Genomic DNA, 257,147 nt, shown 5'->3' on the forward strand with positions numbered 1-257,147 from the left:
GAACAATTTTGCCCAGGACTGAAAGTGTTGGGAGGCATCAGTCTCATGCAACAGTGTCCCTACTTGCAACCATTCAGAATTATTGTCAGAAGCAAAACAATCTGGATGCTCTGAATACTTTTAACATTTAAGGTTATCTATATCCCCTACCTCTGTGACTAACTTGATTAAAACTAATTTCAGATCAAGAAAATGGCAAGGAAGAGGATTTCAAGTGCATTTGAAGTCAGAAAATAAGGTTACAAATAGTGTCTTCCAAACTGATATTGAACATGAATTTCCTCTGAACCATAGTTTGAGGGTAGAATAATTCTACTCAACCCACGTTTCATTTGGGTTACAAATTTGGTCTCAATTTACCATCTTGTCACTTCAGGTTTTTGAAGAGCCTATTGTAGAAGATTAGATACAAGAATCTTAAATACTTAGTATCAATTGTATAAGTTGTTAACTCTATATCTGAGCTTGCTCCATGTACAGATTTCTTGGGTACAGATTTTCAAAGCTAACTCATTGAAGTTTGAATGTTCCACTCGAAGAATCATCAGCATTTTGTCTGAAATATTCTTAAACTTTATTTTGTGAAAACTAGTAATTGAATTTGTTTTTTACATTCACTAGTGCTGTAGCCAAATAAGTTTTTGTAATTAAATTTTGGGACAGCTCTCAGAGGACAGCAGTACACAGCACACCTTTCCTCCATTTACTCTGCAAGATCACATGTTTGAAGGAACAGAAGAATCTGAAGGAATGGAGGAATCACCATGTGAGGAAAAAGATGCCTGCATCTCTAATTTACATAGGTGAAACTTTGGAAAAGCCTGAGATTTCATAGGCAGATTCTAGTATATATACTGCTAGGATCTTGAGTCAGTGACTACACTTCGATGCTTATTGCACTGAGGAAGCATTTTACCTCTTCTTCTCTGGGGCTGGAGACAGTACTTCTGATACCTTCAGATGCTGATTAGAATAAATCAATTGATTGTGCGCAGGTTTCAGGTTCACCACATGATCAGGAACTCTGCTACAAAATAAAGAATCAGAAAATGACTGAAAATAACAAGATTTCTTGATTAGGCTGAGAAATTTGAAAAATTCCTTTTACCACACTAAGGAGAGGGACAATGTTTTTGAAGCCACATACTGTCTTGGAAAACTGTGTGAAATTTAGAGTGTTTCTGATTCAAAGCATCTTAGCTACTGATGATACCACATTGGTCTACTCAGCTCGATGTGGACACTTTCTGTTTTAAGTGCTTGATGTTTTCAAGCATGGCTGAAGCTAAGAGTTTATATTTGACACTGTGCATGACATTTTGCACTTACACTACATTTGATTTTATCTTTACCAACACTGCTAGGAAGACTGTTTACTCTTTTCTGGTTCTCTCTCTCTTCCAGTTCTTGTACTTGAGTGGTTGAATGGTCTGAAGCTGGCAATTTACCTGTAATCAAATGATTTAACAAGTAGATGTCCAATCTTCACCCATTGTTTTCAACTCTAAAGTGCAGAATTTAAAATAAATGATGTGAAATTCTTCTAACAAGGACAATGTTTTAAGCTGTTCTTCAATGCAGAATATTCTCCTGTAAAACCAAAACATCAATCTGTACACCAAGCTGCAGGATGTACCTTTAAAATAAAAGCAGAGTTGAACAAGCCGTCTAATGGATACAGACTTTCACATCTGCTGCTTAAACCACAGCTGACTTCATGAGTTAAAATATAGATTGATACAACCATAACATACTTAGAATAGTTATAGGTTTCTGTTTTATTGTCATCGTAGACTGTGGGACAGCCCAACCAGCATGTAAGCAAGGCAGACCAACGGATGGTCTGCTCAAGATGGAAATAAGAAATGAAGACTAGCAACATTCATCTCAGCAGCTTGCAAATATTGCATTAGAAGTCAAAAGATGTAAGAAGCAAGTGGTTTGCTTCCTACCTTAGTAGTAACATTAAAAAGAACAGAGGTACCCAGAAAGAAAAGAGCCAAAATGGAAAGGCACGAGTTGCATTGTCCAGTTTAAATAAGGTTTATTTAACAGAAATCTGAAAGGTAAAAGGAGGCTAAAACTAACACACAAGTTGATAACACATATTTGCACCTTAGCATATGTGTATGACAACTGGGAATCCGGGGGAGGACCCAAGTACCTAAATACATTCAAAAGCCCAGGAAAGATTTACCGTAATTCAAGCCACTGTCCTGGAAAGCACGCTTTTGTTTAACAATATGAGAAAAAAACTTAAAAGTTTTAGTAGTTCTATGTGTAGTGGCCTATAGTAGATAGAAAAAACAGTGCTTTGTTGTCATCCTAGGCATTATTCAGGATAAGTAGCCTCAGGGTGGATAATCTTTTACCCCCATTCAATTTTCCTAGAGTGCTCCATTTCTCAGAGAAGATGCTCGTAGCAGTCTCTATTTCTATTCAGGATAGCAATTCTGTGTTTAGGTTTTCACTTTCAAGATGTACAAAGTAAAACCAGTTTGAAAACCTGAAGTGATAGATTTATTTAATAACAAGTTTAAATAGTTTCTAACTTATGTTTTGGATGGGGTGGGGGGGTTGGTTGGTTTTTATTTGAGGGGGAGGGGGTGGCTTTTATAGCCAGTATTTTTATTGCAGACTTGAAAAAGAGCCTGAGTGCCTAAAGGCTTATCCGGGTTTTTTTCCCACCTGTACCAGTTGGTCTTACAAGAGCTACTATCTACAAACCTGGTCTAAGGCTATGGGTAGACTAATGACAGCTACCCTGCCACTAGTGTACAGAAATGCTTTTGTTTGGTTCGTATCTTGCAGAGGTACAAGCTTATGTGGCAATCTGGGTCTTAGCTGCTGCTGCACCTCTTCCTGCATCAGCAAAGATTGCAGATTTCTCAAGGCATCTGTTGCAAGCCTGCTTGTTCTTGAAACACAAGGACAACAATAGTGTATTCAGTCTCAAGCAAGGTCTTCAGGGCAGAGCAAAATGTTAATTACTTCCCTTTCAGAGAAAAAAAAAAAAAGAGAAAAAAAAAGAGTAAAAAGGGAAGGAGGATGCAGTACCATAGATTTGATGCTGTTGTCAGACAAAAAAAACCCAGACCATAATAGTTTCCTCTAACCAAGTCTGGATCAAGAGTCTATAGTGGCACTCAGAAGAAAAAACCTCTTTTCCTCTCACTTCTCACCCCCCATTTTTAAAAAAAATCTACTTAATATGATCTCTTTTTTTCAGCATATCCCTTTCATAAACTTCTTGGTAGGTAAAGGAGAAGTTAGTTTTTTTCATCAACTGGCTCCTCCTAATATCTTGTGAATCCTAGCACTTAGGGATAATACATAGGTAGCAGGAATTTTAATTTCCTTTTCTCAACTCTGTGTAAGTAGAGGCTGCATTTAGAGGATTATGGAATGTTGCTGGCAGGATACTTTAGTTTTGAAATAATAAATAGTTCATTCATTGAAGGGCTGGAAATTTTATATCCAAGGCAAAATCTGTGTTTTTAAAAACTCTCTGTGTCAAGTATTCAGTTTACTTGGGTACCTCCTAATTTAGAATACAATTGTGTGACACTGACTTGAGCTGTAAGGGAAGCAGATGCTAGGCTCTGTGAGGTTATTAATGGAGTCGAGTCACTGAACTATTTTATCTGCATTGGCTATGTGCAGAAATTATTTCCCATCCACTCTCAGGAAAGAGTGATGTGTTGTGTGTTTTTCTGCTTTTGCGTAAGACTTTCAAGTGTCTTATGTCCGTTATATCTGTACCATAGTTCAAGAGATGTATCTTCCCAGTTCCCACTTCGTTTGGAAAGATATGGATGCATCACCTGAAAAATGAACCAAAGGTAGTATGGGTTTGTGGTGGGTTGACCCTGGCTAATGCCAAGTGCCCACCAAAGCTGCTTTATCACTCCCACCCCCGCAGCTGGACAGGGGAGAGAAAATATAACGAAGGGCCCCTTCACCCCCTTGGCATGGGGTCCTCCCTGGGCTGCAGGTGGATATCTGCTCCACTGTGGACCTCCATGGGCTGCAGGGGGACAGCCTGCCTCACCATGGTCTTCTTCATAGGCTGCACGGGAATCTCTGCTCCGGCACCTAGAGCACCTCCTCCACCTTTTTCTCCACTCACCTTGCTGTCTGCAGAGTTGTTGCCCTCATGTTACAGAATCACAGAATCACAGAATCACAGAATAGTAGGGGTTGGAAGGGACCTCTGTGGGTCATCTAGTCCAACCCCCCCGCCGAAGCAGGGTCACCTACAGCAGGCTGCACAGGACCTTGTCCAGGCGGGTCTTGAATATCTCCAGAGAAGGAGACTCCACAACCTCCCTGGGCAGCCTGTTCCAGTGCTCCGTCACCCTCAGAGGGAAGAAGTTCTTCCTCATGTTCAGACGGAACTTCCTGTGCCTCAGTTTGTGCCCATTGCCCCTTGTCCTGTCACTGGGCACTGCTGAAAAGAGCTTGGCCCCATCCTCCTGACACCCACCCTTCAGATATTTGTAGGCATTTATAAGGTCCCCTCGCAGCCTTCTCTTCTTCAGGCTGAACAAGCCCAGTTCCCTCAACCTCTCCTCGTAGGGGAGATGCTCCAGTCCCCTCACCATCCTTGTAGCCCTCCGCTGGACTCTCTCCAGTAGCTCTTCATCCTTCTTGAACTGGGGAGCCCAGAACTGGACACAGTACTCCAGATGAGGCCTCACCAGGGCAGTGTAGAGGGGAAGGAGAACCTCCCTTGTCCTGCTGGCCACACTCTTCTTGATGCACCCCAGGATCCCATTGGCCTTCTTGGCAGCCAGGGCACACTGCTGGCTCATAGTTAACCTGTCGTCCACCAGGACACCCAGGTCCCTCTCCGCAGAGCTGCTCTCCAGCAGGTCCACCCCAAGCCTGTACTGGTGCATGAGGTTGTTCCTCCCCAGGTGCAGGACCCTGCACTTGCCCTTGTTGAACCTGATGTTGTCTCACTCCTCTCTTCAACTACAGTTTCCCGGTTTTCTTTTTTCCCTTCTTAACTATGTTATCCCAGAGGTGCTACCACCGTCGCTCATGGGCTTAGCCTTGGCCGGTGGCGGGTCCGTCTTTGAGCCAGCTGGCACTGGCTTTATCAGACCTGGGGGAAGCTTCTCGTGGCTTCTCACAGAAGCCACCCCTATAGCTCCCCTGCTACCAAAACCTTGCCATGCAAACCCAAAACAGGTTTCTTCTCTGAAAAGACATGGTTTTGATCCACTGAAGTAGTCATGCTGAAAATGCATTACTGAGACAATGCATTCATTCTGAAGACCTATGTTTCTAGAGTTTAAGGGTTAATAAAACTTCCTTGGGAGGAAATGAAAGCTTCAGACTGGTATAATTCTGTACATGGAAAGGAAATTAAGATTCGTCTTATATTACTCCACATTTACAGAATACTTGAGATCAGAATTGCTTCACATACCATATATAGGACTCAGCTGACCTGCCGAAATCCTGTCAGTTGAAAGTACAAAGCCATTGACTTGGGCAGACCCCAAGGCACAAGTTAGATGGGACACTAAGCATCACGTCTTCTGTCACAGAACTTGTCACAAATATTCCAGAAGGACAAGAGTTTAGTTTTTCATTGTTGCCTTAGCAAATTGTTACCACATTGTGAAAGTAGTGATTCAGAGGGAAAATGCCTTATTTATTTATTTATGGCAACACGTTAGTTTTCATAGATTATCATAGTTTAAAGCCAGAAATGACTCCTAGATTCTCTAGTCTGACCTCTTGTGTATCACAATCCAGCAATATATGTACTAATGGTAACAACTGATGGTTAAACAGTTTTTCTAACAGGACGATGATGTGTGTTTGACTCTCTTGGGCACAAAAGCGAAAACTGCATTCCTTGGCAAATGCTGTAACTGTTATGAAATTGTATAAAAGATGGATGTAAACCTGCTACAACGATAATAAAGCAAGAATCTGACACTCCGTTTTGTAGTCTACTCAGTCCTATAGGCCTATTTTGAGGAAGCCTGTCAGATCATTACTGGAGGAAGGTTTAGACTAAGGAACTGATTTCTAGATTTCAGCCAATCTTTGCTATGAGGTAAAGTAGAAGGGGAAAAAATGCCGTTTCTTCTGGCACATCTTCTGGGCAGGTTCATATTCTAGATGCTCTGAGAATATAAAAATCGAAGAGCCGGAAATTTAGATACTTTTAGTCCCGGGTGGAAAACAAATGGGGATTTTAAAGTTGTTATTTTGGACTTGTGCCTACAGTGGGATATCAGGTGGAACGCAGCTGCCCAAGTGAGGTACCCAAGGCTTTAGTCCGATATGCCATAGCATGTTTGAAGTAGGAGCAGTTCAGAAATCTTTAGAAGTTTCATTCCAGACCCAAATCTTGATGTTTTCTCTTGTGACTTTTGATCTCTCCCTTTCAATCAGTGTGGGAAGGAGAGATGGTAAAGCAAGCTGTTCATGGGAAATTAAAATGAGAACAAAAGCCTGTCCAAATTATGCAACAAGGATCATTATGCTGTAAAATTGCTCTTCAAATGTGTCTGTCATTGAAAGATACTAAGATTTCAACAGTTATTTTCTTGATGAAGACTTAATTTCTTGCATAAAAAGGTTTTTAAACTTAAAGCTGTGCCTACACAATTAGTGTCCTTTGGTTTTTGGAATGTTTGAAGGATGCTAAAGGATTCGAATGTTATAGAAGTATTTTTCGTCACTACAGATCAGTTGTCTCAAACTACTTTCACAATAGTCTTGTAATTTAAACAATTTACAAATGTAATGTATTGCTAGATATAATGATCACTAGATCATTTAGCAATGGAATGTATGTAACTTTAGGAACTCAGTGCAGGCTTGAGGGTCATGCTGCTGTTTCTAGGGCTAGAGTTGGGGCTGGAGAAAAACAAGCAGTAACTAAATTTCATCTGCCGATTCGAAGGAGAACTTTGCTGGGATACAGCAGAGAACAGAAGCCAAAGATTCCCCGTCTTAATCCCATTCCCTGTTTCTCTTATGGAATGGGGTTTTCCTGTGCGGCAGAAATAAGCTGTTTTGACATACCAACAGTGAGATTGTTTGAAGAAATAAAATCTGTAGATAATATTTATGATGGAGTTTTTTAATTTCATAGATTGCACAGTGATGTACATGTCACTGGAGGGCTCTGCTGTGCATGTCTGTAATCAAAGTGCACTCATTGGCCTAGGAACAACAATCTGATGTGTGGTTTTAAGCAAACTTATTTTGAAGAGCACACACAGGCGTTCCTTCCTCAGTTTTCCACCGAGTCATCCTATACTCATCAGTTACACCGTTGTTTGTTGTGGAGTTGTTATGATACCCCAGTGCTTGGGGTGGGAAATCTGGCCCCTGTTCCTAACTCTGTCTTTCTCCTGCTGTGTGGTCCTGGGCTCTCCTCAAACCTCCAGCTGTAAAAGGGTCTCTGTCTACTGAATGTTTAAAGGACAGTAGATAATTATTTTGGGGGTTTATTTACTATATTCCACCAATTATTTTTCCATTCTTTGGAGCTGCTTTAATCTAATTTCTTTAAACAAATTTACTCTATTTATTCTTCCAGTAGGAAAAATAGTTGTATATGAACAAGATTATTCACTGTTATTTTTGTTACTTCTCTTTTTCCCCTTCCCTTTCTTTTAACACATTTCTATTACAGGTGTGCCTGCTGGACTTAGCTAGCATTATAGTGTCCCTATGCTAGATGCTACGTAAATCCAGTAAGAGACAGGACCTATTAGGAAATGCTTGGAATCCAAATAAACTAAGCAGCACGTATTATTAGGTAGAAGAGGCACAGGCTGATGATATGGCTTGCCTAGGAAGGTCAATGGCTAAGCTAAGCATAGAATCCAGGTCTCTTGAAATTCAGACCCACTAACCATTCACTGATCTACGCAACCTCTTTTTTCATAAAGCATCAGTAATTCTAACTGGGTAGAAACAGTGGTACTGTGTGACTTGCACATACATTTCTCTTATACGGCCTGATCCTGTTACCTTTGTAATAAATGCAAAGACTTCTAATGGCTATTGAGTCCAGCTCATATTGAAGAGCAAACTGGTAAGGGGAGCATACCTTCAAACAGGCTTATGCAAACAGTTCAACCAATGCACCAAGTGCATTTTCTCAAGTCAGGACTGGTTAGTAAATATGATGGAGAAAAAACCAAACAGACCTCGATTTAGACAATGGTGACTGTTTTAAGAGACCACAGATAACTTTTTTTATCACCCATTTTCAGATCTGCATAGCCTACTGACAAACTTTTAGAGAAAACCAGACACAACCATGCAGCCTTATTGTAGGTGGCAGTAGTAAGGTCACATTTATTACTCCTGTTTTCATTACAGTTACTTTTATAAATAGCACTGACAACTCACTGTTGTAAGGGTTATATGCGAATGTAGTTAGAAACAGTCTTGTCACCTACAAAGCCGCAATCCTGAAACCTCTTACACATATAGATACCTTTCTATTATTTGTGGGTGGCTCTTAATCCGTTTCACAGACTCAGCACGCTGTGAGTGCAGGGAAGCTCAGGTCGGCTTTCCGTGTATGACTCCGGGAAGTGGCTCTCCACACTGCGGCTACGTCTGGTGCGGGCATGCGTGACCCAGCCTCAGGGGACCGGGTTTGTCGCTGGGGAGTGGCACCACACCACCGCGGCTCTGCAGCTTCCCTCGCTGGTACGCATGGACACGGCGTGCCTCATTGTGGAGCTTTCATGTAGTAAAACTGTCTGTATTGTAAGGTTAGAATTAAGTATCTGCTCATGTCTTATTTGCAAGTACTTTAGAAGAAGACATAAAAGATGACTGAAAGAGACTAAATACATCAAGCATGAGAACTTAAGAGGACGCAGAAACTCAGAAGAAAAAAGAACAGAAAAGTTTCTGGAGACAGCTAATGAAAGACGCAAATAAGAACCTGCTGCCGTATACTTGAATTTCCTCTGTTCTTTGGGATCTCTGGGATTTTGCACTGTTTTTAACATGATATTTCCAAATATCTCAGTTTTCCAAATTTCCATGTTGGACCTTTTCCACAGCTTTACTAGGCAAACTAGTTCTAACTATGTATATATAGCTATTTTTACTTATATGTTATTTTAAAATTTATTTTATTTTTAGTTACTTACTTTTGCTCCTAAAAATACACATAAGATCGGCACTCATCTAGAAAATGCAGAAGTTCTAGTTTTTTTGTCTCCTGACTACCGATAAGTTTAGATTCTTACTGCATCTGAAAAATACCTGCCTTCCACTTGAAGGCATTCACACTGATGTCAAGATGTGTCAAGATCTTTTGCTGTGCCACCTCCAGTGAAAGGCTGTCAAGGTGAGAACGCTACATGTCATCCTAGCTTCCCACACTACATCCAATTTTAATTTACTCTTAAATTGCCAAATGTCTTGTGAGTACTGTATTCAGTCAAGGAAATGTTTACAATCCATGTTCCCTTCAAAAATAATAAAATAAAGGAATACAGCAAAATAAAGAAATATGCACTCTTCAGGTTGTGGTATCTGTAACTGGTTTCGGCAGAAAGGAAAAGTGAAAATGAGACATTTCCAACAGAAGCAAACAATGGATCGCACATGCTGTTGGAGGAGATTTTGCCGGGAATGGAAGACGCATCCACCTGTTCCAGCATCACAGCTGTAGGACTGCTCTTCTCCTTTTCAGATTAGATAGTTTTTCCCTTTACCGGTCAGATACTCCTTTAAATAACCTATCTCGTGTAATCCCCAAACAAGCAAAACTTCCCTTGTTCGTGTTCTAGAGGAAACGGTTACTAGCATATTATTGCATAAGCATATTATTTCTTCCATTTGGTTTCAGTCTTTCATAAATATACAAGCTCTCAAGACAGCTAAATGTAAAATAAAAAAAACTTATTGGAATGTGAAGAAATTCTCATTTCAGTGATTTATTTGTAGCTTTATGAGATATTTTCAGGTAGCTACAGAGATACTGAGCTCTCTCCATTGACTCTGCACAAAACTATCTGTTTCAAAACCTGCAAAGATCAAACAATTCCTACGTTGGTTATGTTAGCTGCAGCAAAACCACCACCCCTGAGGCTGATTTCCTGCTTGAGAAACCAAAAGCTAATCGCAGAACAAAAGGTACATTTTGAGAGGTCCTCCACGTTCAGCAGTTACCGTGTTAAAGCATATCTGATGCAGAGCAGCTTGTAAATGTTTTGCATGTTCTGTGAAGAAGCTGTTCTGGTTGATGTATGCTGTTAATACTGCTGGATGTGATGATATAGCATAAAGCAAAGCAAGCTGCATCCTTTAGTATCAAAATGTTCAGTTTCAGCTGCTCCAAAGAGCATGTATTTGGGTAAAGAGTAGGTAGCTGCGCTTTTTTCAGTCAACTGTCATCTTTATCAAGTCACTTTCCACCTGCTGCTTTTTTTAAAAATTAAAATCCTTCCCACTCTCAAGTCAGTTACCAAGATTCAAACTCGTGGTGCCAGGATAATGTCTGTTACATGACTGACAATGAAAAGAACAATGTGAAAAGAGCAACAGGTAACTTGTGCTACTTAGCAGATTGGTTTTGTGTTTGTGTTTTTCTTTTTTTAAATTAAAATATATTCATTGATATTTATTATTTATTTGTTGTCTGTTGATGATGAGTCCTAGTTTTCTACTAATTTTTCAAAGCCAAATGTTCAGTGTATTTAATGTCCAATTTAAACTCAAGTTTTCCATAATTAACATGATTACAGTTAATTAATGAAAATAGGTTAGACTTTAACACCTGAAAAAATACATTTTCAGAAAACAGCTTCAGTATCTTAGGTATTCAGCTTCCAAAAGTATTTAGACAATACTGTGTTCAGTGCTGCTAGGCCTGCATGACGTCGATGAGAGTTTCATTTCTGAAATACGATGGGATGCCCTTAAATCCAGATTAACTGTCATTAAAGGTCTCTTAATCTGATCCTCAGGAATTTTGCTTCATGCCAGGGCCTGAAGTCGGTCTCTGCCAAGATGCCCCTGTTTCCTCCCCATTATGTGTTTGGAACCTGTCTGTGTATGAAGGGCTTGAGCATAGAGAGCCAAGTGGACGTAACTCCATGGCTTGCTGATCCTGGCTTCCCATCCCTCCGCCCTTCACTTGCTGCACCTCTGAAATGCAGTCCCATGATGGAGGGACGTGGCTGCTTCGCAGGGCCGGGGTGGCTCTGTCAGCAGTGCGTAGCCAGCCAAGGGACAGGGTACCAGGACAAGGTACACACAGGAGAGGAGGAAAGGGCTTACAGGGCTTCAGGTGCTGAAAATGATCTCAGTGACAGTTAGCGCAGTCAGAGTGTTATCGGTTCGCTTCTACCACTAAGACCTGGGCCCCTAAGTTAGATGGATTTCATTTCCAGTACTTAATAATTAAAAGAAGGGCTGTGGTGTTTTAGGAGTTGTTTGAATTTATATGCCATTTTTAATGATTATCTCAAAATATCTAGGACCCGATGCACAGCAATAGTCAGCACTAAGTAGCAGTCACTAACGGGCACCCCCAGAGACCTGGATTTGCCAGCCAAGTGCAGAGAAAACTGAAATATCCAGAGTGACTGGCACTTCTCAAAACAAAGTCCAGACGTAGAGTTAAGGTTTTAAATGCTCTGATTTCATCCATTTAAACATTTTCACAACTTGTGCGTTTGGATATGAAAATGCTTCTCATCCATTATTATCACCGCTCTCTTGTTTTCCCTGGTTCTTATTGATTATAATAATATAACTGATTATATAGTGGAGGAAAAGAAGGTTATCAGGAGTAGTCAGCATGGATTCACCAAGGGGAAATCATGCCTGACCAATCTGATAGCTTTCTGCGATGGCATGACCAGCTGGGTAGATGAGGGGAGAGCCGTGGATGTTGTCTACCTTGACTTCAGCAAGGCTTTCGACACTGTCTCCCATAACATCCTCCTAGGGAAGCTGAGGAAGTGTGGGCTGGATGAGTGGTCAGTGAGATGGATTGAGAACTGGCTGAATGGCAGAACTCAGAGAGTTCTCATCAGCGGCGCTGAGTCTAGTTGGAGGCCTGTAACTAGTGGTGTCCCCCAGGGGTCAGTACTGGGCCCAGTCTTGTTTAACTTCTTCATCAACGACCTGGATGAAGAGTTAGAATGTACCCTCAGCAAGTTTGCTGATGACACAAAACTGGGAGGAGTGGTGGATACACCAGAAGGCTGTGCTGCCATTCAGTATGACCTGGACAGGCTGGAAAGTTGGGCAGAGAGGAAACTGATGAGGTTCAACAAGGGCAAATGCAGGGTCCTGCACCTGGGGAGGAACAACCTCATGCATCAGTACAGGCTTGGGGCGGACCTGCTGGAGAGCAGCTCTGCGGAGAGGGACCTGGGAGTGCTGGTGGACAACAAGTTGACCATGAGCCAGCAGTGTGCCCTGGCTGCCAAGAAAGCCAATGGCATCCTGGGATGCATCAGGAGGAGTGTGGCCAGCAGGACGAGGGAGGTTCTCCTTCCCCTCTGCACTGCCCTAGTGAGGCCCCATCTGGAGTACTGTGTCCAGTTCTGGGCTCCCCACTTCAAGAAAGATGAGGAGCTATTCGAGAGAGTCCAGCGGAGGGCTACAAGGATGGTGAGGGGACAGGAGCATCTCTCATATGAGGAAAGGCTGAGGGAGCTGGGCTTGTTCAGCCTGAAGAAGAGAAGGCTGCGAGGGGACCTAATATATACTTACAAATATCTCAAGGGAGGGTATCAGGAGGATGGGGCCAGACTCTTTTCAGTGGTGCCCAGTGACAGGACAAGGGGCAATGGGCACAAACTGAAGCAGAGGAAGTTCCATCTGACCATTAGGAAGAACTTCTTCCCTCTGAGGGTGACGGAGCACTGGAACAGGCTGCCTAGGGAGGTTGTGGAGTCTCCTTCTCTGGAGATAATCAAGAGCCGCCTGGACAAGGTCCTGCACAGCCTGCTGTAGGTGACCCTGCTTCGGCAGGGGGGTTGGACTAGATGACCCACAGAGGTCCCTTCCAACCTGTACCATTCTGTGATTCTGTGATTCTGTGATAAGCCTAATTAACCTGTACACTCCATTAAAATTCTTCTGGCTTTGTAGTGTTCTAAGCCGTTTAAGACAATAAAATACTGTCTAAATGTCTTTCTTTAAATTTATATAAATACATATTTTTAGACATACATATATATATATAAGCATTTCAATTTAAGCTAAACAGAACTCATAAAATCTTTATGAAATAACTGCAGACTTTAGTATTGTACAACCATTATTTTATAGAAGCTGTAACACAACTTTTGATACCTATATAACTTTTGCTATGGAACTAATACGGTTCTTTACATGCACCAACATTAGACATCTGCTATCGGTAAAGTCAACTAAGTTGGGATAGGAGCAGAACTTCAGTATGGTCTTTATTAGCCTAGAAAAATATAACTCTTAAATGAAGTTCTTTGTCAAGTGATGTAAAATCTACACATTGTACAGTAAGCAGAAATAAATTAGGATCTTCATTCAGTTCTATTGCAAATGTTTTCTCATCATGGAGGTTTTACTATAACAAGTAAATTCCTTATATACTTTTGGTATAGCAGCTTTCCTTCTAAAAGTTCAAAATATCACACAAATGACATGCCACTCTTGTGAAAATTTGTCCTTTTACAAAACTAAGGGTTGGCAGCAAGACTAGTATAAATATTTTGTTGGGTTTTTTTAGACAGATTAAAAAGGCCTGGCTTCCCTTCTTCTCCTTTGAATCTTCCTGCTATTGGCAATTATTTATACTTCACTGACAGGACATTCCAAAGAGCTCCTAGGATGATGAAAGGAATAAAACGCATGTATTGCAAGGGGAGACTAAAAGAATTGGCTTGTGTGGAAAAAAAGAACAAATTCAATTGTCTAGAAGGGCATTAGTTAGAGAAACCCTTCAGAGACAAAGTAAGATGTTATTTAGATAAAGGCTAATGATAGTCAAGACACAAGTAGATATATGTGGTATGAAGACTATTTGGATTGTAAATTAGAAGAAAATTTCCAACCATCAGGAAATTAAGGTTCCAATATAGCCTTACAAGAAGAGTAATGGGGTAATAACCTCACTGGCTTTAGGATGGTACCTTATTACTTCACAAAAGAGATTTCATGGCTTCCTATAAAAGGGAACTTGACTGAGTGACTCAGAAAGTCATTTCTAATCCTATGTTTCCAAATTCCACTTCTTTGTTTGGGTGGGGGGTGGGGCACAGAAGGGCTTAGGTAGAAAAGTGAATCATTAATGTCATCTCAGATTTTATTTATAAGGTAATGTGTTTATATTCTCAGCCATCTAAACATAAGTGTGGAGGAGAGCAATAAGAAAATGTACAACTAGGCTCCATTGCAAATAAATACAGTAGAGTGCAAATGATACAGTGGCTTTTATTATTTTATGCCTGTGAAGTGCATACCTATACTTTATTGTCTTCTAGACAAAAAATTTTAATACTACTGTCTAATTCCTATGCAGCTACACTAAGTTCCTATACAGGTGAGCTGGCTTCCTAAATTATATATATTAACTGGAAAAGATGGGAATCTTCTGTAAAGCGATTCAGATCACCTAAAATGGGGCAGCAGTTTGACTTCTGACACAGATGGTTTGAACAGGCCCATAGGAGGACCTTCCTTCTGTCACTGACCATAGAGCACTAATTTAGTCTTCTAAATTGGGGGCCTAAAATTGAGAGTGGAAATAATTCTGCTTCATTTTCTTAAATAAGATCTGTACAGACAGGAACAAGGAAAGCCCCTGCTCTGAGGATCTTACGATGAGAAGGCAGAGCATTTCAAACAATTTGCTACTTCATGGGAAGTTAGCCATTTCCAATATGGCTCCAATTACTCTTTATCAAATCAATTAAACCTGTACAGTATTAAAATAAACAATATATTTTTGTGCAAGTATCTCTGTATCAACATCATTACGTGCATACTTGTGATGGAGTGAAGATGTAGTTTTATGTATTTTTGAGGTGGAGGTGTAGTTTTGTATACTCTTACCATTACCAATTTTGTATGTAGTCAAATAATGCAAATAAAGCAACTAATGCACGTTACTGTTACAGGACCAGAGCTGTAGTTTATTTTTCTTCTTCTTTCTTTTTCCCTAGTGTGAAACGAGCCCTTAGGTCCAGAGCTCAGGAGGGAATGGAATTTCCACCCTGCAGCATTTCTCTGAAACCACTCTCAGGTTGTGAATCTCTCCTTCTCTGCTGGTAATGGAATCCCACAAACAGCCAGTCTATACTAATGATTTTAGTTGCCTCTAGCACCGCTTGTGACTAAGTGCAAAACCCTCTCTTCTACCTCACTACCCCCCCACCCTGCTGAACCACAAGTCTAACAAGATAACCAAGCCTTTTTCTTCTCAGGACTTCTTCACAGTGGAGCTAATTATACACAAAGACATGAACACTTCCTTTGAGAGGTAGCAATGAAGACATCATGTCTGTCTGGGTGCTCAGGAGCTAAAACTGCTGCACAAGTATGTGTATCCAAGCTAGCCATGAGTGCCTCCCAGTATTTTTACAATCCGAGGGCTGGAAGGGCAGAAGATGATCAACTTTTAAAAATCTGTGTACATACTCCATTACTTTATAACGTTACACATTGCACAATGCCACCCAGTGTTGTCAGAGTATAAGAGCCTGCTCTCGGAAATGTGTTCATTTCAGGTCACAGCTGAGAAATTTACAGTAGCAGAGTTCTTGTTGTGCAAACTGTTAACCAAGAAGAAAGTTTTTGAGTTAAAAGTTAGTGATTTTGTGTCAACACAGTGCAAGCCCCATTCTAGCCGAGGGATCATTCTGCTGTGGGTATGTCACTGCTCACGTGCAAGAGCTTGGAAAGTTTTTAAGCATTTCTTCACTCATCATGCATCGCACCAAGGATGAAGGCTGGATTGCTTCTACGGAGTCTCAGTTTTGGCATTATTGTACTTTCCTAACTCATGTAACTATACTTGGACTTTTTAGCTAGCTGGACTAGTAAAGATATCTTTTCCTGATTTTTTCCCAATTGATTTTTCCTTGTCATTTCCCAGAAGGCATTCCTTAGATGTTTAGGCTGTCTGGTTTCATCTATTACTTTGTGCATGAGAGAACCATGCAGTGAATGATGGGCATTCTGATTGCCTTGACTGTCTGGCAGACTCCTGCATCATTGAAAATCCTCTACAAATCCTTTACTTGGCATGTTCTTACAGGATGCAAAGCTGCACATACACTTCCTGAGAAATCCACAGGACTGGTCTTGGATGTAGCAGCACATTATCTTTCTGGATATTTCAGCAGAGAACCTAACCTTTTCCTGCACAAATCTTCACTTTCAAAACTGGAGTTAAAAAGGGAAGATAGCCTCGGCCCATTCTCCCCATTTCTCTTCAGTAACGTCTCATAAAATGGGCACCAGAATCACTGTGATGATACCACATTATTGTGTGACAGACCATGCACAAATACACTGCACAATAAGCTCTCCGGAAAGCAGCATATACATATATTAGATTCTAGGGTGACTAGCAAGGTCTTCATACTCTTTTATGTAACACACATTGAAGTAGTTAATACAGGCTATGACAACAAACACTGTAGCTGTTCTTGTTTTAAACAAAAAGGCTAAAACAAATCATTTCACATATCATGAATCGGCGAAGTTCTGAAAACATATTGGCATAGGATATATTGCTCCAGGGAGATGTGTCAAAAACTTAGCATAAGGCAATATAAGCAGAAATTTCTCTTGAAATGTAAATGAAAAATTGTCATGATCCAGAGAGGTGGTTTCCCAGAAAATACTGTTTTCAGAGAAAAAAAAGAAAAAGAACAAGCCAACAAAAAGCACCAAGTCTTTCTGGCTCCTAGGTGGTGTTGAACTCATTCCTAACTGATAACCTTTTGATCGTGTGGACACTGGTATTCATATACTCTTCTCTCCGATTCCTAGCCTTTTCTTCCAAGTCAAACAGGGTTTTGCCAGTTTTGCTCAATGAGTCATGGCCAATGCAGCTGCAGTTTCTGGTTCCCATATTGTTTGTCCAACTCTGTTCCTTGCTCTTTTATCAAGGTGAAGATGTGATGAAGATATGATCTTCCCAAAGGACATGATATTCACTCTATCCAATGACTTGGATGAGTCTTGCAAAGAACAAAGCAGTCTTGCCCCTCACCAGTCACGTCACCTGGACCAAAACCACAAAAATTTTGAAAAAAAGAATGAGATTCTTTTCTTTGTGCAGGCCAGGTACTGTGCAAAATGTCAGTTCTAATCCATCCAATGAGGTGCATATGCTTTCCAGTATAACATGCATTGAAGTTACTATTGTAAATAACTTGTTCCTTTCACTACAATATGAGTTGTTGGTCCCCTGGAAAATATACTGAGCAGCCTCAAAACAGCAATTCAAAACAAAAACCAGAACTGAGAAAAACAAATTAGGAACTTACTTCTTTACATTTGTATTTCTACACTTTCTGACATTGTGTATTGATTTTTATCTACAAACAATTATTCTGAATATTGATAATGAAAAAAACATACAAAATTGAAATGTGGCAATATCTAGGAATAATTTCAAAAAATAGCCTCAATTTAAAAAAACATGATAGATAATGTAACTACAAACATTTGAGTGACTAATGTCCTGATTTACAACCAGACTTACTCTGGATTACACACATCCCAAGTCCAGTATTTGAATTTATTCCTCAATTACTTACACAATTAATTGTAGCTATAATTAGCCTATTTTTAACACATCAACACATTTTAGGAGATTAAGAACTAGATCAAAACCTAACAAATTATAGTATGCTATATATAAAAAACATCATATGCCTGATTAGATATTCTTTATAATTGAATTTTCTAAAGAGCCTCAGGAATGAAGTGCCTAACGGGCCCTTTACTTCCTATTGAAATGTGCCCTGCTGTTTACCCTTTGCATCATGCTACGATTATTTCGGTGAAGAGGAACTGGCGTGCTGAATTGTCTTTTACTATACTGTAATATTGGATGACTGGATAAAGTTGTGCTCTTGCTTGCTTACTACAGAAAGCATTTCTAATATGAAGGATGTGCATCTCAAAATGAGTCCGAATTTGAAACAACATTGCAGTTTGCAAGAGTTTGGATCTAGGTTCAGAATGACTCTTTCTATTTTAGGCCACTTTAAAGTTTTCAATACTTAAAAATTTGCCACATAGTCAGTCTGTTCTCAGAGAGGGCATTTTTAGCATAAAGTAGAGATACAAGAATATATATTGAAGGATTTAACTAGGTTCAATGGAGAAGAATACTATTTAGCAAAAAAATTTATCAATCTCAGAGTTAAATGGTCTGAGTTATTAAAGGCAAAATGACCTCATTAAAGTGGTATGACTAAAAGTGGTCATTCTCTTGTCAACCAATGTTTCCATTTAACTAAGATGTTCTCTTATTTACTAAACCACGTGGAGTTTCTGATGGTTTTATTCAAATGCATTTAAATGGTAGACCTGCTGAATAACTTTTATCTATATATTCTCTCAGCCTAGAACAACCAGACATTACCTATATGCAATATATGAACAATAAATATTATTTTCCATTAAGAATAATAAATTAATTCAGAGAAGTAATAAATGATTATCCTTTTATGAACTTTTTTTTTTAACTTTTTTTTTTTTTTTTTGGTTAACTTTTTTTTTTAACTAAAGAGAAAACATCTCACGGGCAAGTTTCATACATTTTGAATGTTCTGTTGCTTTCAACATGTAGCCAGTCTGTTCCATTTAATAGCTGAATATTATTTGTCTCTATATAGCAGTGCCTGATCATTTTGCCATATGCTACTGTCTTCTTTTTAAAAACTCTTCCTCTAACGGCCTTTGATGTCTCCCTACAGAACTTTTTGTTCTTTTCCTCTCTTTCTGTTTTAGTTCCAACACAGACTCAGGCTGTAAAGGGAACATCTATTTAAGATGTCTTCAGACCCTGAGGATATGTGTTCTTCTTTGGGTCAATGCTGACTGACATAGCTTCTTCTTTAATCAACCATTACAAAGCTCAGAAACACCGCTGATAACATCTGAAACTTTATGTACTTATCTTTACTAATCTCTGAAAATTACTTCTTCCAAATCATTACTCCTTTGCACTGCTACAATATTTAATTTATGCAATTAAATATTGAATGCAAAGCAACTTAGGCTCTCATTAAAAGGGCTTTTTTTCTGTGACAAATATATACGTGACATGTCTCTGGTGAGGGTGAAAGTAGATCAAAACAGGAGGATGTATCATCTAGTCTGTTCTTGTCTTAGTTCTTGACACCCTGTCGGAAAACAATGTTCAGGCCTGTGCGTTACCTCATGCACTCAGCGAGAGATGCACCTAGCTGGTTATGGTGTTCACCCAAGAGCAAGACAGAGGTCCACATCCCTGGGCTTTAATCTGAATGCTTGTGCATACATTGCTGTGGAAATCAGAATACAGATGATTACTCTAGACAGTAGGCTAGAGTTTAAGGTTGATTTTTTAATTGATTTTTTAATTTGTGAAGTGTTACTTATATGCTTAGGTGGCTAAGTTTAAAGTAATTAGCGAATCATGGAGATTACAAGGTACAGAACTGTTTAGGCATGGACTTAGGGTAAGAGGGCTGTAGTCTCCCATTAAGCACACATGGCATACCACCTCACCAGAAAGGCCATGTAGTTGCTTCCTCCTTCTCTACTGTGATATTGTTTCCCTCTGTTCTTTAAAAAGTACGTAATTTATTTGTTTGCGTAACAAGGGACACATTTGTGACTTCTTAAAAGACAGCAAATAAATTACCACTCTGAGAGAAGAGGGAGAGCACGGAAGAGAAAGAATAGAAAACAAAGCAATATTTCTAATAGGATAAATTTTGCATTAGGTGAACCAATGACTGGGGACTTCTTCAGTAAGAAATGTGATTTTGTCTGCTGTACTCAGTGATGCATGCAGCACTGAACTTTACTCCCTTCTCTCCCACAACTAATTTGTTCTATGAGTTAAATATAATTCTCAATTGTAGAATTTCTTTCAAAAATGCGTAGTCTTATTTGTCAGGTGTTACATGCCATACAGACAGACAGGTAGAGTCTATCTGTTAAAGAAATATAAATTTTCCATTACACTTTTCTTACTGGATAAGTGTTTACTTCACAGGGAGCCTGGCCTGGACTTTTAGCTTGAATGGGAGGAAAAGAAGTGAAGTTTTCATCCCATGGGTTTACTATTTGAAATACAGGTGGTGTTCCTTTACACAAAAGCCTGGACTGAGAATGGGACTTCGGCTGTTACTCATTTAGAATTCATGTTTCAATATCTATTTGCTTCTATTTTATTTATTTATAAGTTTTCCCCATTTTCAAACCAGAAACAAGTGCTTTCTGAACCACAAACCTAGGCTATAAATGAGCTAAAACTTCTAGATGTTGCAATGCTGTAGCATATAGCATTTACATTCAAGTTAGGTTAGTTAATTAACTCATTTGAAATCCATCTGACACGTGCCTTTTTAAGACTTAATCAATATAAGACCACATTTGAGTTAGCAAGTAAGCTGGCAAGCAAAATTTGAATAGCCAATACAAAGAGATTGCAACACGGTTCATCTTTAAGCAGTCATTCTCACTTTCCTTAATTAAAGTAACTTGAAGGGCTATCCTTCGACTTACCACTCACTGCTCAACACTAGGTACAACGAAAACACGGGCACTTGCCTTACACAATACCTATGAAAAGCATATGCAAAAAGGAAGATAGTTGTTTTACTATAATTGACTCATCTGCTGAAATTTCCAGGTTTTACCTTCTTTTTGAAAGGAATGGTATCATAAGCAGAATGACCCCCTTGGTTAAGGCATATGGCGGGTGAGCTTGGTAGAATACTGTAACACGGAGTTCATGAACCTACAAATTCTGGCTTAAATCCAAGACTTCAGTAAACATCTGAGAGAAAACACTTCTCAAATGCACCTGCGCAACCTGCAGCACCTTACAGTGTGAGAAAACTTCAGGTCTGACTGTTCAGGAATTCTGACTAAATAGAAACTACTTGCACGTGACTGAGAAAGAAAGTTGAAGAAGAAACTGGCATCTGGTGATGAGATTAATGCTTTCTTTTTTGTCAGATTTTTGTCAGAATGACTACCTGACAGGCACAAAGATTTCCCAGAAGTACACTTTAAAAACACCTATCGTATCACAGTTTTTAGAAGCGCTTATACAGGCTGTGTCAGAACCAAAGCAGAACACGTAAGGACAGAGTAAAACCACAGCTTAAAAACAACATTCCGCCTTTTTTTTTTAAGGAGGGCATGAAGTGCAATGCTTACAGGGTTAGCATTTTGTAAGTGTTATAATGCTTATAATTTTCCATGGTAAGAACTTACTTTTTGTCTTGTTTCTAACTAGCAAACTGCAACTATTTGGGCTAAAATTCTTCACGCAGTTTGCCACTAGTTGGGCATTTCTGTAAATGTCAGCTACCACAATGGAACTATCTCTGAGATTAAAATCAAGAGAAAATACATTGTATTGTCTGTGTTAAATTACAGTCCAGACTTCTTAAGACTGAGGAGATTAAATAATAGGATCAACCTATGCACAGTACCAGTGGATATAATCAAAATTTCGTGCTTTATTAAATTTACCAAGATGTTCGTGTGGCTTTGCCTGCCCTGATTAAAACTTGTTTCATCTGATAATTTTATAATGACTACAGCCTCTTTTACCAAACAGCAATACACAGTTGAACTCCTTTGCCTACCAAGCAATGGTCACACATCTAGTGTCCAACACAGACATACCCAGAAGTCATGGTTCTATGTTACTGTGGCTGGAGGAGCTACTCCGGTTGATTGTTCCTGGGCTCATGGGGTAGTGCATGTCCCACTTCCTAGGTTAAGCCAGAGCAACAGTTTGTGAGTCATCCTGTGAACTGGAAGACTTAACTGATTTATGATAGAAAGAAAGAAAAACATGCACAACGGAGGCAGATCAGTTGGCTGACTTAGTTCACACCATAGTCCCACAGTCAGCTGTACAGGTACAAGGCAGGGGACATGAATGGCAGCACTGGAATAGTGAATGTCCAGGCACGGGAAAGACAACACTGCCTTAGACTGGCATTACTGCTGGAGCCCTGTATACTGGAGTAAGAGCCTCTGGGGGCTGACCTCCAAACCAAAACTCAGGGGGGTAAAAACAGTGACTGGTACAGCAGCTGACAAATGCTAAACAAATGCAATGATGTTGTCTAGTTAAGTCCTCTGCAGAAGTTGCATTTCGGCACCATTTCAGTTTCAACTCCTAACAGTCCGCTTGAGATAAAATATTGCTTGGATAAACATCTCTACTTGTTATGGACAAACCATATGAAAAGAAATGTGGTCTTTTGCTACAGCTTACACTAGTGCCATAGAACATAATGGAGAATTTTATACTAAATTGCCTCTTCCCTACAGTTGCTCAATCTAAGTATCACTCAAGACTCAGGAAAAAAAAAGCAGCAACTGTGGTCTAACTTGCAGCAGAGCTGAGTTTCCTCAGCAGAAGTTAGTGATAAACAGGATTTGAATATGAATTTCTAAATACTTGGAAAACCAGATTATATGTATCTTAGATGGAACACCCAACATTACTTGATTTAACTGTTCGGGTTTTACTCTCAGTACTTCGGTATTCCATATATATAATATAAACTCTTTTTCTTTCCTTCTTTACTAAAATGAATTAAGTAATAACAGAAATCATAAAGTGGAAGATAATTATTCTGTATTCAGTGCAGACTGCAATAAACTGCAAATAATTCATGGAGCAGTATACTGCAGAAAATAGCGAACTGTTCATAGGACCATACAAATATCAGACCTAAATTATGCTCTCGGTGACTAAATGTAATTTCCTGCAATTGCATCCAACCACATAATCTAATCCTTTTCTTAAATGTTCCAAATTGGCTTTAAGGATTATTGAATTGCTTACCCACAACAGGGGAAGCCATAACCCAGCCATCTCTGGATTTTACTGACCATTTTGCCAGAAACTTCTAATGCTAAATCTGAATTTATTCATGGGAAGTTTCTATCTGTTCTTGTGCTAATGTTTTCTTTTAGAATGAAAGGAAGCTTTTATTCAGCTAAATGAAAAAAGATTTTATAACAGATTGAAATGTAGCACTGAAATGGAGCTCCTCCTTCCATAACATTTGTTTCACTCTGAATTCATCTTTCTTGGGCTTGGATGCCAAGAGCTGTTGTACATGAGACGGCTCTTGCACGTCAAATGACACATCTGCTTTCCAACACTACTGTAACCAGTGTCATCTAGTACATTTGCCTCTTCCACAGCCATTTAGTTCACACCAGTGAGTGATAAATCATTCTGCGCTCAAGCACTCACTACAGTTGCCCTCACCACAGCTGTTTCCAGTCAGTGAGCTCACAAATTAACAGAAACTCTCAGTATTACTCCCAAAGAGTACTTGTACTTCATACTATTACATTTCATCCCTTGTATATTATTCCAGTCCTTACAGTCATCCAGGTCTTCCTGGATATTGCAGCCCTCTTCTGTGTTTATGATAGGCATATTTTTTGCTATTGGCAAACTCAATTATCACACTCTTGTATTTCCATACTAAGCTTATTAATGGAATTATTAGACAAGAACTGTTTAAAGACTGACTCCTGAAGAACTCCAGCAATCATACACTCATAACAGCCCTTTCTCTTTCAATGCCACTTATTCTATTCCTTTTAGCTAGCTTCTTCCCTTGCAATATAGTGCATTGAATAATTGGTGAGCATTGATTATCATGTGCACTGAATACACAGTCAGTAGGCAGAAGTCCTGCAGAAATAATATGTTCTTATTTAGGTAAAGACTGTCTAATGATAAATGTCTACCTAGAGACTAAGGATTTATATAAATCTAGGGATTTTTTTTAATAATCAAAAATATCTTTTTCTACTGTACTATTTACAAACACTACTTGAATCTGATACATAAAGCTAAGAGGTATGGAGTATTAAACTCTAGCTTTTCTCTATTATTAATAAAGAGCTTTCATTTCATAAATGACAAAATATTTTTGATGTTTCATTTTGAAAAATCATGCCTTGTTTCATTACTGAACTAAATTAAAAAAAATTGAGAAGACCCAAATGTTACATGGAACAAAGGAATAAAATTCTTAATGACTCATAATTAAGTATTTTTTGTGAATCCAAACTAAGAAAAACATATTTTGAGTAAAAAAAAAAAGTCTTTTGGATTGACATAAAATGAATGCACTTTCTGATTATTTTGATTTTGCAACGAGACCAAAAAAAAAATTAATTTAACCCACCTCTAATTTTATAGGCAGCATAAATTCTGGTCTCCTCATATGCCGACCCCATCACTTTGCAGGATTACTGTTCTTTTAACACAGGTTTTTCAGGACACAATTTAAAATTAAATAGCAGTGTGGCAGAGACAGCGCTGGTCTTAAAGTTCAGATTGTGTCACAATATCCACGAGCATAAATTCTGGAGAAGATTAGACTAATGCACATTTGAGGTAATGTGTTTGTACTTGTCCTCAGAAAAAGCTAGGAGAAGCTTGAAACAAAGACAAAAACTGATTATAGGCAAGCGACAATGCTGAGAGAGTGGGCCAGTGGGGAATAAAATAAGTCAAGCAAAATCACCCAGGAAACTATTGTATGACATGCATATGGCAGAAATAAAATGTTGTTTACTGAAATGGAAAAAAAAATTGTCATACATATCAGTTAAGGATTGTGTACAATACAACTCAATGTTTATTTGAAAGCATAAAATGTCGTGGTGTTTTGCATAATTAACTACTGGCAGAAACATTTATTGAATAAAAAACCCTACAGATTTGTTTGTTATATACTTAAAAAAATCTATTTCTAACAGATACTTTATATGTCAAAGTGATAACATGTACCTTAGCAACCAGGATGTTACTGAAATTCTGCATACAAGTGCATGAGTCATTTTAAGAGAGGTAGTAAGTCTAATAATGAATGTTTAATGAATGGCAGAATCTGTAAGCTACGAGCTAGATTTTATAAATGTGCAAAGCTTGGTAAATTAATTTTGCTCATAAATGTGCTGATAAGAAAGGATAAATATCTGTGCTATTTTTTTTGAAACAATGTTAAGCAATATTTTCTATGTTGTCAAGTTATTTCCCTCATTTATCATCTGAAGCTTTTTACACAACAACTTCACTTATCTCAGTTGTAAGGATTTGTTCTAAAAACATACATCATATCTCTCTTATCCTGCCCAAAACCTGAAAAAGAGTCTTCTCTACTCCATGTAGACCTGTGTGGGTACAAGTGTCATATATCTAAATTACAGAAAACATCCATGTAGTGTATTTTACACACCTTCCCTGACACCAGCTTCCTGATGCTTCAGCTCTGATTTTCGATATAGAGAGGCATTACCAGTTTTATTAAAGCAGTGTTCTGTAGTTACTGAACACAATTTGCACAATGTGCTGCCTCAAAGATCATCACAAGGCATCTGAAACAAAAAAAGTGGAAATAGAATTAAGCCCCAAAGTAAAACTTCTTTCCACCTAGGGGATCTGAAAAGGTCCTGTTTCATGACAGTACTGCTGCATTCATTTCAAGGTTGAACCCCAGCCACTCGGGATTCTTTCCAAAGCAGCAGTCTACGTACAAAATAGCCAATTATAAAGTCTACAACATCACATGATGGAAATGTTTGCTTACGTAAAAAGTACAGAAGCACTTTTTTTTTAAGGTGTTGCTTGAAGTACTCAATGTATTGTATAAATGCAAGGTTCGAGGTTCAAAAGAAAGAGCATTGATACATTCTAGAACGACAGTTCTCGCATTCCTAGTACAGACAACGTATTTGCTTCTCCTTACTATTCCAACCTCTATTCATCAGCTTAACGGTACTCATTGCTACTGTGTTTCATTCTAATTTGCATAAAGCATCAGTTAATGCCAGCATAAAGGTTTTTTTTAGTACTCGGCCATTAATAGATGCTGGGTATACTAGTCATATCTTGTCAAACTTTTTTTTGTTAACATTCCTTTTATGTATCAGGAACAAATTCTGATTAGTTATCAGTCAGGTAGGAAAATTAATCAGAAGTTTCTGAAAATTGGAAATTCCTAGAACAGTGCATGAAAGAGAAATAGGCCTTTGTAAACACACTGTACATAAGAACAAGGAGACCTAAAAGTAATTGGAGGAAGGAGGTGGCCTTGCCCATATAGAACTTGTTACTGATTTAACATAAACTGAGAACGATGGACATCTAATCCAAACTCCATTCAAGTTTCACTGACTCTTCCTCATAATTTGCACAGGCTTTGTGGGATCACTGTTAAATTAGTCCGAAGCACAGCACACATTTTTCATGCAAAATGCGACTACATCAGTTGTGTTTAAGCCAAGGATGGCTTTTTAACAGTTCAGAACCTGTATTTATAGACGTTAACCTTGAGGCACAAATCCATTATTTTAGTCTGTGATGAAAGAAAAGCAGAGGTAAACAGCATCTCAGAGAGGCAGTGTGAATGAAAACCTGTCACTTTTTCTGATGTAACTGAATCTAGGGTGTGGTGAAGGCTTACTCTCTTATCGTAGAACCCATCCCTTGGTCTGTTTACGGTAACATACTGACCAAGCCAGATTTTTATAGCTCTTTTAAACTCACTGAAAAAATTCTACTACAGTTATCAGCACTTGAACCACCAGCAACATCAAAACTAGACAGAATTTCTCAATGTCATTTTCATTCTCAATTTAGAAAAAGGAGAAATAGGAAGAAAGACTGTAATTCGCCCTTAGGATCCTTGTGTTTTCTAAATAGCCAAAGAAGTGAATGCTTAAGAGTAGAAGAAACTAATAATTTGTATTAATTCTGCAAAAGGAGTAATTTTTTTCTGCCTTTAAAGGATGCAGAAAAAGCTGTACAGTTTAGAATTATCCACAGAGTTACTAAACAAATCCCCTCTAATCGGCAGGAAGATTTCAAAAAGTTAGCTGTGAGCAGCTCTGTTTTCTGGTGTGTTGGTGACTGAAGTCCTCATGTGTTGCTTCTGTTCTGGTTAATTATACAATAATCAACTAGAGGAGTGCTGCACTATATATTTGAATTGATTTTTGGAGTCTTTCATGGGCATCAGCATGCTAAGCACTGTAAAGACACAGACAAGGCTTGCTCCTGCCTAACCAAACTGTGTCTAAACAGGCAAAAGGGGAAATGGGAGATGAGAATTTGATCAAAATTACACAACTTACAATAGCAAACAAAGCAATCAGGATTTCCTGCATTTAAGACCAGTAAGCAGTGGCTCAGGCTGCTTTTTACCTGTAGAACTTACAGGGGGAACTAAATACTCCATGTTTTCACTTGCTAGAATGTGGATAGCATATTGGATTAGGAGACAAAATTTTGAGTTCTCTGGTTTTGCCTCTTGTTTTCAGGCTGGCTTACTAAGGAAATGAAACTTGTGCAATCACAGTGGGCGTGTATGAGTGCCTGCACATATGTTCGAGTAGCAGCTTTTAAACCTGTTGGTACACTGTAGCAAAATTGGACACAAAGTATTGGTCTCAAAGATAATGTAATTCAAAGGCATTGGTCTCAATATAATTCAAAGGCATTGGTCTCAAAGGTAATGTAAAACAAATGTTGGGAAAACAGGGGGACAACTGTAGATGCCAGACTGTTGCCTGAGAGCAAGAAAATTCATGTGACAGAAATCATACTACTTTAGTTTTGATGTTAACAGAACTGCTCACTGACCTCTTCAGTTATGTTTCAGGGTTTTCCTCCATATTAAGAAATTTATTAATTAAAAACCCAACAACAAAATGGAATCATGTAAAACAATGCAGTATTAGGAACCAGAGCTTAAAGGAAGAAAGCTAAACACAGTATTATTCATAATAAAATAATGAACTAGAATAACTGCTCGTGCAGCCATAAGACCATTCAGATTTCCTCTGCTTCAGAGGGTAAAACTGGTGGTAGCAGCAAGCCCCCCTGCTCTATTTAAAGGAAGAAGGAGGAAACAGAGGTGAAAACTGGGGTGAAGCTATGTTCATGATTAAGAATATTTATGTTAGTGATCTCAGATGTTATAATTAGGCAAGGTCTACCCAAAAATATCAGGGTAGACAAGGCCTCACTGAGACTCAGGGAAGGCAATTATTCAACTTGTAACATTAGAATATGCAGTTAGAGCACCTTTCTCGTGTTGGAACTTCTTTGCTGCTTTACAAGCACTGCTCCTTTTCCTAGCTGGTGACATGCCCTGCCAGGAGTGTGCGAATGAAGCTGGAGAGAGGGTACATATGTTTCAGCTGAGTACTGCTGAGTAGGAGAGACATTTCATTTCCCTTTTTGAAACAAGGGTTCCAGTATAATTCAGTTTTCCATCCTCACTAATGTGAGCAGCCTTCAACCAAACCAAAGCACACAGTTTCCATTGTGTTACACACATGCACTCAGCATAAGCATAAAATGGAAGGAGAGAAGCTGAAACTCTAAGACCTTCTTACATGGGATGGGCTAGAGAATGTTTTTATTCTGGTTGCTATAGTAATGAATACAGATAAAGCTGATTGTGCAGTCACTGCAATTGCACATTTAAAGAGGGTGGTACTTTCAAACAGTAGCAGTATAACTGCAATGTGAGAAAGTGACATAATCAAGGAAAGATGGAAGTGTAAGTCAACACTATGCTTATGATGTGTTTATTGGATTACGATGAAATAGTTGAGAAAGAAATGCTGGCTTTTGGTTAAGATGTTAGCATCAGATTTTTGACATCTAAATTCAGCATTTTGCCCTTCCACAGCTTTCTTTTGCGATCTTGACTAAGTCACACAGTTCAGATCCAGTGAAACACAGTGTTGGCTAAAAGTTACGAGCAGTAACGAGCCAGTTTAGGTGCTTGGTCATGGAGCAGAATCCAGGACCTTAAGTTGCTCAGATTGACAACATGCTGCATTCTGAGCTGGGAGCAGCTGAACCTAGTTAATAGTAATTCCTCTGAGAGATCATATCTTAAATTACATCACCTGAGGTACATAACTGGTCTTTGTTGAAAGAAGGCACTTCTTTTACTTGAGATTCTGGAATCTCTCCTCAAGACAGATTCCCTTCAAAAGGCAAAGAAGTCAACACTGGCTTTATAATGTATTTAAATTCAATGGCTCAGATTCTAGGAGCCCTTACAGAGATGCTCTCAGTCACAGAGAGTGCTCTAGCACTCAATATGTCATCATATGAGACGCCTAGGTTCAATTCCTGCCGTTGTCTGTGGAACTTCAAATCTTATCTCCCATGTCGCAGTGGAAAAATGTCTTAAATGCCAAGCAATAGGATATTTAAAAGGGAAGGTTGCTGTCACTCTCTCCTATTCAATAATTAAAGAACCTTGTGTGCACAGGGAGTGCACACAACAAACGTTAACACAGCCAACGACCAGAACACTTTACTGGGAAGGGAAGAAATGAGGTTCCATTTCTGTTATATTTAATAATAAGTAGTCCTTTGATCAAACTTTTCAAGGAACATAGCCAGAGGAGCAAACAGCCTATGGATTTTGATTGCTGGGGGCTTATTTGCCTGTCCAGAAACAGAGCTTTAGATGCCACCAGACTGAGGAAGAAGCTATGTCAGGGTGTTAAGAATTTTAACTTGCACCTAAAGAATTTGGAATACAAAATACTTTATGGACTGAGATGTCAATCTTGCTGAACAGTTGTCCATTAGTAAAATGACAATGTCGGTAGTTCCCTACCTGCCGCAGGTTCTGTGTGATTAACTACATTAAAACTGTGAGAAAATCAGAAATTACCACCATATGGCCATGGAAGATAAAAATACAACTGACAAAGATTTAACATATTTAAACAGCTTCAAAGTAAAAGATTCCTTAAGCAATTTTTCAAAGTATCAGAAAGATTAAAAGAATTAAGCTTGCAAAAAGCATAGTATTTAATCAGTCGAAAGATAGCACAAGGACTTTGTATACTGGGAAGTTTTTGTTGTTTTTTGAAACATATTCCATAAACTAATTGCAGAGCACTTTGAGTAATTGTCTTGTTAAATAATTTGCCTTGTGAGAGCCAAAGAGACAGATGAGATACAAAGAAATAAAAAAGGAAAAGGAGATATTTGCACAACAGATAAAATAAAATTTAAAAAAAAAAACCCAGCATGTTCTGGTCTATACATAAATGGCGGAAAAATAAAAGAGAGAAGGCATGTGATTGAGATAAGCTTGTTAAAGAGCTGGGGTGACCTCCTGAACTTCCTCTTATCCCTGATGTTTCCAAAAACACTGAGATTAGAGTTCAAGGAACAGGAGAATGAGGTAAATGATGAAATAGTGTTGAGGGATACAAACAATGCTTGAAAAGGTGGCTGCATATTAACTTGAACTGTATATAAGTCAATACATGCAGTTAAAATAAAACATGAAAACAAAATTTAAAAAAATCAATGAAATAACTCTTACAGTCCTGTGTGGCATACCTAAGCATGTTCTGCAATCTACGCAGCTCCAGGGGAACAACTTCCTACGGAAGAACATCAGACATTAACATTTTAATTGTTTACCTGAGCATTGTCACCACAACTATTAGCATAGCACAGTCTTGGAAATTTGTATGAAAATGAAATGGTCTAGCATATCTACATACGTGCCCAGCTTCTAATGGTGATGAACAATGTTGTAAAGCTAGCATGGCACGCGAATGCTTCCCACTGGTGCGTCAGGCGGAATCCTCTGTAACTAGTGCATAAATACACTCTGTGTCAGAGAAATCATAAAAGCCAGGTAGAATCGGTATGAGGTTCTGAACCACAATCAGCAATTAGTCCTACAGGGTGCTACTACCTATTTTTTGTGACCTATCCCACAAAAAAGCTGAGGGATCTACAGAACTATTTTGTTAAGAGTTCGAACTATTTTTTCATTGCCACAACCACAGACTGAGACAAAAGCACTTAAACAACCTTCCTGTCTGAATACAAATAGTTTGCAGCTCGTAAAGCAGTGATTGGAATATTGGTAGAATCAGACATGTCCATTTAAGCACAATTTTCCTTCTTTATTGTAATTTCTCTCTACTACAGAAACACGCATTAAAGTTTTTTGGCTGCATTCTTAATATTCTGTAACCGATGCTTAGAATAGTAGTGTTCGGCATGTTCTTAAAAGCAATGTAAAACAATCTGCATTAAGAATACTAGTTCAGTTAGAGTCACACAATTTATTGACAATGTTTTTCCCTCCTCCTCTTTGTTTTTTGACCTTTTAAAAATAGATTCCAGATTCCATTAAGTTTAAACTTAAATTTTAAAATGTGCTTGTATTTGACAAAGAAATAGCACATGACAATTTTTTTTTAACCTGTGAGTCATCCTGAACAAACATTAGCAACCCTTCCTTTCAAAATTCCAAACAAGTGATAAAATAGGACAGGTAGATGGGAAGAGAGAAGACACACCCAAACAACCACTTTTCAGACAGAAATAGAATCTCTGACTTTCACTACCATCTTATTTCCAGGTTGTCATAAGACTTCACTGTTCATGTTTATACCACAGGATTTTAGAAGCTTTCAAAAGTGTTAAAGAAAGGTACTGTTAACTCTTTTTTTACAGCTGATAAAATGGGAAAAATAAAAAGCTGCAAACTAACAATTTTGAAAAGAACTTCTAGCTGAGTTTACAAAAAGTTTTGGATACTTTACCTAACCTTCTTGTAGCCTGACTACCAGAAGTCTTAGTAGTAAAGGTGCTCAGCATATCTTGACAATTGTGCACTGTTTTCCAAGTTAGATGTTCACAGAGACACCTAGGATTAGAGACTAAGTTCCTGAACCTACCAATGTACTTGTGTTAGGGCTTTACAAGAACCCAGAATATTGCTCCTTGAGCAGCTCCTAACAAATAAGGATTTCTTTTAAACCAGATTAATTTTCAGCATATGAATTTTCAGCCTGTCCCTGTTTGGCATTTTAAAATCGGAGTGGGTTTAAAAGTGTTTGCTGAATTTCTGCCTAAATACCTTCAAATTATGCATTATTGATATGTTACTGAACATTGGTTTTGCTATATATTTGCAATTACATTCTGTTCAGTAGTGCTATAGCTCCCTGATTAAAACTGAAGCCAGCAATACGTAATGCTGCTAATCCAGAAAAGTGACAGTAATGCTTGACAATACACAGGAAACAATATACATTGCTTTAAAGCTGGGAAGGTAAGGAGGTATAAAACTGGGAGAAGGAGAAGATGTTGGGAATGCAGGAAAACTTGCATCATTTTAGGTCTAAGTAATTGACATTTCCCCCTATTCATTTTACATCTAGCCACAATGGACCATAAATGAAGGTGGTCCATTATATCTCTGCTTACTCAAAATTTTCTATATTGCACTCATCTGCCTGATCCTGTTCCCAACATAGAATCATAGAATCATTAAGGTTAGAAAAGACCTCTAAGATCATCACGTCTAACTGTCAACCCAACATCACCATGCCTGTTAAACCATGTCCCGAAGTGCCACAACTACATGTTTTTTGAACACCTCCAGGGATGGTGACTCCACCACTTCCCTGGGCAGCCTATTCCAATGTCTGACCACTCTTTCAGTAAAAAAATTTTTCCTAATATCCGATCTCAACCTCCTCTGATGCAGCTTGAGGCCATTGCCTCTTGTGCTGTTGCTAGTTACTTGGGAGAAGAGACCAACACCTGCCTCACTACAGCCTCCTTTCAGGTAGCTGTAGAGAGCAATAAGGTATCCCCTCAGCCACCTCTTCTCCAGACTAAACAACCCCAGTTCCCTCAGCGGCTCCTCATAAGACTTGTTCTCCAGACCCTTCACCTGCTCTTTGCTGGACATGCTCCAGCAACTCAATGTCCTGCTTGTAGTGAGAGGCCCAATACTGAACACAGTACTTGAGATGCGGCCTCACCAGTGTACAGAGTACAGTGGCACAATCACTTCCCTACTCCTGCTGGCCACACTATTCCTGATACAAGCCAGGATGCCACTGGCCTTCTTGGCCACTTGGGCACACTGCTGGCTTGTGTTCAGCTGGCTGTTGACCAGCACCCCAGGTGCTTTTCCGCCGGGCACCTCTGCAGCCACTCCTCCCCAAGCCTGTCGTGCTGCATGGGGTTGTTGTGACCAAAGTGCAGGACCTGACATTTGGCCTTGTGGAAACTCATACAGTTGGCCTCAGCCCATCAACCCAGCCTGTCCAGATCCCTCTGCAGAGCCTTCCTACCCTCAAGCAGATGGACACTCCTGCCCACCTTGGTGTCATCCGCAAACTTACTGAGGGAGCACTCAATCCCTTCATCCAGATCATTGATAAAGATATTAAACAAGACGGGCTCCAGAACTGAGCCCTGGGGAACACCACTCGTAACCAGCCACCAGCTGGATTGAACTCCATTCACCACCACTCTCTGGGCTCGGCCATTTAGCCAGTTCTTTATCCAGTGAAGCGTACAGCCATCCAATTTATTGCAAAGCGTCCACCAAATCCAGAAAACTGAGGAACAGGTTTTACATTCCCTTCATGTAAGTAGAAGTCTGATGGTATCAACACAGGAGTGAATGTTTAGTATTCTCCTATAAAGAGTCTGAGCACAGTCTTTCTGGTATTTTGGTCACCCACCTCTTCAAGGTGCTTTCTCCATTCATTCTTAACAACTGTAAGATCTACAGAGACTGGACAGTGTGTTGACCTATCCTGATGATATTCTTTAGGGACAAAGTAGAAATTCAACAAAGTACTATTGTGTGTAACAATTTTTGTAAACAGCTTTGAAAAAAACAGCTTTGAAAATTTTTTTCTAACTAGCTCCAAATATGTTATGAAATATCGGTTCTGTTCAACTGAAAATGTGTTAAATAAATTCTTCAGTCAACCACCCTTCCTTCTGCAGTACATGTGGAGCAAACAGCCTCCAGGCAAGCCATAAGTATACAGACTAACTGAGAACAAGAGAGCATGAGAGACAAATGGAGTTCTAGAAAAATTAATCTTTCCCTTCATGCGTACACATGGCCCATAAACTTACCATTTTCAGCCCACAATTAAGACTATATTTTTTCCTTTTAAATAATGCTCAACTTACTGTTAATTCTTGTATCAGTAACAACAGGAGACAGAAAGCCCTTGGCAGCCCCTGCTATTATGTGCAGCCACACTGCCATTGTTCTTAGCCCTGTTCTGCTTCCTTCTGATCATCCCCCCTCCCCCCCGCACCAAGGGCTCTGGTGAGTTGCTGGAAGGGGCTTGAGGGAAGATGCTCTTCCTCCCCTCTCCTCTCACTTCCTCCCTTCCCCAGCTGACTCACATACTGAACATATCAAGAGAAACAGAGGCAGGGGCAAGCAGAACCTGCCGAGAAGGGAAAAGAGCATTTTCCTTAAAGCGATGTGGAAGGAAAGAGAATCCCTCAGCAGAGAAGGAACATGGGCCTTGTCTATGTGGTCTATCGATAGAGCAACTCATTCTAGCGGTCATCATCAAGCAAGTGGAGGAAAAGAAGGTTATCAGGAGTAGTCAGCATGGATTCACCAAGGGGAAATCATGCTTGACCAATCTGATAGCTTTCTGCGATGGCATGACTGGCTGGGTAGATGAGGGGAGAGCAGTCGATGTTGTCTACCTTGACTTCAGCAAGGCTTTTGACACTGTCTCCCATAACATCCTCCTAGGGAAGTTGAGGAAGTGTGGGCTGGATGAGTGGTCGGTGAGGTGGATTGAGAACTGGCTGAATGGCAGAACTCAGAGGGTTGTCATCAGCGGCGCTGAGTCTAGTTGGAGGCCTGTAACTAGTGGTGTCCCCCAAGGGTCAGTACTGGGCCCAGTCTTGTTTAACTTCTTCATCAATGACCTGGATGAAGAGTTAGAATGTACCCTCAGCAAGTTTGCTGATGACACAAAACTGGGAGGAGTGGTGGATACACCAGAAGGCTGTGCTGCCATTCAGTATGAACTGGACAGGCTGGAGAGTGGGGCAGAGAGGAACCTGATGAGATTCAATAAGGGCAAGTGCAGGGTCCTGCACCTGGGGAGGAACAACCCCATGCACCAGTACAGGCTTGGGGCGGACCTGCTGGAGAGCAGCTCTGCGGAGAGGGACCTGGGAGTACCTGGTGGACGACAGGTTGACCATGAGCCAGCAGTGTGCCCTGGTTGCCAAGAAGGCCAATGGGATCCTGGGATGCATTAAGAGGAGTGTGGCCAGCAGGTCGAGGGAGGTTCTCCTTCCCCTCTGCACTGCCCTAGTGAGGCCCCATCTGGAGTACTCTGTCCAGTTCTGGGCTCCCCACTTCAAGAAAGATGAGGAGCTATTCGAGAGAGTCCAGCGGAGGGCTACAAGGATGGTGAGGGGACAGGAGCATCTCTCCTATGAGGAAAGGCTGAGGGAGCTGGGCTTGTTTAGCCTGAAGAAGAGAAGCTGCTAGGGGACCTAATAAATGCTTATAAATATCTCAAGGGTGGGTGTCAGGAGGATGGGGCCAGACTCTTTTCAGTGGTGCCCAGTGACATGGCAAGGTGCAACAGGCACAAACTGAAGCACAGGAAGTTCCATCTGAACATGAAGAACTTCTTCACTCTGAGGGTGACAGAGCACTGGAACAGGCTGCCCAGGGGGAGGTTGTGGAGTCTCCTTCTCTGGAGATATTCAAGACCCGCCTAGACGCGGTGCTATGCAGCCTGCTGTAGGTGACCCTGCTTCGGCAGGGGGGTTGGGCTAGATGACCCACAGAGGTCCCTTCCAACCCCGAACATTCTGTGATTCTGTGATTCAGCACTCAATCCAGTGTTCAGTTGAAACCAGCACAACCTTGCACTTCAGAGTGAAATCCCCTTGGAACAGGTTCCTGCCCTGTAGATGAGATCAGAAAGGGTGGAGAAGCACCACTTCCTACACACCCACCCCCTGTGAAACCCCTGTGATTAGTCCTCATTTCTCCTCACCTCAGCTGTCACTCCTGCTGCTTCACAAAATCCCTACCACTGACTTTGTCACTGCAAATAACAAGGGCAAAATCATCAATACTGGCCTTGAACACTGCAGTAGCAAAATTAAATTTTGCCCAGTCAATTTGGGAATGTTGAAGCAGCTCTGTCAGAAAGAAACCACATGGAAATCATGTCTGTATTTCTTTCCAGCTCAAAGGAGCACTATGAATTTAGCTGCTACTTGCTAAACTTATATTTTTAAAGTAAATATTACACTAAACAACAACAAAACCCTGACTTCTGTGAGTCCAACTTTTATCCTGTGATACTTTCAATGGGACTGTTATATCTACAACAATCTATCTGTGAAACCAATTCTAAAAGGTTAAAACAATACACTTCATGTATTTCCAGTGAGTGGTGTCTTGCCTCTTGCTGCTGACCAAGAGATATCCTGTAAAGGAAGTAGCTAATCCCTGTCGCCTTGGAAAATGTTTACAAAGGGACATTTGGGATGATGTTATCTACATCCTGTCTAAGTAGCTGTTTTGTTCTTTCAAATCAGATGGTGAATGAAAAAGAAACATTCTTAGTAGTATTGTTAAGCTTTTCCTTTCTGTATCTTGGATCTCACTGTTTCTGGACAGTAGTTATTTCAAGTACCAGCTGTTTTTCACCTTATCTATCCATACTTTATACACATGCATTTTAAGAAAGCAGGTGTTGCAGCATGGTTGGGGGCTTGGGGGGAGTGGGAGAAGGAAGGGAAGGAGATTCATATTTGTGCAAACAAAATCAATTGGTAAATTGTGCGTACATATAAGCATTCTGATGATCTGAGCCAAAACTGATCAAGTACGTTAATTCTGAAAGATCATAAAGGAAAGAAAACTACTTTGCTATGGACTACTAAAGGGAAATAGAAGTTATGATGACAATGGTCTTGGACTCAGTTACAGTAAGTAAAACTTTTTATCCTTCCCAGATGCCAGAATTAAATGTGATTTTGGTTTTAGTGATACAAAACACAGACATAAGTTAGCAATACCACTACCTTTCACTCATATTGCAGTATCATAATAGCCCCACTGTGTGCTACTTCTGAAACAGCTGGACATTAATGCAAGGTAGGCAGATGATCCTTCTAGGCAGATGATCAGTGCTTACTTTATTTCAGCACTCTCCTGTAAAGGAAAACATCAAAATCTTTAATCAATAGAAAGGTATTGCTTGTAGGGCTGAGTCTCAAAGCCACACAAATCAAAGGGTGCTTCTACTCAGAAGAATGCCACCAGCTAATAACATTTTCTGACTTACCAGACTTGATGTTTTTATTGATTTTCTTACTGGAACAATTAATTTTAGTCCACTGTTATTTAAAGTCATCCAGATTAAAAACAAGCCCAAAAAATCCAACAGTTTCAGTTACACATAGCTGATAGTGCAAGACTGTTGCCAATCAGCAGCTTGAACATTATCTGTACAAACAAATAATGATAAACTTAGGCATAGTTCTTACAGTAAATTTTACACTCTTTGATGACTTTTGAGTCCTTTAGAGAGTCCAGGATGAAAACAGAGAAATTAAGTTATTAAAAACTATAAAATATCTAAATTTTCCTGGACTGTCTCATTTCATCTTGAAAGATTTGTCTGAAAAGAAGAAAAAGGGAAGAGGAATTTGGCCATTTTGGGGGAATTCGTCTCTGCTCAGAATCCCAGTCAGGGTACTGATGAAATTCAGATAAGGTTGCACGGTGTGCGCTGCCTGATGCCTATATCCATCTAGTGTAAAATTTCCTGGACTGAATGCGAGATCTCTAGTTTGGGTTGCAAAACCATGCACTCATGTATACTGTGCATCACTGGAATATATGAGGACTTTCACAAGCATAAATGCAATTATTTTCAGAGTATTACTAAGCAATTGGATAAATGCTCACCAGCACAGCTGTAAGTCAAGAAAATACTTTATCAGTCATCTTTGTGAAGTATAGCAAGATTGTTTTTTCCACTTAAAAAGGGGGAGCAGAGGCACAAGGGAAAGGGCACAGAAGTTGTGGCACTCAAAATGAGACAATGAGGACTTTTTAAAAAAAACCTAATTAGCATTACTTAGTACTTTGCATGATCGAAGTACATGTTTTTATTTAATTTTCACCAGTGAATGGTCAGATTTCTGTAATCTCTGCAGGTAAAGAATGCCCAGTCAGCATCCAAAACCTGCGGAATACAGTCAATAGATATGTGGAAAGCTCTTTTCAGCATCATTACTTGAAGGGCAAGGGGCTCTGGGAGAGTCCATAGAAGATGCACAAGCCGTTTTCAGTTATCTCAGCCACCAGACCACAATTTTACTTCTACAATCCTCTTTCCCTAGTGACTACAAGCCATCTACCTTCTGAAACCAAAGCAGTTGAAAATGATAACTGCCATCACTATGCCTCCTTATCTGCCCCTACTTGCAGATGCATACTATGATCTGAATTGAAACAGAGGTGCTATGAAAGAAATTGGATCTTGTTTTATAGTTAAAGGCAGTACTGACATCTATACACACAATGAGACATGAATCTCCTAATTCTGGAGCACACAGTTCTTCAAGGGGCATCTCTGCATGGTAACACTGGCACCACTGCAACAACTTAAAGACACAGTCAAGACAAGATCTATAGGTAGAGATACTGCCTTTTATTAGACCAACTAGTACAATATAGGAAAAAATGGACAGATTTCCAGATGTTGCTATTTTTTAACTTTAGTAAAGCATTCAATATAATTTCCTACAATATTCTTGCATTTAGTTTGGGACACTGAGGTCTGAATGGGTGGACAGCTGGATACCTGTCTAGTAAAAAGCTGTTTGAACGGTTAGGCTCAGAGGGTATGTGTTGTACTCTGACTGGAGGCTGGCAGTGAGTAGCACAGGGGTCTGTCCTGGGACCTGTCCATTTTTACACTGTTATCAACAGTCTGGGGGAGGCGATGCAGTGCACTCTTCTCAAGTTTGCAGGCAGCATCAAATTGGGATGACAATTCAGTACGCCTGAGGGCAGGGCTGCCATCTGGAGAGACCTGGACAGGCTGGGGGAATGGACTGACAGGAACTTCTACAAAATTCAGCAAGGACAAATGCGTAGACCTGCACTTGGGAAGGAAGAGACCATTGCACCAGAGTAGGCTGGGGACTGACTGGCTGGGGAGCAGTACTGCTGAAAAGGAGTGGTTTTGCAGGCAGCAAGCAGCACACGAGCCAGCAGCGTGCCCTGACAGCAGAGAATGCCAACAGCACCCTGGGCTGTATTCACAGGCACAGAGCCAGCAGATCGAGGGAAGTGATTACGCCACCTCTACTCAGCACTCTAGACCGAGCCCAGTTCTGGGCTCTGCAGTACAAGAAGGACATTGACAAACCAGAGTGAGTTCACCAGAGGGCCACCGAGATTGCTGGAGGCTGGAGCGCTTGCCATGTGAGGAGATGGGCCTTTTTATCCTGGAGAAGAGATGGCCTCAGGTGGGATGTAATAGCAGACTGACTGTACCTCTGAGAAGGTTATGGAGAAGGAGCCAGGTTCTTCACAGCAGTGCATGGCAGGAGCATGAGAGACAACAAATAAACTGAAACAAGACAAGGTATTGACTGGAAATGAGGAAAAATCTTTTTTTTTTTTTTAACCATGAAAGCAGTCAAACATTGCAACAGGTTGCTCATAGAAGTTGTGCAGTCTTCAGACTTGGAGACTTTAAAGATCCACCTGGACAAAGCCCCGAGCAAGCAGGTCTAGTCACACAGGTGGACATGCTTTGAGCAGGAGACTGGACCTGAGGTCCCTTCCAAACTCGGTCATTTTATGATTCTGTGATTCTCTGCAGAAACTCTCTTCAAGTCTACTCAAAATCTTGCCTTTTTCTAACTGTGCCTGTTGGCCTGATAAAAGATATTGCCTTTGCCTGAAAACTGTGTCGTGCCTATAATTTCCACGACTAAAACCCACAGATGTTCCATCAAGTGGCTGCATGTTTACACCTACGTGGATGATCATTACTAGGACTAGACTCATTCAACCCATCCCGCAGACCTCTGGTATTTGAACTAACAAAATGACTCACAATAGATGGAATGATCAGCCTGAGTGTTCACTGAGAGTGATGGGGAAATAACCTAAGAAATGCTCTGGCAAAATCCAAACCCAGTGAGACCCAGGTATTCCATACTCTACTCTAGGTTCTGGCAATTTTCCTAAGCTTTTCGTTTTCCTCTTTCATGAATTCTAGTCTTGTCTCTTTTCCACGTTGTTCAAGTCAAGGCTGACTGCTGGACATTAAAAGGTTTAACAGAAGCAGCCTTTACAGAAGAAATGTCAGTATAGAGGTAGATTGGATAGGTAGATCTGTTAGTAGCATAGCTACTAACTTTGCAAGATGTCTTGCATATAATGTACACAAATATATGGTCATTAAACATATGAGGCAGTGGCTACTGGGTGCTCTCAAATCCTTCTATTCTTGAAGAAAAGCTGCAGCCTCAGAGGTACCTGACTGATAACACAAAGCACTCAAATAAGATTAGTCCAGCTTCTTCAACCTGACTTAAAGATCATGTTAAAAAAGAGTATTCACATTCTTCTTAATTTACTACCCACCCTCAATTTTACAGTCTCAATTTCAGGTCCCATTTTTCAATCATGAGTTTTTTTCTGCCTCCCACTTATAAATGAAGGGTATAGTTGTCCAGAAAGTCACCCTAGAACATGCACTATTGAAGGAAGACACTTGTGATAAAGTCACAAAAACTGTTATAGGTCGCATTGCTTCAGCAAATGGAACATTGCATCCCTAGTCACTATGGCAAAGGTGCACCAAGAGAAAAACAGCAAGAGAATTACCATGGTCTGATAACCTCAATGGGGTTATCAAGTCAAAACCTTCACTAACACTATACAGTTTTGTAAAAATATAAATGTTTGATAAATTAGTGAAAGCACCCAAAGCCTAGATCATCCTAATCAAAAGTTATGAGCCAGGCTTGGAACAAGGCACTAGAAATGCTCTACTAGCTGTAACAGAAATCGATACTCACACCAACAAAAACAGTTCTAGCAGCTACAAACTTTAATTTAACAGGGAATTACATTTAGATGATGCCTTAAATAGGGCTGCTGTTCCTCCCAGATGATCGTACAGGATAGCCACACCTTTGGTGCATCACAGCTCAGATCAAAGTTTTTCATGTGCAACTGCTAGCAGCCCCTCACTGACAACAACTTGTTAAACCTAATGATTCTGATTACTACCTAGTATGCATAACATATGTTGACTTTTCATACAGTGACTCTTCATAGCTTTCCATTTGCTGTCCTTCTTTCCAATTATGTTAGCAAGATTTTCTCCTTTTCTGGAATTGCTTCCTACACTAAATTGTCTGATTTGCCTTTCGAATGTTGTTGACTGACCCTGCCACCAAGCAGATGCTCTGTCAGCGCCAAGGAACCTTCTCATTCACGATCCGACGAGGACACCGCAAAGCTTTCATAATCAGCCTGTGATTTTACAACGATCTATGTAAAATAGATCTAAGTGAAAGCTACTGTGAAAATGTGTGGTATTGCTCTCTCACCATTGTTTGGTTGTGGCAGCAGTTGAGTTAATACGAGTGGGTGGTGAAATGAATTGAATAATTGATACTATATGGCAGAACATGTATCATTTTTGGTTGGGTTGGGCTTTTTGCCTTGATTAATTTTTGTGTGCAACTCACCGCGTGGTTGTACAAGCTCCACTAGTTGGCCCCTTGTAAAGAGCAGCAATATGGACTCAGGAAAGGTGGCAAATTAAATGAGTTTAAGGTAGCTATGAAAGAACAGCTTAAGAAAATTATTTTTACTCCACTTCAAGGCCAATCTAGGTTTGTGGATTCGCACTAACTTTGAGGAAGAAAGGCATATCCTTATCTTACATATCTAAGCACAACAGAACTCCAAAGATCCAGCTTGCACTGAGTCAGTAAGTTGGTCCCTTCACTTGGTTCCAATGCTAAAATCCAATGTCTAAGTTCCTATTGTTGCAAGATCTTCTAGGAATCTGAGCACAACAGTATAAAAATGCCTGGCTGGTCACGTTCCTTTGGGAGCAACACGGCCCAACCTAGCCATCACCGTCTTGCAACTCTGTTAGCATGGCTCCTTTATATTTTAAAGTAGTGATCTATTGATTGAAGCTCCGAGAACAGAAGAAATATCTTGCCCTTCCACAGAGCAAACCTCTGATCCTCTGAGGACACAGAGCAGGCAAGAACCTACTGTACAGGAGGAGACATCTGAAGAATGCCACTTTCAAGGATCAGTGTGTCAGACTTCTGTGTGGGCATGTAAGTTACAATTGAATTTTTGCATGAGATTGCATACTGTAAGATTTACGTATGGATTACCTTCTGACCAGAAAGCCAGAGAGCATTCATTCTGTCAAACCTCCATTTGTTTGCGTGTGTATGCATGCACATGAACTTCTCAGGGAAAAAGCGTTAAAGAAAAATCAAAGATAGCTGGGATGCCTTCCTCTGAAGTAGAATTCAGCCAAGGGACTGGCTTAGCAACGTAATTGCTACAGATAATATCACAGACCACGTGACCTGTGGCCTTGGATATGCATTAATGTGTCTGTGCTTCGTAAACCACAGTGACCTTCAAGCTCTGTGCTGGGAATGAGCTTAAAACTTGCCCAGAAGAAGGTGACCTACTGAATCACCAGTGTGATTTCCAGGAGTAGGTTGGGTTTTTTCCTTTTACTTGGAGGTCTTCAGCAAAGCAAAAGTCAGCTTTGCATAGCACCTGTTGTGATGATGGCAGTCACCACTGCCTCTGAGAAAATGCCTGTGGGCTGCGTCCTTCCTTCGCAGAATTGATCATTTTGGAGACCTAAAGATAAACGTGCCCTGGTTGTTGGGAGAGAATTGGTTTGAATACCTGAACCTTTCCAGCTAGTCTTAAAATTAAAGAAACAGTTTATGAAAACTGTCAGGATCTCGGTGTGAGGCACAATGGCATTATGATGCCTCAGCCATTTCTAAGAACATCTCCAGATAAGCTGTTGACAACGCAGCAGCCAAAGTGCCCTGCGACCCGGTACTTTGGTACTGCTCCCTCGAGCGCGTTCCTCAACACAAGGCCGTTCGGTCACACTCGCAGTTACAGGGTATGGGGCCAGTTTGCCCTTCCAGATTTTCTGCCTGGCCATTTCTCCTCAGAAGCGAAGGAGCTGCCAACGTTGAGTTGGACGAGCTCTCGGCAGCCCGTAATTATGGTACGAGGACCACGAAAACTACTGGGTCCCCTTTCCTTGCTCTGCGATTAAACTGGAGGGACAGCATAAGGTGCCGAATAAGAGCAGAGGCCGGGGTGGGTATCTCAGCTTTGTGCCCCCCCCGGCAGCATCGCGCCGGCTGCGGGTACCACGGGGGGAGCACAGCAGCGCGTTCCTGCCGGCGCGGAGCTGCGCGCCCGGGGCGCCCGCCCGCCAGCCAGGCCTCTCCCCAGCCCCCGCTGCGGGCACCCCGGGCCTGTGCGCGGCAGCAGGGCCCGCTGGCCAAGGCGAGCGCTCGCCCCCCGCCTCTCGCCACAGGGGGGCCCCGGGCTGACACTCCCGCCCCGCCCCGCCGCCGGCCGTTGGCGAGCCAGCCAATCAGCGCGCGGGGGTTCAGGGCGCGCGTGGGTCCACCCCACCCGCAGTCACGTAACCCCGGGGGGGGGGGGCAGCAGCCGGTGGTGGTGCGGGGTGGGGAGCGGCGGGGGCTTTCCAACAGCTCGGCCGCGCCTCTCCCTCCCTCCCTGCCGCCCCGCCCGGGCACAGCCTTCCCGGGCGCCCCGGCAGCCGCTGCCCTCGGCTCCAGCGGCGTGCCGGCTGCGGTGGGGCGCGCCTGAGCCCCGGCGGCTCCGCCGGCCGTGGGGAGGGGGCTTGCCCAGAGAGGAGGCCCCGCCCCGCCCGGCCCGGCCCGGCCCGGCCCGGCCCTGCCCAAGTTGTGCCGTGGAAAAGTTGCGGCCGGTCCGGAGCCGGGCGGTGTGAGCAGGAGAGCGCGTTTCGGTACCTGGTAGATCCGACGGCTTCAGACAAGAGCAGCCCGGCGGCTCGGTACTTCCTCCCGCCGATAAGATCTTCGCCTGCGCTCGTCACGGGTGGCGGCTGCCGCCGCCGCTGCCCCGCTCGAGTGGATTTCGGGCTCCTCCCGGGGCGAGCCGGGGAGCGGGAGAGCGGCGAGGCGGGAGGCGGCGATGCGCGGGGCCGCGCCGCTGCTCCCGGCCCCCCCCGCCCCCCGCAGCCCCGCTCCCTGCGCTGCCGGGCGGATGGCGGAGCGGCTGGCGCCGGCATGGGAACCTTAGGGAAGAGGAGAGAGAACCAGTGAGTGCGCCGTTACTGCTTAGCTCTCCGCGCCCCGCGGCGGCGGGGGCCGGGTCGGAGCGCGGGGTGCCTGCCCGGGGCGGTGGGGACGGGCCCGACGCGCAGCCCCGCGGCCGGGTCTGCCGGGCTCCGCGGGATCCGGCCGGGTGGGAAGGGGAGGGGGAAGCAGTGCGGGGGCCGGGGGGGAGGATTTCGTTGCACCCTGGTGAGTCCGGGCGTGCTGTCTCTCGGCGCGGGCTGGGAAGAGCCCGGCGTTTCGGCCGAGCCGGGGGGGCGGCTCGGCTCCGGGCGGGCTCCGGTCACCTGCGGCACCGCCGGGCGGGGGGAGCCGCGCCGGGGCCGGGGGGCAAGGCTGTCCCCCCCTCGCCGGAGACCGCCGCCCGAGCTGGTGGGCTCTCGCTGGTGTCGCCGGCCCCGGCGCCGAGCAGCGCGGGGTGCTCGTGTCGTGTGTCCGCCCCAGCACAGCTGAGATCCATGTTCCTTCGGTAAGGGGATCTGTTCTAAGGAATGGTTAGTTTCGACGTGTCGCCGGCTGAGCTTTCGCTGTCCGGTGTTGCCAATTCGGCCACATTGTTACTGTAAACTTTTCTGGGGGTGTGTGGATGCTGTAGTTTTTGTACGCTCTGTTGCCAAGACCTAAAGTGTCTTCTGCTGTAACGCCTGCTTTACTGCTACTGCATTGCTAGGATGCTCGCCCTGTGGTGAAGAGGCACTGGAATAAAGTTGAGAGGGGCTTAAGCCTGTAAAAAGAAAACCCTGAAAGCTGGTCGGGCCCTTGCTCTTTTGATACGAGAACAGGAAGTCAGATCACAAAGCTAAGAGGGAAATTTAGAGAAAGGGGGAAGGGAAGAGAAAATTCTTTGCATAGTCAATGCCAGAGGAGCTGCAGAGGAGCTGAGCGATGGTCGCTACCTCTGCGGGGTCAGGCCTGTGTTCTCCTGACTTAAGAACTACAGAGGCCTGGGGTCAGTGTTGGGTTGTGAGTGACATCATGTGCAGTTTCGTGGCTTCTCAGAATTCCAATGAGACAGAAATTTAAGAGAAGTCTTGAAATTCACTGGGGAGAGGAAGGGTCCTGGTCCGTCTTGGTGAGGTATGCATATTCCCAGCTTCAGCCAGGAGTGCCTATGTGGGGATGTTTGTGTCTTTGCCTTCCCTATCTGTATGTAATATGCACCTTGGGTAAACTTCTATGGCTTTTCTTCCCAGAACTGTCAGTTTATTAATAAAGTCTTGCATAGTATTCCAAGAAAAGTTGTATGAAAGCTTAAAGATGCTGGAGCCACTTGTCTAGGAAGACTGCGGAGTGTAAATTGTGCTGGAGATAAACCCAAGTTTTATTGAAACAGCAGTGGTTGTTGCCCTTTTGTGAACTGTATGGTTATACTCTCAAGTCAGATTTTGAAGTGGTTCCTGTTATTTGCAGGCAAAAATGTTTCAGCGCTTTTCATTGATATAATAATGTGCCTGTTTACTATTTCACATGGAATTATGAACTTGTGTGCAAACAATGAAGAGCCTTTAGTATTATCTGTAAAAATAAACATTCTTGAAATCTAAGATATAGTATATGATCAAAATACAAGTCTAAAACTAGATACCTGCTTTATTTTGGTCTCTTTAACCTTTATTATTAAAGACATTAATTTAGTCATGACTTAGTAGGAAACAACAGTATCGAACGGATGCAAATTCATCTGGTTTTTTAACAGTGAAATACTCCACTGTAAAGTTGCACTGATGCCTTGTTTATGTAATAATGATCATCCAGATGAAATTAATAAAGCTAGTCTGGCATTTTCCAATGTGTGTAATATTTTATTATAGTTATAATTTTTTTCTCCTTTGCTTTTGGTGGGCACACAAGTATGCGGTGGAAGATTACTGCATAACAGTATTCCTGTTGCATAATTTGAGAGGGTTTTGTGCTTGTGCTGAGATCGTAATGTGAACATAACTCCTCAACAAAGAAACAAGACTTCTGGTAATCTTGACAGATCATTCAAGCAGCTCTGTACCCATGTGCTCTACAATCCTCATTTAGCAGGGGGGAAAAAAAAAAGTCACTTGCTGAGCAGTCTCTGGTGTACATATAAAGTGGGAAGGTTATGCCTTTCTGCATGCTAGCTACAGGGAGTTAATTTTCCTTTAAATCTCTCCTCCTTTCCCATGCAGTGTAAAATTTACCACTTGATTTTTCTCGTATTTACTTCACTATTGTGCTTTCTTTAGGCAACCTGCCCAAGCATGCAGCACTGCCCCTGAATCGGCGCTTGAGCTGAAGCAGATCAGTCATTGTCCCAGCCTTTCAAACCTTACTCAGGTCACAATGGTGCCGTTGGGGCACTTGGCCAAAGGGGCCACTTTGGAAGATCTTCTTGAAACCTGCATTCAGTCTTTTGGTGAGTGTCTGGAGGTTTTTAAAATTTTATTTGTTTGTTTCTGTCCTGGATACGTTTAGGTCACTTACTTGTGAATTACATTGATTTGTTAATGGAATAGAAAGGCATAGCTTGGAATTTTTCTATACTGTAGGTGACTTCATGTTTTTATAGGTTTGTGGATCTGTTTGTGCATGTGTATAATACATGTTAAGAGATTAGTGTGACTACTGCATTTTCTTGAGAGAATAAGACAAATGCTAGTCATCTATACTTCTGTGTGTGTTTTTTGTTGTTCCTTCAAGTACCAATTTGGTAAATTTTAACAAGTATCATTACATTTTACATATTGCAGTAATAGTCTTATAATGTATTGATGCCATGAAAAGCCGGAGCTAAAGACTCAATAGTCAGAGGGCTATGAAGCAGGTATTCTTTATTGCAGCGCCGGGCACACAGGGGATGTCTCCTCCAAACGTGCGCGCCAAACACCCTGTCATTTCAGGTTAAATACAATCACAATATACATATTCATTATATTTCTGAGAAATGTTTAGCATATTCATGACCTTTCCAAGAACAAATTATCATATATTAATATCTTTCATGCATGTCTGTCAGTGTCCTCAGGTGGTCTTTGGGGGTCTCAAGATGAAGGCTTATACTCCTCATCACAGTGTCTGCTGGTTGACCTTTGTTTCTGCGCTGACTAAGTTCTAAGATCACATATACCGTGTCCTTCCAGGTTGTTTTGCTCCGGTCTAGTTGCCCTCTTGGTGCCTCTTTATCTCTGTAGCTTGGTACATCTGCCCTCCCAAGGCTGAGTTGTCTGGGGTAGAATTATTTAGGAGCTTTTCTATCTTAGAGCTTTCCTGCCTTCTCAAAACAGCAAGTCGAGTTTGTCTAAGTAGTGTTATTGAGGAGCCTCTTTATCTTAAAGCTTTCTTGTCTGCTCAGAACAGCAAGGATCTAGTTTAGTTTAATTACAATCACTCTGGTAAGTGGAAATTTTACATTTACAGGTATCAGTATGTAAACAATGTGTTTATACTAAACATTTTTCAATGAGCAGGGCTGTTTTTAGGTGGAATAACACTGAATTGCTTCTTGCATTATCAGTATAGGTTTAAAGTTGCTTCTCTACAAAAGAGAAAGAATCCAGACAAAAATCACAACTGTATACCTTTTACAGCCTATCAGTTGTCCATTTGTATTTTTACAGTTAGAATTGTAATATATGGACAAGCATGACTGTTGCCTGAGCCCTGTATCCCTAGTTTCCTTGTCCAACTTTTTCATTAGTAAATGTGTGTATTTTTTATATTATGAAAATATGTTAGTACTGAAGGCACTCAGAGTGATTCTGACTAATTTGCTTGTAAGTAGTGCATCTGTTAATGCTCTGTTTTTCAGTGCTGTGAGCTATTCCCAAAGCATATGTGGCAAAGTCTTAGTTGCAGAGTAGTCCATAGAAAACAAATGTACTTGAACACTCACTAAGCTCTAAAATAATGAATCTATATAGTTAAATAGTAACACATAGTGCTGATCTAGTGATACGGCACATAAATACTGTACAAACAATGACTAATCTTTCACATTCATTGGAAATGCTTGGGTTTTTTTAACTGTAAAGCCTCCTAATCAGCATGTGCAGAGAAATGCATGTCTGAAAGAAGCTGATGAAGCGTGTAATTGTTGGTAACTTTTTGTTTCTTTTAGGCTTCTTTTCTCCATTTAATTATTGTAAAAAACATATGCACTGAACTATAAAGGCTATAAGGACTATAAAGCCCTAATTTCTAAACAAACGTCAATTCGTATTTTTATAAGTTTTGGTTCACTGGGAGTGAGAGAAGACATCTAAAGTATGTGTAAGACCTTCATACAGTTTTAACATTGTGACTACTTAACCAATATTAATGTGCCCACATTTTTATGACAAAAAGGTATTATAAATGTAACTTTATAAAAATCTAGTAAAATTATTACAGTGATTGATTTCAAGTAGTGTAGGTGAAACTGAATGGGAGATTATTGTTGACTTAACTATTTCAATACTTTTTTAATACTCTGTGTATATCAGCATACACATGCTTATGTGTTCTGAGATTCCTGGGCATCTGTATGTTCTAAAGACTAAGGTGAAAAAGAAAAGCAAGTGTACCTGTCCAGTTCTGCTATATATGCATGTGAATCTTTCTAAAGGGTTTCATACTTCAGTTAGATAATTTAGCATAGTCTACTAAACAGGGTTTTCTTGAACCTTGGCAAGTAGAAAGAAGGTCTAGCAAAGTGAGTTGTGTTGCATCTGCAAACATAATCTTAAACCCACTAAGGACTACTAGAATTATGATGTGTGCTGCACAACTTTAGACTCTTCATTGAGCAATTTGTAGTAGTGCGTGTATTGGTACATCTTCTATGACATTATGCGTGTTCTTAAGCTATGTTGGAATTTCCCAGTAGGGTATTTAAATAAATAGTGAAGTGCAACAATGGTGGTGTTATACCTGCTGATTCCAAGAGTAAAGAGTTAGGAGGCCTTTTATATTCTCTTTTTTTTTTTTTTTTTTTTTTTTGAAAATACTGAAAGCTTATTCAGTGTTATTAACTTAAACATCTACTTTGGGAGAATTAGTGTGTGCACCTCTTAAATTCAGTTGTCTTTAGCTTGAACTGATGAATGATAAGCATGTGCTTTAGCAACAGGATCAGTGAGGGTCATATGAGGTAGTGTGAAGTCATGTAGATGATCACTACATCTGAGAGATCAGCATTAGACCAGTGTTTATTCAATAGCATGAGAAAGAGATGCTGAAAGTAGAGGTTTCCTCAAGTCCCATGAAAGGTTGCATCAGGATGATTAAGATGAATCATCCTGCAAATGAATTGCCAAAAGTAAAGGCAACAGAAAATCTAGGATGTAAGCTAGGGCTTACATCAAGAAAAACAGCATGACGAGAGACTGAAGGCAGGAAGTGTCTTAGGAAGGAATATCTGTCCTGAGATGAGGAGGGGATTTGCAGAGACTTGAAACTGCTCTCATCAGTTTAAAGGTAAGAGATATGGTCCTAGGCTGCATCAAGAGAAGCGTGGCCAGCAGGTCGAGGGAGGTGGTTCTTCCCCTCCACTCTTGTGAGACCCCACCTGGAGTCCTGTGTCCAGCTCTGGAGCCCTCGGCACAGGACAGACATGGACCTGTTGGAATGGGTCCAGGGAGGGCCACAAAAGTGATCAGAGAGCTGGAGCACCTCTGCTAGGACAAAAGGCTGAGAGAAAAGGCTGTTCAGCCTGGAGAAGAGAAGGCTCCAGGGAGACCTGATTGCAGCCTTCCAGTACCTGAAGGGGGCCTACAAAAAAGCTGGAGAGGGACTTTCTACAAGGGCATGTAGTGATAGGACAAGGGGTAAGGGCTTTAGACTGAAAGAGGGTGGATTTAGATTAGATACAAGAAAGAAATTCTTTGCTGTGAGCATGGTGAGACACTGGAACAGGTTTCTCAGAGAAGTTGTGGCTGTCCCCTCCCTGACAGTGTTCAAGGCCAGGTTGGATGGGGCTTTGAGCAACCTGGTCTAGTGGAAGGTGTCCCTGCCCATGGCAGTGGGGGTTTGAACTAGATGATCCCTTCCAACACAAACATTCTATGATTCTATGATATAGGGCAGTGATTCAAAACATGTTCTACATGACTTGGAAGATCTCTCAACATTGTAAGTGGCTATGGGGTGCTGTTACTGCTATGATCTGAATTGACCAGAAGAGCTGTAGAGCGTAAGTAAATGCCTCATGTGTGATTGCCTTAGAAAAGAAGGGAAAGTGTAGCATACAAGTGGAGCTGACAAGAACTTTTAAAGATGAAAAAGTGATTGTGCGGAAAGAAAGGAGTCATGGTAAGGAAGTGGAGGAAAACAGAAATCAAAGGGAGGAGAGTGCATAGGAAGAGCAGAAGGCAGGGTAAAATGATTGAGAAGACTAGAAAATACAGAGGCTGTAGAAGAGTGAGATTCAATGAAACCTCTCCATCAGAGAGGTAAACTCTGAACAGAAAGGTCATAAAGAGAAAATTAAAGGTAGATGTTCAGTTAGCAACAAGATGGCTGAAGTTCTGAGTTCAGGGAAGCAAAGTAGTAATTAGTGGATCTTGGCTTGGAATATGACAGCTTCAGGAGGGAGATAATTTATTCTGGAGGAAATCTTCACTAGTGACTGTGATTCTGGGGTGGAATTGTAAGTAGGACAGTGGCTTTAACCCCCTGCCTGCATGTTTTTCTGTTATGTAGTATATAAAATGCCCGGAAAAGAACGTACTCTTGACTGGCAGACAGTTCTCTGAAAGTCAATATGGCTTTGTCTCTTACGTTGTTGCTAGTTGTAAACTCTATCAGCTTTGTTGTTGAAACCAATGGAGTAAGGTCTAGTTTGCTGGTCCACAGCCGTGTTGACTAATGCTGACAGTTTAGTAGAACACAGGAAGCATATGCTTAGTAGCGCAGCCCTACTTTTTGCTAAATCTTCATATAGTAATCTTTGTGAGACTGCATAAATGCATGTTAATGTATTTAGTCCAGAGGGTGTTACAGATCAAAGAGGAAAAATGTCAGCAGTGTTCACTTCAGTGGCTATCTTAATTTGTTAACTGTATATCTACTAACTACAGAAATGAAATAATAATTGTTCATAACACTATTCAGCCTAGGCTATCTTCCTGCTGCTGTGAACTTCATGTTCTGACTATGTGTTAGCAAGTCAGTTTCTATTCTAGCAGATATTTTTTTTCTTGCTATTTGTATCTTCACTTTGTGTTTGTGCATGGTAAGAAGTCCCTGTTTCTTTCCTTTGAGTGTAATCGTCTATCTTTATCTTATAAATGTACCTTTTTTTTAATCTTGAGTAAGGTTTAAGTGTGCTTGTGTTTTTTAAACAAATACACCTTTCAAAGATTCAATGAACTATTTTAACATGCATCCAAGCTTATAGACCATATAGGGTCAGAGGGCCTTTTCCTTGCCCACACAAAACATTTGTTTAAATTATTTTTGCAAGTGTTTAAAAACCTCTGTTGCAATCAGGACAAAATGTATTTTCAGCATAGAGTCAATTTGCTATTTCCCTGCTTTGTCTGCAGTGAAGGCCTGAAACATTACATAGAACTGCCAAACAAACAATTCCAAGAGTGCAGTTGAAAGTCATAACTTAGGCAAATGCCTGTGTCTTCCTAAAAACATCTGAGGGTCATTTAAGAGCTGACAAATCCCCAAGATCTCAAAATTTTAATATTATGAAGGTATTTCTGTCCTTAACTTTTCAGTGTGCAATCTTACTCATTTGCCTTTTGCATCTGACTACTGGAATAGCTCAATGGAAAAAGAAACCATGAAACATCATCTCTGAGTGCATGTCACGATGCAGCATCCCTGTGTCTGGTTTCTAAAGAGAGGTGTAAGTAAAGGACTTTAGGAAAGCAACTGAAATATTTCCTAGAGCATGTAGCATAATTCTGTGTGGAAGCTAAGCCATGATAAACTGTTTGCAGCGGAATTAGTTGTTTATACTGCTATGTCAATTTTCAGTAACAAAAAAAATTCAGATTTAAACCCATGGCTACTACTTTCCAAAGACGGTAAAAATCATAACCTCAAAAAGTAGCGATGTTCTTAATAGAATTTATGTGAACCTAGTGCTGTTTGCGACTTCTGATGGTCATAATACTCTTAAACAGCTAGGTCGAAGAGTAGGTTGTGATGTAAATTGTTCTGCAGTGTCTGATCAGTGCTAAACTAGCTTGTTGCCTCAATGTGTGATAAAGTGAGATGTTTGTAAACAAACCTTAGAAATTCTGGAAACCCGTTCTGGATTGATCTGAATGAAAGATGCCATGGAATTGTTTTGACAGAAATCAGAAATCTGCCAAAGGTGCTGGTGCTGGTTGCCTCTTAGGTGCTAGCTACCTAAAACTGTATAAGTAATTAACACTTTCTAGAAAAAAAATAACTACATTAGTAGAGATGTCTAATTCTGTGAACTGATATTTTTACATCTCACCTTTATATCAATATCATGCAAAAATATATTGAGTCTTAGAAATTCTTTGAGAGCTTTTACAAACAGTGAAACTAGTTGGAGGCTGGTAACAAGTGGTGTCCCCCAGGGGTCAGTACTGGGCCGAGTCTTGTTTAACTTCTTCATCAACGACCTGGATGAAGAGTTAGAATGTACCCTCAGCAAGTTTGCTGATGACACCAAACTGGGAGGTGTGTTAGATACACCAGAAGGCTGTGCTGCCATTCAGCGTGACCTGGATAGGCTGGAAAGCTGGGCAGAGAAGAACCTGATGAGGTTCAACAAGGGCAAGTGCAGGGTCCTGCACCTGGGGAGGAACAACCTCATGCACCAGTACAGGCTTGGGACGGACCTGCTGGAGTGGAGCTCTGCGGAGAGGGACCTGGGAGTCCTGGTGGACGACGGGTTAACCATGAGCCAGCAGTGTGCCCTGGTTGCCAAGAAAGCCAATGGAATCCTGGGGTGCATCAAGAAGAGTGTGGCCAGCAGGTCGAGGGAGGTTCTCCTTCCCCTCTACACTGCCCTAGTGAGGCCCCATCTGGAGTACTGTGTCCAGTTCTGGGCTCCCCAGTTCAAGAAAGGTGAAGAGCTACTGGAGAGAGTCCAGCGGAGGGCTACAAGGATGATGAGGGGACTGGAACATCTCCCCTACGAGGAGAGGCTGAGGGAGCTGGGCTTGTTCAGCCTGAAGAAGAGAAGGCTGCGAGGGGACCTAATAAATGCTTATAAATATCTGAAGGGTGGGTGTCAGGAGGATGGGGCCAAGCTCTTTTCAGTGGTGCCCAGTGACAGGACAAGGGGCAATGGGCACAAACTGAGGCACAGGAAGTTCCGTCTGAACATGAGGAAGAACTTCTTCCCTCTGAGGGTGACGGAGCACTGGAACAGGCTGCCCAGGGAGGTTGTGGAGTCTCCTTCTCTAGAGATATTCAAGACCCGCCTGTAGTCCTGTGCAGCCTGCTGTAGGTGACCCTGCTTTGGCAAGAGGGTTGGACTAGATGACCCACAGAGGTCCCTTCCAACCCCTACTATTCTGTGATTCTGAGTTCATTTGTTAGAACTGTAGCCATCTTCTCTAAAATACAGAAAATTGGAAGGTTTTATCCAGTTTTCCCACTTTCAGTTATCTAGAGAAACCCACTCTACTCTTAACATAAGTACGTTCTTCCAGTTAAAACATACAATAACTGGTAAAACAGTCACAGTTCAAGTATCAAGTTTATCTTTCTCCTTTTACCAAACTTACCACATACCAATTTCTAACATAGAATTCTGACTCAAAAGCAGTTATGTCTTTCAAGGCATATACACACCCACAGAAGGCAGCTTTAGTTGTTTACTTTTTTATGTTAGGTTTGCCTGGACAGCCATTTATTTTATCTCATGCTCCACAAACTTGCAGGGTTCCACCCCTTTCCCCTGAAGCCTGGGCTGAATGTTGAGGTCTCTAGTACCACCAAAAGTAGTTAAAGTTTGTCCATGATATTGTTCTGTATTAAAATGTAGTTGATCATTGTGTGTGAAGTAATCTGGGTGCAATCTGGGCAAATATAGTGCAGAAACTTTAGTATTGCTTGGCAACAGAAGTGATGTTAATTATCAATTAATGACATTGTGGGTACAGAAGAGTCATTACTGCTTTGTAGAATGCATGACATTGTGAGAGGAGTAGTTACTGTTCTGGAGAATACTAAGTGCTGTTTAGCTAACTATTGTAGTTAGTTGTGATTGTACCAAAATGAAAATAGATTTCTTTTTTGACCTGAAGTCTGTGAAAAAAATTTTCTCAAAGAAAACAAACTTTTGATGTCTTTTAAATACAGATATAGATATATATATATAAGTTCTGTTTAGCTAGTTTGACTTCAGTCTTTTCAATATAATTTTTTGAAGTCAAGAAATAAGTAATAAAAGAAAATGAAGAAAACTTAGACTTCTTGCTTTATAAAGCAGTCTCCTATTTACCTATATTTACCACAGGGATATGACAGAAAATTCTGTCTTCATACCTCTAAACTTCAGGAAAAACAATATAACTTTTATTTAGCATTGCAAAAAAGCTTAGATAGCAATAGAAAATAATTGATTCTCTTGAGAATGTTTCATGAATTTAATTCTTTTTTCTCTTCAATCCATGTATAAAGTTGAAGCAAGAAAGAAGTCACTTGTTCTTTAGTCTTCCCCGTGCATTTTACTTTCTATGTTATTTGGTTTGGTTCATGTGTGCTTCACTGTGAAGTCTTTCAGTGTTTTTCTGTGTATCGCCAAGTGTGAAGACATACTTTTTCATTGCTTTTTTAAAAGTCTGAAAAAGAAGGCGCTTCCTTTAGACCTTTAAATATTTCAGTAGATCTTTCTGTTATGTAGGACAGGCTGGAGATTAAAAGCTAAGATACATGATACCACTTTTTTCCCCAGTTACTGAGGTAAGAAGGTGCAAGTGGAACAGATGGCAAAAGGCGTAGATAAGTGAGTAGCTGTTGGGAGCTATTAAGGTTACACTTGCATTTGAGATGACTTTAGGAATCCCCAAGCACTGTGGTTTTAATACTTAAGTGTATATACAGATCACGTTAAGAAAAATTCAGTGCCTCATGCCACCTATATTGTGATGAAAGATCATTTAAAGATAGACTGTGATGTCTTTCTTTTGAAATACAGAGCTCCTCTGGCAGAGAACAACAGTGCGAGATGTCAAGAGCTTCTTTTCTATTTTAACCTTTAGTTTTTATTTGAAAAAGATTCACCTTCAAAATACTCACTTTGGGTATGGGTGAGATTGTGTTCTGTCTTCCTCCAGGAGAACCAGTTATATTTAATGTCAGTCTTCAGTATGTAGTGTTGCTCTTTTAAAAGTATACATTAAAAGAAACCAGATAAACTTGTTCAGGTTGAATAACATAGAAAATCATCAGATGATACCTTTACTATTAATATTAAGAAGTGCCCTGCAAGAGTACTTTGGAAGCATAAGACTCTTGCTCTGTGCTAAAGCAACTGACACAATGGGGTCAATAAAGCTTACACTGGAACACAATTGGGAATGTTTCTCTAATGAAAATTTGGCATACTGCCACTAGCTTGAACTGGCAGTTGAGGAGCTGCTTCTGTATGCAGGTATTTGATAGTGCTACCTGGTGATTAGGAGTGTTTTAAGTTTGGAGTGAAGCTGTAGGGTTTTTTTGAAGCTTTGGTTCTTTTGGACCGTGGTGAACAAGAGATGTTTCAGTCTAAGGATGAACTGTTGTGGTTTAACCCCAGCCGTTAGCCAAGCACCACACAACTACTCGCTTACCCGCCCTCAGTGGGGTGGGGGAGAGAACTGGAAGGGTAAAAGTGAGAAAGCTCATGGCTTGAGATAAAGACAGTTTAAAAAGTAAAAAAAAAAAAAAAAAAAAAAAAAAAAAAAATCCAAAATCCCAAACAAAATGAAGATAAACATGTGATGTGAAAAACCCTAATTGCTCATTACCAGCTAAGTGATGCCCCGCCAGTCCCCGAGCAACAGCAGCCCTGGCAAACTTCCACCCAGTTCTCACTGCTGAGCATGACATGATATGGTCTGGGATATCCCTTTGGTCAGGTGGGGTCAACTGTCCTGGCTGTGTCCCCTCCCAGCTGCTTGCCCACCCGCAGCCTCCTTGCCGGTGGGGCACTGTGAGAAGGCATACCCCAGCTGCTGGGTTAGAAGCTAGTTTGCCAGAGAGTCTGTAAACATGAATTCCAGAAACGTATCTAGAAGTTAGAGCAAAGGCTGGGAAGCTGAGGTATGTAAGGGTGGGAAACCTGAAACCGTAAGTCAGAAATATTAGAGCAGAAGTAGAGTTGGAGCATGCGTCGGGAATGGAAATGAAGGCCAGGAGCGAGGATCTCAGTGGTCTGCAACATCTTCAAGTCTCTGAGAGGAAAGCAGCTCGGTGTCTGCTAGTACATTCTGGTTAGAACTTTTGGATGGCTCTGACTTCATGCTTCCTTGGATCTGATGACTGGCTGCCCTAGGATCAATCATGAAGTTAGAGAGAAGCGTATTATAAAAAACTGCAGCTGTGGGATGAGTAAGTGCTAAGTATGCAGCTAGGTTCAGTGGTCGAATAGTGATACTGGCTTCAGAAGTTTCTGATTCTGTTCTGGGAGTCTCATTTGTCTTACCCATCAGTGCTTATGCCAGCACAGCTGTGTTGCCAGGCATTACACTTGAATTATTCAAGAGTTGCCTGCAGCTCAAAAGCTGCACGTGGCTCCGGTAGAATGATTTAAAGCTTTGAAAAAATCTCGAATGCTCAAATTATGTTTTGTAGGCTTTGGAGGAAAAGAGTATTTGATTAAAAAGTTCTCATCTAAATTTGCTAAAATCAATATTTTAAACATGCTGTAGAACAATGGAGGGGGGGTGTTAACTTTTTATCTTGTTCTGTGTACTTGATCTGAATTTCCAAGGCTAATGGAATGCTTTCCACCCACATTTCATTTGGTTTCTCTCAAAGTACATTTTAATTTCTCAAAATCATCCTATTTCCCCTTGACAAGAGCTTTTATCCTCTTGTTTTCATTTCAAAGAACTGCCCACCCAGAGCTCTTTCTGCAAGATCTAACTTTCCAAATGCTGTTTCTGAGAGAGAGTAATGGCTTTCCCTTGAGATTTTTCTCCCCTCATGTTCCCTACCCTCACAGAGAACAGTCTTATTATCCTTTTTGGATGCATATTAGACTCGTGTCTTGGATATATCTGCATCGTTAATGAGTATTTGAAGGAACAGCAGTGGGTTTCCCCCGTGCCCCCGCTGCCCCCCATTCTGTAGGGAGTTTGAAAGGTAAAGTAGGCTTGGAGAGACATCAAGTTTATAGAGTTTCTTCCAACATCTGTATTTACTTGGCTTGTTTAGGTTTCTGTTGGTGCAGGATTGATCACAAAGTAGTATGATTTTTTTCCTCTGTTGAAAATACTGATTTGTTCTCATTTTAATTTTGGAGTTCTTCCTACTAAGACCAATTACTTGTGTAAATAAATTTATGTATGACTCAATAGTTACAAGCATGTCTGGACAATAAATGAATTTTAAAAAAAAAAAAACCAAACAGCTTTAGTGCAGTTCCTGGAGTATTTTGGTGCTGTCTGCTAAACATTATAGCATTCTTGTTGCATGAAGGGGAACACTATCATGCTGTATATAGTTAAATGCAAGCTGGAGAGCTCAGGACTCCACCTGCTTTCTACTGCAGTTAAAATTAAAGCAATTATTCTTTTACTTAATTAGTGTGTCATCTTTGTAAGGACATTGTAATTAAGTTATGTTATTTCTGAAAGATATTAGGCACTTAAAATAATTATCTGAAATAAAGAAATAGTCACTAAGGACAAGTATGAAGTTCTACACTTGGGTAATAAGTTGTAAAAACAGTACAGTAAAGTCCTTGTTATACAGCATTTCTGCGGAAAAGTATCCCAATGTGAAGATGGATTTCAAAACCGAAAATGGTTTGATGATATTGGACCACTGCAGAAACTCTAAGGAGAGAAGTGCAGGCATAGAGGGATGTGTGTGCTTTTTTTTTTTTTCTGTAGATACAATATATACATTTACATGTATTAAAATGTATATGTATATAAAGGTATTATGTCCAGGATATTAAAAATAATGTTCTAACTCTGATGCAAAGACCTCCTCTGGAGTCCTACATTCAGGTTTACTTCATAAACATGCAAGCTGCAAGGGTTAAGAAAAGGACATAAAAGTTGACCAAAGATGTAGAAAACCTGGCTTCTGAGGGGGGAAAAAAAAACAACCACCAGCCACCAAATCTGGTGTTTCCTAGCTTGGAAAAGAGACGAGGGAAGCAATCCTTAAATAGAGAAAACATATGGAAAAGGGAAAGAGAATATTTCTTCTGCCTGCTAGGGGCCAGGCGTAATGGGCTTAAGCTGCCAAAGTTGCCTGAAGTCTTTGATTAGAGAATGGGGAGAACTCTCTAATGACAGAGATGCTCAAGTGCTGGAATAAGTCATCTAGAGAGGCTGTGAAATCCTCATCACTGTAGAATTTTAACCACAGATCGAACTGGTTCTGAAGCATACTGGCTTTGCAAAAGCTGATTCCACATTGGAGCAGGGGAATAGAGTACACTAGCTCCTAGCCCTGATTTCTGCCACCACCTGAGCTTTCATCTGTCGTTAAAAAATAAAGGCTATTTCCAACTCCAAAAGCAAACACTGTAGTCTAGGTTGAACCTGCTTGCTGACCCTCAATGAAGATGTCATAACTGATGAGCAGGATGGTGGCTTATGAATCTCATTCTGACCAAATGTGGTCAATTTAATGAAGAGAGTTAAATGACTACCTCTGGTACACGATACCAGATTCCAGCGTGGCCTGTAGTAAGAAGACTGCTATGTGTTGCATAAGTTTTAAGCTGAAGGGGAACAGAGTGTTTCCTATTTGTGAAGTTCCAGGAAGTATCCATGAAATACAAAACATTTCACTCAGTTTTGTTTGCTTCTAGCCATTCTAAGATTATCTCGTAGTACTGCACCTCGCGTATGGGGCAGGGACATTGACTTATGGCTGTTTCAATTCAGTCACTAAGTCCTAGCATGTACTCCCTCCCTCGTATACCTGCATATTTCATATGTGTCTGTATGTTTCATCGTGGTCTTTGAGACCTTAAGAACTTCATGGCAGTTCCCTCGGTTTCAGATCACATGCTGCTGTAATGATCTTTGCAGACACTGATAACAGCATCCCCACACTGTCTTCTTTAAGCCACCAGAAGAAAAAACACTTTCCAGAAATGTTCAAGAATTCTATGTAGCACATCAGTATAGCAACCCACAACTTTCAGCTTTGCACTTAATAAGACCGCCTGGCAATTGCTTGATGTTTTCTTGCATTGCATGAGTTTTGATGCTACTTTTTGATAACCACTGGAAGACTTAAGGGAGTTTACAAGAAGTTATTCGTTTTCTCAGTAGCTTAGTCACTGATCACGTGATGTCAGTGCTCTGTGATTCACTTCTGATTCATTTCAAATTGTACACTAGGTGATAGAGTTGGAACCTGCTTATGAAATAAAGACAATGCTTATGAAATAAAGGCATCTTAGACCTAGGAAAGCTAACTTTTTTTCTTGCAAAATTCAGTTCAGTTAAGACATCCTTGGCATTCTTCCTGTTGCCTTATCATTGCACTCATCACAGAATCACAGAATCACAGAATGGTAGGGGTTGGAAGGGACGTCTGTGGGTCATCTAGTCCAACCCTCCTGCCGAAGCAGGGTCACCTACAGCAGGCTGCACAGGACCTTGTCCAGGTGGGTCTTGAATATCTCCAGAGAAGGAGACTCCACAACCTCCCTGGGCAGCCTGTTCCAGTGCTCCGTCACCCTCATGAGTGGGAAGGTCTCAGTACAACCATCTTGTCTATTGAACATACTCTTTCTGTTAAGTGCATTTACCACTGACTTGGTGGCAGTCAGGACCTGGTGAAAAGCATGCAGTTTGCTCTTAGAGCCTTGCTTATTGGCTTTCGAGTACTTTGATTCTTTCAACTGTTCTAGGAACAAATGATACTTCAGTTATTTCTAAATCACAGATTACAGGGAGCCACTGACTGGATCGTGCAGTAGAGTGGCTGATGGGCCTAGATTAGGATGTTCTTACCCTTGTGTATTCTGAGGCTCACATATGCAATGGAAATTTTGTAATTACAGTTTTTAGTGGCTTTATTTTACTACATAGACAATAAAATATTTAGCCCTAAATATCTTTGTGCTTTCACTCATGTAGTTAAATACTGGGAAAGTATATTCAACTCCTGCGTGCTTTTTCATTTCAAAGAATATTTATTAAAATATGCTTTTCCTCCTGTAAATGCCCTTATTGTACTAAGATGTAACTAGTGGGTTATTTGTATTTTGCTGCAGTGAAACAAATCTAAAGCTTATGTGGTATTTTGCAGCTTTCTTTAAGGTAAATTGACTAACTGAAACACACCCATTCCACTTTATTTAGTATTCACTTAGTGGTTTTTGCTCAGCAGGGTGTGTGGTTAGAAGCAGGTATACAAACGGAAATGAAAATGAGTCTCAAAGTTTTAAAACAAACTGCTGGAGGTTCAAGAGAATGCTGCAGAGGCATTCAGAGGCACTCTTGCAACACAGTCAGGAAAGCCCTCTTATTGGCCTCACCATTTGCACAAAGATAGTTTACCATCACTTTTGTTGCTTCCTTACACACAGCTATGTTTAGCAGGTTAGCTCTCTGAACAGAAATGACCTAGTGGTCAGAGATGCGAAAGACCCAATGGCAATTCTGAAATGAAACTGAGATGGAGTTTAACTTAAGGCCCATTTTTACCAGTTTAACTCCATGGATTTTTCTGCATTTTGAATTTGTGAAATGCAAACGGACGAGGAATCAGACACAGTATTTTTCTTTTTAGTAACAATTGTATCATGGTGTATGCACTTGAAAAGTGCTTCCTTTTAAAATTGGGCAGGAAGATGACAGATATTTGATACTGAATGTGTCTGTAAAATCGTGTGCTGCTACAATTCCATGCAGGCTTGCTGTTCAGTGCTGAACTGTACTGGCAACCTTAAGATTTTTTTGCTGCAGAGTGTTCATTCTGGTTTTTAAACCATCACTAATACAATGTTTTTCTTTGTGGAGATGAGCCTTTTAGTTGGGTGAGAGAATGGATAGCACAAAAATTAGTACTGCTTTAATGTGTTTGAAATAATTGCATGTTGTCATAGTGAATTCTGTCTCTGTTGTGAGATAATTAGATCCGGATGTTGTGAAGCATAAATGCACTTTTATTATGCAAGATAATACCATAAATGTGTTGACCTAATCACTAATAGTAGGCAGACCATACTGTTTTTCTCTGCATCTTTGTAAAATGGAAAAGGTAAAATGGAAAAGAGACCTTCTAGAGGACAGAAATTCAATCTGGAACCTGATGCCAAGTGGTGTCTGTGTTATGTCGTGGCAGAGGATTTTGAAATACGCACAGAGGAGAAACTGCTAGGAGACGGAGTTATTTGCTGTCTTTGTCAGCTGGAGATGATCTATATTGAGCACTTCTGAAAAGCTGGTGATTTAAATACAGCTGTATATACTTATTAGTATGTGTGCACATAACCATTTGGCTTCCACGTTACGCATATATTGAACTGCTTTACTGATTAAACAAGAGCTGTTGGATGGAGGCTCTGGCAGAACACCAAGTTTTGTAAAATGGATGAAAATTCATACAGGCCTCTGTGTGCAAGGCCTAAAATAATTTTACTCTTCCTGAAGACACTGGAAGAGTACAAAATGCCAAATACTAAAGGCCTGAATAAGTACTGATTCCTGATCTCCCAGCTTTCCTCTGCACATTTCCCGCTTCTCTGGCTGAATACTTCACTGCTTTGCCCTTGATGCACCTACTGTAATACCTAGTCAGTTTATATCCCAGAAAGATTCTTCAGCTAGTGAAAGAACTTATGTGAGAACATGAACAAGGTTCATGCTATAAAACAGAGAACTTGTAGTAAAAGTCAAAAGGCAGCTCAAGAACTTTTAGTTACTTGGGGTCTATACTGCTCTCCTTTATGGGGCTTATGTGGGACTGACAGACTTTCCCCTCGCCTGTATCGCTGTAGGTAGAATTGCTCCCTACAATTTCAGTTTAATTACAGAAGGTAGATTCAGAAAATGGTCTGTCATGTTCACTGCTGAAGATCACCTGATGCATAAAGTTCTCATTCGGGGCTTAATAGTGCTGAGTGGGTTGCTGCACATTCACATAGGCTCTGCCAGAATATACTCATCAGGATTTTTCTGCTTGTCTTGCCTGAGAGGCTAGCTGTAGTAAGATACTTGAAGACTGTTTATTGTATAAAGTTTCCTCTAAACTGCTTTTGCTGGAAGAATGAAGTTACTCACACCAGGTGTATGATACGCAGCATGTCTTCTGCTTTCAGAGCTTCAAACAGTCAGCCAAAGCAATAAACTATACACCTAGGCCACTCTGACTCACCTTCCTACAAAACTACATCTACTGTGCATGAATTAGAGTCAGCCTGCTTGCCAGTTTAAACTAAATTTGATGGAAAGATAGGAATCTCAATGAACTGGCTGTGTAGAAGAGAGACATCCAGATCTGTGCCCATATTGGTGCAGGAGAAGCTATGTGAGCCCAGCGTTGCTGTGATTTGATTTGCTGTCTGGCCAGTCAGCCTGGATTCAGCCACAGCACGCATTGCTCTTGTGTAGCTGATAGCTTTAATCATGAGTGAGGAGTTATGGCATTATTGTGGGAAAGAGCAGGAAAAGACTTTCAGGGGAGAGTATAGTGATAAAGGGCATGAATAGGACTATTGTAGAGTGAAGAACAGAGGAGACAGATCTAGAGGAAATCAGGCTGTATTAGTTCTACCAAAGATCCAATGTGTAGTTCAAAAGGAAAGGCCTGGGTTCTGGGGTTCTCTCTTCACATTTGGTACCTTCCTGTAGAAGGGCATGGAAGCTCTTGCTTAATGACTAACCTGAATGATATTGTTTTGCAAGTGGGCTAAGTTTAATGTTCCTTTTTGCTGTTGTGCAATTTAAAAAAAAAATTCTCCTCTAGTAATAGATGCCATTTCATATGCTGCAAATCTGCTGTTTCACCTGCCTCTTCCATTTTGCCCTGCTGTGCACTGGATCTGTATGTTGTTCCTGTTATTGCTATTTTAAGTGATAACTACATTTATCCTCATAAAGGACAATGTATTTACAATTATTCAAAAAGGTAGATTTTCTTTTGTGTTTGAAAGGGTGTCTAATTCCAATTCAAGCTACTTAGGTTCTCTTACGGCCGGCTGTAGAAAAACGTAATCTGTTAATATTTACAAACACTTTCACTACTGTTTTTTGTTACAGAAATGGAAACTTTTTAAAATGTTCTGCTACATATGATGCCCTTGGTCTTGTCTGAATATGAACCCCTCCCCCCAAGACCCAGAAGATAGATATAGTCTAAAAACCTTATTCAAGTGAAATACTTGTAATGTATAGTTCAAGGAAATGTGTTAGGACATTTAGGCCCACCAGCGGGAGTATGCATAGGTTAACCTTTGGGCTTCTGCATACGTGTTATCTCGTTCCATGTGCATCTAGGTATAGATCCTAACTGGTGCATGTACTTTAGTGTTGTGTATGTCAGGTATACAAAAAGCCTCACAAACACTTAAGAATATCGCCATTCTCTTTGATGAGTTCAGTCATGCCACTGACTGACTGGTATGTATCAGTAACTGAATTCTTTTGCTCCGCAATTCATTAATGTGTTTCAAAGGTTGTACTCATCTGCCTAAAGCTACGCATTTAAGTACATTGCTGGGCTGAGATCATTATGTATAATTATCTGCATATTTTGAGTGCTTTTGAGACACAGCTGCTTTTTTGCCTAATTTTTTTGTTTTGTTTTTGTTTTTGTAAGGGTCTTCCAAATCCTGGAAGATCCTAACTTCCTAAGTTAGTAAGTTACTGCTATCTTTGAAATAGTGTAGGTGAACAGGCCTAATCAGAATTAGTATTCTGAAAAAGCCTCTTGCTAGTTGTTTACCAAGGTATACCAAGATTTCAGGATGATTACTCCTTTTTTTTTTCAGATTTAGAAGGAAATGCATATCAAAACAACCAGCTGCTAAAGATAATTCTGGCCATGCATCAGTTTATCATCTCCTCAGCAGACATGCTCCAGAAACTCATTGATCTATATCCTTTGTAATATTCACCTGCTGTTAAGGTAATATTAGATAACTTGACAACTTTGAAATGGGTAAGTAGAGGATATTTAATCAATGGGTGTATTACTATTCCACTAATTAAATAATATACTTGGTTTTTACAGTTTTTCATTGTAGGGTGTATTTTTGTTTGGTTTAAGGTTGGAGTTTTTTATTTGGCTGTTTGGTTTAGCTTATCATCCACAGAGAAAAAGATGAAACTCCAGTTCAGATTTTAAGTGGATAAATCACCCTCCATTGGCTGTGGATGGACTATCTAGTAGGTGTTATATTAACATAAGCACCTCAGTTAGGTACTGTGAACCTGGGCTGAAGTTTCAGATCTCTTTCTCTTTCTGTCCTCCATACAGAAGAGCAAAGAACAAAAGTGTAATTTTTGAAAATATTCTGATTGTATCAACTGGAGATGAAAATTTTCAACAAATATGATTTTTCACACACACTCAAAATTACAGTGCACTGAAATAAATCATAAGCTTTTTCTTCCTTTTTTTCACATTTTCAGGTGGCTGCCTGGAGTCAAACATGTTTCTGGCTCATTGGATTTTTCCACAATGAAGCTACTAGGTCATATTAGATCATACTGGCAATACTAACCTTTCTTAGGATTTTTTAATTGTGGAATATATAACCTGACTTCTTAGTTTTACAGAATATTTACTCCTAATTAGATGAGCACACTACAGGAAGGAGACCTGACATGCTAAGAATCTCCTGCCAATTTTGGTACGATTTAGTTTAGATAATCCTTTCTTCCCCCAGACTCTGTATCTTACTGGATTTTAAAAGCAGCATCATTTACAGCAGAGCTTTACTGTAGTATTGGATTGTGACTGTCCTGCTGCTTCTCTAACTGCAAGTGTTAGATCAGCTGTGCTTAAGCTACGGTTGTGTAGTAGTGCTGCATTTCACTGAGGCTCATGTGCTCTTTGAAAATGGAAGAAAGTAATTGCTTGCACATTTCTGGGAAGTAACATTTTCTACAGTCAGAGAAGTGATTCAAACTTTTATCAGACTTGCGTATTTTGCAAGCTTGGGTTTTCACTCTGTATAGCTCTTTGTAAAGACATTGAAAGGTAATTGAATGGGTCAGATAGTCTGGGCTCTTGTGCTTTGAAAAACCCAGTTTCACCATTCCATCCCCTAAATTACATGAATGACTTTAGATGGTTATGGATTATCTGTAAGCTGTATAACTTTGGATATTGAGTTCGGGGCCCTTCGAATTATTTGGGAACTTGTTCATACCTCACTAGTTCTATAGTCAGCTTAATTTAAGCACTTAATATGGGTGCTTAGATTTTGGCTGGTGTGCCCCCTCAGTTGCAGTAGATTTAGGCTGCAGTTAATTTCAGTCAGATTGTGGGATGATCCACAAGGTATTTTCATTAAATTGTGTTTTCTAGTACTGAAGATATGTGTGTAATCTGCAGCAGAAGAATCAAGATATGCATAATACATTTTCCAAATAGATTTTTCGTATCTTCAAAAGACATTGGCTACAATAGCAAAACATTTTTTGTAGAACTAATAGACTAAAAATATGGGAGTTTCTTTCCAGTTATCACAGCAAGCCAAATGAAAACTGTTGCATAGTTAGGAAGGTGAGGTTCGCAAGAAGAGGCATTTCACATTTTTTTCTACCATTGTATGCAACTGGTTATGTTTATAAGAAAATAGCATCTTGTTTTTGGAAAAGCTCCTGTGAATCATAATTAACTGAAAAAGATTTCTTCATAAAAGCAGTAACTGATAAAATTGGTATTACTGTTTCAAATTTTAGTGAGATGTGCAGGTTCATGACTTTTATTAGAAATTGTGAGGCATGTTGCAAAGAAACACTCTGAGAAAGCGGAATCATTTCACTACTTAATACTACTCAGTACTTGGGCAGCCACATCAGTATTACTCATAGTAGTTGTATTACAATAACTTTTGCTGACGATCTTGGGATGTACTTTGTATACACTTGTATAACACCCTAATTGGACATTATATGCTATCAATAAAATGATTCCTATTGTTTACAGGTAGGGAAGTATCAAACCTGTTACATTTCATATCATATGTGAATGGATGTGGTTTTCCTTAACAGTTTTCTACCTATCTTAATGCTTTAGAAAAGAAATCTTCCATGCTGTGTGTAAAGATATGCTATTTTGTGAGGTAAGAATGTTCTTGCTTGGTAGCTATTAGTGTGCATCTATCCATGTGCCATACATAAGAATGCTTTTGCATATCTTAACCTGACCTTAAGAAGAGAAACAGCTGTACTGCTTCAGCTTTTCAAGGTTCAGTTTAGTAGCTTTACACAAAAAGACCCAACTGGCTTTGTGTAGTTCCACTGAAGTCAGTGCATGAATTCTTGTGTCACGGTTTTGATCTGAGTCTGTATAAATCTGTATCTTAAACATCAGTGAAAACTGGCAGTGCTCAGGAATTGGTAGCATTGTGTCTAATATTATTATATAGGTCTATTTAAAAAATGAAGTGGGATACTGCAGCAATTTTTATGTTAAGCGAAACTCTGTTGTATTTGGTAGGTAATTCTCCTTGGTAATTCTGCTTAATCACTTGCAATGATCATTCTGGATCACTTTTTTTTTATTAACTATAGTAAAGTGTGATATCTCAGTTTAGAGAAGAGAGGAAAAAAGGATGCAACTCTCAGATTAGCGTATGATATATCTTTTTTACACAAAATGGGAAATAAGTAGTAACAGTTAGGAAAGTAAAATTTGTTTTAAATGGTGAGGTTTTTATTATCTCAAAGAAGATGATAGGTTAGGTCAGAATGCTTTGGTATTGTATGTGATCTGGGAGCATTTTTTCTTCTAGGCAAATTCATGCACACATGCATCCATAAGAATGTGTGTTTCCATTTTTCCAATAAGCACAGTTTTTTACATGCATGGGTGTACTGGATGTGGCTGGGATGGAGTTAACGTTCTTCATAGCAGCCCCTATGATGCTGTTCTTTGCATCTGTGAGTAAAACGCACCAACGTTTTAGCTATTGCTAACGGTGATTGCACAGCGTCAAGACTTTCTGTTTCTCACTCTGCCACCCTAGAGTGTAGGCTGGGGGTAGACACGCGGTTGGGAGGGGACACAGCCGGGACAGCTGACCTGAATTGACCAAAGGGGTGTTCCATGCCGTACAGCATCTCGCTCAGCAATAAAAACTTGGGAGGTGGTCAGTAGTCATTCCAGAGGAGCTGTTGCTCAGGTACTGGCTGGGCATGTTGTGGGAGATGGTGAGTGATTGCCTTTGCATCACTTGTTTGGTTGGCTGCCTTTTTTTTTTTTCATTCCATTATGAAGCTGCCTTTATCTTGACCCACACATTTTTCTCACTTTTGCCCTTCCTTTTCTCTCCCCTGTTCTGCTGCGGGGGGAAGAAGTGAGCAAGCACCTGAGTGAGGGCTTAGTTGCTGACCAGGGTCAACCCACCACAACGGGTGACAAGTCACATACAGGAATTGAAATATAAAATATAGGACTGAAACAATTTGAATACCCAACATAGAAAAGTGTAGTTCTCTGAAAATAGTTTGTGCACATGAGACTGAATCACCTGTAAACTATTAAATATATTTAATTAGTAAATTTTTCTTCACTTAATAGACAAAATTCTGACTACCATAGTGCATTTCTTTTGATGTCCAGAGCAAATAATTTCAAGTTTTAAAGGAATGTATAAAATTATCTAGAAGTTCATGAAGAAAAAATCACCATGCATATTATCTAGACTTACTGTGAAACTAGAAATTTTAATATTGCATTTATTGCAAACATATATGTAATATGGTTCTATACAGCATTAAACCAGGTATTTTCTAATTCGTTTTTAATTTTGAAATTTTGATTTTTGATAAAATCAAGGTAGCCTAGAAAAAGCATCTAAAAGCAGGATTTATCCCCTAAAGTTGGTCAAGAAGAAATACAACTCAATAGAAGCAACTGTCTAAATTTCAGCCTTACTGATGTTAGAGCAAAACCTTTATTTTTGTGTTTCTATATTTTCAATGTGCAATAGGTACTGGATTACAGAGTTCTGGGTTATGTTCAAAATGGACTCAAAACTATCCACAACTATGGAGGAATTTCAAGAACTGGTTAAAGCTAATGGTGAGGAGTTACACTGTCGTCTAATTGACACAACTCAAATGTGAGTGCCAAAGTCTCAATATGCTTAGAAAACAGACTTTTGCTCTGAATTTCCTTTGTTCCAATATAATGTCTCTACAGTATAGCATAGTGGGTTAACCCTATAGTGGGTTAATTTTAATAAGTCATGTTATCTATCCTTAGAAGAGTTTAGACATCATTATAGATGAAATATGTATTACGTAGAGGAACAGAATGCCTTTCAAGAATGGCTTAGGTTGAATTCAGCTGCTGTGTAGACTTTGTGCTGATTCTCTATGCTAGATAAATTTTACTCTGTCCAGGGAACTTAGAAAATTTGTAGAGGCCTAATAATTTTGAAAGATCACTTGAAGTCTATGAGAAAAGAGAATATGTTTTGACTGGGTAACAGATGATGTAAAAAAAAGTGTGATTATATTTTTAACACCAAAGATAAGTAATTATCTGGTTGTGAAAGAGAATAGCTAGTTTTTCAAATTCAATGAAATTTCGTTACTCTGTGGGCAAATAGCATAGGAGGACAGTTCATACTCAGAGGCTGGTCAAGAAAATCTGTAAAAATTATTAGATGGAGGAGCACTGGATGTGTTCAGTGTAGATAAAGTTACGGAGAGCAATTCTGAAAGTGCAATATATAGTCTCATGCTGTATTGTACTTACATGCTACATCAATATAATAAAGACTAACAATGTTTTGTCATATAATCTCTAATGCATGAAAGGAGCTTGCTGTTCAGAAATTAAAATAATTCATTTTTTATTGCAGTAAGAAATGTTACTTTTGTGTTAGGGAGAGAGGAAATGTTTGCTCTGCAGAAAATAACTCAGTGTAATTCTGTTTTAAAATTTATCAAAAAGAAATTCTAGGGATTGGTCTAGAAAGCTGACACAGCGTGTAAAGGCCAACACCAGTAAGAAACGGAAAGTCTCGCTTCTTTTTGATCACCTTGAGCCGGAGGAGCTGTCAGATCATCTTACCTATCTTGAATTTAAGTCTTTCAGAAGAATATCAGTAAGTGATTTTATTATTTATTTTAAAGAAAGGTGGGGAGGACATAGAAAAAACGGGAGAGGGGTAGTATTATGAGATTAACCCTGCAGTGCAAGCTGTTGGACAAGCTGAGTCTGTGTCCAGACTCTTTGTTTTACTAGTGTTGAAGGTGGCCAGTGGTACTTATTCTGAGTGTATACCCCTTCGCTGCAGTCATTTGGGAGAGGGAGAGTGAACCTTTTAGGCAACTGTGGAACAGAGTCGGGGCAAGGTCAGTTGGAAGGAAGAGAAGTAAATAATTTGATCTTCTCCCAAATAATTTCTTTTTGTTAGAACAAGTGGTGTCATTGGGCACAGAAACAAGCAGCCTTCTTTGACTCAAATCAGTAATCAGGCTGAAATAGGGTGAAGGAAACTTGGAATACTCTCCTAGAATGCTAACCTCCTGTGGCTGTAGGAAACAGCGCAGCATTCTTGTGCAGTGACTAATGGTCTGTCTGTACAGAAGATGCCCACTGGACTCTGCTTGCCATTTTTGATTGTGCATAACAAAGTAAAGACTAGGGATAAGGAAGCGCTTGAGAAAATGCTGGTTTTTAATATAAGGGCGGTTTAAAATATTTTACTAAACAAGCTTTCAAGTACACAAACAATTCTTAAGGATTTAACTCAATTATGTTTTCTTTAATTTGATTTGTTTTCTCAGCTATATTGGTAGTTGATAAGATGCTAACTTCCCTATGCACCTTGGCTTCACTTGCACCCTTGTATGCTACAACATTGCTTCTATTCAAACCTGATACAGTTCACACGTGGAAAAGTGAACATTAGAGACCGAAATCTAAGAGGGTTGCAAAGTCAGTGTGACATTCAATTTGAAAATGAAGTCTTGCAAGGAAAGGAGCTCTCAATAGATTGTGGAAGATTTCACAGTCGTGTTAGTGTACTATATTTTGAGCTGACAGCATGTGACTCTTCATGTTTTGTGTTAAATTCAAAAAGCCATAGAACCAAAGCCATGCACAGATTGCTGCCTGTAGGCAGTAATAATATGCAAAGATTATATGACTCTTAGCATTTTCAAACTCTGTGCAGACATAAAGTAATTAATGATTAGTGAGCATAATAAGTATGATTGCAGTCAGAGTGTCAGATGTGTCATAGAGTTCCAACAGTTACATACTAGTATACATTTTCTATGCAGGTTCCCTGGGTATGTTTTGGTGCAAGTTGAGTTTACCAAGACCTCAGATCAGAAAATAATATGTAATTAATAACTAACCATATTCATTAACTCCTTGCAGTGTGTGTGCGTGATATGCTTAGCCACAGAATTGTTCTATTGTTCTAACATGGCAGCATATACTGAGAGAAAGGCTGCAAATAACCTGCTGTGTTATCAGCCACTACGTTTGGTCATTTGAAAGTCAGAAAGGAATACTTGATCCCCTGATCATATACAGCATGCAGCAAAATCTTCCACAAGACGCCATGTATCTTGCAGCAAAGAAAAATGCAGGGTGTGTTCACAGAGTAATGACTGCAGGTATGCTGGTGTTTGGAAGCCATTTTAATTTATAGTTAGAAAATACAGGGAGGCTCTGCTCTTTTCTAAGAATCTGGATTCTGCTTTGCTGTTGAGGGTCATGAGTTAGTCATTGCAATACCAGACTCTTGCATTATTTAAGTACCTGGACATCTTTACTGCATCTGCCATTAACAGTCTTGTTACAGCTGACCTCGTTAATTATTTTGAAACTTTAAGTAGCATGTTAGAGGTAACTTTGTTCAGCATATAAAATAAATGTATTCTGAAGGAGAGAGCTGGTGAGAACAAAATATACACTAATCAAACTGATTCATAATTGTACTGAAACTGCTATGAAGTCCGTAATTATGTAGTCAGATATTGAAAAATTATCTACCTGTATAGAGTAGTTGCTTAAAGTTTGAGATCCAGCCAAATCTGGCTGGAGTTCAAAATTAAAACAATAATTGTAAGTAACTACTATGTAATTGCAGAGACAGCTCTACTTATTACTGTTAATGTTTCTTCCATTTTTAATTTAATAAGAGGACAAATCCAGACATGTCTGCTGTCATATTTGCTTTTTAAAGTGTTAATAGTTCTTTTTAAATGGATGGAAAATAGTTTAAAAGGGGAGAGAAAGTGAGAGAGGGAGAGCAAGAAACAAACAGCAGCCTGACAATTTATGACCTTTTTGTAAGGACTGATGATATTCAGCATATTCCTGTGGCCTTAAGAAAGGGATATGTGTCTATTACAGCTATGAATGCTTTCAGTAAGATGTTAATCTTGATGGTCATTGTAAAGAATGGGTGTATAAATCCCTTCTCTCATTTTCTGGTGATTCAAATTCTTGTGTGTTCTTGTTAATGGATAAAGAGAATGGATAAACTTTGCATCAACAAAAACAGATGATTGCTTCTCTTTGATCTTAATGAGAAGAATGGCTAAAAAAAATCTGTTTGTCACATAGAGGTGTCTACTGAACAATTTCAGATCACTTTGGTTAAATAAGAGAATCTCGCAAGCTGTATTAAAAAGATTAAGGAATCTGTAGCCCTCATTCTTAATGGTCTTCTCTCAGTTTTGTATTGATCTCATTGAACTTGCTTTTTGTATTAGTGTAGCTTAATTCAGAAGTGTGCCCTAGCTACATAAACTGAACACTTAAATTCCTTAAACTGTCATGAGTTACTAGATTACACTGTAAATTCAGTTTAACCTTCCCTGTAGAAGCCTAGATTTGATGACTCTGTGGAGGCACTGAGGCTGGGAGGAAAGCCCCAGTTCTATTCATCCTAGGGTTTATTAGAGCCAAGGCTCCTGAGATATGCATGATGCAATCAATGTGATACAAATTATGGTGAAAAGATGCTTTCAGTTAATTCAGTTAGTTGAAGCCTTCTGGTTGGAACTGAACAAAGCTTTGACAAAGGAGACATTTCAGTCTTATGGATATTTAAGATATAAAATATATCTTGTGTGTTTCATTTGAAAAGCAGGCCTGTGTCTGCACACAGATCATGAGGTATATGAAACTGTAGATGAGTTTTCATTTACACTTTTTTTGTGTGTTTTTAAGTTCTCAGATTATCAGAACTACATTGTGAATAGTTGTGTAAAGGAGAATCCAACAATGGAAAGATCAATTGCTCTTTGCAATGGTATCTCTCAGTGGGTGCAGCTAATGGTTCTCAGCAGACCGACACCCCAACTTCGGGCTGAAGTGTTCATCAAGTTCATTCATGTTGCACAGGTCAGTTAAATTTGGACATGTGTGGTGGTTATTTTGTCTTTCTCCGATACAGCCCTTTTGTTGCTCTTCGCACACTACTACTTGTAGGGTCAGCTGGGAGTGGTGGGACTGGTCTCCTGGTTCATACACACAGCGTGCATATTTGTGTATGCTGTGCTTTCATACCAAGTAATCAGGTATTACAGTGTCATGGCACCATGACTTTCTGATATGTATTCTGAAGAAATTGTTTTCACTGAAGAACTAGACTTGCTTTTGTCTAGAGATTCCAAGCTGTAACTGCGTACCTTTCCAAAGCGTGAACCACGATGATGCCTTTGGCTGTAACTAGAAGCATTTTTACCAGATATACCTTACTGGGTCAAAGCAGAGCTGTGGTCCTATTCTTTGCATACTAATTCTGCAGTCATAACCAAGGTAACAGGCAGTGTTTCCTAGTTGTGGTAGACTGTGGGAAGAAGTTCTGAGGAAGTAGTCTGAAGACTTACTCTGTCTGCATCTTAATATGTTATTAAATATCTGTTTTAATAACAGTAGAATAAGTGCATTATACCCAGTAAAATCACAACTCATGACCAAAATGAATGAAGTAAAATGAATAGTGGCACAAAACTTGTAAGACTTTAGATGAAGACAGTAGAGGAAATGTAGAATTTGAATATGCACATTGAACAGCTTGAATCTTTAAATATTAAATACTGATTTTTTTCATATGTCAACACAGAAGCTCCACCAGCTGCAGAATTTCAATACATTAATGGCAGTGATAGGAGGTCTCTGTCACAGTTCCATTTCCAGACTCAAGGAAACAAGCTCATGTGTTCCTCATGATGTAATTAAGGTTGGTATCGCTCCTCTAAGTTTTACAAATAAGTTAACTTTTAACTTTTTTGTCATTGCATACACAAAAAAACCCCCCACTTTACTTCATTGCATAAGATGGGGAGAAGGACAGAATAAAAGAAAAAGGAAGACTTCCTTTGGTTTTGGAGGGTTTTTCTTTGTCATTTCATCTCTGTGACACCAGTTACTCCTATGTTTCCAGCTCCACCTTTCTTCAAGATTCCTATAGCTTCTCTAAAATTTCTCTTTTAATACTCAGATGCGACAAGCTGCATTTTTGTTTGTATGCAGTAGTGCAGAATAGCATTCAAACACAAAAGCAGAGAATTGGATCCTAGAACATTTGAGAACAAAACTATTGTCATCCATAGCAACACTGACCATCCTGAGTCTATGAAATGCTAGCACAGAGCTCTGCACTTTAACTTTCAGTTTAAAACTGAAAAAAACTTTCAGTTTAAAACTGAAAGGACTGATTTTGTGCATCTGATCTTTCCCTATGACAGATTTTATCTAATTCAGACTTGAACAAACTTAGCCCTAATACACACATGTTATAATACAGCGGAATGTTAGGAATTTGCGGTTTCCAATTGAATTCTTGTGAAATACAGATGTATATATTTTTTGCTGAGATTCTGGCTACTAAAACTGTGAAGAAAAGCATATTTTTTAGCAATGATATGGCTTCTTAAGAGACAACTTCTTAAGAGACAAATATGCTTTATTATTTCATCTTGTTTGGGGCCTGAAAGATTTCATATAGGTATCTAATGAACCTGTTTTGATCACAGTATGATCAGCTTGAATGAACAGTGCCTCCCTGGGGTATAGACCACAAGTATGACCTCCCGCTGATAACGGTTGCAGCTCTCAGGATCTGTAAAACCAGTTAGCAAGATTATTTTAGAAGCAAGTTGTTTTACAGATGTTGTCATTATAAGGAGTGGGCTGCGTATGTGTCCATCTTTTGAATAACTTTTTGCATCAAAAAATTGTATGCAAGTGCTAATAGAAAGCAGCTGAATAAAGGCTGGTAATTAGTGACTTAAAACGAACAGTTTGTGAAGGTTAAAAATCAAGGGGTTGGACAGGAACTTCCACAAGAAAACATTGGTCCATTGATTTTATAATGTTAAGAGTCAGCTTTGTATAGTTTTAAAAAAGGGAAATATTTATACTGCTAGACTTAAGATTCATTTGGCCTTTACAACAAGTCCAATATGTTGTTTCTTCTTCATTTCCATGGAAAAAAGGTTTTCTTACAAGCACAGTTGTGCCACCTTGAACTGTAGTAGGGATTATGATCGTGCTGTGATGGGACTATAGCACAGCGTAGGGTTTCTCTGTCGGGACTTTCCAATTCCAGCTGGTGACCTGGAAGCCAGAAAAGTGCATTCCACATTTTAAGGTGAAGATGGTTGCTTTTATGAAGGTAAAGAGAGCTTGTGCTGTGCTTATGCATTAGCTGCACATGCATCCCCTTGATTTGAAAGGTCCAATTTCTTTTCACTGACTAAATAGGGGATGTACGAAGACCAGCATAGATTACTCTATAGATAAGCTATCTATAATTACGTATTATAGGTAGTTAAATTAGGTGAGGTGAATACCTAGATTGCATTTAAAGCTTAAAGTTTTAAAATTTGAGAGTCATTGTGAGTAAACCCCTAACAATAATGTGGGAAATTCTTGTGCTGTATGACCAGAACAAAAACAGTGACCAATTTTGATTTTTTGTTTTCTTTTTATTTTCAGGTGTTTAATGAAATGACGGAACTGCTTTCATCTTACAGAAATTATGATAGTTACCGACGTGCCTATAACGAGTGCAGTAACTTTAAGATCCCAATCCTTGGGGTCCACCTGAAAGACTTGATATCACTTTATGAGGGCATGCCAGACTACTTGGAGAACAAAAAAATTAACATATACAAACTATACTCTCTGTATAACCACATAAATGAGCTGATACAGCTCCAGGAAATGCCACTTCCCCTGGAGGCTAATATGGACCTTGTTCATTTGCTTACAGTAAGTTTGTTAGATGAGATAAATACCTCCATCTTAAACATAATTTCCTATACCTCTCAAACAACCAAGCAGAGAATTCCATTAATTATAAATACACAATATTGTAAGTTGTTTTTTTTTTTTTCATTAAGGAAATATACAATAATAAAAGAAGAGAAAAAGTTAGTGATACTGATTTATCTGGCAGCAAGAGGAGAGGTGGCAGTTCAGCAATATGCTTCCAATTATTTCTGTAAGGGAAGGAAATGTTTATTTCTGTAGTGTGCGTTCTCTCTGTACTTTCACTAAGGACGTACTCTGAATCCTCTGCTGATTAAGCCTAAATAGGGAGAAAGGTAGAAGCTTCCTTAGATCCACCTTGGAGGCAGAATATTGCATACAAAGGTTCCTTGTGTTGAACACACAAACGTTCACTCAGAAGTTCAGTCCTCCATGATGTGTAGGCTTAAACATGCCACATTTCTAGCCAAGTTTCTTCTGGTACTAGAAAAACTGTCTGACATAAACATTAGTCAAATATAGTTGTTGTATTACTCTTCCAGTCGTATCCAGTCAGTACCATGTTACTAACAAAATTGATACTACCTAGGACGTATGTCACAACAATAGTTTTAGCTTCTCTTAGTAAGTTAAAATACTACCTTGTATTAAAATGGTAAATCTGCCTGTCTTGTTTCTCAGTTTTGTTTGGCCTTAACAAGTACCTCAGCTTGGAAAAAATAGATAGGCTGCTTCCACTTTCTGGTTACAAGCCCTGTTTCAGCAAAAAGATGACAGATAAAAATGCTTATGTGCTTGAGGTTATTTGTGCTCTCTGGGAGTGTTCGTGTGTGAAATTAAGCACATATGCCCAAGGCCTGAAGTGGAGCTACATAAAGTGGTGAATTTCTTCCCGCTAAATTGTTTAAATGTTCTGTCTCAAATTATTGTAAGTCCTTTTTGTTTTAATAATGTTTTATAAAAATGGCTATTACAAGTATGTAGAACATCAGCCACAATTTCATGCAGCTATGTATGATAGGACATAAATTTAAATGAAGTCTTTCTTTTAAAGCAGGAGCTTCTAATCTGCTAATATTCCAGGGCACATAATTTTCTTGTTTGTTCCCTGATTTTTCCAACAGTCTTTCTCCTTCTTCTGTTTCTTTCACTCATATGCTTTCCCACTAGCAGGCAAATCAGTTTGAAGAGCTATTAGTAATTACATACGTAAGTCAATGATTCATAGAAGTATCATTACATTTGGACTTTTGTTTTTTGAGTGTCAGAAACTACTTTAACATTTCCCCAAGAATCTAAAATTATTCACTATGACTACAACAGTATTTCTTGCAGTTGTTCACAAGAAAGTTATTGCATATCTGCAATTTGAGTAAGGTTATTCATTGGATAAAATGGCATATTTTGGTTTCTTGGTTTCTTAATTTCTATACATATGACTGCCACGAACTTGACTCTCTGTAACAAGTTTATATTTTCTTTGGACTTATCACAGATTGAGGCATGTAACACATTTGCATCTAGCTTTTCTATTCAATCATGTATCTAGTGTGATTATTTTCATGTAAATATTCAAAAAGTGTCATGTTACCATGAAATTTGTTGCCAGTCAGTAAAATATTCGCTATGCTATTTTTCAGGACACATGCAAAAGCCAAGATATAAATTTGATAATTTTTTCAAATTTATTTTTTTACCCAGGTGTAATGTTTCTCGCTCTGCACAGCTGCTACTGACAGCTAAAGCTTCTCAATAATATGTGCAAGTCTATCTTTTATCCTCCTCTTATACTTCTTAGTTCAACATGGTCAGAGGTGGAGTGGATAAATATGACATGTTTAAACAAGAGTTTTTTGAGAATTTGAATTGATGGACAGTTTAATTGGAATGGTGCTTTTGTGCTTAGCTGTATGACAGACCACTGGAATATTATGGGAGTAACAGTTTTTTTCAGGTTACTTATTAACTGACTGCTAATTATGCCTACAGTCATTTGCTGTGCTAATGACTGTAGCTGTGTAATCGTACAGATTGCCAGATAATGGCAATAACAGTCTGGAATTTAGAAATGAATCCATTTCAAATCACTGTTGAACACCTGTGCAGCTCAAGTGCATTTTTTCTAGGTGTGACCTAAATTAAAAATTAATCCACCAAAAAAGACTAAGGCATGCCAGGAACAAGTTTAACAAGTAGCAATGACTGGTTTTGGGATTAAACTAACGTTGTGTTTGTTTTCAGCTGTCCCTTGATCTTTACTACACAGAAGACGAAATTTATGAGCTTTCATATGCACGAGAGCCACGAAGTCACCGAGCTGCTGTAAGGGCCTTTCCAGATTCTTAACAAAAAGATTTTTTTTTTTAATTAGTGATATAACTTTTATCCCTTGAATTAATTTTGTTTTATTTTATGCTAAATTGGAAGCATTTTAGCTTTATGTGCTAAGCAAAACCTGTTAAAGCATAAATTGTTTGGTTGATAATGAAGCCTAAGCTAGAACGTGTGGGAGAGTTGGCACCATATCAGGTTTTATAATATGAACACAAGCACAAATGAAGTTACTTGTGTAGAGCCATGACATCAGGCTCAATCTTGATAATTGATACTGGTTCTTTTAAATAAGAATTCTTATGTGATTCAAATGATGAAACCCAGGAGTGTTATATTGTAGTTTTGTTCCTGTTTTATAAATATGGAAAAGATGGTGAATTTACAGGGCTGTCAGTGAACTGTGACAATTTAAGGAACAACCACTGTTTTGGAGAGTTCAGGGAAGAGCTTCCTCTGAAGTGCCACGTAATTGTCAAAAGTATGATATTGGGTCCAACAGATGGTCATATCTGCAGTCCTATATCACATAGTCCATTGTCACGAATGAAAGAAGTGTAACACTGAAAATCTTTCCCTGTGTTACTAATGAAGTTCCATTCAACTTATTCTAGCCTTTGACACCTTCCAGACCGCCAGTAGTTGCAGACTGGGCCTCAGGAGTAGCCCCAAAGCCTGATCCAAAAACCATCAGCAAACATGTTCAGAGGATGGTAGATGTAAGTATGGTTGGCCCATTTACCTTACATATCAGTCATAGCCGTAGGAAATTCCTTGAACAGCTAAGGAGCTAGCGGGGAGTGTGAATGCTGGTTTGTATACTTCCAGAGTCATTCTTCCAACGAGACAGGGGGTCTACTTCCACCAGAGACTCCAACATCATGTTATTGATGGAGTCTTAAAGTGGGCCTCTCAGCTTTGTTACTAGCAGCCATTGCTTTTTCTCTCTCTTCTCTTCTTTCTTCTTCTTCTAGAGCAGGTCACTTGCTTTACTGGTGTCGTGAATGAGTGGTTAGGTCGCTTAAAGAATCACCATCAAAGCTATTAGCAAAAGATGATTTTAATAAGAATTTATAAAATGTGATTTAACAAAGTTCGTTGGCAAGGTTCACTCTATTACTTATTAAATGAATGGAATACAAAATCGAAGTAGGATTGAGGCAGGATGGTTTATGGAGAGATTGGAGAAAGATGTAAGCGGTAAGGAAGACCTTCCTGTTGAGTCACAAGGTTCAGAACGGATCCCCTTGCTTTTTAAACACCTTCTCAGAGAGAGGAGCCTAAGTGCGGCTGGATCCAGACTTAGTCTCAAACTGAAATCACAGAATCACAGAATCACAGAATGTTCAGGGTTGGAAGGGACCTCTGTGGGTCATCTAGTCCAACCCTCCTGCCGAAGCAGGGTCAACTACAGCAGGCTGCACAGGACCTTGTCCAGGCGGGTCTTGAATATCTCCATAGAAGGAGAATCCACAACCTCCCTGGGCAGCCTGTTCCAGTGCTCTGTCACCCTCAGAGGGAAGAAGTTCTTCCTCATGTTCAGACGGAACTTCCTATGCTTCAGTTTGTGCCCGTTGCCCCTTGTCCTGTCACTGGGCACCACTGAAAAGAGTCTGGCCCCATCCTTGACACCCACCCTTGAGATATTTATAAGCATTTACTAGGTCCCCTCGCAGCCTTCTCTTCTTCAGGCTGAACAAGCCCAGCTCCTTCAGCCTCTGCTCATAGGAGAGATGCTCCAGTCCCCTCATCATCCTCGTAGCCCTCGATCAAATGATTGTCCTCAACGGGCGAAGGTTGAGCTTCAAGGAGTGAGGGAACCCTGTAGTTCAGCCCAGGTCCCATCAGCGATGGTAACTTCGAACTTCAGAGTCGAGGGCTCTGAGAGGCGTCCTACTCAGAGGGAGATGCTGGGTGCAGCCCGCTGTGGTCTAGAAGAGCTCAGAGTGGTCTCGCTTGGGACTGCTGTTTACAGGGTCACAAGATGATTGTCTGTAGGCATCAGTAAATTCTCATCCTGGCCCAGTCATGGTTGGTAATTACTGGAATTCTCAAAATTCCAGTAACCCTGATACCAATTCACCTGAGTTACAATCCAGGTAAGATATGTTCCAAGGCTGTTAGGGGATGACTGATTATTCCCACTCTCGTTCCCCACATTGGCCAGGCAACTGGAGCTCCTGGTATGGTTAGTGCTGCTTCCCACCGTAGCCATGCAAGAGTTCTGGTATGGTCAAGGGATGCTTAACTGCCAAACTCATTGCACAAAGGGTAAGACTTCATGGGAATTCCTGAGATGGTAAAACAGTCCAGGATGGGGGGGAGGGAGAAGCTGTACCACCACAACTGGAAACAATCAAGTAAGCTCAGGTGTTTGATTCCAAAACTGACAGAGAAGGAGAGACGTAAAGAGTTTGTCTTTGCATCCCTGCCTCATCTCTTGTCATTCTAAACACTTCTAATATTGTAGGTATCCTTTGATACATGCCTTTTTGGAATATCTTTCTAAATTTGGCCTAGGTGTTATCCTTGCCTCAGGGCCAGAGACAAAGAGTAATGTCATTCCAGAAGTGGAAATAGGTATCTACGAGACAATTATGCCATATAACTACTTTTCACATTACATTGACCTGATGAAATAAGCTAGGCAGCTACACTGATTTGGCTACAGAGATCATCACCGAGACCACTAAGTGAGAGCATTAGTACAAGTTGTATATGTAGGCCTGGACATAATGATCTTAAAGCGCAAGTAAAATAGAGCTGTCATTGTGTAGTGAAGCATTTAGTCCAGCGTATGTTGACTTAACTACTTTTTACTACAAATCAAGACATCATAATGCTTCTTTAGTCTTAGGCAAAAAAAGCAGTTAGACTGTTGCACTGTTTGATAGATACTGGGAGAAAGTGGGAGACGAAATCCATAAATATTGTGGAGACTTTCTAAAGTGGTGATTCAGCCCATCCTCGTTATAAACTATTCTACTATTATCTTGCACAGTCCGTCTTCAAAAATTATGACCATGATCAGGATGGATACATTTCCCAGGAAGAATTTGAAAAGATAGCTGCCAGTTTTCCTTTCTCATTTTGTGTAATGGCTAAGGACTGGTGAGTACCTAGTTCTGCTTATCAACTTTGTAGCATCTGTTTTGGGAGGGGGTTTTGAGGTTTTGTTTTTAAATTTTATTTCTATCATTAAGGTGGTAGAATCATCCTCTTCACCCACAAATAGAAGTGAAAACATAACTGACAAAAGCATCTTCTAAATGTGTTGTGAATGACATCTTCATGAGCTTACAGCAATGGTAGCCAGGCTGATGTAGGAGGAAGAATAGATAATAGAAAAATAAATATTTTTTTGAATGATATTCAGTATATACTATTAAAGAACTTTCCTAAGACAAACCTATCCCTCAAAAATAGAGAATTGGCAAATGTATATTTTTGGTCAAATTAAGAACATTTTTCTTAACATGTTAAAGCCTGGAAAAACGCAATAGTGATTATTCAGAGGTTTTCTATGAAGTAGTTTTGATGTTGCATCACATATGCAGACATTTTGTGTATCCTTACAGGCTGCATTTTAAATGCGTAGATAAGCTTCTGTACGCTTTGAGAGCAGTTGACAAGATTGCTGAGATCACTGTAGTTTTTGGCCCATGAAACTATTGTCGTTATAAATTGTGAACGTTTAATTCTCCTTATGCTTTTAAGAAAATGTATGGCTCACAAACAACTTTTCTTGTTTATTTTCAGGGAAGGTCTGATTAGCAGGGATGAAATAACGGCTTACTTTATGAGAGCTAGTTCAATCTATTCCAAATTGGGACTTGGCTTTGCTCACAACTTCCAAGAGACCACTTACTTAAGGCCTACTTTCTGCGACAACTGTGCTGGATTTGTAAGCTTACTTTTTAAGTAAATTATGTTAATATTGCTTGGAATAATGACTTTTTTAATCTCATAATCAGCATGTGTCATATACAGAAATGGATCTATGTAAAACACCAGTGAAGCTATATAGAACACCAGGCTTCTGCCTGTGTAGGTATTTCAGGTACCCTTTACACCCCGCTTGGCAGTACTGTTATCTGTCTAAACATGGCTCCTACCTTGTGGTGTTTAGTTGTGTCACCAAACACAGCTTCAGGCAAGACTTCCAAATCCAGAGCCTTCCACTCCATGGGGCTGTTAGAATTGGTGTCCTGGTACAGACAGGACATGCCCCCTGCCCATGGCACAGAAAGATTTAGTAAAACTGGCTTTCCTACCAATCCCCAGTTTAGCTGTGATCAAACAAGGGTGCTGAGATGGCGTTCTCCGTCTACTCCAGTTCCACAGCTTCTCTGGGGGCTGTCAGGTCTGCTGATGTATTCATTGGAGACTAGCTCAAGGTATTTTATTTGTGATTGAGGAACACGCATAAGCTATTTTGTTTACCACCTGCTAAAGAGGTGAATAGTTCATATTTTGACCTTATGATTAAAAGAGTAGAAAAGCAAGAAAGTAGTGGAGCTTTTAGTGGATTTTTATATCTGGAGGTATCAAATGTGCAAAGAAATATATTAATACATAGTCTCCGTGTTTGTTTGAATTTCAGCTCTGGGGAGTCATTAAACAAGGATACAGGTGCAAAGGTAGAGTACTTTATACTTTGTTAATCTGTAATTGGTGGTGAATGACAAAAAACCCTGATCATCCTGAGACACATTGCTGTGTCTATGGACCTACTTAATCTGACTTCTCAGGGAGGACAAGACTGCTTCAAGAGTACTATGACAGACAGATGGTCCGGAAGAAATGCAAAGATAAAGGAACTCATAAGTGATAGCTCTAACCCTTCGCAAAACATCACTGAATTCAAAGGGTTTGGGAACAGACCCTTCTATTTCAATGGGAGCAAACACCAACACTGTGAAAACCATGGAGCACATTCACAACATGTATTTTGCAGAGTTTTCTTCCTCACACAGGTATCTGCTTTCTCTGCAACTCCTGCAGGCAGAATGCTGTTGCAGCTGAATGTTGCTATTTTTTATTTTCACAATGAAGAGTTTTAGGCATATATAGCAAAGGGATGTCATCGATCTGTTTACCAGATGTATGTTGTTATAGGTAATGCATGCAGAGAACACCAAAGACCCTTTCTTGCTTCCTGGGGAGGCAACACAGTGTGAGAGCGGATCTTAGGTGCTACAACAGAGACACTGAATCGTGTAAACTTTGTTTTGTTTACAGACTGTGGAATGAACTGTCACAAGCAATGCAAAGACCTGGTTGTGATAGAATGCAAGAGAAGATCCAAAACTTCAGTTGCAGACAGCAGCCCAACATCTGCTTTTGCTTCAAGCCTCTGCCCCGTAGGAGTCAAAGAGCAATTCCATGGTGAGATAAGATCACATAAAAAGATCCAGAGATCTAATCTTTCCTTTGCTCCTTTTTCTTCTAAAGCTGAGTTGTACAGCATCGGTTTAGGTTTTGTTAGTTAACTGCAGTGTTTTATCAACATATAAACTACAACCAGGCGTAAGTGAGCCTGTACTAAGTAATACCATTCCAGTTCTAGCCTGAATAAGTAAGGACTCCCTTTCTGGGAGATCTCTTGTCACACTACACAATATGTGGTGCATAAATTCCACAAAAACTAAGTAAATCTTCTGCCAGACTCCCATGAGGACTAGATGCCATGAACTGAACAGCGGACAGGTTCCCTTAGCTCTCTCATCTCATGACAAGCACATCTTGGTACACTCCATTTTTTACCACTGTGATCACATTAAGTGACACTACTGCACTGTTACAATTCTGACTCAGATTTCAATGTGGAGTTTATAAAGTCAGTATACTTGAGTATCTGTGTGCTAGGAAAACCAAGAGCTAATTGTGTTTATTTTTTCCACTTCAGTAGCTGACTCTACAATCCTCTTCATCTCTCCATCATTCAGAAATGAAAAATCCACACCTCTCTGTTCTCTTCTCCTTATATCAAACAAGCTGTATAAACTTGTCATATTGTGTATTACCATGCAGGCCTCCAAAGGAGGAAGTGTTGTCCTTGAATAAGACCTCAGGCTACTTTTGTTTTGTTTTTCTTTTGATCTTGATGTTCCAGTTCTCTCCATACTCACATACTTTGAATTTCTCTCCTGCTCTTTGCCTGTATCTGATGTTCTTCAAATTTACTTCTTGCCACTTTGATATCAATCTTTTGTGTTGTATGTAAGATCCATACTGCTGGATTCTGTCTCAGACTTCCTATTAGCATGCACGTCGAGCACAACGCAGCCAGTTTCTCTTGGTAACTGACCACGTGCGTCTGTGTGATTGCACCTGCAATGGCTGCAGCATTGCTTGATACCCTCCTCGTGAGATGTCCTGCTTGTAGAGAGATTAAACTGTAGCCTGTTACCCCATCACCACCCAGTGCGCCAGAATGTGGTACCTCTCAGAACTACATCCTGTCGAAGAATGAGAATTCAGGTCTAGGCTGAAGCTGTAAGCCTCATCTGTTCATCCATATTCTCATTTAATTCTCTAGACCCTGCAGCAGCTACTGGACTGACTTTGTTTTTTCCCCTGTATTTGAACACACAGTTACTGAGACGGGGCAAACAGTTGTTCCAGGAGACACAACACTGATAAACTTCCAGCGACACCTATTTTGGAGAGCAATGAATGCAAAATCAATAAAAAATAAATGTTGTTTCATTTATTAACTGTTTCTCCTGTTTCTCCTTTCCTGGGATAAGATCTTGACTCAATTTATCATATATATTCTACAGGACAAGAAGAAGGACCGTTCACATTTCCTAATGGAGAAGTAGTGGAACACAATGAAGACAGCAAGGACCGAACCATTATGCTCATGGGTTCCTCAGCTCAGAAAATCTCAGTGAGACTGAAACCAGCTGTAGTTCACAAAGGTACACAGACTAATCCCGTACTGGTGGCTGGTGATGTATCTCGGAGGCAGACAGAGAAGAAAGAACACAGGATGCCAGAAAGCCATTATCTCCAGGCAGCTCCACCATCTCCATGCCCAAGCCCAATTCTAGGCCGCAAAAAGGCCTATGTTAAATGGGAAAACAAGGACTCCAGCCAGAAAATGAAGGAGCATCATCACAGCTGTAAACCCTCATACCAGGAACTTGAGCAGGTACATACATGATGAAACAAATTCTGCTTTACGCAACAGTACCATGAAGTGGTTGGAGGATGCAGGGGAATGGCTGGGTGGGAAGGTGCCAACTTACTGCAGTGTAATTAACTGCCAGAACAATCCATGGCATCACACATTCTTAGCCACTTTAGCTCCAGCAATGCTTCACTTCAAGCATAAATTTTAGGACTAGCATAGGGCTTAGGGAATAAATTTTGAATCCCTTGTTACACTGATCCTTCTCAGTCTCAAAAGCGACAGGGAAGAATGTGAACATAATCCAGTCGCTTAGGACAGGATGCTACTCCGTAAACCAAGTAACATCGTCCTGAATTTCTTCCTGTTTTTGGTGGCCTCTGCTCCCCTACATGACGGGGTGGGGAAGGTGGGGAGCTCTGCTTTTGTTCAACTGACAGTGAAGCCCTAGGGGGTTTTTTTTTGGTAACTTCAAATCACCAAGAAATTTTGCAGTGTGAACAGGTATGATGCCTGTTGCTACATTTGCCCTGCACCAGCCCAGTTGTGGCTCACCTTACTCAGTGTTTGACAAAATAGCTATTCGTAAGACTGTGTCACCTCAGATTTGCCCCAAATTCAGGTTCGTAGAAACACCTCCTTTCCAGACAGATTAAAGAGACTATCACAGTATCAATGCGACTGGCGGATGGATCCAGATATGATTTTGAGGAACAAAGGCAGACTTATTTTCATACTTTACTCATTACTATCACTATTCTGAGATGGGCCAACATGGAAACAGTCTAACAGACCCACAGCCTGAACTTTGATTGAGCAGTATAACTTTCAAAGTATCCTTTGCTGTTGATAAAGTGAGCTCATCTTTTATGAAAGATGATTGGTTTATTAGGAAAGAGATTAAGACAATTAGCAAGAATCTTCCCGTACAGACCATTTCTCTTTCAGTCAACAATACATTCAGTATAGACAGGGATGTGAAGTGTGGATGTACTTGTAAGAACTGGTTCTTTAAAATGTCCCATTCGTGCAAGTCCCACAGTTTACACTTGCCCTTGCTCCCTCAGCAGAGTCTGACCTCAGTTACTGAACAGCAGCCAATGTTACAAATTAATGTCTTAGATTATTGTACATCAATTTCTGCAGTAGTGGAGCAGTAAAGTATGAGCCGTGTTCTTGTTTCCCCTCAGTTACTGCTGTTATGAGAGGAGCAGTGGAGGGTGGGTAAGTGCAGGTTGTGAACACAGTGACTGTCAGATGGCAGATGCTGGAAAGTTTTAAAAGTGTACAGAAAGGATAGACCAGCGACTATGGAAACATTTGAGTAAGTTACTGGTTCTGTTCCACTGAGAAGAGCTACACCAACTTACGGTTATGCCCGTCGACCTAAACATACAACCAGACAGTCCTGAAACAAATTAAAAATAAAATATCATTCTCTGTTTTGTTTTTTTTTTTTTTAGGAAATAAATATTCTAAAGGCAGATAATGAAGGTTTAAAGATCCAACTGGAACAGGCACATAAAACTATTGAATCTCTCACAATCCAGAGAAGAAACCATGTAGTTGACAACCTACAACACAGAGACTGCTTCTAGCAGACAAGAGAGGAAAACTCCTGTGGAAGAATGTAAGACTGAGGGAGAGGTTGTGATAAAGCTGCTTTCCCAAGTGAACTGGAGAGCGAATCTGAAGGATGTTAAACAGAAATATTCTCTTTGCTCAACACATTTCCATACAAAACATACACTCCCAAATGTATAAATCCATTCTTTTGACTTCTTAAAGGTAATTTAGCATTATCTGTGCAATGAAAATAGTATCTTCTGGGTTTGCTTTTAAGTGGAGTGACGTTGCCGAAGTTTGTGTTCATGATGAAGACCATGTGGATTCCCCAGTAACTTGTCTGCCAGCAGCATACCTTACTCTACAAGTGTTCTGACAAAGTAGCTCTTTGTAAGACTGTCACCTCAGATTTGGCCAAAATTCAGGTTTGTAGAAACAAATGCTTGATAAAGCTGAGTATTTAAGTAAAACCGTAGAGATATTCCATTAAGAGAAACAGTTCCTGCTCATTGTGGCTGAAACCGATTAAAATCATGAACTGTCATATTTATTTCCAAAGTTTAACAAGAATATTAAAATAAGTAGTTAAGCTAATGATATTTGATCATTTGATTCTTAGACTTGTTAAGATAAACTGACAAATTTTTTAAACCTCTTTCAGAGCTTTAGAAGTCCTGCTGCTCAAAAGCTTACCTTTGTTAAGGTAAAACAGATGAGACTATGGAATATGGCTTCCATTTTTGTGTTCTATCCCACAGCTCGGTTTAGATAACTTGTTGTCCACAGACGGTAGATACAGGACAAGGCTGAGTATTTTTCTCTCGTGTCAAAGTGGACGCCACTGTTGAGTAGAACCTTGAGGGCCATATTATGAGGGAAACTGTACAGTAGTCCCCATGCAACAGTTACTGTTTTTCAGAGCTCCTAACATCATCTGGTTCCAACCAAAGTTTCTCCATTCTCTCTCTCTCCTAGATTTCACGTGCACTTTAGGTAAAGAGTCAAGGTGAGTGGGCTCTTAGGTGTGTAAATTATGTATAGTAAAAGGTGCTAGGGAGGTAACTTACTTTTCTTAAAGCTACAAAGTGTACATATTGTTAAGAGACAATAAAACAGTCTGTCAAGTTACTGATAAATATGTCAGAATAGCCAATTTTAAAATTGCATTTGCATTCCAAGAGAATCGGTAGAAGTTGTATGACTTGCTTGCCTTTATTAAACAGGGATTTGTCACACACATGTAAACATCAGAAACTGACGACTATTTATCTACAAAGTGCACTTAATGCTCCTCTGAAGTTGTAAGTTCCAAGTCGTTTATAGATTGAAATTTAGTCAGCCTATTGCAATAGCATGTGCGCTTTGTGTTCAAAGTGGTATAAATGTACATTCCATCCACAATTTAGAGTCATTATCAAGCATAGGAATGCTTTATTTATAACAAAAGTCCATTTGAAACTACTTGCTAGTTCAGTGATTCTGAATTCTTGTTCTGAACTTGGATTGTGCTTGCATCTCCATGTATAAGTAGAAACAAATGGCAGGAAATTGTAATAGTAGTAGTAATTTTCTGTTACCTTACTGTAAATAACTGAAATGCATAGGACAAAAACCAGCAGCTGTGAAGATTGTGCAGCTTTTTTTCCTCATACACTAAACCTGAATTATTAACAATTAACACGGAATTGCACTTTGATCAATGAAGCAATCAGAATGGCTTTCAGGTCATGTCTGCAAACTTGCTTTGCCCATTTTCTGTAAGCTTCTTGATTTTGTCCTCTATTCAGGGAACTACAGCAAGGCATATTTCTAATAGGCATTGAGCAAATAAAAGTCTGTTTCTGCAACAATTAAAATAAACAAGACAAAAATTGAATATATTTTTGTGTATTTCAAAAATGCCCCAAAGAGCAGCTAAGACTCATAAATCTTGTGCTCACTTGTGGTCTAAACTCTGATTCTAGTACAATTTGTGTGTATGCATGTACTTTGTGTGTGCTGGGGGGTGGAGATCATGAACAAACTCTTATTTAAAAGGAAAATTCCCTAGCATCAGCAGCTGGTCCAAAGGCTACTGTGTTGCTAGGTCGAGTACTTAATACTCAAAATTGAGTTACGACCATAGGTTTGCACAGTCTTAAATGCTGACTTACTGATTCTGTGTTACCGTCTTGTTCCCACACACAATCCGAAGGATGCAAAAGGGATCTGTCTGCAGGAGTGCCTTACAGAACAAGTACGTGACGCTTCGCGTGTGCTGAAAACTTCCTGCTTCAGAGAAGTCAGTTGACACCTGGAGAATTCCAGAGCTCTCAAAGTACCTTCAGGTTCTCTGTTTGCCCAAAGCCCCTTACACTTCTGGGGGGAGTTTGTCCCTGACTTTTTTTTTTTTTTTTTTACAGTGGTAGTCCCTTCTTACCTCTTTTGGGACTTCCTTTTTTGCTGCATGAAAGACTAACAGCAGAAACTGACTACAGGGATACTGCTAAAACTGACAAAGCTACTCAACAGAAATCACTCACATCTGTATTAATCTTCAAGCTGCTTCATGCTAGGAAAAAAGATACCATTAAAGTGCTAAGTGCTGTTTCAAAGTCACGTTAGCAGACACTGATACTGAAATGTATTTTGTCATGGCTAATTTAAAGGAAGAGCACTCACCTTTATTCCTGCTGCAGGCTCAGCTGTGTTTCATGTACATACAGGAAGGAAGAAAAAACAAGTGCCCTGCCACCCCAACTGCTGTTTATTTTCTAAGTGTGAATTCTGATCATTTAAAGATAAAAGTAAACAGACTGAGAAATATCACAGCTAACAAGGCAGGGCTACTGTTCAGATTCAGATTAAACACAACTGCCTTTGAAGTAGCTTATATATGGTCTTGGAAATATGTTTTTGTTGCAGTAGCAATCTGTTATTTTGTTGTAACTGATCTCTATGGCAACTTGAAAAATTTGTTTTAATGCTGTTTGAGAAGATTGAAAAAGTGTACAGATTGTAAAGATTTTATATAAATTGTAAGATTTTGGTTTAATATTTATAATAGAAAAAAATATTAAAATTGCACTTTGTGCCTCTGAGTTTGCATGTCAAAGAAGTCTAAACAACCTATATCCGTCTTCCTTGACTGTCACCCGAGACACTTCTTGCAGAACTAACCTACGACCAGAGTCCCCGGTCTAGCTTCCCCTTCTGCGAGCCGCAGAACGTTGCCGGAGCAAACTCGGGAAGGTAGAGCATTGCAGATTAGTCTTTCGGTATTGCGGTGGTCGACACAGTACAGACACTGTTTTGCTCCTCACTATTCCAAGTATTACAAGGCACAATTCTTCATTAGCACAATCTCTCACTTTTGAGAATGCTGACTCTGAAAAGATTTCACAGCATGATTGCCAAGTTTAAACAAGGCGTCTCTATCTCTAGTGTCTGCTCATGCTGACTGTTACACAGGCAGCACAGTAGCACCCTCAAGGCTTCTTGTTCTTTACCTTGTAGTAAACCCCAAAATACCTTATATCTCAAATACGTTTTTATATGGGGTAATGACCATTCAGTTATCTCCCATCACCTAGGGAGGGGAAGAAGACAAGGAGTGCAGACCAACTCCTGAAAACTCAATTCCTATTTATACGGGCAAATCTGCTCTACAGTCTTGCACACACAAAAAAAGTGGTGTTTTACTTCATAATTATAGAAATTAAAAACAGAAAGCTTCAGAAGTAACTGGAGGATGTTTCCTTAGTTTACATAAAGACAAATTAATGATAATATAGACTTATGTAATTGGTTTTTTTTTACTAAGATAAAATTTAACTGAGATTCCTTAGTAATCCCAGACAATGTAATACGGATGTATTTGTGACACGTCCCGTCTGTTGAAATTTTCCTGTATTATTATCTACAGCATTCTCCATTTTGGTCAAAATATACCTGTTATTTTTCATTATCATAAGAAGTCAGATCCGTCAGTATTGCAAGTCACCAGCAGGAATTCCTCCTTACAAACACAAGAGGAACGTATGATAGTGGATCCAAACCACACTACACAAGTGATGCAAGTAACTTCAAATACAGTACTTTATTCCTCAGTGTTTACAGCTGTTAACAAGTGACTCTCTCAAATCCTGAAAAAAAACCCCAGCCTATTTTCCAATTCTTGATCAAACAAAACAATATTCAGGTAGATATTCACTCAGTGTGAACACACTCAAAAATGCTCACAAACATAAATATGAAAATCTTTTACTTACAACAGAATTTTTGAAAATATTTCTTTTCAAGACAAACATACAAAATTTGAGAAGAGGTTTAAATTGATTATTTTCATGGTGTTATTGCATCTTTTGATAAATTAAAAGCACACATCCAGACAACAGAGGACAGAAAAGGATACCTCTATGAAATGTGGTGGTGCTTACTTCAGTTTTCAGCTACTGGCTTCACATTTTGGAATTATTTAAGAAAAACTGAAGTGGCCAGATTAAAAATCAAACTCTCCAACCTATTTACATTTCCATCTTTTACATGGTCTACATAAATATGATACTGAAATAATCTGTTAGAATTACCTGTGGGCACACGGCTGGTTCACTTGCTGGTTTACTTCATTCAGAACTGCCCTGCCTGCTCCCAACGGGATAAACTGACAAGTGCGAAAGCACCAAGGCACATCCACAGTTACCACGGTTCAACTAAATCAGTGCGACTTCACAGCTGAAGACTGCTGAACTCTTTACACATAGATAAGCCATGTGATTTTCTGAGCATATTTCCTTGGTGAAGCTAAATGCTTGACTACTGTTTGGAAATTACTTGCAGCAAAAAATAACACTGGGATGAGCAAACAGAATTTTATATTAAGGCTTTGGTTGTTAAAAACTACTCTCTCCGTTCCTTTGCTGACCAAAGCTTCACTTCCCAGGCCAGCGGTCTCACTCAGTGTGTTACCAGTTTGTGAGCTATTCCAGAGCATGACACAAAACCATGTGCTCCCATGTGGCCCATGAGGGTCTCCCTGTAATGACCGCAGAGGCTGACAACAGCTTAGGCCAGAAAGGAGTGCAGAAAAAAAATGGGAAAGGAACTATATTGCTAGCAGTTGGGTGAGGTTAAGCTGTTATTTCAAGAGCTCACATCCAAGCTCACATGTTCAAGCAAGGAAAACTCCTGCCCTTTTTTGTTAGGCACCTGCTGGGACGCTAAATATGGCTAAGGCCATATCTATAACATCTCAGGCAGCATTCTCCAGCAGACTACAACCACAGAGGAAATAAACTTCAAAAGAGTCTCTCCTGTTATCTGCATTAAAATTTCAAATTAAAAGGTTGTTGAGAGCTAATTAATAAAATCTGGCACGGGCTTTTGAAAGAGATAATAATTTCTGAACAGAGCTTTACATTCATGCATAAAGCTGCCTATGAAACAAGACATGATGCACATGTTCCTGAAGGTAAAATAACATCTTCAAAGTGTATTAAATATGGACACCAATAGGAAATTTGTGCAGAAAGAACTCACAACTGTGGAACATAAAACAAAAATCAAATCCTAAAGTTCAACCCGCAGTTAAACCTAGAGCTACGTCCTCAACTGAAGTGCTTCAAGGTTCCTGTGCTATGCAATCGACAGACACACCCAGGTTTATCAGACGCGTTCCCGAATCTCTGTAGTAACATGACCCTGATAAATCCTGTCCTGAGTATGGACTTGGGCATCACTGCCCTGCTCCACCTCCTGTACTCAAGGAGTGGCCTCACAGCAGGGGAGGAGATCTAAAAGACACTGGACAACAGAAACTGTCATCTTTAACTGACAGCTCTAAATTTAATTCTTGTCTACACATATTTACAGCCATAACTGTATGAAAGCTATCTCCTCCTAGAGTAACGCTGCCTGTGAAGAAGGCAGCACCCACAGCATACCAAGACAGTTCATTTTAGGTTATCAGACCAACTGGTTGGCAGAGTAAGAGAGAGAAAAGTCACTCAGGAAGGGCAACTGCTGTATGAGATGTCTTACTAGCTGGGCAGCTGGCGATTCCTGAACACAAGAGCAGGCTGGGGAGAGACAAACAAAAGGGGAAAAAAAGAAAAAAGAAATGGTATGTTCTTTCTCAAGAAGCTCAGCTTATTCAACCTTTATGTCTCAAGCCCAATTCAGAAGGAATATATAAATGAACTCTTACCAGACATGATGGCTGCAGAAATTTCCTGCTCAATCTGATCTTAGAATATTTTTACGAAACACTAATAAAACGGAAAGCAGGTAAAATGAAAATAAGACACTGTCAAGATTCCAAATGCTTCTGAGTTTATGGCACGCACTCTGACCTTCAAATAGTCTCCGATATATTCATCGACACACAAAAAAAACGTGATTTTATTCGTTTCTGGAGAGTATTAATTCAGAATGTTGCTTCTAGGTAAACTTCTGGAACAATAAGAAACCTAATTGAATAATTTCAACCAAAGCCTTAAGGATTTTAACATTAAAATTCATTTACACATCCCACATGAAAACTAGATGAAGAGGCAAAGCCTGAAAGCAGCACCCTAGAGTATTTTAAAAGTGTTTCCATCGTCTTCTTAGGCCTATTTTGTTTTTTCTACACAGCATTCTGAAGCAGGGGAGTGGACATGCAACGTGCTATAATTAGAGAGGCCTGAACGTCAAATAATATATTTTTTGTTTGTTTAGAAAGGTTTTTATTCAGTTTTCTGAGGCTTATTTTAAATAAAATGACATATTAAAAAACATCATATGAGCAGTACGAAAAACAAGGACTTCAGTCATCACATTTCAGTATAAAAGTTCTGTTCGGTTAACTAAAAGAATTCAATGACAACATCAGTTGGTCTAGCAAAATGATTCATATGGTCGTACTTAACTCTAACCTAAACCCAAGTTAACATATCTAAATTCCTGATACCAGTAAACACCACCACTATATTTTGCCAGTTACTTTGTTAATATTTACAGTATTTTAGTATCTTCGGTATCCTCCCCCTCCTCTTCCACCATATGGATCCCCATAGCCTCCTCTGCCACCATAACCTCCCCTGCCACCATAATCTCCCCTGCCACCTTGGAAGCCACCTCCACCTCTTCCACCACCTCTGAAACCCCCACCTCCAAAACCCCCACCTCCAAAACCCCCACCACCTCCTCCTCCTCTGCCCCCCCAGTTGCCCCTTCCACCTCCACCCCCTCCTCCCCAGCCACCTCTTCCACCACCTTCTTGTCTTTTTTGCCAAGGAGGCATTTCGGGAGGAGGTGGTTCAATCTCTGTTGGTCTGCCTCCACGGTCAGGTACTCTCCCCATCAGAACCTGTATGGAAAAATAGGTCACTCTTAGTTTAAAAAAAAAAACAGTAACAATAACTTAAAGGGACACAGGGTTGCTCTCCTATGGACAAAGACACACTCCCTGCTCTGCACAGGAAATATGGTCCCCTCGGTGTGGAACTTTACAGCAGAATCCCTATTTCCTGTCCTTGTCACCGGCCACAATACAACAGAACTCTGAAAGTGATCCCATTTGCCACCTGTAAAACTGCAGCTAGCTGGCTCTTCTTATGTTTGCGAAATCTTTACGAAGAAAACCATGTGCATGTGTAGTATTACAATAAGCAATACAGATAATTCATACATAATGAAATATATATCTATTTATATATATAAATATATATTCATATAGGAAAGACTCCTTACAATGCAACTCTTCTACTTAAATTTCAAAGTTCAAGTTCAAATCTAATCAGCTGGCAAAAAACATGAGCTGACAAACTGATGTGCAACTCTAAAAGGAACACCAGCTTGCCTTAGATTACAAACTACTGACACTCAGTAGAGAGCTGGAACAGACAAAATACATAACCTCCTGCAGTAACACTTCTGAGAAAGAAAAACCAGGCATCTTTACTTCAGTGGATATTACTCAAGTGTACAAAAAAGGAGACTGTACTGGACAAAGCTACACAAAACATTAAGTTGAAGAACAAAGAGGTATCCAAGTAGGTCTTTTTGTTGTTGTTTTCATATTTCCTAAACTCTGGGTGATGAACGTTAACATAATCTGGTCAGCTCCAGACATGCCAATTAAAGTCCTCTCAAGGAAAAAAAGGTTCTCTGAGACCCTACAATAATAAAAAAAATTTCAGAGCCTTTGGGATCAAAACACATTAAAGGGCATCTTAATTAGCCACAAAACTTTAGAAAAATCTGTAAATAAAGGATTAATAAAAACAGGCTTAGTCCCTATTTGAATGGCAAAACTAACGTCATTACTTACAACCTTCAGCTTTTACCATACACAAAAAAGCAGTGCAATGTTGATTTATTGCTGTAGCCAAACCAAGTAATTTCATTTTGCAGCAAAATGACACTTTCACAGAAATGTTTGTGATTTATAATAAACTAAAGATGCCTGTTTACGAGCTGAACAATGTAATCCTGGCAACAGGTAGCCCAGGAACTGATACCAGAAAGACTTACAGGTACCCTTAACCTGAGATGCACAGTTTCACTGAACTCAAAAGGTTATTTACACACACCCACACACCCCCTTCCTTCTCATCTAGACTACCGTTTCATCCTGTTACATGACTGCGCAATAAGATAAAAAACAGAAGTTGCTGCAATGTTTACTGGAATGCTACAAACCTTCCTTTATTAAAGCACCAGGTATCTTGCAAAAAGAAATTAAAAATTAATCAAAGAGTAAAACTGCAGCACAACTTTTCATAGGTCTGTAAACTCCCATGCCCTTTTATCACACCCCAGACAGAAACAGCGTACCTTGTTGATGGCACAGACTGTATTTTCCCGTGTTGATCCGCTGCTTGTTCTTATGATCTTCGATAAATCTTCTCGAGCGGCAAGAAGGTGAGCTAACGTAATAGTTGACTTTGGAGATAACACATAGCGCTTGGGCTGATAGATTCGTGCTATGTCATCTGTTTTTACCTAAATGATAAAATCAAACACAACTTACTTGCTAGGCACAAAACACACAACACACTTACTGTAAACCTAGGTTATCTTACAAAATGTAGTGCCAGTTGCTACCAATTCTCTTCATATTGATGGAGCTATTGTACAAAAAATGCTGCTGATTATGCTTAATTGACGCTGAAAATTAGCACCGTTACAAAATAAACTCTCCTATCCACTGGGATCAAACAGATCCTCTGATGCTTTCCAACATACAAAAAGAGTAAAATTTAAGAGTCCAGACTGCTTTCTCATGAGCTTTACACAGCCATTTTTAACAGATCACTTCTAAATGTGATGAAAACAGAGCAGCTTCAAAGTAAGGTCAACCTGAGGAACAAAATTTAAAATGTATCAATGCAGCAAAACTCTTGTGCAAGCCATGAAAAAGTGAGACTGAAAAGGGGAGAAAATAAGATTTTTTCCCAAACACACTCTGATGTTTCATTTAACAAAAAAAGAAAAATACACACACTTTCTGGGAGCATCTAGAATGATCTTCAAAGGGGAAAGAAAAAAAAAAGTTGATCTTGGATAGACCAGACAACAGGTGCTGTTCCTTTATTCCTTTACATGACTGTTTTGCTAGGCAATTACTACACCATTTATGGATCGATTTCAGTCTGTAAACTCATTCCTCTTGACACTGAACAAGTTAAAAAAAAAAAACCAACAAAAAAACAACCAAAAATGCCACACCGTCAAAAGCAGAGAAAAGTATTAATAACTATTTCATGGTAGGGAAAAAAAGGCAAGATAATAAATAAATTAAAAAAGGACAATTTGCCTCTTGGCTTAAAAAAAATCTAAATTGTATCAATGCCAAAACATTTTCAATCCCCAAAACCTTCCTGGAGAAGTTATGAACAAATATTTCTACAAGAGAAAAACGGAAAAAAAGATTAAAAATTATATGTCATTTTGGATTAATGGTAACCTGGTTATTTCTGTAACTGCATATTATTTCACATAAACAGTTTTTGTAAGACAGGAAAATGAATCATCTTGCTACTCTATTATCATTAAAAAATCTCTTTATTGTTCTATCGTGAAAGTGCATTCATGTTTTTCATGTTTGAATGGAATAATATGAAGTGACTTAAAATTTTAATCTGTTTAAGTTAGTCACCAGTTAACATCAACTACATTCTAGAAGTATACTTTAAATTTGAAAATACACAATTGCATTGGTACAGCTATAAGGAAGTTATACAGGTAGGGACATCTCCTGGCTCATGTGAGCTAAATGCCCTCCTTTTCCCTTCTTTCAGCATAAAAGCATTCATAACCCCCGCCAGAAATTAAACAGCAAGCCATTCCAAAGCAGCACAGCAGCATCTAGACTCCTGTCTTCCAGTGATACTTTGTGAGCTTCATGAAACCGATTCCGTCTGCATGTGTCAACGACAAACTGTGACACCAGAATGACTTGTAACAATCCATACTTCCAGTAAGCTTTCAAAGTTTTAAGACTTTGACTTCTTACACTTTCTACACAAACCTTGCAAAAGTTGCTCTTGCAGCTCATGAGCAACAATATCTGCCTCCACACGTATATTCATCAAATGACGAACTTGTATCTTATCATCTCCCTACTCTCTTGGATAGAAACAATATGATTTTCTAGCTCAGAAATACCAGACTGTTTAAATCATGACTATTTTTTAATATACAGAGTGCTAGGAAATAGTACAAATGAAATGATGACAATTAAAATCTTAGCAGCAGAGAAAATCCAGAGGAGTGGTTTGGAATTTTTAGCCACTGGAAGGACTACAAGTAATTGTGAGCTTTTCTAATACGACCTGCTACTCCAATTGACCATCTGTGCATTCAGTAGCTTTCAATCCAACATAGGTTAGCAGTCACTGTAATCTCACTGACTTTATGGGCAGTCACTCTTTGCACCCAATCTATGTTAAGGCCCAGCGTTTGTCCTCCTCTTGCATCTGCATAAGAAATGCTGAGGTTCCCTCCTAGTGTACTTGATTGGAAGGGGTGGATATAGGAAAGAAAAAGGGGAGATGTGAACTTATTAAAGTGAGAAACCCAACAGAGGATGGTAAAATTTACAACTGTGCAGCTATAAACAGTCACAAAGGATGGACTGTGCCATCTGGTCAAACCCTTCCCCTTCCTCAATATCGAGGACTTGGATGTTACAACCTGGGATGAGAAACTGGTTGGAAAGAAGACAGCAGTAATGGAAGTGTATTTACACGGTGTGCATTTTCGTTGGAAAGACCTGGGGAATTGTAGCAGGCTCCCACCTACAGGAAGCAAAAAATACAGCAAGCTTACCTTCGCTCTATCAGACCAGCCAAAAGATTGTACTGTCACATCCAGCCTCTTCATCAACATACGCCGGCGACACTCGTACTCACTGCGAAGAGCTTCATTGATTTTTTCCAATCTTTCCTGCAATGTTACAATAAAAAATCCAAACATTCAAATCTATAAAGTTATAGAAGTCAATTTAAAGTTAACCCCATTCAGCAACTAAGACATCTATCCCCAGGTGACCACTATCAACTACATAAAATCAGTGGTGCATCTGTCTAGTGCTACAGTAGCATGTATATACAAGATATTTTTAACATTAGTAAGTGGATGAATCAACACAAAGTCTGTTTTATAACATAAATCCTGGAAGTATCTGATTAGCATTGTTAATATTTAGCAATTGAATTCCAGTGCTAATATTTAGCAACAGCACAATGACTGTACAATGGACAAAGTTAGATGAAGCTCTGTGCATTAATTTTGACCATCCTGTTAAATACAGAAAAGAAACGGAGAGTCTTTTTTTTACCACTTGGTCAGAATCCAGAGGTTTTGTTAGCAGCGATTTCCCCACATGGTTATTTTGAACTTTTGAGAGAATGTCCTTTATCTGGAACAAAACACATACTTCTTCTCAGAACACAAACAATATTTACATTTATTTCAGCACGATTTGCTGCAATCACATTATGCTACTCGTAAAATCAAATATAGCACATTTGTGTTAGCAGACTCATAAAAACAGATATGCATCTTCTGGCTTCTCATCGATTACAAAATGAAGATTTCCTGAATACTTTCATTACATGAACAACCTCTATACAAAAATATTTTATGGCACACCACTTCTCCTCGCAGTTATGATAGAACAGTATCTATATGGCAAATTTATCATGTGCATGTAGGCAGTAGGACTAGTTAAATTACTCATTTTACTTAGTAATAAGTGTTGTAACTACAACTAAGGAAATGAAACAACTGGAAGCTAAAAGTTCTGCTGCCAAACGCTAGACTTAAATACAAAAATTTGGTGATGGGTGCAAGTAAAACAGGCAAGAGATATGATATGTATGCTGTCATTCTCTCTCACTAATTTTCTTCTAATCCTGTAATTGGTTCCATTTAACATTATGTTTAAGACTTTTGCATTCAGTCCAAAACATCCTTGCTTATACTTCTTCCATTAGTTTTTGCACTCAATAATCAGGGATGTAGTATGCTCACTCTTTTTGCCTTCCAAACTCCACTGCATTCTCCTCTCCCATTACAAGAAACCTCTACCTCCTCTTCTTGAAAGAACTTCCTTTGGCACAGCTCTTCTAAAATCATTATCAGAAACACCCACCACACTTGTACATAACTTTCCGGCCAGCTGAAGTAGACTGCATGCATATTATTGTTCCTACAAGTTTTGCACACAGTCTGATGGGGAGAAGAACTACATCTTCATTTGCTTTTGTAAATAATTATGGGGAACCAAGTCAAACAAGACTAAAACTAAAATTAAATTTGCTTTTACATGTCACAAGGAAGGATTAATGTAGTGCATGATCTACAGTAAAACCTATAGCTGAGGACAGTCATTAGATACATTTGCAAGCATAAGAGTTCATGTAAGCACACAAGCATGTTCATTAAATTTATCATGAAGGTATAGTTCAAAGATCACTCTTCCAGTATTATCTTAGTTCATCTTGTCGGAGTTTTGAGCTCTACTTGTTACTGAAATGTCTTCTCCAGTGAACACTATGAAAAAAAACCTCTACAAGACAGAAATCCAGTTCTAGAGCACCTAGTTAATTGATTCACAAAGCCACTTGAAAAGGAATACTTGATAAATCAACACTCATAATTCAGAGGGTTTGTAATAATCTCCTTTTCCTTTTTTTTGCATATACCAAAGAAAGAATGTGATCTCAAATTTTGTGTGAAAACCGAGGTGTATATTTTGTTCTTTTTACATCACTTTTGCACAGCACTGTGGCAAGTTAAAAACACAATACCCCCAGATAAAGTCTGAAGTAAAAAATATTGTACTGTGACCAAATTATGGGAAAACAGTGTTTTGACTCCAGCAGAAAAGACAGCCTAGAAGTATCTGAGAAGTGGCCATCTAGCTACTGTAATATTCCGTGCTATTATACTCCATCCATATCAAAAAAGAGGCTACAGTAGGGGGCAAAGTTCAGTTTCACATACCCTGCTGAGCCCTACACTCCTCTTTCTCTGCTAATTCTTGCTTCTTCACAACCTTTGTTTTCTTTACAAAAAGCCCTCCAGGGTTCCCGATTTGTCTGTCTTCTAAATGCAGTCAACTCATTTTGATTTTAGTGAAGCATGTACATGATGCCTCTCATCATCAATCTACTTCAAAATTCAAATGCCTAAGCACAAACCATGCTTGAATTGGACAAACATTTGAAGAATCAAAAACTAAAATTAATAATCAAGAATATATTAAGATCAGCATGACAGCAAGAGATGAAGAAATCGGTCATTAGTATAGAAGAAGGAATAAACAGCTGATGGATTAAAAAAATCTGTTAGGCAAGAGGTGTCTATCCATGTACGATTAAGGTCAGAAATACAACCTCAAAGGTTCCAACGAGTTGAAAGGAAGAGTGTCTATCAAAATGAGACTGGCTGCTGGAACAAAACAACACAACAAAACCAAAACAAATCCTCAGTGTAATTTATAGCTACAGAGTGAAAGAAAATCTGGAAACCAGTGATGCTGAATACTATCTAGAGATTAGAATTATTGCAAGTTTGCAGCTGCAAGGGCAGCTAAGAGGTAAACACAACACTGGGCTCCACATACAAAAGCCAGACATCCTGCCACAAGAAGTCAATCACCATTAGAAGACCTAACCCTGCACCGCGAACTCATGATTTCCATAAACTGAAAAACGAAAGGAACTTTAGAGAGAACAATTCAGGAAGAGAATCAGTGAAAATCAGAACTAGAAGAAATAAGAGCAGCTAAATGAAACTGAGGCTGGTGACAAGTGGTGTCCCTCAGGGGTCAGTACTGGGCCCAGTCTTGTTTAACTTCTTCATCAACGACCTGGATGAAGAGTTAGAATGTACCCTCAGCAAGTTTGCTGATGACACCAAACTGGGAGGTGTGGTAGATACACCAGAAGGCTGTGCTGCCATTCAGCGTGACCTGGATAGGCTGGAAAGCTGGGCAGAGAGGAACCTGATGAGGTTCAACAAAGGCAAATGCAGGGTCCTGCACCTGGGGAGGAACAACCTCATGCACCAGTACAGGCTTGGGGTGGACCTGCTGGAGAGCAGCTCTGCGGAGAGGGACCTGGGTGTCCTGGTGGACGACAGGTTAACCATGAGCCAGCAGTGTGCCCTGGCTGCCAAGAAAGCCAATGGGATCCTGGGGTGCATCAAGAAGAGTGTGGCCAGCAGGACAAGGGAGGTTCTCCTTCCCCTCTACACTGCCCTGGTGAGGCCTCATCTAGAGTACTGTGTCCAGTTCTGGGCTCCCCAGTTCAAGAAGGATGAAGAGCTACTGGAGAGAGTCCAGCGGAGGGCTACAAGGATGGTGAGGGGACTGGAGCATCTCCACTACGAGGAGAGGTTGAGGGAGCTGGGCTTGTTCAGCCTGAAGAAGAGAAGGCTGCGAGGGGACCTTATAAATGCCTACAAATATCTGAAGGGTGGGTGTCAGGAGGATGGGGCCAAGCTCTTTTCAGTGGTGCCCAGTGACAGGACAAGGGGCAATGGGCACAAACTGAGGCACAGGAAGTTCCGTCTGAACATGAGGAAGAACTTCTTCCCTCTGAGGGTGACGGAGCACTGGAACAGGCTGCCCAGGGAGGTTGTGGAGTCTCCTTCTCTGGAGATATTCAAGACCCGCCTGGACAAGATCCTGTGCAGCCTACTGTAGGTGACCCTGCTTCGGCAGGGGGGTTGGACTAGATGACCCACAGAGGTCCCTTCCAACCCCTACTATTCTGTGATTCTGTGATTCTGTGAAACAATCCTTTACTGCCTGGGAAACTGCCCCCAAACTTCTGCAACCATTTCTTTCCAAGTTAAAGAGAATACCTATGCAATTTCATATATGACAGGTTTATTAATCAAGTAACTGTTAAGGAGGAATCTTTTCACTGATGATCTGGTCTACGTTCATTCACGTTTGTGACACACTGTAAAGTCACACCCAGATTACTGAATCTCCACCACACTGCCCCACTCCCACCAGCAGGACCCTGAGGGCACATCCTGCAACCAGAATGCTGACATAAGCTGAGATGCCTTACAGCTGCAGAACACATCCGCCAGCCTTGACTGCTGACACGGCCATGAGCACAAGAGCTTTGACATACACCTGTCTGCCAGAGGACACGAATGCAACTGATGTGAGAATCTACACTATAACCCACATTCCTAAACGCAACAGTCGCTCTAGATTAAGAAGGATAAGCAGGAGCCTAAAAAAACCACCACCAAAACCCAAAAAGAAGTCTGCATGCGTAAGTGGGAACAATACCAAAGCAGTGCCCAGATAAAAGAGCAGTGAAAACATTCAATTTGTTTTACATTTCTGTGAGTAACAGCCAAATCATCCTAAAGATCTCACACACTCAGCTGTAAAAGCAAACCAATTAATTAAAAGCTAGATAGAGACGAATGTATCTGACTATTCAACATACTGTATAATCAGTGACCTTGGTAAGTTTAAATATTTATAAAATTGCTTTGGAAATTCACACACTCTCTAAAAATAGTTTAAAAACAAATCAATTATTGGATTTGTTTGAGACAAAAATATTGACTTCAAAATCTGCTGTATAATAAAATAGTCATTCTATTGTTACCAAATAAAGCATGTTTAATATTTGAACATGACATTTCTCATCTGTTTTATAAATCTATACTCCTTTAAAAAAATGTAGCTCACATTTCACTACCATGTTGCATATATTTATTACTTACCTTTACCCCCTGTCAAAATAAAGCAGTAATTTTTATGTGTAACATCATTTGCACAGACAAACCTCATCTATGCATGCACCTCCAGGGTTTCTAAGATTTTGGAAAAAAAACTGACTTGGAGAGAGGTGTAATTTTATTAATTTAAGTTAAACTGGCAACACTTTAAGGAAGGAACGTTGTCTTAATTAGTTAGAAAGTGTACTGCATAACTGCAGAAAGATCACCTAAAATCTTCAGCACAAAATATTTTCAACCCATCCTCTGCCTCTCTTCCATTTACCTGCAGACCATTTCAATTTCAATAATTTATCTAACTTTAAAGACATTTTTGTTCGACCTTCATGTATGGTGCACAGGACAACTCTTTCAACTTTTTCATCTTGTTCCCTGCAACTACATTGATACTTAGAGTACAGGCACCACTATGTCTGTAAAATTATTAAACACTAACAGTTAAAAGCAACACACTAACTTACATATGAATTTGAGGAAGTATTCCCAAATATGTTTAAAGATATTCTTGTCATATTTCACTTAAATGTTATTTTAGCTTAGTCCTGATTTAACTTCTTCAGTAACCTTTTATAGTTTCTTTTCGTTCTCTACTCTTAGGGGACTGTTTTTCACATATTAGAAAACAAATAATGTGGGGAAAAAAACTTAGAATTCTTTGGAATAACGTCGTATTAAGAAGTCTTTCAACTAAAAGAGTATTAGAATGTCACTTTGCAGTTAGGTGTGAAATTCACACTATCTTGAATGGAAAAAAGCCAGATGTGAGCATGAGGTATGAAGCACAACACCGGCATAAACTTTTCTGAATCTCTGATCAATGTTCACTTAAAATTTATGGGGTTTTTGGTACTAAACCTCAGAACGCCTCCCAGAGTTACCCTTTGCAAACATACTTTACAAGGGAATAGCATATTAAGAAAACAACTACAAAATTACTGTTAGTTTTTCAGTGCAATAGAATAAAATAAAATACATTTAGTGGTAGGAGGCTGCAATACTGTCAATTCATCTCTCATGTTTTCTTACGTATGATGATAAGCACTACCCCAGCTTATTAAGGGAGATGAAATTTAAAAGGCACTCCCTATGAGTCTGAGCTACTATAAAACTCATAGTTTGAATAAAGAAAGCAATCCTGATTTTATACTAGTCTTTTAAATAAGCTGACAAATTATTAAAAACAATCAACGTTCTAACGTTCCATACCAAAATACAATATGTGATCTGTCCCTTTGGTAGCTTGCTGCTGCACAGCCAAACTATTCTCAGAACTACTCCCACAGATACTGACAATGCTGAAGACGCTAGACAGAGACAAAGAGTAGACATGTTGAAATGCTGCAGATATATTTGCAATTCAATAAAAATACTAGATTAGTATGTGGTTTCTATTGCAAACAATGTAGTATAATACTGAAGATGAACAGTGCAACTTTACATAGAACCTAATCAAAACAGAAGCAATATTTGGAAAAATAAATTGATCATTTCAAATGAATTTTTATGAGAATCTAAAAAAAGTGACAAATAGCATGCTGAAAAAAATGTTTAAAATGCTAACGAATTTCAGTCGGTGGTATCACCGTCCTAACGCAACTACAAATGTAGATGTCTAACTCTGTGCTGTATCAAAATAACTCTGAACCTGTCCTATATTGAAGAATGAAGGGCAAGGAAACATATAGCAGAAATTCTACAAAAATCTCCTGAGAGGTAGGAAAAAAATCCTTTTGTTTGTAAGGGATGAAACATGCAGAGAACAAATTACAGTATTAATCTGGAGTCACAGAAGATGAACAAACTATTTTTGCCACCTTTCTACACTGCTCTGAAGTGAGTGCAAGTGGTATAACCATTGCAGAACTGACAGACCTGAAAACCACTGCTAAATAGCCCAGGTAGCACTATTATAAGGGGGAAAAAAAAAAAAAAAAAAGATAAGAAAAGAAGAAGATAACAGACTTTAAAGATTCTGCTCATTTCAGCACTTATGAAACCGTAACCATTTACATGAACAGTAACATCTTACACACCAATTCAAGCCTGTGATCCTAACATAAAGGAAATCTTGGAATTTGCAAAAGGTGGCAGGTACCAGGAGTCTTACAATTCAAAGAAAACTGTCTAGACTCATTACATGTGCATGAAGGAACAGGCCCACTAGGTTTGGTCTTGCTTGTCCTGCAATGGCAGAGCTAGAGTCCTACCCCTTTAACATGGGATGAGACTAAATCTGTGCCCAAGAAGTGAAGCAAGGAAGTGAGCAAGCAAGGCTGCTGCCCACGGCTGCAGCCTACGAACCCACATGGATGTAAGTCAACACAGCTAACAACCACCGAGGGAGATCAACAGTACTAGGCAAGTTTCAATCAGCTAGTTATTAGCTGGAACTCTGACATTTTAATTCTCAGAAAACAGTGCTAGAATTGTTTTCCATTAAATATTTTTGAAAGGATGAGGAAGACTGGCTATAAAGATTTCATTAAAACTAAACACATCAAGTACAGTTAATAGTGCAGAACAGGCATTTTTACGGTCACCTGGATACTGCTTTTTATAAATGAATCTATTAAAGGTTTTGTCTTGTCACACTCGATACACAGATGTGAGATGACCACGCACGTAACAGGCCCTCCCCCCAAAACCTCTGAACGTTCAGCTGCCCGCGGGCCGATGAGGAGAAGAGGAGGAAGAGGAAGGAAAAAAGAAGCATAATGATGTAAAATTATGAAACTCAAAGACTCAGCAGCAGAGGGAGATTCATTCCATGTATCTCCCGTAATTGTTAAAGGAGATCGGTCACCCACTCTCTCCCCAAACACTAACAAATAAAGAGCAAAACTTTTAGCTGCCTGACAAGAGAAGAAATTCCATCCCAAAAGCCTATTTACATTCTGCAGTGAGGAAGTCACACGAAGGATCACATCAGTGAAGTGAGTTAGAAACGTGTGGTACGCTTTAAGTTGGCTTATTCACCAGCTATTGGTAATTCAGGCATTTTCATCCTCTTCTGCACTAAGACAATGGCACTAACATGAATACTTGCAATTAAGAAATTCATGAACTAGAAAGCAAAACTTTAAGTTTTGGATATTAAATTTAAATACATCCCAGAAATGATCACAGGTACATAAATGTGCAATCAGTTATTACCCAAAGTCTTCTGCTTGCTGCCACACATTTGAATGGGTAACAGGGAAACTATGTTACTTCAACCCATACCTTAAGTTTGCATGGCAAAGTATGCCCCACCAGGTACATCGCATCCTCAGGGAAATGCTAAAATACTTCACCTCATAACTAAACCAGTTTAACTTAAACACTAAGCTGGCTTTCAGAATAAAATCCCCGTTGCACTTGTCAGATAGGGCTTTTGTGGATTAGCCTGTTGGGCCCTTAGCTCTAATGCTTACCGAATGCTTACAGAGATAGTGGTTACAGTTTAACAATGGAGAGAACACATAAAAACCCATACCTTCTGTTCCACATTGGTTAACAAGGGAGGAATATCAGAAGATGAGGAGTTTGGCAGGCCCAGTGCATCACAAATAGCTTGCACTTCCTGATAAATTTCATTGTGCTTTTCCAAATGAGAGCCTTTCGTTTTCTTGTTGTCCAGTATCTTTAAAGCCTGAAGTTCTGTACTTAGAAATACTAGAGAGAAAAGTGTCATAATAGCAGATTTAGACACTTGAACATTTCCGCATCCACATTCTCATATACAAATACAATATATACATTTATAACACCACCATGATAAAAGGGAGACTCTTTCTCAGCTCTCTCCTGGACAGATCAGTATCAGTTTCCCACTCTTTATCTGAACTAACTCTCACCTGACTTCCTACGCTCAGTCTACACATCGTACTTAACTGCTTAACCCACTCCCGCCACCAGACCCCTAGTTCTTTGGCTACTTTCACATTATCACACTGGTTCCTGCTGCTACTTCTTTGTCCAAGTCCAGCTTAAACCCAGACTTTATTTCTCTCAGTCCTGCTTTCAGCATCTTCAAATCACGTAGCATTTTCTTTAAAGCTGCCCTGTAACCTCCCAGAAACACGGGAAGCATGGTTTCAGTTTCAGCTGAGCTGGAACCGGATCAAGAGAGGGATCAGGAGGCCTCAGTAGGCTGAACCATACTTCACAAAGAAATTTAGTTTCTAATAAAATAGTTTTCTAATAGTTTTCTACTTTCCACTTCTGCACAAGTGAGCTGATGCCTGCTCAGCTAGGTTGTAATGATTGTACGCATACACTTTAACACACATTAAGGAACTATTTAATGTAAATTGTACAATAACGATAGAGCATGCATGTAAAATACTATATTATAAATGGGAAAAATGGTTATAACTTACAGAGGAGTTTAAGACAATCATCTTTCTCTCTTAACCTGTCCTTGATGTCTCCAGATACAAGCGATGAATACGGACAAGCCATTTCTCTCAGGAAACCACTAATCTCAAGCTGGAAGCTCTCTATATCTTTATCACCTACGGGAGTAAATGCAAAGCTAATGGCTTTTTACAGAAACATCAAACTGCAATCTAATTTTCTTAACTTAGACATTTCAATAGTCCAGGCATACATTTACCCCCTACCACCCTAGTAACATTTTCTTTCTTCTTTCTTAGAAAAGTCCTACATGCAAGCAGACGAGCCTTTTAATAGCTGCAGCAATACTGTACTCGTGCTTTGATTGAGAAGGTGATGCTACAGCAGTCTTTGAATACATGAATGCAAATGAGCATCACTAGGAAGTGAACAGCTTACACCACAAAACAGTGCATCAATGTCATTAATTTTCTGATGAACAAGCTACAGGAGTCATGAGCCCATTATTGTCAATGGTTGTTTTTAGTTTAATTATTATTTTGTGAAAACATAAGCAATACAAAATATTACCCAAGTTCCAGCACTCAACAGAAAGAATCAGGTAGCGCTAATGAGCAACTCCTGTATCCACACGCAGTGCTGAATGGAACACTGCATTGGGCCAACTGAAAATACCAGGCACTGGAATTGAAACCATCAAAACATGATTACATACAACACCCACTCACAGGATGTACAAATGTATTTTTTATATTTATGTAGGTCTAAAAAAACCAAGAAGCACCTTTTTTTTTTTTTCTTTTGAAAGAACCTTCACAAGACAAGACCTTAATCCAGGAGCCACATACACGCGAATACCAGCCTCAGTTTGGCTACCTTTCAGCTATCTTCTAAACTTCAGCGGTGTAATTTCACTCTTTGCTGAACAGTATGGGTCTAAATCCACTGAACAAATACTAAATTGGTTTAATAAGTTAACATTCATATACCATCTGTTGAAGTGATGCTTTCTTCCATATTAGAAAGTGACTTTATTTGGGAACCTAACCAAACACACAGCTCAAAAAATTCTGGTGAAGACAATCCATTTTCTGCTGCTTTGTTCAGGGCTTCCTCCTCCAACAGGGGACCCGTATACCTGTACAGAGACAAACTTTAGTGATAAGAAACAAGTTTAACTTTAAAACAATTTTATTATAAGCTGTTTAGTAACTGCATTGAAAGAAATTAATCTTTGTAAGTTACTTTCGGCAAGGAACAATTCAGACTTCTTTTAAGCACACTAAAAAAGTGGCAACTTATAAACGAAATGTTTTGTCAGAAAATACGAGCAAGGCATTTTCATATATCACACGTGCATGTGAAAAAAGGGTTTCATGTCTCAAGACACGCTAAACAGACAAGAACTCCAGCATTAATTCTACTGTTTAGTCAAACAGATTTCCTTCCAACACCAACAACCCGCTGCCCTAGAGCGCTGGCAATATGATAACTGAAAATTAAATTTTACGCTGTTTCTGCTCCGTTGCACCTGAAGCACCTTTGCGGGAGGCGGGCAGGCATGGACGAAGCGGCCAGGGCCGGGCCGGACCGCGCAGCCCGGCCGGTGAGAGACCCGCAGGCCCCCGCAGAGGTGCTGCCGGGCCAGGCCCCTCTCGGGCCTGCCAGCGAGCGCTCTGGTACGACCAAACACCAGCGCCCCGAGGCCCTCCCTGCCCCAAGGGCCGCCGAGGCAGCCGCGCCTCCTTCGCCTTGCCCTCCTTAAAACCAGGGCAGGCCCGACGCCGACGCCGCGACCCCGCCGCGGGGTGAGGCAAGAGGCCCGGACCCGGCGCCCGCCGGGACGCGGGGTCCGTCCCCCCTCCGGCTCCGGACCGGCCTCCCGCCCGCCGCCAAGGGGCCCCGCCGGGCGCAGGGCCGGGCAGCGCGGCGACGGGCTCCCCTCGGCCCCTCGCCCCGCGAAGGGGGACCCGCCGCTGCTCCCCGATTACCCCAAGGCCTCCAGCGCGTCCAAGATGTCGCACTCCATCTTCGGGCCGGGCGCCAGCTCCCTCATGCCGGCGCCGGGTCTCGCCGCCGCCCGCCGCACCGCGCTGTGCCCGCCTCAAACCGGCCCTCCGCAACCTGCCCCTGCCGCTGCGTTCCGCCGCCGCCGCCGGCCCCCGCGCCGGGCGGGAGGCCCCGCGCTACCCCGCTGCGGGTTTGGCCCCGCACCGCTGCCCGCCGCAGTCGCGTCACCGGTCACCGACCCCCCCCGCCGAGAGGGACCGGCCGCCCGGTGACACGCAGGGCCGGGAGAGGGCACGGCCGCCCGTTGGGCCTGCGGCGGTGGCCGGTGCCTGGGGAGCCCGCCCTGCGGCTGGCGGGCCCTGGCGGCCTGCCCCGCGCCTCCTGGGGAGGCGGTGAGAAGAGCGGGGTGTTAGGCCTGCACCTCCGCGGTGCTGCCGGGAGCTCTCGGAGTGTCGAACCGTGACATTCTGCCCGAGGCGGTGCCGCCCCCCGGGTCTGGCTGAGCTTGAAATCCGGGCTGCCCGGGGCGTTTTCCATCGGCTCTGGAGGGAAGCGGGGATGGACGGGTTGTGTTGTGCTGGTGGACAGGACGGTACCGGCTGCCCCTGCCCGAGGAGCGCGGGCGTTCGGGCTGGACGTGGCTGCTGCGGTGCGGACCCCCGGACCGAGCGGCACCCAGCTTTGCGCCCGTGTGGGACGGGGTGCTGCGTGACAGGGAGCGGGGCGACCTGCCGCGTCTGTCCGCGGTCCCGGGACCCTCAGGGATTCCCAGCCTCGGTACTGTTAGACCTGTTGACTGGAAAACCGGAAGGCAGGTCTCCCAAAACGGGTGGCTTTGTCTCATCTTTGGTTTTCTTTCATCATCTGTATTGAGATGGCTGGATTCTCGTTTCCAAGCTTTTCTTAGCAATGTTGAGAGAGACACACGCAAACTGGCACCAGCGTTTTTTGTCTGTTTGGTCCCAAACTATGCCTGTTTTATCCCTCACTCACAGCCGCTTCTGGTGAAACATCCCTCAAATTCCCCCTGAGACAATATTACTGCATTAGCTCCTCAAAGTTTTTGATTCCACCTTACTCAGCTGTAGACTTCTATCTTTCCTGTTCACTAGGACAAAAATTCTGCCTTTTTTTTTTTTCTTTCTACTAGTATTGTCTTATATGGACCTTCATAAAATCCAGCGGCTGAATCCATGATGAAGACCTGTAAAGGCATGCAATCAGATGGAAGTAATTACAGCACAGATATTCTTAATGAGCAAAACATCTACAATTTTTGAAGCAAGTATTTTGAATTATTCTCATTTAGCAGAAGACGTGGCTTTATTGAGTACTAAGCTTTAAAAAAAATCAGAATCAGGACAGCCACGACATCCTCCCCCCGACACAGACAGAAGTCTAGAAATTAAAAACATTATTTACGGCAGTTGATGGAAAGAAGAGCATCTTTAAGTCTGGTAGGCGGAAGTCAACTGTATGATGTACATCAGTGCTGGTAGCTCAGCAGTCTCACAACTCTCAACTGCGTCTTGCTCCATATGACTGAGCTTTAAGAGGACTTTTGCTTCAGATGGGTTAACATAATTTCTCGAAATGAACGAGCATGCATCTGGGAGTGGGGATTCTGAAAATAAGAACTCTGAAAAACCAGGACATACCCACAGTGAGTCACCGCTGTGCAGTTGTTCTGAGAAACCAAGTAGTTTTCGTATCACCCAACAGTGCACACTAAGAAAAAGAACTGGGAACAACTGGAAGTGAAACTAGCATAACGTAATCTGTCAAAACTAAAGAGTAATCTGGTAATGGAAGAGATACTGCATTTTACAAGTAGGTGGCAGCATTATCCCCTGGATCTCTCTCCCCTACATGCCATAAATGTATTTTGCTAATTTGTGTTACAGGACAGTACATAAACTAGTAATTTCTCCTACTGTCTTTTGATAAGGTTGCATATGTATGATAGCCAAGCACATTTAATTCCACAAGATTTTTTTGAAAAAAACCTTAGCTTTTCTGTATAGTACAGACACTATGTATATGAGGAAATACAAGTCTGAATTTCACAAATTGTGTCTTGAGACCCAGAAGTGAAAGACATTTTTGGTTGTCATCATGTACTTAGGTTGCCTAACACCTTCTCACAGCTTTGCCATTCATTCAGCGCACAACTTTCTCCATGTCCATTCCTGAATTTCCCATTCTTGGTGGAGGAAAACAAATTCTGATGAAGCTAGCTAAAAATATTTCATAGCAGCCTGCTCCCGTGGGAGTGGACTGCCTTTGCCCCATGCCCTCTGTAATATACAAACAAGAACTCCAAAGGAAGAGGTCTCAGCATACAGCTGTGACTTTCATGTGAAAGGCACCTGTGTCTTCAACTAGGTCACCAGCGCCCTAGAGTCTTTCAGTTTTTGTCAGGATTTCTTTTTCACTAGTCTGCCAGTTAGCCATCTCCCTCAGCAGTCAGCCAAGTCCTGGGGCTAGCACGAGGAAGGAGTGGAAATGCACAGCCAGGGTGGAAAAATGAAGATGGCACTGGGCCAGCACTGGCATGAATCAACTTGAACTGGTATGAAATGGCATCTTTAGTTGAGCATGCAGCTGTGGCTGTCTACACATCTCTTAAATATATTGGAAAGTACCCTGAGCCGAAAGCAAGGTGAAGACAGCAATTTGGGGGACAGTTCCTCTGCCAATTCATGTTAGGTCTCTGCAATTAGCAGTACTAAACCCAAAATACATAACTCAGTTTTCTGTGGGCCTTAAACTGAGGTAAATCTCAACCGCTTACTGAACTGCAAGTGGTATGTTGTCACGCTATTCCAAACTCCTCGAGAAGTGTTCCTGCTGCCTGGCTTGCCAACGGGCCCCAGCTGTTCTCCTGCTGCCGCACGGCGAGGCTGGAGTGGAAGGGCCCTGCTTACTGCTGCAGCAGAGCGGTCACCTCCTGGTCTGCGCTGCCAGCAGAGCAGGCATTCGGTTGCTGGTGGCGTGTGCAATCTGCCTGCTCCTAGCAGGGAAAGGAAGGCTGCCCCCAGATACGCTAGCTGGGTGTTTCGAAAGATTCCGTTGCTTTGTCCTTCTCATATGCAGCGCAGGAATGAAAAACCGGATCTCTTGAATTCAGATAAGGAGGAGACAGACTCAGTTTTAATGCAGAAGAGGTGCAAATAATTTGTAGTACTAAGAAACATTTAGCAGGCAATTATTAACCACTAGAGGGGATCACTGGAGTGGAGAAGGAATTGACTACGCTACGTACTAAATGCTTTCCTCTAACACAAGCTTGTCTACGTGCAATGTTGTACTGTATGTGCAAGGTTTAAAAATAATTGAGAAAAGGCAGCACTTTATGCATGCTTAAGTCGATATAAGAAGCTTATATTAATTGAGTTTAAAACAGATCAATGACAGGTTTAATTGTTGAAATAACTTCTTTACACAGATTTTTTTTTTTATCAGTTTAAATTAATGCAGGTTAAACCTGTTCAACCTCCATCTGTAAAAGAGCACTAGCCATTCTTTTAACCTTTTAAAAAAATAGGCACTGTTCTTCAGACTTGCTGACATTTAAACAAGCATAGCTTGCTTTTTTTGACAACTAATGTTAAATTGCTTTTAATCCTTCTATAAACTCCTTAACTTTAAGGATGATTTGGGAGTACCCACCCCAGGCAGTATCAACTTAATTACATGTGCTAGTTAAGACTGATATGTATATAAATTACATCAATCTTGAAAATGAAGTAGATGTGAATGAGGGGTATAGGAACCTCACTGAACCTGAATGGATTTATACGACGTGCAGGAATCCTGCCCATCAATTTAAGGGCTACCCTACTGAAATTGAAGCTGACCTCCCATCATAAACATTTGACTTAGAAATCACCTTTCTAACATCTCCCAGACCAAACCAAGCCACCTCAAGCAGTGACATCAAAGTTTCCAATCCAAAATTAATTCTTGCGAGAAATTATGCACAGTGATGAATTCTGCAGAATGAAATTTTCAATTGCTTGAAAATGGGCTGCTCTCAAACTACTTTCTTGGAGCACATGTCTCTGCGCGGATGGTGGCGGAGAGGTCAGAACCAGGCAGTCATCAACACCTTGCGCAATGCCTGCAACGTACTGACTGGTCCTCTTTTTCCAGGACTTGTCTAAGGAGACAGTGGCTCTTCATTGTCCTTGAGTTGGAATAAAATGAATAAGGCACAGTCTAGCTCTGTGATCTTACAGACTTCATTGCACACAGTTCAAGTTACTGAGGTTTGTGCCACTTACTTTAGAATGAGTAGGTGTGGTGCCTAAATATTTCAGTGAGGTGTGCTCGTACCTTTTGGAATCACTGATAAAAATAAATAATTCCTTGCAGACCAGGCATCTACGTTTATTTGCTTCTGGGTTTTTTTTCTGGTGGTGAATTACAAGAGAAGCGTTATGACTATTGAAAGAACCTAGATTTCTTTTTGCTTGAGTGGAGTCTCACATTGAGTGTATTAATACACAACGATATAGCAAGAAAGGTGTTGACCATAAGCAGCTTTACAAAAGGCAAAGGCGAGCGACTCATGGAACTGCCAGCACCTTTCACCTGTGTCAGGGGACTCAATTGCCCAGTGAACATTTGTGTGCAGAAGAGGCTGCTGAGTACTGGCTGTAATTTTGTGGCCATGATTCCATTATGAATGAGTCTGAAGCCTCAACTAGTGTGACATACTAAGTGAGCAAAAAAAATACAGACCTGCAGTAAGTCTGGCCCCTGCTACAGCAAATGTTCAGCCTGGCAGGACAAAGCAATGAATATTCCAAGATCATATTTCTCATTCTTTTAAAAATAAACTGTGCCCATTTTGCTCTTCAGACCATATGGCATGAATCATTTCAGTGAAGCATTCATCACATCATGATTTACACTGACATTATTTCTTAGAAGTTAAGTGGTGGGGCTTCACCGTGAGGAGCTTCATATATTACAGCCGTTCTCTGTTCTCTTCCACTTGTTTCACTGAAAGGTAACTTTACTCATCTCAGCTCAAAGCTAGAGTTACAGGAGTGAAAAACCAAGCACAAAGTTTTTCAGGTTTTCTGGTCAAAAATTAATCTCCACATAAGTGTACACAAACTTTTATTTTAAGCTTTTATACTTATGTATGATGTAGTCATAGGTGTCTGTTTGATACTTTCTCTGTTTTCATTTTAACAAAATACAACAAAGAAAAGTCTTATAACAGTTCTCACGCGAATACCAATTTAATTAAAAATGCTGAATATTTAAATGGTGAAGAAGGTATGTGACCAGGTGTGTGAGTTGCCTGAGAGGGATTCTCTGAGACCAGAAACCTGCTACTGAGCCCCCACAACCTATGCCAGTAGCGCTGGAAGGCTGCAGAGTTCTCCGGGGAAGCGTGTGTGCGAGGGCACCGCAGGCACTGGGCTGCCTCCGCAGGGAAACCGGGCAGACAGGTTTGCAAAAGCTCCCTCTTCCAGCTCACTATTCTTTCTTTATCACTACCTGTTTCTTTATTCCATGGGTTTGCCACAGTTAAGTGATTTTTCGGTGTTTTTTTTACCCCCTATTAACTTCTTTCTGGTGAGGAGAACAGAAATCAGAGAAAGGAAGTTCTTTTGCATATAGTAAGACAAAATGATTTCTCTGCTAGTCATGTATGCAGCGTGACCTTGGGAAATCACTTAAAACTCTTTGTGCTTCAGGTGTAAAAAACAGTGCTATCTGGGTAGGAAAGACGGTAGACCAGAACTTCATAAATTTAAGAAATAATAATCATCATCATACTCTTCAGCTGATAAAATGTAAAGTATCAGAATATCTGTCCTAGTTAAAATTGAAGATAGGAAAGATGGGATACTATTAAATGATGGGAATAGTTCACTTCTAAAAAAACACCAAATCAAAACATCATAAAATGGCAAATGTTGGGTCTTGAATGTAAAGATGAGACTTTCAAAATATGAGACATCCATTCCACTGGGGCTTGACTCACAAGTCATACTTCACAATTTGTAGCAAAACTGGATTCTTAACATATTGGAATAAAGATTTTTAACAAGCTTCCATCTGTTAAACCAGCAAGTTGGCTTGGTCTGATCATGCTTGCTGTTTTAATAAATAGCCAGCATCATTTTTCAGACCATAGCTTTCAAATTAGTTTGGCGGATTTCAGCTTGCGCCCGTTGTGGCCAGTCCTGGAAGGTTTACATTGCTTGTACGTTTAGAGGAGCCTCCACCGCAACCGGGGCTGACTGGGCGGCCCGGTGGCTCGGGGGAAAGGGACACCAGTGCCATCGCTGAGGGGTGGGCTGCCAGGGGACCTTGGGAGAGTCACTGCCCTGACTCAGGGATTGCAAAGGAGACGTAGCTGGTCTCAAACAGGAAGGGAGGGAACCGCCGAAGTCCGAGAGCAACTCCCTGTCTGGAAGGTGTGTTTGCCACAGAAAAAAAAGCTACTCTGTTAGTATGGGAAAAGGAACTGAAGGCATATTGGTCTTTTTGTTGGGTTTTTTTTCAACAGTGCTAATGAAAATGTCAGCAAAGAAGTGTGTATGAAATGAAATTCTTGCTTTTCCTTCTCTAAAAGAAGACACACTTCTATTTTGGAGGCTTCAATAGTGAGACACAAGCAGTTTTCAGGGAGCCTGGTAATGGAAAGGCTTCAACAAGCAAGATTAGAACCCAAAATTTTGCATTCTCTGACAGAAATTCTCTTCTGGTAGGGAATTAAGCTCCAAATCAAAGTGTGACCTGAACGTAAATCATCATAAACTTGCGATTCTGAAACTGTAAACAGGCTACTCACCTCTGTGTGTACTAACTGAGAAAGTTAGTAATGATGTATCAATAATGGGTGCTTATTGATAATCATGTTGTGATGGGAAAAACAACAAATACCCCCCAACCTACCTGTCTAACACATCTATCCCACACAGCTACTCCCAAATTGCCATTCCTTTCGAATCACTGTATATGAGAATAGAGAAAATTAATTCAATATCCTAAATGGTTTTCTCTGGACAACAGACATCAAATTAATTACTTGTTGTACTTACACTCATTAAAAATGAAAACTGCCAGAGTTTGTGGATAACGTGACTGGAAGAATCTGAAGAGGAGAGAGGCAGCAGGAGCCTGTGAGAGGGTTGGAGAAGCGACATTTAGGGTATACATATATTTTTGATCTTTTTATATATTACTAATAAAGGTTAAAGCAAAGCATCAATAAAGTTAAGATGAATTCTTATGGTCCAGAGTAAAACATTCAAAAAGCCATCAAAGAGAAGTCATAATGGGAGAAGTGCCAAAAAAAAAAAAAAAGGATTAAAAAAATTGCTAAATATTAGCAGCTAAAAAGGTACACTGACTAGAAAGGCTGAGCATGCTTACTTTACACCCCGTGCCTCTCAAGTCTTGAGTGTGAGGAGTATGCAAAATACAAAGCAGTGAGAGTTTGGATGCTGGCCTTCAACCCATACCATTAGACATTTTCTTACAAGACAACAGGAAAAAATGAATTGTCCAGTCTGTAGTCTCTTCTCCATCGTCTCTGTTTCTACATCCAAGTTCATCAGTTTCTCATGCATGTGTTCATGGGGTGTTTGACCCAGACTTTTTCTTCTCTCCGTCTCAATCTTGTCCTTGTCCCAGTTCCTCTCATGAATTTCAAGAGACTGCAAAGCACAGGAAGTGCTAAAGGTTCAGTGAAATGGGTGCTCAATTAATCTAATCTATGTGAAGCAGCTGAGCTGATGTGGCTGGAGTAATAAAAAATTGAGTAAATTAAAGGAGCATGAAGCATTTGAACCCAAATGATTGAAGTCTGACAACATTAGAAGCAATTCAAAATGTATGACGTGGCCTCCAATGCATACAGTCTTCCTCTCATGGAAAAATTAATACAAACACACATACGTGCACACATACATGCATATACATATGTATATATGAAAGCAGGTCACTAAATTATATTTAAAGTTGGGGGTAGATGTTGGTTTTTAGGCTCTCTTTCAAATGATTCACCTCTGTACTGCTTTTGTAAAAAGTCCTTAACATTATTCTATTGGATTCTCCTACAACAAAAAGGAAGGTATTTTTAGAAAGCTTATTTTGCTTTTCCTTGAACTGCAGGCCTTTTTTTTTCAATAGTAACTCAGCCTTTTGGGTTTCTTTCACCCCTTTCACCCCCTCTGTTGCTATTCCTTGAGAACTGTGGGTGGCCGATGAAGCAGTGAGCATCACATGATGTCACTTAGCAACCTGATGCTCATAAATAGCAACAATCATTTTTCGAATGGCTATTTTTTTTTGCTTAGACCCAGTCTGTTCTGACAGTGCCAAATTCTTCCTCTGACCTTCCAGCGTATTTATTGCTTATGCTTCTCTTTTTGGGAGTCCGATTTCAAATGACAGCATCATGGATGCTCTTGGAATGCTTCTAATATATTTCTGAGCTTACTGGTAACATATAATGACAATAATTGCTAGCGCCTTTGAAGCTCTTCAGGAACAAGCTCCTCTCCCTTTCCCCAAATGTCTGCATTCCATAAATCTCAGATGACCTCAACATACTGTTGGTGAGATGAAATCAGAAGGATCATCCACAAATGACTTTTTTTTTTAAAATGCCTTTGGGGAATACTCAGGAAGCTCAGAAATTTTTCAGTTCTTTCAGAAAGAGCCTGGCAGGATTTTTGTTTGTCCTCGTAATATTAGTATAGTCCTTTAAAATATTGGCTGTGCTGTGAAGGACTGCCTTTGTTAAATGACGGATTTTTGCCAATAGCATACCTTTGCAAGAGTTATTAAGACAGAAATCAAAAGATAGGATTATAAACTAAGAAAATTGGAATTGTGCAAACCTTGCAAAAAAAATTGCTTCAGAAATATAGCAAAATTGTGCAACTACTTAAGCCCAGCCTGTCCCCAAGGAGATCTCTGTCTGAGAGCACAGAAGAAAAACCAAATCCTGTCTATGCAGCACCAGTTCCCCTCTCCCTAACCATATGGCTGCTCCTCAAAGGGCTGGGGGCTCTGTAACTGAGAAGAGGGAGTAATGTGGGTGAAACCAAGACACTGTCATCATGCGTGCATGACAGCTTCCGCAAATCCTCCAGCTACTCTGTAAATACTCTTCTCCCTCTCACTATTTGCATTGCTAATTTGTACACCAAGTAACTAGTGGCTAAACTACACAGATAGGGAAAAACATCCGGATTTCTTGCTACCTTTATTGTTTTTTTTTATTTGATTTTTTAAAAATCAGGTATACTGTGGAACAGAGAGGTAAGCAAGACTCAACTTCCTTTTTTATTTCCAAGACATCTTTTGTCATGTATACCTTCCTTCTGTGGAGGTGCCTTTCATTGCTATAAAACTGGAGGGAAAAAAATCTACGTGAGAAACATTTAGCCCACAGAGCTCTGTACAGCTCTCACATAGCTGCACCATCTTGTATCAGCAAACTGGTGGTATCTGAGCCACTTCAGGGACACAGGCTTGTGTCCGGAGGGTGACAGCAGTAAAACCGCTAGGAGCAGTCTCAAAATTTCAAGTTCAGTGCATCTGGTGGAAGCCAGAGGAATAGGAACTGTGAAATACACCGCTTCCTCTTGTTTGAGGGAAGTAAGGACAGCGGTACTTAATCAACAGCTCTCAAATAGTCTGCTAAAACCTTTAAAATCAGCTTAACAGGAGAGGCAGATACAGCGATGCCTGTAATATATCACTTTCTACTGTTTCTTCCCACAAGCAAGCAAAGTTAAGACTACTGTTGGGAAAGATGAATTCATCCAAGCTGCGATTTGGTGTAGATTATGCAGACTGAGAAAATGAACGAGAGATTATGGCCTCTGCAAATGCATATTTTACTCCCTGCCAATGCAAGATTTGTTTTTAATTCACATTTTTATTACTATATACATGATGTGATTACTCATAGAAATCATCACGTTCAGGACATGTGCTAGCTGGAGACATAGGAAGAGCAAGGCCTGAGCCTGATTACTTCCCAACATATTTTATTTGCCTCATAGTCCTTTTACATGTTATAGTGTGAATTAGATTTGGAAGACCTAGCTAAATGAAAGACAGATTGTGGGGTGTAACAAAACTAAAATCACAAACAGTTATGAGCTGCAATGAAGATGATTTAGAACGGAAGAAGATTTCATGCTCTTTGTATGTCAGAAGATGGTGCTTTGTATACTATCTACATACACAACATATGTACACAGAGTGGTTTTATAGACAATGATTATTATGTAGCCTTCCCTTAGTGGAATGGAAAGGACTCCTGGGGAGAAAACGTATACTAAATTCAAATTATTTATTATTTTAGTTAACTTAAAAATATACTTTTTGTCCCTTATTTTTTTTCTAGCTCCTCTTTCTGTTCACGTGTGTTCTTAGAGGATTTTTGCTTCAGTAGATCTTCTGGCTGCTGCATCAGCATATAAGATAGTAAATAAAACCAAACCAGTAAATAAGTTTGCTTCACAACTTAACTGATTTTCGTTGTAACGCCATACACACAGCTACATATAGCTCCGTATGTAGATCCATTTAGGTCTTTACCCAAGAATCATACTCCTTTATAGCCTTTCAGACCCCTCATTTTAGCAATAAACTTACTTTTAATACATTTTGTGTTAGCTCTTGATGCTGATCTTCACAAATTATCATTCAACTTATTTGTTCCCATCATTAGGTGACACCTATACACGTTAGTATTATTTGATTCTCTTGTAACAGCTTTTGCTCATCCTTGTTTTATTTTTTACAATATAAACATCCATTCAAATACCAGACTACCTAGAAAATTTCCAATCGTAAATACAAATGAAAAAATAAGTAGTGTTGAGACATGGCTGTACCTTGAGGTATGCTCTTTCCTACTGGCTTTACTAAGATGAAGAGTTCAGCATCTTGCACAACAGGAAGCTCTTTGTCTGGGAACAGTTACAAATCACAGCATGTGCAAAGTATACAAGTTGTCAATGGCCCACTCAAGTCCCACAGTGTCAACAGAAAAGCTCCTTTACTCTAAGACAAATGGAGTACATCATATGGGCACCCAAGGATCTTTACACCACTCCTTTCTCACACAGGGTTGGTGCTCCTTGCTGTCTTTCTAAACATAAAGATAAAATAAGGTAGCTGAAAAAGTATTTTTAGATCGAAAAAAATGGTTATAATTTGTGATTCCACTGAGACACTTCTGCGTTTCCAGAAGAAAAATATGGTGGACAGAAGGGAGGAATCAGAATAACATTCTGGAGCAGAGTTTCCAGGTAAGTTTTCAGTTCTGTCAGCCTTCTTGCAGAAAAATTAATGGAGGTGCTCAAATCTTCAGCTAGGTTTTGCATGCTACCTGCTGTAATGCATGCCATGATGTATGTGCCCAGCCTATACTCTGTAAAATATGAAGAGACTTAGATGTCGAAGGGTGAGGTTCGTAAGACTGAGTGATCTGAACAGGAGAGAGCTTGGTTATCCAGTAGAACACATCAAGGGGCGGACAAGGGTCTAGGTGTCACTGTTCTTCTAAGTAATGGTCAAATTATTTTTTTAATAGGTAAGAGAGTAGGAGGTGGTACACTTCAACTCATTATTCCAGCGTTTTGGGTATTGTGGGAGATCCAAATTCAGACCTCTACTGTGTAGCCAACAGGCTGAGGCTTTCTCAGGCAAACCCTCTTCTTGAAGATCATCAGTTATGCATAAATTGATTTCACAGAGAAATTTCTAGAACCGAGCCCTCCCCTGGCCAGCTGCATGCCTTGAAAATGGGCTCTTCGGTTAAAGCAAATATGTGTTTTATAGAAAGCAAACCCCACTAAAGAAATTTGTCAGAGCACCTGTTGGATGGAGCAATCACCTAGGATCAATCACCCCAGCACTGACAGGGACCAAGCCTGGGGCCCACAGCCCAACAGGTTACTTGGACAGGCTGAACTACTGGGACCACTTCGTATGACCATCTTACCAGACAATTTATATTCCAGATTTAGGTAGTAAATCAAGAATCATGGATAAAAGAGGGCGAGGAACCTCTGTTTTGTGACTCCTGGCAGAGCTCCGGAGCTGCCCAGCAGCTAGCTGTTTGATGTCATTGCAACTTGATGCACCTCTATGTCTGTCTATCCAACACATAATATAGCTTCACGCATGAAATGTTAGGTATTGAGTGACTTTAGGTGCCTTTCTGTGCTGAGTAGGTAAGGCAACTGAATGTGTCTCTAAGTGCCTACAGAGATACCTGAGGAAAAAAACATCCTTGCTCTGAATTTAGCCCCCAATCCCTACGAGACTCAGTTGGCTGTCCATGAAATGGGAATACTATAGCAGCCTTACTGCCTGGCAGGACTGGTAAGACTGAGAAGTGCAGAGGCAGGACAGCTGTACAGAAAGGGAGGGAGGTTAATGTGTCTGTTAGAGTAAGACATTTTATTGAGATATAGATTTCAGGAGGAGAAAATATATTTTCATCCCAAAATATTAAATAGGTTTTTCCTAGATACTACAAGTGTAGTAAACATTTACAAAGAAATGACCAACTCCAGAATCAAAAGGAAGATTAACAGCTTTAGTTTTATATGTTAGCAGCCAAAGTCTTTTCTCACTTTGTGGAATTCATCCAGGCTCCTACTCTCCAACTTTAGTGAGTTACTCCAGATTCAAACCAGTGTAAGCAAGGGCAAGTTAAAAACACTTGTGCCACAGTTGGCCTTGGAAAATACATTTCTCCATGATAGACGTGAAACTGACTGCTGAGGCAGACAGCATGTCTTGCCCATAATAATTTTGTATTTGCTTCTTTTCCTCAGGCCTTAAAATGAGTTCATGACTTCATGACTCTAAGAGTAAATACATTATATAATGAGTACACTTTTTATTCAATGTTTGGAGGAATCAAAGTAAATGTTGTATGTAATAATACTGCATGGAAAGAGCAATGATAATTATCTGATGAGAGAGTTAATATGTGGGGCACTCAGTTAATCCTGTGGTCTGAGGTAAATGGCAGACAATCAAGTGAACCTAATTAACATCATAAACAAAGACAAACACCATTAGCCCACCAGCTCTTGGCTAATCTATTATTTGCTTCAAAACACCATTGCATGAAATGGTTAGGGTGTATATACTTAAATAAACCCAACTCCATAACTCAATTATCTCATTGCACTACTGAAAAAAAAATCAGTACAGACCTTTTGTTCCATTTATAGAATGTTGCTTACATGGATTTCCCTCTCATTTGGAATAAGAAAGGGTTTTTTTTGTTTGTTTGGTTTTAAATGAAGCTATCATGCTTTAGCCAAATTGGACCCAGACTTTCAATCTGCACTCTTGCAAGCAAGTCCTTACACATGCAGATAGACCTTTGGAAACGAATTTTGCCTGATGGCGTTTCCTCCCAATTATTCTGGTAGATGAGTGTTGGACAGGGAGAGAGGGATTAGCGTAAAAAGAGAGAAACCACACAACCATTTCAATAATAATGATATCATATTTCAGTACAAACAGTTAAATGAGAGTAACTTTGCTGCTTTAAGTGCACTTCATCCTGAGTGCGATCACCGGGCATGTGAAGGACAACCAGAGGATCAGGCCCAGCCAGCATGGGTTCATGAAAGGCAAGTCCTGCTTGACCAATCTGATCTCCTTCTATGACCAGGTGACCCACCTAGTGGATGAAGGAAAGGCTGTGGACGTCATCTACCTGGACTTTAGTAAGGCCTTCAGTACTGTTTCCCGCAGCATTCTCCTGGAGAAACTGGCTGCCCATAGTGTGGATGGGAGTACTCTTCGCTGGATAAAGAACTGGCCGAGCGTAGAGAGTGGTAGTGAATGGAGTTAAATCCAGCTGGCAGCCGGTTCAGTTTTGGGGCCAGTCTTGTTTAATATCTTTATCAATGATCTGGATGAGGGGATTGAGCGCTCCCTCAGGAAGTTTGCAGATGACACCAAGCTGGGCAGGAGTGTCCATCTGCTTGTGAGGGTAGGAAGGCTCTGCAGAGGGGTCTGGACAGACTGGATCAATGGGCCGAAGTCAACTGTGTGAGGTTCAACAAGGCCAAATGCCGGGACCTGCACTTTGGTCACAACAACCCCATGCAACGCTACAGGCTCGGGGAGGAGTGGCTGGAAAGCTGCCTGGTGGTAAAGGACCTTGGGGTGTTCGTTGACAACCAGCTGAACATGAGCCAGCAGTGTGCCCAGGTGGCCAAGAAGGCCAATGGCATCCTGGCTTGTAGCAGGAATAATGTGGCCAGCAGGAGTAGGGAGGGGATCGTGCCCCTGTACTCGGCACTGGTGAGGCTGCAGCTGGAGTACTGTGTTCAGTTTTGGGCCCCTCACTACAAGAAAGACATTGAGGTGCTGGAGTGTGTCCAGAGAAGGACAACGAGGCTGGTGAGGGGTCTAGAGAACAAGTCCTGGGAGAAGCGGCTGAGGGAGCTGGGGCTGTTAAGTCTGGAGAAGAGGAGGCTGAGGGGAGACCTTCTTGCTCTCTACAACCACCTGAAAGGAGGTTGTAGTGAGGCAGGTGTTGGTCACTTCTCCCACGTAACTAGTGATAGGACTAGTGATGGCCTCAAGTTACGTCAGGGGAGGTTTAGATTGGCTATTAGGAAAAATTTCTTTAATGAAAGAGTGGTCAGACATTGGAATAGGCTGCCCAGGGAGGTTTAGATTGGCTATTAGGAAAAATTTCTTTAATGAAAGAGTGGTCAGACATTGGAATAGGCTGCCCAGGGAGGTGGTGGAGTCCCCATCCCTGGAGGTGATTAAAAAATATGTAGATGTGGCAGTTTAGGATATGGTTTAGTAGGAATGGTGGTGTTGGTTGGATGGTTGGACCTGATGATCTTAGAGGTCTTTTCCAACCTATGATTCACCATTTGCATCAGTAAGCATTGAAGGTGAAGCAAGTGCTGGGAAAAGCTCCTGAAAACCAGTATATTTTTTGTGGATTGTATTTTTGGTTGGTGGGAAGGATTTGTGACATTTTCTTTGGGGTTTTATAAAGCAAATATACATAATGTACCATTAAATTTTAATTCTTGTCATCCTATTGGTTCTTTCTGCTTTTCTTTAAAACCTGGAGGACTCTATGCCACTTGTAGATATTCTTTCCATCCGTGTAGCACTGTGGATAAATATTATGAGATGTACTTTGGACGTGACAAGGGTCATTTCTTCATAGATTTATACACAGAGACTTGGACAGAATATCAGAGGTTGGACAATACAAAACATTTTTAAAGCTGCCTGTTTTCCCAAATTTACATAGACTTGAGTGAATAAGACTCAGAAGGGTATTTGAAAAGTGAGTATTTCTTTTCCTCTACACAAGCCATCTGAGGTGAACAGAGTTTCATCTCTCTGATGAGGAGGACTACCAGACAAAAACAGCTGCCAGTATGACGAACTAGCATGCCTTTCCTGGGCAAAAGGGTAACAGAGTATTTTTATTTTTTTTTCTGTTCATACAGTACATATATGCTGTTTAAGAATGAGAAGTTCAGTTATTTCATTATGTTGATTGCTAAAGGGCAAAAGGAGTAAAACAGGGTGCCAGCTCTGAACCCTGGTCCCTCTTCAGTCCTGATGTGGCAGGAGGCCTTTCCCAGGGAGAGTCAGGGGGATATCGCCACGTGTATTGGGAATGACTGGGAAGGCACACAGAGTGGCAGTTGTCCATCTGATGGAAGTCTCTGGTGCATTGCTCTGTAAAAATTTTGCCTAGGTTTCTTCATCTACAAAAGGAAGAGGGAGATGGAAGACGACTGGAGTAGAGAACAGTTTTTCTACTTTAAACCCAGGATTTGTGCAAAATATTCGGTGCTTTGACCATAAATTAATGAAATTCAATGAGCATTAGCTATTAATTTCAGAATTTTATTTTGTTTCGCATAGATGTGACCATGATGAACTTTGATTAACCTTTCTATGCATTTTGCATTGTCATACTTTGTTAACGATATTCCCCTTTTCCTGTTTAATGCTTCATGTGGTTTTTTTTTTTCTTCTCATGACAAAGCATTGTCTAGTTAGGTTTATACAAAAACTTATCCAACTATTAGGCTTTATTGGAAACTAATAGAGTAAAGAACTCACTATTAAGAATTAAGGCAATTTAAGAGGGATACGTGCATGTAGTAAAGGTGGCACGGAATGACAGGAAAAGGGCAGCAGCTTTAAATTAAGAAGGGAAAATGATGTAATAATGAGTAAACCACAAAACAGAACTCCAACACAGTGAATGAGCAATGAAAATAAGGTAATAAAAAGGAGTACTGAACTAGCTCATGAAACATGTTATTACAGTGAACGTTATGCTAGCACTGTTTATTTTGCTTAGCATTATGGCCACCTTCAAGGTTGCTATGACAAATGTGTGTGAGCGTTTAACGGAAAGTGAACTTTTTTTTTAGCTAAGAAGGCATCCACCAGCTCTCTGCCTACTCAATTTCCTAAATTACGTGCCACATAAATGTAACTTTGTTGGCACTAGACAAATGGTAACGTTAACCACTTACAAGTTAAAACAATTTTGGAAATATTCAGTGTGTTTCTCCGTTGACATTCTTCGACCCATACACTGAAATCTATGCAGTTTTGCTTGAGAAAAGTATTCACTCAAAATGCATAGCACAGTAACAGTACCTAAATAAGAAGTTCTACTAGCTAAAGGGCTGATCCAGAGAGAAAATGAATATATACAGCTTCTACTGGATTTAAGAGAACTTAAAGTTGTTTTCATAACTGGCCTTCCAAAGACATTTTTTTTCATGGCACTGAAAGAGTCTTATTCATGTGTGACTAAGTGACACTAAAATTTATTCAAGCTTCTTAACAGCAGAGGGAGTAAAGGAGGAAAAGCACAACAGGGTTTCTCCATGCAACTTAGAAAAACATTGTCAATGGGGTTCATTCATTGAGCAGTGACAAACCCAGAGGCCCATTACCAGTGGGAATGGATGTGCTGGACCAAAGAAAGAGGGAATGTGGAATTGGGACAACAACAGTATGAAACTGAGCTAAAAATAGAGCAATACAAGGCCATTGGAACACAACACACAGGAGAGTCACACGTCGACAGTGCTGCTTCCCAGGCTGTTACATAGCGATCTGATTTATAAAGATTAAACTAGGTATTTGGGAGCTTTGGTGGCATAGGAAGCAGGTGAGGGGTTCCCACCTGGGCTAGCAGGACATGCAGGGGGTGCGATAGAAGGCTAGAGTAGCCTTGCACCATTTGAAGCTGTGTAGATAGTGCTTAATAACGTTCTTAAGTAATGAAAACACTAAATCGCAATAGAGTGGGGTCACAATGGAAGTTCTGAGGCAAGAAGAAAAGCTGGTGTAAAAAAAGAATATGAGATCAGGGAGCCCACCTAATCAGACCTCATCATTTCAAAAGGAATGGATCCATTCCCTCTGTTGGGACCTCAAGCTGAAAGTACACTGCCCTCTAACCCGATAATTAAAGGATTTTGTGATATTGTTGTTGGAAACCTTGACATATGCTTTCTCTTTCCTGAAACAGTGTTTAGCAGATCCTTTTTTTGCAAGCTTTTTCTCTTTTTTCCTAGAGGATGATTGGTGGAAAACTCTGTCATGGTCTGTACATCTCAGCACGAGATTGCACTTCTGTTGTTGGGGTGCCTGGTGAAATGTAACGCTGCCACTGCCAGACGAGCAAAAACATTGGGAGGCTTCAAGTCACACCATGGGAACCTGTGAGACTACAAGTGATATCAACCACGTTCTTGTCTGATGTTTGTTGTCAAAGATCCATGCTCATAACAGATCTCCTAAAGAGATGGCCATGACCCTGCCAAAAGGACTCTAAAGCACTGTGTGTATAGAGGAGATCCTTCTACAAACATTCCCAAAGTTGATGTCCTTCTAATGCTGCCGGTGGCAAATAGCAGAAGAGCCTACCCATGTACATTTGCTGCTCAGGGAACACTGTATGTAAGCAAACAAGTGACTGAGATCAAGATAAAAACCAAGAAACACTTTTCTGGGATGTACTTGGTGATGGGAGAGGAGCAGAAGCACCTGGCTGTGGAGAGTTTTCTCGAGACATCCCATTCTGTTTCGACATGGGAATGGACATTTTTTGCTCTTTGTGGGGACACGCTGTGGTTCACTAAGCTCTGTCCCACTGAAAAGAAACTTTTCATGCCATGTCTATGCAGAGTGCTGCGGGAGATATTTGTGTTGGTAGAACAGCTAGAATGGCTGCGATCAAGTTGAATGCAAGAGCAGAGCTAACGCAGGGGTTGAGCAAGGTTGAATACCAAGCCGCCAAGGTAAACCCCATCTCAGCTTTCTCATTCTAGTCCCTTCATGGCTTAAAAAAATGGAAGCAACCTCATACAGCTGATGTTTAGCATCAGCCCTCAATAACTTGTCAGGAGCTATTTCACCTGGAGAAGACTGTCAATAAGCCATTTTAAGACATTGTCTACTGTGTTATTTGGCTGACTGATAAACTGCTGCTTGCTAACTCACATAGCTACAGGATGTAAAACTTTTAGCAAGTTAAAGTTTTTGGAAGAAACCAAGACTGTGAACTCAGCAATTCTTTGTGTTCGCCCCATTGTATATGAGCCCAGTCAACTTTTTAAGCGATTTCACATTCCAAATGCCTATTATCTATGACCACTACAAGTTGCTGTATTCCAACATATAATTCACTTGGAGGATGCTACCAAAAAAAACCCATTTGGAAACAATCTTCGCTTCAGTCCTGATTTGACAGCACAAAATTACTGTCAACTGTCACCTAACAGTCAGTTAAACAGTCATAAACACAGAAAGGTAAGACACTAATTTTTCAGGTATTGTGGAGACACACGATGACATGGCAGGCTTTTGAATACTTCTGTGTTCTAACTATGTCCACTGACAATAAGAAGCACCTGTTGACACCCACCTCCTCTTGACTAGCTTTCTCCACTTTTGTAAAAAATCAAGAGTGAACCGACAATCTTCCATGATCTTCTTTAAACTGTCAATAGCACATCTATAGTAACAAGCTACTTCCTGTCCAAAAAAGGAAACAAGAACTTACTGAAAAATTATATTAGCATGTTGTTACCAGCCACAGTTCAGAAGTTGTTTAAAGTCTGGTAAGTGACTATCCAAACATGTCAGCAGCTGCTGAGATTACTGCAAGCAGAGTTCATCTTGCAAGTCAGAGGTGTAGTTAAGCCCAAACTACACCATGTAGTGGAAACAGAAAAAAAAGTTCATTGCAAGATGGACTGCAGCTGATGAGGTGCCATCTGATCACCCACGTAAATGCGCAAACTGAAATTCCCCTTGGGCTGCATCACAGATGTCAAAATTCCACCAAGTCCTGGCAACGCGTTCACCAGATGCTCTGACAGCCAAGACTTTCATCTCAAGTGATGTTGTGATAGTATGTCAGTTGCTCTGTTTTTGCAGACATGAATCACTCATGATATCAACCTTTCCTAAATGACCTTGCAACACATGGGAGCAGGTTCATTTCAATGTTCTTATGTCCAGTTACCACACACACAGTGTTGAACTGGGCATGCTTAACGATCTTTTCTACAATATAGTCATTAATTACACAAAGTGAGATTTTTCACACATGCAAAATTTTCAGAAGGCACAAAACCCCAGAAGAGGTCCACACACGTAGCAGGATCTAGTTTGACCATTTACAAGTCTGTATCACTTTGATATCTCGCAAAGGACAGTTCTGTAACCAACAGCCTGATACCTCCATTTGTTAAAGGATCATTTGTGGATAAATGATGGCAATGCAAACCATCACTGATATAGAACATGTACTTGTGAATTGAAGAGCAAGCCCATAAGTTTTTCTGTCCAGGTCTACAAAAAGACTCCACTGTATTACCTAAAGATTGCCTGCTCCATGGCGGGGAAGGCTTCTATATCATCCTCAGAAGATAAAAAGTAGATTTTTCAAGTGCAGGTGCTTAGGAAGAGAGTGAAAAAAAATACAAATCAAGGGATCAGGGACTTGGAAAAAAGTAGTTGTCAAGTGCAGTTAGCTTTGCACTTGAGATGTAACTGAAGTCTAAACCCTAGGCGTATGTTGAAGGTAACTTCTAGGTGATGCTTCAGCAGATATATAGCCAATTAGAAATGCTTCACTGGACAAAGAACACTGTAAGGGTTAGTTTGGAAGATCTGAAACTACTCTAAGTCATCTAGAAATATAAAGCTCAACTGGTTGAGCCTGTTTTCTAAATTCTTCTAAATAATAGTACCTGTCCTAACATATTGTTACAATATAAATCTGCTAGCATTTTCACCCTACTTCTCCCTTGAAATCTAAACGTCTATGTTAAAGAAATTGAAAGGTAGAAACAGAGAAGCTGAAGAGAGAACGGAGATAACTGTTGCAGTGAAGCAGTTTCAGTAGATGCCTATGGGCCACACATTCATGGTGTGAAGTCAGAGCGAGTCTCGCATGGTGTGAAGTCAGAGCGAGCTGGCAATGGTAACTCTGGTGCCTGCGAGACCTTTCCTCCTGCCCAGAGGTACGCTGCTGCGAGATCAGGGAGTGATAGCGTGAAAGAGTACAACCAACACACAACACTCCCACCTCCCCCCAGCTTACTTCCCACATTGCTGGAAGGACAGACTGAGATTCTTTACATGTTTTTTTAGTTGGTCTTGGTGCAAAAATCTTCTACTTTACTTACACTACTGTAAGGCCTCAAGGCAGTGTTTACCAAGAAATGAGATCTGCGATTAATAAATACGGGAATACACTACTGTCAGTGGTCAGAACTGCTGCCACAGTCATAAATGTTTGAGTCAGTTCAGAGGCATCAGGCTGAACAAAGGAGGACAGAGAGGAAAGCAAAGAGGTGACAGGTCTAAAGGGAAGAGATATTTCAGCAAAGAAGTAAGCATTTTTTGGAAAGACTGGTAGATCAATGGCGAGAAAAGCTACAGAAAGCATGAAGTCATCAAGGGTAGTGCAGGAAGGACTTGAGTCATGATCAGAGTGTTACTGAGTAAGTGGATGAGCCAGAGTTACCACTTCAGAACTGGCTGGAGGTAAGCTAGCACGCATCCATAGACAACCAGATAGCTGACAAGCAAACGATGCAGTTCAGGTACTTTCAAATTCTCTAAAAACAGAAAGAGGGCCAAGGTTTTTAGAATGTTTCATTATTCTAAACTTTGTAAGAGAGAAACATGATTAAGAAATGTGAATTGAGGACGAGGAAAGGCTGAGAGAGTTGGGGTTGTTCAGCCTGGAGAAGAGAAGACTGCAGGGAGACCTTACAGCAGCCTTTCAGTACCTGAAGGGAGCCTATAGGAAAGCTAAGGAAAAACTTTTTAGCAAGGCCTGTTGTGGTAGGACAAGGAGTAATGGCTTTAAACTAAGGGAGGGTAGATTTAGACTGGATATAAGGAAGAAATTTTTACAACGAGGGTGGTGAAACACTGGAACGGCTTGCCCAGAGAGGTAGTGGAGGCCCCATCCCTGGAAAAATTCAAGGCCAGGTTGAACAGTAGGGACATCTTCAACTAGACCAGGTTGCTCACTGCAGGGGGGTTGGGCTAGATGACCTCTAACAGTCCCTTCCAACCCAAAGCATTCTATGATTCAGCAATTATATAGTTAAAGTGTATTCTAGTAACCACTTGAGACAAATGACTGTCTAAAAACGGGATGGATGTTTGGTGCAGTAACATTACTTTGATTTTTTAGGAGAGGCATGAAGGGGAATGACTCAATCTTCTCAACTCCCCACCCATCCTTTGGCTCCGGCTGCTGAGCACAGCATAAATTTGGTAGCAGGTACAGGGTCGCAGAGCCACAGTCGTTCCTAGCACCCATGCCCAGTCTCGCCCTGCTGCTGATGCTTCAGTCTGAGCACGCGCATGCGCCTTTCAAGTATACTCTGCTCAGGCATTTTTGCCTGACTCCACTCAGGAAACTTGCCTCAGATTCCAGCCAGGTTTTAGAGATGCTTTTAAGCTAGATTAGTAGCCTGGAAAAAGTTTTGCAGGGCCTGATTTATTTATTTATTTATTTATACTAAACTATTTTAAAGTTAGTTAGCAACTCTGGGAAAACATTTTATGTGCCAAAAGAGCATGTGAAGCAGCTGTTCAGTGCTTTTGCAAACACCTGTGCATATTTTTAAGCTTACTAACAGTTGGAATAGCTTTCCCCTCACCTCAATACTATGCTAATACCTATTACTTATATTGAAGCCTTTGTTCATGAAATATATTCCTATTTTAATAACTCTGTCAGTGAAAAATATTGAGGTATAACGATGACATGACTAAAATGACAGTCTTTCTATGGTACTTGAAATATTCAAACATTAACAGTAGGATTTGCTTCCAAATCAGAGACCAGATTTATCAGGCACAAAATCGCATCACTTTCTGAGACTGCTCTCTTGCTTCTCCAAAATCTTCATTTTCTTGCAAAACGAGCCACAGAATCACTGATGCTGTACGTGACTCCTGTAAACTGCCTAGTCCAGCCCCTGCTCAAAGCAGGGTCAGTTTGTTTGAGCAGGTTACTGAGGGACCTGCCTAGGTGAGTTATGAATGTCTCCAAGGATGGAGACTCGTCCACCTCTCCAGGCAACCAGCTCCAAATGCATTAAAGCCTTCTGGATACCCCTTCACAACCATGACTTTAGAAATGTAAGTTTACTTTACTAACATGGCTAACACAGAGATGTCTGTGCAAGCCTGCCACAAGCTAAAATTATTCCGAAGTCTGAACACCGCCACCACTTTAGAACAGGGTGTTAATTGAAATGTCTGGAGAGCAGTCAACCTGCAGTATTGATCAATTAGCTATTCACCTGTGCAAGTCCCAGACAAGCACTGCTTACGAAGAGAAGTGCTCTGCACTGTGACTTGGTGGATTTCAGAGACAGTGCCTATTCTGGAAGATCCAGGACCCAGACTGTAACAGACTTTACACATTTATTCAGGTACACAATGAGGCCCTGGGGAAGTCAGAAGCTGCATAGCTGTATTCAGAAAATTTGAAATCTCTTGTGAATACTGTATTGCTTGTCAACCCATCCTGAAGAAGTTAATTTTGTGAATAGGGCCCAGGTGATGCTCCTCTTCCTCCGCTCTCCCACTCCATTCCCATTAGTCCACACGCACAATTTTTAGCTTCTGTACCACACTGTACCTCTTCAGCTCAGGGATTGCCATTCTCGCATCTCACACCTCCACCAGTTTCCGGGCTTCTAAGAACTCACTGAAGACCACCAAGCCCAAGGAAGAGCGCTCTCCTACATAAAGCAACATTTTTAACGTGTAGCTGTAACGTCATGGAAAACAAGAACACTGGATCCTGCACAGCTGGTGACTAAACAGCATTTCTAGTACTATTGAAAGCCAGCAGTGACAACCCTCCCAAACTAATTTGTTCCACCATGTTGGTTTCAACATAGTTTCAACAACTGTTAAAATTATTTAACTATTACTGATGTGATTGTTAGGGCAAGAAAGCAAAACAAGAGTTGTTTAGAGCTTTGGGGTTTGGTTTCCCCTCTCCCCTTGGAAAGTGTTGCACAATAATGTACTGGAGAGGTCATCCCATTACCCATCTTATAGACAGTTATATGCAAATAGGGAAGAGACAAATGAAAATTTGAATAAAGACCTATTGGACTCGGAAACCAATTATTTGGATTGGTCAGTCTGTGGCTGGATGCCTGCATAACAGAGAAAACTTCTCAGCGTTACCATATTCAAGAGAGATGCAGTATTTCACACTCTTTTGGCCCTTGCAATACAACTTTTAAAAACTATTTATAATGGGCACTCAGTAATTGGCAGCTATAGTCATCAGATGCACACACAGCCTGTAAAAACTCTGTATGCTGGCAGAGGAAGCTGAAGAAGATGTCAGACAACATCAAAGGAAAAAGGAACGAATTATGGAAAAAAACATAGCAAAGTGCAAGCCACCGTAACACTTCCCTCATAGGCAATGTAAAGCAACAACAGAAAAGCACCCAAGCACATTGGCAGGTACGAAGGAACAGTCAGCTCCGGCAAAAGGACAGTGATAGCTGCCAACAGCAGTAACATGCTTTCAAAACCCCTTTTACTCCAGAAATAACAAAAAGAGTCTCATATCCTCAGTTTGAAAGTAAGCATTCACGACACTACTTGCTGTTTACATGGGATACCGAACGGTAAGTTACCTGTGCTGGGGGCTAGGAGGTCTTTAATACATCTAAATAGGTTTGTTTTCTACAAATGTAGTGGAAGGAGAGAGCCCACACAGGAATGGTTTGGCAGGTTGCAATGTTGGACAAGGGGAGAGTAGCCCATAATTGAAGGCCAGTTTTGCATGCAACAGGATGTTTAATCAGCATCTTAACAGGCTTTCTTACAGCTAATTGTAGCCTTAACTGGAGAAACAGACTTGATCGATCAATACTGGGTCTGTGGTTAAAAGGATAATTCCTTCTCTTTCAAACATTTATTGTTGATCCCACTAAACACGATTCTACCATCATGACACCCCCAGTGTTTTCCATTGTTAGCAAGCTCATGAACATCTACACATTGTCCTTCATCGTGAAATCAGAACTCTCACTTAGTAAGGTTGCTCATTATCCTGGAAAGCAGCTAAATCTGTCTTTCTAGAAAGTCTCCATTTTTAGACAGCAGGTTATACTGCAACAGCTTTCATCTAGGAGTTGTTTCATTATCTACCACATAGACCTGTGTAGGAACTAAAAAGACCTGTCCTGGTCATGAGAGTTTTTTCTGCTCCACCCATCGTCCCACTGAACACTGAGATTTTTGGTCAGCCTACCTTACTCTGGTGCATATTACTCAAAATGAGAATGCAGAAGTTTTTTTGCTGGTGGTTTTTAAAAAAAATAAATACAAAAAGCAGTATATGCCAAACATGAAATAATTGTTCCTGTGCATTACTTCAAACTGACATAAATAACCATGCATTGCTAAAGACACATTGGATGTTATTTGGTGGGTACCAAGAAATGCCTGGAGTCTGCCAAATCACCACTTAGCTGAAGTCACAATTCATCCGAGAGGCTTATTCTGTCAGTGAAAGTCATTATCTCCTCAAATATTCCCAAATTTCTCAAGTCAGGGCATAGATATCTAGAGCTACAAGCTCCTTGAAGAACGGACTTACCTCTTTCTTTCTTTTCCTTCAGGTGAAAACAAACATTGCCAGTCATTCACATTATACAATACTCAAAGGTACTCAAAGCCTAATTTGGTCAGATCCCATTGTGTGTGCATGCACATGCTGACCAACCTCCAGTCAAAGGCGTGAAATCTGGGATTATTTTTGACTCTCATCCATTTACTTGTTATGTCCATTTCCAAGCTCTTAAATTACATTATATAGCTCAGTGTTCCGAAATGATAGAAGTGATGCTTTAACCCTACAGACCGAATGAAGTCTTCCTCTTCTGGTACAGGAGCGCAGTGATCCATGACAGGAAGCCAAAAGGTTCAAGAATCAGTGATACAAAACTCTGAGTATTAATTGCTATATGGCAAGGACTAATTGGGATATTTTTATGAACTCTCTTTAGAAACTGGCCACCAGGTCTGTGGTCTATAGACTATAGTCTTGATTTAATTTATAAGCGCCCAGCAACTGAGTTTGACTTACCTGTCAAAAAGAAAAAAAAGGGGGGGGGGGTGGGAGGCAGCCCCTTCTCTATCCTTTTTTTCTTGTTCAAAACGAGAAGACTGCACATTATCGATGATGATAAAGTGGATTTGTCTGAGATCGAACACTAGGTTTTTAATTTTTATGAAACCGTGTTTAATCAGTCACTTTCTTACATCTGGTCTTCACATAGCCCTGTAACATTCTCTATTAACCCCTCACCTTGTTTGCCATTATTTGCCTGTTTCCTCTCTCTGGTAGAGCTGCATTTTCAAATCAGTTAAAAGCTCAAGTATCAACAGTTAATAGTCCATGTAATGATTACACCCGGTAATAATAAAATTCAACTTAGAAACTGATCAGAAGAACAGTGAGAATTACTTTATTGGTTGTACCCAACAAGAAAACACCTGCAAAAGCTAGAAGCAAATACAATTCAGTTTAGAATAATCCGTCCTAAACCCTGATCACTGAACTTTCAAATTACAGTCTCACAGATTGCTATGTGTTCATTATTTTTCATGGACTGATCAGTTTTCCTTCCTTTTCCAGTGCGTGTCTTATTCTTTAACTTGCACAAAGCTTAGAATGATATGCAGAGATACATATTTTTGTGGTGGGGTTGAGTGGGAACTCAGATAAACATGATTTGTATGAAGGAATAGTGACCTCCATAGCATCATGTCAAGGACAAGTACTGCTGCAGATATAAAGCAAGCTAGCACAGGCACACTTTTGTTTAAAACATTATAGCATCTCTTAAAAACAGTTCTTATGATGAAAGATGCTGGAGCTTGAAGGTAATACAATGTTTCTTTGACCAGTCTTAAAAACATAAAATGATCTGATTAACATTTTGTTTAACTAGTAAACAGAATACTATGGCACAATGATTACCTGTATTTACATCTTTTTATTCTGTTCTTGGGCTGCAACATTTAATTTCATACATGCTGTTCTGAGTAATCCCAACACAGAATGGAGAAACATGTCAGTTGTTTCATTTCAAGATATTTTTGATCAGGTAATTACAGGAAAAAAAAAACATTTGAACAATTTTTACGGTGTTATCTGCTATGTCAACTTACAAGGATATGATGTAACAAACAAGTTACAAACTTAAATGGCATATTTACATTATCTATTCAAAGTACCAAGCTATACTCGTAAGGAAACACCTATGGGATGAGTTAACTAAATTATACAACATTTAGTAGAAGAAATAGCAGTTGAGGTTTAATGGAAACAATGTACACATGAGGCAGTTTGAGGTCATTAGGGTGGAAAGCAAATGGCACCAAGCGAAAGAAGGAAAACTTATGTTCAAAGCTGCAGTATAAGCTGTACATGAAGGCTTCTTCTTTACCAAATGCTTTGATTTCTTAAACAAACCTCAACTTTTGCAATTAAGAGAGAGAAGCTTTCAGGAAAAAAAAAAACCAAACCCAGACAACCCCCCCCAGCCCGCCCTTGTATTTATCATTGCACGGAAGGAAACGGAAGTTTTATCCACCCAGCTGCTGGACTAACAGTACCACAAGGCATGTTTTAAGAGCTATTCTTTTGTTGCCAGCCACAACCCTCGATCTTCATTTTAGTAATCTGAACGTATCACTGTACTGGCTGCATACTGTGCCATAAGCTCTGAAAAGATTTCCAGTGTAATTTAAACCTGTGCACTATGTATACAGGAGTTCAACATGTACCTCCAGGTACATACACACGAACAGAACATTCTGAAGAGAACACATCTGAAATGGGAATGTTATATTCCAACGTGAAAAATTAAGACATTCTTCAAAATACCTTTGTTTGTCTAGAGGGAACTGCATTGGTTGAGACTGTCTGGAACATCCCTTACATAAGCTCTGGTAAGGCATCCAAGTTTTATGCCATCATTTGCTGCTGTTTACTCAACAGTTACCATAGTAATTGTAGATTATTATCAGGATAGTGCTTTGATCTTGCCCACAGCTGTAGGCATACCCTTCACAACTACTGAACCGCATGTGCGAGCGCACAGCCCCATCTGCGCATACTCAAAACTTGATTCGTATCACAAACCAAAAGTCCAGATTCCCTCTGCACCAACATCAAAACTCCATCACTTCGCTGTGGGAAAGAACTTCAAAGGGGAAGGAAAAAAAACCCCATGGGAAAAAAAAAAAAAAAAAAAAAAAAATCTTTCTTATAAACCCAGTGACAGAATCAAAACAATTTTTCATTTCATTCCTGATTTTTTTATGCTCTTGTGTAACAGGCCATTGTAACTATTTTACACCTAACAAGATATATGGTTAAAGCATTTTTACTTTCTTTCAATATTAATAATGAAAATGAGGAAGCATGATGAGATAAAGAATCACAGTAAGAGTTCAAATTACTATTTTGTAAATTCATACCCAAAGCTTAACATATTTCTGTAGCTTAGGTAGCGCACGGATAGCCAGCTAAACCACTGCGTCACCAAGCACCGAGCCTGAGCGCAGCTGAATGGCTTTCCCCCAGCAGGCGGTGTGTGAGGGCTGCCAGCGCTGAACTTCTTCCCCCGCTTTGCTTTCAAGGGGAGATACTTCATTTTCATTCTAACTGAGGCTTTCAGCAAGCAAGGGACTTAATATTCAGTGATGGTTTCCCATGCTCGGGTCTTCCCTCCAAACACCACAAAGATCTGCTACTACATGCCCAACACACCACAGTTCTGATGCTAACGGCGAGGGGAGGAGTGAGGATTGGGGAGGAAATTTCTCTTTTCCCAAATGCCTAAGAAAGTATTACCAAAGAGACGGAATAGGTGTTACACGCTGTCAAGACCAGAAGATGCCCAGATGTAACAGCCCACTCTGGAATGGGTTCGCTGTGCGTCCACCTCCCACTACCCATCTCCTAACTGCAGCAGTGGGTGAGACCCCCAACAGCAGCAGAAAAAGCACGCGTGCATCCTTACTAGGGTCAACCCTTAGGCAACCATGTCTCTGTCTGTGCGCTTCGTTCAGCCGCTCTCAGACCGGGCATGCAGGCTGGCGCTTCCAGCACACGAAGAAAAAGTGGACACAAGTCAGTTCAGTAACCCCTTTTAGATGGATCAGCTCTTCAAAGAGGAAAGCAAAAGGTGAAAACATTTCAGCAGCAAAGTGGTTAAATGCCAGGTGGAAATATTAATGCACACATTCAATAAAAATATTAAAGCATATATGTTTCATATAAAATACAGTACAGGACCAGGAGTTTCACTACATGTCTAGTGCTCAGAGGGAACTGTTAAACTGGTTTCTTGCCGAAGTATATACACAATACGATTCTATAGCACTTTCCTCTACAGCCAGCAAGTTCTTTTCTTAGGTTGTTCATACCTCTCTTCACCTTGAATTAGGAACCTAGCACTTATAAATATTAAATCCCTCTCATTCCCTAGAAAAACATCACCATTTTTTAATCAAAGTTGTTTTAAAGTTAACAGTCTATTCTAGGCAACCAAGTTTAGCTGAAAATGTGTGAAGCATGAAAATCAACCAGAGTAGCAGCTTTCAAATATATAAACAGTAAAAACCAAGACTGCTGCTACCGCACGATATTCTTGGACTTGATTCATCCAATCAACTCTTAATACAAAACTAGAAGCTCTTCCGTAACTTCTACAGGTATTAATATATTTGTCTTCCTTTCAATGTGAAATAAATACTTTGAGATGATCTATGTACACAAGGTGGTCAACTCAAGCTGTAATATAAATATAAATGTTTTCTTTTAAAAAGTATTTTACAGACAGATAATGTTATATACATTTGCTTATTTTACTTCTGGGCTACAAAGGAAAATTAATGTCACTGATACATGCGGGAAGAAAAATTACACAAAAGGTACTGAAGAAATGCATAGGAAGTGAGAAAAGTCAGTCACGTGTATCTTTTAAAACCAGCTAGGGTATTTGTTTGTTTAATAACAAGGGTGTGCTGAGGACAGTCTGTCCCACTCCAGCCAGGATATCAAACAGGCACCTTCGCTAATGAATTGCGACTGCTTTTAGTGTTTTACACGTCTCTAATGAGAAGTAAATGTTTCTTACTTCATGACAGAGCAAAGCATGAAATATTTTAGAAAATTCTCTACGGGTTAATCAGTTAATTTTCATCTAAAAGTTAAACGCTTAGTAAGTAGAAAGCTGTAACAAACACTGTACACCATATGCCACCGCGCATACACACACATACGCACACTCTCGCTCCCTCCCACCCCATCCTCCCTCCAAATTTCCTCAATTAAGAAGTTCACTCCAGCTTTGCCTGGGCTGTAATTTATTTCTCAAGCTGAGTCTTTCGTTGGTGTTTTTGAACAAAACACACAGTACTTTTGTTCTTGCCCGTTCAAATGAGAAAAAGTTGCAGTTCAAAATAATGAAAACAATTTCACTTTTGTTATTAATCTTTTGTTTTAATCATAGTACTTGATAAACAGCTGAACAGGATCCTAGTTTAACAAAAGGATAAACAAGAACACTGATGACAATTTGTTACAACTGCCTTAATGTACCTTTTCCTTAATGAACATCTGAATATGCAATAAAGTATTTTTGGAGGACATCCCAAAAGAAAACAACTTGCTGGTTGAGCAACAGAAACAACTTCCTTTTTGCTATTATGTTGAAATCAAAGTCATTTATATATAAAAATAAATGTTATGTTCTAACAAGAACATTTTAGACAATTACATCTGTGCTTAACAAAAAAAATATTGGTCACTGAAGACTAGAATAATTAATATTTTCAAGGTTTTTAGATTATCAGAATGTATGAATACAATTCAACACAAACTGTAGCTGAAGGGAAACAGGACTGAAAATATCAATTTGTCCATCTGGAATAAAAATGTGACTAAATTAACTAATTAAATATTTAAAATACTACCATGGAATGTGACAGTAGATACGGTCCATACCTACTATATCAGAGGGAAGGAAAGTTTAACATGTAATAAGTCGTACCTTACACATTTAGTTAAATATAAACATTTGTTATTTATACATAAAGTCGCTTCCAAAAAACTATTAATAAGTGATTTAGTTGCACTTAAAATCAGTTTTGTTTCTCATTTGCCAAGTATTAACTTTTCTTAATCTTAAATCAACTGTCACTAGTGCACTTTTAGTTAAAATTTCCCCTCAGGTAAGTTTTAATCCTTTTAAAAGAGCCCCCTCACCTAAACCATGAATGTACAAAGTGGCAAAAGTTAATCCCTTTTAGTATAATCGTAGTTTATATACTCATTTTATAGCCAATAATAAGAATAGGCTTTCCTTTGCAAAATCTCCTTCACAACTCGCAACAAACGCCACGCACTCAAAGGAAATAGTTAGGCATGGCTGGCACTTGTAAAATGCCAAGGTCTGACAAGTCTTGTTGCTTCCTCCACATCAAGCATCTTGCACATGGAAGAAGATTCCCTTCAGCTTGCCAAAAAGCTTCCGCAAATCCAAGTCAGATGCTTCCCGGAAACAAAGATTTTTCAGCTCTGTTTGGCACAGGACCGACTCATCCCGCAGCTTTATGCTTTCCTCCACAGCACCCACACACCTCACCGCAGTGATGGCATGCTCTCAAGGGGAGGTAGCAGCACATACATGGAGCAATGAACGAGAGGGCCACCAGTGCTAACCAGCGTAAGCAGAACTTGTCATCACTAGTGTCACACGAGCAAGGATCAGAGAAATCTCCTTCAGAGTCTGACATGCAGTGATACAGCATGCTCTCTGCGCAAAGCATGCAACTAACTTGGTAGATACATCTTTTAATAGGATCTGGTGCATCTTGACATTTTCCTCTGCCATTATCTTCATGATTAAACCTTTCCTGGCAGTATATACAGCGGGAACGCTCACCATCCTCTTTTCTTCTTTTGGAGTTTTTAAATTTTGATGAGGAAGGCTGAGTTTTAAATACCACAGAACTCTTTGAGTCTTTCAGGGAATTCAACTTAGTTCCATCCCCACACGGGTATAAATAGTCAGATTTTTTACTGTCTGATTTAGAAAATGGTATATTTGAGTCTGCATCATCCCTCTCCAGGTCGTTCTTCCACATGTCAGGATGCCTGTAGTCTGCATAACGACGTATCAGAATGTCACGAGGGTTTATTCTAACAATTTCATCTTCATCCTGAAAACTAACGTGTCTGATCGACTTCAGTGGGACCTGAAATGGCAAAACAAGAGAAGTTTACTATCATGAAGTCCCAAAATCTATGTCCGTTTACAATGTAAAATTTAGATCAGAAAATTAAAAACCAGGATTTTTTTCTATGCTGCTTGAAGATAAAAAATTCAGCTTATTTTCTTACTATTACAATTTACAGACTTCCCCACAATAATGAGCCTTCTGCATGATATTAGGACCGTAAGCTTTAGTACTCTTCCCTGACGTTTTAGTATCTCATAAGAGCTTTGGGTATTTTGGTACCCACATAAGACTTCATGCTGTTCTGTGAATTATGCTCAAAAATCAGGTTTTAACATCTTACAGTGGTAACTAATTCCACAGATCACTTATGTCTTACGTGAATTTGCTGATTGCACGTCAGTGATGATCCACCGCTTTAGGTTTAAGTCCCTGACACATTCACTTTGAGTTACTTGGGTTATCTAGGAGAAGCTTCCCTTTATTCCTGCTCTAAGTTTTCAAACTCCCTCCACTTTTGCAACAAGAGTATTGAATACTGGTTACTTATTCTCACAGCTATGTTTTAGACAAGGGTTTTGCCATATGAAGAATAATATTCAGTTGCACGATCAATCAGGAACAGTGGCTTCTAAATGCATCTCCCCTTAGCTAACACACAGTACGTACATCGATTAGGTTAGGACACCGGCAGGTAAACACCTCAGTACTTTTTGAATTCTCAGCTTGTACTGAACTGACCATAATCCAAGACCTTTTACCTCAAAAGGCAAGTAAGAAGGAACGTGCTAAACGCAGACAAAACAAACAGCAGAGAGATAAGACAGAGTTCTTGTTTATTCTGCCTTACGATCAAAAGGCATGGGAGCATGAAACAGTTGTTGAAGGTGGCAAATTTGAATCATTTGAATTAAAATACTATAGACCTTAGGTACACGTGTAAGATAGCGGGCTGCCACTAACTGTTACTGGAATCACCTTACAAGTGACTTTCAAGAAAAGGTGCAAATAATGACAGGATAAAAATTTAGCACGTGTGTATGGAAGGAGCTCCCGAAAACAGCAGATAAGTGCAGCAAAAAAAAAGTCTCAGCATGTCCCAGTATTCCTGCCTTACAGACAGGCAATTATTTTCCTGCACTGGAGGGCTATTAGAATTGGAGCCAGAATATAAGCAAGTTTCAAGTCAAGTTCTGCCTTTTTCTCCTGTCAAGTGCACAGCGTGCAAACCATCTCACAGAAAAGACTGTAAAAAAAAAAAAAAAGAAAACAACCCTCCCCAGCCTATGAGCCTTACAATTTCTTCCAGAATTATGAATTATTTGGGAATGCACCTTTGGCATCAGTATCGTTGCTTTGAGATTGTTTACCTTATTAGTACTAATCAGATCAATAAGAATTAATGTGTCACCATTCCATAGTCTAGGACAACCGTTGAACTACATGTTCCTAATCTCTTGCAAGCGTGTGACAATGAACTACCTAAGATGATGTTTTAAGTTAACACACTTCTATTCCACTTTGCATGTGTCTATGCTCCTACTACACTGAAGTCTGCATGACCTGGTTTTGGGGTAGGAGGCAGAGGAAGGAAGAGGAAGGAATAGCTTCTTAAAATATGCCAGCTTCTGATTATGTAAGAGTATCTGTAGCCTGCTCTAACCATCACTTCCCTGCTTGATAATCCTTGTGTGATATATTTTAAGTACAGAACTGTAATTAGACCCGCTTTGCCCTGGGAGTTACAACTGGAGTATGCTGACAATAATAGGTTTTTTTTCTGGGCTCCAAGCCACGTAGTTGGCCTTCCACCAGGACTCGAGGATATAGGGTGAAGAAAGCTTATATCCTATCCAGCTAACATCACTGCCCTTCCATACTTCCTCAGGCTCCGATGCAAGCAGTTAGGCCTCCCCTTTGCTTATAAAAGCAGAGTGCTTCTCATCTCTAATCTGTTTTCAAACAAGAGAAAGGGCCTATTGTTTTAGCATCAATAACTAGCTATGGCTAATTGACTTTTTTGAACAGTTAACACCATAAATTTATTTAAGGGAAAAAGCACCAAAAATGTCATTACAATTCTGTATGTTACAGGCATAAAGGACCTTTATCCCACTACTCACTCAGAAAGCTATGCGTGCATTTAAGACACTAATTAAACCCTACTGTTTAAAGGAAAAAAAACCCCAAAACCTCAACCAAAAAACTCATCCTCAACCTCCCATTCCCCAGCCAGCCAACAGCCATTAAAGATGGCTAATACTAACTAAATACTAACAACTGCAAAATTTGATCTCTCCTCAGTCTTTGAAGGATTTTTATTTGTTTGAGCAGAACACACCACATACACAGAAGTCATTTCTTATTTTCAAGTCCCCAGCCAAACACCAACTAAAACGCTTAAGTTCTGACAAACTTGGTAACAAACAAGGCAGCATTACGTTTTTATGCAACTGATATTAAGAAATCACTTTTAAGAAAGCAAGTGTGAAATGCTGAAAAACAAGCAAACAGGAGAAATGTTGGAAAAGCTTTATTTATAGTATGCTTACGTATTGGGTGTTTAATGGGACCTATATGAAATCATGAGGTACATGAAACCTTAAGAACAACACATAATTCAGATTCTTAGGTACAAATACCAGCAAAATTCAATGAGACTAATCATAGAATCATAGAATTGTTTGGGTTGGAAGGGACAGTACAGATCATCTAGTTCTATCCCCCCTGACATAGGCAGGGACACCTTCCACTTGACCAGCTAGCTCAAGCCCAACCTGGCCTTGAACATTGCCAGGGAGGGGCATCTAATGCACCTAGTCCTCTAGCCACTCAAAATTATAACTTGGTACAAGTGCCATCGCTGTGTAACAGCTGCAGCAGGAAGGGAGGAAGAATATTACAGTAAACTGAAATTCCACAAAGAATCTCATTATGAACATCATTAGCCAACTGGAAATTAGGCAGAAAAATTTTGTTGACTCGACTGAACTGCTAGTATCACACCTCACTTGAAGGGGTGCACCTTTGAACATGGCATGGCCACTTGCTTGGTAAGGCAGCCTTCACTGTCTCTCCTCAAAAGAGATACACATGACTCTGCTCAGCTTGCAACTCCACAGCATGAGGACACCAGCAGCTGACTGTATCATCGCAAAGTACTAAATTTAAGTCAAACACACATCAGTGTATCAGAAGATGAAGAGCTGAGGGACTTTTTAGTAACTGAGGTATTTTTAGTAACAGTCAAAGTATTACAGGTAAAGATCTGAACTGCCATTAATCACTACTTTAGTTTAAGGACGTATCTCTTGAGCTATTCAACTTATGAGCACAGTAAGAGCATTCAAACTTATTTATACAAAATTGAAACAAAATAGGTATTTACCTCCCGATCTGCTGTGCCACATGGTCACATGCATGGAGTTCAGCAGACAGTGCAGTGTGTGCACAAACTGAATGTGAGATTTTGTTGACTTGCCTATGTTCTAAATATGTGCACCACAGGACCATGCAAAAAGCATGGAGTGTCAGATGCAGGTGGTGCTACAACATGAGAAAAATATTTTAAAGAATATCTACTTAAGTTTTGATGGAACCTCCCATAACTTCAGCCTATAAGAACTGAATTCTAGCATTGTCACTTCAAAGAAATTCCTATTTAAGTGGACAGGCACTGCCAGCTATACCACAGCCTAAATTAGCATTTTCTCATCAGCCAATTCTGTACGTGTTCTTCAAACATAAAGGTATTTTAGGCTACTGCACTTCTCTTTACAACTCAATGAGCACTAACAGCACAGGTTACTGTAGCTGTTAAGTGTTAGCTGCAATAACCTAATCACCCATCTATTCTATCCTAAGAAATATTTACATTTTCTTTGCAAGTAAATGGGAAGAGGGAAAAACATGTACCTCTTGATGAACAGAACAAAGAAGAATATGAGGTAACTTATACAAAGAGATAATTGGAGCAGATCAATGAACAAAAATTAGAAGTTCATAATTTCAATCTATTTAGTTAGTTCTCCATAGTGTTTACTACTTTTTGCCCAACAAAGCAGTTAGAAAGCAGCTGATCGAAGACTTTAATACATCCTATCTTTCTTTGCAAGAATGACTGAGGGAATTAAAAAGATTTATTTCAAGGAGTAGAAATATTTTCTGATGAAGTGTTCACAACTACTTGAACTTGCATTCTGCTTATACTAAAAAGCTTCCCATGTGTTTGCTTCAGACATAAGACCCTCAATCAAATTAATTATCATCCAACTCACTATTAAGTCTACTTCTACAGTCTACAAAAACTGTCAGTTCTCTGAGGCTTAGAAAGAAGCAAAATGTGCATTGTTAAAAGCAAAGCTGTAAAATGTAAAATGTAAAAAAATGTAAAAAGCTTTCCGATGTAATGTTGTATAAATATGACCTCTTTCGAAAAATGTCTGTACATCAGCCTTCCTCACATTAGTGGGGCTTTTTTCTGTTTTGAGAATCTGTTTATCAATAGCTTAATACTTTTCATGTGTAACTGATACACCATTTTCCCTTCTGTACCAAAGTAAAATATTTTAAATAGGCAGCTTGAAAGCATAAACAATGTTTCACTAAAAATATTTAGCAAAAGCTCCTGACTGTGTAACACATCAAAGATATCAATTTTTAAAACACTTTTCAATATTACTAATCAAAACAATATTAGTATACATGTACCTGAGATTGAGCTCATGGCCAATTAATGTTTTCTGAACAAATTTAAACAGCTTTTCAAGGCTGCAGATAGAGAAGTCTGTAATACAGAAATCTGACTTCAAAGAAAATGGAAGATTTATTCATGTAGCCTCTGCACTACAAGCATAGGTAAATACCTTCACAAAGCTTTACTCTGCTGTAATAATGCTGTAATATTTCAACTGCAAAGCTTGTATTGATCATTTCAAGAAGTGGGGAGTATAGTACTACATACGGGGACTTAGAATGAAAGTGCTTTCTTGTCAGAAACTACACACTGTGCCATTAATGCAGCAAGCAAAGTAAGAACCACTTCTTTTGTTGGTAGCCTTACCTGGTTAGGTTGGCTAGGAAAACAGGCTCTCCTGGCGTTGAAATCTTCAAATGATGAAGGCCTTAAATTTGCACTGTTGTAAGGTTCACTGGTTACTACAGTTTCGTGTTGGAAAAGGTGATCTTTCATTAATGAACCTGATGTATTTTCTTGAGTAGTCTAGAATACATAAGAAGTCCCTTGAAATGATTTTGTATTTAAACAAAAACCACACCAAACCCACTAAATTCACATATAAATGCATTAATATTCTACATAACCTGTTAGAGGCACCTATAAACACAGTATTTTTAAATACACATTTTTAAAGTACTTATAAGTAGGCAGGTATTTTCTTTACCATGAGTCAGCCTTGGAAAAAGAGAGTTCCTTCCCTGCAGAGCATACACAACTTAGGCATTAGAGATACATGCCTTTAACTCAGATGCCAAATCAGAATGAGGAACTTCCTTCAGGAAGGAGAGATTAGCCCAGTCTCTGAGATTATGCTTTCTCTACCTACCCACGAGGCTGCCAATATTTACAAATATACAACTGGAGGAAAAAATTTCTGAGGCTAGTAAGGCAAAAGCTAGTCAGACCTTCTAATAAATTAAAAGCAAGATCAGCTGGAAAGGAACAGAAAGTCAGTTTTAACATATATTGGCTCAGTTAAAATATCTAATTACAGCAAGTGTGTACTAAACAACTAATTAATGTCTTTTTGAAATTAAGGTTGTGTCAGACAATTTGATACAAAGATGAGACCACATGGCAACACATAATGAGATATCTGCAGGACACGTGCCACTCAGAATAAGGAAGAGGAAGTATGTTTGGGCAGAATACTGGCTTGTGAGATGATCCAGTTTCTGCAAAGAACAGAAAACCAAACAGTTCTCATTCTTTAAGCTTAACTGACTGGGATATACTTAGAATAAAGCAGAGCATATTGATACAAATCGCATTGGGCTGCCAAAAAAAATGTACTGTACAATGTTTTGTTTGTATTGAGAGATGCTGTAAAGTTCACTGGCTGTCATCATCTGCTAGCACTGAGAAAATTCCTGCATCATCCAACTTCCAGCAATGAGAACGTTTCAGCTTTATTGTAAGAATTTGTACATATCAAGAAAACTTCAAGGGGGAAACAGTAACAATACAGCAGAAAACTACGGAGGCAAAGGCAATCCTGAAGTTTTGGCAGGTTAAGTACTAACACAATCATTAGTTTTCATTTATCAAAATACTTAAGGAACTTATTCTGGGATTACATTAGCACCTCATGTACATAAAAGCCTAATGTATCAAGTTTTAAGACATCTAGATAAAGTAGAAGTAGCTGTTCTGCAGCTGATCCTTAGGAGAAAGAAAATCATTGCATCACTAAGAATTTATATATTGTTCAGAAGCACTCTGGAAAAACATTAAAATTATTAATTAATTAATAAGCAGCTTTAATTAATGCTAGAGAGCATACACCCATGAAAGACAACAGCAGATTAAAAGTTCCATTGAAAAATTTTTAAGACAGGCAAAACTCCAGAAAGGACTTTTTTCAGATCCTTGAGCATGACAACACCAATAAGCGATCGACCCTGTTGTCAAAGTGAAATTTTCTGGTGAAACAGTGTTGGGAAAGGGGTACAAAAGAGACGTTGAAATGACTGTCAAGAGTTAGATTTCATGGATCTATACTTATTTTAAAAGCAAAAAGCAGGAAATATTAGTGCAGTATCACATCTTCCTAGCAGGAGGTACTCCTGCAGGTACATTGCCCAATGACATAAAAAGCTTCCAAAACACTGGTTCAAGCCACAGGAGAGCTGCATTCAGAAAGACGAAGAAATGCCTACAACTATTTTTGGTTTGAGCGATGTTAGAAATGCTTACAAGCAGAAACTATTTAAGCCAGGAACACACTTAACAGCTAGAAGCCCTTATACAGAAACCACAGTGATAAGCATTACCTAACCCCCTTACCCCTCCAGCTATTATCAATTTGAGTGGTGTAGGGAGAAGGATGAGAGCCGCAAAAACTATTACTCCTTCCTTCCCAGGGAAAAAACACATACTACCCACAAGCCAGCCCCTATCCCTGTGTGAGATTTGCAACAGCCTGCATTATTTCCTGTCCCTGCAGGTGATTCCCACCTTTTTTTCTTCAGAAATAAACCACCTGCACTACAGAGCAAAAAGGACACATGCCCATGCTCACACTGACAGACACGGAGACACATGCGCTCCCCTTGGCAGTCAAGAAGGGCTCCGGCTAATCAAGGATACAGGCGCTGATCATCTATTACAGCGCTAACGAGCAGCGCCAGACACTGAAGTATGAAATATAAACCCTAATCTTAAAACAAGCCTTTGTGCCCTGTATGCAGCAATTATAAAGGAATGCTTTTATAAAATTCCAACACAGACACCGCAATTCAAGCTAATTGACTTCCAGGACAAATTTGGGGGTGGCAGGAGACAGAGAAAGGCATCTGACCTTTGTAAGGCAAGAACTCATGAGACAGCTGGTCGGAAAGCACAACGCTCAGCTTACCAACCTAGACACTGCAGGTAAGTGGACACAGCCTAACTTCTGGAATTTAAGAAAAATGAAAAGCAAAACAGGTCAGTTATGATCTTATTTAGCCTACAAATATTCACTATTCAGAACTACAGAAATGCCAGAATAATATCCTGACCTCTGTATTTTTAATTAAACTGATGGTTTTGATACAGCCAAGCCATGTTTACTAGTATCAGAAAGGCTTTCTTTGGACGACACTTCCTGTTCCAATGTGATGTTTTATGACAAAGGTCACAGCACCTGAAAACCCACATTTATAATGGAAACACTGACAACCTGAAGGCTGAGGCCCTAGAAACAAAAATGCTATTGTATTGAAAATGCATTTAAGTAAAAAGCAAATGTGTAAAGTTTTCCACAAGAACTAAGCTTGGTATATTAAATACAGAGAATACTACACACAAACACAGATGCACACATTCCCCTTTTCTACTGTCCAAAGCAATTACACCGCCCACATTCAATATCCTTTAACCACAGCCTGCAAAGTACAGTACTGGCATAGGTTATTCAGTATCATCTGTAAAGTAACCTACGCCAGTTTTTAATGCACAACGGAAATCTGGTTTGCTCCCAGCTGCTGGTATAATAATTACTGTCCTATGGTTGCTAAGAGATACTCTGAATTTTTTTCCAAGACTACTAAAACATTTCTGTGTGCGCAGGCAAAAGGATGCTGGGTAAAGCAATAAAATGACTCCAGCTGTAGCTATCCAGCAGAATTCAAAGCCAGATGACAGCTGTAGAGAAAATGAAAACCAGACTGAGCTTCTCCTCTTCTTCAGATTTTCTCTCCTTACTTCTCCCAGTTTGCCAGAGTTAAGTCTGGGAGAGAATTCAACATTGTTCTGCAAACATTGTTAAAAATGTTCTGCTCTGAGTTCAATGACTACACAGAAGGATGGATGAGAGACCACATTTCCGTTGCATCCCAGTTCTTGTATGTACTTCCCATGAGGCCTGAAAATCTGCTGTTTGATGCTAACCAACACAAGAAGCGTTTAGATGTTTTTTCATTAATTTTTTAATTGTGAATAAATGCTACAGGTTTCAAAAACATTTGAATAACTTCCATCTGCTTTAGCTATTTTAGGACTGATGGAGCATCTATTTTCAAATTTGGCAATGAAACTATTATAATCAGGTATGTATTTCTGACATAGACTGAAATACTACCTAGATTACTCTAAATGTTTTGTAGTTTAACGTTTAAAGTAAAAAATAATGCATTTGACATGCCTCCTTCTTCCAAGGCTGTTCTACCTGAATATATAAAGCGTACTAGACATTTTTAGGGATTCCAAGGAAGGAAATAATAAATTAAAACACAAAGCATAACTCTAAGGAAATAAGAGAGAGATGGAGATGGAAAAAGACTGTTAGGGATACTAGTGAGGGGAAAAAAAAAAATTCCTCCTGTTTTTTGACTACTACTCCACAAAAAAGCTTAATAAACCCAAATAATTTTAGCACAGTGTACTATTAGATTTATTTTAAATGGATGATATAAATTAGTATTACTTTTACATCTATGAACTACATCTAGCCAATTTATTGAGTACACTAAATATTGCTAATCTTTAGTGTTTTATCATGTAGCATTTTCTTCTCCAGAAAAAAAAAAAACAAAAAACGTCAAGGGTATATTTTTTTCACATTTCCTTACAAGTCATCTTTGTAAAATAAAACTTCTGCGAATCTTTTGTTATAGACAAAATAAATTGAGTGGTCACTAAATACTGCATTTACAAAGAGATCACTAAGTAGTGTGTTTAAAAAGAGGCAAACGTGAACCATTTTTGTCCTCTTTGCCTGCACCAAAACCACTTAACTGGCATGTAAGTTGGAGGCCTTTTCCCTTTCATATTGACAAAAAGCCCAATGTACCTATTTCTGAAAGAACAAGCCAAACGTTTTTTTCTGCTTATAATTTATCAGTCTACAGTTTTCTTCCGCCAGTAGTAAGAAACTCAAAAGCATAAGTGCTCCATTTCTTATTACCTCAAAACTCTTAAAATGTGCTGGTAGCCTATAAATAACACCGGTATGGCTGACTCAACAAAACCCGAAAGAAATTAAGACTCAACTGCTCTATTTTTCAGTTCTCAAAAGCAAGACTTAATGCATTTGAGTACCGAAAACCCACATAAAAATACTTTTAAATGCATGAGCTCTAGATTTAATTTAGTTAGATTTATTTCCAAGTAAAAAAAAAGAAAATTATCTGATTTTTACATTTTTTCCAGTCAGACCAGATGAGTTTTAGAGCAAGAAGTTTATACGTGGTAGAGGAAAAGAATCGAAGCCAATCTTCGAACAAACAAGCAAACTGAGTTAAACAAGCTGCTCGTCTACTGCATTCAAAATGCCTGGTTTTATACCAAAAAATCCAAACCTCCTACCAAAACAAATTCCCGGTGCATATTTCCATATAGGTATATATACATTCCCAGGATCCATTTACAAACATTACAGGAAGCCAGATAGCTTATTTGTGTATTTTGACTTGAAATTAATCCAGTAAGGCTAAGGCTTATTTAATGATTAGAAAAATCGCATATAATGTTCATTAAACAACTAACAGTATTTGTAATTATTTAAGCACCCTTTACAAGCAAGTAGGAACACCCTTAAGTGATAGTATTTTTTTAATATTAAGATTTTAACATTATTTGTGAACAACAGGGCATCTAAAGAAGCTATAATGAAGCTATGTCTTCTTAAAATGAAAACCTTGCTCTTCAGTAAGAAGAATGCTTTCTGAGATTTTATGTAAAGAATGTAAAAAAAAAAAATAGTGACCCAAGACACAACATAGTGAGCAAAATGCTACCCTAGAAAGCACCAGATAAATACAAATCCAAAAACTGAACTATGAGAGTTGCACAGTCAAATTTTGAACAACCCCTAATTCTGCTTACTACATCTATAAAATGTGATAATACTTATCACAAGTAGACACTGAGGCTTAACAGCAGTGCCACTGACTAGATCAGAAGGCTGTGTGTTTTGACCTTATTTGGGTCATTTTATTTGCTCTCTGTAGTACCAAACATAACCAGCCAGTAAAATAACCTATGAAGCACATTCCGCTTTCTTCATCACTGATCATCTTAATTTTTTTTTAAAAAAACCAAAACAGTGTTAATGACATTTATGTGCAAACTACATACGATATTCATACTTCAGACAGGCACTAAATACCGTAATCCTGCTGTGTAAGATAACTAGAACAGCATAGGGAGAACACCTTGACAGCAGATGATGTAAATGACAAAGACCTATTAAAATTAATATTTTCAAATGTACCTTGATGACATCCTGGGGACTTTACCTACCATACTAACGAACAAAGAAATGAAACCAAAGAATACCAGTACACATGACAGCTACTACAGGGTACAGACAAAAATGTAAGTGCATTAGCAAACATGCTATGAAAAATAAGCATGAAATAACCCTTTTATCTTTGATATTCTGCTATTTTAGAAACAACTTATGACTACTTAATATTTTTAGTTAAATGGAGGAGCTCCACTGCCTGATCTCTTGTACATCCTTCCTTAGAGGTTATGAATTACAGTGCTGGAAGACTGTTCTGATGAAACAACAAACATTCCATTGCTCTCATACCCAAGTGCCAACCTGCCCTTTAACATTCTATCCACACCCTAAAATGCCATTGCATAGATATACTCCAAAACTCACTCAAAAATACTATTAGACACTTGGGAAAACAGCTTATAGAATAAGCCAGGGGTGTGTGTAGGAATCATTAGGCCTTTTAAACTACAGTGGGATGGAGGAAGGGGGGGACAAGTCAACATGACTCTTCAAACACATAATACATTATCTTTAAATAAAACGGTCATAGCAGTCTTTCAAGTTAAAAAAAACACGGGGGTATTGAGTTCCACTTACAACAGTATCAGTTTTGGAAGGGAGAAGGAATTAATCATTTGAGCAGAATGTACACTATTTGGTATTTCCAAGATATTCTTGATGACTAGACCTGGTGTCTGTAACTAAAATGCTGTAGCCTTTCTACACTGATATTCATAAACCTGCAATTACAGCTTTGTTATTGATACATAAACCTGATTTAGATGAAGCATAGCTAAACCAGGGTGGGTTCAGGCTTCCCTGCATTCATTTCTCCCCCGCCCCCCGCCTCCTGGTATTGTTATCTATAGGCAATTCTAGTATCACTTATTTCATTTTGGTATGCAGAGATACAGTAAAAGAGATTGGCTAGCTTTTTTGCCTCTACAAAACAGGTATTTCTTGCCATCTATCCACAGCACGAATCCACAGTTAAGCAACGTGTGTTGTGGTGAAGCCATGAAATATGTTTTCCTGTCTGGAACGTAACAGATAATTCTACCAGCAATTTGCACCAAACAGGTTTGTACATGTAAGTTACACATCGAGAGAGTATTTTTTTAAACATATGTATTTATTTTTTTGAATATATAAAAAGTAATTCTACATAATCTATTTATATATCTAAAGATATCTCTATTTACATCTATATAGGATAGATGATGTAAATACACTTTTCTCCACTTTCCCGATAACAAACTTTGAAAATATAAAGAATCACAGATATTTGTTTCAATTTCAGCATCCTTAACACAGAAACTTAATAATTGGGCAATATAATCAAGAGGTAATTAGTTTCCTCAAAACTCATTAGCCCTGTAGAAATTGCTCAATTGTTAATCCTTGCAACAAAGAGTGTTTAAACAAGTCTTTTAAAAGCTGATTAAGGATTGCATTAACTTTGGCACACTCTTCCACCACCCTGTCAAAATCTCATTCCTATTTTAAATCCAAAAAATATCTAATATTTATAGCAATTTTACATTAAAGTGCCTTAAAATAAAGCACTGCAAATAAAGAACAACAGGTGGTTGCACAGCCAACACTTACACAAAGAGATACATTTCTTCTACCATAAAATGGAAAGAAATCAGGACACTCTTCTGCATTGCCACTGCATTGCAGCATCCTTTCTAAATACTTGACTCTCAGTCTCCTATCGTAATTTAATTCTTACCCATATCTTCAAAGTACACTACTAATTTTCTTGATTTTGTGTTGCAGAGATTCTACACTGATAAATGTAGATCCATAAATGACAAAACTATTTCCCTCAAGACACCACTTAGGAGTACTGTAAGTTTTCTGAATAGTCACTAAGACCCCTGAGTCAAGTTGTTTCTAGATCAGCTTCATATTAATTTAAGTATCTGCACTCTGAAAACTGAACATATGTGTGAATAAAGCCAAGACTTACCCTGAAACTGTAAACAGGAAAGATGAGATGACAAGCACATGTAGACACAAGTAGGTTTCTACTCAGTTATATTACAGTTATTTACTGTATATATGTAGCCATAATATTTTATACTGGCTTTTTAATCACTTGGATTCTTGGATATTACTAGGCAGTGCTACACATCAGTGTTACCATACTTGATATGGTATTTGTGTAAAGCATTATAACTCTGAAGCATAGTACGAGATACATTTTTACCTCATGCCATTATGACCTATAGAAATTGAATGGTGCAAATAAGGATCAATAAAAATTCGAATCTCAACAAGCAACTGCTTTATTTTCAGTGTGTTTATAAAAATTATCTGAACTTCTGCCCTTGTTTGGACTAGATTCTTATAACAGTTCTCTCAGCACCTTTTCAATTCTAACCATACAATGTTAGAAGTGTCTATCACTGCAGAGTGAAATCTAGGAAAACAAATAGGACATGCATGTAAAAGAACAAGATTCCCGACCCCTCTATTTTTTCTTTTGCAGAAGAGTATTTCACATTCATGTAAGTTCAAAGAGGATGCACAATCTAGAACAGACATTGTAAACTTAAAAATTGAACTCAGGATGGTTATCATCCTATTGATTAAATACTGACTACTTAGTTGGGACACACAATATTGTAAGTCTTCTACATAATTGTTCTTTAACTTATTTCATTAAAATGAATTTTGCTGTTGCTCTTATTTTGCTTATTCTCACTAATGAAAACAAAAAACATTCAATGAAGTTCTTCAAAAAATAGCTGCACAATTAATTTAAAAATTTAAACCCTTACTTGAAAGCAGTCTTCTGCCACTTCAACATCATTCTGTGAGGGTGGATAACCTACAGAAAAAGTAAAAAAACCCATAACAGACAAGGTTATTTTCTTTTTATTTACAGTTTACTGCTGCTAGTAGTCCACGCCATCCTTCAATATACAGCCATAATGATATAAATATGCTTGTTTATTTTTTAACCAGTAGATCACTGTATTTCAAGTCAATTTTCGTAAGTACCATTCATTTCTACATTTTGTATTTTATATACTGATTATTCCTAGCCACGCTCCTCTCTCTCGTTCACACCTTTCTTGTAAAAGCATTTTCAAAGTGTCATCAGGAGTCAGAAGCAAGGGAGCATATTCTTGTTAATGTAGCATGTTGAAAATTAAAGGCAGACACATTTGGTTGGCACGAATGCATGCTGTGCTATATTTTGCTATAAATCAGCAGAAATTGGAACTGTGAGACCCTAAGAAAGAAAAGGACTCATATGTTCTCTAATTATTTCTCTTGCAGGGATATGGATGATATCAGCACAATTCAAAAGAAGTCATTCTAGTATGTCAAAAAGCATTTCCCTTCAATAACATGCTTCTCCCTTTGCTAATATGGTAACACATTAAAACCCCTAAATCTACTGCACATCACAGCACAGAATATTTTGTTTAGATTTCTCCCTTTGAGTTACTTTTTACAAGCCTGAAAGATACGTTCCTTCCATTCCACAGACACCTGTTCTCTTCCATCTCTCTCCTTCCCTATCCAGCAATATATTTATCATATTTTTAGCTCAGAATCAAGGCTTAATGATCATCTTCTATTTGCTCACTGGTTTCCAGGAGGTCAATGAAGCTCTGGAACAAGTTAGCCGTATTACTATTAGAGTAAATTCTTCTACCGTCCCATATAAACCTGCACTCAGAACTACTCTGTCAGCTGTTAGTAAACAAATAAAATGATTAACTGAAAGTATACACAGATGAAAAGAGAACTCTATGGGTCTCAAATCATTCAACTTTATAGCTTATCCTCTAAGAATACAGAAGCTGTAACAAGCTTCTGAGAAGAAGATCCAAGTAAGACACTGTAGCACTCTAGCTTCCTCCACTTCTGCATCTCTAAAAAAATGAGGCAATGCTTTACTATGTAGGGATGTTTCGGGGAATTACCTTATCAGTGTTTGTGAAACAATTTACAACATTTGGATGAATGTCACTCTAGAAATGCCAGAAGTACTATTTGAAAATTTAAAATCTCCATATGCTGTAGGTCAATCCACATCCTTAAACACTGTCAGCAGTAATGTTATGCAAAGAGCTTTGATCTCTCTCATTTACCACTCAACATCCCCCTACCCCCAGCAACCACTTCACCTGAAATATGTACCTTGAGAAATATCCTCTACTGCTCTCCGAATACCTCTGTCAAACGCTCTTGCATCAGCAGGACTCTGAAATGTGAGGCCAAACTTCTTGTCATCAATCTTCCAGTGGTAAAAAGTAGGAGTAACTTTGTTGTAAACGAGGTCCTTCTTCAACGTGCATTCCAAGACCACCTTCCAGAAAGAAGACAGGAGGAAAAGATACCACTGACTAATATATCAAATTTGAGAACAAAATGTAGTCTTTGTCAATCACCTGAAAACATGCATCATAAGAGCAAACAGAAGTCTCTGTTTAAATTTCTGTTATAAGGATGTAATTTTAACTTTATTTCCATTATGGACAAATTATTGACTAACAGTTGCTGATAAGTGGTATGGGTTAAGGACACTGTTTGTATAGCGAATGAATCTTCCCAGACTCAGAAGTATCTCATACCTGCAGCAAGCACTTCTGTCAGTACAGACTTGCTAGATGTTCAGCAAATGAAACAGGCCACACCTCGAAAAAACATTACTGTGCTGCTATCAAGGATTACTGTATCACTGGGAATTTCATTTGTATACTTATTCTATAAATTTTTTGAGCACTGGACTAACTTTATGCTGCTTTCAGGCCATATCAGTTTTCTCCCAGAAAGGCAACTAGACAAGAGAAGAATAATACAGGAGAACTGTTTTAGAAACTGAAATTAATCAAAACTAAAATCTTTTTATATGTATTACTGCCTGTAAGTAGACACAAATATATTTATGGCTCATGTTCAACTATAATGAAAATAGTAATTAGGAATAGGTAAAAGAATTTTTTGGCTAAAAAATCATTACAGCTATACATTCACATTCAGTTATGAAGCAAAGCTGAAGTCTTCACATCATTTCCCCAGTTTAAATTGGCTGATTTTTAAAATATATTTGCATATTGAATCTACCTGCAAAAATTATTTTATGCAACGTTGTTTTGATTAAAAAAATGAAAGGTGAACAAGAAAGTATGGAGGGACATGCACTAATCTGCTCTTGTAGCACTACGTGTAATAAAACGCACAGCAAGATAACCTGTATCTCTGTATTACTACTAGATTCTGAAAACCTACACTGAGAGGTGAATAAGGACATTTAATATGCTATCATTTCAACATTAATGTATTTTCAGAATTTTCATTTTCAATTTTGTTACAGATGCAGATTTGAGAGAAAAATACAAAATTTCTTACAGCATGTGGAAGAGTGATGTTAATTACAAATATAACTGGCAAAAAAAATCTCCAAATTTAAAAAAAAAAAATCTGTCTGTACTTACATTATTCTCACATATCCTTTGTGTTCTTCTTTCCTTGTCTAATTATTACATAGGCAAACAGGTTCTTTTTCTCCTGCTCTTCACTATTTATTCCCCCTACCCTACACGCCACCTCCTCTTGAGTTTTACTGCCTTTTAGCTCTCTCTCTACAAGGGTGACATTCTTTCTGCACATATGAACTCTTTTAGCATTTAAATAATTTTTGTTACTCCACTCTGAATTCCCTAAATGGTCAACAATATGTAGGTACAACTGCCTGCAAGAAAGCATAGGAAGGAATCTAACTATTTGCTGTAGATGTGCAGGAAAAGGTGCTGCAGAAAAAAAAAAAAAAAAAGTATAATTCTGCAGTTCTAAGTATATTAAATGATTGTTCTTTGTTCATTCTGATGATTTTAAACTTGCTTCTTCCTAAACAGAGGAGTTAAAAATTAAGATTTCTCACATCACTGCATTTTCTGGGTCTATAAGCACTTTTGGGGGATCTCTACTACCTTACAGAATCACAGAATGGTAGGGTTTGGAAGGGACCTCTGTGGGTCATCTAGTCCAACCCCACTGCCGAAGCAGGGTCACCTACAGCAGGCTGCACAGGACCACGTCCAGGCGGGTTTTGCATATCTCCAGAGAAGGAGACTTCACCCCTCTGGGCAACCTGTTCCAGGGCTCCGTCAGCCTCCAAGTAAAGAAGGTCTTCCTTAAGCACCAACTATTTTCATACTGAATTTTGTGTGCAGTTTCACGCAAAATATCAACAACTACTGCAAGCCTAATTTTATAGCATCTCCATGAATATCTGCTACCAAAGGAGTTAACCCAGATTACTTTATATTGAAAATTCTTTCCTGGATGACAAATATTTTTAAAAAAATAGTACCACTGCAGATAAACTACTGGATTAAAACTTTACTGAGTAGAAGCTATGATTTTCAAAGAAACTCAAACCAGAAAACCCCCAAACCAAGCCCCCCCCCAAGCCAAAAAGCAACACTGCCACCACCCCCCACCTCCGCCCCACACCTCCAACCCTCACAACATTTTATAAGAAAAGCAATCATTAACAAAATAAGCAAACATCCTATTCAACACCGTAATTGTTTTCAGCTTTATTTAAGGAAACAACACATTTGACAAGATGACACTGATTTTTCAGATCTAAAGCTGTATGCAAACAGATGAGTTAACACAGCAGTTACAAGTGGTTAAGGGCACTGAAAGGGGAAAAATTAGTTGCACCAAAATTGTATGTGTTATTAGACATAAGAATCCATATAGGCAAGGCTTTATGGCTGTCCCACCCAAGAGACAACTCAAAAACCATAGGTCAGAATTAGCAGTGGGACACAAATATATGAACACCCAGACTTCAATAGCTTTTATTGCATCCAGAAATATTAAAAACCCAAACCAAACAAAAAAACCATATCAACCATGCCCTACAGCACTTTGTTTTCTCACTGAGACACTTCCATACTTTGCAGCAACAATGTATTTTTTCCCCTATTAAACATAACCCTGTCAAAGGCTTCTTTATGCTGAAGCATGCAAACTATGGTTGGGGGCTGTGGAGGAAGTATCCTAACACACTCCAAAGCTCGCAAACGAAAAACCCAGCTTTTAGCAATACACTTTTTTTTTTTTTTGAGTCTTCAAACACCCAAAACTCCAATTATTTTTTACTGCACTTTGCTATGGTTCAAATATCTCCACATCGTATGTGAAAATGGTATCATACTCTCCCACATGGTTACCAAAAATCTGCCTTCCCAAACCTTTTCAGGCAGGCCTTACCTAAGATCTCCAGTGATAAGCACAACAAATACCTGCAAAATTTTAAATTAAGTGACTATGGCTTAACACAATTGCATTTTTTAATGAAGATGGGCTACTGTTCTGAAGGTTTTCTTCATTCGGAGAGTTAATGTAAACTTCCATGTCAATATGAAGCAGCCGCCTTAGCAGGTAATGGAAAATGTTGGAGTTCTCAGACTCAAGACAGAAGAGCTCCAGATGCACATGATCAAGATCTAAATTCTCAGAGGGTACACAGGGCTGTCTGTCTACTTACCACTATTTAATAAAAAAAAAAATAAATTCATATCTAGATGTCATTAAGTTTAACACTAAAGAATTCATAACTACACATAAATATACTTGCTTGCTACATGTTTCTTCCCTCACCTCTACGAGCTACATTCTTTAAAGATATTAGAAACTCTCTGGCTTGGGTAGACAAGATGAATATCTAAAGTCAGAAATGTTAAACACTTCAAAACCAAGTATTTTTTAACAAAAATAAGATGAGCATTTAAGATATTAGCACCATTATTTAGGGCTTGTTTCAGAAACAAATATGAAAAAACCCTTATTGTATTTGATATAAATGTCTATTTTCACAACAGACCACATAACTGAATATCTTTCTAGATACTGGATACTATTTTACTGGTTTCTATCTGCACTTTCAACAGCTTACAACATTTACATGCAGACAGATAGTTTCACAATTTCTCATTCCCAGCCCAAATCTACAAACACATAAGCATATAGTTTTTGATGAAACTTCTGCCTTTTCTGCTAAATAGAATCAAAGGCTTTTCTCTAGTCTTGAGACCAAGCAGCATGACCTGAGTATATTCATGCTACAGAGCATGTGGCCCCAGTGCCACTGTGACCCTGTGACATGATTATAATTCTGTGCATGCTTTTTTCAATTCATAAAGTAAGATGATGTAAGAACTGTACTACAGCCCATTAGAATCAATCTTTTCTCAAACTTTAAAGCCATTTTAAAAAGTAAATGATCAATTAAGTTTTTGAACAGCAGATTTTTAGAACAGTATTTATATTCAGCTTCAGCTTTGCATCTCTCCCTTTACACGACTATCTGTTCTTCAAAAGAAAGGTTTTAAACTTTGATTTGTGTCTCCTGACTCATCATCCAAAAGATACTAGTCACTTTTTATTTTTCCTTCAGTAAAAACTTGCATGGCAAAGGACTGGAGAAGAAAATAAAACAGAGAAGTCTATTAGACTTTTCATTCAAGAATGCAAAATTCACCAAAGCCTTAAACCTGCAAGCTTGAGCCTAATGTATGTTTAGCACTACCACTATTAAGATAGAACTACTGTAAACACAGTAAAAGAGAGCAGCAGACCTGACCAGGTTAGAAGGGAGTGCAATTGTTCCAAGCAGACTGCCTGGAGCCAGATGTAGGAAGGTGAGTATAATGAAGGAGGAAACATGTAATTACATCAAAGTCTTCACAAAATACCCTCACATTCCAACGCAGATCTAAACAACCTGAGCAAACTAACAGGAAACATTCCCTCTCATAAATTAATTCAGTGGTGCCACCACTTCGAATTTCTTCTCAGATAACTAGGATGCTTTTTGTGAACCCCATGAGATGTTTTAAATAGCTCAGTACCCCATGAAAATTTTGGAAGTTCTACATATAGCCTGAAGCCGGTTCGTACAAGGGCTGACAGCAATCTAACTCTCCGGTACCTAAAAATATGACAAGAACACCCCCCAACACGGAACTTCAACATTTTGATGTTCAGTCCCAAAGTATTTAATCTATACAGCTGACTTACAGACGGAGATCTATAGTCCTAATTAAATGCCCGCATATCCTATAAAATATATACAGAGATCCTGCACATTGGAATGGAATTGCAATGTATTGTCAGAAGCAGTACTTGGAGAAGCAGCAACTAAAGCTAGTTTACAAGAAACGATAAGAGAAGCAATAAAAGATGTCTCATTCTTTTTGAGTATAACCATTTAAGAGGCATCTGGAAGACACCTCCATCAAATCTCTCACCTATGGATTTCAAACCGGAATTAATAAATTCCACCTTTCTACTGACACATAGGTTGAACAGTAATACTGGCATTATGATTCCCATATATCTTAGGTAAAAGCCATAATCTGAATTCCATTTGCTCTCTAACCTGAAGTATTTCAAAATCCATGCTTCCCTGTGTCTCAGGAAAGTTCCACGCTATAGTTTTTCCGGTATAAGGGAATTTCTGCACATTTTCTGGAAGCTGAGCCTGTTCACAAAACGAAGACTTACTGGCCAGAGGAAATAAAAATATAATCTAGTTATAAAGGTATTTTAACAGTGTCTAATGTGATGGGGGGGACTGGAAATTGTGGTCCAGCTGACCGAGCTGTAATGACTTCTAGAAACTACAATAGATTAAACATTCCTGAAGACACATGTGCTCAAAGTCTGAATAACTGAAATATTCAAAATGGCTTAGGAAGATTCTTTTAACACAATATTGCTGCTTTCTCTTTGCAAATACAAGGGCAGAACCAACTAAGCAGTGTATGAGTACCTTCAACAATTACTTAGGTATACAGATTTACACATCAGGGACATTCTAAAATGAGATTAGAGCAATGTTTAAGCACAGAAAACAGCAGATTCAGTATAACTTACTTAAAATCAGAAAATGATAAAAATATTTGGTCCCTACTCAACAACAAACATGATGAACCCATAACAACTTCCACTTTTACATCATTTCAAAGAAAAAATAAACAAATAGCATTTTATGCCACTGAAGTAATCTTCAACAGTCCTTTTCAGAGTTGACTCTGAGAGCACAGCCCTCCCCACTCTTTCAGCTGTAACAGAACACCACATTTCAACTTCATGGTGGTGTTTTTGTTGGTTTTTTCTTTGTATTATGAAATATACTAGTCGTCTGTTGATTCTATTGGGACTAAAAAAGCAATTGTTCGGCTTCATTAAAGAAAAGGTTAAAAATTGTGCTTGAACAGTGAATCCACAGAAATATCCTAAGTACAAATGTAAAAGCATTAACTATACTGATGGCCTAAGGATAAGAACAGTTTTAGAATCGGTGATTGGATCCCTGTGCAACAGCATTTCTCTTCCAGGCCCTGCTACAGTACTTGCGAAAAAGCACCATGACCTAGCGATGTCCTCACACACCTTGGTGTAGGATCTTGTTTCTTTTATACCAAGAAGGGTCTTGCTGCATACCGTGCAACTTTGTTGTTAATCCATTACATATTAGCTGTAGCTTGTAAGTGCATTATTTGAAGTCTGAGGAAATACATGAATACATAGCTTCCTTTTACTCCATTACCAAAGCATCACTGGCCCTACAGTATTCTTCATCAGAGCCTAAATCTGTATTTGTTAGTTCCCTGAGCTTTATTCAATATACATTGGATAGCTGTTCTTCCCAGCTGCATTTCTTCCATCTTTTATCTTGTGTTTTGGAGGGGCTGGCTTCTAACAGCAACTTCCTAAAACTGCAGCAAGATCAAAATCTGCCCTGACAGACCAGTAGGTCACATTTGGGTGCGGGACTGGGGGACAGAGGGACACAGGACAGGACACACAACAAAACAAAATAAAAAAAAAAACTTGTTCAGCACAATAAAGGCTTGGAAAACATATTCATACTAACACGAGCTAGATTTTGGACAGGAAGAAGAGCAGGGACATTTAAGCCTTCTACCATTAGTAGAAAGCAGGAAAGAGAGCATAAACAGATCAGGATGCTGATGGCCACAACATTTTCATATGCATGCAGGAGAAACATTAAGCCAGCCTTCAATTCTGAGCATTTTATTACCCTCAGATTCCAAAGGCAAGCTGTGAATGTCAAAAGTATTAAGAATTAAAAGAAAATTGTCAAGAATTTCTAAATGCAATTAAGCTCCTCAACCACGGCCTCAATAAGGCTAAAAAAAGTTCTATAGGGAACTACTGCAAAGTGAGGAAGGAACTGCAGGTGCACATAGCTGTGCGGGAACACAGGGTACTCTGCTAATAGCACTACGCCTCGCAGAAACAACTGAGTCAGCAGAATTTCTATTTATATGCTCTCTTCCTACAACAGTCATAGTCAAGGCAGAAAACTCAGCAGTCCTGCCTCAAGGGAAAAATTGGTATGCTTGAGAAAGAATCAGCAGTATGGTATAAGAAGTAATTCTACCTTTCAAGCTTACACAGGGGTTGTAGATTATTGGCAGAAAAAGAGTAAGTTATCAATAAAGCAGTTACGGTGGAAGTTTTGTGCTTTCCCCACTTCTCTTTGTTTCCAAGAGTAAGACACTCCCCCTTCAGAAACCTATTTGGCACACGAGTAACCAAGACAGCCTTAGTAAGCCAATTTTGACGGCCATAGGTCTGCATGTAGAAATGGCTGAGACCCTACAGCACTGTTTTCCTTTTGTGAGGCTGACTTCCGTGATGCCATTTAAGACAAGTTCATTACTGGTATTTTATTTAATGTAGCTAATAGACCAGATCAATTTTTGGACCTGTCAGCTCCATGCTTTCTTCCAATACAAAAGTTGTTTTCATGTAAAATGGCTACTTTTTGTCATAGCCAAATTGCACAACTAACTCAATCATTACTGAGGAATTCCCTCAGATTTTCTGTTTTTAACAAGTTATCCCATTTTCCAACACTCCTATTAAACTCAGTATCATTGGTGTATAGACAGGTTAACAAGAAGATTTAACTTTAACCTTCCATCGGAAAAAAACCTGAATAGCAAAATGTTTCCCCAAATGGATGGAAATCTGCAATGAAAAAAATATGTTTTAAAGTTTCTGAAAGATCCACATGCTTAATTCTAGAAATACATGGTATTACATCTAAAACAAGTAATTGGATCTTTCGGTGTATAATCACTGATATGGATAAAAACTCATCAACAACATTAGACTGAGACTATAAATTTATTTTCTAATCTACAAGCAACAATAAGCAAACATCTCTTCTCAGGTCCTATGTGGTTTTAATAGGAACACTAAACGGATGTAAATTGTTACCGTTTTATCCCTGAGTCGTTCTCCATGGATAAGAAAATCAGCACAGCTATTCTCTTCCTGGGGAATGACTTTGAAGACTGTGACACAGCTTAGTCCACCCCCTCCAAGTGGTAACCATCCACCACTTGAGTCATCCCGGGTCATCACCACAGCTCGCACTCGTGCATAACTATTACTGGAAGAGATGCAAAAGAAGAAATTAGTTTTTCCATAAATGCAAACCAGCTAAGTCTAGCTAAAAATCAAACCAAAACAAAAATCAAACCAAAACAACAAACCCACAACCAACATCTCAATAATTAACACTGTGGATGTTCAGTCCTTTTGTAACAGTCACCTAGAAGAAACCAGCCTAAGAAGACTCTCTAAAAAATGTTTCTCTGTACTTTTATGCCTTCATTAGGACTTCTTGAAGCGTACATGTGACTCTCTGTAAAGAAACTTAACCAGACAATATAGTTCCTCAGAGTCAGAACTGATAATTCTTCTAAAAACTTCACAGTCAGTGATCTAGCTAGAGAGGGCCAGGGGCGGCAAGAGAGTAAGAATCAACTCCCAATTTACTTTAGACTAATCATGAAGCCAGTCAGCCACCATGAAATTGCACAGAAAAGAGAACAAGAAAGTAGAACAAGGTCAGGCCTTCTGCCACTGAAATCTAAACAAGAACAGGCTTCTAGTCAGAAACCCTGCTCCCCTTCGTCCGTCTGTCCCTCCCTCCCTCCTCCCCACGCACATAACCCGTCCTTTGCAAGGGCAGGTCAGGACACACACGCTGTGGGCTTCAACAACAGAACCAGTTACGGCTACTTAGAACCTAACATTTGTAGCATCTACTAGCTGTAGGGAACACTCCTGTACTCGCAGTGTGTGGAAAATTACTTGCATTCTACAATTTAACAGCTTTTCCCATCATTTAGCATTTTTATAAAATAAACTAACGGTTATCACTTCATTACTTAAAAGCCAAATTCCTTTTTCCGAGTCTCAGAAAAAGAGTTTTTGGTTATCTTCTCTCTCTTAGCTTTTATTTATTTCTTTTAAATTAAATTACATGTTTTAGTTTTGGTTACGAATTTGCTGCTACTTCAGTTGGAAAACCCCATGGTTTACCACGGATGTTATAAGATCCTACATTTGAAGTATGGTTTACTGTATGAATGTAATACTGCATGAATGAGTAGTCCCAACACTTCAAAAGAAATAAGCTTCGTGATATCTTTTGCAACTTATTTCTGGCTGAGGGTTAAGTACTTATGCCAGTTAGCATTAGTGATGGCAAATACAAGGACTGAACAGGAAATATTAGAAGAGGACAAACTTGTTGCTTCTGTACAAAATTATTTGCGACCACCGAAAACCATTCACCGAAGCGCTGTATTTTAAAATCATCACTGCTTTACCCCCGCCCCCCCCAAATGTCCCAAAATAACTGAAGGTAGGCTTTTTTGCGTAATTAATATATTATGTTCTCACACACACATATGATTCACACAGATGATTCACTTATATATATATATATATATGAAAGTATTTTGCTGCAAGCATCTAAAGCTTAAATACATAACGGTTTGCAAAATGGGAAATAAAACAAGACTATCCAATTTTAGCCCACAGGCAAGTGAATTTGTTTATAGAGACTTTGTTTGCCCCCACAAGCAAAAAGCCAGCCTCCCCCGCCTCCCCCTGAACCTCATCGTTAAAATGACAGTTCAGTCAATGTTTCTCACCGTTTCTGTACCAACATCTTTTAGTAACTCCTCCCACAGAGCAGACAAATATAATCAACAAAAATCCAATCCTTCACTGTATGCTTCTATCAGTTCTAATATTTGCAACTTAAAATGGCTATATCTTGACGCTTAAAAATATTACTGAAAGTTGAATCATTCATTGGCCTCTGTTGCTGCATTTTACTCAGAGATAAGTTCAAATTGTAATTGTACACTTAAGACACAAGTAGTTCTTTGTCTCGTTTCTCTCGGGTGACGAGCCTCTTCTGACAGAAACTGAGGACACCAGGACTTTCCTCTGAAACGGTAAGAAATAGGATGGACTAACTGGTTAAACCCATACACTCTCTTTGCTATTCCCCATTCAAGCGAACTACAAATTTAGCTTTAAAGTTATTCACTCTACAAATCTGATCGTAAATCTGAATATTAGAACTTCCTTTTGTAAACCAACAGACCGCAGATGGAGTTCAGGTAAGCATAATTTAGGGATATCACAGAACTTCACTTAGGCTACACGAGAAAACTTGAACAGATTAATTTTTTATTTTTTTTTAAACGAAAGTTTACACTCCACATCCATTTTCTTTTCAAGAATCACTAAGGAGAAGCAAAGATGGATGATACATATCATATCTCAATGGCCTAAGTACTTCATTTGCCAGAGGTTTTACATCAGTATTGGGTTCCCTCTGCCGATACTGAGACACCTAGTCCGGTCTCGTTAACAACCTTGTATTTTGCTTTCGTATTTTATATTCTTTAACCTTTTTTAAACAACATTTATCCTTTCAGATATTTTAGAAACGACTGTCAAATTCACTGCATTAGTGCAAGAGCCAAAACAGAAGTCCTTAACAGGTAATTATTTAATGAATAACCTCTTAAATTGAAACAGAACAGTTTTTCCAGACAACCACTCTGTAAATTAACCGGACAAATGCATTACTGCACTTGCAACAATGCCAAAGACTATGAAGAGATTGCTTAGTTTTATATTTTGCTGCTGTTGTTGTTCAGTTTTTAATATTATTTTTTATATTTTAAAGGAACTCACAATTGGTAATGACAGCTATTTTTAGTAATAATACAAAGCTGGTTTGCAATTAGCCGCAACGGAGCAGCAGGACTTAGAATAATTTCCATTTCCAGAATCCTCTGCAAACAAAACAGCATCTGCCCGCCACACTACTGGTGCTACTGAAACCCTCTAGACTTCTTGGGTGTCTGTAAGTGTTGTAGCCCCATCTACTTAGGGGAATTTTGGAACAAATTGCTAAAATGCTGGTATAGTTTAGCTGTGGGAAAGAGGGCAGACAAGGCTCCAGTGTTTCCTGGCACCACTCCCAGAGCCTGACATTTTTACCTACTCTTGCACATCTAGCAGCTCTATCAGGAATACCTACACAAAAGAAAGCCAAATAAACATGGCAATCAGCTGAGCATTGCTTTTATGAAACCTTTTACTAGAGCTACCGCAAGCACGTGAAATGTAGCATGAAGAGCAGCGTTGCAACAGCAGGTCCAAACCTACTGTAACACAGACAACCTTTCCCAAGATCCCCCGATTTTGGTTGTGGCCACTGGAAACTCTTGAGGCTTCCCCAGAGTCTGCACTGAGCACCAGTGAAGGCTGGGGACAGCCACACCAGAACCCAAGACCAATTCCTAACAACTATAGAAACAGAGTGTCTCAGATCAGGAGATGAGAGTATCATATTCTTCTGTGATTGCAGTGAGTTATAAATTGTGATGAAGTAGTAAAAAAAAAAAAAAAAAAAAAAGAAAAAAAAAGTTATCTACAGTGGAATCTTCCCCTAGTAGTCAAGAGCTACTGAAGAGTACAGCCTGTGTCTGAACTGTATACCTACTGAACTTGAAATGAAGTCATTTTAAGATAGCAGAGCATATTGTGTACAGCTTCATTCCAAAAATGTCCACAAATGAAGATGACTCTCGTACCAACACCAAAAGCTGGATTGGGGTGAACTACGAAGCCTGACAAAGCACGCGAGGGCAGAAACAGGGGGCTACAAACAGTAAGTGGACAGGAAACGTACAAAAGTTGCAGTCCTTGCCTGCCACCAACTTTATTTTTAAGCACATGAAGCACTAAAATCTGACCACAGGTTTTAAAAGTGCTCTCTCCTCCCTGTGTGTTTTTATCATTTTAATGCTCTTGGGCCCAAACTGACTTATGACCTGGATGACCAAACTGGTGTTCAAGCCCGTGAAGCACTCTGCTGACCTCGACAGGCTGGGACCTTCAGCTCAACAACTGATGAACAACCCCTCCTTTTGGGGGCTGGGGGGAGGGACACAATTGTAATTTCATCACTATGGCTTTTTAAAAAAGAAAAAAATTATAATTTGGGGTATTTCTTATGTGTAATATCAAGCCAATTAAAAATACCAAATGTTACTACAACTTTTGTCCCTTCTTCCATTAATGATCCAAAAGAGAATGATGGTTAAGAATTTTCTGCCAAAATATCTTTCCCAGATAAAAACGGGAAGAGATGGGGGGGGGGCAGCTATCTTGTTGCATTAGATTTATTTTAAACCAATTTCAACAATATGCAAATCTTCCCTTGCCTAGATTCATACTAAGCATTACCAGTTTTTAATTTGTATTGCATCTTGCACATTTCTATTTTAATACAGGACTGAAAAACAGTAACAGTGATCTCAAAAATATTTAAGACAATTGAACTGCAATTGCAAATTGTTTTTCAGTACTATAAAGCCACTCCTATCACCACCAGGAAACCTCAAGTGGAATTATAAACTGAAACATATTAGAAACTGACACTCTTAGGTTTCGTAAAAATATTTAGCATTACGGTTTCTTTCAAAGTTGGAAAGAAGATTTGCAGAAAGGGACCAGGAGTTTCAGGTGGACACCCGGTTGAACATAAGCCAGCAATGTGTTCTTGAAGCAAAGAGAGCAGGTCAAGGGAGGTGGTCCTTCCCCTCGGCTCAGCACTGCTGAGGGCACACCTCTAGTGCAGTGTCCAGCACAGGGCTCCCCAGTACAAGGGAGACATGGAGCTACTGGAGGGAGTCCAGTGAAGGCTACTGAGATGATTAAGGAACTGGAGCATCTCTCCTACAAGTAAAGGCTGAGAGAACTGAAGCTGTTCATCCTGGAAAAGAGAAGACTCGAGGGAATCTTATCAATGTATATAAATATCTGCAGGGAGGGTGCAAAGAGGACAGAGCCAGGCTCTTCTCAGTGGTGCCGTGACAGGATCAGAGGCAATGAGCACAAACTGAAACATGGGAGGTTTCACTGGAAGATCAGGAACCAATTTTTCACTGTGAGGGTGCCTGAGCCCTGGCACAGGTTGCCCAGAGAAGTTATGGAGTCTCCAACCTTGGAGATATTCAAAAGCTGCCTGGACACAGTCCTGGGCAACCAGCTCTGCTCCTTGAGCAGAGGGGCGTGGACAAGATGACCTCCAGAGGTCCCTTCCAACCACAATTATTCTGTGACTCTTTCATTTATTTAATATTGTATTTCAAAGCACAGCATTTTCAATAAAATACAACTTCATAAATATAACTAATATGGGTTAGTTTATGAGAATTCATTATACATTGAAGAAAGAGCTGTCACTGTGCACAACTGCTATTTAAACACTTCTGACAAAGCTAAGGAAAAAAAGAGGCATTCCGAATTCTGAAAAATCGTGACACACTCTGCTATGAAATTATACTATCTTTGCTGGCACGCAAGCAACAGCTGCAGGCTGATCTCTGAATGTGAACTGGTCATGGATCAAGGCTCTTTACCTTTGACTGGCACTTTACACACGTACTTTAACCCCTCCAACTTCTGGTGCAATATACTTATGTGTTTGTAGCCTCACCCAAAAAGCATACATGAACGACATTTGGCTTTTTATGGTTCTTATTATGCAAACAGCTTAGCAGAAGATTTTACAATTCCCAGCTAGAGAAGTGTTCATGAGTACGTGCATGCCCGGAGTACCAAAAGGTAATACCAAACCACTGAGCTAAAGTTTATGTTACTTAGAGATAACATTTGTTGAGTATTGACTCAGTTTAGAAAAAGATAATTAATTTCACCAGCATCACATGAACATATCGGGATACTGCTAATGATATAAAGCCCTTTGTTACTAAAGGTTTAGAGAATGACTGCCACTGGCACAAAACACTAATGACTTATCTACAACAGAAGATACAAACATAGCACAAGTACTAAAAAACACATAATTTACATCAAGGAAACATATGATAGCACATCCTATTAATTTTTATGAAGAAGAAGCTGCTGCATATACATTTTTTGCCATAACAACAACTACTGTCTGAGGCTCTGCCTGATGTGACTGTTCCCTTTCTTGTCTCAAAATTACACCAGCAAACCAGAGTATACACCAAACTATTATGCTGGTAGAAGAGAAAACTTTGCAGATTTTCTCCTTTACATGAGAGGCAAAAGGCATTCTTCACAGTAAAGACAGGGAGATACAGCAACCATACTTGGCTGTTATGCCCAGGAAATCTCTTTTTGTGAGCTTTGCAAGAAGAGACATGGATTTCCAGGAGGAACTAGAGACAAATGCTGTTACATTTAGGATACTGGTACCCATACTGTTTTACAAATGAAGTGCTTTGGACTTTGCCAGAAAACCTGAATGGGACATTCCTGCTTGAACAAAAAAAATACACTTACAGCAAGATGAATTACCAAGCAAGATGGCTTGAACCCAAAATGGCAGAAGGGAAAAGCTACAAGGGAAAGTATATTACATAAGGAGGCGATAACTGGTATTGTGAAAGAGCCCAAAATACTTGATTACACAATTATTATTTAGCAGGAGAGGTTTTCAAAAAAAGGCGTTTGACAGTGCACCTACAATTCAAAAAGGAAAATGAGACACAAATGAACAAGTGTCCAAAACGGGTAACTGTCAAAACAGTGTATTGTTGTTATGTTCTCTTGGACACAACATCAGGAAAAAAAAAAAAAAAAAGAAAATAGCAGCACTAGAACCACATTCCTGTTTGAATATAGACAACTTAAATTTATGACCATGTAAAGTAATTGATGCTGCAAGGAAGAATGGCTACTACTGCCAGAGCTTTTGCAAAGCACAAGGACACATGAAAAACAGAGAAGCTGTCAAAAAGATTTGGAAACCATGAAAATCACACAAAGTAGATATTTGACATTTCCGTGAATCACATTAGCCCTGTTCCCCAGCACATCCTCTTCTTTAATAATTGTAACTAGTTTCTATTACTTCTGTATGTCATTCATGAGAACATGTTATATGAAGTAATATTTTACCAGATTAAAGGAGATCAGGACACATACTTGGGTTCCACCTTTTAAAGAAACTGCCTCCTGGAGGCCTGGATTTTCATAATAGTATGGATTCTGTAACACTGTATGGTCAAGACGTACTACTTAGTAAATTGCATCTGATAACAAATATGTAAGTAAATAAAAATCCCAAACTTATTTTTCTTTCTACCTTTCCCCATAGAAGTCAGAAAGAACCAAAGCAACATTCAAAGATGGGTCAACAGGTTGCAGAAACATGCAGCAGAACTAGGAGAAGAACAGTATGTAGTTTTCCTTTGTAAGAGTTGGTGAGTTGAGCTGGACATGGAAAACGCTTTTTAATGACTTCCACAGCTGTCTCTAACAACAGAGGACTGCTGGTACCAGGGACTCCTGAAATAAATTCCATCAAATTTTAGGCAGATAGGGTAACAGAATATGAGTGGTCAGATCCCACTACTCATACGCCCCCTAAGCTTAATGAGCTTCCTCCAGAAAACCCTACATTTGCCTCATTTTTACAAGATGACATCCATGAACTCCAGAAATATTCACTCTTCATCCCACCCTGGCTTCTTTCTCTCTATATTCTCGTTGTGTTTTCTTCCTCCTCACCCCAGAATTTCTGAAGATCCAGAGGACTCTCTGCATTCCATTCACAGCATAGAATTGTCTGCACCTCTTCTAATTTAGTGAAATCACTGCTGCTTTCTTATCAAATAGCAATCAAGCTATTTGGTACTGTTGCCATGTATGAATTGTGACTTGCCTACCATGGAAACATGTAGATAAAAAAGCCCACAAATTAACCAAGAGAAAGAGTTAATTTTTTAGATAAGAAAAGTTACCATTTCTTTCCAACCTTGCAAAAACAGACAAACATCTAAAGAAACGATGGAAGACAAGCTTTTAATTTTCTCCAGCACTTCAGCAAACTTAGGATAAGCACAAGTTTGTACCCTAAGGCAGATTCCACTGAAACTAAGACAACTTGACACTTTCAGTAAATGTCATCAGACAACATTGACCCAGTCTAGAAGGAATTTTTTTTTTTTTTTTTTTTTTTTTTTTTTTTTTAAAAGTGAAGCTTACAGATTCAGTTGGGCCTTTTATTTTCCTTGGAATAGCAATGATTACTACAATTTGTGATACATAATGTAAGGAAAGTTTTTCAAGTAATAGTTACATCTGAATAAATCAGAGTTCTCTTTTCTCTCAGGGCCATTTTCATCCACTCTTACACACTCGCAAAATCCCTGAGCTTCACTCAAGTATGTAAGTACAATTAGATCACCCTCATAGTCAAAGATACTAGTCATCTAGCCATCAAGATTAAGGACGGCAGGACTCTGGAGACCCTGTTAAGAGCAGATGTGAGTGCATTAATCAACAAGTCATTTTGTAATAAAGTTCTTGGTCACTAAAATAAGATGAAGGTAACTAATACATTCAAACACCACACTGAGATTCCTTATAAACAATTTTACCTACTCTAAGAAGGTATGACAGGCTGTAGTAAATATGTTGTTTTCAAACAAGCACCTGTGTAGTTTTTATTCCCCTGCTCCTTGCATTTAAGACTAGTGCTCCACAAGTGTCCAAAAAGTTATTATTCTCCTAACACACCTAAGAACTTATTTAGCAAAAATAAAGGACAAACCAAGTAGATCCTGCTTTCTCTAACACACCAAAAAACACTGTCTCAGATTTTATGTTTACTATGTCTGGATTTCTTTCAGCTTGTCCTGAACTATACACTCTTTGGGACAGGGACCATCTGTAATGAGCGTAATTCAGTAAAGACCCAAGTGCATGGTGGTATACAGGATACAGAGCTTAGCTGGTGAGTTACTACATACTCTTCATCTTTTGGCAATACATTTATGGAAGAAAAAAGCATCAGTCCCCTAAGTTTACTCACCTCAAGCAACACTTGATATTAGGTAGGCAACCACAACATTTAAATTTTAATCTTGTCCCAATAAAACAAATTTATAAAAGGTTCAGATCATTCCTGGCATGCATTTCCCACTCAGACTGCACAGAAAAGGAACAGAACTTGAAACCAAGTAAAGCATATCCACACTTACAAAAATAGTCTTCCTTTACCTGTCTTGCTGAGCAGCGAGATTGCTAATGAATGTTGTATAAGAAAGTGTTTTAAAACTATGTGAATTAAAACTGTAATATCATTTGTTGATATTGCTAAATCTAAAGCTTGTCTCAACATTTACATTGACGTGGCTTTTCAAGGACTTTAACCTGTCCATATGAAAGTGATCTTGCAAAGTAAACTATATTCCAGGAAAATCCCTAATGATAAATTGCTCCTTTTAACATAGTAAGAAAACAACAAACATCCAAAAGGATGTTTCAAACACACACAAATGGACAAATCATAAGTGTCCACACTAACAAAACAGACTACAAGCCAAACTGCAAAATGCTTAACAAATAGCACCAAAATCAGAGTAAACAAGCAAATCTGAACTATCCTCAAGGAGACTAGCTTGTGAACTTACAGATCTATTTTAAAGGTCTATGTTCAGTAACCGAAAGGAAGCTACCATTCCATTGCTATGCAGCACCACATCTCGTGGTTTGAATCAGTCTTTTTGTAGTTTAACAAACCATGAATATTTGTGATATGGGAAATAAACCGAGATAGGCATGTGAAAGACAAATGCAAAGACTTCCCATTACAATAATCCATGAAACGAGAGGAAACAAAAGATTAACAAGATCATACAAAATGTTTTAATGCTATGCCCTTCATATTTGCAATACGTCAGCATGAACAATGTGACTTATATAGCCAATATATAACTGTATGATCCATGTCTGATAATCTCAGTTATAACCAGCTCCCTAGCCAGCAGTCTCAAGCAAAGAAATAAGTGATTCACAAGTCCTAAGGTCAGAGAACACAGGAAGGTTAACAGCGCATCAAAAAAGTGTAACTAAGCCTTGTGTAACTACATTCCCTGCTTGAACTACTGCTAAAGTAATACCTTTCACAAGTTTCTACAAAAAGCTGTATGCAATGAATACATGCGTCATGCATGAACGTAGAGCAAAACAGCACACTGAAAGGCCTCTCAGTTCAAAAAACAAAGATTATTTAAGTTGTATTATTTGCTGCTATCCCAGAAGAAAAGCTTGGAAACTTGTAACCAACTGCACAGAAAAAAGACTAAAAAGTATACATGCATTCCTCCTCTCAAAATATGTAACAGCTAGTCATGAGAACTCCTACAATAATCACTGAATCTCTCAGTCTACTCAGCAACTGAAAAAGGCTCCACAAGCTAGGTTTTCCTTGTCTTGGCAACAACAAAGTCCTAAACAAAGGGTTACAACACTGAGATCATGAGATGATTTAGTGTTATTATTATATCTTGTTGCTTCCTCTTTGGACTTTTCAAAACCATTAATACCATTAGAAGTTATGGTCTGGGGTGGGACTTCACCATGAGGAGGAAGTTCTGAAAAGGGTGCTGCAGATAGCCGAGTCAAATGGCACAAAATATATGATTAGAGTATCAAGAAAGCAAGCGTTAGATCACACAATGCAAGCTTAAAACAGTTTTTAGACAGCAGAATCCAAGCAAGAAGTAAAATAAAGGTCTTTCTGCTCCAGTCAATCTACGAGACAAAAATGTCATGTGGTAACAACTAGGCAATTTTTTTTGTGCATGTGCAGCTCTGACATCTATCTTGCACGGTTTTAATAGACAAAACAGATTGCTATCCAACCTAAAAATGTTTTAAGTGGCTATTTGCCACTTCTATTACACAAAATATGGTATAATACAATAGTTTATAAAATATAGTATAAAGTACAAGATTGAAAAATCCTACTAAGTCAATGAGATATACATTAAGCTGAAGAAATACAAACAGAAAATTAAATATATCTTGTTAGAGCGACAGAAGATGAAATTATATATTCTATAAACATAAGGAGAAATTAAACAGGTCGAATGGACAAACAGGTGTAGATGGTGAAGATAAAACTCAGGAAACAGGAATCTAAATGTGGCAAATTTGCACAAATTTGTACAATTTGTACAAATTTCATCTGTACACATTTTGTTACGGACTTTCGCTCTTATTTCAGCAACAGCAACCTTCTCTATTCATATCCCAAGCACAGAGTCTACTATTAAAACAAGAATTACAAATAATTGTCAATTATAAATAACAATGAATTTTGAGTACTTTTATCTGCAATGAGACTGTCCAAATAACCCAAATAAACCAGAAGTCATTAACTACTTTACTAGCTAAAGAAAAGCATTCAACATTTTATTATGCATCCTGAAAAGTGACGTCAAAAGACCAATAACATCTTACAAATAACTTCTTCAGTGATGTTAACAAATCATCTCTAATTTTGAGCCAAAATTTTCACTATTTAGGAATTGAAGCCTAAAGTACTAGTTGTATCGTAAAAACTCATCTGACAGAATTCTGTAAACTTTTTTCACAACCCAGCACTGGAAATGCATTCATCATGTATGAGCCTCACATACAGCATGTACAATAGTGTTTTTGAGGGCTCTGCTTCTTGAATTTGGTTGCCCAAATATCAGAAAGTCATTGTGTTTGAAGGGAAGAAAGAATATTCCCTAGTCATTCAGTAATTCCTAGACAGAATTAATTTGCCTGTAACTTTTATCTATGCCTACCAGTGTTATTAAAGACTTATTATTATTCTGAAAACCTTATTGCCTGAAAGAAAAATCAAGAGAGAAGTGATTGTTTGAATCAAAGGATTCTAGAACTGTCACTCCTGCAGTTGTAACTACCTGATGACTAAAGTAGCTCATCCTTGTTTTCTTCATCCATACGCTGACGGGCAAGTGTTGTGTGACCAGTACTCATCACAACCATCTATTTGAGGCATTTTCCCAAAAGACCGAGTAAAAAACCGATATTGACTATTCCACATAAAAAGCTGATGTTTAAAGAAAAACAGCTGAGACAGTTGTTTCTTTAGGAAGCACAAAAAAGAAAAGATTGCCCAAGAGTTATTTAAGGGGAAGAAAGGGGAGCTAAAAATGCCAGAACTCAAGTAACAAAAATGAAGTAACAGATGTTTCAAAAGTCAGAGACATGAAAAGATCAGGGGAGAAGAATACTGCTTGCATATAAACTCTTCCCTACCAAGTAAATAAAATTCAAAAAACATGAAAAAAAAAAAAAAGGAGGGAGCAAGGAACAGGAGACAGAGGAAGCAGCATCTCCTTTGCCCAAACAAGATGCAGACACATGAGGAAAAACCCGCTGCCCTTTTTCAACGCGTGCAACACAGTTTGGTTTTAACTGTATGAGAGAAGCATAATCACAAAGCATATCACTGTTCAGCATGCAACACTTATGCTATGGCTTTCTACAACACACTGATATTTTCTGCATTGAAAGGGAAGTATAAACTCTTGTAGTTAAAACTAAACTAGTAAAAATTGGGTTAGCTTGGTTCCAGTAAAAAAACCCACAGAAAAATACTGAAATTTTTCATTTATAACTGTACAGGGATTAGGTAATTTCCAGACAATACAAGCTATTGTGTTACAATCTATATCATATTAATAGTTTTAATTAACACAGGTGGACAACGGCTAGGGATCACGAAGGAGTGGAGAGAAAGGTTCTAAGGAGCATTTGCACAGCAAGTAAACAGAGACAGATGAAAATACACAGCAATCAGACAACTTCTTGCCTTTCCTATAACCACTTTCTGCAGGCTGATTTCAGGACATCCTGCAACAGAGATTGGCAAGAGAATACAAAACTACTGACAGTTCTACACCAACTTCTACTAACAAGTCCAAGGCAACTTTCATACCTTCACTACCACTGTTGTTATAACCGTTTTAAAGTAATCTGATTTGGCATTGTTGCCAGAAGCACTCTCTGTCCTCCTCTTGCCCTGATTCCTGCCATGCATTTTCTCCACTGCTTCTGCGACTTCACAGTGAATGAATGGCAGAACTCAGAGAGTTCTCATCAGCGGCGCTGAGTCTAGTTGGAGGCTGGTAACAAGTGGTGTCCCCCAGGGGTCAGTACTGGGCCCAGTCTTGTTTAACTTCTTCATCAACGACCTGGATGAAGAGTTAGAATGTACCCTCAGCAAGTTTGCTGATGACACCAAACTGGGAGGTGTGGTAGATACACCAGAAGGCTGTGCTGCCATTCAGCGTGACCTGGATAGGCTGGAAAGCTGGGCAGAGAGGAACCTGATGAGGTTCAACAAAGGCAAATGCAGGGTCCTGCACCTGGGAAGGAACAACCTCATGCACCAGTACAGGCTTGGGGTGGACCTGCTGGAGAGCAGCTCTGCGGAGAGGGACCTGGGAGTGCTGGTGGACAACAAGTTGACCATGAGCCAGCAGTGTGCCCTGGCTGCCAAGAAGGCCAATGGGATCCTGAGGTGCATCAAGAAGAGTGTGGCCAGCAGGACGAGGGAGGTTCTCCTTCCCCTCTACACTGCCCTGGTGAGGCCCCATCTGGAGTACTGTGTCCAGTTCCGGGCTCCCCACTTCAAGAAAGATGAAGAGCTACTGGAGAGAGTCCAAAGGAGGGCTACAAGGATGATGAGGGGACTGGAACATCTCCCCTACGAGGAGAGGCTGAGGGAGCTGGGCTTGTTCAGCCTGAAGAAGAGAAGGCTGCGAGGGGACCTTATAAATGCTTATAAATATCTCAAGGGAGGGTGTCAGGAGGATGGGGCCAAGCTCTTTTCAGTGGTGCCCAGTGACAGGACAAGGGGCAATGGGCACAAACTGAGGCACAGGAAGTTCCGTCTGAACATGAAGAACTTCTTCCCTCTGAGGGTGACGGAGCACTGGAACAGGCTGCCCAGGGAGGTTGTGGAGTCTCCTTCTCTGGAGATATTCAAGACCCGCCTGCACAAGGTCCTGTGCAGCCTGCTGTAGGTGACCCTGCTTCAGCAGGAGGGTTGGACTAGATGACCCACAGAGGTCCCTTCCAACCCCTACTATTCTGTGATTCTGAGTGGTCAACACTGGGAAGTTGATATGAATCAAGCGTAATCCAGAAGAAAGGTTAACTTCAATCCGTATCATCCAACCCTAATTGGTAAATGACTGATTTGGTCACCAGGCTCTCTCATAACTGCTGAGAACGGTTCTGCAGATAGGGTACTTCAACACAAGTTCCCAAGCAGTGTCTGAACATGTGTCCGAGTGTTTGCTTTACTGTTAGCAACCGCTGCTGAAGTCTCATTCACTGAAGTCTGTATGGATCAGGAAAAGCAGGCAGTTTGACTGCCTCTCTACATCACATACGTATTTTGAGATTAAGCCACAACCAACAATATAAACATCTAGGATTTAAGCCACAAAGTTTGGCACATTTGATCTCTTTCTGCAGTATTAACATAACTGAAGTCTTAAATTTTCCCCTTTTTTTGGCTTCATGCGTGTGGAATAATGAGCACCAAACTTCTAACAAAGTTACGAACAGTTTTCTTCCTCCCAAGAAACATACATTTTCTTTCTCTAAATTCTTACTGCAAGAAGTTTGGCCTGCTTTGTATTTAGTAAATCCCAGTTTACAGGCCAACAAAACAGACTGAATTTCCTTTATGTAATGACTGAATACACAGAGGAAAAGCCCTCTTGATTCCAGAAGATGCAAGGAGATTAACTCTGGTAGCACAGAAAACAGATATTCTGAACACTGCAAAAAGTTTATCCCACAATGCAGTGAAAACCAAGATGCAAAAAACCCACAATTTTCAAGAAATACAACTGAAAACATATCACAATATGATAATCAATTATAAGCAAATCTAACCTGCATGTAGCATTTAATTTTGGTATCATTAATCAATGTAAAACCTAGTATTTTCAACATGAAGACAACATAAATGAGCACTATCTTGCCGCAGATTAAAACATTCATACAGCATATCTGGCCAAACTTTTGTACTCGTGAAACAATAATTTTACAGCAAAGTAACATTACAGATTGCAGTCCTACCATATGAATTTAGAAGTCTGAATGCAAACTGTAATGAGACTCAGTAAGGGTTAAGAGTACTCAGTCTGGATCTTTTTATTGGAAAGGAGTTACAGCAACCTCTATTTGGTAGAAGTTTAATATATACCAAACAAATGTGATTAGTCTGAAGTGATTCATCAGCTCATCTTCACTGATGCACAGTCACCAATATTCAAGGAAATATCACCCCCCAAAAAAGTTTTAAAACAGAAAAGTAGCCTTTAAAAACAACATAGAAAAAAATGATTTGACAACTGCACCTTTTCTGCTGGAAAACATTTATTCATTTTAAGGAATAACAAAAATCAATGAAGTGAGTATAGCATTAACTAACTACTCGTAATGCAGACTCTTTAAAATTTAATTGAGACTAGTCAATTTACTGGTACAACACATTTTCCAAACTGCAGTACTATTGGCATCAGAACCACTGTTGCTTGTCACCACTTTTTTTTTTTTTTTTAGTTTGTGCTCCTGCATTACTATGCCAAGCACATAAGGGAGAGGAAATACAAATCTCCCCTCTTCAAAAGAGGAAGAAGGAAAAAAAAAAAAAACAACCACCCACAGAAAAACAACCAAACATGAAAACCCCTCAAGTTTTGCAGCTATTCATCCTCTAATAAGGATCATTATTTACAGAAGGTTATTCAGTATTTGTTGAGAATGCAAGGAAATACAAAATCCATTAATTTCAAGCTTTAAACACTGGTTTCCAGTGCACCGGCACTCAGAAGAAAAACAGCTTCCAGATTACACTCATGCAAGCGTTTTGACACAGACAGATAACGCATCTCCACGAGACTAATTAAAGGGCGATGCTCCATTGACCAGTTATACAATAGGAGTACAGTATACTATGTATAACCCATAAATGCTACATAGATGTCTCGTATTGTGAGCTCCTTATTACTTGCAAGGTTTTATTCATAGGGTAAGTCTAAACAGTCATACATGTAGAGTGCTACCAGTGATTCAGCATCTGTAGGACTGCAGCATAAATTATTTGATTTTGTGGGATAACAGGAAGGCAACTAAACTTACTCACCTAAATCCCTACCCCTTTCTTCTCCTCCAGACTTGGGGTACAGTTCTGCTACTTCCTTTGTGCTAACTCAAACCAGTACGCAACTGTGAAGTGACCTGGTTGTGCAATCGAAACAGAAAATCCATCAGCCCAAGAGAAGGTTGTTCTGACAGGTCAGTGCCCCAAATCACCTCCAGTCATGTGCCCCTTAGGTCTAAGGCCAAGGCTGTGCAGATGAATGCAAAGTATCCCTTTCAGTGACAGCCCAAAACTATACTTCATCATTAGAAATGCAGATTTACACAATTATTTAAAGACCTAACTAAACTATTCATTTGGGGGGCTGCATTTATATATAAATTCTTCTTTAATCCAGAGGAAAGCCATAGAAGTTGTCCTCTAGTCCATACACAAATTTTCATTCTAAATAGTTTGCTTTCTTGTTTATTTGTTTACTGCTTTAACGCCAGCTTAAATAAATCTGAAACTGATAACCAATAACGTAGCCATTTGTCCAACATAAAAATCCATTTGTTCCTCCTGCACAGTATGGGAAAAAACAGACAATATTACCCCTTCGCTTTAGGAGATCCAGGAACCAAGACAAATTTTCTGTTGCATTTGACATACTGGAATCACTGTAGAGCTCTTGTACACATACTTCCACCACCAGGTGTGAATCTCAGGAAATGTCTCATTCAGTCAGGATACTATCATAGCAGTGCTTCCCAGACACAGCCAGTAGTGCTTACATTCAGTTGCACATAAAGCTTGAAAAACACAGAAATTAAAAACAAAAAAATAAGCCATGACTAACTTCACACAGCTAGAGGCTGAGAGCACCACAGCCTTATTTCAGATATGAAATAAATACTTTTTAATTTGAGATTAGCTCTGTAAGTCTATTTATGCATTTACTCTTGATCCTCATGTTCCAGCTTCCTGAGCAGCAGTTACACGGTTAAAACTCGATGTCTATTAGAATAAACTTCTGGTGGGAAGTGCTAAGAATTCACCCCGCTACCTACCAATCTATCCAGAAATCTGTTCTCACTCCTACTTCCTCCTGTCTGTTCCTCTCTGAAACAGCAGTAGGGGGGTTGGGAGTTTGCCTTTCCTCTACTGGATCACAGTTGTGTACATGAACTATACCAGACCATATGGTAATCTCTTTCAACTCCTAAGAGGCAAAACAAGCTCCCTACCAACCCGACCTGAAGAGATCCAGGTAAGAGAGAAAGCCTACAGATACCAGCATTCACATCTCCATGTTCACACAGACCAGTTACTAAATTCTGCCAATGTATTAAAGTAACAGGTAGGAACTGTAGAAAATGTTGCTTCAAGGGTAAGAGCAGCCCTGCCCATGCTCACACGAGCATTTACCGCATGCTCCACCTTCTTTCTCCACCATACGCAAAACTAGCCAGCTGCATACACGCAACTTTGAGTAGTCTGGAGAAAAACCAGAGACTGAGATGTATTATTCAGCACACAGGAAGGCTGCAACATAAAAAAAACCCTACTGTACTGAAGCAAAACCAGTGCCTGTTTAACAAGCAATGCACGCAGAGGATGAGGCCACTTGCAGGAGAGTGAAACTGAAGAGGACAATGGTTGAAAGCTGAAGAGAAACCTGTGTAGCTGCCTGGAAGCCAACAGGTGGAGGCAGGCCAACCAGAAACGTAATGGAGATGGATTTTCCTTTCATGAGGGAAAAACATTACAGCTTTATTGAACACCAAAGTGCAAAAATCCAATAGGAAAACAATCCCCAGACACAGCACCTCAGGAGAAATTCCACTACTCGCTCTCAGCGAAGAGCAGACAAGTTTCTCACAAGAGCCCAACCTCTGGATACATGAAGTTGTGTTCTGCTCTTCGGTAAAACTAGGACTGTCTGATCAAATACACTGCAATAGGATCTTGTGCATTTCCTTTTCTGGAAAGCTAAAACAGGTTTTTTACAGAGACTTTATTTTCAATCTTACAAAATACTTACTGCATTTTACAACAGCTTTTAGTCCAGCAAGCAAGTTCTTGTGTAAAATACTACAAAATAGTACAAAATTTTGTCTACATTTCCATACTAAGTTTTAGGGAACATGACTTACAGGAACATGCAAGGAACCGACTTGACAGAAAATAGCTCCCTCAGCTGGAGCTGCATAATTTTTACTTTTTAGTTCAATTAAACTAGTAGAATCATGAAGTATGTAACTAAATAATATTTGTATAACAACACAGTAATGTCTTATTTTAACTTTCTTGTTCACTACTATGTTCTGCAGTTACTTACTACCACATAGATAGCTTATTAACAATAGGAAGAAGCAACTATATCAGAGGGAGAACGAAGCAAACCGAAAGCTGCATAAGGCGTTGCCTATTACCTGTGCTAAAGAAACACAAAAAACACCAGTGACAAACACATACCAACTAGCTGGAGATATATCCAGGATCTGCCTTAAAACATAACGACAATAAAAATCAAAACTAGACTCCAGTTTACCATGATTTCTTCTTCAACTTCAATATTGTACTCAATGTGGAGACAGACATGGGCCATACAGGATAACACTGAATAATATTCTGCCTGTAATTTATAGGTATTAATGCACCTGCAATCTGCAATCACAGATACATGACATTTGGTATACTAATACCAGAAGTGTTATTATAAAGAACCATTCACTCAAGTTAAGGTTGTTATTATAAAGAACAATTCATTCAAGTTAAGGTTAAACATTCATCCCTCTCAATTTAAGAGATCTGAACATTTCTCTCAGTCCACACTTCATTTAAAAAAAAAAAAAAGATGCAAGCAATTAACAATATAAGGAATCATGTGGCCAAGAGATTTTAACAAAATCTCTAAGCATTAAACTAAACTAAGCACTAAACTAAGAGGAAGCCTGACCACATCTGTGTTTGTTAGAGAAAAAAAGTCCTTCTTAACTGAAACAGTGCTCTAGACATGATTAAAAATTGCTACTTGCAGAACAACAAAGGAAAACAATTTTCTTTTCATTGATAAGCAGCTATGAAAAGAAGGCACCTTTGTATTTTCTTGGCTCTGCTTTATATCATAATTGCACGTTATGAAGATTAAACATCCAAAAGCCTTAAGGCTTGTGAGCATGAAAAAAGTTGAAGAGTTGTAAGTCTCTCTCAATTAAACCTTACAATGAACATTGGCAAGAGGATGTCAAAGATGCCACGAGCCTATCACATCTTCAACCTTCAGAAGACAGCTGTAAAAAAAATCAACAACAAAAAAATCACCTTTGAAATCCACGTTTAACAGCAACCACGTAAAATACTAAATAGTTTAAAGCTGAAATACTAAGTCATAGAAGTCCTTCAGAGCGATATAGATTTCAGAAAGCTCACGGAACTTCTTTAGGAGCAAGGTTCTCTAATTTTGGCCACAATAATTCAAGGTTCAGTTAGTGTTAAGCACCATTATTTCTCAAGGGCTTTTCTCAGACAGATTATATGTCAAATGGATTTAACCCCAGAGATGTAACACGATCTTATAATAGTTAAGACTAAATTACAAGTTTCAAAGCAGACAGCCATCAAGGTAAGGAGAACAGGCAATCGTGGATTCAGCAAATGTACATTCCCCCATAGTCACCTAATGGCAACTTTAATAGGATGTGATGGATTTTTCTCCACCAGGAGAAAATACTGCCTGCATTTCTGCTTTAACAACCCACGCCAGCTGACTAATGGAGTTATATTTTTGTCTTGTATGAGGACGGTTACTTGCCCATCCTCTAGCAATTGCAGAATGAAACATTAACAGCAGCTGTGGGGTGAACAGAAAAGCTGCTCTATCTGGTAGCCAAGATCCAAAGTACAGGCTTTTCCCCTCGAACAGTGGAGCTCATTTTCTGTCACAGGGTGACAAAAAGACACAGCGCAGAACAAGGCCACTTTTAGAGCTTAAAGTAGCTAACTAAAGATACTTTTAAGGAGTAATAAATCTTCACAGGGAGGAAAAGCAAAGTATTCACAGAAATTAAAAATAGGGTTCTTGGGCAGGTAAGAGTCCTTGGGACCGTAGAAGAAGTTGCTAGAAAGAAACACTGGTGGATCAAAACAGGTTTCTTAACACAACTCTTATCAAATACTATTAAATATAAATACTTTGTACCTTGGCATAATAACAATCCTAATCATAACAGACCCATCCCAAAGAAACACTTCTGCCACACTACTGAATAATCAGCATATGCCTGCAACTAGAAACATCTTTTTATGCAAGCACTTGGGCTTCAGTCCTGCAAAAATTTAAATATATCACTCTGAGTAGACCTACAGATCTCTGTGGAAGTCTGTAGAGTTTAGCACACACATAAAAGATAACACATATTTATAAGCCTTGCAGGATAATTACTTTTGGCAGAATATAAATAACATTGCTCTAATGTGTTTCAGCATCACGGTCTCCTGCCTTAAGAACCAGGCATTCTGGTGAAGCCTGTCATTCTTCATATAAAGAGTGGCAGCTGCATAGCCTACAGAGACACTTAAACTTCTCTTTGCATTTTCTTTAAAGTTTCAGAATAGTGTTTAGGCATTCTTTAAAAGTACCAAGAAAGCTAACAAGCAAAGCCAACAAAAATTGCCTAGAAATGCTTTCTTACTAGTGCCATGGATACCACTGGTAAGACTGGAAGCCATTCTTATACAAACTATCTATAGCTTCCAACACTTTCGAACAGTACATCAGTTAGCCTGCAGAGCTTACTAGGTATTTCTCCAGAACCCAATGCACTAGGTGACAGGGCAATAACTCAGTATGAGAAGTAGTCTTAATAAAGGACTAACATTCACTGTACTACGCTTCAATGAAAAAGCTTAAAAATCTGCTACAAGAAAAGCTTTCAAATCGCAAGACAGGCATCTGAAATAATTTTAAGAACTTCATGCCAGTAGTTTGCCTAATTGACTTTTAAATGCATACCTAAAACCAGGCCTTCAATTTCTCTCCTTGTCAGTCTTCTTTATCTTTTCAGCATTGTCTTACTGTCTCTACTGCCTTTCATTTTAACTTCTAGCAAGGATAAACTTGAGCAAAGAAAGGAAACTTTGGAAACTGTCAATGCCATTGAGAATTAAAAGAATGGTATATATCACCTCCTGCAGTCACTACTGCTTCTGCGAGCCCCAGCTGGAGCAGCAGATCTGTCTTGGCAGAAGGCCCAGCTCTAATAAGGGGAAAGGAATTAATGTATTTTGTAGACATAGGTAGCTCATACAGCAGGTTTACTTTTGCCATTCCATTCCCCCCCTCCCCTTATTTTCATTTGATATTTTCATCTCACTAATCCCACCTTGAGAAAACAAGACAGTTCTACTGATAATACATCATCAAGATTTTACAGCTGAGAAAGCGCTGCATGCAACAAGAACAGCTCTGGTGCAATTTACTTCTAAGAAATTGTCTACCAGAAGTCCAACAACACTAACAGCAATGAGAGGGGAAAAAAGTAATTTAAAACACTCAGCAGCTCTCTCAAACCCATCTGATTTCATATTTACAGTTTGTATTGCCTTGGTCCAAATAACCAGGTGGAAATTCTGTGCATTCAATTGATTTCTATTAAGCATCTTTTGTTTTGTGTACAAAAATGACAGATAGACCTTGGTTAAGACAGGTTAATGGAACACAGATAAATTCTGAAGTATTTACCTAACTTTTAGACAAGAAATCTTTCGTTTGCACCTCAGATGTATCTAGTGTAAAGCAGCATCTCAGAAAGTAGGTTAGATCGGATCATAAGCACATGCAGTCTTTGAAACACAACCAGACTGCCCTTCTGATAGCCGAGGTGGAAACAAAGCAGTTTCCAAGCATTAATGAGCCAGCCCTGAGTCAATGCAGACTGAAGGAAGGCGACACAGGCGACCCCCTCCCCACTCCACCAGGCCCTTGTTGAAGGTCAAAGCCCAAGAGCACCAGCACCTCCCAACGCCCTTTCTCCTTCTGCTAAAACACTTACTTTAGCAAGAAAGAACAAGCAGTTGACACTGACATGACCATAAATTCAATGCATTTCCTAACAAAAGTGAATTGCCAGGTTCTTCCCTAGAACATCATGCTTACCATTTTATCTCATCACCTTATTTATCCGGTTCTTGTGAGACAAACCATTTCAAGAAAAGAAATGCCCATGCAGTACACAATGCTATTAAATACTACGTTTGGATATTAAGACTAATTCCAAATTTTAACATGCAAACACGAACAGCAAATGATACCAAAAGATTAAAATTGAATAATCTGGCATAGCAATTTCAGCTCGCTTCAACTTCTGAATGCCTGAAAACACAACACTTGTATTAAGCACAGATAAGCCATCCAAAACTAAATTGCCTCTAAAGTAAAAAGTCCTGCGAAACAAACACACGTTAAAGTTTTCCACCAAAGAATCAAGAAACAAATTATATATTTCAGCTCAAACTTCCCGATGAGGAAACAGATGCGTATGGAATTTCACCACTTCTAACATGTGGAACAGTCAGAGAAAGAATGTCAACAAGAATTTTTGCCAGACCCTTTATGGCAATTCTTATGTTTTTATGTAAAGCATTAATATCTTAAGGTAACAGCAGCATTAACATCTGAAGATAATATAAATATAAATAAATATATATAGTATATAGTACTATTACTAATTTGTGATGTCCTTGGAACACTTTGTGCAGATACTAATTGCATCTCTGAAGATGTCTTCAATATCTCAGTTACTGAGTTTCTTGAACATTTCCAAAGGGAGATTTCCAGCCTCCCAGAAAGAAGAAACTGTAGCTGACCCCTTTGTAGTTTTAAAGTTGTTCTGAATCATCACCTGCCTTGCCACAAAAACAAAAACCTCCCCAAACCGTTTCAAATCACAGATCTGCTTTACCATTAAAAAGTAAACAAGTGAGCAGTTAAGTTCAGTGGATTTTAAATAAATCTACTCCCACTCTCCTTCATTAACAGATCTCAACTGTAAATTTGCTTTAGATGCTTTAAGAGGTGGCTATTAACTACATACAGACAAAGTTATTTTGTGTGTCAAAATGACAGCACTGATGCTATTTATTTAGTGAAACTCGATTTGTCAGTGTTGGTAAAATGCAGGGTATTAATGGAATCCTTTTCATTTCTATTTTAAATGGCTTGTGTACTTACACAACTTTAGCTTATTCTGAAATACTTCACAGGTTAACAGAAAGGATCTGGGAAAAAAAGCAAACCCAAACCCATTCTGAACAGTTAAGTATTTCAAATTATTTAAATAGCCTACTGAAAACCATTAAAACAAACCCACCCATGACACATATCAGTTATACCACTATAAAACTTCGTACCATTTGAGGGAGGGGGCATTTAAAAAGAAGTTCAGATTTACATCTCTTAAAACACCCAGAGAATTATTAAGATTTGCTTGCAGGTACCCTTTTCTGCATAGTTTTACACAGGAGCATCAACTTCCAGACCTTCAGAGGTGCAGACAAATAATTCCACGCAATCCCGAACAGTATCATCAATACTGAGTTCAACTTGATGCTGTGGATCTTGGCACCTCACTTGGTAGCAGCCTCAACCACCAGATTGGGCAACTGCTGCTACAAGGCTATGTATTGAAATGTGTAAACCACACATGAAACACTTTCCTTTGTGAAGGAAATGATACATAATGGAGCTCAAGAGACTGAAGATGAATGAACAGAAGTTTTATCATCAGGAAAAAAACAAACCTTAAAAAAATGCTAGACATAAGAAATACATAATCCTCCCTACATATGCTGTCATATACCTGAGCAATTTCAGATCATGCTCTATGGAAATGCTACCAGGCTATTTAAACCTTGAGATGTATCAATCTGACCTTTTTGTGACAATAATAAAATAACGCACAAAGAAAGTGATAGACCAAGAGACCTTCCTACTTTTTCCCCAACACTTCTATTGCCAAAGGACATATCCCAAACGGAAGCAATTCCTGACAAAATTATTTGCTGAGCTGTAATAAGAACTTATTGCAGACAAAAGCAAAAATAGTCCTTTGGAGAATACCATTTTCCAGTGTATAAAAAGGCAACAGAAGTTGTATCCTACTGAAAACATGGTACAAACTGATTTTCTTGGTTAATGATAAAAGCTTGAACAGCATCTTTCAATTTAACTGTTAAGACTGCATTTCTCAGGAATCAAATATATCATTTCATTATATAGACAAAATAAGGGAATATTTGTCTCAGCCGAGGCATATCAAAACTGCAAAAAAATCCTCTCTCACCAAATACACCCTAGATCACAGATGATAATACGGTAACTAGGAAATGACAGTTATGATTTCTCCACTGTAAAATATCTAACTATTGTAAATTAGACAAGAAAAAAAATGTAGAAAGCAGATCCTTTCTGCTGTCAGATACTATGATTTCTGCACTGTTTGTAATCGCCTTAGAAACAAACTGTGAAGCAACCTCAGAAAAGCTGGCCAAAATTACTCTTGCCCTTGAGAAGTGACACTTTGTTCCTTCCTTTGACACATGGAAGTTAATTAGAATATCTCTTGCAACTTCTCTACCGAAATGATCTTCTCCTGAAGCACATGGCAGATATTTGGATCATCATGCCTTATTCGGAATGATACATTGATCAAAGCTCATTGTTTGCACCCTCCAGCTGGAAGAAGCACCAGCACCTTAAAGCTTACTTAAAGCTTTTAGCTCCCACACGGAGTTTCAGTTGTGGGGATCAAGCTCATGCAGCACAGATGTGCCAAAAGACAGAAAAGCCAAGCCTATACCTCCCAGTAGCTGCTCAGGTCTTAAAAAAACCAGATGAAATAACAGATTGGTAAGCTTACTTCCAGTTATTGCACAAGTCTAATCCATACATTTTTATTTTGTTCAGAAAAGAAGCTATACAGATAATTGTAGTTCTACTTAGGAACTACAAATCTAGGAAGATTTGTTCACAAACATCAAAAAAGTTGAATTTTCTGTAGTGGAGAAATTACTAAACATTGATTTTCAACGTTTCTGTAATATCTTTTCCTTTCACTGCTGAAAGGAGGATGAACTTGTAGCCTGTGGGAAGTATTCTGTCTTTCTTCAGCAAACGAAACACATGTTTTTATTCGGGTTATGTTTTTGTTGTCCCAGAGTGGCAAAAAACAGGCTTCTTGCTAGCATTGCTCAAGGGTAAAACCCTGGTATTAAGAGCTGTAAGGGTGCTCAGTGGGCCAGTCAAAACGTCTCAAAGAGGCACTAACCAGTGTCTTATTTCCAGAGAAGCTTTTCAGGATAAGCTGTATGAGAACACTAATACAGAGAAGTGCTCAGAAAAAAATGCTTCCTAAAATGCTAAAACCAAAACAAAACCTACAAGGACAGGTCTCTAAAAGCCAACACACTTCAAAACACAGAAAGAGATGCCACTTTCAGCAGTTTAAAAAAAAAAAAAAAAACAAAACAAACAAAAAACCCAACAAACAAATAACAAAATAACCAATGCAAGAAAACTACAGTTTTAAAAAGGTACAGCAGAGAACGAAAGAGCGGGGAGAACCTGAAAAGCTCCTCTAATTAGACAACTAAGCTTATCAGTTTTCCTCTAGTTAACCACAACTTACTCCAGAAGAAGGAGAATAAAAGATCCCCACCCACGGGAAATTACACTCTACTGAACTACAGCACTCCAAATTCACGTCTGGTTCTGGAACAGCTTCCTTGAACAAGTCCTTCTTCTGTTCAACTAATAGATGAAGAAGAGCTCATGTTTTCTGCCTTGCTTCAGGGGAATGAATGTGGACATATTCTCCCTTTGCAGGAGCCGTAACAGAGAAATGAAAGGTAGCGAATTCCTGCACTGCCAACCCAGGGAGTTCAAAGAAAAACAAAACTGGTTTTGTATCGGTGAGCAACATACAACATGCCTGCAGAAGCATCTCCTTCCCACTGTGCAAAGCACCCTAAGTGGATGATGTAAGATACCTAAAAGCATTTGATACGGCAACACTACTGCAGCTTCTTCTGAAACCATTTCGAAAAAGTCCTCTTCACTGCCCAAACAACCTGGAAACAGAGAAGCGTCTAATCCCATCAGGAGATTCCCTCGGCCTGCCTGTGGCCAAGAGGCTGGGGTGGAGTTATGAGCACCGACTCAATTTTCAGTGCTCCAGGCAAACGCTTAACTGATTTCTGCAAATCCTCCATTACCTAACGCAGGGTTCTTAACATGCACGATTCTTTTCCATCACCATAGTAACAAAGCACGTACATTTTAAGGTGCATACGGGGGCTCTTCTAGAGGATGTGACAAGTTGAATACAGCTAAGACAATGTAAGATATTTTAAGCTAGACCCGTTCAGTACAAATACAGAAAGCATGAAAGTACTGTGCTAGAGATCATCACAGGACTATTTAAGCAGTGGTTACACACATCCATTAAAAAGTTTCCTGGAGGCTGAAAGTAGAAAATGAAGCAAGATTCAGTCAGGACATTTATGGGCCTTAATGCATAAAACCAGCTGTGTAACAACAGCCTGATTTTAGACACTCTCTGTAGCTTCTTCAGAAACCACAGACCAGAACACAAGTAAAAACTTTTTAAGAATAATACACTTTATCTACCAATTACCAAAACCAAAAAAAAAGGTAGAAAAAAGACCTAGTTAGAAAAACATATTTACTGATTAAGAAATGACAACTGGCATTCTCATTTCAGTCTGAGCTGCAAGTACTTTGCACGTACACGCCTGAAGTATGGCGCTATTCCTGCAGGACACACAGGTGACACCACAGAAACCCAGGTTTAATGGTACTCCATACGTCAGGTGCTTCCACAGCAAATATGCCCATAGATGTCAACAGCCTGACTGGCACTTGGTGACCAGCATGCTAGATGCACGTACCCCTCAGCAGCATGACTTCTCATAACAGATGTCATTATTGACTTTGAAGAACCAAACCAAAAGCCAGTTCAACATAACAAACGTATTATTCCCTCGGATAACTTCTCATACTACACTAGAGAATGCTTCCAAACCGGGGGTAAAAATCCCAACACCAAAACCCCAACTTTCAGATAAGGATTAAGAAAATCACGCTAGCAGAAAGAATATAAGAAACAGCATGTTACAAGTCTGGATAGAATTACAGCAATATTACCAACATCTGAAATACCCCCATAGCTGAAATCTGAAGATTAAAGACTAAAGCCAGACTAATCTGCAGAAACAAACAAAAAATCCCCTAACAAACTTGTTAGAACACTGTTTTACTTTTCAATATTAGTATTTATAGAAATTTAACACTTATTAAGATGCAGTCCTCAATTACACAGCACCACCTGAGAGTGATCAGAAGGTGCTGTCCTCCTCTCTGGCACAAGATGCACAGCAAACAAGGCAAGGGGATGAAAAAAGAAAATGCACATTTCCTAGTACTGAAGGTTTGAGAGCAGAACCCAGGCAATCTGATTACATTTATGGCTCCATCCCATCATCGAAATCATCAAAATCCATACCCCCTGACCACATGGATTATATTTGCACAAACAATCTCAGTTTTCAAGCCTGAAAATTCTCACGCATTTCATTCTACAACTTTGCATTCCCTTGGCACACTCATCATGTATCACTGGTACCAGCAATCATAATTTCTCCTGGTTTTTTTTTTTCCTTCAAATCTTGCAAAATTAAAGTAACAGAGAACAACCTCCAATCTTTTTTGTGTACCGTCAGTAGCATCCGAACTACAACTGGAGCTTGTAATGAGCTAGATAATTGCCCCCTGAAGAGGGCACAAACACACCTATCCTAAGTCTACACTACTAGGAAACTTCCAGTCTATCCTTGGTCCTGGGAGCACAAACCAGTGATAGCAACAGTAAGTAGCACTTAAAAACACACAGGTTTGGTAAATAAGGTCAGCCACTTATGTAGATTAAAAACCCTCACAGGATCGCCTGTTTTAAATGTATAGGCCTCAACACTAAATCCTGAATCAGCTTCTTTACACCTTTCAAAAATGTGTTCCTATTCAAGGCTCAACATATATTGACCTCAGTCACAGGCTTCGTACTAAGGCATGCTACACTGGGATCCAGAGCAAGCACACCATGCACAGAAAGAGCACTTCATCATGTCCGAGAGACTGAAAAGTTTCTAGGAAGCTACATAAAAATTCGTAAATCTGAGCAGACTGTGTACTCCCACCTTTCACTGCTGCTACTTAATCCTTTCAAAAGGTTAAAGAGAGAGAAATCACTTCTGCCCTCAAGGTTTATATCACTTCACCAAAACAGTTCTGCACAATTTCTGAAAGAAAAAAATCCCAGGCAGGCAGAAATTCTCATCCGAGAGTTATATCTGACCAATTTTGGGTTTATTCAGAGGAGGCAGACAGTCTCAGTAACAATTTTTAATAAACCTGACACTAGTTTTCGGTAATGACTTGTTTTATTAATGAAACTGTTGATACTTCTTGTTGCTATGCTTGTTTATTCACAGCATCTGACTTTACTAAAACCGAAACAAATCGGTTTCATTTTTGCTTTGACAAACTTCAGTTAGTGTCACAATGCGTCAATACAAGTCAAAGAAAAAGGGTAACTGTCAACAGTCATCAGACCACCGGGGGGAAGACCAATTTACTTGGTACTGTTTTCCAGGAGTTTCTTCTTTTAAAAAAAAAAACAAACCCCAAACATCCAAGCCAAACGCTGGCTCACAGAATTTCTTTAGGGGTTCTGAACAGGTGAGTGCTTAACTCGCTGTAGCAGAAGTACGGATTACAAGGTTTCCTCACCTAACTAAAATATTCTAAACAGCAACAGTCAAAATTTTCAATAACAAGAATGAATACAACGGGGGGGGGGGGGGGGGGGGGAAGAAGAAAATATGTTTATCACCTCATTTTTAAGATGGTTTAGATGTTTCAACGGTGCACATTTGGGCAAGTGTTGTGCAGCACACAAAAATATTTTCTTCTGAATGGAAGTTTGGTATCAGACAGCAATAGAGAATGGAGCACAGTAACTGCTGAAGCTTCTCTGGCCTATTTTCCCTGTTTGAATTGAAGTATTTACTGTCATATGACAGTGAGTTCTTAGAGGAAAAATTCTTGTGATCTCCTTGCATATATAAATGCATTTATTAGCATTATATTGGGACTTAATATTTCTTTTCCCCATGTTATTTGGAGCATTGGGGCCTGCAACTGTGTGTAGCAAGTCAGTTGTTATTTAATCAGAGCCATATTTATAAACAATTTTAGTACTCAAAGCACTTACATGCACATTTTTTATCCTTTAGCATACCTATTGTTCTTTTTAAAAAAAAAAAAAAATTCTTGTTATACGTAGGAGAAAAACAGTGCATAGAAAACACTGAATATAAATAAATGAATATATATTCTTTTAACAAACTGATATCACAGATATCAGCATGAACATTATGTAAAAGATAAGCCTGAGAAGACGTGAAAACACATGCACTTAAAATGTCTGCTTACTTCCTACAAGCAAGTGCTGTTCAATACAACCATAGTCTTACAGACTGATTCCTATCACAGATATTTTTCAAGTAGGAGAGATACCATGTTTACCCTGGTACCATATACCCTAAAATACGTTACCATATACAACATGATACCACCTCATATATGAGAAAAACCACAGACAGGAGTAGTGCCAGCCAACAAATTTTACCAGATCATAGCCTAAGCACTAGCAAAAAAAATTTTCTCTTAAAGACTACAGGAAAAGTAAGTACAACAAAAGTATGTATTGCTATTGTCTTATGTCTAGAAATGTATGTTAATACAGCACACCAAAAGAGCATCCAGCCTCTTCCTTCCCTCAAAAAACAAGCATCACTAAAGGTTATTTCTGCTGAATATCAAGACTAGTTAAGCGACACACCTAACAAAGTATTAGAAAGTATAAAGCATGTTGCAAATTTGTTTACATCTTCTTGAATTTTAATTTGCAATATTTGTACCACTTTAGTGGCCAATAAATACTTCACAACTAGAAGAGATTTCAGAAAGAAGAATGAATATTTTCAAGGCAGAGAAAGGAGGAACAAATTTTACATTTTCAGGAACCATTTAATTTTTTTTTTTTTACAACCAATTCCAGCCATTCAGTAACTGTGCAGACTGTGCTACTTAAAATTTGCTTTCTTAAATGTTACACATTTGAATGCTGCACATTAGAACAAAGAGGAAAAAGACAAATATAGATCCTTTTTAATATATCCATAAAGAAACTGGGACCCTCAACAACACGGCAACTCCCAGCCGTCTTTCAAATTCCTTTAAGGAAACTGCAAAATGTTCCAGTCGAGAAAGAAAAGAAGGAGAAAGCAGACATTTAAACATTAGAACACCACCATTTAAAACAACATACATTGCATGCTGTATCCTAGTTACTTCTTTTGAATCAGGGGAGTAAAAATCAAAAAAGATGCAAGTATTTCCTTTTGTCTCCTTTTTAAACTTGTGTCAATATTCTGACAGGTATTTTTTGTTTCTGGTGTTTGTCATATCCCATCAAGTCATCACCAATGCATACAATTTCTCCAGATACACACAAGAATGGGTAAATAAACAGAAATGCCACTGTTTAGCCTAAAAACCACCAGGAATGCCTTCAGCTTTAATCCTGTGATTTCCAGTCCCATCAAGATATATTCCTTTTGAGAAAGATCTCCACTTTTGAAACATACGCTGATGTCCTCACTTCCACTTTAAAACTTCAAGCACATTAAATTTTAAATGAACAAACAGGGCAAACACTCGTCACTTTTTAATTCAAATACTATTGCTGGCTCCAGTTATGCTGAAACATCTAGAAAGCATTTTTCTGCAATACCACAGTAATCAGCAACGTTGCTAAGGTGAACCTTTTCTTTTTTTAATTAAAAAAACCCAATCAAACAAACAAAAAAAACCACAAGAAAACCCTGACTCCCAGATTACGTAACATGCAAATACAGTTTCACCTTCAACATCGTGTCGTGAACATAAAGCCAAAGAAACAGCAAGAAGCAGTTCATAAAACTGGAAAAGCCTCTCCAGGACTCTAGAAAAGAACCATTCCTCCAAAAGAAAATATATCAGAAATGCAATGATTTTATATAATCACTTGGTTTAGAAGATGCTTTCCTTATTAAAAAAGAAAAAAAAAAAAAAAAATCCTTCTTTTTACAAATTCCTTCCATTAAGGGATGAAGAATTCAAAAATCTATATATACCCTAAATAGCAGAAAAAAAAAAATGCCTGCCGAAAAGTGTTAAAATCCTCCCAGAACTAATAAACCAAACTAGTTGGCTTTACTTTCTGTGATATGATTTAATGTTCATCTTTCAGTGTTTGGGCTTGTAACGCAAGGAGTTTTGAAGTACAAATGAAGTATAAACAGTATTTTCATAAATATTGAAGGAAGACACAAACATATCAAGTATTTTATTTTAAAAATTTAGGTCAGCTTTGCTTCTTCAAATCAACAATTCAGGATGTTTATAACACCATAATCTAAAGGCTGTTAAGCACACAGCATTATTATACACTCTTTGTTTCTTTGATTTATAATCTCTTGAACTGAATTATGTAGGAAAATGAGTGTAAGATTACCTGCATTTATGTAGCAAAACAGTTAGCATATGACAGTCTGAATCTGTAAAAATACAGTATGTAAAACCAACTCTGAATATAATTCAAGAGCACAAGCATTCCCTGAAAAAGAAAGAGGCCACCTGCAACACAGAGGAAAGTAAACAAGCCAATAAAGCAGTGCTCCTACTTTTCAATAGCAGGAACTCAGACTCCATCTTAAGCCTGTCATCATTCATTCCTACTGAATGGGGACTACATAACCTAATAATTACTCTGTTTTACCTAACACTGAATGTCAGTAGCATTTCTAGACAGCAAAAAAAATCTGCCACCAAACCAGAAATTTGGTACAGTGGTTGCTGACCGGCCTCCTTCGACACTATTATGTTAAGGTGCATGAACAGCAAATTGACCCACGAGTCCACAAATGCTACCAATTCCTTCATTTAAAAACTGACAGTATTTGTAAACACCACATTGTATTAATGCTGGCTACACCAACTGCAAAACACCACTGGGGGGGGGGGCATATATGTGTGTATACATATATATGGAGGTATAGAAATACTCTCACGTAACTAATACTTGACAGATACAATAACATCAGTACATAAACAATGTAAAAATCACCCTAAAAAAAATCACCCGTGGCAATCAGAATTTTAAAGGCTGCCTTCCATATGTTCATGACTGACACGAAACCTATTAGTCCTTAAAGCAGCTTTTTAATTAATCTTTCCCACCACCACTGAGAATTTAACATTAACTGAGGTCAAACTCTAGACACCGCAAATATTTGTATCTTACTCCATAAAATGAAGTTTTATAAACAAGGCATAATGCTAAATTACCAGAATATTCCCAGTAGCCACAATGACACAAAATGCATTGCAAAGTACCCGTATTCGCCCTTCTGTGCCGAGAGATTTGTTAATGAATTCAAGGCCACTGATGTCATCAATTATACTGATAAAATTAAACACAGCGAACTTCTAATATATGATGAGGTTCAATTTGTAGATCTGCCCTGTTTTCACAAATGGTTTGTTTGGCGTTTCAATCACATTTCCCAAACATTTAAAGCGACACACTTCTGCTACGTGCAAAATCAACCAAAGAGGAACGACGACTCTGGCCTTGCCAAAAATGCTGTCAAAAAAAGCAAATGAAACCGAGAAGAGAAAGACTTTTTTTTTTCTTTCTGATGTTCTAATAACCAAAGTTAAACAACAACAACAAAAAAATCTATTCTTTGAGAAAAAGCACTGCTGATAGTGCTTTGTAAGGTTTTACACGTTCAGCTCTATGATGACACTGAATTAACTCAAACTGTACGTGAGCTTTCACATTTCAAGTAAACATTAGTGATCTTTCAGGTATTCTCTAAGGCTGCACTAACAAGAAAGCCTCCTCCACTCCACGAATGCCTAATTAAGGATCACCTTAGTGTAATTTTTTAAGATAATGAAATAGTGTATTCATGAGCAGCGAACATCACCATTTTAACACTGGCAACCACAAAACAGTTACATCAAACAAACACATTGTCTGCTTCAGGGATCCTTGATCGCGAAGTTTCACTCGATTTTATTTTTTGAAAGATTTCAAAATATTTAAAATCAAAGTTAATACATTGGCCTCTAACCAGTTTATGCCGTATTACTAACATTTCTCTGTTATTCTGATATTTCAGAGGTCTCTTCAGCCACGGCATAGGTTAAGGAGAAACGACGATAGCTAATCTGCCGTAAAATTCTCAAAGTAAACAGACAAAAGTGAACCGCATTGCTGATTTCTATCAGTTTAGTCGTCTTCACCGTTACCTGTATTTTACAATAGGAAACGTTTTCCGATGTCTCCTTAGGTATGACGGACTTCCTTTCACACTACTTAGATCTAAGACAGTATGGCTCAATAAAATGTAAATTATCCCAAACGGATTAACATGCTGTCTTGAAAACACGTTCATAACGACGAATTTGATTTTCAGTGTTTTATTTTTGAGTCAGTGTTCCTGGAGGGGAAAATATTTCAGCGTTTTCTGAATAAAGCTCTTCCTCGCTTATGCATTAGTCGGTACAGCGAGAAGGTACGCCTGAACTAACGCCCCTTTATAGGGAAAGGACAAACGCAAACCATGAAACCAGCTCTCCCCCCCGCCCCATCTTTACAGTAACGTCCCTTGCTCGCAGCCATCAGCCCTCTCCGATAAACCTGCCGGCCTGGCTGCCTCTCCCTTCCCATGGAGGTCTGATCTGCCAGGCTGCTGAATGCAGACACTGTACTGCACTGTGAATGGACAGCCAGGTATTTTATGAATGGAGCGGATCACGTGCTTCCAGCACCTCCCCGAGCTGATATTTCCCACATAACTGTGTCAACAAGCAGCGAACAGCACATATTAATACAGCAGGTCCCCGAGCCCTTCCTCGGCTCCCCGGCTGCGGGCTGGCCCCCGTCTCGGGAGCAGCAGCAGGGGCGGTGGGCGCTCCCCGCCACGACAGGTTCCGCCGCAGGTCAGCGGCGATGACAGCGACCTTCTTTTTTTTTTTTTTGGTTATTTTTTTTTTTTTTATGAATGGAGATTGTGGTATGCAAATGAGAGCGATTCACAAAAAAAGGAAACATGGCGGCGGCCCCGGCTCCCGGCCCCGCGGGCGCCGCAGCGGCTCCCGCCCGGCCCCGGCCCCGATCCCCCGTGGGGTTCCCCGGCTCCGCTCCTCCGCGGGGCTCAACCCGCCGGGTCCCGGGGGGGGCACGGGAAGGTGCGCGGGCTGCGCGGAGAGGGACGCAGCGAGACGGGGGCTCCGTCCGTCCGTCCGTCCGTCCGTCCGTCCCTCGAGGGTGGGGGGGGGGGGGGGTGGGTTGCTGGGCGCACCCCGCCAGCCGGGCGGCCCCGCACCCACCCACCGACCGCCGCCGAGAGCTCCAGCGGGCGCGGCGCCCCCTCCCCTCCCCACCGCCATGGCCGCGGCCGGCACCCGCATCATTCATAAAACCAGCCCGAGCAAACGCCGACATCGCCAGTCGCAACGCTGGAGCTCGGGGCTGCGGCGACCAACCTCACGCTGCCCGAGAGCGGAGAAAGTTTCCAAATACTTCCTATTTGGTTTTCAATGCCATACAAAAAAAACCCCAAAACCTCGGATGTTTTCTGACGAATATTTCTCTCCTCCGGCCCAGAACGCATTTCAAAGGCAGATTGCGTGCCGGGCGACACAGCCGCACACACACATTCTCCTCTGGCTTTCCTCCAAACCAGTCACATTAAAAATATTAAGACATCCTTGAACTGTCCCCTTCCTCTTTTAAAATAAAACGAAGTCCCAAGTGCTCATTAAAAGGTAGGGAGGGGGGGAAGAAAAAAAAAGATAAAAAAAGGCTTCAGGGTAGGTTTAAGCTGTATTTACACTGACTGACTCATCCAATTAAAATTCAGGAGCAGTTTCCTGCAGGATGAAGCTCCCACACACACTATTTTCCATGTGAAATATATCCACAAGTAACAGGATATCATGGGAGGGGGGACGTGCCGACACCTCTCCGGGCACTCGCAGCCCGTCCTCCCCTCCGAGGCACCGTCGCTACCCGCGCCGCTCCCCACCGGGCTTTAACCAAACCACGCTCTTCCCGGCCGCCGGCCCTTCCCACCCTTCCCACCCCAGCTCCCGCACAAAGAGGGAGCTTCTGGGCTTCCATGGACGCAGGCAGAGACGCACAGGACGCGGGCGGGGAGGCCGAGGCCCCCGGGGGGGACGCGCCGAGCCCGATCCCGGGGGGTTGGGGGAAGGGGGGCTTACTCGTTGTTAGAAGTCGCCGTCTCTTCGCTCATTTTCCCCTCACCGCGGTCCGACAGGCAGACGGAGCAGCACCGACGCAGCCAGGGCGCAGCCAGAACTCACCAGAAACTTCACCATTGTTACCCCCCCTGCCTGCCGCCCCCGGCCCGGGCAGCGCTGCGAAGGGGGGGGGGGGGGGGGAGAAGGGGGCAGGAGAGCGATCTTTATCCTGGAAACACGAAATCCCGTTGTCCGGCGCTGGAGCGTATTTCCCCCTGTCTTTATGGAGGTGACGATGATGACGATGAAGGCAGCGGTGGGAACAGCAGCAGCAACCACGGATCCCCCGCTCCCGGTTACAGCGGAGCGGACCGGAGGAGGCGAGGGAGGGCTCCCCGCCGCCAAGAGCTGCACCGCGCCGTCCTCCCGCTGCAGCTCATCTCCCGCTGCAGCCGCCTTCGCTGCTAGCCCCCTCCTCCTCCCGCTGCCGCTCGGCCGCCTCCCTGCCCGCCCGCCTCCCTTGCCCAGCCAGGGCAGGCGGCGGCAGAAATTCCTCCAGACAGCGGGGCCGCCGCAGGCCGGGGCGGGCGGAGGGGGGCAGAGCGGCTCGGCGGGGCGCTCCCACCCCCTCCACAGCGACGCCGAGCACTGCGCAGGGAGGGCGGGCCGGCCGCCCCACGGAGAGGGCTGCGGCAGGGGGAGGGAGGCGTCTTAAACCGGCCCGGGGATGGGAAGGGGGGGGACGGAGGAGAGAGGGGATGCGTCACGGCTGTTTGTGTGAGGAGAGCGGCGTGGAGGGAGGGAGGCGGGGAGGGGGAGCGAAGCTGGCAGGGCGGCAGAGGAGCCCCCGGCCGCGGGGAGAGGAGGGAGAAGGCCCACGGGGAAGTTCAGCGGCCGCGCTCCCTGCCCAGCAGCAACTCCATGAGCGGCCGCCGGCCCCTCGGCTGCCGCTGCCTCCTCACAGGAAAACTGGGCGGAAGCGTTGACTCCGGGCTCCTTCCGCCGCCACGGCTTGATCCGAAGGAACCGCGGGAGAGGAGGGGGAAGGGGCAGAGCGGGGGGGGCGGGCGAGCGACACCCTCCCCCCGCCGCCTGCCCCGTGCTCGAGTTTCCCGAAAGTAGTTCCCCCCCCCAACACCCCCCCCCGCGGTGCCTCACGCACTTCCCGAGGAGCTGGCGCGCGCGCGCGCACGGCGCCGCGGAGGGATACGCGCGCGGCCGCGGCGGCTCCCTCCTTGCCGCTCCGGGGGCGCGAGGCCGGCGGGGCCGGGGCGCGCGGCGCGGGGTGTGGCGGGAGAGGGGCCGGGCCCGGGGGCCTGCAGCGGCCGGGGGCTGCGGCGGGTCCCCGCGGGGCCGCTCCCGGGCGGGCCGGGCTTCCACTTGCCTCCCGCTGTTATAAGCCGAAGCGACTGTAAGCGCTAAGCGCGCGGGGGGGGGCGGGACCCGCCGCCGGTAGCTGGCACCGGTGTCTCCTTCCCTGCAGCCCGCCGCTGGGCTCCGTGCCCGACAGCAGCGCGCTGGTAAGCAGGGCGGGCGGGCGGGGAGAGCCGGTCCCGTTAATGGGGGCCTGCGAGAGCCGGGGAGCCGCCCCCCCGCCGGGAGTTCCCGGGCCTCGCAAGGCCGGCGGCGGGGCGGCGAGCCCCGGGGGGGCCGCGGGGGCTGTTGCCCCGGGGCCCGCCTCGTCGGCCCGACCCCGGCGCGGTTCCTTCCCGGCGCCGGTGGAGGACGGGGCGAGCTCCTCCGCGGGCGCTGACCGGCTGCTTCCGCCGAGGAAGGGCGAGACCGGGAGAAGGAGCTGCCGGTGCCGCCGGGCCGGCCGCGCTGCTGGGTCTGAAGGCGCGGGGCCGGGAGCGGGCCGCCTTGGCGGGGACGTTTGTTAGGGCAGTCCTTCCTTTTCACCTCGGGCCCGAAGTGCCGTTTGCCTGCGGGTCCTGATGATGTCCAGAGGTTTCTTAAGGACTTTTTCCTTTCTCTGTGTGATTGGAAACGGGAAGAAAAGGTTGAGGTGAGGAAGAAGCACGTAAAAGTTTCAGTCAGGGTTTTATTTTTGGACGTGGTTAGTTGGAGCGTTTTAAGCGTCAGTTTGTTTTTATCTTACAGCAGACAAGAACTTAACGCACATTTTGTTTCTAGGTAGTTTATGTGCATTGCAATATTCCTGTGGGTTGAAATTCCATCTTTCTGTGAGAGGCTCCCACCGTGAGCAGAAGGGAACAACTACAGCAAGCGGCTGTCACGCCCGCACCGACCGAGGGTCCGGAACATGCGTTTGGAGCAGCGCACACCTCGAACCTGCTGTGGCCACGCTCGCCTCCCTACCGGGGAGGCTCTTGGAGGGAAATTCCCAACCGTTTTGTAAAACCAATTTTTCTTTTCTGAAAGAGTACACACAAAAATTGATCACTTATGGTACAACCTCATCCAAATACAGAAAATAGACTGCAAACCCATTTTTGTACAATTTTACAATTTGCGTGAATGAAATCGAGTGATTGATGGGACACCCCCCCCAAGTGGTTTGAAATTCAGCGTTGTGTTGTTCTACTTAGCAATGAGAAGCCTTTTGGAAAACTTCTGGTCTTGCGGCTGGCAGACCCTGTGACTTACCGCCAATTTAGTTCTCATTTTGTATTGCCCTCAAAATTGAAATGTTTAACACTGTGTAAGCTAATGGTTTTGTTTAAATAATTTGATTAACCTGTACAAGAATGGTCAGACAGCTCAGTTTTTCAGATGGTGGTGTAGCTCTATTCAGATGCACCTGAAGAAAGAGACATGATGATGGCAAGAAAGAGCATTAATCTGGGATTTTATTCTAAACTCCTTAAATATATTTAGTGTAAAAATGATTTTAATCATGGCAATTCAATAAAGTGAACTGTTTTGTAATATACGACAATTTCATAGAATCACAGGATGCTTTGGGTTGGAAGGGATCTTTAGAGGCCATCGAGCCCAGCCCCCCTGCAGTGAGCAGGGACAGCTTCAACCAGACCAGGTTGCTCAGAGCCCTGTCCAACCTGGCCTCGAATGTTTCCAGGGACGGGGCCTCCACTGCCTCTCCGGGCAACCTGTTCCGGTGTTTCACCACCCTCATTGTAAAAAATTTCTTCCTTATATCCAGTCTGAATCTACCCTCTTTCAGTTTGAACCCATTACCCCTTGTCCTGTCGCCACAGGCCCTGCTGAAAGGTTCAAATCATGAGTTTCAAATCAGTTCGGTCTCCCTGAGGGTTTCGTGAGCGTCTTTATTGAGAATAAAACGCATTCAGTTGTCAACTGGAAATGTGAGACTCATCCTGCACCTTCCAGGTGTCTGTGTGGAGGAGGTAAGGGGAGAAGGGCCCTCCGCTGCTTCGCCTGCGGTGGCTCTTAGTTTCTGCAGGTGGTGTCATGCTGCAGGGTGTGTAGCAGAGGTCTTGCAAGCAGTTTCTCTCCCTTCACCTGAAGATCATAAAGAAGACAGAAGATCTGTACTGGTCTGTGTCTTGATTTTTGAAATCTTGTTTGTTTACCTCTGCCCAGATTGGAAAGATCAGAGAACACAATCCCAGAGTACTGGCGTCCTTTTGCGGAGCTGCGGTTGGCCTTCCAGGTTTGTTTTGTGGAGCAGCAATAAGTGATCAGGTGCTTTCAGTGTAAATGGCTTATTTGAGGAGTACGTGTGAGCCCTGCCCGTGCTGATGAGGGCATGGGTGACACTGTTCAGAATCCTCAGACAAATGGCCTCTTCATTCACAAGCACCGTGTGTTTTGGGGTCTTGACTTTCTTCATACACTCTGTGCCTCCCGGCTTTCTGATGCTTCAGACTTTGCAATTTAAATATCCTGAGCTGAAATCTGGCCTTCCTGTACATGACTTGGGAAAGATAACTCTCAAAATGAAAGCTTCTAGTACTTTTCTCCAGAGCTGCTAAGGTGTACTCACTCTGGTGTAGGTACAGGGACAACTCCCTAGCTAGAGACAAGATATGCCCAGCACGGAATGGGACAAATGTGGTTAAACATTGTGGGGTTTTACATTGCTTTTGATATTTTCCTACATCCGACGCCTGCTTTATTTGCACTTTACAAAAACTATTTTACATCTCAATGCCATTGCTCTGCTGTAACATTTTTATCGCTGTGGACCTCTGAGGTGAAAATATTCTCTGGCCTTGCTTCCAGAGACCCTTTTAAATGAGAAATGGGGAGGCAATGTTTATCGCTAGAGGAAAATGAAGGCGATGTACGTAATTAGAAAGCCATGTAACATACAAGGAGAAATCTGTGTAAGCGAAATAATAATCTGTATTCTGAAGGTCTGCATTTTTGTAATTTTCACACAATTATGCATACCAAACTCATCAGCATTTGTTCTTCTGTGACTAAGGCTAGCCTTAAAAATGCTCAGTTAATCAGGAGTAATTATGATAAGGCAGCACTCCGCTCTACGTTACCAAATATATTTACTTGACTAAGTGGGGCTAAAGCGTTTCTCATATACCACTGCTGAATGTAGACCCAGCCTACATTTGGCCCAGTGTGCTTTTTCACCACTCGTTGAAACGGCTCCGCGTGTCTGTGAATGTCCACTGAAAGAGGTGGCCTGTGGTGGCCATGGAGCGTAGCAGGACCCTTGAGTCTGCGGCAGAAGAATTATATATAGAAGATGTATTAAGGGAGTTATGTTGCATAATTCTGATCGGCAAGCATTCACATCTTAAAATCCGTAATAGGATCAGTGGAAGTTAAGTAATGCCATCCAGATTAGTCGGTCATTGCAGAACTTAAGTGACAAATTCTTAGTTGAGGTTCTGACTCCTAAATATGAAAGTTTTGAACTCTGCCTCCACAAAACATGGTGATGCTTGTATTTGTATCTGGATGCTAATGATAAATTTACAGAAAACGGAGGTCGGATGGACGTTTGGCCATTTGGAGGAAAATTACAGAATAACAGAATCGTAGGGGTTGGAAGGGACCTCTGTGGGTCATCTAGTCCAACCCCCCTGCCAAAGCAGGGTCACCTACAGCAGGCTGCACAGGACCTTGTACAGGTGGGTCCTGAATATCTCTAGAGAAGGAGACTCCACAACCTCCCTGGGCAGCCTGTTCCAGTGCTCCGTCACCCTCAGAGGGAAGAAGTTCTTCCTCATGTTCAGACGGAACTTCCTGTGCTTCACTTTGTGCCCGTTGCCCTTGTCCTGTCGCTGGGCATCACTGAAAAGAGTCTGGCCCCGTCCTCTTGACAAATTACTACTGGTCATTTGGGAATTTCTCCTGTAATACCTTTCATTCAGAATCCTAGCGTGAGTTAGACATTGGGTGGTCATTACACATATCTTAGTAAGGATTTAACTAAATAAACTGAGCTGATTAAATCTAGATTAGTATTTCAGCAAAGTCAGATTTTGTGAAGTTCTAACCAGAAATCCTGTTATTGCATACAAAATAAAAAAGTTGTTTGTTCTACTTCATGCTGCTGTCTCAGAAAATGTTTTCCAGCAAGATACAAAACTATGTTAGAGTCAAATCTGTATCAATTCCAATATATCTGAGATGGATCTAACTCATCAGAGTATCAGTGTTTCATAAATTATTCCAGTTAGTGATATGTAATAACAGAACTTTTTATACTGGACAGAAAAATGCCAGCAATTGCTGCAACATGTTGGAAAAATGGAGACCCAGGTGAGAGAATGGGGGACATCTTGTGTGTTTTCAGACGTGTCAGATGTTGTACCTTTGACGAGGCTGACGTGCACAGCAGTCGCAGGGGTGATCTGTGGTATTGGTTGTTAAGTAATTTTATTCTGTCCTTTTTGAGCATGCTCACAGGATGTTTTGGGATAAGCATATGTTTGGGTTTTGTGATACCTTATCTGCCTTAAGGTTTCGCCAGCTAGGGCAGCGTTGCCACTAACAGAAGCAGCCTCACCTTCTTCCAGCTCTGCTCCCTTCCCTATCTTGCACCTTAGGTGGCCCGGATATTTCTGTGTTGAGCAGTGAACTGCACTGGGATATTCACCGAGATTAAAACTAGTGTGGGAAGTAAAAACTGATCAGACTTTCAGTATTTCCAGTTAACTGTGCGACTAGATAAACACCCATGCTTGCCCAAGAATGGATAACGTGGAGGGGAGGGGGCAAGAAAATGGTGGCAGTGCAAAACTGCTTTTCATGGAGGCAGTGGCCATTTGTGCCAACCTAAAGGGTGGCTTGGTAAAATACCACACAATTTGGGTAAATAAAAGGAAGAAACCAGACAATCAAAGTACACTGAAAATAACTGCAATCTCTTTTCTTTGCTAATGATTATGTTCAGAAGTAAATATTCTGTGAAGAACATGCAAAAATCTTATTTAGAATCTCGTTCTGAATTTAATATAATCTTTCATATGTTTCTTTTTTTTTGGCCAATTATTATCGATAGCCACATAGAAAATCAGACCCCAGGATCTTCCAAAGGGAAAGTCCCCAATATATTCAGAAATTACAGTGGTGCCTGCTGGCCGGCAGCTGGGGACAGATTCATTGCAGTCATTTCAGTCTATATAAAATGGGAACCGGAGACACATTTCTGTTCCATATGCAGAAATGCATTGTCGAGGGGAAACTGCGGTCTAAAGCGCCGAACACAGAATGACCCGTCAGCAGTTCTGGTTCTCCTCTCAGCCCTGCCACCCCTGTGTTGTGCGATCTTTGGCAACTCATTTAAAAATCTGCGGGGTACGGCACGACTGAACGAGAGCTTGCAATGTAGTTGAAGAGATCTCAGCTGAGACGCTGTGGTCTGTTGTATGCAGACTTTTAATTCATTTCAGGGCACAGCTGGGAGATTAGTTTCAACCTATCACTGCAGGGAGTTAAAGCGAATGTGCTTCTTTTGCAGTAAAATGAACAAGGAGTATTTACACAACCATTTAATATGTTCAGCCATGAGGAATTAGGTTCCTACATCACTCAGCTTCCATGGGAGGACCAGTTGTACTCCACCCTGGTTTCTCTCATGTCTAGAAAGGAGAATGGAAATATCCACTTTATTTTTAAAGGTGCCTCAGAGATTCAAACGGATATGTAACTCTCTCAAGCTTTTCCATTCCAATAGAAGCAGAGAGGAATCAGGAGTGGATGCGCAAGGTCTGAATGGAGTGTTAGCTCCAGCGCAAGTGAATGTTGCACGTAGTCTTCAGAAAACAGACTGCGTGGTGCCAGGATTGCAAAGAGATAACTTCCCTTGCACCACTTCAGGTGCCCAGTTACTCCACTGTCTTCTTCCACCGTGCTTATTATTTCCATTTTATTGAAACTGTTTCATTTAAAAGAATGTTAAAACCTGAGACTTTCTCTGTTGTCCTTGTTAATTTTCCTACAAATGGGCTTGTGCCGCAAACTGTTGTGACAACTAAGCTGTATGTGCCGTTATTTCTAGGACCCACACAGAGTTGTGCTAAATTAACTAATGGCGTGATTATACTATCAAACAAATTCAGTTAAACTGTTATATGTGCACGCTGCCTCTTGTAGAAAAGCTTTAAGTCACGGAAGGAGAACAAAAATTTAAAAAAGCAATATAAACTAATTAAAAAATCAAGCATCCAGTATAGAAGGGGTTTTTTTTGTATTTATATTGCATGTTTCCATTCCTCCTTCCTTACTGCAAAGCAAATTCATCCTTTTGTTTAAAAAATCCCTTTCTTCTTAAATGGAGATTATGAATATCATTTTAGAACTGTAGTGTACTTCAGATCTGGGCTATTATTAATTCCAGTTGCCTGAGAGATTTTTCTTTGGCCCAGGAAGGTCTTGAAGCAAAGTCCTCTTGCTTACTTCCCCAATTGAAGCTCATCATGTGTAACCCTAGAAACTCACTGCTTCTACTTACCAGCACTCGGACTAGGACGTATCTCTGGTTTAGTGACGAGCTTAGACCAGACACCCGACTTTTAGGTGGCTAAACGAACCCTACTTGCGAATACTTTCTAGACTTTAAAAAATGATCAGGCTAGCAAATTGGTAGAACACTCTAGGCTCTCTCACATCCCGAATTGCCCTGATGTCTCTCAGCTGAGAAACAAAACAAGGTCCTGGTTAGCAGTGTTTATTAAAAGCCCTGTGGCACTTTTTGCCCGAGCTGACTATGGATGGGTAATCACATCCACGATTACATAACGAAGACAAACATTTCACGGCGTTATGAGCTCTCCTGCTGTGAAGCATAAGCCACCCACCAACTGCCTGATTTTAGGAAGAACCCTCTCTATTACATAAGTGTTCAGTATGGGGGTTTCTTGCACCTGCCTCTGAAGCATCTGGTACTTGTCACCTTCAAACACAGGATTTGAGACTCGGTGGACAACTAATCTGAGCCAATCTGGCAATTTTTATGTAACTGAAGGCTCCCTGTGACAGGAGGACGTGTCATAGTTCTCGCAGATGTATCTGCTGAGTTCCCAGGGCTATTTGAAATGTGTATTGTATGTTCTTCCTTAAAAGTTCATTTTTAAGCTGCTTGATACAAGGTAATACTGTAGGAATTGCTATACAAATGTGCAAACGAGTGGGACTGTATTCATATGTGTGATTGTGGGTGACTTTTAAGTACGTTTCTGTTCATGAAGAAGCAATGAATTGCTAGCAGAGAAAGTGGGAGTACTATTACATAAGTCGGAGCTATCCAGGATATCTTTAACTCATTCTCATATGCTTTGTGCCTTTTTCCTTTCTTCACAGAAAGGGCAGAACAGGTGTAGCTATTTAACATCGGCCGCATCTCACATTCCTCGGTACAGTGTTTAGCTAGTGTGGATTCTTGGTTGCTTTCACAAGCAGATAACACAAATGCTACCAAAATGCTTGTGAAAGAATTTACACAAGAGATCTGTATCGGGGGATTTTGTCATTTATAGGACGAAAAATTTTAGATACCTTCTACTGAAGCAACACCTCTGGTTTCAAAGCCATCTTCAAATCCTAGATAAGAAGCCTGTTATTTTCATGAGAATGTATTAGGCTCTGGGATGGTAAATGGTCATGTTTAAATCAGAGTATTTTGTTTCTAGCCCATATTTAAATCTCACTGAAGTTTCTGAGAATTAAGCACATGCATAAAGCTAAGTGCATTCTTGACTGCTTTGCAGCTTTAGGGTAGTGTAACTTGCTGCCTGTGTTAAAATGCATCGAAGCATTTCCAAGAGTGTCGTAGGGCACAGCAAAACAGTGAAGCATTTTATTGTGGGACATTAACAATACCGTATCTAATTGAAATGTAATGCTCTTTAAATAAAAAATTGGCAGCATTAGATGCTGTATACGTGTTCCTTGGTAATGATATTTAATATAGTAAACATCAGATTAATCTGAAGCTCTCCAACCAACAGACTTTGTGAAAAGCTCTCCAAACATTTTCATCCATCGCTGTGGGTTCCAAATGTATCGGCTCTTTGTCTTTTTCCTGGTTGCACTGATTGCAACTGTCACTGAGTCACACAGCTTGCTTTGGGTCTGCAGCCAAGCTGATTACAACAACAACATCTTGTGAACCAGAAAAAGGTAGTCTCAGATCTCAAAGAGAGCTGAATTGGAAAGAAAATAGACACTCCAAATCCATCTAAAAAGAGTGGACTTGGAAAGTGTTTTTGCATTGTTCTCACTACTTTCTCAAGAAAGAACTTAAGTTATCAATGATGAAATTAATTCTTTCGAGTCATCACAGGCGGCTACAAGTGAAAAAGATGTTGAAGGTGTCTGTAGTGTTAGCAGATATGAAAGCAGTACCTGTCAGTGCGAAGATCACAGACACAACAGGTTTAGGGGCAAATGTGCCGAAATAATTTCTTAGTTACTTTCGGTGTATTTCAGTGTTGTTTATTTCTCAGTAAGAGGACTGCTTACCAGCTGTCTAGGAATATTTGACATCTCCAGGGTCTAAACAATAAAACTAACAAATCTCTTTATACAGTAACATTTACAGGTATGATCTTTATACAATGGATGGTAAACATACCAAGTAGGAAAGAACTAAGCTGTTGTCTTTTGGGGTGCCCTGGAAAGCACTATTATTAAAAATAGTATGACAGCCTTTGTGGCTGACTGACTAAAAAGTTTTCTCTCTATCTTCCACAGCACAGCATGGCTCATGTAAATCATTGGGGAAAAAAATACTTGAGTTCCCAATGTTTTAACTTGTAAATATTCTACTCGCCTGAATTCAGTGGGGGCTGGGTATATAGATAACTTTCAAGAGTTTCAGTCCATCTGGTGAAACACCAATTCGAAAATGAAGTTTTGCATTAGATAAGCTAAAAGTATTCTAGAAGGTAATAAGGAGCAAGACATTAATCTGATGTATGTGGCTCCGCTGACATGATCACCTATGTTATATAATTTTTCTTCGTGTTAGGACAACCCAACTTGTTTCTCCTCCATACTCACAGTGGGAAGCTGTTCTCTGTCTTCATTCCCCAATTAGGAGAAAACATCCTAATTTCCAACCTAAATTTATTTATAGTCAGATTATACCCAGGTGTTCTCATGACAACACTGCTAGCTTAAATAGTTATTTTCCTGCTTGATATATTTATAATCCATCATGATATCAATCCTCATGCTCTAGATGAATCAGACCACAATCTTCCGTGTTCTTCTCATATGCTAGGCTGTCCATTTCCAACACCAGCTGAATAGCGCATCTCTGCAACTTCTTTAGCTTGAATTCATCCTCTTGAACATGAAACACAGGAATTGTGTGGAGTTGTTCATACGAGGTATTAGCAGGGTTATGCACTAATGGCATTAATGCTTCCGTGTCTCTGGTATAGCCTATGAATGCATTTCTCTTTTGCTTTGGTTATAGCAGGTTGGTAACTCAAATAGTTTTGTATCCAGTTAATGTATACATGTCAGTCTCCTGCTGAGTTGTCTCTAGCTGAGGAGCTCAGATTTTACAGTAAAACTTCTGTTCCTAGTTTCTAAATGCTTGATTTTGACCTTTGAATTTCACTTCATTTCTGTTTGCCAGTCCTGAAAGTTACCCAGTTTTTCTGGTGCGATGTCCTCCTTTGTTCTGATCGCTTTGCTTTGTCAGTCCCACACATAACCACAGATGTTTTCTGTGACATCTACATCCATCCAGATGCAAACAAGACTGATCCCAAGAGCAGTGCTAGAGGAGCTCCGCTAGCTGCCTCTCTCCAGCTTGATGCTTTGCTTTCAACGTTTGATGAGAAACATCTGCACTTTGTAAGGTGACATGGAGACCGCTGCTCCTACAGGTATTTTTAAATGAGATTTTAAGATGCATTTTGTAAATGGAAAAAGTAGAGGCAGGATAACTGGGGTTTTTTTGTCAAAGAGATTAGAATCCTCATTCAAGAGCTTAAAGCTATTTTGGTCCGTCAAAGTTCCCCCTGCTCCCTCAGACTGCTAACATCTGCAGGCAATTCACTGGTTTGTATGAGAGCATTTTAGCAACTTCAGAACAATTAAGGGCGAATAAACGATATTAATATTCAGATTAAGTATAAAGAGAATCTAATTTCAATGCTTCATTTGATTTAGAATTCAGATTAGAAGGCATCAGAAAACGTACAGCTTGTCTCCCCTTTTATCCAAGTTTGAATAAAAACTATGAAAGTAAAATAAAAGCCTGTGTGAGAAAGAAGGTCACCAGGTTCATTCAGATACAGAAATTTGAATGCATCTTGGAACAGTAAGGCAGAAACCATACTTACTGTCAGTTTAATCTGCAAATCACAAAGCTGCATCAGAACTAGCAACAATTTATATAATTCTTTACAGTTTCAGTATACAAGGCAAGACATAAAGACTAAACTAACACCTACTGTCTGCTTTCTCTCATTTCTTAGATTGTAAACTGTTTGAGGTAGGGCTAGTTTTAAGATTATTCAGTTTCCATAGTGCTTAGAAAAATAGGCTCTTATTCTTAGTTGGCACTATTGTAGGAAACACCATTTCTGCAGAAGTATGGACAAAAACTGCCCTGTTGTCAGTGAATCATGGATAATAGTAATGCTTTACATATTTCCTCTTAGCCTCCACATTCTGTAAAGATTAAAAAAAAATCTTCCACTGTAAATAACAAAGTACATGTATTTGCTGTACAAAGAGCAGTGTTCAGTTAATGTAATGACTAAATCCAATTCATAAGTATACCAAAAATTTAGTCAGGTTTTAGAAACTATTTTTAATTCTTTCCATTGTTCACACAAGCTGCAACATGTGTGGTGTGACATTCCTACATCTCTGATCTGTGTAAGAGGAGAAGGGGATTTTAAACCCTATTCTTGATTTTCTGAGATTGATTAAAATGCTTCAGCACAGCTGAATCGTGCAGGTGTAAATTGTCTGTGTGTGGGAGGAAGAGACAGAATTGCTTCTCTTTAGCCTGATCTGACTTACACTACAGCAAACAGCCTTTTCTCCTTCATGAAACGTGTGGTAGTCAAGAAGCATCCTGCTCCTCTTGTGATCTGGGGTACTGACAGAGTGTTTCCAGTTATTCATCCTAGATGGGAAATGCAGACAAGTACAATGCAGAACACATGATTGCAAATGTGCTCTGGCTTTTTGGTGGAATTCTTCCATCGCTAAATCAATCTTCTCCTAAATGTCCTTGTGTTTAAGCTGTCTTACACACACACACACACGCACGCACGCACGCACGCGCACACACACACACACAGACGCAGACACACACACAGACACACACAGACAGACACACACACACACACAGACACACACACACAGACACAGACACAGACACACACAGACACACACAGACACACACACAGATACACACACACAGACACACACACACAGACACAGACACACACACACACACACACACTCTCGCTCACTCGTTCCCAGACACCCATGCATGTATAGCCGTGCACAGATATGCATACATACGCATGAACATATATCCTAGTTGTTCCTGAAAAATGAAGCATTTATAAATTAATAAACCTTTTCAGCTGTTTTTCTTCCATGATATTATACCTGCTTGGCAGGCTTTGATGCTGCTGGGGTCAGAGTGTCTACGGGGCTCAAAGGCCTGGGGTCTATTGCACTAGCTGTTGAATGTGCACACAGAGCAGAATAATCCAATAAAGAGTGGAAGTCCAGTAGTGTTTGCAGAAAGAAATGGGAGGCACCTACATCTATTATCTGTCTGTTGCCTGGAGAGGGGAGACTAGACTGTAAGTCAGGCACCTAGATCATATGCCTAAGATACGTGTTGCATATTTCTCTTGCTGTGGTTTGCTCAGGGTTTTACCAAGCCTCTGTGGTAAGAGCATGAATTGATTCCAGATCTCTTGATTTCAGTCTAATATGTTAACCACACATTGTTCTCCTACATGTAATAGAAAATATGTACCTAAAAATTCTGTCTATCTGAGATTGCTGGGAACTATTATTTGGCTTGACTGGCTACGAATCAACTTACAACAGTAAGAGTGGACATACTGAAAGTGGATTGGTGAAGTATTTGGGGAAATTAAGAAATTTTAAAAGCCCCAAGAGAGAATCAAAGAGCAAAACTCTCATGGAAGTCAATGGAGGCAGCAGCTAATTGACATATATTTTATAAAGAACTAGAATCCACCTAGTGTGCAAGAGCAATTGTTAACGTAAAAGCAAATAACCTTTGTTTTTTCAGACGCTTGACTAGAAAGAAACTTGCTGTTAACAGGACACAGGCTACATGGAGAGCTGCAAAGGGTCGTCCAGTGGAAAATACATTTTGAGGATGTTCTTCGGACTTGTCTTTTTAGATTCCTGTCAATGAAGTCTCGAGATAACATCTCTTTGCTGGTGTGCCCTCCTGAATGAACGTAGTAATTACCTCTATTAAAATAGCAAATACCATCTGAGCAGCACTCCTATAACCACTGTTCAGATTTCAAAACAGCAAAAGAAAGTACATTTATCTTCAGGAATGAGGAGGAGTCAAGAAAAGCAGTCATTCAGCGCATTTGTCTCTTTTGTGTCCCCTGATCTCCTGAAGCCATCAGAAAGGTTTTGATGTGCTGTATTTCACAGTGTTAATGGTCCAATAGGATAAAGGGTATATGTTAAAAAGTTTTTTAAAGTCCAGGAATAGACAAACTGGGACAAAGACATGAGAAAGAATCAAGAAGGGCATTTTGCTTGATCTGGTGCTAAATCTCTTAGTACTTACAAGCTGTCAAAGATCAGCTGCTGTATTTTGCAGTGGAGAACTTGGATACAATACCTAGCAAGAAGTTTTTGCTGGTTTTTATTAGTGTAGCATTTACATGGTTAGCGTTGACTGTAACAGCTGACTTGGACTTCCAGGCAGTAATTGTGTATGGCCTGCCATTGCTGCTGTGTGTTTTCAAGTGCTACGTTGTATGAGTCCTACTGGCAGGAATTTTCTGTCCTCTGCTGTATTACTTTTCTAACAAATGTTACAAATATTCAAACTGCCAAATATGCATATGTTTACATGCACATTTTCAATTTGCTTTTAGAAATGTTACTGTGTTTTATATGGCTTACGAAAGGTTTGGGATCAAATTTCTGCCTGGTGTGAGAATGTAAAATTATATTACTGGAGAAACATCAGCTTATGGCTGATAAGTGTATATGAAATGTAAAGAAAACATATTCTTCTAGATTACAGAAAATATGCTCTTTGATATCTTCTGCTGCTAACCAGCATTGCAAGGCACATTTCTGAAAGAAAGACATTATTACTGGGAATGTATAGTTTTGCAATAATTTGCTAAGAAAACACTCTCTTGATCTAGTTATAAGTTAAGACAGCCCTGAAGAGATCTGACCTGGGGACTAACAACTTCAAGACTTTTGGAATGTAAGAGGAGCAGCCTCTTGCCACTACTAATCCTCTGAACATTTCTGCTGCGTTCAGCTAGGTTCAGCTAGATCGGGGTGTGTTTCCTGTGTCCTTTAATCTTTCCACAACTCTCTTTCCTTCCTCCAATAATGTCAGTGCTGTTGGTTTTTACTGTATTTTCTATTAGTAATAGAGTCATAATCAATGGCTTTCAGGATTGGTGAGCAGCTGACATTTGCTTTGGGATTACCCCAAGATATCAGACCCTCACTACCTCCCATGTTGGCCATGACCATATTTCACTGCTTATATATATGCTAGCTAGTGTATGGTGATTGCTTATATTAAATGAAACACATGGAAGGAGATTTGCCAGCATCTTAATGAATCTTCTGAGAATGATTCTTTTGTGGTTCAGCGGCCTTGCTGTAGCTCCCAGATTTTTCGTTTTCAACTCTGCCACCTAGTTTTCCACAGACTTTTGTCATTTGCTCACAGATAAGGTGAAGAAATGTGAAGTCTGAGAGTTGGTGCATGCTGTTGCTTTCCAAATCCCTCAATGATTGTTCAAACACTGTAGACCACAGCAAGTTTCTTAGGCAAGTCAGTCTACTGTAAATTAAGAAAAACATGCAAAAAATGCTGATATAAAATTGTATACATTTATGATTAAAATGCTTTCGTGGGATACAGAAGCACACAATATATGCTACTCTCAAACTACTCACAGGATTGCTAAAGAAGTCAACCTGCTATTCTTAGAAACAGTTCTGAGAACATTTCTTTTGCTGTACGATCATCTCAAAGCCCACAGAGACACGGAAGCCCTTTCTGTGCCACCTTCGCATTGATCAGGATACCTCATTCCATGATTTTGGATGAATCACTGAATCTTTTTGGGCAAGATTGTTACTAGCACATAACTGACACCCCGATAATAGAAATTATGCTCTCTCTTCTTATTGCTGACTGAATAATCACCAGCTGGAAAAAGCAGTAGCTGGTATGAGGCAATACACAAGAGGCAGGAGAGTAAAGATTCATCAGCCAATGCGATGAAGAATGGAGCTTCAAATAACTCTCTTCATTTTTAATATTACATTTTTAACGTGAGACTGAATAAGTGTATAGTTATTCATGTGGAGGCTCTTTACATAAATCATGGTTCTCAGGCTGCACCTTACAAAGTGTGATCAGCATTTAAAGTAAAATCCCTTTCCTAATCAACTTGTCTGCAAAAAATATTTAAAGGAGAGAGCCTCTATACAGGATATGACTTCTTCTCCTGTCTGCATCTGCTTGAAAGCTCTCTCACTCGATCTCAAAACTGTCCCTGACTTGGCTTCGCACTTCTCTGATTTCATATTCTGTTCTTCCCATCCCATCCATTTTCTGGTTTTAAATTTTTCTCTCTCTTCTTTTTCTGCCCTTTTCTTCTGTGAATCACTCTTCTGTGTGTACTACACGTCCTTTCTTCCAAACAAATGTGGCCAGTAACTCTTACGTGGAAACTAGAATCAGTCAAAATTGGAGTAATGTGCCTGAAAAGGCTGCAAAATTTTGACATTTTTCATAATGGTTTCACCAAGGATCTTAATTTCTACTTTAGACACACTTCCTCTGCAATATATTAGTGATTTAGTATATTAAGTATGATGTATAAATCTGTCAGGTCTTGTAATGTAAAAATACATCAGTAAACAAGTCCCTAACAATCAGAAAGAGGAATTCTATCTTCGCAGAGAACTGAAATGTGCACTAAGACTGGCAGGTATGCTAATGGTCCCAGAGGACTTCCATCCTTTCTGTTTGCATGAGAAAGCTTTCCCTAGTAAAGCCATGCAATCATACAGTGAAGAATATTTCTATGAGGCATCTGCTTGGGGTTTATTTTACCACTTCCATGTTGTGCTGTTTTGGCATGACCATCGTTAGGCTTTTGAGGTCTGAAACAACCCTACAATAAAACGCTATTTTTTCAGTACAGTTGTAAAACACTCACAGCATGAAGTCCATCACTGCCTTCTCATACACCACACGTTAGGAAATGATGTGGGATCACATTTGCCTATTGCTATTTTATTAATGTCATTTGTATGGTTTTTTCAGGTATTTGTTTTCATTTACAATCCTTGTATTTTCCATAGAGGAGGGTGAACTACCAGAAACCAACACACAAAAAGGTATTCAAGACATATGAAAAAGAGGTAAAAAAAAGGAGAAGCCTGAGGAGGCCAGTGCTGTGTTCTGTGAGAAGTCGGCAGTGAAATACACTGATAAAAAGTAACACGTACCCTTTCTTCTTCCTCGTTTGAAATGCAGTGTTAGACACTATCTGAGATTAGAAAACACACAAAACCAAATCTACATATGCAACTAATTTAATCAAAGGGATGGGAGGGGTGGCTAGAACAGATCAAATGCCAAACCCATACTTTGCCACAAGAAAAATTGTGGAGCTGGGAGTAGAGTGGGTAAAAAATTTAGTCCATATGGTCTAATTATTGATGTTCAATGCCTGTGTCATCTGCCAAGCACAGAGAGATGCAACTGGAAGTATGTTGTCCTGGCTGAACTTTCTGATGGTTGCTTTCCCCATATTTCTGTTTAAAGAGTGATAAATCACCAAGGACTACTGCGTAACAACGTTTGCTTTTTACTTAAGGAAAGGCTGTGCCTCTTGTCCCCTGCAATTACTGCTTAATATAGAGTCTATGGAGAGAAGGACAAGGCATTGTGTGTTTCCTGCTGTGCAGGATGGTCTGCTTGCCTGTGACACCTAGAGGGGTGCTGTAAGAGACATGATTTTTCTCTTGATACTGGCAAAGATTCTGTAGGAAAACCACATTGTCCTTGCGAGAGCCCTTGGGTCAGGGTAAGCTTCCTGCCGAGGGGACACATGCCTGAGGCCGTGCTGAGCTTGCCCAGGGGAAGTGGTCGGAGTTCCCGTGGGTAGGGAACTGCGCCAGGCAAGCTCTAGAAAATGGACCTTGCAGTTATGGAGAGACTGATGAGAATTTTTTCCACTGACCATAAACATTTACAGTATCCCAGATTCTCTTGGATTATAAAATAAGGATTGTGAAGCACAGGGGCAGACCCTTGGATGCAGTTCCCCTGGGAGCAGGAAGGAAAAGTAGCTGGAGGTATGAAACAACCTAGAATTCGTGTTTTTATCTTTCAAATAGTACTTAAATAGTTGACACCATTGTGATTAGTTCTCATGAGCTACAGCTTCAGCCTGGGAGTTGTGCAGCATGCAGACATTGCCGGCAGTCTTCTCCTTGGGGTTCAGTTTGGCACAGGAGCGCAGGACGGAGGCTGGAGGGACCATGGGACCTGACCAGCTGGTAGCACAGCACAGGTCCGCTGCGCTGTGAACAGCACAGTGTTTGTCCTCCAGGTTGTCTCATTGTTCTTCTGATGCTTTATCACATCTGCGTGGGATGTGTTTTTCCCCACTATGAGAAATAAATTTAACTCACAGTACTCTTATTACTCAAATGGGGTGAGGCATACATGTCTAATATCAGTGCTGGCATTTTTGGAAAGCTTGTAGATTATGTTTCCTGCTGTGTTCAGAATTCTCGTCTGCTCGATAAAACAGTTTCTACCCCTGTCCACCCCCCCAGGCAATCACAGTTGCCAATTTTGAAATCAAAATACTCCAGCTCTTTTAGGTTCTTCCTCTTAGAAAAGGCATATTTGGTGCCAGTACTAATAAGCAGATTTAGTGCCAAGCTTCTGCTTGGTTCAGTCACACATTTTAATCAAACTTTCAGAATTGAGTAAAGCATTAAGCACACTTCTTCCACTATTCATTTTTTAGTGAATTGTTCAGTAAGTATAAAGCAATAATTGGCTGCTGTGTGTTGTGACAGATAGCCTCCCCCTCCACTAAGCCACAAGTATGACTGTTGAAGGAGCCATCTAATTCAAACTCAGGTTGTTAATGTATTTTTATACAGAATTTTGTTCAGGTGGGCCAATAGCTGACGTCTCCACTTATGGGCAAGAATATTTTTATTCACCAAAGGATTAAACAACCAACTGATGTTTACATGTATTTTACCAGCAAATTCAACATGATCAAGATTAGCTCTCAAACAAACCATTGGAAATCTAAGCAAATGCACTTTTACTACCCAGATTTGTATCACTTCTGTCTTATCGGTTGCAGATAAGTTCAAGTCCATCAAAGGGCAAGTATATGTCATTTAGCCCTCTGAGAAAGGTGCTTGTATACAAGCTATGATTTGCACCTCCTTACTTCAGTAAAAACTATATGAATAGCTCCGATCAGTGCAGGGAGCTTATTGTGCTCTAGAGAAGTATAAACAATTGCCTATTTTTACTTTCCAGATCAAAGCTGTTTATTAGACATTCAAGAATAAATCTATACGCATGCAAAAGTCTAATGTTTAAAGGAACTCAAATAACTTAGAAATAACTCTGCTTACTAGGAAAATAAGCAAACCCCAGCCCATGAAAACCTGAAGTAACAAATGTGTTCCCAGGCTGAAGGTATTCGAAGTTTGCAGGGAAATATAAGTATTGTCTCTTAATTTCATGCAAAGTGGTTAAAGTATTACCGTTATAGTTCCGAATGTTTGCCTTTCCACTGCATGAGGTAAGTGACACTCAGACCTACTCAGATCCGGATAATTAAATCATGTGGTGATAAGAAAGCGAATAAACATTAAAAAGAAAATCATATGATTTCTTTCATTCATTCTGAATGGCATGTTCTCTGGCTAAGTATAAGAACATCAATGAAATGCGTAACACCTTATCATGAAAGTATTGCACATGTTAAATGAACTGAAATCTGATCATTTAATTAACAATTATCTTGTTGTATAAAAGACTTCAAGTATATTTGAGTATATTAAAATATACAGTAAAGATTTCCTAAGTTTTAAATCCATGTTTCATGCAGCAAGCAGGGAACAATAAGTCTGCTTGTGTGTCATATTATTATCCTGGAACTTCTGCTTCCTAGCAAAGCTCAGTCAGATTGGTTGTACTGTTAAGACTGACGTTACAAATTTAGGGAGCCATCTGTGGGCTGGATATCTGTGCCTGTTTACCACTTTTCATCTTAATGTATGTGTGCGCCTTGTACGCACACACACACCACACATGCATATACACAATAGAAGATGGAGAGGAATGCTGTAAGTAACTTATAAATGAGTAACTTGGTAGGACACCTGCATACAAAGAGAATGTTACCTTAAGGACAATGCAAAAGCTTTATCTGTAGCTTTGCTGTAATGGAGGAGGCTGTGTTGACTGTATATTTTTTATGATGAGGATAGGAATGTTCACATAAGCCCCCTTAAGGTAGATTTAGACAAGCTCAGTGAAGGAGTTTGTGTGCTGTAGAGAGTTTATGCTCACCATTAACCGGAATTAGCCTATTTTTAGTGCTGGGGAAAAGAGAATCAATGTAATGGTATCAAGTTTGGAATAGCGGCTCTCCCCACTTAGGCACAGGTAATAAAGCACTGAAGGTAGCACACTCACTGGGGGTCTCAGGAAGTGCTTAGTTTTGGTTAAAGGATGGAAAATAGGTTAACTGGTTTTATTCATGAATGAAAACAATTTCGGGCTGGTAATATATCAAAAATCTAAAAGCCATGTCAGAGTTTCAGAGTGCAAACTGTCATATTTTAAAACTGAACACAAATATATTGTCAGCTATTGCTTGACCAATTGCGTATTTCTGAAATTGAGCTTTGCAATCACATTGCAGCACAAGAAAAGAAATACAGAGAGAAGAGTTTTTCTTACTCTGATACCTGCCGAAGTCGCCAGCTTAGTCATTCTGCTTTCCTAAAGAGCAGCATCTGGCTGCTTATGTGTTAGCACTTAACATTATTTTTAAGAGTTCAGGAAATACCTCCAACAAAAACTGCTGCTGGTAACAGGCTAAGTTCTAAACAGAAGCTCACATCGGTACTTTACTCCAACGAAAATGAAAGAACTAAGCTAGGTTTTGGTAATTCTGGAACCACAGTAACCTATGCACTTCCACACTGCTTTAAGTCAGGACGGGTTAGCTTTTGTCCAGTAACCCAGCTTTTGTCCAGTAACCTAGCTTTTCTCAGCTCTAGGACCACAAACATCTGGATATTCTTGCTACTCCCAAACTGTTTGGTATTTCGCACAGGAAGGAAATAATAATGCATACAAATAATAGCAGTAAAAATAAATAGGCAAATGCAAACCAGGCATTACTGATCCACGATAAAAGTTTTCCAGCACTGAAAGTGGTTCCTGAGATGCATGGAGTTACGACTCTGAAAGGGCTGGAAGCTTGAATCCAGCCGAACTGGACTTGGCAGCTTCCTTAATGTTTTCCTTGTGGACTTCCAGACAAAAGGTACTCTTCAAATTATTTTCTTCTCAGTCCTGGGGTTTTGGTGACAACAATGAATGGTGAACCTAGTATCTCACAGTGCTCTTTCTGTACCCCTGAACCCACACTATTATCAGTATTTCATGCTAGGATTGCAAGATTTAGTTTAGAATATTTATACATTCCCTTACAATTCCCTTGAAGTTTTTATGCAAAAGGCACAGTGGAGATAGAAGTTATTTTCAATGATGAAACTTTTATGATGATTCATTTATACTGTGAAACATGATTTCCTTCTACCTATTTTGTAAGTCAATTAAAAAGGAGAAACTAAGTTCTGACTTGTGTACTGACTACTAGGAACACTTACAACTTAGAAATGATGCTACTAACAAAAAATTAATGAAGCAAACGTTCAAATTTTTTCAAAACAGAATCTTTCTAAAACACAGTTAGCACTAGTAACTGATTTCAAATATGTTCCTTTTTTCTGCTAACATTCTTTCTAAACCGTAATTAATAGAAATTTTGTTCCAAAGCAATGTGACAAATAATGAAGCTGTAAAACAAGTGACAGTAGAAAATCCTTTGTTTGTGTGTGAATTTGCACATATTTTATCCCATAGAGCATGTAATATAAGCAGAATCATACTTGCCCTGACTTTTCTTCTTGAAGTCCTGTTTGCCATTGCTCTTTCTCTTGAGTAATGATTTACACTTGAACTAACTCAGTGCAGAGGTGTAAAACAGCATCTCCACCTTTAGGAGTGTTTTATACCCAGATTAGGCTGGCATTTGTGCAGTTGAGTGAAGCCCTTCAACTATAAAAACGGACAATTCAGCAAATTGTTGCTTATAGGAGTCACCCTTACTTTGCTGAGCAGATTTTTGATCTTAATGACTCTACGCTATCCTCAGAAAGCATCCTGAAGAAAAGCTGTAAGAAAAGTAACTCCAACCCATTGCACCCCTACTTTGCAGGCAAAGAGTACATATTACCTATGGTCAGTTTGTCTGGATTTAGCTGTCAGGCTACAAAGCCTCTGTACACATTCAAATCCGGATTTGTCTTGCTACAACAAAATCCATATTTTCAGGTTTGCTGTCCACATACATAAACCCTGCATTGGCAAGTAAATCTGCAGCACAGAACAGCTTTATTTAGCAGATCACGAATTTATCACTGGGACAAAGCCCATTCCTACCAACCAATTATTTCAGCAGTTAGGCTGGTGACCTTATCTTTGCACAAAAATCCTAGGTGAAGGACTTCTTGTGCATCTCATACAGCGTGAAAGGACAGGAAAGTCAAAAGAAAAAGTTCAGAAAATCTTTTAAATGCTTTTTAGGGACAGATTTAACTGCTGACCACTGACAGTTTAACTCTTTAGCTAAAGAAAAGCTTTCTATAATCATTCCGTTTGTAAAATACTTTCTGGAATGACCTCCATATAAGTTGAATTCCTAAATCAATTGTTGCCTCCATATAAGCAGAACTCATCAGCTGAAATTGTGGCTTTTATTCTCAAATAGAAGTTTTCTATGCAGGTCATAAAAAGTTCAGTCCTAAATGAGAAACTTCTCGAAGGTTGAATCCAATTACAAACCAGTAATTTAGGTCAGCATGACTGTGTGGCCAATTTGTAAGGCAAGATGATGCAAGGACTGGGTAACTGAGCTCACCACAAAAATGGTATTTTTTAAAAAGTAAGCCTAATTTTCCAAGGATGGTTATTTCTGTATTTGTTAAATTATTTATGCTAGTAAAGAACACTATCCAGTCTAAGACTCTTTGGTTTCTTATCTACCCTGTTTACATAATTGGCAATGACCTGCATGTGCAAATCAGCAAAGGATTCATTCTCTGTCCTGTGCTGAGAGGCATATGCCAGAACGGCACGTTGCCTTTTAAAGTGGAGGTAGTTTTTGATTAAAAAATGCTTTACTTGACAAATTCCGGCCTTAATCCTACAAACATACATACCAATGTGGACACCTTTTAAATCCTCTGACGTTTCATTTATATGCCAGATCACAGAGTAAAGGTGAACAAGGGCGTCCATTTTGCTGGAACTCATCAGATAGACTGCTCCTTCATGCCGTACATCAGCTACCAAGTATGTCCGTCACTCATGAATGGGTAATTACTGGGAGGGCAACAAATGCAGTCTAGCCAGTTTTGACACCCACAAAAATGCTTTACTTTTGTGCCTGCGATGAATGGCACATCAAAAAAGTTTCTTCTTTTCTCACATGGTTGGCATCCTACTTCTTAACTTGTTGAGTAAATATTGTACATATCTCAAGCTTAAAAAATATACAGCTTTAAAAATCAGTTGTCTTACTACATAAATAATAGTTTGGAATAGTCATTAGGCAGAGTCCAGAGGAGATTATTTTTTTAAACCAACGTCTCTGAACAGAAGTCTTTTGCTTATATTCAGTGCAGTCTTCAGGACAATGTATTTCCAAAATCAAGTTCTGATCACGTTCCCTATAGATTACAACACAGTCTCACCAGAAAGTGACAGGTCGCATTTTCCTTCAAATGAAGTGATTCTGGAAAAGAACAAAGAGTAGACAAAGAAAAAACTTTTAATTCACAGAAGTTAAAGAACCACTACTTAAACACCACATTTCAGGCAGAGATGAGTCTGACAGGAACGTACCCACTTTCTCCCAGAGAGCTGTTTGTGCCAAGTCTTTGGAAAAGGGAAAGCTGAATGTGTTGTAGCCGCTGAAGCTACTCTCTGACCACCTGGGAATTCTCTTTATATAAAGCCTATCAGCAGTTAAAACTGTTTTGTCTCACTGGAGTAGTGCAGAGCTGCTAAGCTGGCCTGAGGGTCAGTGTCTTCATACTACAGATGAGAAATTTAGAGTCTATTCAAAATATAACATCACATAAAGAAATCTGATTTGTAGCCTTCATAAATCCAGTCTTCTATTTAAAGAAGAAAAAGGCTTTTGGATTGATTAACTGTGCCAAGGAGGGCTTTGGAAATACCAGAGTAGAAACCTCTAGCATTGCTCTAGTTCAAAAAGATAATTGTTAAGTATACAGAACTTTCAAAGCAAGAACTTTGCTCTACATAGCAAATAAGCACTTAATCAGGCATATAAATGGAAGAAAGGCATCTCAGGTATTTTCTGAAGGTAATTTAGGGGCATTTAGGACTGCTGTTATGTGCTCAAGTTGGTACCCCTAGTAGATTTATAGGAATGGTCAAAAGAGATTTTGAGAAACTAGGTAAAAGTTCTTCAGAGTTACACAGAAGACTGAATATCATCCTGGAAATGCCAAAATTGCTGGGAAGTGCTTCAGATTTATTTTACTGTGTTACTCCTGGAAAAAAGGACTCTGATTAGTCCCATGTTTGAGGAACATGGAAGGATTCTTGCTAAAGCAGAAAAAGGATAGTAGAAAAAAATCACAGAAGCTGTATAAAAAAGAATTGAATTATGCATGTATATATTTGAAGTTCTATATTCAGAAAGAAAAGATGGCAATGAGGAACATGAGGAAGTACTGGGAAGAGGATGCAAATGTTCTGAGGGGAATTACTGTTGCTCGTTTCTCTTCCTCAGCTGGTTGGTTTGCTTTTGGGTGAATTACCAAGAATATGCGTCACAAGTTATGTCTCTGTCGCTGCAGGGATTCTGCTTAAAGGTGGACTTCCCACATGTAATTTGCTCAGGTCTGTTGCTAGTGTAGGGATTGTTAGGAAGGATGGGGTCCTCGTTGAGCAGGAAACGTAGCAACATGGGGACCGGCAATGCCCTCCAGCAGGAGAGCACTGAACGCCACACTCCCGCAGCTCCCCTCTTCCACGCAACGCTGATGTCTGGGGGTCCGCACTCTTGGTCAGCCAACATGGGGCCACCTTCAAAACTGGGGCTCCGTCAGTTTTGGGATACTGTTACTGGAGGAGGAAGCAGCGTGGATGCTCTCCATGACTAAATGTACTTCTTGTCAGGTGGTTCTCTAGTCAAAACGCAACGTAAATTCACTTGGGCAGCTGAGGTGTGTGACTCCTGGAAGCTGCTTCGTCATGTTCTGTACACTACCATGCATTCCTGTTTGACAGCGGTCACCACCAGTTTCCATGAATACTTAACAGAATGTAATTTAGGTGTTTTTTCCTATGTATACACTGAACATATTTAGAATAATCACATTAGTGATTTCCCTCACCTTCTTTTCTGAAGTATTGTGAAGGAAAGTGATCTCGTCTCCAAAAATGGAAAAAATTTGTCCAACTTATATTTTTTTCAAAGTTTGACTTATGCCTCGCTAAAAAAAATTAATTGCAAAACTAACAGAATTTTCTTTGTAACTATTCACATTTCAAAATGGAAATAAATTGCTTTTAGACACTGTCTCCCAAATAAATGAATCTAAATTCAGTGGATAAATTGAATGACGTTTTACACGTCTTAAAACAAAAATATCTGTTGTGCAAAAAAAATGAATATTGAATATAAAAAAGAGCACTTAGAGTAGACACAAACATTGAAAGCCAGGCTGAGACTTTAGCCCATACAGTAAAAGACATGTACCACCAATGTAGGATAATTCAGTGGTTCTTAAAATCACAATCTATTATAGTGTGCCAATCATTTTCTAAATCTGCCATCAAAACCACATACCTCGCTCAGAGAACTTTTTTTTTTTGAAAGCAACAGACCTGTTATTTTCATGACTTAAAGCCATATGGTCTCTCTCAGACTTTCCTCTGCAGCACAAATTCACTTGTAATATTGAGATTAATTTTCTGTTCGGTAAATGCTTGTGAATCACACCTTTACCCATCTGCCATCCTGTGTCAAAGAAGTGGCACTCCTATATATACAAACATTTCACTCACCTTGGTTTTTTGAGTGCTGCTCTCAGACTACATTTTCCACAGATTTGATTTTTATTGATTCTTCAGTTTCATGTCTGTCTCTCTCATGTGTTCAGTCTCTTGCGGTGGATATACTGAAATGTGATTGTAATGGGTGAAGTCACCAGACTGCTGACCTGATTCAAGGTAGATTTTCTGAAAACAGGCCAAATGATCCCATTTTAATAGACAATAGATCACAGATTGTTCCACATAGAAGTTCTTTGCATTGCCATTAAACAGTTTTTATTGTAAATACGTAAATATCGCTTTACATTTTGTAATTAACTTTATTCTGATAAAAACTGATTTTCTGTCCACATGATGATAATGTCCTCAGGTTGTTTGCAAAATAGTTTATAGAAGACAGTTCTGTGTTGAATTTTGATTCTTTTTGAAGCATATTTCAGCAATGGTGAGTACAGTACACTTTCAGATCTCCCACTGAGCTAAGTAGGTAAGGTTGCTCTTTAGGGAGGAGACATTCCTTTTCTCTCTGTGTGTATGTATGTATACAGAGCCTTCCACAGTCCTTGGTGATGCCAGTCCTTTGCTGGAGCTCGCAAAGCCAACCGTATAAAGAGAATAATATGACACTGGGAAGAGAATAAGGAACACAAATCAACAATGTTTTATGTTCCTGATGACTTGTAGTTTTTACTAGATACAGGTTGAAACTAAGTTGACACCACACTTAAAATATCCGAAGACTTGTTCTTGTTCCTGTTTTTAAAGGTCTTACAACTGTTATGATAGAAGGCTGCTGACATTTCAAATGACAAATCTAGTTTCCTCCAGTTCTCAAAAGAGGAAGCCCGACTTCAGTGAACATGTGAATCGGATACTACTGCCAAATGGAAATGGTGTCTTTCTGGGCTAAAGCTTCAAAGAAGTGACCCTGTATTAGCAGCACTGAGCTTACTGCATAGCTTGAACACAAAACCAGACAATGACCTTTAAATCTGAATATGCAGAAGGTACATTTACTAGCAGGTCTCAAAACTCCCACAAGAAAAGAGGTTTTGGCAGCTGAACTAAGGAAGTTCTGCAATCACTCCCATGTCCATTAGACAAGGAAAAGCTGCATAGAGGTGAAAAAAAGTGCAATTTAGGTGGGTGGGAAGGTGGGGTGAATATTATTTTTACCTGTGCTTTCAAGTGCTGAGAGGAATGACTGGATAGATAAATTAAGTCACAAACCAGAAGGATCATTTGGTGACTCTTTCTACTTTGTTAAAGCTAAATTGGCCAGGAATCAGGAGTTCAGTCTGCTTGTGAATTTTTAGCGATAAGGCCACTCATTAGTTTCACAGACAAAGCCTCTTGGTATCTGAAGAGGGAAAAATTCCCTTGTTCTAGTGAAACAGGCTGCACTGTTTCTCTCTTGTTTCTCTCTATGGGGTTCTCTTTCACAAGCTTTACTATGATTGGGATGCAAATTAAAAGGCAGGGTGGGGAAACATAAATTATGACCTATGGCAGAGAAGTCTAAAGCAGAGAGAAATTTAAATACAAGTGTAAATAAAAACAAGGCAGTATAAATAAAAGTAGAGGTCACATCTACTCAGCACAGTCACTGTTGTTTTTATTGTGGGAGCAATGAGGGATTCCAGTAGAAGCACAGATTCCCACTGTGTTCACTGCTGCGCAAAGGCAGAATGTAACAGGTGTCTCTACCACCAAGAGCTTCTAAGTACAGCCTAATTTTATTCAGCATCCTTGCAGAAGAATGTCATCTAAAATAAAGTCATGTTTCTTTGAAAGAGGGAAGACACTGTAGAATATTACATCCTGTCATGAAAGAAATTTTGTCAGAAATGCTTTCACTGATTCCATGGCAAAGAGAACAAGTTTGTATTTATATCTTTTTCACATAGATCTCTTTAGATGTCATGTTATTTGCAGTTCTCAGGAAAGTATAGCCTTTTCCAACCCCCTTTTGAGAAAACCATATATAATTATGGAACAGCACTGAGTGGCCTTAAAGCAAAAGTGTCCAGTGTGTTCTGAAAAAAAACCTATATAAAGTTTTGGACACTATGTGAATCATCTTTATTATCACAAAAGGAAGCATCCAATTAGAAACAGACATCTGAAATTTCGAGTGAGGGCATGGCAGACCACAGAGATTGCTAAAGTGAGGAAAAAGCGTAATAACATGCTTGTGTTAGGCTGATATACTATTTAGTACCAGTGTGACTGTGGATCAGAAAAATGTTACTTGCCAAATAATGTTTTTCCTTTAGTGGTCTGGATACAGTTACAAAGTAACTGTGAATGACAATCTTGGAATCTAAATGCTTAGCAGATATGACAATCTTGGCATATAAGTGGTTAGCAGATATTAATTCCAGAATGTAGGCAGCTGTCTGGTGCAACCCGATATATTTTATAAGTAGTTTTCCATATAAAATGTCTCACAGAAGGCTTTACAGCTAATCATCCTTTGTATACGCATACACAAGAGAATACCAGTTGCAATATAATCCATATTTGGATCCATATTTGGCATATAGAGACTTAGTATAGGCAGAGGCCAATAAATTAGGATCTACTGTAAAAGCAGACACTCGTAAACAGCAGCTAATTAAGAGTTTATCAGCATGTCACTATGCACTACAAACCCTAATATTTCAGTAAAGTGTAATAGTGTGTGCAAGCTCAGCTGTTGTATCTGATCAGATGGGAGGCTTGTGCGAGGTGAGGACATGACACTGCACACAGCACCACGCTGTATGTGGGAGTAGCAGGGCAGAGTATGGCAGGGTGGTTCTGCTGTAAATCCTCATCACTGCTTACATTTTTCAGAACTAAAACCTTACAAAAATGCCTATTCTGTACAACCTCTTACCTTTACTAAGATGAGGCACTGGGCTCTTTTCCCTAAAAACAGAAAGCAAGAGCTAAGTGCAAAGTATTAATAAGAGAAAGTGTCCTACATTAGCCGAAGATGGCTGCTTTCACAGCACCAAAGAAGGAGCTGAACAAAGAACAATGTCATTAACTGCTGCTGGACTGTCAACAATATACAGATGACATGGTTGTATGAAGTATGTAAGCACATTATTCTTTCAGTGGGAGAAACATGGCAGAACTAAAATGGTACTTGTTATACCAACATGAGGAATATTCACATTTCCTTCCATTTTCAGTTAGTAGTACAGAACTCCCATTTTCCTCACCAGAAAGTAGCAGAGATTGCACAGCAACAATACGAAACGAATACTTTCTACTTAATGTTTTAACTTGTGATCCCTCTAGTGTGATCACTAATTGTGCAGCTTGGGTCTCATTCAAAGTCTCACGGCTTTGCCACATTGCTGAGGGGTCAGCTGGGACAGAGTCAAAGTATCCTGAATGATCAGACTTCAGTTTGGCAGCGGTGTGTCCCTATCTGTCTGATATCAGTATCATTACAAAAATGTTTCCAAGTCTTCCAGATCTGTTTTCTCAGAATAGGAAGAAGATTCACTGCTCATGTTTGAAATCTTTCAAGCGGACAGCCTGGCTTCTGGTTTGCCAGGGGCATTAGGCAGAGTGCTGCTGAAATCCAGAAACTCCGAGGGAATGGAAAGGGCCTTTGGTCTGGGAAACCTTAAAGAAAGGAAAGAGGCTGCCCTTTCTGTCAATGCAGAAGGCAGACCTGATGGAGCCATTTACTTTTTGAAAAGGGAAAATGTGATTCTGAACTACATCAGAGTCCAACTGACTGTAATTTTAATCCTCCTAACAATTATTAGCAAGGACCAACTATAAATACTTCTCTATTTAAATCCCTACAAATGCAAGAAGTAGTGGCCATCAAATGAGGTGTCAGCAGCACAGTTCAAAGCAGAATGGTTAGTAGACCTGTGGAACTTGTTACCAAAAGACACTGTGGATGCAGGAATTTTTCAAGATTTCAGGGAAATGTTGACTAACTGGCAGAGAGATCTGTTGATGGATTACTGAACAAGCGATGTTGGGCTATGGAAGTCTTCCGATCTGAAACAGTCAAGAGGCTGTCAGTGTGCTAGAGAGTATGTGTTTGATCCATTTTTGCTGGGTTTTATACATCTAGTTATGGACATTGTTGGAGATGGCATATGGGGCTAGACAAACCCTAGGCTCTTCCGTTCTTATGTAAAGAAACTTCTGAATTGCAAACTGCTGGTTATCAGGACCTTCCAAATACCGGGGAACGCTGATAATCTACTCATACTGTTCTAACATTCTTCTGTAGCTCCTTGCTGTTGACCAGTGCTGGAGACAGGATGTGGGGATACATGGACCTTCAGATCTAGCATAGCTGCTCTCATGCTCAAGAACAGCAATCTAATTCAGGATACTACTCTTCCAGTCACCTTTTTTATCAAGACCGTTCAGAAGCATCTTCTGGCATATCCTACTGCTTTTCATCTGTCAAGTAATCTCTGTGTGTTAATTCCAGAAAAAGGAAGTAAAAACAGAGCACTTAGGAGAATGAGTGTGATCATGGCTTGGTTCCACAGCTGCAAAGCTTTGAAACCCCCGCACTATTCACAGTCTCACAGAATAGAAGACCTTTACAATCGGTCTCAAAGATTTGAAGAACAGTTTTTTATATAAGCAGCCCTTTTATCTTCAAACAATGTCTTTTGGTCTAAATATTGCACCTATGATGATAAATTTCTGCTTATTATGAGGCTTATAATAAATAAACAAAGGAAAACAGAAAAATTGCAGTAGGTCCTTTTGCTTAATTTCCTGAAAATACAGAAGTGGCTTCTTGGTGGGACTTTCCAGATGTATGTACTCAAGTCAGTTTTCTCTGAAACCACAGAAATGTCTCAAAGTTTATGCCTGTTTGTAATTGTACATTTCAGAACATTTCACATTCTCTGTTAGTCAGAACTTGATGAAATATTACAGGAATGTGTGCTTCATTTTTTTAATGAAAAGGATAACAAAGGATGATTTTCAAAAAATATCCAAGTCAGGCATCTAAGCTGTTTTTCAGAAGTGACTTTTCCATTCAGAAGCTGAAGTTCCCATGAAAATCGAAGTAATGTATTCATGAGATATTTAATCAAGGAAATAAATGTTTTAAGTAATTCACTAGGACTGTTTTCACACTGAAATATTAAGTGTCATCTAAGGTCACCAACTAAACTAATCGGAAAGGCTTTTTTCTACCCATATTAGTACCACATGGAAAAAGGTCTACAGAAATTACCAGGATGGAAATTTAAAATACAATTTTAATACTGCAAGAACAGAGACACTTGGTTTTTCACTGACTTCTACATTATGAAATTTATGAACATCCATGCTTAAAAACACGGTGAGTGAGAGTAAAGGTTTCCAGAGGTCCATGGTGATTTCTAATGTCCATAAGCAACATGGTAGCAAATATCTAATTTCAGCATCCTCTACAGCTCACTACTTTATTTTTTACCACGTCCTGGTGGAACGTGGCACTTCACGATCTAATGAGGTCTATGTATTTTACATGCTGTCCATGAATGTGTTGCAAGTAAGTTGTGGTCACATTTCTCTGGTTTCATGTCAGACACTGTAAATCTAAAATGTGAATGTCCTCAACATGTAAAAATCTGGTTCTGTATGCTCAAGAGAGCCAGTATTCTGCAATGTAACTGTTTCTGTTAGTCATATACATTTATTATTTCATTGAAGATATGTGAATATTTTGCAATAAGGCACAATGAATGTAGTTTTACTGAAGAGGCTGCTAAATCAAGTGCCAGGGATTTATTGTAGGAAATGTCATTGTTCACTAGCTTGCTCTGTAGTTTGAGTACGTGCTTTCCAGAAGTTCTCTGCATATTGACCCACCAAAAGGAGTTGCTGGATTCCTTTAATGAAAATGTTTTAGACCATGAAAAAAATCTTGAATTAAATAGGAAAGAGAGAGAGTGTAGGTAAAACTTCAGAGCCACATGGCTATACTGTGGAAGCACATAACAAGTAGCACAATTAGGGAACGTTAAAATCCCTTAATCTAAGTGAGTCTGCATCTGATTTTATACATAAATGATACAAATACTGCGTTTCTAGTTTTGAAGAAGATCATGCAGAAAATAATTTCTCAGTAAGGGCAGGAAGAAAGGAAGGAACTATGAGCCAGGAAGGAGAGCTGTTAATGGCTTTTTTTCTGAAAATAGCACGAGGGAAATGGCAGCTGAGAGAAGGAATGAAGTCTAAGAAGCTTTCAGGAATTTGCATGGGAATTGATCAGTTGTGAATTAATTTACTTGTCAATATTTGGTACAATTTACTGGAGGAAGATGTAAAAGCACAGTCATTTGTAACTCTGATAAGGTAGGAGTGCTATACTATTCATTTTGTGATCTTAGCTCTTGCTAGCTACCTCTAATTACTGATAAAATTCAAAATAAAACCTGAGTACAAGATCAGGTCTCAGAACAAACTTGAGCCATTTTTGTAGATTACAGTTTCAGTCCTGGTTTTAAGCATTTCAGAACACATGGCTCAGATTTTTTACCTATTTTACAGATATCTTGAGAGTATCTGGTACAAAAATAAGCTACTTCATCTGTGAGGTGAAAGACAAAAGAAAGTTTACTCTGAAATTCAGTATATCCTACAGGCCCATTCATAGAATAAGCATCTGAAGTAATTAAGAAACACATAATCTGCCTTCAGAAGAATACAGTGCAAACTGGTCTCTTCTAGAACGGAAAAGGATAGATTTTCCTAAATTTGCAAAAGAATGGTTATTCAAGTCTACACATTTTTCATAGCTGTCTTGACAGCAATCTGTTTACAGCTGTTGATGTTAGATTTTGGCCTCTACATGCTCACTTGAGAAGCATGTAGACTGATGAATGGAGTTGTATTTGAATAGCTAAGACAGAGGTGATTCTTAAACACATACTTTGAAAATATTAAAAGTAGAGCCTCTTAAGGAAGTATTAAGAAATTTCTGTGGCACAGTGGGTATGTAACAGATCTCAAGGATTTCCAGGAACCGAACTTGTGTACTCCTTGATGTCTCCTATATGTCCTTCACGGAACAAGTATTTCTGTGACTTAGCTTTTAGTTGCATATGTTTACCACTTCATTGAAGAATTCTGAAAATTTTACAAGAAAGCACAAAAAAGATGCTGTCTGCACGTGTGACATCCAGGAATTTGTCTCTCCACATAAAAGCCTACCCTAATATTTTTTATAATATCTACCAATGCCTAGATAGAGCAATTCAGGATGTGTCAGTAAATATGAAAGTCTTACCAACAATATATTGCATGCTCAGTCTTGAGACACTAGAATCGAGATTTTATTTCTCTGTCATGTAAAGTGCGGCCTTTTATTCCTAGATAAGATGAATATGAATTGCTACCAAACCAGACTTTCCCTTTGGTAACTGAATGCAGAAATTGATAATGGATTTTTGCTCCATCTATTGTTGGGTTAAATTTCTCATCAATCCATACTGGCAAGTCTTTATTCAGAGAGGAATAGAAGGGAAACCTCTGGAGCCAAACTAAGGCAGTTTCTGATAGATTGTTCATACGGACTCTGTGAATTTGTACCCCTCCAGACCTGTAGATTGTGCAAACCAAAGTGAAAGAGACCCTCAATCTGTGAAAACAAAAATTCTTTGCATGCTCTTGCATCCATCTTTACCACCATGCTGGTGAGTCTGCTTGGCAGCAGAAACTGCCAAGGTAGCTTCAAGGAATATTATGCTTTTACTTTGCATTATCTTCCCATTAGTTTTTTATACAGAAATCCAGAGAGGATTGTGATTCAGAGAACAGCTGCTTCCTTGATTCGCCTCTTCCTGTTCTCACTTAAAGGCTGTCGTACGTAAGCAGAAGGGCATTGGTGGGGTCGCAGGCAGGGAGGGGTGGAAGCCATGCCCGGAAATAAGTACTGCTTTCCTCAAAACACAGGCGGAGAGACACTTAATGAAGATACCTGCCTCTTTTTGTGTTCAATTCAAAGAAGAATTTGGCTTGAGCGCAGCATAAAGGGTTTTGGACACTGAGTAATATCCCCATTCCAAAGTAAGAAAGTAAGAGGAAATAGTGTCATTATATCTAATGACTCCTACATTTGAAAATACCTGTGAAAATTCTTGACGCAGTTAGTAAGGAAACATACACTAATTGTTCAGAATTAGAAATGGTCTAAAAATCTGCACAGAAATCCGTGTTAGAGCTTATATCCCACTCAAAATATGATTTTCCTATGCTTCCCCAACACCTGGAATGTAGTACGTATTTGACTACCCGTGGTAGGCAGAATTGTTCAATTTAGCTTTCTATATACAGCCTGTAGGTTAGGAACAGCAGACAGTACTCTGCAATTTTAGTGACTGTTGTCTGTTTACCATAATTACAGAGATATTTTAAACTTCCACATTTTGTTGTAGGCATGATATTAGGTAGGGAATAGCAGCAGAACATTTGAGTAATCTGTTATTGTGGACACATCCTGAAGACTAGCTGATGCTAAATTTAGTCACTATGTGGTTAACTGTGACTAGACTGAGGATGTTATTTTTTGTTTTGTGTTTGAAGTTGCAAAAGTTGATTTTTGCAGTCTGAAATTGCTCATTTAAAGAAATAAGAATCTCAGTTTTAATTCAAAGCTGTTCATGTGCACACATACACACAGATTTTTCCTTTTACTTTCTGGTCATTAATTTATATTGTTGTAGCTCAATTTAATTCTGTTATGTTTCTTTTGAAGCAAATTAGCTAAATATAAAAAGATAAATTCACAGCCAACTCCAATATAACATTTATTAAGGATATATCCTCAATATATTCTTTACATATAAGTATACAAATCCAGATCCCGTATCCTGATCTTGTTCCCGCTAAATCGAATCAAAAAGAGAACACTGTAAAGGAATAGAAGTTTAAGAAAAACATGCACAAAAGTTGTTCAGCAGGTACCTTTGAAATGACAAGTCTTTAAAAGAGACCTATACGGCCTTAAAAGAATATTTTTTAATTGATAGCTTTCTTAGCTTCAAGGACCTGATTTAACATTTTGGGTTAAGCTGTGACTGCCATAACCTCCTTGTAGTTTTGTGGCTACTGCAAGTACCAGCAGGAATTGCAGCCTCTGTTCGGTGAAGTTCAAGAATTCCTTTTCTACAGGATCAGGCGCCCAGAGACATGGAGGGATAGGGAAGGAAGGAGAACTATGCTGTTTCCTCTGCACAGGACAGTGCAGTTAGTAAATTATGGGCATTATTTGCAAAAAGCATAGGCGAGCTCTGAAACAATTTAAATTGATTTTGGGATAAGGCTAAAGTTCCGTTTTTATCAGATTCCATTTATTGCACTGAAGCCACAAAGGTACCCTGAAATTTTGTGGATAAGGTTTACTGAGATGCGCGATTAATAAGTTTATAAAATTTTGTTATGTGTGTGGAGCCTACACCTATATAACATCTTACTTGTTTCTACTGTAATTTTTTTGATTTTTGAGAAATAGCTTTGTTACTCTTAGTAAGATGTACAACATGTACCTTTCTTAGGACAGAAGGAATCCCCCAAAAAAACTTTGGCTTTCAGAAACAGAATTCAACATCACAATGCCTGGTTTTAACACTGTGAATTAAGAAGTGCTCCAAGGAACCTCTCTGCTGACAAGCAGTGAGGACCAGCAACCTTAAAAACAAGGGAGGTGATGCAGCTGGAGATATGAAATCTACCTAACAGCATAAGAATTGCAAATTGCTTCTGCCCTTTTCAAAAGAGTATGTCTGCTGTTTAAGTCACATAGGTACTTCTGAAAATTTTTCCCTTTGTTAGCAGGAAATGAATCATGTTTCCAGGACATCCAAGCATGTTAATTATGGGAAGATCCTAGGCATTTCAGGAGCACACCCGCTATTTTCCAGTTTGTAGTATGTACTCAATTCAAGGGACTAGTCTAGAGATAGTCTGAAATGATATCCCTTGAAATCCACACAGTATTTCAAATCCTCAGTATCAATTGTTTTGTTCTCCATATCCTTGCCCCTTTTTGGCCTCCCCACTTACTGGTAGCAACTTGAGCTGTAAACAAATCGGAATTATTTCATCAGGTTTCTTTCAAAAAATTGTCTTTCAAAATGCAATTTAGACAGCTGCTCCACTGCATTTATTTTAGATTTATGCCATAACCTTTTCTTCCTCATCCATATGCCTCTAGCCTCTTTCAGCTACTCATGAACCCTGTGATCTTTGGAGATCTATCTCTGCTCCTGATCACAACAGTCAGCTGTTTGGCAAAGACTATGGGGCATGCTCACAGAAGCTGACTTTAGGGATACATAGGGAGGCTCTTCCTCAGTCACCTACGTCAAATGGAGAGACAAGACATCAGGAATGAAGACTGAGGATGATAAAGCAACTAGAATTGTCAGCTGTCAAGTGCAAAAATGTCAGATGTCAACCCTGTATTATGTACAGATGAGAAAATCCTGCCTTCTGAGATATTCAAAAACCTTTCTACAAGCCAGACAAAAGAGTGTGCTGTATTTTCAGACAAACCTGCAGTAATCCTAAACTGCTTTGTAAAGTGATGGTAGCTAGAATTATGCTCACAGTACAACTTGGGTAAACCAAGGCACAAAAAGATTTAATGATTATTTGAAGATCTGAAGCAAGTCAGCATCAGAAAACATGGCTGTTTGACTTCTGTGTACCACTTGACCCTCTTACAGTGTACCACTTGACCCCATTGCAGTGCATATCTTCTTGAGGCAAAAACTGCATTACAGTAGGTAAGACAAGAATACAGTTTTAGCTAAAAAATATTATCTGTCAAAGAGTCAGTATTGATCATGATTAATGCTGCAGCCACCCAGATCCAGCTGTACCACATTTCAGTCTAAGATAAATAGAGTCTTCTCCCTATATTGTGTGTTGGCCACACCCATATGACCTTGTAATGATCCCCTGTGCTCTTCAGTAGCTTATACACACCTTAGCAGAATGTCATAGAATTGTGGGAAGAGATCTCTGGAGATCATCCAGTCCAACCCCCTGCTCAAGCAGGGTCAATTACAGCAACAATTATTTGCTTAGGGCTTTGTCAAGGTAAGTTTCAAGGATCTCCAAGGACGGAGATTCCATGACCTCTCTGTGCAACCTGCTCCATGGTAAAAAAGTTTTTCTTGTGTGTAAATGGAATTTCCTGTATTTCAATTGCTGCCCATTGCCTATTGTCCTTTTACTGAGCACCGCTGAGAAGAAACTGGCTCTGTCTTCTTTACTGCACCTTGCCCCAAGGTATTTATACACATTCATAAGATGCCGCCTGAGCCTTCTCTTCCCTAGGCTGAAAACTCCCAGTTCCCTTAGCCCCTGCTTGCATGGCAGGTGCTCCAGTCCCTTAATCATTATCACAGCCCTTTGTTGGACTGCCTCTACTAAGCTCATGTCACTTGTACTGTGGAGCCCACAAATGGACCTAGCCCTCCAAATATGGCCTCAACAATGCTTAGTAGAGGGAAAGGATCACCTCCCTCAGCCTTTTGACAATGATCTTCCTAATGTAACCCAGGATGTTGGTTGTTGGCCTTCTTTGATGCAAGGCCTCATTGCTGGCTTGTCTTCAACTTCATGTCCACCAGTATGCCCAGGTGTTTTTCTGCTAAACTGCTTTCCAGCCAGTTGGCCCCCAGCTTGTACTGGCCTATGGGGTTATTTCTCCTCAGGCACAGGAGATTGCACTTCCCTTTGTGGAACTTTATGAGATTCCCATCAGTTTGTTGAGATCTCCCTTAACGGCAGCACAGCCATCTGGTGTACTGTCTGCAAAGTTTCTGAGGGTACATTCTACCCCATCATCCAGATCATTAATGAAGATGTTAAGCAATATGGAGCATTAACACTAATTTGTATGACCACACTAGGAAAAAGATTAGTCTGGAAGTGGCTGCAATGGATTATAACAATCTGTTTCTGTTCTTGGTGAAAAACATGATTTTATGATTGCTTCCTAAAAAAGAAGAGATGTTATCGCTTTTCTACACCATTATCCCCTTTTCTCCTTTTCCTTCCTAGTAGGAAAACTAAGTAAAGTCCTATTCCTATCTGAGCGACCTTCTTCATTTTTCCTTGTAGTTGTTCTTTTTCATGGTCCTTCTCATTTATTGCACTTGGCCTGCACGCCAGTGTCTACCAACTGCCAGTTGTTTAAAGAAAATAAAGAGAAGAAGTGTCCACACTAAACCATTTCTCTGTCTTTCATGAAAACAGTTTGCATTCTGCACAAAAAATTCATTCTTGATGTAAGGGAATTGACGTCAGTACTGTTACACCCAGGATGATTTTGGCCCTGCATATCTATTATGCAATACTTTCAGATGTGCAATTCTGTGATGAACAAATGACTGCCAGATGTGAGAGTAGTATTTTCTCCTCTTTTTGAGGTCCATGAACAAATTCTCATGTGTGGCCTGTAAACTTCTTCAGTGTTTGTATATGTATATACTTTAAGAATAATTCTATAGAAAATATTGAAAATGGCAACGTAAGAAAGAATAACAAAAGAAACCCTGCATTTATTGCCCTTTAAAAAATGAAGCTCCTATAATGTCCTTTCATACAAGTGATACAGGCTCCTCCTTCTTTCCTGCCAGGCAGAAAACGGCAACTTCTGCCAAAATACTGACCACATCCAGCTTTGGGAGAGAAGCCCCTGGAAGGAAAAGAAGATAACTGGTATCTTGGCCTTCTCCTGAAGTCATGATGGAATGCTATATAAAACAACCCATAGTTAAAGATGATAAACATCACAAGATGTGTGGAAGAATCCAGTGGCATGAAGCTGTCCATCGGCTTTCCAAGTATATCCACAATATTTTTCAATGAATCATAGTAAAAACCCATGACATTTTTCAAAGCTGTATTTCTGCATTGAAGCACCTAAGTAAGGACCTGAAATTCCTACATATTAATTGTTCCTACAGATTTAATCTTGGTTGCGTGAAAATAGGTCACTGCAATGACACGCTTTCAAGGGATGCTTCAGCAAACACTGTTTTCCTTCCCTTATGTTGATTTCCACGCTTTATGAAAAATGCCTTGGATTACTGGTTCTTCTTGAAAAGATCTTACCACCTAAACAGCTCATTTTACAACTCCTTCTTTTGCCTGCCATCTAGGATCCTAATGCTACTGATATTGCCTCTAGCAGTTTACTGCAGAAAATAAACAGTTCAAGTGAAGAAAAAATGTTCCTTCCAGATCATGTTTTCACTGCGTTTTATTGAAATCTCATATTCTATAAATGTGGGTGATAAGTAGAAAACATTTCTTGCTTTATCCTTTCCTCTATTTTAATTTGTTATTTGTGCTAACCCTTCCCCTGAGTGCCAAACACATTGGACTCCCAGCATTTATGGCTGGGACTGGAGTATCACATATGGAGTTAATTCCCATTCTGAAGAAACTGCATGCAAAAGTCAACACATTATTACATGACTTCGGTTCTGTTTGCAGTACATTCGGCATTTGAAGCTGAGTCAGTCTCCAGCACAGACTAGCTGTACCCTAAACGGTAACAGCTTAAGCTGACTGTCAGTACTGCCTGATGTTAGAAGTGAAGTCTTGCTCCATGCACTAGACCATTCCTGCTGCCCCCACTGTTCACTACATGTGCTGTAGAGCCATACTAACAGAAAAGAAGATTTTTACAAGTCACACTATTCATGAGCGTCATAGTCAGCAAGTAGTGAATACAACAGCAGCATGGATCAGTAAGAAACATCTGGTTTTAAGCTTTCCTCAGACATATCAATAGTGAATTTTGGCCAAAACACCTGGACCACAAGCATTAACCAGGCATCCCAGGTATGCACTTCCCATGTCTGCTTTGCAGATGTTGAATGTTTTTTGAAGTTCAAGGGAATTAGCAAAAGCAATGTTTTGCAACTGAATGGCATTAGGACAAGTGAAAGTATGACTTTTCAGTTTCTTGTCCTAGTGTGCTTTTTTTCCTATATCTTTCATCAACAATGCAATGTCTCCCACTGCATTTCCTCCTCAACCCTGCTTTTCAACTCAACATATTATTATTATGGCCTATTCTTAATACAGATGACAATGTAGCTTTACCATAGCCAGGCACATTGAGATATGCTTGAGGTACTATGTCTGTTGTCCTGGTGATTAGCTCCCTGTTAATGATTCCTTTTTTTTTTTTTTTTTTTTTTTTTGTTTAAAAGAAAAGGGTTTATGTTCTCAGTTTTGGTAAAATACCTCTGGAAATTTGCCTGGAGCTTTGAAATGACATATACCGTAAGGCTGAAGTAGCCTTTTATTTCTGAACACAGGACCTTCTGGGAGTATCTGGTGTGAGGTAGACTGAGGATTACAGTATTATTTATAAGGCTGCTTCTTTCAAATAAACTGTATAAAATTTCCTAAATTTTAGGACATAGGTTGAAAATGTGCCAAGCTTTATTTCTATAGAGTCCTATCCTAAGTATTGTCAGTTTTTAACTGACCTTGGAGAGCTGGACCTGGCTTGAGTTGTACACAAAAAGCAAATCATAGAATCATAGGTTGGAAAAAACCTCTGAGATCATCGAGTCCAAATACAATGTAGCTAAGACCTTCAGGATTGTGATGCAGCTGCACCAAGAGGTCCTTTTAACAAGAAAGAAGGGGTTTGGCAGATTCCATCTTATTGATTTAACAATCATGTAAGAGAACACCTGAAAATAAGCCTATGTACTTCTTGATCTTTCTGAACGGTAGGCCTCCTTCTCTGGGATTATGTCAGACTTCCATCTCCAGGCTCTGTTAAAGCTAGGAAAAATTGTGGAAGCTCATAGGAAATAATTAAAATAATTAAAACTTTAAAGGACCACTTCAGATGGATGGCTCAGGCACAGAGAGATTTATGTCTGCTGTAGGAAGTCACAATTGGTGCTGTGAGTATATTTTAAGACACAAAATATTTTAAATAAAACACTCTTTCCGTGTAAATCAGGCTTAACTATTTGTTTCTCTGCTTTTTGGCTGAAGAGAGAAATGCATTCTTTTTGTGACAGATAGGAGGCAAGATTCTGTATAAAGCAATACTCGTCTCCTAGTCATGCCCAAACATACACTTACATGGGGATGGGGGGGAGGGGGGAGGAAGACTTATGGAGGACAACAAAATCCTCTCCCTGGCAGTAAGAGAATTAGCAACTAACTTGGGATATCCAAAGCAGCAAAGTCAACTGGAAGGAAGGGTGCATAAAACAGAACTGCAGAAGCAGAAACAGTCCCCAGGTGAGAATCACTTTTGGCTGGCTCAGCCCGCTTTGTTTTTCACTTACAAACATGGAGCACTGGAAAGCGTGGAAATACAGAAAGGCTCGGACAAAAGGTCAACGTACCTAAAGTGGAAACAATCTTGAGATCTATGTCTAGTCAGCACCCCACATCTGTATGCATAGTGAAAGCACTACCCAGTTCATCACGGAACAGATGCCCCAGAGCTATTCATGAGGGATCCAAGGCGCAAGCGGCAGAGGGGTTGTGGACGAAGGCAGAGCCCTGGAACTGGGGGAGCTGGGGAGTTGTGTAACACCTGCTTGCAATACTGTTGGCGTGAGCTACCACTCTGAGACTGTCCCTTTCCAAGTCTGCTAAAAAAGTGTAATATAAAAATCCTAATACAAAAGAAGTGGTGTTTCTGCAGAATTGCATACACTAACCAGTTTCTTAGATGGTGTATTCAGTATCCTATGGAACTCTAGTGAATTCAGTCAAGTTATTTAGGGTATAAATCAGAGTCAGTTTTGCTGTGTTTCCTTTAGATTTCATATGCTTATTACCCTCAAAACTAGCTGGTCCTGCCTCCTTTTATTTCTGCAACTCTTTTCCCACAGCTGTAGTATTTATTCAAAATCCTTGGCTGCTTGTTTGGCCTCTCTTTCTGCTGCCTGAATAATTTGATCCTCTGGAGTATAGTACTTGAAAACTGTGTTGTACACACCAGATGAGGGACATTTTTGCACGTCTTTTCCAAGGCCAAATTAGAAATGAAATTATTGCTGTTTAGATAGCTAAGTACTGATGTCTTTTTTTTTTTCCTTGAGTGTATATCTATCTTTTTCAGTAAATACATTGAAACACAGTCTCTGACATCATTATTAGGGCCACAAGCAGGGAGTTGAACGGGAGCGGGAGCCAGAGTATTAGTTATTAAGACATAGTGGCAGTCAACGAGGTAAAAGCAAGTAATTGATTTTGTGTATCATCAGGCTCCTTGATGTTATTTTTGTTTGTCATGCTAATATTGTTCTAGATCTCTGCTGTGTCAACTGCAGTCAGGGAACTAGTCAAGAGTGGTGTGTCCTTGACAAAAAGTACATTTAGAAACAATAAAAAGTAATTACTTTGAAGATGCAATAAAACCAGTAATTGTTAATTTCTGAGGTCCTTGTGGAGATAACTTTTTTTAGAATTGCCAGCACTGAAATGAAATGATCTATCAACAGTTTTTCATTGTCTTTATATGTGTAAATTCTGGAAGGAAAATGTTAAAAATTCATGGAGTGGACAATCTTTCATTTCAAATAGTAATATAATATAAATACAGATACTTTGTTCTAAACACAAGGATTGAAATTTCAGTCCTCTTCTCAAACTGACATCTTTTTAACCACCCTTCATCAAAATGTTCCTGCATGTGGGATAATTTTCAATCTGTTTCCTCTGAACTGATTATTTTTATGTATTGATGGCTCTAATCCTACAGCTAGTGCTTCAGGTCTGTCAAAGTTCTGGATGAAAGTTCAAACTGGTGTTTTCTTTTAATCAGTTTGGTTTGGCATCTGTTAACCTGGATTCTGACAATGTGTTTCAGCTAAATATTGACCTATAGCACTAAGCTCAGAACTAGGACTTGGAAAGTAGTTTGCCATAGGTAAGAGCTGGAGAACACTATGCTGGTTTCTGCTGGGTTAGTTGTCCTCCCAGCAGATGCTGTGTTTTGGATTTAGTGTGAGAAGAATGTTGATAACACTGATGATTTTGTTGTTGCTGTGAAATCAAAGACTTTTTCCAGTTTCATATATTCAGCTAGTGAGCAGAGCCAGACAGATAGTCAAGCTGGCCAATGGAAATATTCCATACCATGGAAGTCATGCTGAGTTTATAGATAGGGGTTGGCCAGGGGGAGAGGAATCTGGCTTTTCTGTTTTCTGTGAGTTTGAATCCTCTCTTGTCTGGGAGTTTGAACTTTTTTGGGAATGTAATGATTTTGGAGTTCTGCAGTCACTGCTTAGGGACTGGCTGTGAATCGGTTATCGGGTGGTGAGAAAAATTATATTCTATATAGTTAGTTTTGCATATTCAATATTATAATTATAATTATTATTATTAGTAGTAGTAGTAGTAGTGTTTTTCCTTTATTGTCTTATTAAACTGCCTTTATCTCAACCCATGAGTTTTACCTTTTGTCCATTTCTTCTCCCCATCCCGCTGGGGATGGGAAGGGGAAGGGGAAGGGTGAGTGAGTGGCTGTCTAGTGCTTAGTTGCCGGCTGCCTGGTTAAACTACAATGACACACATCAGCTCCATTAGATGATTAAAAATCTTTTCACCAACGTTTATAAGAACCTCAGATATTTTGTGGAGTTTTTGTCCACACTCACATTCTTTTACGTATATGAATTTATCTATATTATGTATATATTTCTATTGAAATATTTCACACACATATAAACACATATATACAAACATGCTTATACATATAATAGGCATGACAATATATATTTTGTCACTACTGTAACCACTACTTGGTATTACAGAGATCTGGCTTAGTCCAGAACAGAAAATCTGTAGCAGCTCTCTGCTCTGCTACCAGGAAGATTCTTACTTTCTTTTGACAGATATCAAAATTTTCTATCAATTTGACTCTTTCTGTGATGTCTGGTGAAATCTGACAGACCTCCCTCTGCTTTACCAGTTGGACTATTTTACAGGTTAGCAAACCTCTCTGGTTATATTGGTTTACTCTGCTTTTTCCCAGAAGTAGTTGTGAAGGAATGCTACGTATTTCCCCACCCAGTTTTAAATTTTTATTAGTCAACAGATTTAGGGTCAAATTATCTCTTCAGTCTTCTGTGGGACAAATGCAAAGTGGTGACAATCAGCAAATGATTCTTCAAGGCTGTTAAAAAACACCATTAGTTTTATAGCAATAGAGCGATCCAGTCTTGGATTTGGACACTCAGAAATCAATTGTTGCCAGTTACTGGCCAACACACATTTTTTAAGCAGTAGCAGAGGTGTAAGATGCCTTAAGGCATGCTTTGATCTCGTGTGCTTCAGCTTAAATGGAACATGAGGCAGCACAAAAAATAAAGATCTCCTCTTTAACTTGCTAAAGAGCATCTTTTAAATTTGGAGCAAAGTTTCACATTAAATGTTTCTCATTACCATTGTCAATACAAAGTTAATGTTTTAAGACAATGGTTAGCACATTAATCATCCAGAGAGTGGAGGAAATGTCCTAGCTGAGCTGACTAAGCGGAGGCATTCTGGAGAATGTTTGCTCTAGGAGTTAGTCACCCTTCCACAGTCACAGAGCTGGCTTCCACTAACAGAGAGGTAGCTGGCTATGGGGTTGACTATTTTTAGTGTGAATACATAAAGATGACTAACACTGCATCATGCCTTGGAGTGAACACGTAGCATTTGTCAGAAATACATGTTCAATGGAATTTAAGAAATATCATAAGTGACTGTATCAGTGTCTAACAAATTTACCACAGAGAGGAAGTGATTGAGCACACAAAGCAACATCTAGCTATGAAGAAATAATGAGTTCTGTGAGCAGAGAGAAAGAAATGTGTCTCTCTTAAAATTATCATCAAGGAAAAGAAAGTAATGAAATAAGCCAGAAAGATCATCCTATTACAAATTGCCCCACTATCTATCATGATGTGAGTTAAAAAGAAGTCCAGTGGAAGTGGGTGGTTATATGAGATAGACCAAATCTCAGCAGGGAGCGTGGAATCTGAACACAAAGAATGAAGTGTGCACTTTGTGTTAAGTACACAAAAGATGTAAAACAGGTAAAGCTGTAAGATGAGCTGCTGAAGGAGATATGAAATGTATCTCTTTGTGCTACTACACTTTTTACCACATAAAAGAAATATTATTGTGACAACAATCAGTGGATGCATAAAACTGAAAAAAGGAACAGAAAACCAGTATAAATAGTGAGGAAGCCCCTAAATTACCCCTTCTCCATACAGAAGCACAATACATCTTTTCAACAGTCACAAGGGGAGTTGAAGTTCAGCTTTTAGTGCACAAAGAAGTATAGCAAGTACTCAATCCACTTGCATAAATATCGGAATATAGCATGGTAAAACACTCTGCCAACTTGTATGACAGCATGAAGAGAAAAAAAGGAGGAATAGGAGTGAGCGAGTTCAGAGCAGACAGTAGGCTGTCATGCAAATGGCAGTATTCATGTTTCACATACCGCAGATTTTTTTCTACTGTTGCACTGTGTTCACCTATCCTTAACTTTAATTATTTGAGGAGGAAGGATATTTTATCCTTATCAAGTACTATCTACATAAAGGAGCTTGTTCTCCACACCCTGGCGTACTGCACTACGAGTAGTGAACAGTACATGAGAACCCGTGGTGTAATTTTGACCTGAGGACTTTTACAGCTTCTGGCTTGGCAGAATTGCTTGAAATAGACCTGTTTGAGCTACTGCTGAAATGATAAAATATAAGCATCAGACAGTAAAGACTCATGGATATACAACATCCCTGTGTAGCTTGCATATTGTGAGGGCTCTGGTTGGGATCTGAAGCTGACTAAATCAAGTTTGGTGGAAGGATTGGACAGAAATTCTGTCTCAGGTTTCATTCCATGTAATTCAGTGACTTTGGTAGCCTGGTAAAAGTAGATACTAGAGAGAATGTGGTCTGTAAAATCAACAGTGCAATCTTGTCAATTTTGATGGTTTCCACTTACTCTGAAAAGTCCTGAAAGATTGCTTTTCTCTAAAAATTCCTCTTTTTATCAGAAATAGCACCAGCTGTCCTCTCTGTATGCAAGAATATAGTTATTTATATTAAATGAAGGATGCTTCTATTTGAAATTACATAAATATGCCATCTTTTTTTTTTTTTAAAGCGGGATACAGACTGTCACAGATGTGATTGGATGATGAAGGTCTTCAGTTCTCATTAGGGGGCTGGAGTGCTGCACAGGAAACCCTGTATGGTGTGTTGTAGGGCTGCACCTATGGCAAGTTTCCTGCTATCTCTGTTTTGAAGACTATATGTGGAAGAGCACACAGTCAGCAAAGATTCATTGTAAGTTCTCTGGCTTTTTGACATAAGTCCGAATGTGTCCAGTGGACAGATAAGGGGAAGAGATCCATTTTACCATTGCTTCACCTTTGCAGCTGAGTATGTTTCAGCTACAGCACATAAAGTAGGGCTTTGGAGACCAGACACGCCATCCTTCCCACACAGAAGAAAGATGACCAAACACCAACACAAACTGAAAATATAGCTCAGGCAGTGAGTCACTCATTTGTGACATTCTTTGCTATGGTATGAGAAGAAACTTCAGCATATTCTTTTCCTGTAATGTTCAGCCACGGAGCTAATTTCAAATGAAGCCACACACATCTCTGACACGCCCAAACCCATACTTCATTATGAGGGACATCCCATGTTTTAGACCCAAATTTACGTCATGCATGTAATGACACAGTGTTCTCATTTCAATTATAGTAAATTACTTGCATGACAAACACTGAATCATAAAGCTCAGGTTAAGAGCCTTCCGGTTCTCCTTCCCCTCTATACTGCCCTGGTGAGGCCCCATCTGGAGTACTGTGTCCAGTTCTGGGCTCCCCACTTCAAGAAAGATGAAGAGCTACTGGAGAGAGTCCAGCGGAGGGCTACAAGGATGATGAGGGGACTGGAACATCTCCCCTATGAGGAGAGGCTGAGGGAGCTGGGCTTGTTCAGCCTGAAGAAGAGAAGGCTGCGAGGGGACCTAATAAATGCTTATAAATATCTCAAGGGTGGGTGTCAGGAGGATGGGGCCAAGCTCTTTTCAGTGGTGCCCAGTGACAGGACAAGGGGCAATGGGCACAAACTGAAGCACAGGAAGTTCCATCTGAACATAAGGAAGAATTTCTTCCCTCTGAGGGTGACGGAGCACTGGAACAGGCTGCCCAGGGAGGTTGTGGAGTCTCCTTCTCTGGAGATATTCAAGACCCGCCTGGACAAGGTCCTGTGCAGCCTGCTGTAGGTGACCCTGCTTCAGCAGGAGGATTGGACTAGATGACCCACAGAGGTCCCTTCCAACCCCTACTATTCTGTGATTCTGTGATTCTGTTCAATTTTAACATCTTTGCACTCTGCTTGTATGTTCATTTTAGGATTTGGGCTACATCTTGAAAACCTCCCTAAGCCTTACAGAATATTGGGAATAACTCTTTTCTTTACAGAAATTAAAGCAGTAAATATATAACCTTGTAAGCTACCTTCTGCATAAAACTTGGCTCAGAAAATATATTTTTTATCCCTGGTAATCTGTATGAAGTAATGGCATTAGAGGTCACTGGTGATATACCTACTTATTAATTTATCAAAGAAAGTTCTACAAAAAACAGGAAAGCATTTTTGGAAGAAACATTCTAGGGCACAGTATTCTAGTTTTGAAGAAAAATAAATCTATTGACTCTGTGCTGTTTGTTTACTTCTTTATTTTTTCCTGTTTTCTGAAGAAATACTTTTGAAAGCAAGTTTTCTAAACAACATTTGTTCTGGAATATTTTCTTCAAAAATACTTTATTATTTGTATTAATATTTATATAATCTTTTGGAAGGACTCAGGTACTCCACAACCAAAACTTACGTATCTGTCACTGCAATACAGCCATCTCTGAGGTGAAATACAGAAGCTATTCTAGTAGAAAAATGTTCACTATGGAATTGTATCACTCTTCTTTTATTGCTTCTGCCTTAATCATGTGTTAATTATTTGGGGGACTGTATTCTGAGAAACATCTATTAGCACTATTTTTCAGTAAAAAAAAAATCTGTTAACTGGCCTCATTTTGCTATAAATACTATTTGTTTGTCAAATTTAAGTCAGCTTTTCACAAATCTCTGAATGTGCAGCTTATAAAGAGATCACTGTACACTTGAACAGCTGTGACCTCCTAAGAAATAGATGAACCAGAGAATGTAGGGGAAAAGAGATTATTTTCCCAAACTGTGCACATTCTTAATACACCTATATATTTTTTTGGTCCTGCTGCTTGCTTCCTTTTGTATTAAGCCAGCCTGTGTTACTGCATCTGACACTGAAGCTATGCCTGATGCAAGGAGGGGGGCCAAGCTGGCAAATTCAGATACCATCATCTCTCAGGATTCTTAGTGACTTAGAAAGATACGGTAAAACTGATATTGTACTAACTACCTGCCTGCTAACTACCCTTTAACCTCACTAGAAAAAAAATAACCGTATAAAACAGGGCCAAAAAGATGAACTGGAAAAGCAGAAATGAGTTTGATTATCTTGCTCTTACTGTCTTTAACAGTAAGTGTATTGAATGATGTAGATTCAATTCGTTCACTATCATCCTCTATCTCAATGAATAATATAGAGCTGCGCAGAATTCAAGTATATTGTCACATCAAAGAAAGAGCATCAGCTGAAATGTAATCACATATCTGCCTTAAACACATATGCTTGACAATATTAACTGTAACTCATCACTGAGTCATAGGGAATAGCAAAACACATACATTTTTCTCTACATTTTAAATTTCTTTACATTAGCTTTTGACAGCATTTTTGCTTCTTCTCCTGTGAAGTCTGTCCCGTCTGTTGCCTTGTGGATCTTTCAGACAGCACAAAGGATCTTATGGGGAGAACAGGATTCTGAGTCATACTCTCTTTCGATCTTTTTTTTTTTTTTAAGAGCTGAGCTATCAGTAACTGTGATACTTTATGTAACAAAGTAACGGCATATGCACATACTCTATTAGAATTATACATTGTGTCTGGCTTTTGCTTATTCTCATTCTGTTCAACCACTTGTCACATTCAAAGCCTTATATAAACATACATTTATTCGTCTTGAGTGCTCACCAGTGAGATCAGTCTAAATTGCCATTTCTTTCTCCTACCACAGGAAAATGAGGTTGAGAAGTATCTTATCTTATTCAAAACTGTATCAGAATTCATTAAATTCTCAGACTTAGGAAAATCTCTGTATTTTAGGCCTGCAAGTGGCTTACAGTGTTGAACTTCTTACAGACCCCTTGCTCCATTATTTTTTTTTTTCCTCATTTAAATGTCCTGGACCTTCTAGATCTTCTTCCATTCTCCCCTCCCAAGAATGACCTGGCCAGGATGTAGCCTACTACAGAGGTCAGACATATTATAAATACCAGTTTCCTTCAAGAATGCTTTTAACTACAGAGAAGCAATCAAGTACCAATTAAACTGGTGTACCAATTACCTGAAAAAAAACCCAGAATTTGAGGTTCAGTTCTTGATGTAATTACCTGGCTCTAACAGGCAGGACTTGCACTGAATCTTCCCTCAGACAGGCTTTTCTAACACAACAATTAGCATAAAGAAAAAAAAAAACCACAACAAAACCAAAACACAACAGAAATGTGAAATCAGAAGAGGGAAGCTGGAACTGGAGTGGAAAGAAAAGAGTGCTCAGGATTTTTCTGTCTCAACTAGACTAATTTTTCCATGTCACCCTGCATACAGCAACAGTGCTGTGTGCCACAAACAGAGTAGCAGTGACACTCACATAAGCCTTGAACTTTTAATCTGATTCTTTTTCCTATATAAAACTTCACTGAATTCACGGAAGTAAGGATCTGTTTACGTGAAACTAAATAAAGAATCCCAGCCACCATAAAAAATGTTGATATGTACTATTTTCATTACAAACAAAGAGAGAGAAAAAAATCCCCTCCAAATCATTAACATCAGATGGAAAAACAGGAAGAAACTTTGGGCAAGGACAGTTTTCATTTTATGTGTATGCAATACTGAGAAGAGCGGAGCATGGATATCTAACTGATGCCTGAAGGTGTTGCAATGATTCAAATAATATCAATAAAAAATAGCTGTCACTTTTTTTTTTTCTTTACTGTGGAAGAACGAGGGTCACAAAGCTCTTTGGTACAGCTGCCTCCAAGCATATGACTAGTTGTGTGATTTTGATATTTTGTTATTGTACTCCTCTGCTTGTAAGTTTTAAAGACATGTAAGGCCAATAATATCACAATCTTGAACAGATGAAGACAGAATTTCATACAAGGATGAAATTCCTGTGTACAGAACCTGGCCAAAACTCAAGAAAATCATAGTGCCTGTGACTAATGTCAGATTTGTTTGCAAAGCTGAGTTGAAAGAGACTGGTGTTCTCTAAATGCATGGATTTGTTACAGTTTTTCATCTGTAATTTCACATTGTTATAGAATTCATGGTACTCCACAGACAGTCACACTGATTTCTTACTCAGAATGATGTAGATGAATGCTAGTATTCCCCTGAAACTAAGCATGGTGTAACTGCTTTAAAAGATAAAAATCCTTTGGGTGCTCCATTTGCTGGACTCCATGAGAACACAGGAAGAGTTAAGGTAACTTTGCAGCACTACATTGTATTTCCTAGGCCACTACAGTAGCAAGCAGCAGTTGAATGACTAGGCATATTCTAATTTATGGCATGTATTTTAATGCACTCTTAGACATTAAGTGAAATTTTGGACTGTTGCCATGCTTTCATACTCCTGCACCTATGGCAGAGGCAGAACTAGAGAGTATTACTAAAGTAGGGTAAGGCACTCAGGCAGAAGTGGTATTCTAGAATGTAAAATACGATTAAAAATAATGTGTTATATTTTGAACACAAGAACTCTCTACAGATGAAACTAACCACAGGACCATTCTGTGGTGTGAAGAAAGACACACCGATTCTGCAGTCAGAAGAGCTTGACTTCTAACATTACCACCATAGCTGCATAAACCTGGAAAAGTAGTTTTTCAGCTTTACCATTTATAACTAAGGATGATGATATTCTTCTAATTTTGCAAACCAGCTTTTAAGTTTTTATAAAATACTTTGATTGTGTAACTACCATGTCTGATGGGAAACTGATGCTAGACAGCTCTTAATTCAACAAAGTAGTTAAACAATTACCTATGTTTAAACGTGATGTTATGCTGATGAAGGTTTCAGATCTTCATATCTAATATACAAGGCTGCTAGATGATTCAGATGTCTAAATAATATCAAATTTTTCTGAGAATTGTGTGAACAGATAATTATTTTAAACTGGTTTTATTGCATTGCCACAACAGTCACAAAATCACTTTTGTTTAAGTCAAAGTACTTATAAATCGGGCTAATTCAGCTAATTCAATGCTGTTTAAGTTTTACACTGTGAGAGTAGAGTAACTTTTTTCCTGTCTGGTAGTTCTGTGGTAATTCAATATCACCACATCTCGTCCAGCATGGTTTGTCAGTGGATGATTACAGAACTGCCACAGAGAGGAGGGAGAGGTAGATCTAAAAACCCTCAGGCTGAGAAAGACATTAGTCCTCCATCTCCTATGTCCTAAATAATGTCACTAACTGTTGTCACAAACATAACCAACAGCAAGTCAACTTCCATTTTCTGTGTAGGAACAAGTATAGGGTCATCTCTTTTAGAGAAAACTCATGTTTCTGGAGTGTTAATGAACAGAGACTGAATTTTAACACATAGTCTTACCGCAAATTCCACAGATGGACAAAGTTCCTGGAAGATCCAGTAGAACCAGAACCAATATCATGGGAAAATACTGATAAAGTGTTAGTTTGAGCACTGAGATTTATAGTTCATCCTAACTCTCCTGCACATGGCAAGAAACAAAACCTATAGAAATATTCACAAATCCCTGCACAGAAAAACACTTTGTCACCTGGCTTAAAGCTGCTTAAGGAATTGAAGAGACTTGCAGATCATTTGCCAGTTGAATTTAAGTCCATGATTAGCATTTGCTGCTGTATCTAATTTTAATAAGGCACAGACAAGAAGAATATATTCCTCATTTTCCCTTTTTTTTTTTTTTGTTAGGCAGAAGAGCCAGCATTCCCGGTGTATTTTCAACTTTAACAAATGCCAGTGTTGCCAATGTATTGCATTGCTTTAAGTTACCTAACAGCTGTTTTACCTGTTCCCCCAATCACTTAAAATCTGCTCAAAATTATACCCCCTTTATTAGGCTGTCCTTCATGACTGATTCCTGTAGGCTTCCATTTCCTTTTTTAGGTATCTTTTAAAACTGCTCATAAGTAGAAGCGGGGCAAAATGTTGTAGGCATTATTTCCTTGATTAGGTCATTAGACTCTACAAAGTAAACTGTCCTTCAAGAAATCCAGCACAAGACAGGCAGAAAAGTAACAGAATTCTTTTCTGAACCTCTTTAGGTGAAAATATCGCCCTTTTTTGACAACTATATTGCCATGGGGCACATGATTACAATGATTTTAAAGCCATCCTTCTATTTAGGTAAGTGATCAACTCAGTGGAATCACCTAAATCTATTCACACATGTAAGCTTTATGAAATGAGAAAACATCTCATGCACCAGCACCTTACTTATTTAAAGTGATAAAAAAAAGTGAGCTTTAACATGAATACAAATTAAAATCTTAAAAGCCAGAAATCTTTAAAGTTTAAAAAAATGTGCAGGTAGCAAGTGTTTTCTGAAAAATTCCACCTAAAGCTGTCAATATAAGGAAGTGTAAATTACTTGAACTTGTAACAGCAACTTGTTAAATTAGTTGGCCAGTTAAAGGAGCCTCTGAAATTTGATCCTTAATTAAATGCTGAGATCAATAATTCTGATGGTGTTAGGGTATCTGTCACAGATATTTTGGTTTTGAACTATGTTACATCACACTACAACTGTAAACAATTTTTCTGCACAAAGGTTATGGTGAACTGTTAATGATATATATACATGGCTGCCAAAAGCAGCAAGTGAAATGCATAAAGGCTTGAATTCCTTGTAAAGTCTGATTTTTACACTCTGAATGGATCACCAAACTGGAGACAAACACTAAGTTAAAGGAAATGCTGATGTGATATTTTCATTGTGCTGAATAAACACAGGTACTTGCACTTGACAAGCGCAGCCCTTGTTGTTATCAAAGAATGCTAGTGATATTATTGAGTAAGTACTGTGTCTGTAATAACACCAGCATTTTCCCCTTCAGTAAATGTAGCTTTAACTGGGTTTCAGATGCTCCTGTATTTCATTCTGTGTAATCCAGTAATTGTCAACAACAAAGAATAGAAGGCAAACCAAGTGGCATGGCAACTTCGCAGCTGAGGGGGCACAACATGTAGTGGTAATAATGCAGTACTGAAGACCAGGTCTCCAGCTGAGTTCTCTCTTACTGGTTTCTGTTGTTGTGTCGCCTCCTCGCTTGCTGTGCAGGCTGACACAAATCTTCCCAGCCAAGGTTTCCATCAGCACATATTGACTGAGTACCAACTGATGGAAACAAATCAGGGAAGGTGCACTCTCACCGATACTGAGAAATCAAGGTAACTGCTGTAACTTTTCTCTGAGCTGAAATTGTCACCAGATGAATGCAGCTGTGTTCTATGTTTCATCAACTGGGGACAAGAATTGAGACCTCTTCATTTGTGTCCTCAAGTCTTAGTTTAGTGGTGCAGGGATCAGCTTCTCCTGGAAGCAACTGCAGCTTCTATGGGGATGTTTTAGCCTACAAACTATAGAGCCATGGTTTCTGTCCTGAAACTGGCAGGCTCACCATGAGAAGCTTTAGGTAATATGAAGTTGATTCCACCAGGCTCAGACTTCTGTTTTCTTGTGGATTAGCAAAAGATATTTTATACTGGAATATGTAACTTTGAAATAAAAAAAAATAATGTCTCCGGTCATTACAAATACTCATGGAAATGTGTGAGGAAAAAGAAGAAGACTCTGAAAAAAAGTATGAAAACAGTGACTTAGAATCATAGAATCATTAAGATTGGAAAAGACCTCTAACATCATCAAGTCCAACTGTCACCCCAACACCACCACGCCTGCTAAACCATGTCCCGAAGTGCCATATCTACATGTTTTTTGAACACTTCCAGCGTTGGGGACTCTACCACTTCCCTGGGCAGCCTCTTCCAATGCCTGACCACTCTTTCAGTAAAGAAATTTTTCCTAACAGCCAATCTAAACCTCCTCTGATGCAACTTGAGGCCATTGCCTCTCGTCCTATCACTTGTTACTAAGGAGAAGAGATGAACACCTGCCTCACTACAGCCTCCTTTCAGGTAGTTGTAGAGAGCATGTAGAAGACTGCTACAAACTGGTTTTGTCTCGACATTACTATTGTCATCTCTTGCTGGCCTCTGGAAGAAAGCTGCCATAACGACCTGCAGGAAAGCAGAGCGCTTGCGCACAGAGTAGCCCGTGGACGGGCAAAAATGGACTTGTTTAAGTGGGCAGCACTTATGGCAGGAACTGCACTTATGCAGACATGCTCTGCGCATGCGCAAATGCCCCTATAAAAGGGCAGCACATGCTCCTCGCCGCCCTCTTGCCCTCTTGGTCTCCTCGCCGCCCTCTTGGTCTCCTCCTCACCGCCTGGCTGCTGGGCCCTACTCTCGCCGGGGCTCCACGCCTGCACAGAGACTGAGCTGACTGGACATCGCTGGACATCGTCGAATCCGTGGTGGTGGTAACTGATCCTCTCCCCTCCCCCGCACTTCTTTTCCTCGCCCGCTGGGGTTTTTCCGACTTTACTCTTTTTTTTTTCCCTGTCTCGTCTTCTCCGCCCCTCCCCGCTGCCGTCCCCGCCAGACCTCCGATTCCCGGTTCACTGAAAATAAAGTTTACAAGGTTGCACGGCATATGACTGCATTTGCATCTTAATCTCGTCTCCTGGGATCAAATCGAAACCTCCCCGATATCAGATCGGGACAGAGCAATAAGGTCTCCCCTCAGCCATCTCTTCTCCAGACTTAACAGCCCCGGTTCCCTCAGCCAGTCCTCATAACACTTGTTCTCCAGACCCCTCACCAGCCTTGGTGCCCTTCTCTGGAGACGCTCCAGCACCTCAATGTCCTTCTTGTAGTGAGGGGCCCAAAACTAAACTCAGGATTCAAGGTGTGGCCTCACCAGTGCTGAGTACAGGGGCACGATCACCACCCGACTCCTGCTGGCCACACTATTCATGATACAAGCCAGGATGCCGTTAGTCTTCTTGCCCACCTGGGCACACTGCTGCCTCATACTCAGCCGGCTGTTCACCAGTAACCCAAGGTCCTTTTCTGCTGGGCAGCTTTCCAGCCACTCCTCCCCAAGCCTGTAGCATTGCATGGGGTTGTTGTGACTGAAGTGCAGGACCCGGCACTTGGCCTTGTTGAACCTCATAAAGTTGGCCTCAGCCCATCAACCCAGCCTGTGCAGATCCCTCTGTAGCGCCTTCCTACCCTCAAGCAGATCAACGCTCCTACCTAACTTGGTGTCATCTGCAAACTTACTGAGGTAGCACTTGATCCTTTCATCCAGATCATTAATATAGATATTAAACAAGACAGGCTCCAAAACTGATCCCTGGGGAACACCACTTGTGACTGGCTGCCAGCTGGATTTAACTCCATTCACCACCACTCTCTGCACTTGGCCATCCAGCCGGTTCTTTGTGCAGCAAAGATTATTCCCATCCAAACCATGGGCAGCTAGTTTCTCCAGGAGGGTGCTGTGGGGAACAGTGTCAATGGCCTTACTAAAGTCCAGGTAGATGACGTCCACAGCCTTTCCCTCATCCACTAGGCGGGTCACCTGGTCATAGAAGGAGATCAGATTGGTCAAGCAGGACTTGCGTTTCATAAACCCATGCTGGCTGGGCCTGATCCTGTGGTTGTCCTTCACATGCCCGGTGAGTGCACTCAAGATGAACCACTACATGATCTTCCCTGGCACCAAGGTCAGGCTGACAGGACTGTAGTTCCTGGGATTCTCCTTCCAGCCCTTCTTGTAGATGGTCGTCACATTGGCAATCCTCCAGTCATATACGACCTCCCCTGTTAGCCAGGACTGCAGCTAGATGATGGAGCATGGCTTGTCCAGCTCCTCCGCCAGCTCCCTCAGCACTCTCGGGTGGATCCCATCCAGCCCCATAGACATAGACACATAGTGAGTGTCCAGGTGGCGTAGCAGGTCATTAACTGCTTCCTCCTGGATTACAGGAGGTTTATTCTGCTCTCTATCCCTCTCTTCCAGTTCAGAAGAGCTGACTTAAGAGCTTTGGAATTATCTTATTCATTGGTTTGGATTTTTTTCGTACGAAAGTCAGAAAACAGGTGTAAACAGAAAATCTTGGTAACAGTATTATCCAGCTTTCATTTTATACTAGACAGTAATGGAGTCAAACAGTGTAATGTAGTTAGTCAAAAAAGCCAGAGTAGAAAAGAAAACAAGGATGGTGTAGAATGGATTGTAAAGTAGCTCCACTAGCCAAAACCTGATAGGTATCTTTTTTTAACAATTATCCAATTTACATACAGGACGCTCACAGCACAATGTAGCTGAAGTCAATCTGGGGTCAAAGTTTTGAATATCTTTCTCCTTAGAAAAGAAAATTCAAGGGATTTTTTGTGTATATGTATATGAAGGGATGTTAAGCTGATCTCAGTAAGAGATGTTTTGGTCTGACATAATTACAGAAAAATGATGTAATAAATACAAGACTTTATTGCATTGATCTTATTTGTAATGTGGGTGGA

General features: G+C 39.9%; 3 protein-coding genes and 1 long non-coding RNA gene across 10 annotated transcripts; 2 read left to right on the forward strand and 2 right to left on the reverse strand.

Moving 5' to 3' along the window:
• The first annotated feature begins 44,028 nt into the window (after window positions 1-44,028).
• RASGRP1 (RAS guanyl releasing protein 1) lies at window positions 44,029-90,028 on the forward strand. Of its 4 annotated transcripts, XR_012764568.1 has the most exons (19): window positions 44,360-44,484; window positions 46,717-46,886; window positions 64,566-64,671; window positions 66,807-66,869; window positions 68,742-68,873; window positions 69,713-69,866; window positions 72,956-73,129; window positions 73,854-73,970; window positions 75,731-76,006; window positions 78,248-78,328; window positions 78,952-79,056; window positions 81,339-81,448; window positions 82,097-82,241; window positions 82,941-82,977; window positions 83,579-83,725; window positions 85,123-85,496; window positions 86,939-87,466; window positions 88,017-88,047; window positions 89,236-90,028. XR_012764568.1 is itself a non-coding variant. In XM_075426532.1 (17 exons), the coding sequence occupies exons 1-17, from the start codon at window positions 44,453-44,455 to the stop codon at window positions 87,071-87,073; spliced, it is 2,358 nt and encodes a 785-aa protein (XP_075282647.1). In that variant the 5' UTR covers window positions 44,029-44,452; the 3' UTR covers window positions 87,074-90,028. The 4 variants fall into 4 exon arrangements, 1 of the variants encoding a protein (XP_075282647.1); XR_012764567.1 differs by having other exon boundaries at window positions 86,939-88,047; XR_012764566.1 differs by having other exon boundaries at window positions 88,017-90,028.
• Window positions 90,029-91,118: 1,090 nt separating this feature from the next.
• Window positions 91,119-110,044, reverse strand: FAM98B (family with sequence similarity 98 member B). 3 transcript variants are annotated; one of them, XM_075426439.1, is made up of 8 exons: window positions 109,616-110,044; window positions 108,614-108,762; window positions 107,648-107,782; window positions 106,762-106,940; window positions 98,845-98,925; window positions 98,334-98,450; window positions 95,838-96,005; window positions 91,119-94,368 (listed from the first exon to the last, which is right to left on the reverse strand). In XM_075426439.1, the coding sequence occupies exons 1-8, from the start codon at window positions 109,678-109,680 to the stop codon at window positions 94,024-94,026; spliced, it is 1,239 nt and encodes a 412-aa protein (XP_075282554.1). In that variant the 5' UTR covers window positions 109,681-110,044; the 3' UTR covers window positions 91,119-94,023. The 3 variants fall into 3 exon arrangements, with proteins under 3 accessions (XP_075282554.1, XP_009930128.2, XP_075282555.1); XM_009931826.2 differs by lacking the exon at window positions 109,616-110,044 and adding an exon at window positions 109,135-109,443; XM_075426440.1 differs by lacking the exon at window positions 109,616-110,044 and adding an exon at window positions 109,165-109,442.
• A 25,701-nt stretch (window positions 110,045-135,745) lies between these two features.
• SPRED1 (sprouty related EVH1 domain containing 1) lies at window positions 135,746-201,380 on the reverse strand. Of its 2 annotated transcripts, none has more exons than XM_075425936.1 (6): window positions 198,331-198,491; window positions 164,759-164,933; window positions 156,623-156,791; window positions 155,248-155,297; window positions 146,572-146,730; window positions 135,746-141,527 (listed from the first exon to the last, which is right to left on the reverse strand). In XM_075425936.1, exons 1-6 carry the CDS (start codon window positions 198,474-198,476, stop codon window positions 140,868-140,870), a joined length of 1,359 nt encoding a protein of 452 aa, XP_075282051.1. In that variant the 5' UTR covers window positions 198,477-198,491; the 3' UTR covers window positions 135,746-140,867. The 2 variants fall into 2 exon arrangements, with proteins under 2 accessions (XP_075282051.1, XP_075282052.1); XM_075425937.1 differs by lacking the exon at window positions 198,331-198,491 and adding an exon at window positions 200,308-201,380 and having other exon boundaries at window positions 135,748-141,527.
• A 204-nt stretch (window positions 201,381-201,584) lies between these two features.
• Window positions 201,585-205,745, forward strand: LOC142362076 (uncharacterized). Its single transcript, XR_012764632.1, has 2 exons — window positions 201,585-201,806; window positions 202,420-205,745. It is a non-coding gene; the product is annotated as an uncharacterized LOC142362076 (long non-coding RNA).
• The last annotated feature ends 51,402 nt before the right edge of the window (window positions 205,746-257,147 follow it).

The sequence above is a fragment of the Opisthocomus hoazin genome, chromosome 7 (genome assembly GCF_030867145.1).
Source record: "Opisthocomus hoazin isolate bOpiHoa1 chromosome 7, bOpiHoa1.hap1, whole genome shotgun sequence".
In the NCBI taxonomy this organism is placed as follows: domain Eukaryota; kingdom Metazoa; phylum Chordata; class Aves; order Opisthocomiformes; family Opisthocomidae; genus Opisthocomus; species Opisthocomus hoazin.

What these genes read in the sequence shown, in the direction of transcription:
- RASGRP1 (XM_075426532.1), top strand. Translation starts at nt 44,453, where the DNA reads ATGGGAACCTTAGGGAAGAGGAGAGAGAACCA. An exon ending in CTAATTGACACAACTCAAAT is followed by an intron (nt 68,874 to 69,712) that starts GTGAGTGCCAAA and finishes TTTATCAAAAAG; the next exon opens with AAATTCTAGGGATTGGTCTA. An exon ending in TTCCTCATGATGTAATTAAG is followed by an intron (nt 73,971 to 75,730) that starts GTTGGTATCGCT and finishes TTTTATTTTCAG; the next exon opens with GTGTTTAATGAAATGACGGA.
- FAM98B (XM_075426439.1), bottom strand. Translation starts at nt 109,680, where the DNA reads ATGAGGGAGCTGGCGCCCGGCCCGAAGATGGAGTGCGACATCTTGGAC. An exon ending in TGATTGTCTTAAACTCCTCT is followed by an intron (nt 106,941 to 107,647) that starts GTAAGTTATAAC and finishes TTTTCTCTCTAG; the next exon opens with TATTTCTAAGTACAGAACTT. An exon ending in GCTGGTCTGATAGAGCGAAG is followed by an intron (nt 96,006 to 98,333) that starts GTAAGCTTGCTG and finishes TTTATCATTTAG; the next exon opens with GTAAAAACAGATGACATAGC.
- SPRED1 (XM_075425936.1), bottom strand. Translation starts at nt 198,476, where the DNA reads ATGAACGTGTTTTCAAGACAGCATGTTAATCCGTTTGGGATAATTTAC. An exon ending in TGGCAGAAGACTGCTTTCAA is followed by an intron (nt 146,731 to 155,247) that starts GTAAGGGTTTAA and finishes TATGTATTCTAG; the next exon opens with ACTACTCAAGAAAATACATC. An exon ending in TTCCTAGCCAACCTAACCAG is followed by an intron (nt 141,528 to 146,571) that starts GTAAGGCTACCA and finishes TTGCCATTTCAG; the next exon opens with GTCCCACTGAAGTCGATCAG.